At 44.2% G+C, this 288,358-nt stretch overlaps 4 protein-coding genes across 5 annotated transcripts in view; 2 read left to right on the forward strand and 2 right to left on the reverse strand.

Moving 5' to 3' along the window:
- Nucleotides 1–14,421: 14,421 nt before the first annotated feature.
- Nucleotides 14,422–44,408, reverse strand: UFD1 (ubiquitin recognition factor in ER associated degradation 1). The gene is made up of 12 exons (XM_068243155.1): nucleotides 44,197–44,408; nucleotides 43,310–43,442; nucleotides 37,750–37,782; nucleotides 34,431–34,552; nucleotides 31,444–31,574; nucleotides 31,065–31,137; nucleotides 28,248–28,316; nucleotides 25,849–25,914; nucleotides 24,834–24,881; nucleotides 21,274–21,362; nucleotides 19,997–20,078; nucleotides 14,422–14,975 (listed from the first exon to the last, which is right to left on the reverse strand). Exons 1-12 carry the CDS (start codon nucleotides 44,197–44,199, stop codon nucleotides 14,901–14,903), a joined length of 924 nt encoding a protein of 307 aa, XP_068099256.1. The 5' UTR covers nucleotides 44,200–44,408; the 3' UTR covers nucleotides 14,422–14,900.
- A 42-nt stretch (nucleotides 44,409–44,450) lies between these two features.
- CDC45 (cell division cycle 45) lies at nucleotides 44,451–134,507 on the forward strand. The gene is made up of 19 exons (XM_068243145.1): nucleotides 44,451–44,616; nucleotides 59,414–59,473; nucleotides 62,293–62,385; nucleotides 65,586–65,723; nucleotides 65,801–65,950; nucleotides 66,273–66,331; nucleotides 66,474–66,522; nucleotides 75,655–75,716; nucleotides 76,959–77,009; nucleotides 88,568–88,687; nucleotides 94,444–94,575; nucleotides 95,257–95,355; nucleotides 97,518–97,679; nucleotides 102,433–102,571; nucleotides 103,663–103,746; nucleotides 113,624–113,742; nucleotides 128,838–128,914; nucleotides 129,337–129,402; nucleotides 134,299–134,507. The coding sequence occupies exons 1-18, from the start codon at nucleotides 44,566–44,568 to the stop codon at nucleotides 129,399–129,401; spliced, it is 1,710 nt and encodes a 569-aa protein (XP_068099246.1). The 5' UTR covers nucleotides 44,451–44,565; the 3' UTR covers nucleotide 129,402; nucleotides 134,299–134,507.
- Nucleotides 134,508–208,964: 74,457 nt separating this feature from the next.
- Nucleotides 208,965–212,007, reverse strand: CLDN5 (claudin 5). The gene has a single exon (XM_068243133.1). The coding sequence runs from the start codon at nucleotides 211,836–211,838 to the stop codon at nucleotides 211,191–211,193; it is 648 nt and encodes a 215-aa protein (XP_068099234.1). The 5' UTR covers nucleotides 211,839–212,007; the 3' UTR covers nucleotides 208,965–211,190.
- A 56,157-nt stretch (nucleotides 212,008–268,164) lies between these two features.
- The window catches only part of LOC137522986 (septin-2A), a 186,784-nt gene continuing 166,590 nt past the window's right edge, over nucleotides 268,165–288,358 (forward strand). The window contains exon 1 of one of the 2 annotated variants that reach the window (XM_068243170.1): nucleotides 268,165–268,273. The gene's annotated coding sequence lies outside the window, so the exon portion shown is untranslated. The remainder of the gene's footprint in view (nucleotides 268,274–288,358) is intronic. The other variant, XM_068243163.1, reaches the window with a different exon arrangement.

Below are 288,358 nucleotides of genomic sequence, written 5' to 3' on the forward strand. Positions count from 1 at the left end.
CAGGGTCCTATTCAAGATCGGCCTACTGACATTTAAATCCCTGAATAATCTAGGCCCTGGATACATGAAATATATGTTACAGCTGCGTAGCAATCCCCGCATTCTCAGATCCACAGGTTCTAATAATCTAGTCATACCCAGAGTCCACTTGGAAACTTTTGGTCCCAGAGCCTTCTGTCATGCTGCCCCTACGTTTTGGAACTCCTTACCTCAACAGATCAGGACAGCCCCATCCCTGGACGTGTTTAAATCCAGACTGAAAACCCACCTGTTCAGTCTGGCATTTGCAGAAATATAACTTTTGTTGTGTGAATACTTCATCCTACTAATTACTGAATCTGAGAGAGCCTAAGCGCTTTGAGTCCTATGGGAGAAAAGCGCTATAGAAATGTTATTGTATTGTATTAATTGGTAAACACAGTTAACAATGTTAACGATATGTCTGCTTCTATGAAAGCAGAAACACTGCAGATTTATATTAGGATTTGTATCAGCTATAACAGTTTTGTTTTTCTTTATGTTTTTCTTTAAGGGCCTGTTTCCACTGCCGGATGGGATGCGATGCGGCTACGCATCACTTCCGCTCCCATTCGCTTCCCTTCCGCATTGGGAGATGCAGCCGCCCGCTGGAGGAGACGGGACGTGGATGCGGCTGTGCGAGAACCAGCACACAATACAAACTGTTCCACTGTCGCGCATTGATTTTAGTTTTTGTGCAGTATGATGCGGTGCAGTAACCGCATCACACCGCGTGTAGCAGAAACAGGCCCTAAGGTTATTATGCGTTGCGTATCCTTTAGAGCAGAGAGGAAGTTCTGAGTTCAAGTCCACTTTAGTAAACTCGAGATCTAAATGCCAAACTATGTCCATAAATGGGAGGAGGGGTTGGGAGGCACTTTGAACGGATCAGGACTTGATCTTAATCTGGAGACCAATACAGAGAATGATTATTTATATAGGGCCAATATCTTCCATAGCGCTGTACATAGAATAAAACCTACAATAATGTGGATCATTGATACAGTGCATAAGCATTTCAACACACTGTACAATCAGGACATCCAGTGACTCAACTACAAATACATACATTAATGTGTAGTTTGAAAACATTGCCAATACATGTTAATTTGATAAAATACACAGAAACAGGAAACAAAAAAAACAGGTCCCTGCCTTTGCAGTTTACAATCCAGGAGTGTCAAACTCAAATACAAAGGGCTCTATTCACAATTATTTTTCGCATGTGGAAATGCACTTGCGGTAAATTCCTGACTGAAATAAGACCATCTTGACATTCACAAAATTGCATGCGTAAAATTGTATGCATGATTTACCCGCATGTGTAAAAAGTGCGGTAAAGTACACAAATGTCGGTAATTTCCGCAAAAAAAAAGAAATTCACAAATAAAAAGGGGCGCATTATTTCTGACTTAACTGATTTTTTTTTTATATCACCTACTAGTACTTGGTGATATATTTCGCTTCCCATTGACTTAAATGTAGTCTGGAGCCTTGACTTAAAGAGAACCCGAGGTGTGTTTAAAGGGAAGGTCCAAGCAAAAAAAAATGAGTTTCACTTACCTGGGGCTTCTACCAGCCCCATGTAGCCATCCTGTGCCCTCGTAGTCACTCACTGCTGCTCCAGTCCCCCGCTGGCAGCTTTCTGACCTCGGAGGTCAGGGCCGCATTGCATACATTTTTACGCATTCCAGCTAGTGCAGGAACAAAAATGTATGCGTTGCACCACTAACACGTAAAAATGTATATGTTAATGTTCCTGCACTAGCGGGAATGCGTAAAAATGTACGCAATGCGGCCCTGACCTCCGAGGTCAGAAAGCTGCCAGCGGGGGACTGGAGCAGCAGTGAGTGACTATGAGGGCACAGGATGGCTACATGGGGCTGGTAGAAGCCCCAGGTAAGTTAAACTCTTTTTTTTTTTTGCTTGGACCTTCCCTTTAAAGAATGTTATCTGCATACAGAGGCTGGATCTGCCTATACAGCCCAGCCTCTGTTGCTATCCCAAACCCCACTAAGGTCCCCCTGCACTCTGCAATCCCTCATAAATCACAGCCGTGCTGTGAGGCTGTGTTTACATCTGTAGTGTCAGTCTCAGCTGCTCCCCGCCTCCTGCATAGCTTCGGTCCCTGCCCCCGTCCCTTCCCTCCAATTAGCAGGGAGGGAAGGGATGCAGGCAGGGACTGGAGTTCTGCAGGAGGCGGGGAGAGCAGCAGACTGACACTATAAGAGATAAACACAGCCAGCTCTGACAAGCTGTTTGTCAGCAGCGTGGCTGTGATTTATGAGGGATTGCAGAGTGCAGGGGGACCTTAGGGGGGTTTGGGATAGCAACAGAGGCTGGGCTGTATAGGCAGATCCAGCCTCTGTATGCAGATAAAATTCTTCAAACCCACCTCGGGTTCTCTTTAAATGTAGTTTGGAGCGCTGTGTTTGCTGGACTTTAACCCATTCGCGTTCCGTCGTTTTCACTTGAGAAATGTTCACCTCCCATTCATTAGCCTATAACTTTATCACTACTTATTACAATGAACTGATCTATATCTTGTTTTTTCCGCCACCAATTAGGCTTTCTTTGGGGGGGGTACATTTTGCTAAGAGCCACTTTACTGTAAATGCATTTTAACAGGAAGAATAAGAAAAAAACTGAAAAAATCATTATTTCTCAGTTTTCCGCCATTATAGTTTTAAAATAATACATGCCTCCATAATTAAAAGTCACGTATTGTATTTGCCCATATGTCCTGGTTATTACACCGTTAAAATTATGTCCCAATCACAATGTATGGCGACAATATTTTATTCGGAAATAAAAGGTGCATTTTTTCCGTTTTGCATCTATCACTATTTACAAGTTTAAAAAAAAAAAAAAAAATAGAAATATATCATCTTTACATTGATATTTAAGAAGCTTAGACCCTTAGGTAAATATTTACATTTTTTTTTTTTTTATTGTAATGTTTTTTTTTTTTTTCAATATTAAACATTTTATTTGGGTAGTTTTGGGAGGGTGGGAGGTAAACAATAGGTTTAACCACTTCCACACCATGAAATTTTATGCTGATCTGTGCAGCGTGGGCTCTCCAGCCCACAGCACAGATCAGCTAGCAGCCAGGGCGATCAGACTTCCCCCCTTTTTTCCCCACTAGGGGGATGTCCTGCTGGGGGGGTCTGATCGCCGCCGGCTGCTTGCGCTTGCGGGGGGGGGGCTCTTCAAAGCCCCCCTCCGCAGCGCTTCCTGGCCTCCTTCCCCTTCCCTCTCCCTCCCCCTGTGAGCGGCGCAGGACGGAAATCCGTCCTGCGCCTGATGGGATAGGCTTTAGCCTATCAGATGCCGGTGATCCCCGGCCAATCAGAGGCCAGGGATCGCCGATCTCCTCTACGGCGCTGCTGCGCAGCAGCGCCGTATACATGTAAACACCGGGGAAGATCTTCCCCGTGTGTTTACATTTACCCTGCGAGCCGCCGATCGGCTCGCAGGGTGTTCACGGAGACACCCTCTGTGAACTGACATGGAACGGCCGCTCATACGAGCGGCCGTTTCCATGGTATACACTTCTGGATTCAGGGGCGTGTATATACGCTCCGAGAATCCGGAAGTGGTTAAAATGTAAATGTGTGTTGATTTTAATTTTTTTTTACTTTTGGTTGTAGTATTACTTTTTGGCCACAAGATGGCGGCCATGAGTTTGTTTACATGACGTCACTCTAAGCGTAACACACACTTAGAGTGACGCATCGGGGAGGGAACAGCCAGAAAAAGCAAAGCTTACGAGAGAAGCTGTTGCTTTTTCAGCGGGGGGAGAGGAATCAGTGATCGGGCACCGTAGCCCAATTCACTGATTGCCTGGCTAACGAACCGCGGGCCGGGAACGTGCGGTAGCGCGCATGGTTCCTGGACGTAGTTTCTACGTCCAGGAACCAAAATAGGTTAATTTTTTTGGGGGGGGGGGTGAAGTTTTTTTTAATGCCACTTTTTTAACGCATGCTTTCCGCATGGTTACTATGTAATTACGCATGTTTCCCCAATTTTTTACGCATTGTTCCCGCATGCGGAAAATGTTTATTGTGAATGTGGAAAAAAATGCGGAAATTATCACTTGAGGTAATATAGCGTTCAAAAATTTCTTACCGCATGTGTGATTGTGAATAGAGCCCAAAGTGGGCCGAAATTGAAGACTGGGACCAAGTTGCGGGCTAACCTCAATGGGCTCTATTCACAATCATTTTCCGCATGCGGAAATGCACTTGCGATAAATTAACGACTAAAATAAGACCATCTTGGCATTTGCAAAATTTTACGTATGGTTATTTACTGCATGTGTAAAATTGTATGCATTGTTTTGCCGCAGGCTTAAAAAGTGTGGTAAAAGTCCGCAAAAGTCAGTAATTCCAGCAAAAATATCAAAATTCACAAAGAAAAATGGGTGCATTATTTCTTACTTGCGTAACTACCGATTTTATATCACGTACAAGTACTTGGTGATATAGTTAGCTTCCCATTGACTTAAATGGAGTCTGGAGCCTTGAGCGCTGTGTTTGCTGGACTTTAATTTAAAAAAAAAATTTGACAATTTTTTTATGCCACTTGATTTCCGCATGTTTACTACATAATTATGCATGTTTCCCCAATTTTTTTACGCACTGTTTCCGTATGCAGAAAAATGTTAGTGAATGTAGAAAAAAATGCTGAAATTATCACTGCCGGTAATATAGCGATAAAAAATCTCTTAGGCTTTGTTTACATCTGAAATCAAAATTGCTCACAATAGCGATTTTCACGCATTTTATTTTTTGACTACCGGCGTTCCACTGTGTCCTGTGACGGCTGTCCCCCTGGGAGACACCAAAGCGATCCGCTGTCATAGGCTGAAGCCTATGACAGCTGAAAAAAAAACTCGAGGAGCGATCAAAGCCCACCAAGAGAGCTCTGTTGGGCAGATAGGGGGGAAAATCACTTGTGTGCTGAGTTGTACGGCCCTGCAGTGGCCTAGTTTGTAAAAAATGGCCTGGTCTTTAGGGGGGTTTAAAGAGAACCAGAGATGAAGCAACCTCATGTATTTTACCTTATAAATCAGTGGGAACATGACAGTAAACACCTAATCTGCTCTTTGTTACATTGTTCTCTGTTTAATTTGCCTGTTATCACCTCTAAGATAAGAATCCCGACTAAGCAGTCGGTCTGGCTTTGCTACAGAATAATTATAGCTGAGACTGTGTTCTTTGCTGTCTTCAAGTCCAAGCCTGCCCCCTGCTGGCTTTGCTCAGGAATCATTATAGCTGAGTCATTATAGCAAAGCCAGAATCAATGCTCAGTCCGGGATTCTTATCTCAGCTAGATAACAGACACTTTTAGCAGTGAGGATGGAACAGAGAGCATGGTAAATGTTTTCTCTAATGTTCCCACTGATTTCTATGGTAAAATACACAAGGGTGCTTCGTCTCTGGTTCACTTTAAGCCCATGGTCTTTAAGTGGTTAAACTTGAATTATTGCAAATACCTTATGTTTTAAGAAGGCAAAAGTTTATTTAGCATCCATTTCAAGGGAACCTGAAGCGAAATGTATATGGAGGATGCCATATTTATTTCCTTTTAAACAATACCAGTTGCCTGGCAGACCTGTTGATCTATTTGGCTGCAGAAGTGGCTGAATCTGCCCAGAAACAAGCATCGAGCTAATCTTGTCAGAAACACCTGATCTGCATATGCTTGTTCAGGGTCTATGGCTAAAGATATTAGAGGCAGAGGATCAGCAGGACAGCCAGGCAACTAGTATTTCTTAAAAGGAAATACATATGGAAGCCCCCCTATACCTCTGGCTTCAGGTGTCCTTTCAGTCTGCCTGACAGCTAAAAATTTCCAGAGCTGTCCTTTGAAAGTGATTCTTCTTTGCAGCTCTGGCAACAGGACTATGCTGTGCTACCATGATGCTGTAAGAGGAAACAGTGGAGATGATCAATGGGGTGCAGTTTTTGGTAGTTATTATGCAACTTGACGATGGACCAATCCAAAGTGAGAGCGGCTGCTACAACAAGGTGCCTCAAGTCAGTAGAATTTGCATCTCATTAATTATCTCTCTAGTGATTAGAGATGGTCAACAAGTAGAGATGGCCCAAACCTCCAATTTTCGGTTCGCGAACTTCCGCGGAAGGTTCGGTTCGCGCGAACATTCACGAACCGCAATAGACTTCAATGGGGAGGCGAACTTTGAAAACTAGAAACCTTTATGCTGGCCACAAAAGTGATGGAAAAGATGTTTCAAGGGGTCTAACACCTGGAAGGGGGCATGGTGGAGTGGGATACACGGCAAAAGTCCCGGGGAAAAATCTGGATTTGACGCAAAGCAGCGTTTTAAGGACAGAAATCCCATTGAATGCTAAATTGCAGGCCTAACGTGCTGTAAAACATCTTGCATGTGTATATGTTACGGCCAGAACCCGAAGTTTGGCCACTTCTAGTTCTGGCCGGCCACTTCGGGTTCTAGCCGGCCAATTTGCGAAGTGGCCGCTGCGCTGCGGCCAATGTTAGAAATGGATTGTTTACTCTGATATTAATGTATCTTCTGGCCGCAGCGCAGCGGCCAAACGTATTAATTTGTTGCAATTAAGCCGGCGGCAATGTAACCATTCAAGCCGCCGGCTTTTTATCTGCCTGTCTCTCCTTCTCCCCCCCACCCCCCGCCTCTCTCGCTCTCCTATGGGCAGCCGGCGGGGACACGAGTGTCCCCCCGGAGTCGTTCGTCGCGGCAGGGAAGCCTGCCGTTCTTGCAGAGCGGGTGCTGGCAGAAGCAATGTCTGCAGCCTCCCCGCTCTGCTGCCCCTGCTGCGACGAACGACTCTGGGGGACTCGCGTGTCCCCCGCCGGCTGGCCATAAGAGGAGAGAGAGAGAGGCAGATAAAAAGCCGCCGGCTTAATTGCAACAAATTAACTAAGTGGTTCTACGTTTGGCCGCTGCGCTGCGGCCAGAAGATACATTAATATCAGAGTAAACAATCCATTTCTAACATTGGCCGCAGCGCAGCGGCCACTTCGCAAATTGGCCGGCCAGAACCCGAAGTGGCCGGCCAGAACTAGAAGTGGCCAAACTTCGGGTTCTGGCCGTAACATATACATCAATCAGGGAGTGTAATTAGAGTACTGCTTCACACTGACACACCAAACTCGCTGTGTAACGCACCGCAAACAGCTGTTTGCGTAGTGACGGCTGTGCTGGTGCGCACCATGGCGAGAGTGCAGGCCGTGGCTGTTTTCAAGCCAATATGGTCACCGGGCTGTGGTAGCTCAATGATAGAACAACAGTGACTGTCCAGCTGATCAAATTTGGTCTTTCCACAATGAAGCAACGACCTTATTATCTTTGGTGTGCCACCCCCCGAGACACTCATATAGCCGGCGGTCATTGCTTCATTGTGATACGCAAGCCCCTTCACCGTGACAAGGTAATGATCACGAAGGTGAATGGGCTCTTGTACATGCCTTTTGTTTTGTTGTTGCAGCTGCACTGCAGCCAGAAAAATTAGGCAGGCATGTACACTCACCAGAAAAATTAGTATGGCGGCCGCTGCTAGCAGCGGCCTTAAAAATTCAGGAATCCACCTGGAGTCCTAGACTCTGTTGGTGGTGGCGGAGAAGGCAAGCGGCATGCAGGCAGAGATGCTGTGTGACTTAGTCTTCGGTCGTGCACTAGCCCTGCGGGTTCCATGCCTCATTCATTTTGATAAAGGTGAGGTACTGAACACTTTTGTGATTTAGGCGACTTCTCTTCTCAGTGACAATGCCTCCAGCTGCGCTGAAGGTCCTTTCTGACAGGACGCTTGAGGCAGGGCAAGACAGAAGTTGGATGGCAAATTGGGACAGCTCTGGCCACAGGTCAAGCCTGTGCACCCATTAGTCGAAGGGTTCATCGCTTCTCATAGTGTCTACATCCACACTTAAGGCCAGGTAGTCGGCTACCTGCCGGGCCAGGCGTTGGTGGAGGGTGGATCCAGTAGGGCTAAGGCGAGGCGTTTGACTAAAGAATGTCCGCATGTCTGACATCACCATGAGATCGCTGGAGTGTCCTGTCCTTGCCTGCGTGGACATGGGAGGATTACTGGCAGTGGTACTTTCATTGTGTTGTGCTGTGACATCACCCTTATACGCATTGTAATGCATACTTGCCAGCTTGTTCTGCATCCTTTCTGCCTTCAGGTGACTTGGTAACATGTCCGCCACTTTGTGCCTATACCGAGGGTCTAGTAGCGTGGCCACCCAGTACAGCTCTTTCCCCTTGAGTTTTTTTTATACAGGGGTCCCTCAACATGCTGGACTGCATGAAAGACGCCATCTACACAAAGTTGGATCCAGACGTACTCTCCATCTCCTCTTGCTCTTCCTCAGTGACGTCAGGTAAGTCCTCCTCCTCTCCCCCAGCCACGGGAACGTTGAGCAGCACAAGCCCCCTGCGACGCCTGCTGCGGTTGTTCTTCTGCCACTGCCTCCTCCACAGAAACACCTTCCTCATCATCCGAGTCTGACTCCTCTTCCCCACACGACTCTTCCTCCTCCTCCCCCCTCTGTGCTGCTGCAGGTGGTTTTGATGTAAATTGCTCCCACAACTGTTCCTGCCATAACTGTTCCTCTTCACGCTCCTCCACAGCTTGATCCACCACTCTACGCACGGCACACTCCAGAAAGTAAGCGTACGGGATCAAGTTGCTGATGGTGCCTTCACTGCGACTCACCAGGTTGGTCACCTCCTCAAACGGCCGCATAAGCCTGCATGCATTTCGCATCAGTGTCCAGTTGTTGGGCCACAACATTCCCATCTCCCCAGATTGTGTCCTTCTACTGTAATTGTACAGGTACTGGGTGACGGCTTTCTCCTGTTCTAGCAGGCGAGAGAACATGACCAGGGTCGAATTCCAGCGAGTCGGGCTATCACATATCAAGCGTCTCACTGGCAAGTTGTTTCTCCCCTGAATGTCCGCAAAGCGTGTCATGGCCGTGCAAGACCGCCTGAAATGCCCACACAACTTCCTGGCCTGCTTCAGGAAGTCCTCTAAGCCTGGGTACTTTAACACAAATCTTTAAATGACTAGATTCAGCACATGTGCCATGCCGGGTACATGTGTCAGCTTTCCCAAATTCAAACCGGAAAGGAGATTGCTGCCGTTGTCACACACCACGTTGCCGATCTCTGGCTGGTGTGGGGTCAGCCACTGATCCACTTGTTTGTTAAGAGCAGCCAGGAGAGCTGGTCCAGCGTGACTCTCAATAACAACATGTTGTTAAATGACAATAACACTTACAATCCAGTAGTTTTGTTCCACCCCTAATTACAATACTAGATACATTCCACAACTACAAATACGGGGTTTTAAATGAACAAATAGTCTTTCATTCTTCCTTTTCAAATTTCTTCAAGATTGCGGATAGGCATGCGAGAAAAACAATTTCAGGATTCCATATCACAAAAGGACAGCCTGACACGTGTTTCACGGTTAAAAACCGCTTCCTCGGAGGCATACAGTATACACACACACACAACAACTGACGGCTCACAAACCAAATAGAACCGCAATCTGTTAAGAGTAGAAGACTCGCATTCACCAACGGTATCCCAGACGCTAAATCGCATCCATGAATTGCAAGTTTTTGAGTCTTCTACTTTTAACAGATTGCGGTTCTATTTGGTTCTCCTGCTTCTTTCAGGAACTCGTCTCCTCCTACTCCTCTTTGACTCCCCCTCTGAACTGTCCCCCTGTTCATCTCCTCTATTGGGAACATACGTGGGATCCGAATCATCATAATCATCCTGCCCAGCTTCGCTTGCCTCCGACACCTCCAAAACTGCACCAACAGCAGGTACTTCATCATCATCCTCCTCACACGTTACGTCCATAGTGGCGCCTGACATATGAGGTGGTGTAACTTGCTCTGCCTCTACCTTTTCCTGTTTTGTCCATATCAGGGGGGGGGGGATGAAGTGAAAGGTATGCACTGGCTTGACTAATACAATGTGCAGTCACACAGGTGCAGTTAACAGGTATGCACGGAGTGGTATATCACACTGCGTGCACTCACGTAGGTAGGTGGGTGCACTCAACACAACAGGTAGGTATATGCAGTGATGAGGTGGGTGCACTCAACACAACAGGTAGGTATATGCAGTGATGAGGTGGGTGCACTCAACACAACAGGTAGGTATATGCAGTGATGAGGTGGGTGCACTCAACACAACAGGTAGGTATATGCAGTGATGAGGTGGGTGCACTCAACACAACAGGTAGGTATATGCAGTGATGAGGTGGGTGCACTCAACACAACAGGTAGGTATATGCAGTGATGAGGTGGGTGCACTCAACACAACAGGTAGGTATATGCAGTGATGAGGTGGGTGCACTCAACACAACAGGTAGGTATATGCAGTGATGAGGTGGGTGCACTCAACACAACAGGTAGGTTTATGCAGTGATGAGGTGGGTGCACTGAACACAACAGGTAGGTATATGCAGAGATGAGGTGGGTGCACTGAACACAACAGGTAGGTATATGCAGTGATGAGGTGGGTTCACTGAACACAACAGGTAGGTATATGCAGTGATGAGGTGGGTTCACTGAACACAACAGGTAGGTATATGCAGTGATGAGGTGGGTTCACTGAACACAACAGGTAGGTATATGCAGTGATGAGGTGGGTTCACTGAACACAACAGGTAGGTATATGCAGTGATGAGGTGGGTGCACTCAACAGGTAGGTATATGCAGTGATGAGGTGGGTGCACTCAACACAACAGGTAGGTATATGCAGTACTGGGTATTACAACGTGCACCTGTCACACACAGGTAGTCAGTGAATGTGCTGGGTCTGGCAGTGGCACACACACAGTATGCATTATCAAGGCTGTCTAAGCAACACAAGTGTCAGTGGGACACACAGAAAAAAAATAGATCACAAGAAAGATTAGCTCTCAAAAGAGCTGTTGTGGGGTGCTATTTTAGCAATACGAATCAGCTAGGAACAAGCTAACAAGCCTATAACAGCCTAACTAATCTTTCCCTATGAGAGTCTGCCAACAGCTGTCCCTTCTCTCACTATTGCAGGCACACAAGTAAGTGTAATGGCCGGCGGAGCCTGTCTTATATAAGGGGGGAGTGGCTCCAGGAGAGAGTGTAGCCTGATTGGCTACAATGTGCCTGCTGACTGTGATGTAGAGGGTCAAAGTTGACCCTAATGGTGCACTATGGTGGCAAACCGAACTTCCGGAAAAGTTCGCCTTACATGGCGAACGCGAACCACCGGAAGTTCGCCTGGAACCGTTTGGGCCATCTCTAGATGTAATACTGTTGTGCATGCAGATTGTATGCATCTCGTAATAGACCCAACTAGAAATTAAATTACATATAATTGGCCCAATTCCAAGTTGCATATAATTTGCATTACATTTGCATGCAAGCCAGAATTATGAGCATGTAATTGACCATCTTTAGGCCTCTTTTCCACGAACTGTTGATAGGCAGTGAAATGCCTCTCAAACTCTCACAACTGCTCACTGCTGCCTGGTAGCTGCTTGCCAAACACACAGCTCAACAGTTCGTGGAAAAGAGGCCTTATTCTTGAGATAGGGAAAAGACAGAGAACAGGAGATGAAAATGTAAGGGGAGGGTAAAATGGAAGCCGTATTGATAGGATTGGAGAGAATAATAAAAAAGCAGAACTCTGTGCATCCCATTTAAAATGCCCACCTCTGCTATAGTAAATCAAATGGAGATTGTAAGCTCGCAAGGGCAGGGTCATCCTCCTAATGTTTACTGTTTTTGTTGCAATATTTATGCTGCTTGAGACTCTGCTGTACATTTTTTTGGTTTTACCTATGTTCCCCTTGTCGTCTTATTGTGCTTTTTAAAGCTCTGCAAAATATGTTGGTGCTGTATAAATAAAAAAATAAAATAGTAATAATAATAATAGAGATTCCCCCACTGAAACACCTCTGTGAGGTAAGGGCTCTTTAACACTAGATAGGAGACTAGTGCAGGAAAGTGATTTCGTATTCTGGTTACCGATGCACAGCAGGGTTTGTTTTAGCACTAACATAGGTGGGTTCAACACAATGAACTTGATGGGAAATCACGTGCATAGTGATAAAGGTTTACGGGCGAGTTACATTGCAATGCGCAGGAACACTTTCTGTGTTATGAAAATTAACATAAAAATCAATGAACTTCCATGTTACCATTTGTGTCGCACATAACATGCGATTGCAGTCTATGCAGCACCCATTTTACCAACTAGCTGCTGGCACCCATATTACTCGCTGTGCTACAGCCCTGGGTGGCCTTTGTCCTCTTCTAAAAGTTGCCACCAACCATCCCTCTTTGGCTGGGTTTCTAACCAGAGCCAAGCATCCATCTCCAAGATGAACGCTGGCTCTTGTGCAGCATGATTACGCATCTGAATCCTGGCACGGCTATAGGGATCTGGATGCATTAATGGCGCAAGCAAATACGGAAGCAGTCTATTGTTTTCAATAGGCTGCAATTCTGGATTTGTGTGCGTGAAATTGGAGAGAATCGCTCCTAGTGGAAATGAGCCCTTACTTATTTTCCCCCCCTCTTCTTTTATCCCCATCCATCCACCTTTTAAGTGGTCTTTCCTGGTGTTTGCTTTTTTTTTTTACAATATTTATTTATAGATTATTTAGTCAGTGTTTCCCCTTTGTAAAATCTTTCCTTTTCCCTGATTAACATTCTGATGGTGACACAGAGGAAGATTTTGCTTGCTTGGCAGTTGGAAAAGGCCGTTATTTCCCACAATGCAACGGGGTTCACAGAAAACAAACTGTCAGGACCATGTTCATGACATCGCTTTGTAGCAGTAGTTTCACCACAATTTCAGCCACACAGACCCGCCCGATGATCTATTCAAGAAAAGGTAAAGATTTCTCATGGGAAACGGGGTATCAGCTACTGACTGAGATGAAGTTCAATCCTTGATAAAAGGGAACATCTGAGAATGTAAAAAAAAAAGGTCAGATTTACTTAAATGGGGCTTCCTCCAGCCCTGGATGCCTATATGTCCCATGATGCAGCTCTGCTCCAAGCCAGTCTTCTGGGGTCCCCGCTGTAGCAGCTGCCGACCTAGTCAGGTTGGTGACCTCTGCCCACGCTAGCATGTAGCTGCACCGCTCGCGATCCTCTTACCGGGATCGTCCTGCACAGGCGCAGAAGTACTGCGTCTACGCACAATGCTCCCAGGTACGGGAGTGCGACCACGCACTAACTCATGCGCAGAGGCCCTGACCTGTCCAGGTTGGCGTCTGCTATGGAGGGGGCCCGGGAGACCATCTTGGAGTGGAGCTGTGGCTAGGGACACATAGGATTCCAGAGGCTGGAGGAAGCCCCAGGTAAGTATATCTGATTTATTTTATATTCTCAGATGTTTCCTTTAAGGTTCCTCTTTTACCATTTCCATACCAGTAGTCTCTGCCCTCTTAAGGACCAGAGACTGCTGGTACCGTAAAATGCTGCCTCCTGAAGAATCGCTGCACATACATGCTGTCCCATCGCCGCAGGCTCTTCACTCTGCCATCTCTATGACGGCAGAGAGCTGTCAGCTGGTCAGGAGCCGCTTTCATTAACTCCTGACGCTATATATCAATGTGGCCAATGTGATTGGCTCACAGTGATTACACGGTCAGGAGCCAATGAATGCGGCTCCTGACTTGCTCACAGAGCTCTGCCGTCTTAAAGAAGGCAGAGCGAGCTAATTGCGGCAGGTGCAGAGTGGCGATATTGGCGGTAGTGCCGAAGTAGTAGAATCTACGTCCAGTCAGAGCCACAGCACCACCTGCTGGACGTAGATTCGTACTGCTTCGGTCCGAAAGCAGTTAAGTTAGGTTCACTTTGAACACTCACTTTTGTTTTTGTTCATCTTGTTTGTAGTCGGTGACTGACATGAAACGACTGTCTCCAAGGTTTAGGGCCCATTTGCACTAGCGGTGGGATGAGATGATCGCAACGCATCCCACTACGGGTACTTCAAGTCATGGTCCGGACGCAGCCGCTGATTAGCGATAACGGGATCCGGATGCGTGCTGCGACAATCCACAGCACTCTGCAGATTCTCGGATTGCACCGGACCACACAAACAGCACACAATGGAAACTGTTCAATTGCCGTGCATAAGTTTCAGATCCGGTGCAGTGCAGTAAATGCAATGGAAATGGGCCCTTATATTGAACCTCAAGCCATTCAATATAGTGAATACTTTATTTCTGATTGCCTATGCGGACATAAAATTGGAAATGATGCCAAGATATGCACTGTATATATCTAGCCTGACCATTATCAATCAACCAAGGCAAATAAAAAATACTGCTGAAAAACCAAATAAAAAGATATTAACAACAGGAAAACCTACAATAGTATTACGAAAGCAATTTAATACCCAGAGACATGACCTTAAAGAGTGTGGTTTATAAACCTTCTGGGTTGGCAGCTGGCTGAAAGCTGCATTGTGCACTCTTACCAAAGGCCAGCTGCAGGAATGACAGCGTTGGGATCCACAGCACAATATGGTAATAGGTGTAGAGATAAAGAACAAGGAAATGATATATATCTCAGTCAGATACCTGTAAACTATAAATAAGTTCAGTTATCTTGTATTGATTAAGGCCAATGACAGTTTGCTGATAGTAGGACTTTTCCTGGACAGCAACTACTGGAAATAACGTCCAATTATATGGATAGCTGATCGGTTGTCACAGGCGTTTCATCATCGCAAGGTCTTTAAATAATAAGATAAAATACTCCAATTTCCATAGATTGAGTCAAGATGTTTTTAATCCCTGGGCGACAGCCTAGATCCACTGAATTACTTTATTTTCCAAGGTTACAGTCTTTTAGGGTTTCCTGCCTTTCTTCCGCAGGGACTGTCCTTCTCCAGAAAATGCAATAAAGCGATTAACAGTATCGTCCTACAGGAAAATAAGATGGATTAAAACAAAGGGCATTGTAAGGCATTCCTAACACATATACTAATAATCCCCCTTTCAGAATTTTATAGATACTCACCTAAGGCGAGGGAAAGCTCTGGGTCCTATAGAGCCACAGCTGCCTGGTCTCATGCAGTACATTCTGGAATGTTTACTATTGGAGGGGGCATGGCTATAACTCATCTCACCTCATGCTGGTCTGATGTTCTAACTCACTTGTCTGTAGTAAGGGCATTTTTTGAGGGGGTAAGGGCATTTTTTGAGGGGGTAAAGCATTGATAAGGGCATAGGGCTTTTTTTTTTAGGGGGGGGGGGGGGGGGTGGAGGGGAGGTAGCAAAATTATCAAACATATTTGTTAACATTGGGAGAAGGGGAGACCCAGGGAACACGGTGGGCTGTGTATTCGTGATTACTCTTGGTTAAAGTTTGTCTTTACAGGAGTCATTTCTTCAGACATTGGGAACGTTTGGATTTATTCAGCCAGTAACTGTGCTCCCTGTAACAGGATGTGCCCTGCTTGTCCGCTCATTTTCATAGAACAGTACATGCCATTCTGACTTTTGCTGAACAAACATGTCTGTACAGGAATCACTGCCATACTGTTAACCATAACAACAGCAAATACAGGATCTTCTCAAAAAATTAGCATATTGTGATAAAGTTCATTATTTTCTGTAATGCACTGATAAACATTAGACTTTCATATATTTTAGATTCATTACACACAACTGAAGTAGTTCAAGCCTTTTATCTGTTTTAAAATTGATGATTTTGGCATACAGCTCATGAAAACCCCAAATTCCTATCTCAAAAAATTAGCATATTTCATCCGACCAATAAAAGAAAAGTGTTTTTAAAACAAAAAAAGTCAACCTTCAAATAATTATGTTCAGTTATGCACTCAGTACTTGGTCGGGAATCCTTTTGCAGAAATGACTGCTTCAATGCGGCGTGGCATGGAGGCAATCAGCCTGTGGCACTGCTCAGATGTTATGGAGGCCCAGGATGCTTCGATAGCAGCCATAAGCTCATCCAGAGTGTTGGTTCTTGCGTCTCTCAACTTTCTCTTCACAATATCCCACAGATTCTCTATGGGGTTCAGGTCAGGAGAGTTGGCAGGCCAATTGAGCACAGTAATGCCATGGTCAGTAAACCATTTACCAGTGGTTTTGGCACTGTGAGCAGGTACCAGGTCATACTGAAAATAAAATCTTCATCTCCATAAAACTTTTCAGCAGATGGAAGCATGAACCCACTTTTGAACCAGAAACAGCGGCAGAAGCGTCTGACCTGGGCTACAGAGAAGCAGCACTGGACTGTTGCTCAGTGGTCCAAAGTACTTTTTTCGGATGAAAGCAACTTTTACATGTCATTTGGAAATCAAGGTGCCAGAGTCTGGAGGAAGACCGGAGAGAGGGAAATGCCAAAATGCCTGAAGTCCAGTGTCAAGTACCCACAGTCAGTGATGGTCTGGGGTGCCATGTCAGCTGCTGGTGTTGGTCCACTGTGTTTTATCAAGGGCAGGGTCAATGCAGCTAGCTATCAGGAGATTTTGGAGCACTTCATGCTTCCATCTGCTGAAAAGCTTTATGGAGATGAAGATTTCATTTTTCAGCACGACCTGGCACCTGCTCACAGTGCCAAAACCACTGGTAAATGGTTTACTGACCATGGTATTACTGTGCTCAATTGGTCTGCCAACTCTCCTGACTTGAACCCCATAGAGAATCTGTGGGATATTGTGAAGAGAAAGTTGAGAGACGCAAGAACCAACACTCTGGATGAGCTTAAGGCCGCTATCGAAGCATCCTGGGCCTCCATAACACCTGAGCAGTGCCACAGGCTGATTGCCTCCATGCCACGCCGCATTGAAGCAGTCATTTCTGCAAAAGGATTCCCGACCAAGTACTGAGTGCATAACTGAACATAATTATTTGAAGGTTGACTTTTTTTGTTTTAAAAACACTTTTCTTTTATTGGTCGGATGAAATATGCTAATTTTTTGAGATAGGAATTTTGGGTTTTCATGAGCTGTATGCCAAAATCATCAATATAAAAACAAAAGGCTTGAACTACTTCAGTTGTGTGTAATGAATCTAAAATATATGAAAGTCTAATGTTTATCAGTACATTACTGAAAATAATGAACTTTATCACAATATGCTAATTTTTTTTAGAAGATCCTGTATATCAGGGGTGCCAAATCGGTCGATCGCGATCTACCGGTAGATCGCGACCGCCTGATCGGTAGATCGCAGCCAATAGGCCGCGTCCCATTGAATTTAGCAGCCAGCAGCTGTATAACGCAGTTTCTGCTGCTGGCCGCTGGAGGAGAGAGCCTGGCCAATCAGGGGAGGGGAGGAGAGAGCCTGGCCAATCAGGGGAGGAGAGGCGCGCAGCCAATCAGGGGAGGAGAGGCGCGCAGCCAATCAGGGGAGGAGAGGCACGCAGCCAATCGGGAGGAGAGGCGGAAAACTTCCGAGTTCCGACTCCACTCACGCTGCCCACCGGAGCCAGGAGTGAATACCTGGACACCACCGCGGGAAGACACCGGCCCTATACCCAGGTAACCTATACTGAAGGATCCTATACCCGGCTAACCTATACTGAAGGGACCTATACCCGGCTAACCTATACTGAAGGGACCTATACCCGGCTAACCTATACTGAAGGGACCTATACCCGGCTAACCTATACTGAAGGGACCTATACCCGGCTAACCTATACTGAAGGGACCTATACCCGGCTAACCTATACAGAAGGGACCTATACCCGGCTAACCTATACAGAAGGGACCTATACCCGGCTAACCTATACAGAAGGGACCTATCCCGGCTAACCTATACTGAAGGGACCTATACCCAGCTAACCTATACAGAAGGGACCTATACCCGGCTAACCTATACAGAAGGGACCTATACCCGGCTAACCTATACTGAAGGGACCTATACCCGGCTAACCTATACTGAAGGGACCTATACCCGGCTAACCTATACTGAAGGGACCTATACCCGGCTAACCTATACTGAAGGGACCTATACCCGGCTAACCTATACTGAAGGGACCTATACCCGGCTAACCTATACTGAAGGGACCTATACCCGGCTAACCTATACTGAAGGGACCTATACCCGGTTAACCTATACAGAAGGGACCTATACCCGGCTAACCTATACTGAAGGGACCTATACCCAGCTAACCTATACTGAAGGGACCTATACCCGGCTAACCTATACAGAAGGGACCTATCCCGACTAACCTATACTGAAGGGACCTATACCCGGCTAACCTATACAGAAGGGACCTATACCCGGCTAACCTATACAGAAGGGACCTATACCCGGCTAACCTATACTGAAGGGACCTATACCCGGCTAACCTATACTGAAGGGACCTATACCCGGCTAACCTATACTGAAGGGACCTATACCCGGCTAACCTATACTGAAGGGACCTATACCCGGTTAACCTATACAGAAGGGACCTATACCCGGCTAACCTATACTGAAGGGACCTATGCCCGGCTAACCTATACTGAAGGGACCTATACCCAGCTAACCTATACTGAAGGGACCTATACCCGGCTAACCTATACAGAAGAGACCTATACCCGGCTAACCTATACTGAAGGGACCTATACCTAACTACATTTCCGGGGGGGAGGTGCATTTGAAACATCGGTAGACCTCCTGGCCTCGGCGAATTTTAACCTCCTTGACGGTATGGACGAGTATATCCGTCCATTACCGCCGGAGGTCGCCGCTCAGGCCCTGCTGGGCCGATTTTTATGAAATAAAAAGCAGCACACGCAGCCGGCACTTTGCCAGCCGCGTGTGCTGCCTGATCGCCGCCGCTCTGCGGCGATCCGCCGCGAGCAGCGGCGAAAGAGGGTCCCCCCAGCCGCCCGAGACCTGCGCAGCCGGAACAAATAGTTCCGGCCAGCGCTAAGGGCTGGATCGGAGGTGGCTGACGTCAGGACGTCGGCTGACGTCCATGACGTCACTCCGCTCGTCGCTATGGCGACGATATAAGCAAAACAAGGAAGGCTGCTCATTGCAGCCTTCCTTGTTTATTCTGGGCGCCGGAGGCGATCGAAAGAACGCCTCCGGAGCGCCATCTAGTGGCCTTTCATGCAGCCAACTTTCAGTTGGCTGCATGAAATAGTTTTTTTTTTATTAAAAAAAAAACCCTCCCGCAGCCTCCCTGGCAATTTTAATAGAACGCCAGGGAGGTTAAAGTAGCTCGCCAGCCGAAAAAGTGTGGGCACCCCTGCTGTATATGCTCTATAGATATGAGGGTCATCCAGAAAGTAACAGCCAACTGCTTTCATCAGCCACGCAAGGTATTCTTTAAGTGTAATTTACCTTGCATCTGTCACGTTAGGGCCTGAGCACACTTGTGTTCGAACAAAATGGACAAAAAGGCATCATAAAATGGCATGCACTGGAGTAAGTTTTTAAAATGCTTTCGATGCCCTTGCCTCTGTGCATGAATGACTCCATGTTGCTGCCTCAGTGCAGACAGGACTTGTGCAGGCCCACTGCGACTGCACTTAAACACTGAGGGGAGAGTGGCAAGCAGTGGTGGAATCCAAAACCTTGGTAAGTATTTACGGTAACTTTTTTTTTCTTTCCACAGGTTTACTTTCATTGATTAAATGAAAATGACTGTTACTGTACTTTCTGGATGACCCTTGTTTACAAACTAATATACTACTTAACTGTTTTCACCAAATGTAATTTCCACAAAAAAACATTAAAAATCAGCAGTAGCTACAATTATTCCCTCTATCCTCTCCGAAATTGACCTTTAGAAAGTGCTGCTATATTAGTATTCAATGGTTTCTGCAGAAGTGGAAAGGACATTTGGTGAATAAACATTGTAATATATTACAATGTTCTTTTCTGCAAAAAGAAGGCATTTTTTTCTTCTGTTCAATACACGTATAAAATGCTATAATCACTCATCATAAATATAAAATCAACGAAAACCACAAACTCACTTCTTCTACTTTCTTTGCTTGTGGCCGTGAATTTCTAATGAAAGTAATTGTGCCGATCTTGAATTCATAGTTTGGAATTCCTCTGCAAAAGAATGGATGACAGTCATAAGTGTATAAAGCCTAAATACTGGAATTTCATACCACAAATGTAAACCGTTTGGAATATAAATTAAGCTGCCTTTTTTGGCAATCACAATTTGCTTTATTAGGAAAACATAGATTTGCTTTTTAAAGTTATTTACTGTATCTGTTTACAACTAATTCTGGTGGAAGAGTATTGCACGGTTTATTTTTCATCTGTTTTGTTGTACTGTATCAGAATTACATGCAGTTAGATGATTCTGTAATATTAAACAGCCTTAACATGAACCTGAGACAAGTACATTTATTTAAAATAAACACAAGATGTACTGGCAAATGAATATTACATACGGTACTTCCCTTGCTGTCAGTTACTTGCAGAAACGTTCCATTTTCTTCTATCATCGCTTCCTTCCAGTTCCGACTAGATCTAGTCGTACTTGTCTCTCTGGAAACTGAAAGCCTTGTGGCCCTTTTCCACTACAGTATATAAGCTGCTGTCAGTTATAACTGAAAAAACAGCTGATGTGCAAGGTAATGTCTATGCTTCCCTATGACTCAAGTGGGAGTTACAGGTTAACGTAGTGCTGACCTGGAAACTGTTGCATGGTCCTCATCATTTTTAAAATGGAGGACAGAGAATTCCATTGGTCACAGCGGGAAAACGGAATGCGGGAGAGGAGAAAGAGATTGATGAGTAGACGGTGGTAAGTATGAGGCCTGTAAGTTTATTTTCACTTTTATTTTTCAGTTCAGGTTTGCTTTAATGTTTTGAATACTGTAAAAAAGAATAAAGTGTACCCAAGGCAGATGGAGGGGAAAAAATAGGACACAGGAGCATGTTACTTGGTCAATGACATGCCTCTGTGTCCCCTCCACACCGCTCTATCCCACACCAGCTCCGCGCTCCGACCCCCCAAATATGCTGACAACTAGCTTGTTAGCAGCGTAAGAGAGGAAGGGGTGTCATGTGCAGGAGGGGCATTCCAACATAACAGACTTTCCCCGAATCTCTGTGCCCCTTCTCTGAATTTATCCCACCCCTTCCCCGCCCGTCTGTGATATGATCAGAGTGATTAAATTTGCCAGATATTGATGGAAAAAATTGCTAAGTGTCTGGTCACCTTTACACTCCACAGCCTCTACTTGAGGTGCTACAACTGCAGTGCCATATAAAGCCCATGTCAGATACTTGCCTCCGTATTTCTCCTGGCTTCAGTGGTGATGGACTGGGGTCAACTCCTTTCTTCTTCCCATCTAATCTGTTCCCAGAGCCAGAGAAGGCCTATATATAGATAAAATACCAAATAATAATATCAAATAAAAGGGTAAACAAAAAAAAAAACAAAAAACGAGGTTTACTTACGACACAGCTATTTGAGAGTATAGAGACAACCTGAAGTGATCTGAACCAAACAGCCACATTTGCTGCCGAGGCAGCGTCAGGAGGTACCGATGAATAAACAAATTCATTACACTTGTGACTATCGTCAACAATAAAACACTCAGTGTACTTCTACGAACAGCATGCTGTCTGTACATGAAATGCATATCAAACCAAATAGAAGGTAACATTTTGTGCAATAACTATTCCACTGCCTTGGTCCAGCTCTCATTTTGGCACAGCAATGAACATATTTCCTTTGTTCTTATTCACATTCTTATCAAAACAAACCTGTGCCAAAAATGAGCTTATTCAACTCCATGCATGTACAGATATAATTGATGCAGCTGCTGCATTTAATTACTCAATAAACAAGCTGCATACATTTGCATAACATCAACATTAGCTAAGAGTTAGTAGAACCTCATTGATAAGCCCTATAAAGACTCATCCACTATGGCCTATGGGTAATGTTCCTATTCATGTTCATTTATGCTGCATACAAATGAAAGTCATTCATGTTTGGAGAATACTTTTAGGTATTCAGCTCACTCAGCTGCAGGCATCAGAATACTAATGTGAAACTAGAAATGATAACAACAGAGGACTTCAGAGTTTCAGCATCATATACAGAACGATAAACATGAAGACTGGTCTCCAGCCAGCCTGCTATTCCTACAACTGCTAAGCTGTCCTGAATGTAAGAGAGGGGGGATTGTTCACACCTGGGGCCTTTTGCATTTTTTTGCGCACCAGCGATTTTGAAAATCGCCTTAAAAGCGTTTGTGCAATGATTCCTTATGGGACAGTTTATATTGGCGCGTTTCGTCCGCTTTCCGCTCAGTAAAGCGCTGCATGCACCATTTTCGGGGGCGATTTTGCTACAAAGGAAGGTACAGGAATAGTGCAAAAAGCTAACAAATCGCTTTATCCAGCGACTGCGTTTGCGATTTATGAATAAATACATTGCATTTATTAATTTCTGGATGAAAGAGTTCACTTCCTGACTGACGCCAGGAACCGAAAAAACAGAATCGCTCTGCAAAAGCGCTTACAAAAGCGCTTTGTAAAGAGTCGTAGCGCGCAGTTAAGTGCAGGGAGGGGAAAAGAAAGCACAAAAAAAAAAAAAAAAAGTATCTATCGATTTTAGATGTGGACAAAGCCAAAGGGATATTTTTAGGTGGTCCCAGAAGTGAATAGTTGACTTTGCAGCATCCAGATTTATTTCTACAGGACAGTAGTTTAATTTAAAAAATACGGAACCCAACTGGAGCAAAAACAATTGCCACTGCATAAAGGGTAAGTAACCAGGAACACATCATTAGAGATGGTGACTTACCCGTGTAATCAGCATTTACGCCTGTAAACAAGGATTCACCACTCTCAGATATGCCATTTAGTGATGCTCTCTCGTCAAGAAACGTGACTGTGATATCAAGAAGCAGTACAATCATGATTTACACTGTCCATCAATGCATGTGTGGATGAAGCCTAAAGGTCCGTACACACGCCGGACTGGAGGCAACGACGGGTCCGTCGTCACCTCCCGCTGGGTGGGCGTTTCAACGACAGTCCGGCGTGTGTACGCACTGTCGGTGGACTGATACGGCTGTTTCTGAGCGATCCGCCGGGTGGATCGCTCAGAAGCAGCCGTATCAGTCCGCCGACAGCGCGTACACACGCTGGACTGTCGTTGGAACGCCCACCCAGCGGGAGGTGACGACGGTCCCGTCGTTGCCTCCAGTCCGGCGTGTGTACGGACCTTTAGACCTATCCCTACCTGCCACTAATATGGGTGCATTTTGCATATTCAAATTCAGAACCTTGATCTGAATTCTGCCAATCAGAACCTGAATCTTCATGACTGCGACAAAGGCACCAACTCCCTCTTGTAGCCACCTCTGCTCTGTCCCCCATGTCGTGTTCCAGCTCCCACATTATTTCTTGTGAAGTAGGAAACATATGAGAGCTGGAACTCCACATGGATTATGCCGCATGCGTCAACCCTAACCCAGCCCCCCCCTATGAGTTGTAATGTGGTGGACATTTCATGCGAATACCTATTGTTGCATTTCTGTGCATGAGCACTTAGGGCCTGAGCCCACTGATGCAGTTGTATCCGCTTCTATCCGCTTTTCAGCATCTATAACATTGAAGTGTAGCTGAATAGCAGACACAACTGCGTCAGTGGGCTCAGGCCTTTAGGGTCTTTTTATACTTATGCGCTGCTGTAGCTGTGTGATTTGTAACAATAGCACACACAGCACACATGTGGTTCCCAGTGCACTTCTGGGAGTTGCAGGGTAAAACACTGCAGCTTGTGCGTTACTTCTGCGCCGCCTGAACCACTTCCGTCGCACTGCAAGCAGTGTCATGCCTTATAAACTAATAATCACTGCGACGAGCTGTGGTGGGGTGAGTACCACGACATGATGACGCAGAAAGTGTAAAAGGGGCCTGACTGTAAAGTAACACACTTCTCCCAACACCAGTGAATATCGTAACTCAGTGCACAGGAAGAAGTGCAGTGTATGTATAGAACAGGCATGGGCAAACTCGGCCCTCCAGCTGTTACGGAACTTCAAGTCCCACAATGCATTTGCCTTTATGAGTCATGCCTGTGGCTGTCAGACTCCTGCAATGCATTGTGGGACTTGTAGTTCCTTAACAACTGGAGGGCCAAGTTTGCCCATGACTGGTGTAGAAGCAACTGCGAAGTCAAAGCTGTTTTTTCCCAACTCAGCATAGTGGTGGCCTGTGAAATGCAATGATCTCAATAGGAATGGATTACCAAGGCCAGATCTACTTCATGTCAAACACAGAAACCCTCCAGCTGGTTCAGAGCTGCTTTCACAATGAACATACACAACTGATCTACAGTAATCCTGGTATGACAGTGGCTGTCATTTAAAGGGACCCTGATCGCAACATAAAAATGAAATTTGGACTTACCTGGGGCTTTCTCCAGCTCCCAGTAGCCTGCGAGGTCCCCTGGCGTCTTCCTGGTCCCTTCCTTGGTCCTGGTCCCGGCAATCCAGCGACCTTAGCTGAAGTCACCCGTGTGCCCCCGCCGTGCATCATCACGCTATCTGGCGTAACAGTCCTGAGCATGCGCGGTTCTCTAAGACTAAATCCCGCTTGCGCAGGATTCTTACAGGCGGTGGGGGGTAGGGGCTGGAGAAAGACCCAAGTAAGTCCAAATGTCATTTTTATGTTGCACTCAGGGTCCCTTTAACTTCATTTACAGTAACTGAGCAGAAGGTTTTCATTTTTTGCACAAACTGGAGAAAAACGGTTATAAAATATACTTTCTTACATCATAACTTGATTGACAACCAAATAATCAACTGCATGGCAAAAGTGCAGACTTACCCTGAAACCTATATCTGCCACATAGTCGCTGTGATCAGCTTCAATATCCTACAAACAGAAATGGAATATTTTATCAGATACAGCTTCCCAGAGCTAAAATGAATATGGATTTACATATTTTACTTTTTGTGTGTGTGTAAAAATATGGTTAGCAGAGCTGGAAAATGACATGCAGCTTGGAATTGAACCAAACAAAATCGACAGGAAGTGCATTTGATTGGCCAAGTGCCAAGCTACATGCAGTTTGCAAGCAAACCAGAATTATTTGCCTCTCATTTACTATCTCTAATGATTACAACGGACAGTGCTGTGATAAAGTGTTGGCCCCATTCTGATTTCTGCAGCTATTGTACACATTTCTAAATGAATGGTCTCTGTCTAAACAAAATGTAATATTTAATATAGGCAACCCAATTAAACAAATCTTTTTTTTAAAGTTATCGCCTCATTTATCTAAAGAAAAACTTAGTCCAACATCCGTGTTCTCCAAGTGATAAAGTGCTCCCTTAATTACACAAAGCCGGCATTGACACCTCCATGTGATATAATCCAAAATGGAGGAAGATGTTACAAGCTGGGAGGCTCCTAGTGAGCGTTGCACTAAACTGTGCTCACATGTCAGCAATACAGTATTCTAAGAAGAAAGTAGCTGGGCACATAGATTAGCAGTTGTGGTTAAATTTTATTCCATGGGAATGACACAATTCAATATCTCAGCGGGGGATAGTGGAGGTCAACACCCATTTCTTGGTGTGACCACTTCTTCAGAAGCAAAAGAATTACCAGGTCATGAAGTGGTCACACTGTGAAATGGCTGTTAAGCTTTGACCTCCACTAATCCCCACAGAGTTATTGTATTGTGCCATTTCCATAGAATGAAAATTTGACCGCAAGTGCTAACCTATATGCCCAGCTACTTTCTTCTTGGAATAATGACACCTCCATATGAACAGGCATAAATGGGAACAACAAAGTAACTTCTATTAAGTCCAGTATGCTCCTCCTGTATACTTACACTGGGCTCTTCCTGCTGTGTGTGTCTTTCTGGCTCTTTGTAACCTAGAGGGGCATCAAAATCCACCTGAAACACAACGTAGAACATGATTTATAATGGCAACAAAAAAAAAGTAAAGCAAATATGTTGCATCACCTGTGTTAAAGTAGAAAGCATTGTTTATTGAGCATGTATGTATGCATGTTCAGCAAAACAGAAGTCAGACATCAGTGATGGTAGCCCCATTCCCCCCCCCCCCCCTGTATAAATGCATTATATTCCTAGTGACCAGACACAAAGGTTTGGGTATGAGGGACAAGGCAGGAGGCAAGGGCAAATGTCCACAGGATGCAGACAACAGAAAAATAACTTTTTCTTCTAGAATAAAGGTGCATACACACATCCAGTTTTGATTGGCCAATCACTGACCAATGTTACCACCTCCATGTAGTAGAAGGGGCAACAGATCCGGAATACCATGTACAGATTGTGTAGGTAAGCTCTCATACTACATGGATGTGGTAAAATCAGCCTATCAAAATTGCATGCGAGTACAAGGCTTAAAAGGAACCAAATGTGTGAGACCTATTGAAGCTGCCATATTTATTCTCTTTTAAACAATACCAGTTGCCTGGCAGTTCTGTTGGTCTTTCTGGTCAGTAGGGTCTAAATCACATGCCTGAAACGGGCATGCAGCTAATTTTGTCATTTTTCATAGACAGGTGATCTGCATGCTTGTTCAGGGTTTACAGCTTAAAGTATTAGAGGCAGGGGATCAGCAGGACAGCCAGGCAATATGCATTATTTAAAAGGAAATGTGTCAGCCTCCATATACCTCTCACCAAGGGTTTCCTTTAAGCGGAACTGAAAGAAAAAACAAAGTGTTTCACTTACTTGGGGTTTCTGCCAGCCCCTTGCAGCCTTTCTGTCCTGCGCTGGTACTCAACGATCCTCTGTTCCCCCGCTGCCAGCTAGTTTCGTTACCGCTGATGCGGCAACTGCACCTGTGCGCCCTGCGTATCTTTCTTCGTGCTCCCGCCTGCAATAGTTTCCTGCGCTATTAGCACAGATTATGCACGGGAAGCAAAGAAAGATGCGCGTGGCTAGGGGCGCGCAGGCGCAGTTGCCGTCGACTTGTGAGTCGATGGTGCTACAGTAACGAAACTAGCTGTTGGCGGGAGAATGGAGGATCGTGGAGGACCAGCGCTGGACAGCAAGGCAGAAGCCCCAGGTAAGTAAACACTCATTTTTTTTTTCATTTCAGTTCCGCCACTTAAGGACCGGGCTATTTTGGAAGATTCTGTGCTGCGTGGGCTCTCCAGCCCACAGCACAGATCGGGAACCACGCAGGGCGACCAGACTTCCCCCCTTTTTTCCCCACTAGGGGGATGACCTGCTGGGGGGGGTCTGATCGACGCCGCTCTGTGTGGCCGAGCGGGGGGGCTCCTGAAAGCCCCCCTCCGCAGCGATTTTCTGCCTCGCTCCCTTTCCCTCCCCTCCTTGCTGTGGGCGGCACAGGACGGCGATCCGTCCTGCGCCGCCTCTGATAGGCTTCAGCTTATCAGACTACGGTGATCCCCGGCCAATCAGAGGCCGGGGATCGCCGATCTCCTTTACGGCACTGCTGCGCAGCAGCGCCGTATGATGTAGTGTGTTTACAATTAGCCTGCGAGTCGCAATCGGAGGACACCCTCCGTGAACTGACATGGAAAGGCTGTCCGTTTCCATGTAAAACCACTAACGACCTGCCGACGCCTATTGGCGTTATGGCGGTCGTTAAGTGGTTTTAAGGAAGGGTCAACATTTCTGTCAGGGTTTTAATGCTCTGCATTTCTGCTGTGGAAATTTCACTTACACCACGCTCTCTAAATCTAAATAAAAAGGAACTTGACAGCAAAACATTCACCATTAAATGTAACCGCATTCAGTTTTCTTTCTTTATTACTGAAAGTGAGCTCTGCTACACATTTTGTTTGCATTTACAGAATGTGTGTCCACAGTTGTCTCAGATTTCATGTACAACAAACACAGGCTATTGTGGTGATCTATACACACCTTTAATTATGGTATGAGGCTGAAATCTGAGAAGATTTGACTTTCTACCACATAGTACATCCACAAACAACAGATTCACTACAGTCCATATTCTTGTGCTTTATTTATTGCCGAGTTAATATGGAAGTTTGAAATGTCAATCTGGTAGTTAATGGAATGTCTATCAAACAACCAGTGTGTATTTACAGCTTCCTGCTTTGTTTATGCAGCAACGCTATAGAAACCAGTGTTATGAAGGCATGAGTGTATGGCAATGGCATTCTGTTAGTACTGAGAGTAGGCAGCCAATTACTGTGAGGTTGCATCTTTTAGATCCACATAACAATGGGATGTGAAATCAGTGACTTACTAAATGTTATACTTACATTCATATCACACTCTATGATAGAAACCTGTTTGTCTGGCTTTGTCTCCATGACCCGAAGCTCATAAATCTGAAACCAGAATGGTTTAACATTAGCAACGCCCATTTCATGCTTAGGAAGTTTTGCATTTTGTTTAAATATGTGAAATAACGTTTTGCGTTTTGTTTAAATATGTGAAATAACAAAAGGAACATTTAAAGTGACACTGAAGCAAAAAAAACAACAACTTATGATATAATGAATTGCATGTGTAGTACTGATAATTAATAGAACATTAGTAGCAAAGAAAATAGTATCATTTTTATTTTCAGATATATAGCTTTTATTTATTTTTTTTTTTTTTTTATAACATTGCATAATACTGTCATATTTGCAATTGCAAGCCACACTCTGTATTTGAAACTATAAATCAAGAAGAGCTAATGACCATTTGAACTTCCCTGCAGTAAAATCTTATCTAAATCTGTCTCTGACTGTTTCTTTGATGTATAAGTGCTCCAGAAAACAGCACTGTAGCCAAAGTTTGGTCAGAGAGCTCAGAGAAGCTCTTTTGCATATATACAAAGTTAAGTTACTTAACTCTTCCTGAGCTGTACTGTACTGAAAACAATATATGACTCATGCACACAGGAAAAAGAAGTGTTAAAAACCATTTAAAAGAGGAGGTAGTGGTGGACTTACTTCCCCAGTAGACCAATGAGACACAATTTTGTTATTTCATACAAAAAAAAATAAATAAAAAAAAATAAAGCATTTAATAGGTGCTCCAAATTTCCCTGCACAGTTAATCCTATCTTCATTTTCTTCACATGTACAACGTGCATGCCACTAATGGGCGAGCAGTGGGTGCTACACATAATCAGGGTGTGGTGCAGCCTAATGGAAATGTACACAATGGGGAAAGATATACGATATTATATTACTGCAAATAGTAATACACATATTAACACTTCAAAGAAAATGGCAACTTTAATCTAGACTCTAGAGCAGTGGTTCCCAACCTTTTCCGGCCCGGGGAACACTTTCTGACCAAATTTTTCTCTGGGGAACGGCGGGGGTGGGGTGGGGGGCGGGTGTTTGCGAGACCTAGTGGACAGTGCCGTGCGCAGCAGGCTATGGGGGGGGGGGGGGGGGTGCGGCTGCATAGCTAGCATAGTTGCCCCAGTGTAGGAGGGAGTTTAGTTGCCTCAGTATAGCTAGTATAGTGCCCCAGTATAGCCAAAATAGTGCCCCATTATAGCCAGAATAGTGCCCTAGTATAGCTAGTATAGTGCCCCAGTACAGCCAGAATAGTGCCCCAGTATATCTAGTATAGTGCCACAGTATAGTCAGTATAGTGCCCCCAGTATAGCCAGAATAGTGCCCCAGTATAGCCAGAATAGTGCCCCAGTATAGCCAGAATAGTGCCCCAGTATAGCCAGAATAGTGCCCCAGTATAGCCAGAATAGTGCCCCAGTATAGCCAGAATAGTGCCCCAGTATAGCCAGTATAGTGCCCCAGTATAGCCAGTATAGTGCCCCCAGTATAGCCAGTATAGTGCCCCCAGTATAGCCAGTATAGTGCCCCAGTATAGCGCCCCAGTATGGGTAGGTGGTGCCCCCCGCCCGTCCCCGCTGCTGTTATTACCTTAACAGCTGCCCCTCTCCCCTCTCCAGTGCATGTGTTTATTCAAGGCAAGCAGCGTATCTCCCGGCTGCTCTGTGATGCGACAGGAAGCAGGGCAGCGGCTTCCTGTAGCGGCGATATGTATCGCCGTTACTATGGTAACCGAGCCCTGATTCCTGCGCATCACAGAGCAGCCGGGAGATACGCTGCTTGCCTTAAATAAACACATGCACTGGAGAGGGGAGAGCGGCCGCTGCTAAGGTAATAGCAGCGGCGGCCGCGGGGACCTGCGGGAGAGGGGGGGGGAAGAGGACGGCACACCAGGCAACATGCCGCGGCACACTGGTTGAAAAACGCTGCTCTAGAGCCTGATAATACACAAGGCAAACCTAGGCAGGAGCCTAGAACCTGAAGAGAGACCAGGGGCCTAGTTGACACTAGTCCGCACCAAATCTTACAAAAAAAAAAAAAGTCAGGTGGCCATCAGGGTGGGCCCAAAATTGGTACTTGCCTTGGGCCTCATTTCACCATGATCCTTTTCTGCTTTACTAACTGATGGCTATGGATATAGCGATTATGCAGGTTTAATGACTCAGCCTTTCAGTCCTAGATTCCTTTCTGCTATTTTTTATAAATGAAAACACCTGTCCACTGAACGTTTTTATTGCAATAACTGCTTCCTTTGCCACCCAGTAATATTACAGCATAAGAATAGTATTGTTAAGAAAAATAAAACAAAAAACCCTAAACATGTTTATCAAGCTGAAAACAGTGGCTGCTCTCCTAACCAAATTGTCCTCCCACAGAGATCCCTGGGGTGGGGGGGGTGTTAATGTGGGCAGCAGCATAGTTGAATACTGTAGTTAGAACGGTACGGCTCTTCGAGTCTACAAATGAAAGCTGCATTGTCCTCGAGCGATGATATGGAGGAGCAGAATCATGTGCATCACAATTTTTTTTGAAAAACACAAGATTATACTTCTGACGCAAGAATGTTGGAAATGGGATAGCGAATTAAAAATACATTTCAGTGGACAGTAGCTTTCACCAGTTCCTGCAAAACAGACGTTTTAAAACTGTTTTGCAGAGAAGAGGATCAGGATTGCAGCGAAGGTTACTGTGCTTATTGCTCAGTGTGCTGGGGAGGGAGTATCCATTTTCCATGAATCTATTAATGCACGCACTTTGCAGCTGTCACAGGATTTGTGTTACCTTTTCGTTGTAGTTTATTGCGATTACATCTCCAGTTGTCAAACATGCAAAGTTCCTCAGAGCATTCTCTAATCTTAACATGAAGTCAAGGTAGATCATCTCATTTAATTTGAAATGATTAATTCACCCCTTTCAAAACTCATGCATTAATTGATATTAGAAAGAATTGTTACTGTTTTGTATATGTATATATATATATATATATATATGTATATATATATATATATATATATATATATATATATATATATATATATATATATATATATATATATATATATATATATATATATATATATATATATATATATATATATATATAATCAATCTTTTATTTGTAAGTCAGTTTGAGGTTTCCATAAACATGATGGAAGGATACACAGCTTTTGGGTTTGTGATGTCCAAGAAGTCAGGACTTTGAGGTTGGAATTTGGAGTACGTTGCCACCTGGAGATTGACACTTTCCACTTGCACCAGACCTCCTTCTTCTAACAGCAAATTCTGCATCATCTAGGGGGAAAAAAAAAAAAATCACACCAACAGATTAGACTTCATCTTGGTTTTCATACAGTGACTGAAACACTGCACAAGATCATATGCTAAAATATGTATCTTCTCAAATTACCATAGCACTTTGTAGCCAGTAGACATGAAAACTGAGGTTCATGTTATGGGAGGTCAGCACTCGACAGCAAAGCAGCTACAGTCTCGGCCAGCACCACTAAGGATAGGGAATTCAGACTTGAACAGCTCAGATTTTGTGTGTAGCCTGGGTGTACGGATTGATAGGGAATTAATTGCCCAATCTGGGCCCTGGATACCTGAAGGACTTGTTGTAAGCAACTGTATAACACCCCCCCCCCCCCACACACACACACACACACACACACACACACAATTTTAGATCAAAATTACCTAATAACTTGGTCATGCCCAGAGTCTATGTCAAAAATCTTAGCTAGAGCCTTCTGGCACACTGCCCCATACACTTTTAGAACTTCTTCCCACACCGAGTCAGGACAGCTCCATCCCTGGATGCATTGAAAGAGTACCTGAAGTGAGAAATATATGGAGGCTGCCCTATTTATTTCCTTTTAAACCTATCTCAGTTGCCTGGCAGTCCTGCTGATCTATTTGGCTGCAGTAGTGTCTGAATCACACGGGAAACAAACATGCAGCTAATCATGTCAGATCTGACAATAATGTCCGAAACCCCTGATCTGCTGCATGCTTGTTCAGGGTCTATGGCTAAAAGTATTAGAGACAGAGGTTCAGCAGGATAGCCAGGCAACTGGTATTGTTTAAAGGAAAATAAATATGGCAGCCTCCATATACTTCTCGCTTCAGGTTCCCTTTAAAGGACAACTGAAGTGAGAAAAATATGGAGGCTACCATGCTTATTTTCTTTTAAAGAATACCAGTTGCCTGGCAGCTGTACTTATTTGGCTGCAATAGTGTCTGAATACCACCAGAAACATGCATGCAGTTAATATTGTCAGAAACACCTGATCTGCTGCATACTTATTCAGGGTCTGCGGCTAAAAGTATTAGAGGCAGAGGATCAGCAGGATAGCCCCAGGGAACTTGTAATGCTTAAAATGAAATAATTATGGCAGCCTACATATTCTTCTCACTTCAGTTGTCCTTTAAGCAATATCAGTTGCTTGGCTATCCAGCTGATCCTCTGACTCTAATACTTTTAGGCACAGACCTATAAGGAACGTATCTGTATCCGGTGAAAGTTGTGCCGAGAGCCGGGCTGAGACCTCTACTACCGTGTCTCGGCGCTTGTTCCCCACTGATGACGTGCAGGCTGGAACACAGGCCGCACTTCCTGATGGGTGGAGGATGCGTTCTAAGTACGCACTCCGCAAAGGTTAACGGTGGTCAGCTGACAGCGCAGTGTCAGCTGATTATACAGTCGACACTTAGGCAGGATACTGCTGTTTAATTGGATGTGCGGAGTGTGGCCGGCCACTAATTTGATGAAAGTTATATTTAAAAAGACACTGAAGCAAACTAATTTTCCCCATTTTACCTTATAATTCGCTTCAGTGCTCTCAAGCCAAGTAATCTGCCGCGTCCCCGCCGCAAAACGAGCGCTGCAGAGCCCCCAAATCCCCGGGGTGCAATCTGGCAGGCATTTCCTGGAAGGGGCAGAGCTTTCAGCTTCAGCTCTGCCCCTCCTGACATCAATCGCGGCGGATCGCCGCCTCTCCCCGCCCCTCTCACTCTTCCTTCCTAGAGAGGGGCAGGGAGAGGCGGCGATCCGTGCAACGATTGACGTCAGGAGGGGCAGAGCTACAGCTGGAAGCTCTGCCCCTCAGCGCAGCAAAATCCACGACCAAGTTGGTCGTGGATATTTGCGGATGGTTGTGGGGGCTCTGCAGCACTAGTTTAGCGGCGGGGACGCGGCGGATTACTTGGCTTGAGAGCACTGAAGCGACTTATACAGTAAAATGGGGAAAATAAGTTCGCTTCAGTGTCTCTTTAAACGTTCTGAGTGCTCCCATTCATTTCCTGTGGCTAGTTGCTGGGTGCGCACTCGTATCTGTATTATTGTTATCTGGAATTGACCCTTGGCTTGTTTGACCATTCTTATCTGCTGCCTGAACCGACCTTTGCTTGTTACCTGGATACTCTTACCTGCTGCCTGGACCGATCTTTGCTTGTTACCTGGATATTCTTGCCTGCTGCCTGGACCGACCTTTGCTTGCTACCTGGATACTCTTGTCTGCTGCCTGGGCCGACCTTTGCTTGTTACCTGGATACTCTTGCTTGCTGCCTGGACCGACCTTGCCTGTCACCTTTGTGGGCCTCATTGTCATCACCAAGGTATTATTACAGTTTGCCACTTGTGAACTTTTGAACTCTGTTGATACTTGCCTCAGTGGGGCTCTGAGGGGTTATCGTCCTTTCTACTTCAGTCTGAATGCCTTGCACGGTAAGACCTGGGGGTAACCGTAGTCAGGAGACAAATAAAGAGTCCTGTTCACGCGGGAGCTTGTCTATAAGTGAAGACCGTGTGGCGGGCTCAGAGTCACGGCACTAGATTGGGGCATAGGGACTGATTGTGGACATAACCTGTCAAGCCTTACAAGACCTGGAACAAGCAGCAGATCAGAGGTTTCTGACATTTTTGTCAAATCTGACAAGATTAGCTGCCACTAATCAACTCTCTCTCTATCCCAAATTAATTTTAAAGTTTTCCATTATTATGTGTTCTGTATTATCTACCTGGCTCCTTGGATCTGTTCAGCCTTGGCTGAAACTACATACGAACCATGAAATATATTCAGTCAGAAGTGGAGGCTAAAAGTGACTATGGTAAACATACTATTTGTCAAGATATTCCAAACATCTTACCCAATGAGGGAGGTAGCAAATACCTTCATCTGCTACAAACTCCAGAACACCACAATGTGTCATTCTGTCTGAATTCTTGTTAGTTAGCTTGAAAAGCATTGGGTATGTGATATTTAATCTGCCTGTGGAAATACAGAAACAGAGACCACATGAGGAAAGTTTTTCAGTTAATACGTTTTCTAAAAACTTGCTTAAAGAGAGCCCGAGGTGGGCTTAAAAACAAAAAAAAAGTAGGATACCTGATCCGCAGGGCTGAGCGGATCAGGTAGCCGCAAAAACCGCCGCTCCCATGGGCTGCAATAGCCTACTTTCACTTGAGTGACCCCTGGGTCACCTAGCTGCACTTAGAGACTGTGTTGTCTCTCACCGCGTGCAGGGAGGTGGGGAGCGGCAGGAGGCGCAGCCAGGGGGAGAGAGCTGCCCAATGGTTGCTCAGGAAACCCTGCAGGAACGCCCCTGGCAGGCGTCTTAAACAGGGAATTCCTCTCCCCTCTGTTTACCTCTGAGTTAGTGACAAATCTCTATAAAGGCTATAGTGCGGCGGTGGGGGGGGAGGGGGGCAGAGAAAGGTGGTGTGGGGACACAGAGACACAGAGCCATGTCATTAGGCAGAGAACATGCCTCTGTGTCCCATTTGTCCCCCGAAGATCCACCTCCGTTCTCTTTAAGCTACATCACTGACTGGTAGATTTATCAGATATAAAAGCAGAACCAGGAGAGGCTATCAGAGAAGAAAGGGTGCCCAGTGTTTCTATTAGCAAGAATGGGGTGTCCTATAAAGCTATTAGAGAAGTTGGGGTGTCCAGTGATGTTATTAGAGAAGTCTCATACTACATTGAGCTGGTAAAATTGGTCAGTGATTGGCAAATCAAAATTGAAGGTGTGTACCAGGTTCAAATTCACAACAATTACATCACCCTGATACTGCGCTCATATGCTGAGTCAGGTGTTAAGTGGGTCACCTCTAAAATTTTATAAAAGATAATGAATCAAACATTCATCAAACATTCATATTACAGGTGCTAAATTCTAAATAAAACACATTGGCAGGTAGTAACCACATGTATAGTGTCCCTGCTCATATAATGGTTATCACGTGGGAGCGCTCTTCCTAGATGCGTGCAGCCATCAAAATAGAGTTCTTCAGTGAAATGATTAAGCGCTCTTCTCTGCCTGTTCCTTCTTAAATACAGCGAATATGTCATATAATAAAAAAGCCCCCCCTTCGGGGAAAGACTCACCAGACTTCTAGGCCTCCAAGGCCAATGCTCGCATTCGGGGTATTGGCCACCTCGCAGCCTCTCTGGCAGTCCTCGCTCGGCTATTCCCAGTCTGTGTAATCAAAAAGACGAATTCCACATCGCGTAAAAGCGTACCAGTTTATTTAAAAAATGGTTAAAAACAGATCAGTGGTGTATAACCACTCATTGGGTCAAAAAAACTTCATCAAGAAAATGAAACACAGCCAGCCCCCAGGGACGCTAGATGACAGAGGCGTGCGCCTTGTCACAAGCTTAGTGCATCTCATCTCTGCATACCCCTGTACCTGGAATCAGGTAGCTTGTCAAACAAGGGGCTGGCTGTGTTTCATTTTCTTGATGAAGTTTTTTTGACCCAATGAGTGGTTATACACCACTGATCTGTTTTTAACCATTTTTTAAATAAACTGGTACGCTTTTACGCGATGTGGAATTCGTCTTTTTGATTACACAGACTGGGAATAGCCAAGAGAGGACTGCCAGAGAGGCTGCGGGGTGGCCAATACCCCGAATGCGAGCATTGGCCTTGGAGGCCTAGAAGTCTGGTGAGTCTTTCCCCGAAGGGGGGGGGCTTTTTCATTATATGACATATTCGCTGTGTTTAAGAAGGAACAGGCAGAGAAGAGCGCTTAACCATTTCACTGAAGAACTCTTTTTACCAGGTTCAAATGCCTTCTGGTATCTGTCCAATATCCATCAATGTATGAGGGTGTAAAATTGGATAGGATTAAGCATCAATGTTTTTCTTATAAGACTTGTATTACTATCAAATGGTATTTTTTTATGGACATTGGTTCTAATCATTCCACTGTCTCAAAATACCCCAACCCCCTGGAGTGCTCAATGGGCAACCTATAACATTCAAGTAGAACTGGAAGATGTGGCAAGCAAAGGTGCTAGCCGGAGATTAATTAGCCCAGCAGCTGTATTAATTACCTGCGAGGTAACTGATTGGCACCTAGTAAGTTAGGCCCCTTCCAGACAGGGAGCTGAACTTTGCATTAGGTGAGCAGTTCAGCCGCCCGTCAGTGCAATTCGTGTGCAATTTAAATGTAGCCGAATTGCAGTGGCTGTTACACCACACATGTCAAGCGTTGACACGCAATGGCATTACTGGGTGGCTGAGAAACGCGACATGTGGAGTCTGAGTAAGGCTGCGGCAGCGCTCAGATCTCTCTCTGTGGGGGGCGTCTGTATTGCACCAGTACTGAGCGCTAAAGGCTCATACACACGTTTGATTTCCTGGGACGGGATCGTCAGACCCTCCCGCTGGGCGGGCGTTCCAGCGACAGTACAGCGTGTGTACAGTCTGTCAGGCAGACTGTACACACGCTGTACTGTCGCTGGAACGCCCGCCCAGCGGGAGGGTCTGATGGACCAGTCGTTCCAGGAAATCAAGCATGTGTACGAGCCTTAAGGGTCCATTCTCACTTGGGTGATTAGTGGGCGATTCCCACTAATCGCTGAAGAGCTAGTGCTTTTTAACGTGCTAGCGCAATGCAAACCTAATGGCAGTGATCTCACTTCCGCAATTGCCGCTGATCGCAGGTAATTTGTAATTAGCAAAACGAGATGCTTGCAGCATTTTACTGCGATTCTGGAGCGATCGCAATACAATCCTTAAAAAAGCGTTAATTGCAATCACTCGCGCATCGTGAGAGTGTACAGTCATTTTACCGCGCTAATCGCGGTAAAATCACCAGTGCAAAATGTTTGCGATTGCTAGTGTGAATGGGCCCTAAAAAGCACCTGGCTGGTGCAAGAGAGCAACTGACAGGCAGAGACTTCACCGTTTGTCAGCTGCCCGTGTGAAAGGGGCCTTAAGGCCCATACACACGTCGGACTTTTGCAAACGACGGGTCGTTTGAACGTCCCGTCGTTCAGTCGTCCGCACGCCAAATCGGGCGCGTGTACAGACAAAAGTCTGACGTGTGTATGGGCCTTTAGTCTGACTACAACAGCTTCTGCTTCTGTTTCTGTATGAGTAGAGATTTGTAGGTTACCAAAGAAGAATACATTTTATTATTTCAATGCTTCTCTTAGTAAAAGAAGACACTTACTGAGCTGGTCCAGTGCAGATGGAGGCATGATAACTGAAAAAGAGAACAGTTACATTGTAAATGACATTTGTACTACCAGCTGTCATTAGTCAACTTACAATACATAATATGCATTATACAGATATGCTAAAACATTTTTGTAGTATACCTAGCCCAAGACAAAGCTGCCCAAGGTAATCACAGAGGTATGTGGACACAGAGGTAGGTTTATGCTGGATCAACATACCTCTGAGCGTTGTCCATAAGATTCTCTGGGCGAGGATGCCCAAACATCTGGCTCAGATGAGGATTTTCTAGCATGTGCAAGGTGGCCATACACTTAAGGACTGAAACCCGGTCTGACAAAACAATTGGATTCCTCTCTGATAGGAATCTGATCAGAAAGGAATTGATTACTACTACACACAGACCATTAATTTTCAATAGATTTCAGAAAGAGTCTATTGAAAATCAATCGAACCAATATTGGCGCGTTGATAGAACACCGCTTCTGCCTTGCCAACGATTGATGAAAATATTCCATCCTGTTCAATGGAATCGATCGATTTTATGTGAAAACGAATTGAAAATCAATTGGATGTACTGGGGCAACATATAGTTACATAGTTACATAGTTACATAGTTACTTTGGTTGAAAAAAGACATACGTCCATCGAGTTCAACCAGTACAAAGTACAACACCAGCCTGCTCCCTCACATATCCCTGTTGATCCAGAGGAAGGCGAAAAAACCCTTACAAGGTAAAAATTCCTTCCCGACTCCAGATGGCAATCAGATAAAATCCCTGGATCAACATCATTGGCATTACCTAGTAATTGTAGCCATGGATGTCATTCAACGCAAGGAAAGCATCTAAGCCCCCTTTAAATGCAGGTATAGAGTTTGCCATAACGACTTCCTGTGGCAATGCATTCCACATCTTAATCACTCTTACTGTAAAGAACCCTTTCCTAAATAAATGGCTAAAACGTTTTTCCTCCATGCGCAGATCATGTCCTCTAGTCCTTTGAGAAGGCCTAGGGACAAAAAGCTCATCCGCCAAGCTATTATATTGCCCTCTGATGTATTTATACATGTTAATTAGATCTCCTCTAAGGCGTCTTTTCTCTAGACTAAATAAACCCAGTTTATCTAACCTTTCTTGGTAAGTGAGACCTTCCATCCCACGTATCAATTTTGTTGCTCGTCTCTGCACCTGCTCTAGAACTGCAATATCTTTTTTGTAATGTGGTGCCCAGAACTGAATTCCATATTCCAGATGTGGCCTTACTAGAGAGTTAAACAGGGGCAATATTATGCTAGCATCTCGAGTTTTTATTTCCCTTTTAATGCATCCCAAAATTTTGTTAGCTTTAGCTGCAGCGGCTTGGCATTGAGTACGATTATTTAACTTGTTGTCGATGAGTACTCCTAAGTCCTTCTCCAAGTTTGATGTCCCCAACTGTATCCCATTTATTTTGTATGGTGTTAGACCATTGGTACGACCAAAATGCATGACTTTACATTTGTCAACATTGAATTTCATCTGCCATGTATGTGCCCATATAGCCATCCTATCCAGATCCTGTTGCAATATAACACTATCTTCCTTAGAGTTGATGATTCTGCACAATTTTGTATCATCTGCAAAAATAGCAACATTGCTCACTACTGTATCCACTAGGTCATTAATAAATAAATTGAAGAGCACTGGACCCAGTACAGACCCCTGTGGGACCCCACTGCTAACAGTCTCCCATTTTGAGTATGATCCATTGACCACAACTCTTTGTTTTCTGTCCATTAGCCAGTTCCCTATCCAAGCACACAGACTCTTCCCCAGTCCTTGCATCCTCATCTTTTGCACCAGACTTTTGTGGGGAACAGTGTCGAAGGCCTTAGCAAAGTCTAAGTATATCACATCTACAGCATTCCCAATATCCATATTAGCATTCACTACCTCATAAAAGCTGAGCATGTTAGTCAAACAGGACCTGTCTTTAGTAAACCCATGTTGATGCTGAGAAATAAGATTATTTTCTACTATGAAGTCATGTATAGTATCTCTTAGTAACCCCTCAAATAGTTTGCATACAACTGATGTTAAGCTTACAGGTCTATAATTTCCTGGATCTGATTTTTTGCCCTTCTTAAATAATGGGAAAACGTGGGCTGTACGCCAATCCACTGGGACTCTGCCAGTTGCAAGAGAGTCACAAAAGATAAGATAAAGGGGTTTATCTATAACTGAACTTAATTCCCTTAGGACCCGAGGATGCATGCCATCCGGGCCAGGTGCCTTGTCTATTTTTAATTTATTTATATATCTGGCAGATTTGATCAGAGTGAGCGAATCTGCAGGAAATCAAATGGGAAAATCGATAAGTGTACAGCAACCTCTACTGAAGGGAAACTCCTGGTGCTTAAATAGACACTGAAGTGAAAAAAATTATGATCTAATGATTTGTATGTGTAGTACAGCTAGAAATAAAACATTATGAGCAGAGACATAATTCAAATTGTTTCCAGTACAGGGAGAGTTAAGAAACTCCAGTTATCTCTATGCAAAAAAAACATTAAGCTCCACGACTAAAAGTTGCAGAGAGGTCTGTCTTCTGAAGTTTATTATCTGAACTGTCAATCAAGGATTTACTTTTTCTCTGCCAGAGGACAGGTCAATAGTTCACAAGACTGCTCTGTAAAAACATTTAGAATGTCGAGTAGCGTGGAAACTGCAAATATTAGAGAATGATGCAATGTTATAAAAAACCCTATATAACTGAAAAACAAAAATATGAGAATATTTTCTTTGCTACTAATCTTCTAGTAATTATCAGTACTCGTAGGTAAGTGTGATGCACACCTTCAGTTGCCCAAAAAGGGGATGTGCCAAGGCTTAGTCCAGCAGTACTCCAGACATTCAAACTTGAGAAGAAGAAAGGCCGGCACCATCCAACGTAATTTTCATGCTCTTTTATTTTTCCAATTCATTACAGCAAATACATAGCGACGTTTCGAGGATAACCTCTTTATCAAGATCTTGCTGCAAGTGAAATACATTGAAGCTAACAATAGACATCTTTATATACTCTCCATGGAGTGCACCTGACCAATGAACCACAGATTTCATTACCACCAATCATAATGGTCCTTGTATATAGCGGACCTGATGGGGAACTATCTTAACTTACTCTCATTGGTGCGTTTTAACATGGGTCCCTCCCACCCCCACACACACCCACCTTGGATAACATGGAGAGGCATGGATATGTGCCTCTCCTAGTGGTCACACATGCTGGTCGCTGCTTATCACCTATGTCGGCATGAACTAATTGATCTCTCAATGTGGGTGCCTTTTTATAAGATATAAGAGAGGGGTTTCTAAAATGTTCTATTTCTGGCAGACTATCTGCCAGTAGATACCAGGTTTACTTCCTGGTCTCGTCCCATTGGGTACGCCAGCGTCTCAGTTCCAACTTATGACGAGAGTCTGCGGGCGCGTCCCGCAGCACTCGTCATACAGTGACGGCCTGACGCGTCATGCTGCGCATGCGTGCAGACATGTACGCGTCATCACGCCAGTTCTCCGTCAGGTCCGCCACTGCGGCCAGACGGGAGGGCGGAGGTGATGGCTGACACTTGAGAGATGCAGACGTTATCCAAGGTGGGTGTGTGTGGGGGTGGGAGGGACCCATGTTTAAACGCACCAATGAGAGTAAGTTAAGATAGTTCCCCATCAGGTCCGCTATATACAAGGACCATTATGATTGGTGGTAATGAAATCTGTGGTTCATTGGTCAGGTGCACTCCATGGAGAGTATATAAAGATGTCCATTGTTAGCTTCAATGTATTTCACTTGCAGCAAGAGCTTGATAAAGAGGTTATCCTCGAAACGTCGCTATGTATTTGCTGTAATGAATTGGAAAAATAAAAGAGCATGAAAATTACGTTGGATGGTGCCGGCCTTTCTTCTTCTCAAGTAATTATCGGTACTACACAACCAATTCATTATATCATATATTTTTTTTCGCTTCAGTGTCTCTTTAAATTCCACACATAATAAATTAGTGACAATCAAAACAACTTTTAGTATTTCAAATGACAGTTTAGAAACAATTGCTGCACAGATGTGCTTCCCAGCTATTTATTTAAAGAGAACCCGAGGTGGGGTTCTGACAATGCTATCCGCATGACAATGCGGGCTGTGTTTACATCTGTACTGTTCTGTACTGTCAGTCTGCATGCTCCCCCGCCTCCTGCATCGCTCCGGTCCCCGCCCGTGTCCCTTCCTTCCAATCAGCGGGAAGGGACGCAGGCGGGGACCGGAGCGATGCAGGAGGCGGGGCAGGAGGCGGGGGAGCACGCAGACTGACAGTACAGAGGTAAACACAGCCCGCTGTGACACATTGCGTGTCGGCGGCGTGGCTGTGATTTATGGGGATAGCAGAGCGCAGGGGGAACTTAGGGGGGATCTGGATAGCAACAGAGGCTGGGCAATATAAGCAGACCCAGCCTCTGTATGTGGATTGCATTGTCAGAACCCCACCTCTGGTTCTCTTCAACAGCTTGTTCAGTTACCGGTATATAGAGAGGGAGGCAGTGATCCAACCTGACAAATCATTAACGTGAACCTGAACTCTTGCACAGGACAAAAGGAAAACATAGAGAACTGCACCATGTATGTATTTAGAGAGTTTAGCCAGTCTATTACCCCTCATTTGAGTCTAATCACTACTTGTAATTTAATCCCTCCCCTGTGTCACATGACTGTGCCTATGGCAGATAAGCCCATATGAAAGCACAGGCTGTAAACAATATGTCTGCTTCCATAAATCAGGAAATAGAAACAGTGCAGATTTATTTTAGGATTTGTATCAGCTGTAACAATAAATGTTATTGGTTTAAAGGTTATTATGTTGTTGTGTATCTTTTAGAGCAGAGAGGACATTCTGAGTTCAGGTCCGCTTTAAGGACCTCAACAACATCAGGCGGAGCAGTGCTTTTCAGCGCTGCTAGATTTGGGCGCAGCCGGCGCCTCCATAGACTTCAATAGGAATCACTCCTATTGAAGCACTCAGTGAGTAACGTCGGCTCCGTCAGAAGACGTAGCCGAGGTTGCTTAAAAACATAATAATTCGGCCTCCAGCAATCGCTGGAAGCCGAATTATTTCATTCCCCCACTATCCATGGCGGCCTGGAGGGGGAATAGTAATTAAATCGGCCCTGACTTGTGCAGAAGCAGGATCAGCTATATACCGCTGTATCCTGCGCCCAAGTCTACCAGCGCCGATTTCAAATGTACTCACATCAGGGGACATGTTTAATTTAGTGTGCGTATATGGCTTAAAACAGCAATCAGTTGAGCAAAATCTAACTCAACAGATTGCTGGAGTGGCAGATATCAGAAGGTGCCTCCACAGTCACTACACTATCGCTTAAAACTATCAGAAATAATCATTTCAAGCAACAAATGTGTACAGTATGCATGAATCTTTGCTGTAAGTAGTTCCCCTAGCTGTGTACTAGATCTATAAAATTTACATTTTTTTTTATGTTCATAATATTTGTAATGTAACTTACTCTTTCCACCTTTCTCCACATCAGAGCGATCATTTGGTCCTGCCAACATGGACACGGAGTAGCAGCGATACTGAGTAGAGAAGCGATTCTGGAAAACCCTCGGTATAGGGTGGTCAAACATATTGAAAGAAAACTAAAAGGGAGTAAATATAGAATAACATACATGAGTCAATCAAACAAAACACAAGCTACAGGGGCGTAGCAATAGGGGTTGCAGACCGCATTGGGGCCCTTGGGCCAGAGGGGCCCCGAAAGGCCCTCCCTCAACTACAGTATTAGCTTTCTATTGGTCCTGTGCTCATAATAATCACTTCTATAGATACTTTGAATAGAGGTAATCCTTAGCACATTGTTCCCCATTCCCTTCTTGCACCTCTGACACTGTAGTTGCCATTGGCAGCTTTTGGTGCACCGTATCAATTGTTATGTATAGAGTGCTTAGGGGGCCCCATTGTAAAACTTGCATCGAGGCCCACAGCTCCTTAGCTACGCCACTGACAAGCTACATAGCAATTTTAGATTAAACAACACCTAGGAAATATGGTTGGTGACAGATTACTGCTTCTGATACTGAACAATTAACAATTCCTGAACAATTAACATCTCATCAAACATTTTAGTGAAATGATGCTGGTGGAATACAAATCCAAAGTAATAATAAATATTAGTAATAATAAATAAAGTAATAATGTAGTAAAAAATACTACAGTAACAGTGAAGTGATAAATATGCCTCCTCATTCATGTTATACTACTGATGATAACATCTACATAACTCTTCTGAACGATGCTAGTAAACATCTGATAGGGCCACAATAATAAGTAATTATAATATAATTCGGAGCTCTGCTCCTATGGTCCAACATAATCTTTTCATGGGAACCTTACCATCTTGCTGTCGGTTTAGGGACTTCACAGTAATATTATCGCACTGAGTCACTCTCCTCGGCCGGAAGTCTCAGTACTGTGTACAGCGAACACAGAACTCGGCGCAGTAGCAGAATGGGAGATAGTAGAATCTACAAACTACAATTACCGGCATCGCTTGCGCTAGCTACGGAAGTGAAGTTGACAGTTTCTAGTAACTCTCATTGGTTGATTGTTCTCTTACATGTAAGCAATTACTATTGCTTGTGGGAGTTGTTATCTGCTGGCGCTTGCTCTTGCGTCACGGCAAGGTTGGCTCAGTGATTGGTCAGCGCGGGGGAGCGCGATTTAGCGCCAGTTTCGAGGACAAGATACCCGCCAGACGCAGAAATGTTTGTCAGCGACCTCCGTAAGGAATTCTATGACGTTATAGTTCACCAGGTGAGACATGGGGACAGACGGCTTTGTAGCAGGGGGTGTGCGTGTTGAGTTGTAGTATTACTTGGTGACCCAGCACCCCAAAGAAAGTTTCCATTATTTTCTAGCTTTACTGCACACACTGTAGGGAAAGCTGATAGAGAGAGCAGCTGCATTTGTATTATTGCTAGCACACGTTGGTATTGGAAGGAACTGCAGTGAAAATAATGTAATGAATAAAAAAATTTTATTACAATATTAATTAATAAATATTTAGTCAGTGTTTGCCCATTGTAATAATATAATAATAATCCAAACATTTGCATGGCGCTTTTCTCCTGGCGGTCTCAAAGCACACAAAGAGCTGCAGCCACTGGGACACGCTCAAGGGGCCACCCTGCAGTGTTAGGGAGTCTTGCCTTGAGTTCCTTACTGAATAGATAATGACCTTAGGCATGATTTAACCTCCTTAGCGGTAACCCCGTGTGTGACACGGGGTAAGCCGCCGGAGGGTGCCGCTCAGGCCCTGCTGGGCCGATTTACTTAATTTTTTTTTTGCTGGACGCAGCTAGCACCCCGATCGCCGCCGCCGCGCGCCCGATCGCCGCTATCCGGTGCGGCGCGCGCCCCCCCCCCCCAGACCCCGAGCGCTGCCTGGCCAATCAGTGCCAGGCAGCGCCGAGGGGTGGATCGGGTCTCCCAATGACGTCCCGACGTCGCTGACGTCATTCCGCCCCGTCGCCATGGCGACGGGGGAAGCCCTCCAGGAAATCCCGTTCTTTGAACGGGATTTCCTGATCGCCGGAGGCGATCGGCGGGCTGGGGGGATGCCGCTGAGCAGCGGCTATCGTGTAGCGAGCCCTCGGCTCGCTACATGATTTTAAAAAAAAATAATTAAAAAAAAACTGCTGCGCTGCCCCCTGGCGGTATTTTTCATACCGCCAAGGGGGTTAAACTCTGGCCTCCCATGTCAAAGGCAGAACCCATAACCAGTACACTATCCTGTCACCTCACCCTGATTTACATTCTGAAATTTATCACAGTTGGTGACATCTTTAGGCAGGCATTCGCCACTTGCGTCTGCGGAAAAACAAGTGTTGTTTTTGTGGACAAATTCGCAGTCTTGGCCGACAACTAGCTATGACCAGCTGACTGTCGGCAATAGGGAATCACGTGTTGTTCGGCGAGGGGAAGCAGCAGTGCTGGTATTTTATTTATTTTTTTTCCCATGCTGCAGAAAACCACTCATTACCTCCACTTCTCTGTGATTGTCCATAGGGAAGCATTATTCTCATTTTTGCATTGTGAAAAACCTGTGATTATTGGCAAGTGTGACTCCTGTCAGTTGATCTCTGCTAAATATTGGTTTACTGAGAGTTCTATGCACAGAGGGAGATACTGTTTGCTTGGCAGTTGGAAACAGTCAATATTTACCACAATGCAACTAGGTTCACAGACCGGAAACTTTCATGGCCCTAACATCACACTACGGGAGGGGTTACGCCACAATATCAGCCACACGAATGTCTTCGATCTATTATACAAAAGGTAAAGAGTTGGGGGAAAGGGGCTATATAGGCTTCTGATTGGGATTAAGTTAAATTCTGAGTTAAAGTAAAAGTGAACCTGAAGCACCCTAAAAGAAAAAACAAAACTTACTCACCTAAGTAGAAGCAAGGCTCTGGATCCCATAGAACTTTCCCGGTCGTCTCTCTGTTTACACGTGCCACCATCTGTCTTCCTCCCCGGTGAAGTTATTTGACAAGCTGGTCAAATATGTCTTTGGTCCTCCTTGGGTAACCTTTGGAAGTACTCATGTCCCTGAATGCTTTTGAAGACTGATCTATACTGTGCATGCACAAGTCCATGCTCGCATATGTGCTTTACAGAAGCACTCAGGGACGTGAGTGCTTACAAAGCTTTCTAAGGTGTCCCTAAGGTGTGAATTTTAAATGGTGAAATGCTCTATGGTATCCAGAGCATTCCCTCTTTTTAGGTGAGTATCTGAGGCAGGGGTCATACTTGGTGGAAGTGCAGACAATTTTACGCAATGTGAGATTGCACTACAAAACATGAATGGCCTAAATTCATTACGCATTCCCTCATTTTATAATGCAGTAAACCACAGTTTTTTACCAAACAAGTGGTCAAACGTCAGTTCACTAAGCCTGTTACTGCATTGAAAAGTAAACTTATCGACTAGTAAGGTAAATTACTGACTTGTGTGGTAAGTACCTCAATTACTGTCAATTCACAAAGATTAGAGCATGCTTTCCAGTATTTAAAACATTCCAGTAGCTGGCTGTGACAGCTTATGGGAGGAGCCACCCCATCCTGTTACTCACTGCCAGTCTGTCCGTCAGGACAGTCGGGCCGGTCCATCCTGCCAGTTCTATCCACAACCTTCTAGTATGCCCTGCCAGTCAGGCTTACCAGCCCTTCCTATCAATTATTCCTGCTAAATTTACTGGCCCCTCCTTCACAATTTGTGGAGTTCACCCTCCTGTTTTTATCACTGGAGGGGCAACCCCAGGGGTCATGACCTGGTGGCCGCTAGGCTGTAAAGAAGCCCATAACCTGCTGGGAGCACCCACACCATAGACAAATGCAGGGGGGGGGGGGGTTACAGCAGCCCAAAATCCCCCCTCAGACCAGGGCCGGTGCAAGTTGAGACACCAGAATATCTGCAGGCATCCTGCAGCTCACAGCACTGCCCCTTTTCTTTCCCTGCTACAGTTGAGTTTGGATGTAGCAGCAGCATGTGTACAGAGAGCATGGGGCTGCACTGTGTGTACAGAGCATGGAGCAGCTCTAAGGAACTTAACCCTCCTGGCGGTATTAAAAAATACGCCAGGAGGCAGCGCGGCAGTTTTTTTAAAAAAAAAATTTTTCTATATCATGTAGCGAGCCCAGGGCTCGCTACATGATAGCCGCTGCTCAGCGGCATCCCCCCGCCCTCTTCGATCGCCTTCGGCGATCTCCGATCAGGAAATCCCGTTCAAAGAACGGGATTTCCTGGAGGGCTTCCCCCGTCGCCATGGCGACGGGCGGGATGACGTCACTGACGTCGGGTCGTCATTGGGAGTCCCGGGCCACCCCTCGGCGCTGCCTGGCACTGATTGGCCAGGCAGCGCACGGGGTCTGGGGGGGGGGGCGCGCGCCGCACCGCATAGCGGCGATCGGGCGAAGTGCTAGCTGCGTCCAGCAAAAAAAAAAATTAAACAAATCGGCCCAGCAGGGCCTGAGCGGCACCCTCCGGCGGCTTACCCCGAACTACGTTCGGGGTTACCGCCAAGAAGGTTAAGAGTCAGATATGAGCACAGCCCTGTGTCCTGCTGGGTGAATGCTTCACTTTCCCCTTCATTACCAATGTCAGCTGTCCTCATTATTATCTGTATCCAAACTGCTCCTGATCCATCCTGTTGTCGGTTGAAAAGGAATTATTATACTGTATTGTGCGTGGCTGAGGGAGACCTTTCAGGAATCCCGAACTTGAAAATCCTGGGTTTGCCCCTGCACACTGAATGCCGAGACCAACAAGGCCCTGATCCCCTCTGTCGGTTCAGTCTGATGGTATGGTTCTTATCCAGTTCTGAAACATGCCTGAAGAAGATACTTCCTTTCGAAAGCTTGCAAAGAAATCTTGTACAGTTGGTCATTAAAGGTATCGCCTAAACAACTTTTGTTATATCTGCGTTAGGGCTGCACGATTTTTGGTAAAAATTGAAATTGCGATTTTTCTGTCAATTGTGATTTCGATTTTTTTTCACAATGTACCCCTGAGCTTGAACATTATTGTGTGGACTGTGGTGTACGGCAGGGGTCCTCAACCTTTTCCAGCCCAGGGACCACTTTCTAACCAAATTTTTCTCTGGGGGGTGGGGGTGGTTGGCGTCCTAGTGTACAGTGTCGTGCGCAGCGGGATTTAGGGTGGGGCGGCATAGCTAGCATAGCTGCCCCAGTATAGGGAGTTTAGTTGCCCCAGTGTGGCTAGTATAGTTACCCCAGTATAGCAGTGCCCAGTATAGCTAGTAAAGTGCCCAGTATAGCGCCCAGTATGGGTAGGTAGTGCCCCATTATAGCTAGTAAAGTGGCCAGTATGGCTAGAATAGTGCCCAGTATGAATAGGTAGTGCCCCCAGTAAGTATAGCTAGTAAAGTGCCCAGAACAGGTAGGTAGGTATGCCGTATGGGACTCGGAGGGGGGGGGGGGGGGACAGAAGCAGTGCACATTTATGATGCTAATGAGGGGGGGGGGGTGAGGCGCGCACACACAGCTTCACCAATTGCTGGATAGCGATGGTATGACTGCAGCGGTAGGTGGAGCTGTACTAGAGCGTACAGCTCCGCCTACCGCCTCTGTCGTTCCATTGCTATCCAGCGATTGGAGAAGCTGTGTACCCCCGCGCGTGCGCTGCCCGGCTCATTAACATCTGAAATATGCACTGCTTCTGTGGCTCGGCGCAGTAGTAGGCGGACCATGGCCATGCGGCCAAGCGCGGGCACTAAAAACCGAAAACCGCCGGATACAGACGATCCCCAGATCGTTTTCACAGGAACCGCGGTTTCAGTTTAAAACCGAGAAATCGTGCAGCCCTAATCTGCGTATTCTCTCCATGACTAATAACGGACCACATGCACCTGGCTTTGCCATTGTGTAAAAGGAAATAAATATGGCATCCTCCATATCCCTCTCCTTTAACTGGAAGAAGTGCTGCTCACTATGTTCATAGCAGCAAAAAAAACAAGAAGTACCGTATGTTGATAACATAAATAAAAACAAGCAGAAGATTCATCCGCAGCCTATGCTTTTCAACTCCAACATAGAGTGAAAAACTTAACATGGCTTAATTTAGTACTGTATACACAGCAGCAGAGGGCACGCATGTTCTGTGTTAGTGCATCAACTCCAGCCAGATTTTTTTTTTCTTTGGATAGTTTAGACCAGGCATGGGCAAACTTGGCCCTCCAGCTGTTGAGGAACTACAAGTCCCACAATGCATTGCAGGAGTCTGACAGCCACAGTCATGACTCATAAAGGCAAATGCATTGTGAGATTTGTAGTTCCTTAACAGCTGGAGGGCCAAGTTTGCCCATGCCTGGTTTAGACAAATGTTAGAGCCTCTGACAGCTTCTACTTCTGTGTCTTCCCCTGTGCTGGGAACATCTTCTCTTGCTTTTTGTTCTCAGTGACCATGGAAACTGTTTTATTCTTGACAAGAAAGAGGGGCTTTATGCTAGGTGTAACAATGTTATTTGGTAATTCTTACACATGTAATGTTTTGTTTGGGTTAAAAATTTGGTCTGCTTTTAATTATCACAGTGAAATATTTATCACTGAAGAACAAGCCCCCCCTTTTTTTTTTTTCCCCTTTTTTTTTTTTGGGGATATTTGATATATGTTCCGGATGTCATAGTAATAAGTGTCTTAAAACCCAGCTACAGACAGTTGTGAAAGCCAAGTGGTCTCAAAATCAGCCCAGTGGAGCACCTTGCAACAAAGACAGGTCCTGTTTGACTAACATGCTCAGCTTTTATAAGGTAGTGAACGCTAATGTGGATATTGGGAATGCTGTAGATGTGATATACTTGGACTTTGCAAAGGCCTTCGACACTGTTCCCCACAGAAGTCTGGTGCAAAAGTTGAGGATGCAAGGACTGGGGAAGAGTCTGTGTGCATGGATAGGGGGAACTGGCTAATGGACAGAAAACAAAGAGTTGTGATCAATGGATCAAACTCAAAATGGGAGACTGTTAGCAGTGGGGTCCCACGGGGGTCTGTACTGGGTCCAGTGCTCTTCAATTTATTTATTAATGACCTAGTAGAGGCAGTAGTGAGCAATGTTGCTATTTTTGCAGATGATACAAAATTGTGCAGAATCATCAACTCTCAGGAAGATAGGGACAAATTGCAACAGGATCTGGATAGGATGGCTATATGGGCACATAAATGGCAGATGAAATTCATTGTTGAAAACTGTAAAGTCATGCATTTTGGTCGTACCAATGGTCTAGCACCATACAAAATAAATGGGATACAGTTGGGACATCAAACTTGGAGAAGGACTTAGGAGTACTCATTGACAACAAGTTAAATAATCGCTCTCAATGCCAAGCCGCTGCAGCTAAAGCTAACACAATTCTGGAATGCATTAAAGGAAAATAAAAACTCAAGATGCTAGCATAATACTGCCCCTGTTTAACTCTCTAGTAAGGCCACATCTGGAATATGGAATTCAGTTCTGGGCACCACATTACAGGAAAGATATTGCAGTTTTAGAGCAGGTGCAGAAACGAGCAACAAAATTGATAAGTGGGATGAAAGGTCTCACTTACCAAGAAGGGTTAGATAAACTGGGTTTATTTAGTCTAGAGAAAAGACGCCTTAGAGGGGATCTAATTAACATGTATAAATACATCAGAGGGCAATATAATAGCTTGGCGGATGCGCTTTTTGTACCTAGGCCTTCTCAAAGGACTAGAGGACATGATCTGCGCATGGAGGAAAAACGCTTCAGCCATTTATTTAGGAAAGGGTTCTTTACAGTAAGAGTGATTAAGATGTGGAATGCATTGCCACAGGAAGTAGTTATGGCAAACTCTATACCTGCATTTAAAGGGGGCTTAGATGCTTTCCTTGCGTTGAAAGACATCCATGGCTACAATTACTAGGTAATGCCTAATGATGTTGATCCAGGGATTTTATCTGATTGCCATCTGGAGTGTGGCAGGATGGACCGGCCCGACTGACAGGACAGAATTTTCCCTTTTGGGGCTAATTGGGCCATGCCTTGTAAGGGTTTTTCGCCTTCCTCTGGATCAACAGGGATATGTGAGGGGGCAGGCTGGTGTTGTATTTTGTTCTGTGGTTGAACTCGATGGACGCATGTCTTCCTCCCTTCGTCCTCCAGGACGGCCCCTCCTGAGATTGTGTAAGTCCCCCCTCCCAAATCGGAAACACCTTAAGAGAATTAAAATAATTAATTGATGCAGTATAAATCCCACCTCCTCACAATCTCCCACAGTTTTTTGTTTGTTTCCCAGACCTCACCACGGAAGCACCAGGGAAGGTTGTTCCTTTCAGTAGGGGAGCCTGTTGGCACCTGCTGCACAATTTTTATTGTTTTTTCTTTGTTTTTATATTTTTTTGTAAAGTATAATTTAGGCTTGTTACTGGTGTGCGGCCTAGAATAGGAAGCTAAGCAGGAGGTTACCTGTTTTTTTTCCTATTTTGAATGAAGGGGACTGGAGAGGTTCCCTCTCTTCATTATACTTTCTGCGGGCATGGCGGCGGTAAGCAGAGATGCCGGATTTTCTGCATGCCCGAATATGACGCAAGTTTGCATGATAGGTCGCATGTATGCATCATTGGATACGCGTGAGCGCGTGGTGCGTACTGCGTCATGCATAAAACGTCATGCGTACTGATCGTGTTAGACGGCTGAAAGTGCGAGTTTTGTAAACCGCCATGGCCACGCTATACATGCAGACGCTACAGCTCTGAGGGGGTCATGGTGCAGTCAAGTGGGCCCACCACAGAAGCTCAGGAGAGTGCTGCAACTGGTGAGACTGAGCAGTCAGGTCACATCCACCGGTAAGCAAACACATTGCAGTGTTTATTGCAGACTCCTGTCATATTGTTAATGGGTACATGTTAGTAAGACTCTTGGTGTTTGAGTTGTTTTGTACTACAGAAACTCAAAAGCACTTCAAAGTCTAGCTGATGTACTAAATGTGGTTGCAAGTTGCCTGAAGGAACCTCTAAGACTTTGTTTGGTCTGTTATATCAAGTCTAAGTCTTATGCTTCTAGACCTGAAAGTACCACAGTAGCTTTATTTGACCTGATGAAACCCATGAAACAGGAAATGGCTACAACTTTCTCAGCTTTCAGGGCAGCTTTACCCTCTTGCCCTATGCAGGCTACACCTTTTTGTGCTGGCAATTCCCTCAAATTCAAGCGTTCATACCACAGGGGAGCAGCCATATACATAATCAATTGCTTGATTGTTGGAATCATTTAAATCTGGGTCTCAGGGCTGGTGCGCACCGAGCGGCTTTTTGGGCGTTTTCAGATCCGCTTGCGGCTGCGGATCTGCTTGGTCAATGTATCTCAATGGGGTGGTGCACACCAGAGCGGCAGGCGTTTTGCAGAAACGAAAAATGCCTGGGTGAGGCATTTTTTGGATTTCGGATGCGTTTCTGCCTCAATGTTAAGTATAGGAAAAACGCAAACCGCTCTGAAAAACGCCTGTTCAGAGCGGTTTTGCAGGCGTTTTTGTTACAGAAGCTGTTCAGTAACAGCTTTACTGTAACAATATATGAAATCTACTATACTGAAAACCGCAGCAGCAGCAATCCGCAAAACGCTAGCAAAACGCCTCATAAAAATAAAAAAAAGCGTTTAAAAATCTGCTAGCATTTTGTGGATCTGCTAGCGGGTTTTGGTGTGCACCAGCCCTAAAAGTAGATTTTTCCACAATCAGGGATTGTGCATTTTGATTGAAGCATGGCTGATTACAATGAATGGCTGTGGTGCGGATTATGCAAATACATGCATACATATTTTGGTTGGCCATAATATTCTGAAAGCAGTTATACTTTCATGTAATGATTTGTGCACAAATGTTATAACAAGTTTGGGTTTTCTGTTAATGATTTGTGTGCATACATTTTCAGACAATTATATGCATGCAGTGTTCTCCCCAGGCTCTTTTAGCTGGGTGCTCCACCCGGCTAGTTTTGATGACCACCCAGCTGTCATCGGCTCACCTCCTCCTATGCTGTAAGCAGAGTTGCTCACAGAAGCACTGGCCCTGCATTCTCTCATCTCGCCCCACCCGGCTACTTTTTCATGCCACCCGGCTACTTTTTCATGCCACCCGGCTACTTTTTCATACCACCCGGCTGGAAAAAAATTCTGGGGAGAACACTGGCATGCTTAGTTTATCTGCCAGCAGGTGTGCTTTACAGATCCTGAATGCAATGCTACTTATCAGATAAGAATTATGTGCAGGGTTTAGCACATGGATATTCTGAATGCAATGGTGCATTTCAGATAGGAGTTATGTTCAGGGATTGGCACATGTTCTGAATGCAATGCAGAATTACATGCAAAAAATATGCACAGAAACCTTCAGTTTGCAAAGCTAATTTTCAGATAACAATGGTGTGTAATAATTATACACAGACATTCTGTTTGCAATAGCAAGTGCTCTTTTCAGATAATGATGCTGGTAGCAGGTGTGCTTTCAGAAGATAATTTTGTGCAGGGAATATGCACAGGAGTCAAGCTATTAGCAGATGTGTTTTTACTTATGTGCAGGGATTCTGCACATAGACATTTGAATTGCAACACTGTTTTTTTGCATATAAATAGATGCAAGGTTGATGCATAAGTTATTCTGATGGCAAATTTGTTTAAAAAAAAAAAAAAAATTAAAGGGACAGTGGCTAGTGTGGTGGTTAAGGGCTCTACCTCTGACACTGGGGACTAGGATTAGTACCTTAGCTCTCCCTGTTCAGAAAGCCTACACCTGTTCGGTAAGGAGTCCTTGGGCGAGGCTCTTTGGAACTGCTACTGCCTACTGAGCGTACCTTAATGGCTGCAGCTCAGACGCCTTCCGTCCGTCGGGACAGAAGCGCAACATAAATGCTGAGACAGCAATTCAGGATTCAATCCCAAGTCTTTTTCATTTGCAGTCCTGAGTACTTCCTTGATGGGTTACAAGTGTTCCCAGGATCTTTATGAAAGAACATGATTTTAATAGCAGCAATCTGAGTATACAGAAGATATTTTCTAGCTTTACCTAGCTGTGAAAATGAAGGAAGACCTAAGATAATATGCAGGTTGTTTTACAACTGTAGAGTATTTAGGATGGATCTGCAGAAAGGATTGGATCAAAAACACTCTTGATAGTTTTTCAGAGCAAAGGTGGTCACAGACAAGCTATGTCTTTCATTTTGCCTGTATTCCAGTTGTTGCTTATGCACAAGCTGTCTACAAAATATTTCAAACAGCAATTCTATGTCAGTGGTTGGATAGAGAAATCGATCTGGATGTCAGATCCAGTGACTCTCCCTAAAAATGGACTTCTCAACCAAATCTGCAATCGAATGGATTATAAAATCCATTCGTTATTACGACAGATGCAAGACTATGGAGTTGTACAGGGCATCGGAATCTCAATTAAATGCATGACAGGTATGCTTCACTGGAGAAAATATTCTCTTTAATCTACTGGCAGTCTGGAGTACTCTCCAGAAATGAGAGAATCGGTTGGAAAACAGATTCGTGAATCTTCACACTGGGAATTACACTTGTGACTCAATTTAAACTAACAAGTGGGACTTATAGTCCACCCATAATCTTAAACTTCCTATGCTCAGACATTCTGCTGGGCAGTGAACAAGGTGCTTCCTTGAGATCAGCTTATCTCAAAGGAAGGGATATTATTCTAGCATGTAGGTTGAGTTGCAAACAACCATCTCAGAACTGGCGTCCGAACAAATATGTTTGACAATTTGCAGCTACCTGGTTTCTGCTTGGAACAATGTTGTTCGTTTTTTCTCCAGAGAGTGTGAACACTTTTGTTGCGGCACAGGGGGGAGCATACGTTTGTTTTTTCCCCCTTGAAGGGTACTTCGAAAAGGGATGTAGGATCAGACCACAGGTATTCTTTTTGCGTCAGACTGACCAAAACAGGTTTGGCATCTGCTGTAGCCCTACCTTTGGTAAAGGTGCCATTGTTCTTGCAGATCTTGGATGATCTTTGTGAAGCATGGTCATGCCATTTTATAGTGGCCTCTCGATATCTGAAGGCATGGTCTGTGTAAGAATTTATATGCTGGTTGCCATTGGCAACAGCACCACACACCTTTTGCTCCGGCACCAGAAACTCATCAGCATACAGGGGATAGAGCGGAGACAGCCTTCTTCACCTTTCAAAGGGCTTTATTAAGCATTCTTGTGTTGGCATGGGCATGTGACCCACCTCCATTAATTAAGCCATTGCTTTATAACCTAGTTACAAAGAATGCAATGTTTTGTAAATATCGGCTTTGTTTACGGTGTCCGTCGTCTAACTGTCGGGGGCAGTTAGACCTGATAACCCATTATGTGGCCTTCCAAGAGGGACATGTTCCTGGTACATGACTGTATCATTTCTCTCCGAGAAACTCTGCTTAAAGAGACCCTGTATCTCAAGTCTTTACTAGACTTCAGTACCTGAGACTAGAATTCAAGTATACTTACATTCCAACAGTCTGCTCATCCTAAAGTGAGGCTGCCATTCGTCTGAATTAGTAAGGCTATCACTATACAGACTTAGTCCTTAGATGTTTGTTGGTGGTGACAGCGGTGGCCAGGTGTATTGGAGAAATACAGGCCCTATACATTTAACCACCATCCATGTCTGTCCTGAAGAATAGAATTGATTTCAGGTTACCGCTCTTATTTCTACGAAACTTAGGTCTGATTTCCACAAGGATCAGAGAATCTTTATCTTTTCCTTATGTGCTAATTTCTCAATTAAAAAAGAGGTAAATTAAGCTCACTGGATATGAGGGTGAAGCTACCGCATGGGCCTCTTATGTCACATTCATAAAGCTCTATCGTTTTGGATCTACCAAGAAATCAATCCTTGGAGTGGTCCTATCCTGAGAAGAGGTTCTATTCTAACTCTCATTGGTCACCTATGGTGGAGGCAAGCAGAAGCCAAAAAGTATGGTTACCGGTAATTAGTTTTCCACGTAGCCTCCACAACAAATGGATATACCCACCTAAATCCATTGCTAAATCTCCTACTGATTCAAGGTAATATTCAATGCACCCAGGATAGGTAGAATGAGGTGGTACTTATATTGCATCTTAGACTTCATGTCCCATTGGGAAGAACCAAGGACTGGAGAAATTCAGCTAACCTTCTGATAGCTTTCGGAGGTTCTAGAACAGGAGTTCAGGTTTCTAGAGCTACGGTGTCTAGATGGATTAAGGAGGTTATTACTCTTGCTTACTCAGAAGCTCAGGTAATAGCACCTGCTCATATTACAGCACACTCGACCAGATCTTTATCGACGTCATGGGCAGAAAGGTCAGGAGTCTCTTTGGAACAGATTGTCGGGCTGCGACATGGTCCAGGCATTCGACATTCGTTAAGCATTAAGGAGTTAAACTCCTCTCCATTCAAGACCAATCTTTTGGTCGTAAAGTTCTGCAAGCAGTCATCCCACCCTAGGGTAAATTTCTCACTAAATCTCAGGAGAGGCCGTCCTGGAGGACGAAGGGAGGAAGTGCCGGCTGCTTACCTGGTAGCAGTGTTCCGGCGAGTCCTCCAGGACGGCCGCCTAGTTCCCAACCCTGACTTTTAACTTTTATTTATAAGGGGAGTGTGGTTCGTTATTCTTCTCTTTGCATAAACTGTGGGAGATTGTGAGGAGGTGGGATTTATACTGCATCAATTAATTATTTTAATTCTCTTAAGGTGTTTCCGATTTGGGAGGGGGGACTTACACAATCTCAGGAGGGGCCGTCCTGGAGGACTCGCCGGAACACTGCTACCAGGTAAGCAGCCGGCACTTTTTTCAACCCAAATAACTATGTAAGAACAAGTGCCTTCTGTGGACAGGTTTTAATGTCGTATGTAGTTTTTAGTCGTGTCCATCCCTAGGTTGAGTAGATTCTCTGTGTATTACACAGTGGGCCCTCAATGCATCCGTAGCTTGGCTTCTTAGAGATGCCAGCAATTCTCCATAACGGCAAAACTTAGAGCGACCTCCATCAGTGCTCGGCTAATAAACCTTCTTCAGATTCAGTACAAGAATTGAGACTGAAAACGGCTTTTTAGTTGAGAGCTTTTTCTTTTAAGTTGGCCAATAAGAGGTATCATCCTGATTCAAAACTTCTTTCTTGTTCTTTGGTCATGTGTTTAATTCTGTGGCTAATAGTACTTTTGCATCAGCGAGTTCATATACTACGCATGTTGTGTAGCACAAGAATAATGTGAGTAAACTCTCTGCTGGCACAGCTGTAAGGGGGTGTTTACATTTTTGCATGGTAACAGACTGCCCACTGTATGCAATGTGTTTCTGTATAATATGTGAACACTGCATAGACGCTCTTCAGGTTATTTATTTATGTAAATAAATAGAAAGCTCTGGATCCCTTAGAGCCTTCCCGGTTTTCTCTTCAACCCGTTGTTTCACCGCTGCCCCCTTCGGTACTCCTGTGCTTGGAGCGAGTGTAACTTCTGAAGCCTTCATGAGGAGTGCTGAAGAGGTATTAGACCTGCAGGTTAGTTAACTTCAGAGGCTGACAATGGTGGAACAATGGGGGGAAGTAAAGACTGGGAAGGTTATCCATGGGATCCAGAGCCTTCCCTCTGCAAATATCCAACTCCTTCTCTTCCCCAAGCCCCCCCATTTCAAGTTCACTTTATAGCGGTTGCCTGTGGTCTGCTGCTGAAAGCCTTCGTAGGAAAAATGGGTAGCAAAGATGGCTGGGTAGATGCACTTTCACAATACTAGTGCAAGTAGTCCAGAGTTATTCACTCAGGTCACCAGGCCTAGAAATTAGTGTGAAGGGTTCTCAGTAAAGACATCCTCATTTTTCCACCTTGAATTAAGTTTTGTTGCAGTTTGCCACTTGGAACTCGATCAATCCATCGGCAACTGCGATTGGTTAGTCCAATTTCCAGCTGCATAAAAATAGCATCTCTCTGATCATCTCCACTTCCCAGGTCTAGTGAGACACATAATCAGTAATTAGAAGGTTAATGGATTATGGTAGTGCATAAGAGAATATAGGTGTACAGCACTATATGATGAGCACACAATGTGTAGCAGTGCATTCTGACAACACACTGCTGTATGTATGTCTGCAACGCTGCACCGTCCCATGCGGTATAATTGGAAGGTGTCAGCCTTGCTGGTGCTGTTTCTGTAAAATACACGGCCACCTGCGTTGTATAAGGCCATTAGAGCTACATGCATTTGTTCATGCATTTTCTGATGTGTGCCAACCATTTTTCATGTGCAGTGCATGCATCAGTTGCTGCATACTGTGCAATGCTTAGCAATCAGCATGCTGTAAAATGCAAAATGCTCAGGGCTGTGGCCATAGTAGTAAGAGATATGTCTGTGTAATACTGATTTTATTTCTGGGAATGTGGAGATGCTCTCAATGTTGGGCTGAGGGCCAGAAAGGGCAGGGAATTTGGTTGTCGGTAGCACGGAGTCTTAGGCCACTTTCACACTACCGCAGTGCAGTGCATTGCATTGGCATAAGAGGACACTGGGAGCCCAATATAGTGTAGTATGTACTGGCAAAGTTAGGATATGATAAATTAGACATACACTCACAAACAAGGGTTATCCCATAGGCAACCAATGTAAATGCAGGTGGAGAGATTAGGCCTGACCCTACTCAGGACTAAGAAGTTGCTCTCTGTAGATCGGAAGATAGGGGTAGCACCCCTCCACCAAGGGTGGATACGATTATTGTACAGCAGAACAGAAGCGTCAAAAGGATAAAATTGGCGGTTAAAAATTGAGGTAGTGGTAGACTTACCACCTCCAAATAGACATAATGTTCAGTTAATGTAAATTAATTTAAATACTCCAAAAGTGCGGTGCAAGGTTACCTAATACTCCTGGTTGGCTGTGGAGTGCAGCCCAAAGCACTTTGAGTCAGTGAGGAGAAAAGTAAAATATAAATGTTCTGTCTCTTGCCTGATTTTATAAAACTTTTCAAGTTTTTATATTCTAATTATTAATAGCTGGAAAGTTGATCCCATTGAATTGAAGTTTTTTTTACCCTTATTTGCAGCGTGTGCTCCTACTTGTTGCACCAGATGTGGATTCCCTGTGTGCCTGTAAAATACTTCAGGTAAGACTGGTTTTACTTATGTCATTTTCACTGGATGTAAGTAGGTGTGCTTGCTCTCTACACCACCAATGTCTCTGTCCTCACTTTTCTGCGACTGCCTTCTCTCCGAAGTCTCTAAGTACAGGGTGCATCTCTGTTTTCCTTCTGTCCTTAGCAAGAGTTTAGGTCCATTTTAACACTGTGTGCAACATTTTGAAATATTTGGCATACTTGTATAAATCTTCTTCTCTTTCTACCTTTGTTACTACCACTATGTTCCTTGCATGCACCATGATGCTGTCATGAAAAGTAATTTTGTTAAATTTGTTACACACTGACAAAGTGCTTGAATCTTGTAGCTAAAGTACAAACATGACTGCATCAAATACAGCAATCGTATGTTCAAAGTTACAATAATGAAAAAGACATGACTAGTGAAACATACTACTGTCCATAAATCAGAATTGTCTCTTATAGACTATTCAAACTTCCTGTCTGCAAATCATCAGCAGGAGAAAAAAGTGGGAAAATGGAGAAGATCCTCTATAATAAGAGAAACGTGTCCGTGCTGCGGACACCTGTCTCTGTGTAGCGTTGTCCATGCTGCAAGGCAGTTTGCATGTGCGCAGCACGGACCCGGGGACGGGGCCAGGGAGTGGAGCGGGCGACGTGTCAGCAGGCGGCCGGATGTGCGGCGGGTGAGCGCGCGCGGTGGGTGGTTTGCCTTCAGGAACACAGACCTAGAGCCCGTTTTTTTTAAACGGGCTTAGGTCTACTAGTAGAAATATAACAAGGTTGTTCACTCTCTGCCAGATGCCTAAAACAAACCACAACGGAAACCAGAGCTGTGGAGTCGGTACAAAAATCCACCAACTCCGACTCCTCTAATTTGCATATTACAATCTTGTTGATTGAAAGTATGTAACATAAAATGCATCTCTTAACTGCCAACGCTTAGGCTTAGGAAGACAACTGTAGTGCGAGGTATATGGAGGCTGCCATATTTATTCCCTTTTAAACAATACCAGTTACCTGGATATCTGGCGGATCTTCTGCCTCTAGACTAAATCTAGTCCTTGGTAAGAGTACTTGTAGAAGGTACAGACGGGAACAAAGAGCATTTATCAGGCCCTAGGCAATGTAACTTTGGGTACATGTAAGAGTGATGTGCAGGTACTCTGCAGGGGAATAAGGCGTTTCTTCCTCTATTTCACATTTTTCAGGAACAATCCTAAACCAGGTTTATGGGTGATAAACAACACCTCTGTGTTCAATGTGCACAACATTCTCAGTGGATTACCTGCAGCTCTGTGTGGAGTGCATATGTAGAGTATAGTACTACTGTGTAATTTAAAGTAAACCTAAGATTGATGAAATTTAAGTTTTATACATACCTGGGGCTTCCTCCAGCCACCTTCAGGCTAATCAGTCTTTCACTGTCTTCCTACGGCACCTGGATCTTCTGCTATGGGTCCAGGTACTTGAGCCAGTCGGGCGTAGTGCACATGCACACCCTCCGCCGCCGGGATCGTACTACACAAGTGGCACGTGGTCTGACTCACTGGCTGAATTATCAGGACTCCTAGCAGAAGATTCACATGGCGGAGGAGGACAGCAAAGGACGGATTGGCCTGAAGGGGGCTGGAGGAAGAGCCAGGTATGTATTGAACTTTTTTCATTTGTCTCAGGTACCCTTTAATTCGTAGTCTTCAAACCAAATTTAAACATATCAAATTATTTGATTTCATGAGCAAAGGGAGTGCATAAATTTGCATAAACCAGCAGCAGTGCAGAATTATGACACAGCTGCACAACAGGCTTTATTCTTACAGCATACATGTTGTTTAGTATATATAAAAGATTCCTGTGTACACTCTATCTATCTATCTAGTCACAATCAGATATGTATATATGCCTTTAAAAATACGGGGACTGCTTTATTGAAGCAGCACAAGTAACTAATTTTTGATTGGTTTATTTCATTTTTGTGGGCTAAGCACAGCGATTACTGTATATAAATATTATTTATGATGACTATTATCTGAGAAATAGAATGTTTTATCATATTTTATATTTTACTTACAGTTTAAATTCATTAGGAGTTGGTGCATTTTTTTCCCCGCCTCTGACTCTAGGCACCCAACAAAAATTGCTTCGACTCCGACTCCACACAGCCCAGTCAAATAATCACCTGACATACTTGAACCTCACAGGATTTCGCACGCAATGTTTGTATGTTTGTTTGATTGTTCTGGGCAACAGTGTGCCACCCCCCCCCCCCCCCCCCCCCAAAAAAAAAAAAATCATGTATGATGTTTCTGGTCAACAGTTGCAAATATTACCAAGTTTAAGAAGCTTTAGAAATCACCTTTTTTGCAGTAGCAGGATGTACAATAAAATTTGAGGTTAAGGGGTTCATGCTATCTTCATTTATAGTGATATCTGTAAAAATCTGTGGAATAAAACTTATTTGCAGGTTAAACAGCAATGGATGGCAAACACTTTGTAATTTTCAGGCCTCTTGCACACTGCAAGTGATTCCGATTCAGATTCCGCTTTTTAATCAGTTTTTACCTCCGATTCAGATTCCGATTTGCAGTGTGCAAGGAGCAAACTGCAAATCGGAATCGGAAGTAAAAAACGATTAAAAAGCGGAATCTGAATCTGAATCGCTTGCAGTGTGCAAGAGGCCTCAAGTTGTTTGAGAAACAGCTGTGAGTTGCTTTCTTGTGCAGGGGTACCAGAAAACTGCATCTGCAAAAAAAAATCTGCATGTTTAAACATTTTGACAAGTGTGATGAATTGTTTGTATTAATCAGTATAATGTGTTTCTGTGCTAGGCCTTATTTCAGTGTGACCACGTCCAGTACACACTTGTTCCTGTATCCGGCTGGCAAGAGCTTGAAATCATCTTCCTTGAACACAAAGATCAGGTAAAGAAAACCATAGGAAGGATTTTTTGCTCCTTTGCTTCCAACATGCCAAATCATCATTTTACAATGGAGAATGCTTTTAATATGGAATTTAAAAGTAAACCTGTAAGGATTAAAACCTCCCTTGGGTTGTACTCTGCTCTGGATTCTAAAGAGGCTTCCCTTGTCATCCCTCACAGACCCCTTCCACCGCTAGGACCCATGGAAAACAATACACAATGACACCGGCAGTCGCCGCTGTGCCCAGACACGGTGGCGGCTTTCCACGTGGCCTCTGGCAGAAACAGTCGAGCCTGATCAGGTCCGCTCTGCTACGCCTGGTGCGTGGCCTCTGCACTTGCAGAGTAGAGCAGACCTGATCGGGTGCAGCTATTTCTGCCCGAGTCCGAGTGGAAAGCAGATACTGCGGAGGCGCACGCCGACAATAGCTGGGTTTCTGGGGGTCCCAGCTCTGGATCCGGTCTGCTGAGGAGGACAAATTGAAGCCTTTTTTAGGATCGAGGCTTCCACCCAACCAAGGTAGGTATCCTTTAAGTGCAGTTTGCATTTTGCATTAGTGTGAAGTAGCCCCATTGATAAATATCGGTTCTCAGTTTTTTTGTTTTTTTTTTCTCAGTGAACGATTGAGCATCTTCCATTGATGGAAGGGAGGCTGTGAAATTAACCACTTCACCACTGAGGGGTTTTACCCCCTGACCACCAGAGCAATTTTCACCTTTCAGCGCTCCTTCCATTCATTCGTCTATAACTTTATTATTACTTATCCCAATGAAATGAACTATATCTTGGTTTTTTTTGCCACCAATTAGGCTTTCTTTAGGTGGGACATTATGCCAAGAATTATTTTATTCTAAATGTGTTTTAATGGGGAAATAGGAAAACATGTGGGAAAAAATTATTATTTTTCAGTTTTCGGCCATTATAGTTTTTAAATAAAGCATGCTACTGTAATTAAAACCCATGAAATGTATTAACCCATTTGTCCCGGTTATAAAACCATTTAAATTATGTCCCTATCACAATGTTTGGCGATAATATTTTATTTGGAAATAAAGGTGCATTTTTTTCAGTTTTGCATCCATCCCTAATTACAAGCCCGCAGTTTATAAAGTAACAGTGTTATACCCTCTTGACATAAATATTTAAAAAGTTCAGTCCCTAAGGTAACTATTTATGTTTTTTTTTTTTATTGTATTTTTTTTTTTTTTAATTACAAAATAAAAATAAAAATTGGGGAGTGTGGGAGGTAATGAGTTAATTTATTGTGTAAATGTAATGTTTGTATATGTAAAATGCTTTTAGGGTGTAGTTTACTATATGGCCACAAGATGGCCACAGAGTGTTTGTTTACATGCGACCTGTAAGCGTCCGGAAGGACGCTTACAGGAAGCAGTAGGAGGCTGGGAGACGCACAATGATCTCGCTGTTTCTGAAAGAAGCAGCAGATCATTGCGGGGGCTAGATCAACGAACGGGAATGGCTTTTCCCGTTCATTGATCTCCGGGCGAGCGGGCGGCGGGTGCGCGCGCACGAGCGGCGGTAGCGCGAAAGGTACGGATTTCTCCGTCCCTGGTTTTTTAGGAGGGAAAAAAGGGGCGGAGAAATTCGTACCGCTGGGGGTAAAGTGGTTAATGTTGTGATCGGTGGTGTTGAGGGCATCGGGGGGGGGGGGGGGGGGGGGGGCTTAAGACACCGACGAAACGTATCCTTAACGACGCCCAAGCAGGATCAATTGGCAGCGGAAACCGATGTTTTCGGCGGATAGTTATCGCATTTGTGTACATACCTTTTGATAAATTCAGGCTTTTTCACTCAGGTATGTTAGTGTTTGTTTTCCTGGCTGAGCTGCCATTACTACAAGGGACTGAGTTCCATAACGCTTAGAGGGAATACCTGGGATAGTTTACGCAGGTTTCTGATAGCAAAATTGTTAGGGATTGCATTTATCAGGTGCTAAATTTCATTGTGTATAGGGATCTTAAATTAAGTCTTAATTTTCCTGGTATATGGCATGGTATATTTTCTATAATGCAGGTGCATCATGTTTCCGACTGCTGGGTGAATGCTGTGCAAGGATCCCGACCAAACATGTGCCACTGTTGCCATGCAGTACGTAGTGGCAACTGGCAATCCCTGCAAAGGGATAAACGTTTCCACCATGTGAATGGGCTCTTGCAAATAGAGAAATGGCCTGATATCTAGGAAGCTAATTTGTAGCAGATCAACAATGCAGCCCTTCTATTTCTTTCCTTTATCATGATGAAAAAAACACACTTTCTTTTTATTCTATTGTGGTGCATATCAAGACATAATAAAAAATGTGGTCCTGAGCAGGTCTTAAAATTATGGAAATACACTATCACATTAATACCTCATGACCTATTACATGGTGTAATTACCCCTGACAAACACAAATGCAGGATCAGTGTGTGCAATTGCAGCTCTGTTTTTTCTTTGGGGGGGGGGCCTTATGATTTGGTGAACTAACCCATTGATCAATATCGGTTCCCAGTTTGTGTGTTTTTGTTTTGTTTTTTTGGGAAGAGTTATCGGTTCTCTGTTTTACTGCATTCTGCATTTTCCTTTGCAGAAAATGCACAAAAAACATGTCAAGTTTGAGTACTGACTAAACTTTTTTTTTATATGTACCGGAGCTGAAGCTCTGGTAAAAAAAACAGATACTTGCCCAAAGAAGAGGGGAATCTCTGGACCCGAATGAGGCTTCCCTTGCTTTCCCCCGTTGTCAAGCACAGCCCCCCCCCCCCCCAAGGACTTGTCGGCAATCACATTGGGGCGCGCTCCTCTTCTGTCACATGCGAGTACAATGTTGCCTGGGCAGTAAGGCGGAGCTGCTCCTGCACTAGCAGCTGCATGCTACTGCGCAGGTGCCACCATGGTCATGCAGTTGCAACATAGCCGCACTTGTGATCGAAAAGGAGCGCAGCCCCGATGCTGAAAGGGGGACCAGAGGACAGCAAGGTAAACTTGATCAGGATTCAGAGGCATCCCTCTCCTTTGGTAAGTATCTGTTTCTGAACCTGAGCTTTGGCTCATTCTCTCTTTAGGTATTCATTCTTCATGAACAGTGCAGTTTAGCAAACCACTTCTATAATGATGTTATAGCTATTTTTTCTATATTGTCCTGTGGCATGAGAAAGAAAGCACTGCGGAATTTAACAGTACTTTTGTTTATTTTGTAGTTTCGTTACTTTGTACTGCTAAATTGTGGTGCAAATGTTGATCTTCTGGAGACTCTGCAGCCACAGGAGGAGACCATCTTTTATATATGTGACACACACAGGCCTATAGATGTAGTGAATGTGTACAATGACACCCAGGTATGTCTGCAGTACTGGGGCTCACTATAAACTGATATCTCTTCATAATCACATTACTAATAGGTGTATGTCTTTAGATAAAGTTGCTAATCAAGCAAGATGACGACTTGGAAATACCATCTTATGATGACATTTTTCGTGACGATGAAGAGGATGAGGAAGGAGAGGATTCTGGGAATGAGAGCGATGGCACAGAACCTTCAGGAAAGAGGAGACGGTTTGATGAGGTATACTGTGTGAAGCGGGTGTAGTAATCACAAGGGACAGTTTGTCAGCAATGAACTGTGTGAGCAACACAGTTTAGATATCAGAGCAACACTAAAAAGCAGGAGCCCTAATTGTTTGCTGTACATAGACTTCTGTCTATATTTTATTATTGTTTATATTGTAATGTTCTATCTTGTATTCTGCTGTACAGCACCACGGAACCTGCTGGCACCATATAAATCAATAACGTTTTCTTATAAGAGCCTTGCAGTTTTTCTTTTAAATATTTGTATAAAGCACAACTCATTTATTTTCTTTTTTTTTTTTTCTTTTTTTATGAAGGGTGCTGTAGAAAGACGAATTGAGAGGCGACGCCAGAGGAGAGAGTGGGAGGCCCGCAGGTAATGTCTAAGATAAACTCACAGCAAATTCTACCAATATAGAACATAAAAATAGTTTCACTCAAAGTCTCTGGTAAAATTTAAAGCTCAACATATAAGCATTTGTATTGTATGTCAGACTATATTTGTTTTCTCATTACAGAAGGGAGATCCTCTTTGACTATGAGCAGTATGAATACCATGGAACGTCGGTAAAGTAATTCTTGATAAAGCTGCATGATTTTTTTGTAACTCTTATTATTATTCGAAAGAGAATGTTATAAACTGTGTATAGCAAGTTATCAAAAACACAGACACTATTGCTCTAGAGGTGCACAATAAAAACGACTGTTTACATCGTAGATGTGAATGTGCTGCTTATCGTAGTGTAGAAATAGGATAATTCTTCGCTTCTAAATAAGGTACAGGATTTTTAATGATTTACAGGACAGTGGATTCCTGCATAGGTGGTGTTAAATGACTGCACTAGATAACATTTCTCTGCAATCATCTGATGTGTTCATAGACAGTCTGGCTATCTGAATCTGCATCCAGCTAGCATATCCAGCCGCTATGCAGACACCGAGAGGGAACTGACTTGATATAATCATGACCCAATAATGTAGCTATTGGAATAATTATCTACTATTATTTATACTGCAAACCTGAAGTTTCTTGATGTAGGGGTTTTCAAACCTAATCAATTTCCTATTGAAACTGTGCCACACAACAGATGCAAGATCACAATCTTCATACATAGTATTTTTATTAAGGAAGCTAGTAGTAAAAAGCTGGAATTTCCCAGAACGTCATTGGACAGCACCCCTGGTGAGACTTGTCTCCCTCCCAATCGTGGACAGGAACTGCAAAAGAAAAGATTTGCATAACAAATTGGCAGCCATACATAAGCCACTATCTTACCACCAGTAACTCAGTTCAGTTTCCTGTCCCGGACGGGAATGCAGAGGAGAGGTCTCCAGGATGCTATCCATGACAGATGATCGGGGGCAACGTCTTTCAGGGCTCCAGGCATGCTGTACAGTGGACAGTCGGAGCCCTGCAGCGTGGAGGAGGCTTCTCCGTATGAGGCAGCAGAGATATAGCGCAGGCGCGTTTTCAGACCAAGGTACTTCCGGGTCAACCCGGAAGTTGTCACGCGCGGCGTCCAGCGTGACTCTGGGCGGCAGGGGCCGCGGAGGTGATTGCGAATCAGCATCAGCTGATTCGCTGAGGTAATTAGCAAATAGCGCGGCAGGGGCTGCGGAAATACGAGGTAATTATGCATATCTATTAAGCGGCAGGTGCCGCGACAGGGGATTATGCAAATAAATTATGCTAATGGGCTAGTCAGCTGAGCCCTGTTGTTCATGTGATTCTGGATTTAATCCTTTTCCCTGTCTCACTCTGGTGGTTTATGTGAGCATGGAGGACGCTTCTGGGTCAGCTCCTGTGCAGTCTGCCAGGCCAGCCCAAGATACCTCTCTGGCAAGTACAATGGGAATATAGATATGCAGTGTGTATATATATATATATATGTGTGTACTAGAGAGGGTGCTAATGGTTGGCTTATTATTATGTTTTATAGCCTGAAAAACATGAAAAGCCTGAAAAACATGATAAAACTGACAAGGGTCAGCATGCATCAAGTGGATCTAGCAAATCTGCGAAGAAATGTGCCATTTGCTCCACTCGCCTGTCATCCTCATCCTCTAAAAAGTTGTGCCAGGATTGCACAAATAAGCTGGTTAAGGATGAATCCCCTGTCATATTTAAAGATCTGATGGGTTGGATGCGGGCGGAAATGTCTTCAGCAATCAAAGAAATTAAGGATTCTGCTATTTCTTCTCAAGCTGTAGCCCCCAACCCTGCTGATGTTCCTGGCCCTAGCAGTGACGCTGCTGTTATACCTATCAATACTGGGTCTTCTCCTACTCCGCCGGCACGTATTCCTGTGCAGGCTAGGAGAAGTAGGGAGAGTGATATAGAGGCCTCAGAACTCTCTGAGGGGGAAATATCTGCATTTGAAGAGATATCTGAGGGTGAAGAGATAGAAAAAGCTGAGAAATCACAGAAATTTGCTTTTTCCCCAGATTTAATGAAAGATCTCCTAACCTCCATGCATGAAACAATGGGTATTAGATCAGAGCAAAAACCCCTGACACCCCTGGACCAGATGTATGAAAGTTTGGCGGACCCCCAATCTAGATTCATTCCGGTCCATTCTACTCTTAAATCTATGATTAAGAAAGAATGGGAAAATCCTGAGAAAAGGGCCTTTTGGCCCAAATCTTTATCTAAGCGCTACCCTTTTGCCCCGGATGATCAGGCTTATTGGGGTCCTCCGCCAAAGCTGGATCCTTCCTTTTCCAGGGTGTCAAGAAAATCAGACCTGTTGTTTGAAGACTTCGGTAACCTAAAAGATCCAATAGACAAAAAAATGGATAATGTTTTGCGTAGGGCTTGGGAGTCGGCTTCATTAACTTTCAAACCGGCTGTGGCATCAACAGCAGTTAGTCGTTCTCTGAAAACTTGGCTAGCAGACCTACAATTTAAGATTGCTAATGGAGTTTCTAGGGAAGAAATTCTGAATGACTTCCCAAAAATTACGAATGCCTCAAATTACATGGTTGATGCGGCAGATGATACAGTAAAGTTGGCAGCCCGAACTACGGCGCTAGTCAACTCGGCTAGAAGGGGAGTATGGGTTAAGACCTGGAATGGGGATACTTCCTCAAAATCTAAGCTTTGTGGTATCCCCTGTGAAGGTAATCTGCTGTTCGGTTCAAAGCTGGACGATACACTAGATCGTACGGCGGATAAGAAGAATTTCCCAAGGAAGCGCCCTTTTCAAAATAAGCGGCCATTTCGGGCCCCCGCCAAAAATGAAGCGGATAACAAATCTTCCAGGGGTAGAAGATGGGCCCCTTATAGACAACAAAGACCCCCCAATACCTCTACTAATACCAAAAAGACAAACAAGCAATGACGCCATCATTCCAGTGGGGGGGAGAGTCACCAACTATTTCGAAAAATGGCAACAACTGTTCAGCAATCAGTGGTTACTGAATATAATATTAGAAGGTTACAAAATAGAGTTCGAGCAGCCTCCCCCTCAAAATTTTGTCCTAACCCCTTGTCCAAAAGACCCATCTTTAAGAATAGCCCTTCAATCAGAAATAAGGTCACTTCTTCAGAAAAGGGTAATTCGTCAGGTTCCAGCATGCCAAAAAGAACAAGGATTCTACTCTCCAGTCTTCCTGGTAAAGAAGCCTCAGGGAACCTATCGATTTATTCTAAATCTAAAGAAACTAAATCTGAGGGTCAAATACAGAAAGTTCAGGATGGACAATATCCGGTCTGTAGTTCATCTCTTACAGAAAGACGACTTCTTGGCATCTCTAGACCTAAAGGATGCATATCTTCATCTGCCAATCCATTTGTCCTGCCAACAATACCTAAGGTTCGCCGTGTGGATGGAAGGAGAGAAATTGAGAAGCATATCGCTAAGAAAGGCCATGGCACTTCTAGGTCTTCTAACTTCTTCTTTTCCGGCAATCCAGTGGGGGCAGTTCCATGCAAGATTCTTACAGATGTGGATACTAAAATCTTGGAACAGGTCTATGACGTCACTGGACAAGAAAATCGTCATTCCACAGAGTACAAAGGCTTCTCTTCTTTGGTGGAAACAGCTGGATCATCTATCTCCAGGTCGTCTGTGGAGTTTTCCTCATCAGAATACAATTACAACCGACGCCAGTTTATGGGGTTGGGGAGCCCACTTCAATTCTCAACCGGCCCAGGGAGCCTGGAATATGACGATCAGTTCACAGTCATCAAACAACAGAGAACTGCAAGCAGTGTGGCAAGCGTTACTACATTTCGGGCCCCAAATCAAGAAGTCTCATGTGAGGATAAGGACAGACAATCAAAGTGTGGTGGCTTTCCTAAACAAACAAGGGGGTACGAGGAGTCAATCCTTATGGGAAAAGACGACGAGGATCCTATTTTGGTCAGAAAGGAATCTCTCATCCTTAACAGCGACACACTTAAAAGGAACCTCAAACCAACTGGCAGACTACCTCAGCAGGAAGAGGTTGGATGCGAACGAATGGTCATTAGATCAGGAAATATTCCAGCAGGTGACGTTACAATGGGGCTGCCCAAAAATAGACTTGTTTGCAAGGAAAGTGAATACGAAATGCCAACAATTTTGTGCCCTGTTTCCAGAAGATCTACCATGGAAAGTAGATGCCTTCTCGATCAATTGGGGGGAAGTAATGATGTATGCATTTCCTCCAGTTCCGTTGCTAGCACGAGTGATAAAGAAGATTATACAGGACAGGGCTCGAGTAATCTTAATAGCTCCACTGTGGCCAAAAAAACCATGGTTCACGTCACTGAGGGCACTAGCAGTAACAGATCCGATAATATTTCCTACTCTGCCACACTTGCTATCTCAGGGTCCAGTATGGCATCCGAACTTACACATGCTTCACCTTTCAGCTTGGAACCTGAATGGGGCATCCTGAAGTCCAAAGGGTTTTCAGATGAACTATCAGAAACTTTGATACAGAGTAGGAAAAAAGTGACTCGAGAAATATACCAAAAAGCCTGGAGAATATTTAACGATTGGTGTAGGGAAAGATCCTTTAACAATTCATCTCTTAAATCCGTATTGGAATTTCTTCAGTGTGGATATAAGAAAGGTCTTAGTATCAGCACCCTGAAAGTACAGGTATCTGCTCTTAGTGTGTTTTTAGAAAAACGATTAGCAGAGGAAAATCTAATTGTACGTTTTTTTCAGGCTTTAAAGAGACTTAAGCCAGCAATTAAAACAAAAGTACCTGCTTGGGATTTAAACATTGTTTTACAGGGTTTGTGTGAGGCTCCGTTTGAGCCATTAGCGCAAATTTCGGAAAAATTTCTTACCTTAAAAACCATTTTCCTGCTGGCAATTACTTCAGCCAGGAGAATTGGTGAATTACAATCACTATCCATTAGAGAGCCTTATTGCACCATTTCAGAGGATAGAATAACATTACGTCCTGATGCAGCTTTTCTACCCAAGGTAGTTTCCTCTTTTCACAGAAATCAGGAGATCTTCCTACCCTCCTTTTGCGAGAATCCTAGTAATGAAAAGGAAAGGAGACTCCATTCCCTTGACGTAAGGAGATGTCTTATACACTACATGGAAAGAACAAGTTCCTGGAGGAAAACTGACGCAATGTTCACCCTTTTTGCTGGAAAACAAAGAGGCAACAAAGCTTCCAAAGCAACGCTGGCACGATGGATAAAACAGGCTATCACATCAGCGTATCAGGTTCAAGGAAAGCATTTAATCTCTCCAATCAGAGCTCATTCTACAAGAGCAATATCAACCTCCTGGGCAGAGAGGGCAGGGGCATCTATAGAACAGATATGCAGAGCTGCTACCTGGTCAAGTCAGAACACTTTTGTGAAACATTATCGCCTAAACATCTCGGCTGCAGCAGACTTATCATTTGGAAGGAAGGTGCTGCAGGCAGTGGTCCCTCCCTAGATCCTATATCTTGTACATCGTCTCACCAGGGGTGCTGTCCAATGACGTTCTGGGAAAGACAACTTTACTTACGGTAACGTCTTTTCCAGTAGTCAGAAGGACAGCACCCCTGCAACCCGCCCTTCTTTTGGGTGGAATAATAATTATGTAAGTAAGCATCTATGCGGTCCGTGTCATCTATTGTATTAACTGAGTTACTGGTGGTAAGATAGTGGCTTATGTATGGCTGCCAATTTGTTATGCAAATCTTTTCTTTTGCAGTTCCTGTCCACGATTGGGAGGGAGACAAGTCTCACCAGGGGTGCTGTCCTTCTGACTACTGGAAAAGACGTTACCGTAAGTAAAGTTGTCTTTTTTCCTTATTGGTCTTTGACAGCAGTATTGTAACTCAACACGTATCAGTAAATAGGGACATCCTCCCTATCTGAAGCATTTTTTTTTATCCATTTGTTAAAATCCAAACTTTATTTCCTAATGCATAAGGACAAATGACAGCCAGGTTTGTGTGTCTAAGAGCCAAATAGTTAATAGCTATGATTAAAGAGCCCTTTGGGTATGAAATGCTTAAAGTAAACCTGAGTTTACTGAATCAAAAAAATGATTTATTTTTTTTTTTTTTTTTACTTGGGGCTTCTTCCAGCCCCCATGTAGTCTGTCAGCTCCCTTGATGTCCACCAGTGCGATCCACTGTGCAGCTGGGAAATCTGTGATACAGCTGGGTTTCCAGCCATTGTGCATGCGCTGTACTAGGCCACACTCCTCCTCAATCTAATCGTGCGCCTATGGCTGGGAGCGTTTTGTGTACACACAGTTACAAGTCTTATGAACTGCATATATACAGAATTCTCCCAGCTACAGGAGTGCAAAAGTAGGGCTGTGAATGAGCTGAGTCACAGATTTTACCGAGGCCGACAGTGGCATAACCGAGGGGAACGTGGGAGCTGACAGACTACAGGGGGCTGGAAAAAGCCCCAGGTAAGAAAATTCCTTTTCTCTTCATCACAGGTGCACTTTAACTGCCTATAGTCTGTGTTCGCTGCTGTGGAACAGCTTGCTTTGTAATTTTGGGGTAATTGGGATTTTCTACTTCAGTATGTTATAAGGGGTGAGAGCGCTCACTTGTCCTGCGCTGCCTTTATGTTACTGAGCTCCGGGAGCAGCAGGTGTGCTAGAGAAATATCTCCAGTCAGAAAGGAAATGTGATTCTTTGATTTAGGCTACATTCACAGTAAGACCTAGCGATGTAATGCAACGTTAAATTCACAACGCATCATTACAGTGCAACACAAAAAAAGAGGTAGCGCACATTAACGCTGCGTTACCCTCGCATACGGTAGGTACAGTAAAGCATACAGGCAACGAAGAGTATGCTGTCCTGTACCTGGTAACCTGTGCATTTAGAGGTAATGCAGTGCGTTACCATAACTACACGTTACAATGCAACACTAATGTTGCACTATGAACGTCCCATAGGCTTATCATTGCAATGTGGTTAGCTGCGTTATAAGAGTTTATAACACAGCTCTGCAATGTCCCCCTGTGAATAAGCCCTCAAAAATGTGACACGGCTGTGTTCAAAGTTTTTAGTTCTACACAGTGTTCTCCATTTTCCCCTATTAGTGATCCTAACACACACAGCTTGCTGGTGTGTTTGCATGGTACATATGTAGGAACGAGCAGCTCCCTTGCAGGATTAGTTAGATGCACTATCTGTCCCAGGGAGGACGGTAAGGATATGTGCTCCTATTCCCTAGATAGGTTTTGATGCGCTGAATGCGTGTGCAGGTTTGTGCTATGCATGTTACAGGGCCAGAGTTAGGACACATATGACACTGGGCTACTCTACACGGTGTATGTGACTACCCAAGAGACTTTATTCTTGTAACGAAGATCCCAGCTTTTAACTTGGCTGTAGCGATGGCATTGATTGCTGCATGATTTTTGTGAATGAATTTGCATGAGGATTAGCATGAGTGTGCGGAAGTTCATTTTGACTTTGTAGTTCTACACGGGGATATGTCTGGCTGTAGAAAATAACTAAGGGCTGGTGCACACCACAAGATCTTTTTAAACGCTAGTGATTTTAAAAGCTCTTGCTAATGCAAAGCTATGGGGGATTTTTACAAAACTACATTGCTCCAGTGAGCACACACATAGGATAACATTAGCAGGAGCTTTTAAAATCACAAAGGACTCAGCGCTTACAGTGAACCCGAGGTGAAAATAAACTGATGAGATAAACCATTCTAATTCTGTTTAAGTATCCCAGGTAGGTTGAGTCTTTTACTGTCTCTAATCAGTAGCAGTCTATTAAGTGTCCCACAGTGAAAATACTGTACATGAACTATTGACCTTGTCATATCTCTCCCCTGTCCTCAGAAGTTGTATTCTGCCAAGAAAACTTTTATGGCAGTAATTTGCTTATCAGTAAGGGTTACTATAGTCCCAACAAGCTACCAACAAGACAGAAGCTATCACTTCCATGCCTAGAAATTAACTTTTTCAGGCAGCAAAATCAAGTGAAATAGCCTGGTTTTTTATGTTTTTGTACTGTGCATACACGTTTCATTACGTCACATATCACCTTGGGGCCCACACTACTACTACCCACAGGGTTCTGCTCCTCTGGCTTCTGCACCACCACCTTCACACGCATCTGCCAACGTTTTTGTTGTTCTTGCCATTGGTTCACTTGCCGAGTGATGTAGTCCATGGATGCGAGTACTGAGATGTAGCCTGTTGTGTGTTTTTGAACATTGTGAACATTTTTTTTTTTTCATACATTTGCTTTAGTGGAGAAATGCAAAAGCATGTTCTGTATTATCTTAAAAAAACACTTGCAAGTTTTCCCTGCATACAAATGTAACCCTGCCTGCGCTAAATTTAGCTACTGGTTTTTTGAGTTTTGTGCCTTGCCACATTTTCCCTATACAGTATAAGAATTGGCCGTATTTGATGTACATAACAGCATTCCATGTATCCATTAGAGGATAGCCATAGTAGAGCTAGGCATCCTTCTGAAGTGTGACTGTGTAAAATTCCTTGTTCCAGGAAAAGCACAGGAAAACGCAGAATTCTAAGGGGCCCAACTATGTTTTGATTTAAAGCTAGGTACTTCCTGTCCTCTAATTGGAGATCACCCTACCCATGCCTGATGCATACAGTACCTTTCACTTCATACAGTACATTACTCTACTGTGCTAACTGCTGCTCTGGTATCTTAATGTGTGTTTTTATTTGATTTATTTTTTGGGGGGTAGGGGGGTATAGAGGCTAACATTTTTCTTTTTAAACAATGCAATTTGCCTGGCTGTCTTTATAACCCTCTGCCTCTAATACTTTTTCATTTTTATATCCTCAAAGAATAACAAAATCATGACGAGTGCTGAGCTAGCAGGAAAAAGTATGCAATCATGCTATGCTCCAGTGTTGCACACGGTTAGTCAGTCAACAGAAGAAGATGAAACCAATCAACTGCAATAGTCTACAAATCAGTCTGTATAAAAAAAAAATGCGCTGCCTCTAATACGTTTAGCCATAGACCCTGAACAATCATGCAGCAAATCAGGTGTTTCTGACATTTTCAGATCTGACAGATTAGCTGCATGCTTGTTTCTGGTATACTTCAGACACTACTGCAGCCAAATAGATCAGCAGGACTGCCAGGCAACTGGTGTTTAAAAGGAAATGCATATTGCAGCCACCAGATGCTTCTTGCTTCAGGTTCCCTTTTTAGGTCATGAACATCCACCACTAAATATCCCCATCATGTGATTCTAGATATATTTTTTTCCTTTTTTTGTAGTCTGCTATGATGATGTTTGAGTTGGCCTGGATTATGTCTAAAGATTCAAATGACATGTTGTGGTAAGTTATTAGCTGAAATAAGTATTAGCAGGAGGTTGTTCAATCTGATAAAATACTTTGTACATAAAATGATGCACTGACCAAGGCTGTGGAGTCAGAGCAATATTTGAGTACCTGGAGTCAGTTACATAAACTGAGGCATGGCAGCAGTAACGATTCTGAGGCGATGACAGCAGTAACAGTATTTCAGCAATCGCACATCAGAGCTTTCTTGGAAGAGTTGAAGGGGAACTGAAGTAAGAGGTATACAGAGGCTGCCATATTTATTTCCTTTTAATCAATACCAGTTGCCTGGCAGCCCTGCTGGTCTATTTCTCTGCAGTACTATCTGACTAACACCAGAAACAAGCATGCAGCTAGTCTTGTCAGATCTGACTTTAAAGTCTGAAACACCTGATCTGTTGCATGCTTGTTCAGGGGCTATGGCTAATAGTATTAGAGGCAGAGGATCAGCAGGGCTGCCAGGCAACTGGTATTGCTTAAAAGGAAATAAACATGGCAGCCTCCATATACCTCTCTCTTCAGTTCCCCGTTAAAGAACCATGAAGCCTGTTAAACTTTAGAGTGAATACGTAGACTTGCATGTATGTTTCATGGTTCTTGATTATTCCCTTTTTTGAACCAAACTAGAACTTTCCAGCAACCCCTTATAAGTACCCAGAATGTTATGACCACAAGGTTTACATATTCTAGCCACATACCCGTGCCAGGAGATAAACCAACAGATCACACAAGCATTTCATAGTAGATAATAGATAGCAGATAGGAAAAAAAAAACAAAGGTTTGTAAAAGTAATACCCTTTAATGGCTAACTGATAACGTTAAATTATGCAAGCTTTCTGGGCTCTAGTCCCCTATAGTAGATAGCAGCAAGGAGGGCGCCAAGTGAGAACTTGCATTTCAATTAGTTAATTAATGATGGTTATGCAAAGGATGCAACCAACATTCTCTCGCATGTGCCATTTAAAAAGAGGGGTTTTATTGGCAGAGACTCCTCAGACGTGGGAACTCTCTGCTTCTAGCTGCTAATGGAAACCCCATTCTGTGTTGTGTAAAGAAGTGACGGATTAAAAAGGCACATTGTGTCTGCCTCCTTGTTTGCTCTATATCTCATCCTTTTACTCCTTGACCACAGAAATACTTGAACTGGCAACATTTTGGTTTTACATTATTTTATAGGAATTGTACAGTAAATCAGTGGAGTCATTGATCTGATTTCTCTTTTCCCCTTCTCTTTGCAGGTGGGCTATTGTTGGCTTGACTGACCAGTGGGTTCAAGATAGAATTACTCAGTAGGTGTCGTTTTTATATTTTGCTGATGTCTTCCATTTAGTGTATTACATGATTTTCCAAGATTTGTTAGCCATACACAATGCAATTTGTGGTAGATCAGGTTAATGATCGTTATTTTCCAGAGTTGGATTACCTGGTCTATCTTCCATCTGTAGATATTACACTAGATTTCTCCAGAAATATTGTTTGTTACTGATTGCACTGCTGCAGGTGCTAGCTTTGTACTGACTGATACAGTAGAAAGCTACGTGAACAAATTCCATATCCATGGAAACCAAACCGGCAAAAAGGGCACAGGACCCTTTTTGGTAAACGCAGGTGTCACAGGCGCCTATAATAAAAGGCGCATTTTGCAATACGACAGGCAAACCTGGGTTCATGGCGGCGGCCGCTAGTAGGCGCCTCAGTGCCCTGAAGCTTACCTTCTTTGCCACAAACCGATATGTAGTTATGAAGGTACATTTCTGCTCTTGATTAGTGGCAATGGGAGCAATTTCAGCAGCCAGGAATGCGGGAACTGAAAAAATGGGCACAGAAATGTACCTTTATGGCCACATATCGCAGTTTTGCAGGAGAGGGAAGTTAGCTTTGGGGGGGGGGGGGCTTTCGGGGCTACTCTTAGGGTAAGGCACCACCAGGAGGGAGTTTTAGGGTTAGACACCACGGGAAGGGGGGGGGGGGGTATTAAGGTTAGGCACCACTAGAGAAGGGTTCTGTGTGAGAGTAGGGCTGGTTTTAGCCATAGTAAATATCAGTAAATATTACCAATATATTTTACTATAAAAATGCAGTAGTAGAATATTGCTGAGTTTAGTGATATTTTACTAGCGGCAATCACCTGCGCCCTTTTTTTGCCCCCAGGCGCCTTTCTTACATGTATGTGTATCTTAAAGAGGAACCGTAACGTCCTAATCTACTCAGCACCAGTGTGTAGACCATGCCCACTTTATAGATGAAAAACAAGTATCTCCTAGTAAAATAATATAAATTTACTTAGTTTTTGTAGCTTTAAGCAGGAAGCCACGCCCACCACACTCATTTCATCCGCGGATGTATATTAATTACCCTACTCGCATTGTCTTCTGGGTAGTGACGTTTAGAAACGTCACCTCCCTCCTCCTATTTGAAAAAAAAACAAAACAGTCTCCTTCAACAAGAGACAGGCAGGAGAGCGAGCCGGCCACGCCCCCAAATCTCCGTCCAGTGAGCAGCGTGTATTAGAGATGGGAAGTTCGGATCTTTTCAATGATCCGGATGATTCGAATCGGATCATTGAAGAGATCCGGATCTTTGATCCGAATCTCGGATCATTTTACTAGAAGCATTTGGGGGTGAAATGAATAGCAGGGCAGGTCTTTCCCTGCTGTGGACAGGAGAAGGGGAGGGGGTGGACACAAATAGAAGGGGAGAAGATGGACAGAGGGCAGGGAGTGGACAGAGAAGGGAGGAGGGACGAGCAGAGAGCAGAAATGTTTGCTTGCACACAATACCCACATACTGCAATCATATGCTTTACATACATTTCACCTACATGCTCATCTGTATACCTTGAATGGAAACGGTCGCACAGTGAAAGAAAGCATTCCCAGAAGTGAAGTGCAGTTGTTTAGTGCCGAGTGCAGGAGGATCATATTGCCCTGCAATCACACTGCCTGCAAAGTTACTGAGCTGTGCTGAGCCAAAAGCTTCCCAATGTGCTCACTGTGCACAACTACGGAACACACAGCCTATAATGAGCAGCACATTGCAGCCAGTATGTGTGCTCTACACATATCTGGCAATGGCACCCATGTCCCCTGTCTCTCATCTACCTGTCTCCCTGCAAGGCTGCCTCTCCCCAACAGAGCAATCGATCTCAGCTCTGCTTCCAGGACCCCACTGCCCGCTGAAAGGGGGCGTGTCGCTCCTGTCCCCGCCCCCTTTTGCAATCCGAATCGTTCATTTTGATTCGGATGATTCGACTCACAACATAGATTCGGATCAAAGATCCGAATCGTTCATGATCCGGACAACACTAGCGTGTATTCAGCTCTGCTTCTCATACAAGCTGGCTGCTCTGTAGTGACACACACTTTGATCTGGCAACCCGCACTGCAGCTGCTCAATTCTATCCTCCTGACCCTTGTCTCCAGGCTGTCAGCAAACTAGATCCTGACCACAAACTCTGACCCCTGACTAGCAGTCTTCAGATTGGTGCAGCAGCCAGGCGGAACACTTGTTTGAAAGCTGCATACATTACATAGTGCATACAGCCAGGCTTCTTCCTGGTGGCAGAGCTGTTCTGCTGAGCCCTGCACCAGTATTGTGAGCCTGTCAGAGGCTGTGCATCTTGTTCAGCTCTCTCCTGCACACTCGTAGTAGATTGCAGAAGTTACTAAAGAGTAGGTATGGCTCAGCCTCACAACTCTCCTGACATCCTGTCAAGATCACATTCCTGAGCTGAGCTATTCAGCATTAGGCAGAGAGACCTCTGTTACTGGACTCTGCTAGGAATACAGGAGGCTGACTTTTCAGGAATGTAAATTGAGAGAGGTTTGTCATGTAGTGTTGATGAGGGAACCCCAGCATCCCTATAGATGTACATGCTTCTACCTGGGTGCAAAGGCTGCTTGCTCTGCTTTTTTTTTTTTTTTTAACAAATCAACAACTGACACTGGTTTAGATGTTTGTTTTTGTTCGTTAAAGTGTACCAGATATGGGAATAATGGGTGTATTTATACTTACCTGGAGCTTCCTCCAGCCCCATAAGCAGTGTGGGCTCCCTTGCCATACTCTCCAGCCACTCTGCTCAATTGTTACCCAGGTAATCTGGCAAGTCATGCACTCTTGTGCGTGCGCAGCCCAGTCATGCGCTTCTGCCACACTCCTGTGCCCAGCTGCAGGAGCATGAGACGGTGCACACGCAGCCGGCCAGATTACCTGGGCGATGCTGGATAGGATGGCGAAAGAGCCCACACACTTCATGGTGCTGGAGAAAGTCCCAGGTAAAAATAAATACACCCATTATTGTCATATCTGGTTTCCTGAGTACCTTAAACAAACCGTAAATTTGTAAGGTTTGTGAATTGTGTGGGCTTTTGTGGGGCAGCATGCATTTACTACGTACCTATGGGAGTTGCTTAGTAGCCCCCTTCCTCATCCATATGGAAGCTTCCATCTTCTGTGTTCCTGTGCCAGAGGTTGAAATTCCCACAGTGATATTCTGTGCCCACAGCAGCCGCAATGGAAGGTGTAGTTCATTGATTTGGTTACAGCTCCTGGCTCATATCGCACCTTCCTAGCATCCATTATGGCTACCATAGGAAATCGCTGCAGTTCTCTGGCAAGGGGAGAGAGAAAATAGAGGCCTCCATATAGACGTGTGTGTGTGTGTGTGTGTGGGGGGGGGGGGGGGGGGGGGGGGGGGGGAGGATATTGTGTTTGCTGCACTTTCAAAAGCCCGCACAATTAACAAACCTCCCTTAGGAAGAGGTTAGTTTAAAAATGTTTTTAAAAATTAGTGCATACTTCCATGGGGGGCACTAGACACCAGGGAACTGTATAAGGGGGGTGAGCACGCCGCTGGTTAAATTGAGCTGTGGTTAAAGGAAACCTAAAGTCCATAAAAAAATCCAGTTTAACTTAACTGGGGCTTCTACCTGCCCCCTGCAGCCGCCCCGTGCCTGACATATTGATCCGCTGGTACCCCACAGTGACCCAGTTTTGGTTTTTGGCTACTCAGTCCACTGCGCCTGTGTGCAAGTAGTGAACTACTCGAATTAGTGATTAAAATGAGGCTTAATTGCCTCAGGTGTGCGGCTGGGAGAGAGAGGGTTAGTAACCCACAAGTCTGTGGTCTTCAAAACATCTTGCACGTGTCCTATTGGACGCGTTGCAAGACTCACTATGCACACTTCCTCCTTCAAGGCGGAATGGTTATTACCCCCTAACAGCTTCCTGGTCAGCACACTGTTAAACTGTAATATCACACCACTTGAGCCATATGGAAACATGGACATTACCTTGCACATCCAGTTGTAACTGACAGCTGCTGATATATAACTTACAGCAACTATTATTTCAGTTCTGACAAAATATTGTCAGAACTGGAAGGGATCACTGTAAGAAGAAAATGGTGAGCTCCTGAGAGGAACTGACGGTGAGGTTAGTATGTAATATTCATTTGCAGCTACGTCATGTGTTTATTTTAAATAATTTTACTCGCTTCAGGTTCCCTTTAAGATATGTATCCCCTCTCTCTCCCCCCAAAGAATACTATGACACAGGATTAGAGTGTGAGCTCCTCTGAGGACAGTCAGTGACATGACTATGTACTCTGTAATGTGCTGCAGAAGATGTCAGTGCTATATAAATACATAATAATATGGTAGGTCATTACACTATGACTATGGTAGGATTAGATTATGAGCTCCTCTGAGGACAGCCAGTGACATGACTATGTACTCTCCCAGCCAACCCCCTTCCAGCCCCTCCACACTCCTCTTGCATCCGCAGACCACACCATAATAATCTCATTCCCATCCATACAACCCCCAGGCACTCTCTCCCTCTGTTTTGTGGTCTATGGAATGCCAGATCTGTCCGCAACAAGCTCACATCCATCCATGAGCTCTTCCTCTCTAAATCCCTCACCTTCCTCGCCCTCACAGAGACATGGCTCACCCCCTCTGACTGTACCGCAGCCGCTGCTCTCTCCTATGGGGGACTGCATCTCAGTCACACCCCCAGACCTGACAACAGGTCTGGAGGAGGAGTGGGTCTGCTTCTCTCCGCACCCTGCACCTTCCGGGTCCTATCACCGCCCCCTTCCCTGCACTTCTCATCCTTCGAGGCCCATGTAATCCGCCTGTACCAACCTCTCCCAGCCATCATTGTGGTCCTATATCACCCCCCATCTGCTCCAACTTCACTCTTCCTGGACAACCTGGCCTCCTGGCTCCCCCACATCCTGTCATCTGACCTCCCCACCATCATACTCGGGGATTTCAACTTACCTATCGATGAGCCTATCTCCACTGCTGCCAAGCAGCTACTCTCCCTCACCAAATCCCTTGGTCTCTCTCAGCACACAAATTCCACCACCCACCGCGCTGGTCATACTCTTGACCTCATATTCTCAAAGTCCACCTCCCTCAGCAACCTGGACATCGCACCTTTCCCTATCTCTGACCATCACCTCCTCACCTTCACTATCTCCCCACCAACAACTTCTCTCCCCACCCCTCAGCCTGGTCGATGGCAGAGAGACCTACGTAATCTCAACCCAAATGTCCTAGCAAGTCCCCTTCTCTCCCTCTCCTCCCACCTACCCACCCTAACATGCCCCAATGAAGCGGCTGCACAATATAACCTTGCCCTCTCATCTGCTTTAGATCAAGCTGCCCCCTCAATCTTCCGCCCTATCAAGCCCCCCAACCCTGGCACAACACCCACACACGTAACCTCAGGAAAGAAACTCGAGCAGCCGAACGGAAATGGAGGAAATCACATCTCAATGCTGACTTCCTAGATTACAAGGCCAAACTGTTACTCTTCCACACTGCCCTCTCCGAGGCTAAACAAAGGTACTTTGCAGCACTGATTGTAACCCAAGCTTCCAACCCTCGACAGCTTTTTGCTACCTTCAATTCCCTCCTCAACCCCACTCCTCCCCCTCCCAGCTCCTCCCTCTCAGCCAATGACCTTGCCAACCACTTCACCACTAAAATTGCAACAATACGCAATGAAATTTCCCTCCTCCATCCCTCCCTTACCAATGCGTCTCAGGTTGTCCCCTTGCCTTCCCTCCCAGCGGCTCCCTTGTCTCATCCACCCCTCGCCTCTTTTGCTCCTGCCACCATTGATGAAGTCAGCCTGCTGCTAGTGGCTTCCCCCCCACATCCTCTCCCTGTGATCCGGTACCCGCGAATACTCTTCGTCCCCACTTCTCTGACCTGGCCCCAGTCCTCACCTCCTTGTTCAATCTCTCCCTTTCCACAGGCATCTTCCCCAAAGCATTCAAACAGGCCACTGTGCTTCCCCTGCTGAAAAAACCCTCACTCGACCCATCCCTACCCTCAAACTACCGCCCAATCTCCCTCCTTCCCTATGCTTCTAAACTCCTCGAACGCCTAGTCCACCAGCGCATTACCCAATACATCAACACCAATGCCCTACTTGACCCCCTACAGTCTGGATTCCGACCTGCGCACTCAACTGAAACAGCCCTCGCCAAGGTGGTCAACGACCTTACCCTTGCCAAGGCCAAAGGCAGTTATTCCATCCTGCTCCTCCTTGACCTCTCTGCAGCATTTGACACTGTTGACCACTCCCTCCTCCTCCAATCACTACAGTCCATGGGCATCCATAGGCTTGCCTTGGCCTGGATCTCCTCCTACCTATCCAATCGCTCCTTCACCACTTCCTTCAATGGCTCCTCCTCAACTCCTGCCCCCCTTTCAGTTGGGGTCCCCCAGGGCTCTGTTCTAGGCCCCCTTCTTTTCTCCATATACACTTCCTCAATTGGCAAGCTTATCTCCTCCCTGGGCTTCAATTACCACCTTTATGCAGATGACACTCAGATTTACCTCCATACCCCCGATCTCTCAGCCACCACCATAAACAAGGTCTCCTCGTGTCTCTCAGCAATTTCCTCCTGGATGTCAGCTAGGTTCCTAAAGCTTAACCTAGACAAAACTGAGCTCCTGATCCTTCCACCCCATGCTGCTGCACCCATCCCAGGTTTCCACCTCACAATCGACAACACAACCATTCTCCCTACCTCCCAGGCCCGCTGCCTGGGTGTCACCTTGGACTCTGACCTCTCCTTCATCCCACACATCCAAAACATCACAAGAGCCTGCAATTTCCACCTCCGTAATATCTCCAAGATCCGCCCATTCTTAACCCCGGACACGACCAAACTGCTCATCCATGCCCTCATCATCTCCCGCCTTGATTACTGTAACTCACTCCTTTCTGGCCTCCCCCTGAAACGCACTGCCCCCCTTCAATCAGTGATGAACGCGGCTGCAAGACTCATCCATTCTTCGCACCGCTCTGCATCCACATCTCCCCTTTGTGAATCCCTGCACTGGCTCCCTATCCGTCTCAGGATAAGTTTCAAGATTCTATGCCTGGCGTATAAATCTGTGCACAAAACATGCCCTACCTACATCTCGCAGCTTGTTCACAAGTATACACCAGGTCGCCCCCTCCGTTCCTCCAACGACCTTCGCCTCACCACCCCGCGCATTTCACACTCCCATGCCCGCCTCCAGGATTTCTCAAGAGCTGCCCCCACCCTCTGGAATGCCCTTCCACCACCCATCAGACTTGCTCCCTCTTTCAACACATTCAAGCAAGCCCTCAAAACCCACCTCTTTATGATGGCCTACCCACCTCCTACCACACAGTAACTCTCTAAGGAATATTTAACAGCCCCCCCTAGTGTTTCCACCCCTCCCTTTAGATTGTAAGCCTCTGGCAGGGTCCTCCACTCCCTAGTGTAATCTACAGGATCATGTGCTCCTGTCCTATGACAGCCTGTACTTGTATTACTGGGCCTACCTAACCAGCCCATATTGCATGATCATGTATTTTGTACAATTTGTATGTATAACTTTGTTCTATGTGTATAACCCTATGTATGTCATCCTTGTATCATTGTATATATTTATTGTCCAGCGCTGCGTAATATGTTGGCGCTTTATAAATACAATAAATAATAATAATAATAATACTCTGTAATGTGCTGCAGGAGATGTAATACACAATGATTCAGGGGCGTTTTCTGTGGATTAAAGTGTTTGTGTGATCGCAATCGCTCAAAAATCGTAATAATGTAGTAAAAAAATTGCATTTGCTGCAAAAAAAAAAAATCAGCCGCAAACCGCTAGTGCCAATTTCTAGCATTTTGTGTGTGAATGGGCCCAATCAGTCCTACTCTGATGGCTGGCTCTCCAGACTGCTCCAGCATCACTACAGTACAAAGGAGGGGGGTGAAAAGGCTGGAGGCAGGGTGCTGTACTCAAGACCCTGCTGAATACTGAATAGGGACTATCTACAAATCTTTGTATTTCTTAAAGCTAATGGGAATCCGTTTTTTAAAAAAAAAAAGTGTCAGATACTCACTCTCCTCTCCTGGTGCCCGCTGCTGTCCTGGCTCCTCCGTAGCGGTATTCGACCGTTTCGGTCAAATACCGCCGTCTCCCGGCTGAAGGGAGGCTTCGGAAATGATTCGGGAGCCCGAGTGCTTCCGAAGTCGGGCCGCTCTACACTGCGCGCGCGCGCTCTCTATGATGCACTCGCATGTGCGCCACCTGTCTTCGGGAGGACTCGACTCCCGAAGACTTCTGAAGTCCCCGCGGTTGCAGATGCGAATGGGGGAGACAGCGCAGCACGGAGGGCACCGGGAAAGTAGAGGGAAGGCTCATTAGGACCGAGCCTTCCTGTCCTTAGGTGAGTATCTGCCTTTTTTTTTTTTTTTTTTTTAATATGAGGTCACATTAGCTTTAACAGTGGACGAGCAGATGCAGTCATTAGCACAATTGTGTAGGGGGCATAAAGCTTGTTTTATTGTGACTATACATCAGGCGGCCGATTGACCATCTGACTTTGATTATTATAATCAAATCGGATGAAAATTGCGCTGCCAAGTGCATGGCGATCAACAATGCAACCAATTTTAGGGTGAAATTGGTCACATTAGTCAATCGGAAATGCTGCAAATTGTCGGGATATCGTGGTTGGTCGGGTGCATGGCGGTAAAGGCAAGCAAAAACGGGCTCTAGGTCTTGTTCCGGCTGCCGCCAGTGCGCATGTGCGCCGCCCGCTCCCTGCCCACCTCACTCGCCCAGCTCGCTCACTCCCCGCCCACCTCGCTCGCTCGCCCGTCCAGCTCCCTGGTCCCAGCTGTCCATTACTGGGACATAGGGACAAAACTGTTGGACGCAGCGACAGAATGGTTTTATTAGGTAGGATAAATGTGTGTGTGTATTTACACACTACCTGTCCTCAGGGCACCCGGAGTTGGAGTCGGAGTAGTGGTTTTAGAAACGAAGGAGTCGGAGTCGGAAGATTTTTGTACCGACTCCACAGCCCTGCCTGTCCTGTGTCGCAGTGACCGTCCTCTTCTGCATTCACTGCTACACTCCCCATACTTGCTGCTGGCGCATATCACGCTGACACGCGTGTGCGACGTCACGCTGGCCGGCATTTATAGGAGGAGCGGTGGAAGACAGATACAGGACAGGTAATGTATAAATACACATACATGTACATACGTTTATACTTAGAGGTACAGCAGCAAGGCGGCGGGCCCGGCCGATTTCCAAGAGATTTCATGCTGAAATTGATCGGGAATCGGCCTGTGGTGTATGGGAAGCTGAAAGATCTCTCTAATCAGATTCGATTAGAGAGAGATCTGTCTCTTGGTTGAATCTGCCCATCATCGCCTGATGTATGGCTACCTTTAGGTTTCAGTCTCTCAAGACATGGAAAAGAAACTTTTTTTTTTTTTTTTTTTTTTTTTTTTTTTTCTCGTGGACTGCCAGACAGCTCTGTACTTCAGGGCCCTTTTCCAGTGCAAAACGCAACTGCAAATGCATTTGCGGTTTTCCCAATTTTGATGTGCTTTTTTTGTGCGTTTTAATGCATTTGCGTTTTCTGTTTTTCTGATTGGCAAGTGTTGTCTTGAAAATAGATACTAGTGGTTAAATCGATGCAAAACGTATTTCTATGGGTTTTTCATGCGTTCCTATACTTTACATTGAAATGCAAAACGCATCATAATCGCACAGACATACATTCGCGTTTTTAAAAAAAAATCGGAACGCAGCAGTGGAAAAGGCCACTCAAGATTCTTATTTTAAGCAGGCTGCACTTCAGAATCAGCAAGCGCATGCGTTTTGCATTTCTGGCAAATATGCAGCTAGTGGAAAAGGGCCCTTATGCTGTAATGCCAGTGGTTTGAAACGCCTCTGCTGTTCAGCTACATTACAATACAATGCTCAGCATCTCCAGCTCATTCCCTGTCTGCTTCTCTTTACACATGTGCATATTACACTTCCTGGGCTTCTGCAAATTATGTCAGTTAAGAAAAAAAAAAAGGTTGGGGAAGGAGGGTGTAACAACCTTCACTGTGGGCGTGTTTTCAACTGCTAGGATGAAGAAAAAAAAAACTTGCTAATCCTGCCAGTAGTAAACAGGGATCCTCCCATGCTGCCTATGGCACTTTTACAGCACCTTGCTGACAGGGTTATGAGATTTATTAGTCACTCCTGCTTATCTATATACTTAAATCACTGTCATATACTGTTTTTTAAGGAATTTTTATTCCTTCTTACAGTTCCTCTTTAAGTCGTTTAAACCAAGAAAATACATTGAAATAAATGGGCCCGTTTCCACTAGTGCGGTGCGAATCCCTGGGATTCCACCGCTGACAAAAACGCATGCGGATGCGATTCCGCGTGCGTTTTTTGCCGCGATTTCGCGTGCGAATTCGCATAGGCAGGGTCTATGCGAATTTAACCATGTCACTGCCTGGTCCAATTTGTATTACTTTGCGTGCGAATTCGCACGCGAAATCGCGGCAAAAAACGCACGCGCGGTTTCCCTATCAAATACATGGGCTGCGATTCGCCTGCATTCCTCATGCAGGCGAATTCTGCAGGCCCTACCGTGCAGAAAAATTCTGCACATAAAAACGTGCGTTTAAAAAGACAAGTGGAAACAGTCCCATCCACTTTCATTGACTATGCGAATTCGCATGCAGGCCACGCATGCGAATTCGCCCTAGTGGAAACGAGCCCTAAACGTGAATTGTTGTGGCAGCATGTAAAGCAGCTCTATCCATGTACTTGTATATTTGCTTCTGTAGAGTTGGGTTAATTTGGTCCTACATGTTGAAAGAACATAAAGACTTGCTTAGCCTAAAATAGTCAGTATCTAATAAGTGAATTCTCACCAAGCTTGAAATAACAAACTTTTTGTGTGTTCAAAATGGTTTAATTCTTTTTTACCTCAAAAGATTTAATACAGAGAACGAATAACAAATGTCTGATGACAGTCAGGCAATATAGTTCTTTGAATGTATCAGATTACATCAGTCATTGATACATCAATGTTTATTATCCTAAACCAAGGTAAAGGAATTACACAGAGGTAAACAATCAGAGTAATGGAGTAATTATACAGTTTAAGTATTTTAAACTATCATACATTATATACAGAATATGTATCTTAATCTATTTTTATTGTACTACTCTAGTTTTCTGATATATCATTTGTTATATGTATATTTATTAGGGAAAAACCAAAACCATGAAAAAGAGAAGAAAATATACTACAGTCCAAGCCCTGGATTATACCTATTGCCTATCAATGTGATGTTTCATATCATATGTTTGATTATTCCCCCTACTTCTCTCTGCCAAACATGTTTGTATGACTATATTTAGCATAATATCTGTTCAGAAGAAGAGGGGGGGGGGGGGGGGGAGAGTCATTTTGGTTGTATCATTGGCCTGTACAGAAATCTGGTTTCATTTAAAATCTTGCGCTGATTTTTGCCTGATAGGATGAAATATGTGACTGATGTGGGAACGCTGCAGCGTCATGTTTCAAGGCACAATCACCGCAATGAAGATGAAGAGAACACTCTCTCCATTGACTGTATGAGGATATCCTTTGAGTATGAGTATCCTTCAGGGTCCATATATAAGCCATTTGTAGTTTACCTGTCTAAGAAATGTTACTCATCAGGAAAAAGAATATATTGTTTTTTTTTTTTTTTATTATTCATGTGACATAAAGGGAATTTCCAGTATGAAAAGCAAAATACATGTTTACACAGAAAGTCCTACAAGATGGTGAGGTGCTGAAAATGTTTTACAATGATGGATTTACACAAATGCTTGCCTGTGCAGAGATTGCGGAGTAGAAGTCTTGTGCTTGTCAGATTGTGCTTCTCCCTGCTTAAAGGGAACCTTAACTGAGAGGGAATTTAATGTTTTCTTTTAAACAATACCAGTTGCTTGTCAGCCCTGCTGATCTCTTTGCCTGCTATAGTGGCTGAATCACACACCTGAAACTAGCATGCACTAATCCAGTCTGACTTCAGTCAGAGCACCTGATCTGCATGCTTGTTGAGGGGCTGTGGCTAAAAGTGTTAGACACAGGATCAGCAGGCGATTCAGGCAACTGGTATTAATTTAAAAGGAAAAATCCATATCCTTCTCAGTTTAGGTTCCCTTTAAAACTAAGTCGTTTTTGGTGAATTAGTAGAACAGAACAGAGGCGCCAGAAAGAGTAAAATGTTAACTCAAAGTGCGTATACTGCACAAGCATTTTTCATGGAGTACACAATAAAACTTTTGTCTAAACCCAGACAATTTAGCCTTCCATGGGGAGGTAAGTCCACCACGATTTCCCTTTTTTAAAAGTGTTTTTAATGCATTTTATTCTATCTGGCTCCTCTGTTCCATTCTACTAATAACAATCTTGTCCACACTTAGTGAAGGGATGTTCCTCCCTTCGTCCTCCAGGACGGCCCCTCCTGAGATTGTGTAAGTCCCCCCTCCCAAATCGGAAACACCTTAAGAGAATTAAAATAATTAATTGATGCAGTATAAATCCCACCTCCTCACAATCTCCCACAGTTTTTTGTTTGTTTCCCAGACCTCACCACGGAAGCACCAGGGAAGGTTGTTCCTTTCAGTAGGGGAAGCCTGTTGGCACCTGCTGCACCATTTTTATTGTTTTTTTCTGTTTTTTTTTTATTTTTTTGTAAAGTATAATTTAGGCTTGTTACTGGTGTGCGGCCTAGAATAGGAAGCTAAGCAGGAGGTTACCTGTTTTTTTCCTATTTTGAATGAAGGGGACTGGAGAGGTTCCCTCTCTTCATTATACTTTCTGCGGGCATGGCGGCGGTAAGCAGAGATGCCGGATTTTCCGCATGCCCGAATATGACGCAAGTTTGCATGATAGGTCGCATGTATGCATCATTGGTATGTCAAACAGCAATTCTATGTCAGTGGTTGGATAGAGAAATCGATCTGGATGTCAGATCCAGTGACTCTCCCTAAAAATGGACTTCTCAACCAAATCTGCAATCGAATGGATTATAAAATCCATTCGTTATTACGACAGATGCAAGACTCTGGAGTTGTACAGGGCATCTGAATCTCAATTAAATGCATGACAGGTGTGCTTCACTGGAGAAAATATTCTCTTTAATCTACTGGCAGTCTGGAGTGCTCTCCAGAGATGAGAGAATCGGTTGGAAAACAGATTCGTGAATCTTCGCACTGGGAATTACACTTGTGACTCAGTTTAAACTAACAAGTGGGACTTATAGTCCACCCATAATCTTAAACTTCCTATGCTCAGACATTCTGCTGGGCAGTGAACAAGGTGCTTCCTTGAGATCAGCTTATCTCAAAGGAAGGGATATTATTCTAGCATGTAGGTTGAGTTGCAAACAACCATCTCAGAACTGGTGTCCGAACAAATATGTTTGACAATTTGCAGCTACCTGGTTTCTGTTTGGAACAATGTTGTTCGTCTTTTCTCCAGAGAGTGTGAACACTTTTGTTGCGGCACAGGGGGGAGCATACGTTTGTTTTTTCCCCCTTGAAGGGTACTTCGAAAAGGGATGTAGGATCAGACCACAGGTATTCTTTTGCGTCAGACTGACCAAAACAGGTTTGGCATCTGCTGTAGCCCTACCTTTGGTAAAGGTGCCATTGTTCTTGCAGATCTTGGATGATCTTTGTGAAGCAGGGTCAGGCCATTTTATAGTGGCCTCTTGATATCTGAAGGCATGGTCTGTGTAAGAATGTATATGCTGGTTGCCATTGGCAACAGCACCACACACCTTTTGCTCCGGCACCAGAAACTCATCAGCATACAGGGGATAGAGCGGAGACAGCCTTCTTCACCTTTCAAAGGGCTTTATTAAGCATCTTGTGTTGGCATGGGCATGTGACCCACCTCATTAATTAATAAGCCATTGCTTTATAACCTAGTTACAAAGAATGCAATGTTTTGTAAATATCGGCTTTGTTTATGGTGTCCGTCTAACTGTCGGGGGCAGTTAGACCTGATAACCCATTATGTGGCCTTCCAAGAGGGACATGTTCCTGGTACATGACTGTATCATTTATCTCTGAGAAACTCTGCTTAAAGAGACCCTGTATCTCAAGTCTTTTCTAGACTTCAGTACCTGAGACTAGAATTCAAGTATACTTTCATTCCAACAGTCTGCTCATCCTAAAGTGAGGCTGCCATTCGTCTGAATTAGTAAGGCTATCACTATACAGACTTAGTCCTTAGATGTTTGTTGGTGGTGACAGCGGTGGCCAGGTGTATTGGAGAAATACAGGCCCTATACATTTAACCACCATCCATGTCTGTCCTGAAGAATAGAATTGATTTCAGGTTACCGCTCTTATTTCTACGAAACTTAGGTCTGATTTCCACAAGGATCAGAGAATCTTTCTTTTCCTTATGTGCTAATTTCTCAATTAAAAAAGAGGTAAATTAAGCTCACTGGATATGAGGGTGAAGCTACCGCATGGGCCTCCTATGTCACATTCATAAAGCTCTATCGTTTTGGATCTACCAAGAAATCAATCCTTGGAGTGGTCCTATCCTGAGAAGAGGTTCTATTCTAACTCTCATTGGTCACCTATGGTGGAGGCAAGCAGAAGCCAAAAAGTATGGTTACCGGTAATTAGTTTTCCACGTAGCCTCCACAACAAATGGATATACCCACCTAAATCCATTGCTAAATCTCCTACTGATTCAAGGTAATATTCAATGCACTCAGGATAGGTAGAATGAGGTGGTACTTATATTGCATCTTAGACTTCATGTCCCATTGGGAAGAACCAAGGACTGGAGAAATTCAGCTAACCTTCTGATAGCTTTCGGAGGTTCTAGAACAGGAGTTCAGGTTTCTAGAGCTACGGTGTCTAGATGGATTAAGGAGGTTATTACTCTTGCTTACTCAGAAGCTCAGGTAATAGCACCTGCTCATATTACAGCACACTCGACCAGATCTTTATCGACGTCATGGGCAGAAAGGTCAGGAGTCTCTTTGGAACAGATTGTCGGGCTGCGACATGGTCCAGGCATTCGACATTCGTTAAGCATTACGGAGTTAAACTCCTCTCCATTCAAGACCAATCTTTTGGTCGTAAAGTTCTGCAAGCAGTCATCCCACCCTAGGGTAAATTTCTCGCTAAATCTCAGGAGGGGCCGTCCTGGAGGACGAAGGGAGGAAGTGCCGGCTGCTTACCTGGTAGCAGTGTTCCGGCGAGTCCTCCAGGACGGCCGCCTAGTTCCCAACCCTGACTTTCAACTTTTATTTATAAGGGGAGTGTGGTTCGTTATTCTTCTCTTTGCATAAACTGTGGGAGATTGTGAGGAGGTGGGATTTATACAGCATCAATTAATTATTTTAATTCTCTTAAGGTGTTTCCGATTTGGGAGGGGGGACTTACACAATCTCAGGAGGGGCCGTCCTGGAGGACTCGCCGGAACACTGCTACCAGGTAAGCAGCCGGCACTTTCCCCCATATTCCATCTACAGAGAGCGACGACTTAACCAGAGAGCGGTCGGGTTCAACCTCCCTACCCTCCTGTACAGTGGTTGCCTTAAAGGTAGCACAAACTTGTGAGTATTCAGTCATATTATTATTTAGTATTTATGTAGCGCTGACATCTTCCGCAGTGCTGTACAGAGTATATTGTCTTGCCACTTAACAGTCTCTGAGGGGCTCACCATCTTATCCCTACTATATGTCTGTAACGATTGGTGTAACACAGAGAGGGTCTGATTATTGGTGATCTGCAGTATCACCAAAAATGCAGATATATACCTGATTATTGATGATCTGCAGTATCACCGATAATCAGATATATAACTAACCTCTGGACACCTGAGTGATATGAGTGTTTGGTGCAACAGTAATACTTTGAGGACAATATCTGGAGGACAGGTACAAAGGCAGTAAGGAATACTGCACTAGAGAATGAGTACCTTTCAGCAGCCTGAGAATCTCCCGCAGGGAGGAGTCAGGCTGGGAGAGGAAAGGACCAGAGCGTGAGGGACCCCAATAGGAGGATGTCACTGACAGATCTGTGAACTATCTCTTAACTGGGGAGATAGTTCTCAAGGTCGGGCAAGCCAGGTCGGCAACACACGGACATACAAAGTACAAAGACAGGAGGCTGATTCGGTAATCCTAAGGCACGCAGGGTTTGGCAATAGAGTATCAGATATAGCGAAGTACCGAATCAGTGAACAGAAGAGTGGTCAGGAAAGCAGTAAGTCATAACAGATAATAAACAATGCCTAGTCTTGGGTGTGAGGTCTGTGATCATCAACACCCTGGAACTAGTCTGAAGTATAACAGAATGGTAACACAGATTCTGACAATAAGGTCTGAGTGCTTCCACGTAGTGATTGCAACGGCAGACAACCAGTGAATGACCAGCACCCGGTATATATAGCACAGCGCTCTCCAGCGCCTCCCCTAAGTGCTGGACCGATGGGAGCTGGTTGAATCGTCAGCTGACCGGCGTGGTCAGCTGACTCCCTTCTGGCTGTCATAAAAGTTCTGCCTCTCAGCGCGCGCGTCCTTCTGAACCTGTGTGGACTATCAGTCCCAGCCACACCAGACATGTGTTGTGTACCACCCGCCGCGCTGGACGCGGAACCAGCCGCACCGCTATCAGGGCATGCGGCGGTTTCTCCGCGTTTAGCCATACTGGCAGATGTAGGCCTACGCGTGCAAACTGCCGCGTTGGATGCGGAATCAGCCGCCTTGTTCTGAGCACACGCGGCGGCTTTTCCGCGGTTTCTCACAATGTCTATGTGTGTATGTATCATGTAGTGTGTGTGTGTCGTAGTCTAGGACCAAGTTTGGGGGGAAGCCAATTTAACTTATCTGTATGGTTTCTGGCTATGAGAGGAAACCGGAGTTCCTGGAGGATACCCATGCAGACAAGAGGAGACCGTGCAAACTCTGTGCAGATAGGCTGGGATTCGAACCGGGTACTGCAAGGCGAGAGTGCTGCCCACTACACCACTGTGCTGCCTGGTTATATCGAGAATATCTTATTTAATAAGTGACCATAAACTACTACACCAGGGTGTCCAAACTTTTTAGGCCAAGGGCCTAGAGTGCTAAGGGGCCAAACTAGCGAAATGAAACACAATTTTTGCTGATTGCTGTTAGGTACATGGGATATGGCTTGCCTGGCTGCATTTGGCCCCCCGGGCTGCACTTTAGTCATGCCTGTACTACACCATTGTGGGCCCCCAATTTGTTTGCTAATTTACTAGTTTTTGGTGAACTCCTATTTGGAACTTTGACAAATGTCAACTTCATTGTATATTTTTTTTCTTATTCTAATCAACAATTTTCTTTAACTGCGGGATTGAAGTGTTCGTCTTTCATTATATCAACACTGGTCTTTGTATGAAAGCATCTGCAACTCTTGTTACACATCCTCCAGTCTAAAACTCTGGTCTGTGCAAGGACAGAAGAGGCTTCAGGAGTTCCTGGCTGACATGGGGTAATACGCATTTGTGGTTTTAGAAGATCAATTAAATTTTTTTAGTTGTGTTTTTGTTACTTGTTTCCAGCTGTATGATACTATTGGTTGACTTCTCTCCCACACTACTTTGTCGGCCCTCTACCTCCTACGCTAGCAACATATGTGTACAGTGTTGTCCCTGCAATGTCTCTCATAAATCAGGTACCGACCCCCGCCAGGCCCTGTCTGTGCACTTTGATGCCCTTGACTATCCCATACTCCAGCATGTTGCTGAAATCAGCTGAACAATGTGACAGTGCTTACCAGGTCCTAACACTAGCTTTGTTTTGTAAACTTGCTCTCAATCTTATTAACACCAGAATATTTCTGATAGTTTAAAGAATGCCACTCACTGGCATATGATAGCAGGGTGGAGCCCTTACCGGAAGCCTTCTCTTCCTGGTGCATACCCTCACATGACCATGCTGCCTCACTTCCTCGTGAAGACATACACATACAGAAATCACATTAGACATGATCTAGCATATTATTGAGAAAGTGCTATGGCGTGGGCCAAAGCAAAGTTTGTGTGGCTTTTTACGTAATATTTTTCGAAAGCGGATTCTACATTGCCACGTCATCTTGTACTAAAAATTTAAAGTAATTCAAATGTGAGTGTATATGGTTTCATTTTTTTTTCCTTGTACTGCTTTTCTTTAGATTGCCTTTAAAGCAAGTGAAACAGAAATTCAACTCTATGGACATATCTTTAAAGGAAAATCTTCGAGAAATGATTGAGGAATCTGCCAACAAATTTGGGTAGATATCAATTCATTCATTTATATTACACTACTAGACCTAAGCCGGTACAATAATGGGCTCTAGGCCTCCCTCACAACCCCCCTCCCGCCCCTGTCACCACCGCATGTCAGCGCGCATGCATGGCCACGTTCCCCTGCTCCTGTCCCAACCTTCGCCCACGTTTATTGTTTCAATAAAAAGATAAGAAACCAATGCCATTGTACAGCTAAAAAGATAAAACTAATTCAGCTGATTTTCCTAAAACTAATTTATTATTTTTATGCTTTGATCAAGTGCTTGTGAGAGAATTGGTCTTTCATTAGATTTGCTATCTCAGTTTCATCTGAAATGGGTTTAGTGAATCGCCCAGGTTTTGTTAAGGGTTGAGGTTAGTATTTCTAAGCTTATAAGGTAAGTTGTAGCTCCGCAAAACGCTAGAGGTTTTTGAAGCAGATTTCATGAACATGCCTAGCGGTTTTTGGAGCGTTTGTGTAGCACATTTCAAATATTGCTAAAGTAAAGCTGTAACTGAACAGCATCTGTAACAAAAACGCCTGGAAAACCGCTCTGATCTAGCATTTTTCAGAGCGGTTTTCCACTTTCCTATACTTTAACATTGAGGCAGAAACGCCTCAGAAGTCTAAAAAATGCTGCAGCCCCCGAGTTTGCATTTGTGAAAAAAACGAGCCGCTCTGGTGTGCACCATCCCATTCGCTTTCATTAGCCAAGCGGTTTTTCCCCTTGCAAGCATTGTAAAAAAATGCTTCCGAACCGCTCTGGTGTGCACCAGCTCTTAGTGTGTGTGTATGACCACCAGAAATTGTACTGTGAGGGTTGGGTCACACTGTGAGTGATTGCGCTCAGTTTGCTGATCGGCAAATGAGGTCACTGCAGTGTTTCAATTTTGAGAAACTCAAAAACTTGCTGCCTGTACCATTTTTAGAGCAATTTTTCTTAAAGGAATGTGCAGAAACACATTCCTTCGCAAAATCACTAAGCGCTTAGCGATTGCGTTTTGTAGTGTGAACTAGAGTTAAGCATGTAACTTTAGCACAGTTTTGTTACTTTTCATAAATTGTTTGGGTGTTCATAAGTTTTTCTTCCAAATGCTCCTGTAGATCTGCCAAGCATAATTGGCACAGACAGTTGGGTGGCATTCGTGTCCCGCATGTACACCTCAGTGGGTAGCAGCGACCCACTAGACCAGGGGTCCCCAAACCGGGTCGAGGGCCGGGTCAACATACTTCAGACTGCTGAGGGACCGGAGTATACATAAAATTATTTCTTTGCAGGCCAGATAGTGAAGCATACCCAGGTGACAACCTGAAGTCCAATTGGACAGCAGTGTCACCTGAAGTGGAATTGGATTGGAAACAAGCAAAATTACTGCTTTCTGGCTTCCATGTGGAGGGGCCGGTAAAAAATCCTCAGGGGCCTGCATTCGGCCCGGGGGCCTTAGTTTGATGACCACTGCACTAGAAGTTGTGCAAGGAGCTATTCTACTGCCCAGTGACTGCACCATGGCTGTGATACAGTTAACTTTTCTCCTTGGTTTTCTCACATGCGAGGTATCCTCATCTTAATTAAACCATACATTTTCAGCACCTAGCAAGTGAAAAAGTACAAAAAAGTAGTTGAAATACTAAATATAAATCTGGGAAAAACTCTTTTGAATACTTTCCCCTCTCGGGTGCACACAATTATTGCGGCGGGAGTGGAATGAGCAGGTGGTGTAAATCCTACACAGCATCAGTTAAAGTGGACCCAAATTAAAAATACAAGATTTCAGAAATTCTATTTTCTAAATTATAATAGCAGCCTTTTTTCAGCTGCATGATGTAAATGCAAATATAAAATATTTTACATTTATTGGAGGAACCCCTCCCTTCTTTGTATGTGTCAGAGTGGTGCAACTAAACATTTTACATTAAAAAAAAGTTTGCTTTGGGTCTGCAGCAGCCTCAAGTGCGGAGTAGGATTTACTACAGGCCGTCCCCAGAAGGTTAATGCAAAGCATAGATTTAATACACTGGTTACTTCACATGCATAAATAAATAACTAGTTTCCACTTAAACTAGAATGTATTTCCTTTTGTGTACTGTTTTTCTGCCACACAAAATGTATAAATGTTTAGTTTGAAGTTGTGTTTTCAGTTCTGGCCTTTTGCTGTGTCCCTATAGAATGAAAGACATCCGAGTTCAGACATTCAGCGTGCAGTTTGGATTTAAGAATAAGTTCCTGGCCAGTGATGTGGTATTTTCTGTAATTTCACTACTCGAAAACACAGAGAAAGATGAAAATGGGACCGATAACTTTATTAAGGCATTGGACAGCTTGTCTAGGTAACGGGGATTACTTTGCCTGTTTTGTTCTAAGTTGTTGTTGCTCTGCAGTAAAATAGTGGCTAGAAGTTAAAGTTGATCTTGGTTAGTGATGAATAAATATTTTAACCCAGGAAGCTAAATATGTAATATGTTGGCGCTTTATAAATATATTAAATAAATAGAAGTCACCGATTAATTAGCTGGTTAAAGTCTTCCCAAATTACCCGGGCTGTGGAGTCGGAGCAATTTTTGGGTTCTCTGAGTTGGGAAAAGCAGACTCCTGTAACTAAAAGAGAAAATGTGATGTATTTCTCAGATATTAGTCATCATAAATAATGTATATACTGTAATAGCAGTGCTTAGTCCACAAAAATGAAATAAACTGATGAAAAAATAGTTAAATGTATACTGAAGTAAAGCAGTCACATATTTTTAAAACCAGATATACATATCATATCTGATGTTTACACAGGTATTTCTTTTTTATATATATATATATATATATATATATATATATATATATATATATATATATATATATATATATATATATATATATATATATATATATATATAAAATAAATAACATCTCTGCTGTAAGAATAAAGCCTGATGAGTAGTTGTCACTAGTAGGGATAGTCAATGAGATGCAAATAATTCTGTGTTGATGCGGGTCTATACAAATATATTATTTGCAGATTTGATATGCTGTTAAATTGGGGGTTGTTGACTACAAGTGAAGTTACACAGTAGTATTGTACTCTACATATGCACTCACTGCAGAGCTATTGTGAAACCACTAAGAATGTTGTGCATATTGAATGAATGTGTTGTCTGTCACACATAAACAAGGTTCAGATTGTGCATGAAGAATGTGTAATAGAGGAAGAATAGCCTCATTCTCCTGCAGAGTACCTGCACATCACTCTCATATGTACCCACAGTCACATTGCCTAGGGCCTGATCAGGTAACTGCCACACCAGAGATGGCAGATAAGCTCATTTGAAAGCACAAGATGCTAACAACGGGCTTGATTCACAAAGCAAGCACGATCGTGCGCGACATAACCGCTCGCTAACCTTCGCACGGGTCACATTGTGTGTTGTGCTATGCATTAGCACTGCTTTGTGAATCAAGCCCAATATGTCTGCTTCCATGAATCAGACAGTAGAAACTGCAGATTTATTTTAGGATTTGCATTAGGGCTGAACGGTTTTGCGGTTTTAAACCGAAACCGCGATTCATGTGCAGACGATCTACAGATCGTCAGTAGCTGCGGTTTTGTCAGCGTCCGCTGTGCTTGGCTGCATGGTTCTGTCATAAAGAGCCACTGATTGGCAGAAGCTAGGACTAGCAGTGCATATTTTTGACTGTTAATGAGCCGGGCAGCAGAGGGAGAGCGAGTCCAGTCCAGCACACAGCGCCACTAATAGCTAGATAGAGATGGTATGACGTAGGTGGAGCTGTACAGAGGGTATAGCTCCGCCTACCGCCGCCGTCATACCATCTCTATCTAGTGATTGGTGGCGCAGTGTGCTGCTCTGGACTGGACTCGCCCTCCCCCTGCTGCCCGGCTCATTAACAGTCAAAAATGTGCACTGCTAGTCACAGCTTCTGCCAATCAGTGACTCGAGTGGATCCGCCCCCCGCTGCCCGACTCAAGCACTCCGCAATACGCCGCACATTAAATGTTAGTCGCAGCTTATAATACAGTGCATTGCCTGTATTAAATTACTCTGCACAGCTCAACTGGTCTCACACACTCAGACCCCGCCACCGCTAGGCCCCACCCCCTCCAGTATTTTATACTTGCATTTACCTCATACAATCCAGTCCAGGTCATGTCGTTCAGCCACCTGCCAGCAACATCACAGACCCCAACCCTACCCTCATACACTGGCCATGCATATTTTCAATTAATATACATCATCACCCTGAAAGTATTACAATCACATTATGTATTAAAATAAATTGTGGGGCCGGGCAGCGCAAGCTATTATAACAAACGTTCACCAGCTGGCTGTGCCACTAGGATTAGAGTACTTCTTTAAGCTCTTTGAGACTCTGCACTGATCTGTCACTCAAGCTTCAGCCAGTCATCAAGCCTGAAACTAAGCAGTGTAGTTTTCATCTTTGTTTGCAGTAGATTAGCTATTTGTTTTGATAAATTCAATTTCGCAATGCAGTAACATTTACAAACATGACAGAAAATGACATCATACTACACTCAGTTTGATAATATGATTTCATTTTCTGCCAGTGCATGTTTGTAAATGTTACTGTACATTGTGAATTTAGTGCTAAAGCATGTTTTGAAAAAAAATCATGAAAAAATTTAAATTGCAAATTCTGAGAGAATCGCAATTTCAGTTTTTCCCTAAAATCGTGCAGCCCTAATTTGCATCAGCTGTAACAAAAAATTAGTTTAAAAAAATTGGTTAAAGATTATGCTATTATCTTTTAGAACATAGAGGACATTCTGAGTTCATGTCTGCTTTGACTTTAACCTCCTTGGCGGTTAATTTTTTCTGCAAAAATTGCAGAATTCCAATGTTTTTTTATTTTTTTTTAATGTTTCATGTAAAGCTACCAGAGTGGTAGCTACATGAAACACCACTAGAGGGCGCATGTGGCCCTCTAGCCCGATCGTCGCCGGCATCTAGCAAACAGGGGAACGCGTATATAACGCGTTCCCCTGTTTGGCTTCTCCTGTCGCCATGGCGACGATCGGGATGACGTCATGGACGTCAGCCGACGTCCTGACGTCAGGCACACCCGATCCAGCCCATAGCGCTGCCCGGAACTCAGAGCCCTGCGCTGCCCGGATCAATGGCGGGGGCCCTCTTCAGCCGCTGCGTGCGGCCGATCGCTGCAGAGCGGCGGCGATCAAGCTGTGCGCGCGGCTGCGCGCACAGCAATTTACAGAATGAAAATCGCCCCACGAGGGGCTGAGATCTCCCCCTGCACGGCATAGCCCGAGCTCAGCTCGGGCTTACCGCCAGGGAGGTTAAGGATACCCGAACTGACATTTGACATGAGAGAGACGTGTATGTACAGTGCCTAGCACACAAATAACTATGCTGTCTTCCTTTTTTTTTTTTTTTTTTCTCTGCCTGAAAGAGTTAAATATCAGGTATGTAAGTGGCTGACTCAGTCCTGTCTCAGACAGGAAGTGACTACAGTGTGACCCTGTACATACCTGATATTTAACTCTTACATACCTGATATTTAACTCTTTCAGGCAGAGAAAGAAAAAAAGGAACATAGCATAGTTATTTGTGTGCTAGGCACTGTACATACACGTCTATCTCATCATGTCGCATGTCACTTCGGGTATCCTTTAAGTGCTTAAAAGTTAGAATGTCCCAACACATTGTCAGTTTAATAATATGGATACCATATGGAACCCCATATCAGCTGGGTTCCAGTTCACAGATCTGCCCCATTGCTTAAAAAGGCCTTGGCCTTTTTTCTGTCAGATAGTGAAAAGACAGGCCGTTTTCCGCAAGGTGGCAAGGCTACATGCTGGAACCCGCCTGATATGGGGCTCCAATCAATCTTATTATACTGGCAATATGCTGGGGCATTCATGTTGGCAATGGCAAGCTGGGGATGGCTGACAGGGTAGGGTCAGTGGAATCCTAAACTAAAGTTTCAAGTTGATTTTGGTACCGAATCCACAGCCCTGCAAATTACGGTAACCTAAGTATACACCCTCCACATTATAAACTCAAAAGTACTCATCTCTGAGATCTCCATCTTTGGGCTCAAATGACCCTACCCTACTGCCAGGCAGCCAGAGAGCCTGAAACACTCTGAGCCACTTCAGCTGTTCACGCTCCTTATCCCAGGAACCCCTCTGTTGTTTACACATCTCCATTGCAGGAATGTGGCAGCTGCCTACAGGTATGATGCATCTGACTGGTTGTCTCAGAGCTGTGTTATCACTGGAACTTAAAGAGAATCTGTATTGTTAAAATCGCACAAAAGTAAACATACCAGTGTGTTAGGGGACATCTCCTATTCTCCTCTGTCACAATTTCGCCGCTCCCCGCCGCATTAAAAGTGGTTAAAAACAGTTTTAAAAAGTTTGTTTATAAACAAACAAAATGGCCACCAAAACAGGAAGTAGGTTGATGTACAGTATGTCCACACATAGAAAATACATCCATACACAAGCAGACTGTATACAGCCTTCCTTTTGAATCTCAAGAGATCATTTGTGTGTTTCTTTCCCCCCTGAGGGGGGAGTGCATAGCAGAACCACAACACTGAAGAACTTGGCAGCCTTCCAGACACAGGCTGACAAGTCTGACAAGGGAAAGATACATTGATTTATTACAGAGACTGTGATAGTACAAAGTGCTGCAGTAAGCCAGAACACATTAGAATAGCTTTTGGAACTTGTAGGATGATAAAAAACAGGATGCAATTTTTGTTACGGAGTCTCTTTAAGGCAACCAGGTTGTTAAAATTTGGTGGATAGAGAGTTGTGCTCACATCATTTCAATTGGGAATATAGGGGGTTTAATTTAAGGGCCATTTCAAGCAGTATTATAAAACTGTCACGGTGCTAGTCTCTTAAGCACTGACCATTCAAATGAATGCACAGTACTCGGTACCAGGTTTTGCAGTTGTTTGTGCAAACACTGCGCTCAATCCTGTCGCCTCCTGAACAGGCCCTTAACTCCCTCCCTAGGTCAGTGGAGAAATGAATGCTACACGAATTTGTTGCTTGCCATGATTATTAGTGTATGTTTTTATCTGCAGGAGCAATCTGGACAGACTGCACAGTGGTTTGGAACTCTCCAAGAAGCTCTTGCGTGCCATTCAGCAGACTGTGGCGAGCTGTATCTGCACCAACCTCATTTTGTCGCAGGGTCCGTTCCTCTATTGTTACCTCATGGAAGTATGTATAAAAGATTTCTGTAACAGCCTTTTCTTTGTATATTTCATGTTCATTTTCTAATACAAATACTTATTTCTGACCATGGAGGAAGCACACCATTTTCAGCTGATGTGATGCATTGTCCTAGAGGGAGAGAGGACAAAATAGAAAAGAAAAAAAAAATTACCTCAGTAGAGTGAAGCCACCGGCTAATAAAAAGGATTCCCCATCCTCACCATGCTTGTCATTTTAGCACTGAGACCCTCTAAACTCTGGACGTCACGGTGGCGAAGTGGTTAGCACTCTCGCCATGCAGCGCTGCTTCGAGTCCTAGACTGGGCACTATTTGCACAGTTTGTATGTACTCACCATGTCTGCATTGGTTTCCTCCGGGCACTCAGATTGCTACATACATCCCAAAAACATACAGATAAGTTAATTGGCTCTTCCCTAAAACAAAGAAAAAAGCAGAGGGTCTCGGGGACCAGCGGTGGACTCAAAAAGGATGGAAGAACCTCTGTAGGTTCCAGTGGCTTTACTCTACTGAGGTAAGTATCTAACTTTTTGTGTTTGTAAAAGCCACAGGTTAGCTTTAATAATGGCATATTCTCGCAAGAAGCAAGTGTAGTCTTTCTCATTTAGCCAAAATGCTCTTCTATCAGTTTGTCTAACATGTGACTAATGTGTAGATTTCAAGCAGCAGCTTACATTGTCTGTCATTCACTATTTTCTATTGCTTCCAGTGATAGAACCAGGTCTAGTACACACCTGCATCTCTAATTGTCCAAGAAAACCAATCCCAATAGTTTTGGATGACTGATGTCTGTACAAACACACTGCTTGGCTCTCTGCCTGACTACGCTTATTTCTTACTGTACATATTCTATTGAGTTGTTGACTAGGACTGTATTTTAAAACTTGAGAGGAAGCCTGGCAATTGGGAGGATGCATTGATCTCAGTTACACGGACACAGGTTCATTTCTTCCTAACCCAGATGCATTATTATTTTTTGTTCTCCATACTTAAGACAACTATTGAATGATAAGATTTTCATATTTAGCGATGCAGCAGCCGAGATTTTTACTAACCCCAATTTTTTATTTTTTTACAGGGAACTCCGGATGTGAAGATGTTTTCCAAGCCAGTTTCCTTGTGCCTGCTTTGTAAATACTTGCTGAAATCTTTTGTCAGCTCTGTGAGTATAGAATAGTAAATGTCATACATTCATGCGGATCACATTTTAGTATTCTCTTTTTTATATTGTTTCAGTGAATTGATTATTTTTAGTGGGGAATTATCATTTTCCCCATTCTATAAAAAGAATACATTGAAGTGTTTACCCTCCTGTGTGCAAACTAGGGGCATTTCTGAGGAAAAGGCTCTGGTTAGAGCAGAGTACGGTAATGCACTTGCATACATCTCTTGTAGGCAACCTATTTCTATTCCAGAGGCAGGACTGAGTCTTCTTAGAGCATCATACACCCGCTAGGCTGTTCTCAGCCTAGAATCTAGCAGGTGTACAGGTGTCCCCTAGGGTCTGTGAATGATGCATGGTATGCCAGATCTTTATGTGACAATCGCCGGACAAGTCCATTGCTCCCCTCCTCACCTTGTGCCATGTGTAGTCTCTCCTCCCCTTCCCATAGCAACCGCTATGTCAATAATAATGGTCAAATACAGTAATGGAAAGTATATTAACATTGGGAGAACTGTGTGGAACCCAGTCTTTAAAGCAAACTTGAAGTGAAAAATAAATTGTAAAATGAATTGTATGTGTACTACAGATAACTAATACAACACTTGTAGCAAAAAGTTTTTTGTTTTTTTTTTCGTTTTTTTTTAATTTATTTTTTGCAATGCATCATTCTGTCATATTTGCAGTTTAAAAACCACACTGTATTTTAAAGGGGAACTATGGCTAATTTCTTTGTTTTTAGTCACTATATTATTATTATTTGTATGTGTATCATACTTACGAACATGTATTTTGGCAGATTACATTTTTTTTTTTTTTTTTTTTTTTTTTTTTTTTTTTACACAGCCAATTCCTTTTACAGCTTTAACCACTTGCCGACCGCCCACAGCCCATGGGCGGCGGCAAAGTGGACGCCTAAAGGACCGCAATACGCCTTCAGGCGGCGCGTCCTTTAGGCATGCCGGGGGAGCGATCGCGTCATTAATGACGCGCGCTTCCCCCGGCAACTGGCTCCGCCCACCCGCCGTAACATCCCGCCGGCCATACGGAAGCGCCGGCGGGATGTTAACCCCGCGATCGCCGCTACAAAGTGTATAATACACTTTGTAATGTATACAAAGTGTATTATACAGGCTGCCTCCTGCCCTGGTGGTCCCAGTGTCCGAGGGACCACCAGGGCAGGCTGCAGCCACCCTAGTCTGCACCCAAACACACTGATCTGCCCCCCCCCGCCCACTGATCGCCCACAGCACCCCTCAGACCCCCCCTGCCCACCCCCCAGACCCCTGTTTGCACCCAATCACCCCCCTAATAACCCATCAATCACTCCCTGTCACTATCTGTCAACGCTATTTTTTTTTTATCCCCCCCCCCTGCCCCCTGCCCCCTCCTGATCACCCCCCCACCCCTCAGATTCTCCCCAGACCCCCCCCCCCCCCCCTGTGTACTGTATGCATCTATCTTCCCTGATAACCTGTCAATCACCCATCAATCACCCATCAATCACCCCCTGTCACTGCCACCCAACAATCAGCCCCTAACCTGCCCCTTGCGGGCAATCTGATCACCCACCCACACCAATAGATCGCCCGCAGATCCGACATCAGATCACCTCCCAAATCCATTGTTTACATCTATTCTCTCCTCTAAACACCCACTAATTACCCATCAATCACCCATCAATCACCCCCTATCACCACCTGTCACTTTTACCTATCAGATCAGACCCTAATCTGCCCCTTGCGGGCACCCAATCACCCGCCAACACGCTCAGATTGCCCTCTGACCCCCCCTTATCAATTCGCCAGTGCATTAATTACATCTGTTCTTCCCTGTAATAACCCACTGATCACCTGTCAATCACCTGCCAATCACCTATCACCCATCAATCACCCCCTGTCACCCCCTGTCACTGCCACCCATCAATCAGCCCCTAACCTGCCCCTTGCGGGCAATCTGATCACCCACCCACACCATTAGATCGCCCGCAAACCCGCCGTCAGATTACCTCCCAAATGTATTGTTTACATCTATTCTCTCCTCTAAACACTCACTAATTACCCATCAATCACCCCCTATCACCACCTGTCACTGTTACCCATCAGATCAGACCCTAATCTGCCCCTTGCGGGCACCCAATCACCCGCCTACACGCTCAGATTGCCCTCAGACCCCCCCTTATCAATTCGCCAGGGCATTATTTACATCTGTCCTTCCCTGTAATAACCCACTGATCACCTGTCAATCACCCATCAATCACCCCCTGTCACTGCCACCCATCAATCAGCCCCTAACCTGCCCCTTGCGGGCAATCTGATCACCCACCCACACCAATAGATCGCCCGCAGATCCGACGTCCGATCACCTCCCAAGTGCAGTGTTCACATCTGTTCTCTACCCTAAACACCCACTAATTACCCATCAATCACCCCCTGTCACTGCTACCTATCAGATTAGACCCCTATCTGCCCCTAGGGCACTCAATCACCCGCCCACACCCTCAGAATGCCCTCAGACCCCAGCCCTGATCACCTCGCCAGTGCATTGCTTGCATCTATTCCCCCCTCTAATCACACCTTGAGACACCCATCAATCACCTCCTGTCACCCCCTAGCACACCTACCCATCAGATCAGGCCCTAATTTGCCCCGTGTGGGCTCCTGATCACTCGGCCAAACCCTCAGATCCCCCTCAGACCCCCTTCCGATCACCTCCCCAGTGCATTGATTGCATCTATTTTCCCCTCTAACCACCCCCTGAGACACCCATCAATCACCTCCTGTCACCCCCCTAGCACTCCTATCCATCAGATCAGGCCCAATACAACCTGTCATCTAAAAGGCCACCCTGCTTATGACCGGTTCCACAAAATTCGCCCCCTCATAGACCACCTGTCATCAAAATTTGCAGATGCTTATACCCCTGAACAGTCATTTTGAGACATTTGGTTTCCAGACTACTCACGGTTTTGGGCCCGTAAAATGCCAGGGCGGTATAGGAACCCCACAAGTGACCCCATTTTAGAAAAAAACACCCCAAGGTATTCTGTTAGGTGTATGACGAGTTCATAGAAGATTTTATTTTTTGTCAAAAGTTAGCGGAAATTGATTTTTATTGGGTTTTTTTCACAAAGTGTCATTTTTCACTAACTTGTGACAAAAAATAAAATCTTCTATGAACTCGCCATACACCTAACGGAATACCTTGGGGTGTCTTCTTTCTAAAATGGGGTCACTTGTGGGGTTCCCATACTGCCCTGGCATTTTAGGGGCCCTAAACCGCGAGGAGTAGTCTAGAAAACAAATGCCTCAAAATGACCCGTGAATAGGACGTTGGGCCCCTTAGCGCACCTAGGCTGCAAAAAAGTGTCACACATGTGGTACCGCCGTACTCAGGAAAAGTAGTATAATGTGTTTTGGGGTGTATTTTTACACATACCCATGCTGGGTGGGAGAAATTTCTATGTAAATGGTCAATTGTGTGTAAAACAAATCAAACAATTGTCATTTACAGAGATATTTCTCCCACTTAGCATGGGTATGTGTAAAAATACACCCCAAAACACATTATACTACGTCTCCTGAGTACGGCGGTACCACATGTGTGGCACTTTTTTACACCCTAAGTACGCTAAGGGGCCCAAAGTCCAATGAGTACCTTTAGGATTTCACAGGTCATTTTGCGACATTTGGTTTCAAGACTACTCCTCACGGTTTAGGGCCCCTAAAATGCCAGGGCAGTATAGTAACCCCACAAATGACCCCATTCTAGAAAGAAGACACCCAAAGGTATTCCGTTAGGAGTATGGTGAGTTCATAGAAGATTTTATTTTTTGTCAAAAGTTAGCGGAAAATTGATTTTTATTGTTTTTTTCACAAAGTGTCATTTTCCACTAACTTGTGACAAAAAATAAAATCTTCTATGAACTCACCATACTTCTATGTGTAAAAATACACCCCAAAACACATTGTACTACTTCTCCCGAGTACGGCGATACCACATGTGTGGCACTTTTTTGCACCCTAACTGCGCTAAAGGGCCCAAAGTCCAATGAGTACCTTTAGGATTTCACAGGTCATTTTGCGGAATTTGATTTCCAGACTACTCCTCACGGTTTAGGGCCCCTAAAATGCCAGGGCAGTATAGGAACCCCACAAATGACCCCATTTTAGAAAGAAGACACCTCAAGGTATTCCGTTAGGAGTATGGTGAGTTCATAGAAGATTTTATTTTTTGTCACAATTTAGTGGAAAATGACACTTTGTGAAAAAAAACAATAAAAATCAATTTTCCGCTAACTTTTGACAAAAAATAAAATCTTCTATGAACTCACCATACTCCTAACGGAATACCTTGGGGTGTCTTCTTTCTAAAATGGGGTCATTTGTGGGGTTCCTATACTGCCCTGGCATTTTAGGGGCCCTAAACCGTGAGGAGTAGTCTGGAAATCAAATTCCGCAAAATGACTTGTGAAATCCTAAAGGTACTCATTGGACTTTGGGCCCTTTAGCGCAGTTAGGGTGCAAAAAAGTGCCACACATGTGGTATCGCCGTACTCGGGAGAAGTAGTACAATGTGTTTTGGGGTGTATTTTTACACATACCCATGCTGGGTGGGAGAAATAACTCTGTAAATGGACAATTGTGTGTAAAAAAAAAATGAAAAAATTGTCATTTACAGAGATATTTCTCCCACCCAGCATGGGTATGTGTAAAAATACACCCCAAAACACATTCTACTACTTCTCTTGAGTACGGCAATACCACATGTGTGGCACTTTTTTGCAGCCTAACTGCGCTAAGGGGCCCAAAGTCCAATGAGCACCTTTAGGCTTTACAGGGGTGCTTACAAATTAGCACCCCCCAAAATGCGAGGACAGTAAACACACCCCACAAATGACCCCATTTTGGAAAGTAGACACTTCAAGGTATTCAGAGAGGGGCATGGTGAGTCCGTGGCAGATTTCATTTTTTTTTGTCGCAAGTTAGAAGAAATGGATTCTTTTTTTTTTTTTCTGTCACAAAGTGTCATTTTCCGCTTACTTGTGACAAAAAATAATATCTTCTATGAACTCACTATGCCTCTCAGTGAATACTTTGGGATGTCTTCTTTCCAAAATGGGGTCATTTGGGGGGTATTTATACTATCCTGGAATTCTAGCCCCTCATGAAACATGACAGGGGGTCAGAAAAGTCATAGATGCTTGAAAATGGCAAAATTCACTTTTTGCACCATAGTTTGTAAACGCTATAACTTTTACCCAAACCAATAAATATACACTGAATGTTTTTTTTTTTAATCAAAAACATGTTTGTCCACATTTTTCGCGCTGCATGTATACAGAAATTTTACTTTATTTGAAAATTGTCAGCACAGAAAGTTAAAAAAATCATTTTTTTGCCAAAATTCATGTCTTTTTTGATGAATATAATAAAAAGTAAAAATCGCAGGAGCAATCAAATAGCACCAAAAGAAAGCTTTATTAGTGACAAGAAAAGGAGCCAAAATTCATTTAGGTGGTAGGTTGTATGAGCGAGCAATAAACCGTGAAAGCTGCAGTGGTCTGAATGGAAAAAAAGTGGCCGGTCCTTAAGGGGTAGAAAGACTGTGGTCCTCAAGTGGTTAAGGTGCCCATACACTGAGCTAATTTTCGGCCGATCGATTAATCGTAAATCGATTGACCAATCGATCGATTTTGTGGCCGATTTCAATCGATCTGACATGATGGAAAATCTAGGTCGTTCTGTTGAGATGGGTTATCATTTTTTGCATTGGACCTAATGGAAATCTGATGGCAAAAAAAAAAGCCTTTAGATCGATTTTCAATAGATTTCATACTGAAATCTATTGGAAATCTGTTCCTAGTAAAAAATGTTCCTAAACGCATTAGATAGATCAGAGATCTATCTGATGATCTATCTGCTGCTAATCTAAGGAGTGTATGGCCTGCTTTAGTGTAACGTCGGCAGATTTACCTTACTGACGCGACTCAGGCTAATCCATGTTGTAGTAGGAGGCATCTTTTTATGTTGTTGGAGCTGCCGTTATTGCCCACCCCTTTAGTCAGCTCATTTAGGATCCTTCCATTTTCCAACTGTACTATTGTGCCGTTACAGAGGTCACCCGAATCTACCGTAAAGTGCTGGATGCGGCTGCCGTGGAGAGTGGGACGCAGCCGCCGTGCTGAGCAGGACGCAGCCGCACAGATTACGCTGCGCACTTTGATTCAGCCGCTGCCTTACGCTCTCTTTAAATGTATAGTAGATCTCTCTCTCTATCTCTCTCTATCTATATATATATCTATATATCTATATCTATATCTATATATATATATATATATATATATATATATATATATATATATATATATATATATATATATATATATATATATATATATATATATATATATATATATTCTCTATCTTGTTACAGTATACTACCAATTTTTATTACATAGTGAACTCCAGTCAGGTATTCTCAGTTTCTCAGCATGGGCAGCTCCCTTTCCCACTCAGACAAGCTGAAATTGAGAGCAGAGAGCTGTCTGTGACTAATAAACAAAGCGCACACACATAGAGCCTGCAGGGGGTGTGAAGGAGGCGTGCATAACTTCTCCCTATCACAACAGAGGCAGTGCATTCCTCTCCGGCTCCACAAAGCTTGTCAAAGAAAAGATTGGATATATTACAGAGACAGTGCAACTAGAAAAGGCTGCAGTAGCCAAATCACAATAGAACAGGTAAAGGGACTTGTAGGATAGAAGAAATAAGGCTGAGATTTTTGTTAGTCTCTTTAAGAAGAGGCTAGTGCTTGCTTTCACCACTCCTATCCCACCCTCATCTAGGTGAACTGATAGCAGGCTGGATGACAGATTTATAGATCATTATCATCATCGATGGAGGCAGGGGATGGGGCATGTGTGCAGTGTCATTGAGTCCTAATACAGTGTGGACTCTCACCAGTTGCTGTCTTTAAATGCTGTCCATAGGTTACTTTAAGTGAACCTCCAGACTAAAAATTTACTCAGCAGCACTGAAAAGGCTTTGTGTTTCTTTAACAGTTTCACAGCATCAGAACTTTGCTTTTCTTATAGAAGTCTCATTTTTAGCTAAGCTCCGCCCCATCAAAGAAAACTGCCCAGGTTTTATTTCGCTGTAGCTGTGCAAAGTATGATGGGATTTCCTATGTTGTCCACATTGCCTAGCAACTGGGAGGGGTGATCACCTCCTTTCAACCAAAAAGATGGCTGCCCGCATGAAATCAAACATTTGCCTGTTCTTTGAAAACAGGGTGGGTAAGAGATTATATTACCTATCTATTTTAATTAACATAACTAATGTAACTTAATGACCGTATGTTTGTTTTGGCTGAAGTTCCTCTTTAAGCTCTGTTATGTAGTTAAAAGAAAATTAATGATGCACAAAAATTCTGTGTGTATTGAGTGGGAAACTATTCCACCTGAGGTATGCAGGGTGGTTTGTGGTGTATAGCTCTATGCTGGAAGAAAGTCTGTATTGTTCTATGGTGTTCTGGAAACTGATCTGTAGTTTAGGTCATCCCATTTAATTAATCCCACAGTTGTAAGAATCCACAAAGACTGGCATAAAATTTGACTTCTGCTCAACGCAAATGGAAATTTTTAATTTGCTCAATGAGAGATTTTTACTTGTTTTTCATAGTTAACCGGTCTGAAGTGGAAGTTCAGACTGCAACTTTTTTATTCTGCAATATGACTTTTAACCACTAGAGGGGGCATTGTAAAAGGAGTTTAGTCACTGCTGCCAGACAACATGGTCTCTCTTTTTTCTCTAATCGTCTTTCATGTGTACCATATTTCATGCATGTGAAAATTAATTTAACAGCATATACAAAACTGCTTTTGGTTAATCTCTGTTTTGCGTGACTTCTCGGGTTTACAAAAATCTGCCGTGAATTGGCAATGTTGAAACGTGTGTTAGAATAAAGTCTAGACAGATTGAACAAGGAACTTATCCCAGAGTGGTGTCATTTATTTCCTCATTTCTGTGGCTTTTTCACCAGTTTCCTCTTGTTGAAAATGCCAGATGATGCAACTTGTGGTGTAGACATTTTGATGACTCTTGTTCTTTATCTTTGTTAAAAATAAAATTTTGACCTGTTTGTAAATGGACAGAAATGGTGGCCATTAACCATGTAGCTGTAGGGATGATCAATGAGATGCAAATATTTCTGAGTGCATGCAGATTTATGTATATTTGTATGCAAATATATGCAGCTTGAAAGTGGACCAATCAGAGCCAATCTATGACTATCCTAATAAATCATTCCACACTGTATGTCAGTCGTTTTGTAAAAAAAAAAAAAACCACATACTGATATGATGGAATTAAATCTAGTGCAGTTTCTGAGGACTAAATTGATGAATATAATCTTTATTGGTGTGTACTAAAAATCTTTTCCCTCAGTGTTTTCCTTATTAAGTGAAGCTTTCTGTCTAGCAGCTGCCAGTATTGTCATGACAGCAGTGGGCTTTCCTGGCCCGTTGATTAATTAACTTTAACCAGTGCTGCATATCCCCCTCCTTTCTAAAATAGTCTTCCTTAGAGATTTATCTTGTTGTTTTCCCCAGACATGCACTCCTCTTCCCTGCTGTCCTCACAGTAATGGCCGGTTTCCGGGCAAGCATGTTTTCCTGTATTCTCAGGGGATATCCTCTTGTCATCTGCTCACACTGTGACTGGTGACAGCCTCTGTCTGCAGAGCCATCCAGGCTGACCTTAACATTTAATGATTTGTGCATAGCAATTCAAAGTTGTGGCTGATGAAGTGATGACAAATAAAACTGTTTTTTTATTGAATGTTCATCATTTCCCTTGTTCCAATTGCCGTTTTGAAGAAAAACAATTCATAAAAAATAGTTTAAGAAAATATGCATTTAGTTCCGTCAGTGATTTGATCATACTCTTGCAAGGGCAAGGACCTCCTTCTATTGTAATTTATTTTTCTGTAGTTTATTATATGATCGGTGATGTCTCAAACTAACATAATGTATGTATTTGTTCAATAAGGACATCCAGCAGTATAGTACAGTTTTGAACTTCTCACATATCTGTTCTCCACTATTTGTTTTGTACTATGTATAGCATTATGGGAGCTGTTGGCATTGTGTATAAATAATTTGGTACTGAACTTTCTATAGAACAAGCAGGTGGCATAGTCTGTGGCCACCTTAAGGGAAGGCTGAACTTTCATTTTATCATTCCCCTTCTACATCTTTTAAATTAGACGGTTACAGCATAAAATGTGAATTCTACGAAATTACATTGGTCCTTGTGAGATGGGTGTGTACATCCAATGCACACTGCTGGCCATAAATCTCCATGTAGCACTTAGTGTGACAAGCGAAAAGCAACTACCGTATATACTAAAGTATATAAGCAGAGTTTTTGAGGCTAAAAAAGTGGGGGTCTCGGCCTATACTCGAGGCACAATATGAGGGGGTAAAAAAGCAACATGCTTACAACTGCGGAGCCCGGGTCACATATCCCGATGGGGACAACTATGAGGGACACAGTGGGAAATTGACGCAACACTGCCCGAGAGGTGCACAGCCGTAGCACACACAACTTTTATCTCTATACTTCAGAATGTAATCACTGTCTTTTTTTATTTATTTATTATTATTTATTTTTTTTATTTCAGGCTTGCTTTAAACTTAGATTTTTAGCTTTGAAACAAAACACGACTGTCAGATTCCAGGAAAGTCCTATTTAGTATTAGGACTGTAGACCCCATTGTTTCTCATCTGTTTACTTTCACTTCATGGTTAAATAATATATACTAATTAGCATTCACTTCATTAAACATTTTGTTATTTTTTATTTTTACATTTCAGACAAAAAATAAGCGGTGTAAGCTGCTTCCGCTAGTCCTGGCAGCTCCCCTGGATGTTGAGAAGGGAACGGTGTTCATGGTAGGAATTCCTCCAGAAGTGGAAAGCTCAGACAAGAAGAAGTAAGCCTTCCTGTTGTGTGTACACGTTGCGGTGCATGTGAGAGGGAAGTTGGATAATTGGATGTGATTGGTGGGGAGAGGCCGTATGCTGTCCTTCATTTGCAAGCAGTGATGTGGAAAATGCATCATTCCATACTCCTCCTCCTTGATCTGTCATCAGCATTTGATACTGTCGACCACTCCTTACTCCAGATACTTCCATCTGTAGGCATAAAGGGCCTGGCTCTCTCCTGGATATGTTTCTATCTCTATGGAAAGTCTTTCACAGTCTCTTAATCAGAATCAGTTTATTCGCCGAGTACGACAGGTATCGCACCCGGAATTTTTTGTGGTACACACGGCATGGAAAGTTTGCTACATGTGAAAGGGGCATTTAGACAATAGACAGACGGAGAGTGCAAGAAATAATAATAATGACATCTATATTGTTTAAGCAACAGCGAGATTACATAACAGGTATAACTAGATAGAGGGTGCAACCTGATTTGGGCCGCAGTGCGAGACTATCGTGTTTCGCGAGGGTGGTAGCAGGAGTTCAGCAGGCGGACGGCTTGGGGAAAAAGTATTTAAATGTCTGGTGGTCTTGGTGGGGATGGATCTGTAGCGGCGACCCAAAGGCAGGCGGTCAAAGTAGCGACTGCCGGGGTGGGAGGGGTCGTTCCGTATTTTATTTGCTCTCGACCACAGTCTAGAGGTGTGTAGGAGGTCCAGAGGTGGAAGGGATGACCCAATGATTCTCTCTGCAGTATTGATTACCCTCTGGAGCTTGAGTCTGTCACTCGCAGTGGCGCCTGCAAACCAGACAACTATGGACTCAATGGTGGCAGTGTAAAAAGTTGTCATCAGTTCCCACGGCATCCCAAATTTCCTCAGCTGCCTCAGGAAGAATAGCCTCTGCTGGGCCTTCTTCTGAACCTTGGTGGTGTTCTCAGTCCACTTCAAGTCATTGGTGATGGTGGTGCCTAGGAAGCGGACACTCGACACCCTGGAGACGTCAGTGCCTTCAATGGAGACTGGGTCGAGTGTGTGGGGGCGCCTTCTGAAGTCCACTATCAGCTCAACTGTCTTTGCTGCGTTAAGTACAAGCTGGTTGTCCTTGCACCACCTGGAGATACATTCAATCTCATTCCGGTATGCATGTTCCCTGTCGCTGCCAATAAGTCCCAGGATGGTGGTGTCATCTGCAAATTTAATGACCTTGACCGAGTTATCAGCTGATGTGCACCTGTTTGTGTAAAGGGAAAACAGGATTGGGGACAGTACGCACCCTTGCGGGGCACCTGTGTTTGTGGTTCTTTCCTGTAAGGAGCAGCTGCCAAGCTTCACCAGTTGGGTCCTGTTTGTGAGGAAGTCCTTGATCCAGGAGCACAGAGTGAGGTCAAGACCAAGTTGCAACAGATTGTCGTATAGGATGCTTGGGCAGATTGTATTGAAGGCCGAGCTGAAGTTAAGGAAGAGGATCCTGGCGTAGGTGTCCGGGCCATTGAGGTGTTCTGTGGTGTATGCCAAAGCAATGTTAATGGCGTCCTCGATGGACCTGTTTGCCCTGTATGCAAACTGAAGTGGGTCCAGGAGGGAGTCAGTGGCTCGCTTAAGGTGAGAGAGGACCAGTCTTTCCATGATCTTTATGATGGTGGGAGTAAGGGCTACGGGCCTGTAGTTGTTAAGATCCCAGATGCCTGGCTTCTTGGGGACCGGAATGATCGTGGATTTCTTAAGGCAGGCAGGTACTTTACCCTCCTTCAGTGATTTGTTGAAGAGGGAGGTGAGGACAGGAGTGAGCTGGGTTGCACAGGTTTTCAGGCAATTTGATGACACGCCGTCCGGGCCCGAGGCCTTCCTGGGGTTGTGCCTCCGGAGGTGTTTCAGGACGTCAGCTTCAAGGACTAGTAACGGGGCTGAGACCGGTGACCCCCCTGGTGGGGTTGCTTGTGTCCCGAGTGAGGTGGGTTTCTTCTCGAATCTGCAATAGAACTCGCTGAGTTGCTCGGCAAGTTCTGTGCTAGGTGTTGCGTGCTGAGGGGGAGGTTTTAGGTTAGTGGCTGCCCTTAAGCCTTTCCAGACGTCGCGTGGATTGTTAGACTGGAGGCTGAGACGCAGCTTGTCTGAGTAGTTCCTCTTCGCTCCCTTTAGTTCCCGGTTAAGGGTGTTCCTGGCCTCTCTGAACTCTTCAGGGGTGCCGGATTTGTGGGCTTCTGCCTTGAGTTTCCGGAGCCGGTGTAGCTTGCCGTTGAACCACGGCTTGCTGTTGGGGAAGACTTTGAAGGTCTTCGTTGGGATACATGACTCCTCGCAGAAGCTGATGTAAGACGTAACACTTCCAGCCCATTCCTCCAGACAAGCTGACTCCAGGGCTGACCAGTTGGTACATTCGAAACAGGCCTTAAGTTGCTGCTTTGCTTCCTCTGTCCATTTCTTGACAGTCCTTAGGGCTGGTTTAGTGGTCGCAAGCTGCCTTCTGTAGGTGGGGAGCAGGTGGATGAGGCAGTGGTCAGAGTTACCAAGGGCAGCCCATGGAGTAGCTTTGTATGCATCCTTGAGCACAGTGTAGCAGTGATCAAGGGTGTTCCTCTGCCTGGTGGGGCACGTTATGTGCTGTCTGTAGCGGGGCAGCTCCTGACGGAGGTTGGCTTTGTTGAAATCTCCCAGGATGATGAAAAGGGAGTCCGGGAGGGATGTCTCCCACCGCGTGATGGAGTCACATAGCTTGCGGAGGGCAGTTGAGGTATTGGCATCAGGTGGGATGTATACTGCGACCAGGACGAAGGAGGAGAACTCTCTGGGGGAGTACACAGGCCTGCAGTTTACGATGAGGAGCTCGACGTCCGGGGTGCAACATTTGAACAGGGTGGTGGTGTTTGTGCACCAAGCGGTGCTGGTGTAGAGGCGGATGCCCCCCCCAAGGTGCCCATACATCCAACGATGATGGGCAGTTTCAACCAAGAGACAAATCTCTCTCTAATTGAATCTGATTAGAGAGAGATTTGTTGGCTGCCCATACACCGCAGGTCGATTCCTGATCAATTTCAGCTTGAAATATCTCTTGAATTGGCCACATTTGCCGCCTCACCACTATTTTCCTGTGTGTAAATAAATGTATGTGCATTTCTACATTGCCTGTCCTGTGTCTGTCTTCAGTGCCTGTCTGTCTTCAAATCCGCTGCTATTCCCTATGCACGCAGGCCAGCATGACGCGTGTGTGATGTCACATGTGCGCTGGCGTGCTATGCGCCAGCGCCGTGTATGGGTGGATTCAGAAGAGGACGGGCACTACGACACAGGACAGGTAATGTATAAATGCACATACATATACATTTACACACATATATACATACATTTATTGCACAATGGAGGATACAGCAACTGGCACTACGGCGGCACTCAAGATAAATCGCTTCTTGCAATCCCAAAATGCATCGATTCCACCAGGTAGTAACACATACAAAGCACAGCATGCTCAGGATCCAGAAACATAGATATCACACACTGCCTCTGAAGACGCTACTGAAGCGAAACGGACGTTAGGCGGGCCGTTCTCACCACCATGCCCCACAACCTTTGCTAACCACAACGGGTATGTGCACTTTACATGTTTGTACTGCATGAATACTGTTTGCATATTGAAAGAGCCGCTGGCAATAAAGCTCTTTTTAAAGCTAGAAGCAGTGCCGGATCTTCATATATCTATTTGGTGAATGATACATACATTCATACTTGTATAAACAGTGCTGGGAGTTTGCCGGTTGTCCCGATATCGCTTACCGCACACCTGACCAACCATAATGGCCCAACATCTTGCAGCATGTCCGATCAATTAATGCGTCCAATTTTAGCCTAAAATTGGTTGCATTGTCGATCGGGCATGCACTTGGCGGCACCGATTTTCGTTTGATTATAATAATCTGAATTGGATGGTTGATCAGCTGCCAAGTCGACTTGCCTGATGTATGGCCACCGTAACTCAGATCATCTCTTCAAATCCTTTCTGTGGGGGTACCTCAAGGCTCTGTCCTTGCCTCACCTCCTCTTTTCCATCTACATTCAGTCTTGGCAACTTAATCAACTCATTTGGTTTTCAATACCACTTATAATCAGATCATACGCAACTGTACCTCTACGCCCCAGACCTTAACTCCCTTCTCGCACGTGTTCCCAACTGCTTGTCTGCTATATCCTCTTTCATGACCTTTCGTTTCTTAAAACATGGCGCACCGAGGGTTAAACCTTAAGTTTTATTCAGTTCAATATAAAATATAAATAGCAGCGCAATACACATATGACATGACAGTGCTGTACATTCATGTGTTCATGTATGACACACAATATACATTGTATGTGAGCAAGGGGCACGTAGGTGTTGTGTAAGCAAACTATTGCTTACACATCCATTTGCAAACCCTTAAACCCTAACCTACAAAGTTCTTCAAAATTTCTTTTCCCTGAACATCTCCTCACTTGTTTCCAGATACCAACCCAACCGCTATCTCTCACGCCCTTCTTTCGTCCTCCTCTAGAACAACATCCTCTCATTCATGTGTCCAAGATTTCACATGTGCTTCACCCCTCCTCTGGAATCCCCCTGCCACAACACATCTCTCAAATACTTGGAAATCTTGAAACGCTCCTTCATGGTAATAGTGATCATTACTAGATAGCCTAAAACACACTGCCTGTAGGTATTATTGTATACCACCCCACCTCTTGTCTGTCTCTACACCCCCCTTTCCCCCCTTGCCTCCCCCACTTCCTTTAGACTATAAGACCCGTTTGGGTCTTGGAATTTGTTATATATTAATTATGTTACTTTGTCGCTGTAATTACCATTTCTGTATTTTGTATATTGGTGTAAACCATTGTCAGTATTATGTAGCCCATGTTTTTTTTCCCTACTTTTGTACAGCATCACGGAATATGTTGGCACTTTATAAATCAATAGAAATCCATACCTTTTATTCATATCTCCTACATAAGATTACTTGCATAATAAGAATGCTGTAAAAATGTCTCTTCTTTCTGAAATATTTGCAGTGTTAGGCATTTTTATGATCAGAGCTCCATGTATAAAAATTAAGTGTCTCGCTTATCCCCATGGGGAGAAAAAAATGAAGTATTTTTGGCAAATTTGACCCTGGCGGAAATATATATCAAATCTGTCTACATGTCAGCATCACGCTATCATTCGTTTGTGTGCATATAAACCACATTCCTCCCTGTATTTATAACTAGATAGAAATGTGTCCTTCATTTCAGTAACACTGATGTATTATACACTTGAAAAATATATAAAATGATGTTAATTTAGTTCATGGATGAGGAGAAAGCCAGCCTCAACAGGTTTCACTACCTGGAATTATATGTAGGTGCAAATAATTAAAACCTCATAATATAGGTTCTCGAAAGAACCTAATTTAAACCGGAGTTATTCATTTTGACTTGGTCTGTTATGTATATGGCATCAGCATGCCTAGGTCAAAAGAACAGTCTGGGGCCTTCAGAAAGGAGGTTATATAGTTGTCGATAACCACAATTGGACATTAGTCTTTCCTCAGTCCTGGAGATCAATTACCAGTGGAGAGGATTTTACCAAAAAAAAATTGGCATCTTGCCCCAGTTTGGCTGTCTCAGCAAGTTCAATTCAAATTTAGAATGCCAAGACTTTGTTCCTATCTGTAACAAGCACAATTTCGCTCAAGCATTTTTCATTGTATGCCGTGTGCTGTAACGTGGAAGTTGACAAGTGTTCACATGAGCCATTTGCAAAAATGTTTTCAGATGCGTTGCATGGTGACGCAGACTGTACTGTGAACTGTCATGAGAATGCAGACAGCCGACCATGTGCAATGTATCAGATCTGGCAGCACCACACATAATGTGAATGAGTCCTTAGTAATTAAAGAAGTCTCTTAGAATTCCAGAATTTATATCATATGAATTACGAGTGCTGTTTATGTCAAAATGCATTGGAAGTCTACTATTAGAAAGAAGCTCACTGCACAAATAAATCCACATGGGACGTGTAGTAGGAGGGAACCTATGCTGTCCAGGAGGAACAAGATTAAAGTATACTCTCATCTAGATAAATACCAGGGCTTCTGGAACAGTGTGCTCTGGACAGATGAGGTAAATATTATTTGACCTTGGTACCAGCAAACATGTTGGTCAAAAACCATAGACAGAATTTCACCACAAGCATCTCAGTCTATTAAAGTGGACCCAAATTAAAAATACAAGATTTCAGAAATAAAATCTATTTTCTAAATTATAATAATAAATAGCAGCCTTTTTTCAGCTGCATGATGACAAATGTAAAATATTTTACATTTATTGGAGGAACCCCTCCCTTCTTTTCAAATTGCCGGGATTTTTCCGGCAAACTGGTGGAGTAGATGGTGTCTGGCAATGGAGGAATTGCTAATGGCTGCCCCCAGTATAACCCTAGTTATGCAAAGAGAAGGGTGAAAAGCATGCACTGAAATGATCATAGGTTTGAAGGAGTGTTTATTTATCTTTGTATGTGTCAGAGTGGTGCAACTAAATATTTTTAATTAAAAAAATATTTGGTTTGGGTCCACTTTAAGTATGCTGGAGGCAATGCTATGGCTTGGGACAACACTCCATCAGTAAATGACTGACAACAGATGAGCAGTCCTGGAATGGCAAGTTGGAAATCCCGTTGTGCTGTGGTGTGATTTGAAATTGAGGTGGTTTATGCCAGAGGGAGCCATGCTTCATATGAGAGCCAAGTTTGAACTTCCTTTTTCCACAGAAGATTTTTTTTTTTACAAAGTTATTTCACTATGTAACTACACATTGGGCTTTCTTGGCTGTATAGCACAAGCGTCTGTAAAATGATTTGTTTTTCAGCTACCTTTTTCATATAGATATGCCTCTAGCTACGCTGTCAGTACCCATGAGAAGAAAAACAAAAGTTCGCTTTCTTAAAACAGAAAGAATTTGCGATAATTCAGTTGGAGTGAGCTTGAGGTGTCTCCCAGAGCATCACTGCTGAATATTTACAAATTAACCATTGTTGCCCTTAGAAGCTAAACACACCTCCAGAACCGCTGGAAAGCAATGATGTGTCAGCTTGTTAATTTGTACAGAGCCATAATAATCCAACATGCATACAGACTGTTTCGGATTGTTTGATCCTCATCAGTGCATGGAATAATTTGGCTCTATGCAGTAGGGCTTGTAACACCGAGAGGTACAGACTAACCAGCAAGCTCATGGTGACCCAGAACTCATTGGAGTGTGTAAGGGACTACAATGGTCCTAAAAGCCCCCTTACTAAGTGTGACGGACATTACGGAAAGTTGTGCGCAAAATCGCCATCGACTTTCGTATGGCCCCACACAGTTACTGTCAGCCCTGGGTAGAATAAAAAATGCCTTTCTTTGCTCTTCTTCTGAGAGCATGGCAGGAGTACAGCCTTCCCCCCACATCCTGTGTCAGGAGAGAAAGTCACATGTGGCTAGCTTCCCTGCCGAGAGGCCATTTGGTTACACAGCTCATCTTTCCCCAAAAGGAAAACCTCCTCAAACTGGTTGAGATTCAAATTTCCCTCCAAAAACTCATAGCTTCACACAATGGGAACATTTACTTTATTAATAATTCAAAATAGGTTTGGCACAGCAAGACCAAAATTACATTTTCTGATACCTAGGAAACAGTTCTATCGTTCACCTAAAGTGCACGTTTCTAGCTATCAGGGATCCATATAGAAACCACTTTATCCGGCCTGCGTAGAGCAAATTCGACAGACTAGGCGTGTATAGACTCCTTTAATACAGAGTCGCATGCTGCTTATGAATATGGTCGCGCATTTGCGATGCACCCATCTGGGGCGGAATTACACAAATTATTAATAATTGGTACATTCCTTGCTCCAAGTCTGGGGGTGGCAACCTGACTTTCAGGAGTTAACCCTGCCTCAAACACACCTACTTTCCAGGTAGTGACCGCCCCAAAACTCTGGTCAGTAAAAAGCGTTTGCAAGGAACTCCTCCCAGTTCTTCAATTCCCATCTACCAGGAAGGTCTAGACATGTGCTCAAGGAGAACCGGGCGCATGTTGTGTACAAAGACTTTAACCTGAATGCCTACTTTAAACTGGACCATTTTCTTCATTTTTCAAATGGACTGCTCAGCTAACGAAGTAAGAATTTTCTGATTTTATTCCTTTTATTTTTAAGCTCTGTGTTTTATATGTTAATGGGTGTATATAACTGTATGTAATGCATTTGTGTTATTAAACGTTTAAAAATCGTTTAGCAGTTATGACCTGTTGCTGAACATACACAATCGTACCTATTCTCCTGAACTCGCTACCCTGTGTTTAATAGAAGTATACATTTATAACCCGTATGCGAGAACCCGGCCCAGACATAACGATCTGACCCAGATTCTTGCATACTGCTAAGGGTTAATATAGCGTTCTCGAAGTCCTAGTAAAATTACAGTAGCGGGCTGTGTAACTCGCTTGGTGGCAGATCTTTGAATTGTATATGTGTGTGGAGTGATTCGGTTGGTATCAGAACGCTCCCTTCGCGAGTCAGTTCATCAAATTGCGAACGCGGGTTACCCTTTGTGATGAACAAATGACCGTGTGAGAGGATTTCTGACGCTGATCGATTTACCCCATCCGCAGACCGGCCTAGCGGTCTGTGACATTTGTTTGGCAGCTTTTTGGGATTTGTGTATGTTCAGAACATCAACGGCAACGTTATTTGATTAACCTGCCAGAACAGATCAAAAATCTGTGGTCGATAACCGGTGCATTACTATTTATATAGACTAAACGTGTAGCACAGAGTTCCCCCCCAATCTCTTTTCCTATCCTATCTTTTATTTGGCAAAAATGGCTGCAGCAAGATACAAGAAAATGTCAGTGGCAGACCTAGCAAACTTGTGTGAGGAAAAAGGCATTATGACGTATAGAAAAAAGAAATCGCAATTGATCGAGGACTTGTTGCGACTGAATACCCAGCCGGAGCAGATGCTGGGAGAGCACACTCCTGGTTCAGACGGGGCTGTAACTGGGGCAGAGGAAAGTGAGCGGTTGGAGCAAAGCAACCCACTTCCAGACCCCAGAGGAAAACGGTACCGCATCTGAACCGGTCGCTGTAACTGCTGAGGAGCATGGTGGCCGGCAGGAGCCCGCCCATGCCAACCTGTTCTGTGTTCCTGATGCTGGAATGCAACCTGGATTACAAAGGCTGTTGGAGACAAATCCTGAGCTGTACATGCAGATTGTCAGAGAAAATGCTGACCGTGCAGAACGCCGGGAGCAGGCGGAACGGGAAGCCTCCGAGCGCCGGTGGTTTGCTGAGAGGGAAGCGGAAAGAGAGGAGAGAGCAGCCGCACGCAGACATGACCTTGAAATGGCCAACCTGCGAGCGCAAGGCCAAAATCCCTCGCAAAGTGCTCCGGAACCCCGGCCCACAGCAGGCCCGTTTGGGACTCCAAAATTTAAGTTCCCTGAAATGGAGAAGGGAACCGACCCGGACACTTATTTACACTCATTTGAAAAGACTTGCCGTCAGCATCATCTGCCCCAGGAGCAGTGGGCGAGATATCTGACACCCAACTTGCGGGACAAAGCGCTTGAGGCATTTGTGGACTTACCCGCTGAGAAAGACAATGACTATGAGGCGATAAAAGCTGCAATTATCGCCAAATACCAGTTGACCCCAGAGGTCTATCGCAAAAAGTTTCGCTCCCTGCAGAAAGGCCACACCGACTCTTACACCGACCTGGAGAGTCGCCTGCTGACTGTGTTCAGGCAGTGGTCACGGGGCCTCAAAAAAGACTCTCACCAAGGTCTGGAGGACCTCATCGTGCAGGAGCAGTTGCTGAACTGCTGCACTCCAGACGTCCGGCAGTTTGTCTTGGAGCGGAAGCCGGACTCCGCCAAAACTGCAGCAGAACTTGCAGACACTTTTGTGGCCACCCGTGTGCCGGACAGCCGCAAACCTCCAGCCCAGAGCTGGAGAGGGGGGAGACCTATGCAACCTAGCTCTCCTCCCTCTGCTAACCGTGGGAATCGGGTCCCACAGCCACAGAGCCCGGATGCTGCACCTGCTACTCATCCGCCTGATGCCACATATGTTCCGAAGTGTTACTACTGTGGACAGCGAGGACACCTCAAGTCTGCCTGCCCCGAGGTGAGGACGCCGTCTCCAGAGCCTAGCGCAGAAGTGGCTAGCGCATCCTCTACTGCACACGCCTACCTCGTCATGGGAGCAGCAAATCCTCGACTTTCCGTAAATCATCAAGTCGTGGAAGTTAACGACCAGATCGCTGTTGGTTTCCGCGACACAGGCGCAGAGCTTACCTTGGTTCGCTCTCATCTTGTAGCCAGGGAGAATTTCCTGCCTAATGAGCGTGTCACACTTGTGGGAGTTGGTGGCACACACGCACGCATCGCCAAAGCTCGTGTTGTTCTCGATTGGGGAAGGGGCCGCCAGTCAAAAGTTGTGGGGGTGACAGATGACATCCCAGTGCCTGTGCTGTTGGGCACCGATCTTGGCACCCTACGATCCTTTTATGAACCTGTGATCAACACCCCGGATTGCCAGTCTGGACCCACTCAGGTACTGTACAAGCTTGGGGTGGGACAGAGGGAGGCAGCAAGGGTAATGGTACCTAGCCCTCCTAGGGAAGGAGGCAAGGAAGCGGTACCTGTTTCTAATGGACAGCTGTCTAATCACGGTTTGTCTGGTTCTAAACCTGTCACTGTTGTTCCAGATACCTGTGTACATGATGTGAAAAATGAACGTAACTGTGATGTTAATGTTGTACCAGATGTTGCTAATAGCTTTCATGCTGAATCTCACAGTGCTAAAAATGATGTATGTTTAAATGTGACAGTCTCTAATCTAAGAGGTAACAGTCTTGTTTTGCCTGGGTCATATCCGTCCAGGGCAGTGGAAGCAGGCCAGGTGTCAGAGCAGGCAGCTGGGGGCCTAGACCTCCCTTCCTGCTATGACAGCCAGAGTGCCCCACCATTGTCTGCTGTTAACAAACAGCTGGTGGAGACAGGCCGTTCCTTCCCTGTCTCACCCTTGCATGTCTTCCCCTTGCAGAAGCAACCCAGTGCAAAACTGCCCAGAGGTCCACCCTCTATCCTTCCTGGAGAAGGGGCAAGCCTCGCCACCCAGGTGAAGGCTGATTCGTTTTTTAAAATGTGCTCTAATGTCCACCTAGGTTGTGCTGACCAAAATGTTGTGCCAAGGTGTAGTCAGTTAGAGCAGGGGTATGCCACGCTGCTTCCAGATTCGCAGACTGACACCCGAGAGTCAGAAAGTGACCCGGATGTCAGCCAGCGACTCTCTCCCTTACAGGAAGCGCTATGCAAACCCAGCCAGGCCTTTAGAGGTAAGCCTGTTGGTGTGCATCGCACCGTCCGCAAAGCGGACACTGGGACACACCGGACCATGAGGCCTTATGCTTCTGGTGAGTTGTCTAAAGGGCAGTCAGATAAGAAGTCGAGAACCCGTTCAGTAGCTAAGCGGCGCGTAGAGCGGGTCATGCAGACCCACTCTGTGCGTCCGACTGGTAGGGGGGAGATGTGACGGACATTACGGAAAGTTGTGCGCAAAATCGCCATCGACTTTCGTATGGCCCCACACAGTTACTGTCAGCCCTGGGTAGAATAAAAAATGCCTTTCTTTGCTCTTCTTCTGAGAGCATGGCAGGAGTACAGCCTTCCCCCCCACATCCTGTGTCAGGAGAGAAAGTCACACGTGGCTAGCTTCCCTGCCGAGAGGCCATTTGGTTACACAGCTCATCTTTCCCCAAAAGGAAAACCTCCTCAAACTGGTTGAGATTCAAATTTCCCTCCAAAAACTCATAGCTTCACACAATGGGAACATTTACTTTATTAATAATTCAAAATAGGTTTGGCACAGCAAGACCAAAATTACATTTTCTGATACCTAGGAAACAGTTCTATCGTTCACCTAAAGTGCACGTTTCTAGCTATCAGGGATCCATATAGAAACCACTTTATCCGGCCTGCGTAGAGCAAATTCGACAGACTAGGCGTGTATAGACTCCTTTAATACAGAGTCGCATGCTGCTTATGAATATGGTCGCGCATTTGCGATGCACCCATCTGGGGCGGAATTACACAAATTATTAATAATTGGTACATTCCTTGCTCCAAGTCTGGGGGTGGCAACCTGACTTTCAGGAGTTAACCCTGCCTCAAACACACCTACTTTCCAGGTAGTGACCGCCCCAAAACTCTGGTCAGTAAAAAGCGTTTGCAAGGAACTCCTCCCAGTTCTTCAATTCCCATCTACCAGGAAGGTCTAGACATGTGCTCAAGGAGAACCGGGCGCATGTTGTGTACAAAGACTTTAACCTGAATGCCTACTTTAAACTGGACCATTTTCTTCATTTTTCAAATGGACTGCTCAGCTAACGAAGTAAGAATTTTCTGATTTTATTCCTTTTATTTTTAAGCTCTGTGTTTTATATGTTAATGGGTGTATATAACTGTATGTAATGCATTTGTGTTATTAAACGTTTAAAAATCGTTTAGCGGTTATGACCTGTTGCTGAACATACACAATCGTACCTATTCTCCTGAACTCGCTACCCTGTGTTTAATAGAAGTATACATTTATAACCCGTATGCGAGAACCCGGCCCAGACATAACGATCTGACCCAGATTCTTGCATACTGCTAAGGGTTAATATAGCGTTCTCGAAGTCCTAGTAAAATTACAGTAGCGGGCTGTGTAACTCGCTTGGTGGCAGATCTTTGAATTGTATATGTGTGTGGAGTGATTCGGTTGGTATCAGAACGCTCCCTTCGCGAGTCAGTTCATCAAATTGCGAACGCGGGTTACCCTTCGTGATGAACAAATGACCGTGTGAGAGGATTTCTGACGCTGATCGATTTACCCCATCCGCAGACCGGCCTAGCGGTCTGTGACACTAAGATGTTAAGAAAAATTTTTAGGACCATTGTAGTCCCTTACACACTCCAGTGAGTTCTGGGTCATCATGAGCTTGCTGGTTAGTCTGTACCTCTCGGTGTTACAAGCCCTACTGCATAGAGCCAAATTAATCCATGCCATGCACTGATGAGGATCAAACAATCCGAAACAGTCTGTATGCATGTTGGATTATTATGGCTCTGTCTGTACAAATTAACAAGCTGACACATCAGTGCATTCCAGCTGCTCTGGAGGGGTGTTTAGCTTCTAAGGGTACAATGGTTAATTTGCATACATTCAGCAGTGATGCCCTGAGAGACATCTCAAGCTCACTCAACTGAATTATCGCAAATTCTTTCTGTTTTAAGAAAGCAAACTTTTGTTTTTCTTAACATCTTAGTAAGGGAGCTTTTAGGACCATTGTAGTCCCTTATGGCCCATACTCACAGGCTACAATTGTCGCCGCAACACGCGGCGACAGGTCGCCCGTGAGTATGCGGCGTTGCACGGGCGCGCACCCCGAACTATCGCTCGTCGCTGATGTCGCCAGGCGACAGCAACTTACATAAAGCATACGGAGCTTCCGGCGGGGGAAGGAGGAACGTCGGCGACAGATTCCGTCTCACCGCTGGTCCCTCTTCCGCGTGTGTACGCGAAGGGACCTGGCGAGGAGCTGTCGCCGGCCTGTCGCGCACACGCTCACGTGTGCTGGCGACAGGCCAAAAAAGTTGCCCGTGAGTATGGGCCATTACACACTCCAATGAGTTCTGGGTTACCATGAGCTTGCTGGTTAGTCAGTACCCATGAGAGAGACAGATTACTTTCAGCTGAGTCATGTAATCTTTACAGTAAATTCTAACTTTGTTTGTTTTATTTGAAAGCATATTTCTTTTCTTTTTTTTTCCTTCTGTAATTTTAAAACGTGAATACGTTTTAAACCGTAAAAAGATACTGATGTAGTGCTTCCACCTACAAGCATAATCCCCCTCCCTCCACCAGCAGCAACAATTTAAAGGTACACTATCAAAGTTTGTTTTTTTCCCGAAGCCCTTTAGGCGTTAGAAGGGATTTGTAATGGCAGATAATAGTAGTAAATGAAAAAAAAAATCCAACAGCTTATCAGATTTTGTATATTGCTGGGACAGTGCAGGGGTGACAGGTGACGGAGGAGTTTCTGTATTAAGCGTTATAGGCAACAACAGGAATGTCTCTCTTCCTCTGCACAAGCCTTGCCAGAGGCAAATAAACAATCCATGCTGGGCCAACAGCAGAGAGACTTCTTATGTGAGAGCAGATTATTTCACATGCTGTAGTAAGAAATTCACTGACTGAATCAGTGTTGAATCTGTGAATCTATTAGTACAGCGTGTGAAATAATCTGCCCTCGAACAAGAAGTCTCTGTGTTGTTGGCCCAGCATTGATTGTATATTTACGTCTGGCAAGGCTTGTGCAGAGGAAGAGAGGATGTTTTTTTTTTTTCCTAGTCTACTAGTATTATCTGCCATAAAAAAATCTCTTCTAACTCCTAAAGGGCTTCTGGAAAAAAAAACAACTTAAACTTTGATAGTGTTCCTTTAAGTCACTCGGATAAAACGCCAGATTCCCAGACCACTTCGCTTATACAAGAACCAAACTAAAATATTCCACCTACAGCATTCGCCTGGGAGGAAGCAGAGTATAAAAATACCCCTTACAACTAGAGCTGGTCAATGAGATGCTAATAATAGAGGCTAGTGATGTGCCTGTTGCTTTGGAGGGGCAGCCCACAACAAGGTGGCTTCCAGTGGGCAAGATCAGCAACAGGACAATGTGCTTAGGGGTTGCTTGGACATCACTGATACCTGCTGTATCTTTACATGATATTGGTGGGGCTCACATAAGCATGACAGATTGTAACCTGAGGTGGTCCTGATTGGCTGCACCGAGCATGTTTGTATGCATTGCATTAGCACCAAAATGAGTGGAGCATTGCTGCAAATCAGGTCGTAGCACATTGTGAGTGACCTCCCAGGAAGTGAAAATATGAAAACTAATCCAGGCATTACAAGATACCTGAACTTTGACAGCCTAAAAGCTAATTTGGTCGTGCATTATTTGGCATGTGATCTGTAATAATTTAGTGTTCCATTGTTTTTTTTGTTTCAGTTTCTTTGGTCGAGCGTTTGAGAAGGCAGCTGAAAGCACCAATTCCCGGACGCTGCACAATCAGTTTGATATGTCCAGTAAGTGACTACCAATCTTTTATAGGAAGCTGGAAAGCCTGCATTATTTTTCCCTGTTATTTTTTGTTGAGATAAGAGATTCCACCTTTCATTGTGTGCCCGCAACCAGCTGCACAGTAGCTGTAAGAGTGGGATTTAATGAGGTCAACTGTGCATGTTCCCTGTGACCTGTGTGCCTCTCATCATGCTTGGAGTGCCTGGAATTTACCAGCCAGGCTGAGGGATTTTTCCTTCCAGAGAAGGGGGAAATGTTGCTTCCTGAGCCAGTCTGAAGAACACTAATCTCTTAATAATGACTTATTTTCTGCATACAACATGACAGATGTCAGGCCTGGTAGAGCTCTGTATGCACTCTACAAAAGATTCTGTGGCCTTTTATTTATTTTTGTAGTCACCACTGTACTGTTGTCTTTTATTTCTAGTCATTGAACTGAGGACAGAGGACCGTACCAAGTTTTTAGATGCTCTCATCTCTCTCCTTTCCTAAGGTATGTTGTGAATTCCACGCAAAACATGCCTGTTTGATTTATACTATGAATGTGTGTGTGTTCCTTGATTGTTGGAACCTCCCTGATGACATAAGATTTTAAAACTGAGAAAAATTATGGTATTCCTTCAGCTTAAGGGCTCAGTACAAACAAAATGGGATTCGTTTGGTTCTCTCACTAACTTGTACCTTTTTTTATTTTTATTTTTTTCCCCCCCCTCTACTTTTGTTTATTAGTTCTAGTAGTGAACTAGTCGAACTCCCTATGTTACAATTACCCCCAACCCTGCTTCTTGTGTTGCCTTTGGTATAGCAAACTATGTGTTTGTTCTGCCTGTAGAGTTGTCCTGGCTGCAACTGCACTGAGTTGGACTGGGACATGTTGGGGTTGAGTCAAATGCAACACCCAAACTTTCCTTTGTTGCTAAGCCTAAGATTGGCTTCTCTACCTTGGCCCAGCATGGCTTTTTCCCCATGTTGTAGTTTCCCAATTTTGTTCCTCAAAGTAACATGAGCAAAACTGGGAGTTATGGAGGGAAACCTTGCAGAACTCTGCTACCCATATTGAATTTGTCAAGACACCTACCTCATGGTGACTTTCTGTAGTGTACAGTAAATGAAGAAAATCCCGATGGGGAAAATGAGCCTTGTGCAGTTATGCTGCAATTAGGTTTTTATGGATCTTATGTGCAGAGAGCTCACCAGTCTAAGAACTAGACTCTGGTCTGTTTAATAGGTCCCTATTTGGAACATTAGTGGACATCCATAAGTTTTACATTAAAAGGAGCACTATGGTGAAAACTGTAAGATGTAAGTATGTATGCATATGTATTTTACATTTGGTCCAGAGTGAATCCACTGTACCTTTTTTTTTTTTTTTTTTTTTTTTTTAAACTTCCTATGCAGCTGTTGCTTGCTTTAGGTATTACAATCTAAAGGCTCTAACCTTCTTGTCGACAAGTTTTGGACTAGAACATTTACAGCCAGTTGCCCTCCCTCCTTGCATGCAATTATTCTGGCAATTGGACTGTACCAATGTCCAGGGAGCAGTCCTCGAGAATCCCCTAGGATGAAATGGATCAGTCCAAAACCTGCTATTAAAAGGTTCAGAGCTGCTTAAAGAGACCGCTACATAGGAGTAGAACGTTAACTCTGGGACAAATGTATATTTTGTATGTGTGTACAAATGGATCTTAATTTTTTACTAGAATAAAGGTTTTTGGCTGACGTTGCTTGATACCTTCTCAGAAGTGAATTTAAAGGACCCCTGTTGTGAAAAATTGTGACTTTTAAAATCCAGTTGTATAAAATGTACATTTGTTCCAGAGTAGCATGCACTATTAACTTTTTTCCAGTGTTACTATCTCTTACAATCGGTTGTAAAAGTGACAAAACTGTCAGGTTTTGGACTAGTCCTTTTCCTCATGGGGAGTCTCTAGGTTTCCTTTATTTTAAAAGGCACTTATTGAACGGCATTTGCTAAGTCTGACTGCCAAAATAGTGTGCAAGTGATTAGGGAGGCTGGCCAGCATCTTTGTACACATTCTTACCAAGGAATGCTTTTGTAAAGAATAAAGCCGGTTTTGCACTGGATTTTTGGGAAACCTCATTTCGGCGTGGGGTGAGCCCAGTGACTGCTCTCTGCTGCCGCTAAACTCTTCGGCGGTGTTCAAGCATACCCAAGGTGAAAATAAACTAATGACAAACTATTGCATCTATCTTCCTCCTAAAAAATTACTTTTTAAGATATTCCACAGTTTTATTTTATATTTAAATCTACGTTTTTACGGTCTTGTTTTTGCTCAATGACACATTCATTGAAGTATGCCAGAGCTAAAATCTATGAACTATTGATCTTTTTATCTCTTTCCTGCTCTCAGAAGCCATTTTCTGCTAGGAAAGTGTTTTATAGTTGTAATTTCTTATTAGTGAGGGTCGCGCTGTAGTCTGACCCAGTCCGGACTCAGACAGGAACTGCCATTTACATACCTGATGTTTAATGGTGGGAATACTTCATTAGTTTTTTTCAGCTGATAGATGGTTCAATAATTTCCGACATGTCTGATTGATTTCTCATAGAAGTGAATGGAAATTGATAAGAAAAGATAAGAAAATCAATTGGAAAATCGATCAAAAATTGAACAGTAAATCGATTGAAAAATCTCATTGTGTATTCCCAGCATAACTCTTTCAGGCAGAGAAAGATTAAAAAAAAAACACAGCATAGTTATTTGTGTGCTTGGCACTGTACATACACATGTCTATCTCATCATGTCACATGTCACTTCGGGTATCCTTTAAATACTATTCCTCCTTCGAGTTGTAGCAACTTGGGGGGGGGGGGGGGAGAAGTAATTTGGGGTCTAGCAACCGACGGAGCCCTAGATTACCAATACGTGGGGCACGCAGCCTAGCATTGCTGCTATGATGGCGCCTAAATGAACTGCTTTGGGAATTTTTGGGGTGCAGGGCGTACACCGCATTTCACAGCAGGAATGATGCTTCACATGACCCTGCACCACAGTGTGGCGATGGGGTCATATGCATAGACCCACCCCCACTTAGTGACATATTCCCTGCTGGACAGGAAGCAAGTCACTTGGATTCCCGCTGGTGCGTGCCACACAACGAACCACACTGCCGTTGTGCATACTCCCAATGACTTGCATTGCTGCATAATCCATGCTGTAGGCATGAATACTGCAGTAACACGCTGCAGCCTTTGCGTCAGATCGGATGCTTCCTGCGCATCGCACCACATTAATTCTGAAAGGTTCCTTTGCATACATTGCACTATGCAGTAAGAAAGGGTAACTCAATGCAGGTTTACAATGGCAGTGTGCAAGGGGCCTAAAGGAAATACTGGGAATTCTCCATGAGGAGATGAACTAGTCCAAAACCTTTGATATTTTTGCTGCCTGCTGTAATCAATTGCAACATAGGCGAAAAGTAATTTACTCTGAGAGAAATGTACCTCTTACAAGAATATGTACACGTGTATTTTACATTTTACAGATTTTCGCGATATGTGGTCCTTTAACTTCATGCCATGGGTTAAAATGTATGTGTACTTTTAGCGGTATACCAGGACTTTTACAAATCTTCTGTCTGCACTAAAGGCGGGCAAAAAGGATGTTTATCTATTTGCCATTCCTGGACGTGAAACTCACGTCCAGGAAGCCATGTGCGCTCCTGCGCGTCCACGCGGCCGATCGCGCGCGTGCACGCGCGCTCCCGGCCGGCGGTTTGTTAGCCAGTGAATCGGGCAACGGTGCCCGATCACTGATTCCTCTCCCCCGCAGAAAAAGCGACAGCTTCTCTCGGAAGCTACGCTTTTTCTGCTTCCTATGTCGCTCTAAGCGTACGTGGTACGCTTAGAGTGACGTCACTGTAAACAACTCATGGCTGCCATCTTGTGGCCAAAAAGTAAACTACATCTAAATGTTAAATAAAAATAAAAATACACATATATTTACAAAAAAAATACAATTTCAATCCCACCCTCCCAAAAATACCCACATAAAATGTTTAATTAAAAAAAAACAAAAACATTACAATAAAAAAAAAAAAAAAAACACAAATATTTACCTAAGGGTCTAAACTTTTTAAATATCTATGTAAAGATGAAATATTTCTTTTTTTTTATTATTATAAGCTTGTAAATAGTGATGAATGCAAAACGGAAAAAATGCACTTTTATTTCCAAATAAAATATTGTCGCCATACATTGTGATAGGGACATAATTTAAATGGTGTAATAACCAGGAGAAATGGGCATATACAATACGTGGGTTTTAATTATGGAGGCATGTATTATTTTAAAACTATAATTGCCGAAAAGTGAGAAATAATGATTTGTTTCCGTTTTCTTCTTATTCTTCCTTTTAAAATGCATTTACAGTAAAGTGGCTCTTAGTAAAATGTACCCCCCAAAGAAAGCCTAATTGGTGGCGGAAAAAACAAGATATAGATCAGTTCATTGTGATAAGTAGTAATAAAGTTATAGGCTAATGAATGGGAGGTGAACATTGTTCGGATGCATGAAGCGAAAAACGACTGAATGCGAACTGGTTAAATAAGTCTATTTTGTAGGAAATGGTTAGAGGTGTACAGATCCACCCATGTGATTAAAACTACATGTTAAATAGTAAAGCCAGGTGAGAGAAATCCATAAAAGTGTTAAAAGCACTTAGAAAATGGAGAGACTTTCCTAAAAGGTGTCATCTCCACTTCTAGCAAGGCACAATATGCCTCCCTTGCAGCATCACTATGCAGGAAAGTCAGCTAATCCTTCACTTTCACTGAAGGCTCTGCTGTGGTCTCCCTTGTGTGCAAGCTAGACCTAATCTATTTCTAGAAATACTAGTGATGATGATGATGATGTCTGCATGCCTGTCTTACCTGCAATCCAGTTATTTTGTTTTGTTCAATGTAAATGAAGCAGTCCCATTCCACACTGTATCTGGCTCCCCCCCCCCCCCATTCACATATATAGATGAAGTCCCAAATCCCCCTGTAGTTTTCACTGCCACTCAGGTGTTTTGTAATAACATGAAGCCAGGGTTAGCATGATCACGTGAGGAAAAGAAAAAAACTTTGCTAAGTTCCACTTCAAATGTATTGTTTCCTGATATTTATGACCTTTAGGTGATACATTATAGAGGTATGTTTTTCACAGGTTTATGACTAATAAGTAATAGCCACTTGATTTTAAAGGAAGTTTGTAATGTAACGTCTGTGATGAGTAAGGGAAGCAAATGGTTTGTTGTCTGCTCGTTTTCCAGATGAGTTCTGTTGATTTATATTCTAGCTTTAGTTACCTGAGACAAGACAGACAGCATAAGCTGCAGTTATCAGCATATAAATGCCGCTTACTCATCCTTCTCTCTCATTCCAGGAATATGTACCATTCCTAAGGAGCCCCCATTTCTGCATCCCAATTCCTCCATGTAAATGTGCTTTTTTGTTTTTTTTAATCTACCTTTTTTATGTGCTTTGATTTTTTTTTCTGTACAAATTTAAATTATACAGTTCACAATGTAATGTTTTATCTATTTGTACTATGAATTAATCAATTTAAAATGTAAATAAAACAATTTAACATTATGACTAGTGATTTTCATTTTAAAGGGTAATTACACATTTCCCTTTGTTCTCATTCCCACCACCATATATCTCTATTCTCCGTACATGCCTGAAGAGTATCAAAGTTCCAGTGTGGAAAATAGTAGGCCCTATGGCTGAATTTTCCCTTCTGGCCACTGAAGGCTCTAGTTTAAATGTACATAGACTGACTTGTTAATCGCCATAATAGAAAGCCAATAGATTATTGTTGTTTTTTAAATGAGGTGCCAAAGAGTAATAACATACCTAAAAAAAAAAAGTGAATAAACTTGCCTCCAGGGAGGTGAAGTGGAACAATCACCTGCTAAACACATTGTCATTGTATCTAATAAACAGTTTAACTCATTGTGCTTGCTTTTTTGTTCCTCAGAGCAAACTCCACAATTTGTTCCTCTTTTGAACTGTGCTCTGGTGCTTCCTTTTGTTTAGTTTTCACAGTATTGGACCCACTTTAGTAGGAGGTTGGGTTAGGCATAGTTTTACTCTTTCCATTCCTTTTTTTAGGGAGAGTGACTTCCGAGGGACAAGTCACAGAACCAAGTGAGGCTAGGCCTGTGTTCCTCAGCTGCTTTGTGGATTGTTGCCTCACAGGTAACACCTGTTTGTCAGGGCACCTCTATTTAGTGTTATTATTTAGTATTCATACAGCATTGATTCCGCAGTACAGTATTAGTCTTGTCACTAATGGTGACTGAGGCTTATAATCTAATCCCTACCATATGTCCTATGTCAATCATTGTATGTTCATATTCTTCTCACTGACTACACTAGATTTTCGGAAATATTTAATGCACCAAAATAAAAAGCTACTGTAGTTCCCAAACACACAACAGCCCACTCTGGTTACTAGTTCACCACTGGATCACCTGCGTTCTCTACGCAAGGAGTAATGTGCAAGATGGGGCCTATTAAAGGAATTTAGCCTCTTCATTCTTGCAGTACATAAGGCATCCCCGTTCTCATGATGTTTCTTTAAAGAGAACGTAGTATATAAAATGTGCAACTAGAATTTCCTATTTCCCGTAAAAAAAAAATGGTAGAGGTATGCTTCTGGTATACGAACATATAGAACGACATTTGTTTTCTGACACTGGTGGTAATCTTTATTCAATTTCTGGAAGAGGGCATGACTTGTATTTAGTGGCTCAGGAAGGCCAGACAAACAGTGTGGTGTCTGATGTTATTCTTGCCAAATGAGCATTCAGATTTATAATGCTATTCTGCTAGTGTCTTTCAGCTGTTTCCAAGGCTATTGTAGTTTTTAAGCTTGCTAAAAATCATTTTTCAAAAGTGACTCATTTAGGTTGTGTGTTAACATCGTAATGTTCTGGTTATAGGCTTTATTATCTGCAACTTCATCGCTTGATTGTTTGAATAATTCCTCTTCTGAAAGATTATGAACTCATAAACTTGTTGGCTACACCTAAATTATAGGAGTATAGTCACTACTCCAAGACTAACACTCCATACTATTACAGCAAGCGTGACATTGTATTTCCAAAAAAGATTCTAAAGTCTGATATACTGCTGCAAAGCCTGGTACAAACATTATAAGGTACGGTATACACTTTCCTTCTAACTTCCACCAGCACCTACTTTCTCCAAGGGCACTACAACACACGTGGTCCCCTCCACCAAGACACTGTGGAGATTACCAACTAAAGGTAAACATCAAAATGATGAGAACAAAACCTCCCATTAGGACTCCCACTGTGCACCTTTTAGATGTTTTCCTTGGTGGGCTCAATTTTAAGGAATAATGTCCACTCGGATAAAATAAAACCTAATTTCTCTGTCTATTCTGTTAATCACAAACTACGGCATTATTAAATTATTTGTACACCCCAAATATGATTGGTAAGAGGAGGCCCCATAAAGAGGTGTATTCAAAGATTGTCTGCTGGTCTAAGGCTTTGGTTTGGCATACTTTCCTTTCACAGGATTCACTTGGATATTAATTGGAACAGGGGCTTGCAACAAAGTCTGTCAAGAAAAGCTCAAACATGCCCTTAAAGCAGTATCGTCACCATAAAAATCAAATTTCAACAGCAACTGGTCTGAGTGTATTAAGTGATAAAGATGCTTAAGCCTGCATTCAAAACTTTTTCTGCTGTTATGATTTGGAGTTATCACATACTTAAGTAAACACTGGCCCTTTAGTAGTCGTGCCAAAGAATTGCATGCTGGGGGTTCTTTTTATCTATAATCTATTCCTCCTCTTCCCTTTATTTTCCTGCCATCTTCTTATCTGAAACCTAATCCCCTACTCACTTGTGTTTACAAGCAAGGCTGAGGCGACTCAGCGATTGGAGGAGACAAGAAAAAAAAAAAGGGCAGAAATGACATCACGAGTTAGCCTTAAAGTGAACCTCCGGACTAAAAATCTACTTAGCAGCACTGAAAAGGCCTGGTGTTTCTTTAAAGAGAACCCGAGGTGTGTTTAAAGAATGTTATCTGCATACAGAGGCTGGATCTTCCTATACAGCCCAGCCTCTGTTGCGATCCCAAACCCCACTAAGGTCCCCCTGCACTCTGCAATCCCTCATAAATCACAGTCGTGCTCTGAGGCTGTGTTTACATCTGTAGTGTCAGTCTCAGCTGCTCCCCCGCCTCCTGCATAGCTCCGATCCCTGCCCCCATCCCTTCCCTCCAATCAGCAGGGAGGGAAGAGATGCAGGCGGGGACCGGAGTTCTGCAGGAGGCGGGGAGAGCAGCAGACTGACACTATAGAGATAAACACAGCCAGCTCTGACAAGCTGTTTGTCAGCAGCGTGGCTGTGATTTATGAGGGATTGCAGAGTGCAGGGGGACCTTAGGGGGGTTTGGGATAGCAATAGAGGTTGGGCTGTATAGGCAGGTCCAGCCTCTGTATGCAGATAATATTCTTCAAACCCACCTCGGGTTCTCTTTAACAGTTTCACAGCATCAGAACTTTGTTTCTTTTATACAAGCCTCATTTTTAGCTGCACAGAAGAAAACTGCCCGGGATTTTTTCCCCTGATGCTGTGCACAGCATGATGGGTTTTCTGATGTTGTTGTTCTCGTTCTGCTGTTTTGGTGCAATTTTTCATTTTTTTATTTTTTTTTTACTTTTTGAATTTGACATTTGAAGCCTAGCATGTGCAGCTGGGAGGGGTAATTAGGACACAGGACAGTTGGAACTGTCTCCTGCTCCTTGTCACCTCCTTTCAACGAAAAAGATGGCTGCCCCGAATGACAAAGATGGCAGCCCCCATGAATCACAAACATTTGCCTGTTCTTTTAAAACAGGGTAGGTAAGAGATTATATTACCTATCTATTCTAATTAACATAACTAATGTAACTTGATTACAGTGTTTTTTTTTAGGCTGAAGTTCCCCTTTAACTGTGGGCAAAAGACATGGCCCCCACCACTAACAGAATTCTCGTCATCTAATATATATAAAATCGGATGTGTGTGTATGTATGTGTGTATGTGACGCGATCACGTGAAAACGGCTTGACCGATTTGAACAAAACTTGGTACACAGATCCCTTACTACCTGGGATGATATGTTCTGGGGGTCTCGTGGCCCCCCTGCACACTCGGGCGGAGCTACAAACAGCAAATCAGATTCCACCCATTCAAGTCAATAGAAAAAATGTAAAAGGCTGCCATTCTCACAGTAATCAAGCCAGAGTCCCCACACTTGGCACAGTTGGTCACTTGGTGACTGAGGTTACAAATCCAGGAAAAGTGGGCGGAGCATAAAATAGCCAAACAAATTTCAGCCATTCATTTTAAATGGGAAAATGTAAACTGCAGCCATTCTTAGACTGTTAATCCCTGCGATGAGTGACTGTATGTCAAGCTTAGAAAAAGTGGGCGGTGCCAACAACTTCATTTTTTACATTGCAGGGTTCCTAAACTTTACACAATTGGCCACTGGGTGATTGGGATGAATATTCAGAAAGGTGGGTGGAGCCTACAACAGCCAATCAAAATGTACCTATTGATTTTCAAGGGGAATATTCACATTGCTACCATTCTTACACTGTTAGTGGCAGAGGCCTCAAACCTGATACAGTCAGTCATTGGGTGACTGGGGTCCAAATTCACTAAAGGGGTGGAGCCACAAACAGCCAATCAGATTTGTTAGATTGATTTCAGCCATTCTGTTATTGGCAGGGTTCTCAAATGTGACACAGTTGGCCACTGGGTGACTGGGACTAATATTCAGAAAAGTGGGTGGAGCCTACAGCAGCCAATCAAAATTCACCTTTTGATTTTCAAGGGGCATATTTACATTGCTGCCATTCATGCACTCTTAATGGCAGAGGCCTAAAATCTGCTACAGTCAGTCACTGGGAGACTGGGGTTTAAATTCTGAAGGGAGCGGGCCAAAAACAGCCACTCTGATTTGTTTAATTTGAATGGTAAAATGCAACTTATTGATGCCAAAGACCCCAAAGCTCATAAACTTGGTCATTAAAGAGACTCTGAAGCGAGAATAAATCTCGCTTCAGAGCTCATAGTTAGCAGGGGCATGTGTGCCCCTGCTAAACCGCCGCAATAGCGCCGCTAAACGGGGGTCCCTTTACCCCCAAACCCCCCACTGCGACACTTGGTCGCAGACTTGGTCGCTCCTGGAGGCAGGGCTAACGGCTGCAGCCCTGCCTCCAGTCGCGTCTGTCAGCGGCGCATCGCCGCCTCTCCCCCGCCCCTCTCAGTGAAGGATGACTGACAGACGCGCGTGGGGCAGGGTTGCGGCGGTTAGCCCTGCCCCAACCAGGAAGCGCTCCCCCGCATTACGGAGGGGATTTGGGGGATCAGGGACCCCCGTTAAGCCGCGGGATAGCGGCGGTTTAGCAGGGGCACACGTGCCCCTGCTATCTATGAGGTCTGAAGCGAGATTTATTCTTTTTCTTACACTGTTAAAGGCAGGGTTCTCAAACTTCACACAGTTGGTCACTGGGTGACTAGGATTAATATTCGGAAAAGTAGGTGGAGCCTGCGTGAGCCAATCAAAATTCACCTATTGATTTTCAAGGGGAATATTGAAACTGCAGCCATTGTCACACTTAATAGCATAGGCCTCAAACCTGCTACAGTCGGTCGTTAATTGTTTGGGGTTCAAATTCAGCAAAGGGGCAGAGCCAAAAACAGCCAGATTTCTTTGCTGGATAAATTGCTTCCATTAGCACAATTTTGATGCCAGGAACCCAAAAGCTCACAAACTTGGTCATTGAGTAGTGACTGTGTGTCAAGGTTACAAAAAGTGGGTGGAGTTAAAAACAGATTTTTCTGGGAAATTGTAAACTGCAGCCCTTCTTCACTGTTAATGGCAGGGTTCTCAAACTTAGCATAGCTGGTTACTGGGTGACTGGGATTAATATTCAGAAAAGTGGGTGGAGCCTAAAAATGCCAATCAAAAATCACATGTCACTTTTCAAGGAGAATATTAAAATTGCTGCCATTCTTGCACTGTTAATGGCACAAGCCTCAAACCTGGTACAGTTGGTCATTGGGTCACTGAGGTTTAAATTCAGAAAAGGGGACAGAGCCACAAACAGTGAATCAGATTTGTTTTATTTCATGGGAAAATACAAATTATTGATGCCAAGGACTCCAAAACTCACAAACTTGGGCATTGAGTAGTGACTTTGTGTCCAGGTTACAAAAAGTGGGCGGAGCCAAAAACAAATTTTATTGGGAAAGTGTAAACTGCAGCCCTTTTTACACTGTTTATTTCAGGGTTCCCAAACTTTGCCCAGATGGTCACTGAGTGACTGAGATTAATATTCAGGGAAGTGGGTGGAGCCTATAATAGCCAATCAAAATTCACCTGTTGATTTTCAAGTGGAATATTTAAATTGCTGCCATTTTTACACTGTTAATAGCAGATGCCTCAAACCTGCTACAGTTTGTCATTGGGTGACTGGGGCTCAAATGCTGGAGAGGGGTGGAGCCACAAACATCCTATCTGGGGAATATAAAAATTATTGATGCCAAGGACCCCAAAGCTCACAAACTTGGTCATTGAGTGTTTGTGCGTTGGGGTTAGAAAGTGGGCAGAGCCAACACCAGTCAAATACATACCCGGGCAACGCCGGGTCATCAGTGGGTAGAGACAAATACAAATTTCATTGGGAAAATGTAAACTGCAGCCATTCTTGCACTGCTAATGGCAGGGTTTTTAAACTTTGCACAGTTGGTCACTGGGTGACTGGGATTAATAATCAGAAAAGTGGGTGGAGCCTACAAAAGTGAATCTAACTTCACCTGTTGCTTTTGAAGGGGAATATTTAATTGCTACCATTCTTGAACTGTTAATGGCACAGGCCTCAAACCTGGTACAGTTGGTTATTGGGTGGCTGGGGTTCAAATTCAGAAAAGGGTGTGGAGCCACAAACAGCCAATCAGATTTTTTTTCATTTCAATGCAAATTAATACCAAAGACCGCAAAGCTCACAAACTTGGTCAGTGAGTAAATGTGTGTTAGGGTTAGAAAAAGTATGCGGAGCCAACACCAGCCAAATACATACCCGGGCAACGCCGGGCAATCAGCTAGTTTACTATATAACATTCAATGAAATCAAAACGTGGACAGTATAATACATGTGTTATGTAAGTAGATCAAGTATTTATCTACTTATATATGTGTTTTTTTCCCTGGCATAGTATGGCTGATCCTACTGCTTTAAAGGGAACCCGAGGTGAGAGGGAGATGGAGGCTGCCATATTTCCCTTTAAACAATGCCAGTCGCCTGGCTATCCTGCTGATTCTCTGCCTCTAATACTTTTAGCCATAAACCCTGAACAAGCATGCAGCAGATCAGGTGTTTCTGACACATCTGACTCTGACTGGATTAGCCATGTGGTTGTTCCAGGGTTTTGACTTAGACACTACTTATGCCAGAAGATCAACAGGGGTGCCAGGCAACTGGCATTGTTTACAAGGAAATACATATGGCAGCCTCCATATTCCTCTCACCTCCGGTTCCATTTAAAGGACAATTGAAGTGAGAGGGATATTTTGCTGATCCTCTGTCTCTAATACGTTTAGCCATAGACCCTGAACAAGCATTTGCAGATAATGTGTTTCTGACATTATAGTCAGTTCTGACAAGATTAGCTGCTTGCTTGTTTCTGGTGTTATTCAGACACTACTGCAGACAAATCAGCAGGGCTGCCAGGCAATTGGTATTGTTTAAAAGGAAAAACATATTGCACCCTCCACATTCTTACTTCAGTTGTCTATTATTGATTTATAAAGTGCCAATATATTCCGTGGTGCTGTAAGAAACAAACACGGGGTACATATTACAGACAATGGTGTACACCAATATAATAAATTGGTAACAATACAGAACTGGTAATTACAGTGACAAAGGTAACATGATGAATAGAATGTATAATGAATTCTAAGACACAAAAGGGTGAAAGAGCCCTGCCCTTGCAAGCTTAAAATCTAAAGAAATAGGGGGAAAAAGTGGTGGGGTAGTATACAATAAACATACCTAGAGGCAGTATGTTTTTTTATGATATCTTGTAGGAGTGCAACTTGACCTTAAGACAAAGGAGGAATGGCCTAAGGTAGAGCGTATACTTTTCGGAAAAAAGTGAATTTTGAGAGAGCTTTTAAAGATATCAAAGGTTGGAGAGTGATGGATGTGTTGTGGAAGGGCATTCCAGAGAGGGATGAAGCATGTGTGAAATCTTGTATTTGTGAATGCGAGGAGGTAATTTTAGAGGACAAAAGAACGTCGTGTGCAGATCTGAGATTGGGCTCTACTTCTTTGTCTGGCTCTCTGTGGGTGCTGGTAAATAACTATATGTTGGGCTGGGCTATGGTTTGGCACCCCATTCTTCTTTTACAAGAATGTATCTACTTAAATGTCTGTTGGAATTACCATCCCTAATGCATTATTCGTTACAAAAAGAGCTGGGAAGTGACATCAGTGTACAAGCTCTGGAAGGAGCATATGGCGGATATAGAGTAGTAACCAGAGGGAGGGGCATGAAAACGTGACCTTATTTCACTAGCAAGGAGTTCAAAAACTGTTTAAAGATAAGTGACTGCAACACAGGTAATGCAACTTTTTGATCACTGTGCTGTAACCAGTGATTTCATTTTTGTCCTGGACTGTTCCAGTGTAGAATGGATTGTGTACTTGACTCACACATAAGGGCTCGTCTACAGCATGATGCGCAGTTGGCCATGCGATCGGAACGTAACACGTATGATCGCACGCCATCTGCGCCGCTGACTTCATTCACGACAGTGAATGGGTCAGCTTTGCGCTTGAACGCATGCAGCAGTACGCAAGCGCATCATTGCGCATTGTACTGCTGAGCAGTGCCTATGATGTGAGCGGCAGATGGGATGTCTATGCCCTTCTGCCATTCTTGCATGTCGCACATCATACGTGCTTCCAAATGCGCATGGAGGCACGGCATAATGTGAACAAGCCCTCGCTGTGAAACTGAGTTGAGATGGATTGTGCCATTCTTCCTTTTTCTTTGTAATTGCTTGTAATGACTCTTCTAGATATACGCAAATTGTATTCAACCTCAGTAGCAGCTATAAGGCAGAAACACTGATATTTAGCTTGAGCCAGTGGTTGTAAATTTAAGGAACTAGTTGGTACATCTTCCATAACTTGTCATATCATCTAAAAATAAGTGTATAGAGTAGAACGAAGATCAAAAAATTCCTAAGTACGCATGACACAGTTCCAGCTGTGGTGAACTGTACTGATATTTACAAATCCCCTGCAGTTGAATTATATTTTTATCCTCAATGGGAAGTTATTCATGTTGCATACTATATACAGTCAGGTCCATAAATATTGGGACATTAACACAATTCAAACATTTTTAGCTCTATACACAACCACAATGGATTTGAAATGAAACAAACACAATGTGCTTTAACTGCAGACTGTCGGCTTTAATTTGAAGGTATTTACATCCAAATCAGGTGCACGGTGTAGGAATTAGAACAGTTTGCATATGTGCCTCCCACTTGTTAAGGGACCAAAAATTATGGGACAGAATAATAATCGTAATCAAACTTTCACTTTTTAATACCTGGTTGCAAATCTTTTACAGTCAATCACAGCCTGAAGTCTGGAATGCAAAGACATCACCAGACGTTGGGTTTCATACCTGGTGATGCTCTGCCAGGCCTCTACTGCAACTGTCTTCAGGTCCTGCTTGTTCTTGGGGCATTTCCCTTCGGTTTTGTCTTCAGCAAGTGAAATGTATGCTCAATCGGATTCAGGTCAGGTGATTGACTTGGCCATTCCATAACATTCCACTTCTTTTCCTTCAAAAACGCTTTGGTTGTTTTTGCAGTATGCTTTGGGTCATTCGCCGTCTGTTCTGTGACGCACCAATGAGTTCTGAAGCATTTGGATGAATATGAGCAGATAATATTGCCTAAAACACTTCTGAATTAAAAATAAATAAAGGAACACCTTAACACAATGTACTGTATGTTTTGGACTATAATACTCATCTTTTCTCCCTAAAAAGAGGGGGGGGGGGAGGTCAAGTTTCTGATTTGTGAACGCCTGCCACTATGAACCTCCAACCTGCTGCAATGTTGGGGACTCCCTGTACTGTGCCCATGCAGAGGAGGACATGGGGACAAAAGGGGCATAGAGGAGGACAGAGGCAGACACAGGAGGTCACAAAGGGGGCATGAGGTACAAAGGGGGCACAATCCACAAGATGATCCTTCACGATGGATGCATCAGGTTTAGTTTTTTTTTCTCCTGGTTTTTGTCCTCTAGGTGTGTCTTATGGTCTGAAAAATGTTAACTCCAAGTCAATCAAACTGTCCACTTAGGTAGCAACTCTGATTGACAATCAATTTGACATGCAGCTGTTCAAATGAAATAAACAAGTGGAAATTAGAGGCAATTAGCATCCCCAATAAAGTAGTGGTTCTGCAGGTGGTGAACACAGACAACTTCTCAGTTCCTATGGCTGATGTTCTGGTCACTTTTGAATGCTGGTGGTGCTTTCACTCTAGTGGTAGCATTATATGGAGTTTACAACCCACACAAGTGGCCCAGGTAGTGCAACTAATCCAGGATGGCACATCAATGTGAGCTGTGGCAAGAAGGTGTGCTGTGTCTGTCAGCATAGTGTCCAGAGCATAGAGGTGCTACCAGGAGACGTGGAGGAGGCCATAGGCGGGCAACAAACCAGCAGCAGGAACACTACCTCCACATTTATGCAAGGAGGAGCACTGCAAAATGATCAGTGGGCCACAAATGTGCATGTGTCTGTTCAAACAGTCAGAAACAGAGTCCATGGGGGTGGTATGAGTGCTGGACGTCCACAGGTGGGGGTTGGGCTTACAGCCCAACACTGTGCAGGACATTTGGCATTTGCCAGAGAACATCAAGACTGGCACATTCGCCACTGCCATCCTGTGCTCTTCACAGATGAAAGCAGGTTCACACTGAGCACATGTGGCAGAGTCGGGACACACCATGGAGAACGTTCTACTGCCTGCAACATCTAAAGCATGACCGGTTTGCAGTGGGTCAGTAACAATGTGGTGTGGCATTTCCTTGGGGAGGGGGAGGGGGGGGGCGCACAGCCCTCCATGTACTCACCAGAGGTAGCATGACTGCATTAGGTACCAAGATGACATCCTCAGACTTCTTGTGAGTACATATTCTGGTGCGGTTGACCCTGGGTTCCTCCTAATGCAAGACGATGCTAGACCTTGTGGCTGGAGTGTGTCAGCAGTTCCTGCAAGATGAAGACATTGATGCTATAGACTGGCCTGCCGGTTCCCCAGACCTGAATCCAATTGAGCACATCTGGGACATCATGTCTTGCTTCATCCACCAATCACACGTTGCACCACAGATTGTCCTGGAATTGGTGGATTCTTTAGTCCAGGTCTGGGAGGAGATCACTCAGGAGACCATCCGCCACCTCATCAGGAGCATGTCCAGGCGTTGTAAGGTCATACAGGCATGTGGAGCTCACACACACACACACACCTGAGCCTCATTTTGTCTTGGGTTTTTTTTTTTCACTTTAATTTTGAGTGTGACGCCAAATCCAGACTTCCATAGGTTGATAAATTTTGATTTCCATTGATAATTTTTGTGTGAATTTTGTTGTCGGCACATTCAACTATGTAAAGAATGACGTATTTAATAAGAATATTTCATTCATTCAGATCTTGGATGTCTTATTTTTGTGTTAGCTTTATTTTTTTGAGCAGTGTACTTCATATGATGGCAGTGCGTCATCAGTTGAGCAACTGAAAATCGCACATATAGCAGCTCTCATAAAAACGAGTGCAGTCCAAACAATGCGAGTGAGTTCATACGGTTAAAAATAACATGTAGCCTCCGCTTGTCTTTTTCACAATAGTTTCATTTCCCAACATACAAAACATTTTTTTACCACTTTTTAGACTGCACTTTTGAAATCTAAAGCTGAAGATCTTGGGTCAGCCAGTACATCCCCAACATAGGAAACTGCTATTAAATCAACAAGGTTTAACCTTGTCTCTCCACTGTTCAGAGTGACTCTTGTGAAAAGGAACATGCTCTTTGAAACTAGCATATAAAAATAGCAAGTTAAAAGGGACAATGTTACTCACTACGGGTCCATATTTATTCCAATGAGAGCTATACTTGCCTAATTAGAAAATGTTTATTTTATTTTAAGAATTACCGTCTTGAAAGTACACAAGCATTGGTTTGGGTATTGGAGCACTGGAATTTCGAAAATGTTAATAATAAAATGGAAGAAAGTATGTAATCTAGTTTTAATTGCTTTGGAAAATCCCTGTTGCCCTCATTGGAACTGCCATTACATAACTCTGTCTACAAATTAGTCAGTATTATTGGCTAAGGTTACAGGTCAACGTTTGGGTAGTTTAGGTTATCTGTACATGTTGACAGAAAGAGTAAGTTAACCTCACTTTAATAGTCCTTTGAAATTAGGCAGAGATGGCTGAACTGTTCCAGGAAATACAGATGACTGTTTACTGCAAATGTAAATGCTGTAGTGGGCTGGATATGGAGGCTCACATATTTGTTACCACATGAAGTATGTGTCTTTGTGTGTGTAGGAATGAATGGTACATATGATTTTTCACATGTCTGCCAGCATCAGATGAGGGTTTTTATGTTTGTGCGTGTAATTAATCTTGCACCATGAATCTTGCACAACAGTATACATTTGATTTTCTCACTTTTTTTAAGTACCTGTGGATATTTAAAATAGATTTTTTTTTCTTGCCCAGTCAATGCTGGCGTATGTTTGGGTTGACAATGGATGGAAGCAGTATGTAATTGACATGGCAGCACGGTGGCGTAGTGGTTAGCATACTCGCCTTGCAGCTCTGGGTCCCCGGTTCAAATCCCAGCCAGGGCACTATCTGCATGGAGTTTGTATGTTCTCCCCATGTCTGCGTGGGTTTCCTCCCACGTCCCAAAAACATACAGATAACTTCATTGGCTTCCACCTAAATTGGCCCTAGACTATAATACACACACTACACGATACATACATAGACATATGACTATGGTAGGGACTAGATTATGAGCTGCTCTGAGGGACAGTTAGTGACAAGATAATATACTCTGTACATCGCTGCTGAAGATGTTTGCGCTATATAAACGCTAAATAATAATTTCTAGAGAAATCTTTCCTGATCCACCACGAATCAACTGTAGATCGCTTGCTATTTCTTAACCTTTTCCTGACATTGGTAATTGAAATCTACGCTTTGTTTGGGACCTGTTATCCCTGCCAGGGCGTAGATTTCAATTACCGCACCGCACACTTCCACCAGTTCCTGACCACCACAGTGATCACGGGGTCAGGAGCCAATGAAATCAGCTCCTGACTGGCTCCCAGAGCTCTGCTGTCATATCGACTGGCCCAGCAAGTGCGCTTTAGTGACGGGAGAGGAGCGCGAACTACAAGAGTGATGGGTCGGTGTGGCGTGACGTCAGTAAGCCCTGTTTTTGTACCAGAAAGTATCTGGTCTTTTAAGGGGCCAAAGACTGCTGATACTTAAGTGGTTAACATGCGGTTTGATATCGATCTCGTTGCAATGTTGAGTGAATGGAACACATTTGAGTGATAATTTGGAATAAGATCTATGTAAAATAAGTACCAATGTGTGGGGCTTTTTTTTTCTCTCTTTCTTGCTTTTCCTTAATCTGCACGTTTTAGTTTTGTTTGTTTTTATTAAAAAAAAAAAAAAATGCATGGCTAGGCTAAGGTTTGAGGGGCAATGGGATGGACTCACAAAACTTTTGTGATGAATTATCTTGCTTTATCTGTTTTTCACATTATGTACATAAAAACTTTTAAGGGAAAAATAATTTTTAGGTCGCATTCACAGTGGGATGTTATTGTCCTACGTTATAAAGTCATTATAACGCTGGATAACACACTGTAATGTTAAAGGGAAGGTTCAGGGAGGGTGCCTAAAAAAATAAAAATCAATATCCACTTACCTGGGGCTTCCTCCAGCCCGTGGCAGGCAGGAGGTGCCCTCGCCGCCGCTCCGCAGGCTCCCGGTGGTCTCCAGTGGCCGACCCGACCTGGCCAGGCCGGCTGCCAGGTCGGGCTCTTCTGCGCTCCAAGGCCCGGGACTTCTGCGTCCCACGCCGGCGCGCTGACGTCATCGGACGTCCGCCTCGCTGTACTGCGCAGGCGCAGAACTACTGCGTCTGCACAGTACAGCCCGGCGGACGTCCGATGACGTCAGCGCGCCGGCGTGGGACGCAGAAGTCCCGGGCCTTGGAGCGCAGAAGAGCCCGACCTGGCAGCCGGCCTGGCCAGGTCGGGTCGGCCACCGGAGACCACCGGGAGCCTGCGGAGCGGCGGCGAGGCCACCTCCTGCCTGCCACGGGCTGGAGGAAGCCCCAGGTAAGTGGAAATTGATTTTTATTTTTTACGCACCCTCCCTGAACCTTCCCTTTAAGCCTATGCAACATTCACAGTGCGACGTTAATATCGCGTTGTAAATGTTGCGTTATGGTGACTCACTGCTTGCAGTGTGTTTTCTCTAAACGCAGACGTTAACTACTTGCCGACTGCTCCACGCCAATTGGCGTGAGCAGTGCGGCAGCCCCAGGACCACTCCACGCCCATTGGCGTGAACTGTCTTCTATGGGGCTAGCAGGAGATCGCGCGCACGCTGCGCGCACTTCTCCTGCTCGGGGGGCGGAGCTCCGCCCCGCCTTCAGTCTCCGCCCCGCCTTCAGTCTCCGTGCGACGATCGACGCTCGGAGACTGTTAGACGCCGAAACCGGCATCTATTAGGGCAGTACAGTGCTGCGATCTAAGGGAGCGCTGTACTGGGGACAGCCATATGACACGGCTGTCCCATCCAGGGTGTCGGTGGTGATCTGCTGTCATAGGCTGAAGCTTATAACAGCCGCTCACAGTGATTGGCAAGCGGGGGGAGGTTGGGCGGGTTTATTCAAAAAGAGAAAAAAATACACATTTTTATTTAAAAAATATTTATATTAAAAATTAACACTGGAGGGGATGATCAGGAAGCTCTGTTGGTGGGGGGGGGGGGGGGGGGGGGGGTGGATCGCTTGTGTGCTGTGCTCTGCGGCCTTGCAGCTTGGCCTTAAAGCTCCAGTGGCACTATTAACAAAAAATGGCATGGTCACTAGGGGGGTTTAATACCGCGGTCCTCAAGAGGTTAAACAGATACAGAGGCATACTTTTCATTGTCTGTATGCTCCACTGTATCTACTGTATGCAACAGTAATGCAGTGTTAATGTGCGTTACCACCTTTTTCTGGCGCTGCGCTGTAATGCTGTGTTGCGACTTTAACGTTGCATTATAATGCAACGTCCCACTGTGAATATGCCCAAAAGCGGACAAAAGCAATAACAAACTGAGTCACAATGCCCAAAAAGAAAGACCGACCTTTCATGATCAGACAGAGACACACACAATCACTCACTCACTCACTCTCTCCCTCCCTCTCCTTAATCAGCTACAACTTATTTTGAGTTATTTATTTTTATTTTATTTTTTTGCTTGGAAAAAAATGTATATATAAGGAGCCTATTGCCCAAAAGGCCAGTAAATTAGCTGTGTGCAGGCCACTCATGGCAAATTTACAAGCCTTTTGTGCTTCAGGCCCAAGGTGAGGAACAAGTAAGGATTTACATAAGTTTTTTTGTGTGAATAAACTTTAGTGTTCTGTAAGTGACAACACTTACAAAATGTCAATAACATGACTTTGTAAAAGATAAGAAAAAAGTACACATAGAAACAATAATTTTAGATTTTGATATGGTATAGCACTATGAATATACCCTGGGTGTGCAGTAGATTTTCTATTTTATGCTAGCTGAACACAGTCTGGTATTGCATGGTGTGTGATTTCAGTGACTAATGTGGCTGTGCAAAGCATGGGTTACAGATCAAAAACAAACTAATTAAATTGCATGAATGGCTCACAGCCCCTGCATTTGGCAGTGTGCAACCTGTGGGACTCGTGCCATTTCAGCACAGCTAAAACAATGAGCATTAGCCCTGTTTTGCCTCAACTTTTCATTTTCACATCATATACACCCCCACCCCCTCCAGCCATGCAATGCACCCAGAAAAGCCCCCACCCCCCAGCCATGCAAAACTACCCCAGCCATGCACAGTGCCCAGCAAAGCCCCCGGCCATGCAAAGGCCCAGCATATCCCCCCCCCCCCAGCCATGCAAAACGCCCAGCACATCCCCCCCCCCCCCCAGCCATGCAAACCGCTCAGCAAATCCCCCCCCCCCAGCCATGCAAAGCGCCCAGCAAATCCCCCCAGCCATGCAAAGCCCCCCCCCCCTCCAGCCACCCATAGCACCCAGTAAATCCCTACCCCCAGCCATGCAAAATGCCCAGCAAAGCCCCCCCCCCCTCAGCAAAGCACCCCCCAGCCATGCATCCCCCCTCATCTGTGACTAATCGCCACTGTAATTTGAGCTCTCCCCTGTGTCACCTGACTGCCACAGCAGAGCAGCTAATTTCAAAGCACAGGATGTTAATATGTCTCCTCCCAAGAAAGCAGCATGTAGACACACTGCAGATTTATTGCAGATTTGTATCAGCTGTAACTAAGAAATGCTTTTCTTTAAAAAGATTATTATGCTGTATCTTTCAGAGCAGAGAGGAAGTTCCGAGTGCCATTCATGGTGCTGGACAGGACCCGCGATGTTCTGGGATTTGTGCGTTTTGGACTTTGGCCGACTGACTTTGGCCATTTCTAGAACTTGCCGGCCAATGTCAGAAATTCCCAGCATTCTGGACTTTGGCCGACGTCAAATCGGGCAGTTCTAGAAACAGCCGGCTTTTGGAAACATGCTTGTAATCCAGAGCACCCTTACAGTAGATCAAAGCGAATTTCATAAGGATTAATCGAAACTCTGAAGATTCGTTCCACAATCCAAAAGTATTTATATATATAAAAAAAAAAAATTTAATATGAAGTACTAGAGTTCTGCTGCTATCTGTGTGTGTGCATGTGTGTTTAAAGCGGATCCGAGATGAAAAACTATAGCAAGTAACTTGTCTATATATCTAATCTGAAGTTAAGATGGTTTACACAGTAAATCTAGGTGCAAACAGCTTCAACAATATGATTATTTCTTCCTGTGATCAAATGAGCAGCCATATTCTGCTTGTCATCATTACACAGGCAAGCTGCTCTGTATCTCCACCCCTCAGCCTGTGACAACTTTACTCCCCTCCTCTCCCTTCTCCACTCCATTGCCTCTGAAATCTCAGCAGCTCCCAGCTGGTAACGCCTCCTCCTCCCTAGACTGAGCTCCCATGAGCACTTGCTACATGGGACATAGAATGCTGAGGAGCTGGGGGCATGGATACATTCATTTACATTCAATTGGGTAATAAATGAAATTATAAAAAGCATTTGGTAGAAGAAATGCCCAATAATTTATATGTAAGGGGCAAAAAAAATGAAGGCAGCATCTTGGATCCACTTTATTTAGGAACTTATCCAATGGCGATTGCTTTTGAGGATTTCATGGAAATGTGATATTGTATAGTCCCTACACTCTGATTACGTACAATTAAGTACAATCCCTCAACGGGAGAGGAACCATCAGCTCGGTTGTGATTACGTCACGCCTTGTATATGTTCTGTGTTTGCATATCAAGATGTTGCTTGTTTATCAAGTCAAAAATCCATACTAATTTTTGCTTGTCTTGCAAAGTGCTCTTAAACCAAGTTACTTGCAATCCAAGGTTTCATTGTAATCAAAAAGTAAATTACAACTGTTAAATTATAAATCAACATATTGTAATAAGTATTTTAGATACAAGCAACACTACTAGATAACTATCTGTGGGTATAAGTTTTTCATGTTTCCTATCTGGCTGAATATCAGCAGGATGTTTAATTTACAACCTCTATAATTACGTTTTTGCACTTGAGTTTTTAAAGTGAACCGGAGATTAAAATAAACTGATGAGATAAACCATTGTATCTATCTTCCTACTCCTACAAATGACTTTTTTAGATGTCCCATGGTTTAATTTTATATTTAAACGCTTACAGAGTCGATTGAATGTTTTATTGTCTCTGCTTAGTGGCAGCCCATTTAGTGTCCCAGAGTTAAATTACATGAACTATTGACCTTTTTCTATCTCCCCCCTGCCCTCAGAAGTTGTATTGTGCCAGCTGGCTATGGCTGTGACACTCACCACTAATGTCTTTATTATTGTATCAATTAGAGAGCTATTTGTATGTGGTTCCCTTTAAGTGCTTGTAACATACTCTATTGTAGAAGTTCAATCATGCTGCATTTTTTCCCTGTGTCATTTTAACATGGAGAATTAAAGGGAACCTACACTGAGCAGAATATAGATTTTGCCTTTTAAAATAATACCAGTTGCCTGACTCTCTCCTGCTGATCCTGTGTCTCTAATACTTTTAGCCGCAGCCCCTGAACAAGCATGCAGATCAGGTGCTCTGACTGAAGTCAGACTGGATTAGCTGCATGCTTGTTTCAGTTGTGTGATTCAGCCACTACTGCAGCCAAAGATCGGCAGGACTGCCAGGCTACTGGTATTGTTTAAAAGGAAACTTCCATATCCCTCTCAGTTAAGGTTCCTTGTAATAGAGATTAGTTTTAGATACAATTGCACAATGCCCATATGTAATTAACTTTTTTCTCCTAGCTTTTCTCATAGGAGATTTTTCTTCAACTTCTTTTTAAAATAAGTTTTCAGCACTTTGCAATGGAAAAAGTATCAAAAAGTAGGCGAAAAGGTACCCTAAAAAATAGTTTTTAGTATTTTATTTCTTGTCGGTGGATTAAAAGGTATTTCATAACCAGGTGTACAAATCTCACCTAGGAGAAAACTCAGGAGAAAAGTGAATTGCATATGGGCCAATATGTGAATGCTCCTGGGTCATATCCTACTGTAGCAAAATGTAATAAAGGAAAGTTATCACTTTGGGTCCTGCTCATTAATAAACAAGTACTGATAAAGTGTTTGTTGACAATTTCTGCAGCACTTTACAGGGCATGTCAAATTCATTATTATTTTTTATTTATATAGCGCCAACATCTTCCATAACGCCGTACATAGTATAAATGTATGTCAATAACCGTTCCTCAGAGGAGCTCACAACTTATTGTCTAAAGTAGCATACACAGTCTTACCATCCATTAGCTATAGGAACTCTGGAGGCTATTGTTAAGCTTATTGTATCACATCTCAGGTTATGGCATTCAGACTGTGTCCTCGTTATGTGCCAAGCTCCAGCTCAGGCGGATTGTTCTGGTACCTGTGAGTTTGTATCGCTAATCCATGTGGCGCTGGAACATGCGTCCACTGCTTATCTGGCTGGAATTTCTGTTCATTCGGACATTTCACAGCAGGCCTGGTAGAAAGTGTCAGGCACCTGCCAGTGAGCCAGAAGCAATGCACTCTGACAGCTACAGACAGCACTGTTTATATTACTACTGCAAGATTTAGGCAGTGGGGCCTAAAGAAAACTTAAGCAAAGTGTGTTTGAAAAGGAATTTCCAGTACTGTGATCTCTGCCCAGTGTTTCATAGAACCTCTGTTCCCAGTTAGAAGAAGCAGATTTTATAATATTTTGAAATATTTATACAGCTTTTCTAATTCCCTAATTATTGTAGAGAGCTGATGCCAAGCATATGAATGTATTTTACTAGGCAGGGTAGGTAATAAATAAACACATAAAAAGAAAGGTAGCTGCTTATTTACAATGCCCTGAATTGGGTTTTTAAGTTAACCTTTAGACAAATTTCTAAAAACAAATGTCTTATCTTCTTACCTGCCGAAGGATTTGTACTTCTGTCAGGTAGTTGAGAAGGTATCGGGGAAATCCGGCGCTTGTGGCTTTTGGACAAATCAGGCGCCACATAAACTTTAATTGAAAATATCAGTACGCCAGGGCTCAAAGGGAAATTTGGGCAACTCCTGATAATTATGTTTTGTTGTTTTTTTTTTTTTTGCATAATTTGATAATTATGGGTTTTTCTCTGTTTTGAAGCTGTTGACAAAGGGGAAATTATCTTTTTTGCTGTGTTTTTTTTCTGTGTTTTGCTGTTTTGTTTGTGTTTGTTTTTTGTGCGGGGGGGGGGGGGGGGTGGTTAGGGAGATGCAAATCAAATAATTTTGAGTTGATGCTGCATTATGCAAATTTTGTATGCAAATTTATGCAGCTTTAAAATGAACCAAACAAATCCTGCTGAGGTAAAATTCAATTGGTCCATTTTCAAGCTGCATAAATTTGCACACACAATTTGCATAATCCTGCATCAACTCGAAATTATTTGCATCTCTATGACCATTCTTTTCAGCAAGACAGGCTGATACAAGCCCCTCCCCCAGCCTGCTGATTGGACAGTCTGTCACAGCAGCAAACTGATGAACCATTTTATATTCTGCCATCCTGTAATCAAGCGTATACTTGGTAGGGAAGGAGAGACGGGCTATCTCTGAACATATCATCTTTAAGTAATAAGGTGCACTTTGAATTTATTCAGTGCAAAAACCTTATAAGCGATTTTCATGCAAGTGGGTCCAGTTTGCATGGGCCCACAATGTAAGTTGTTTTGTTTTTACTGATACAACTGTGTGAATAAAATTTTAACCCCCTGTGATCAAAATCCTACTAAGCCTGGCATATTGTTTTGTCCTATGGCGGTGGACACTGTGTACCCTTGTTAAGCACTGGGTGTCTGCAGGCTTCAGGAGAAGGATTGGGGTGATAGAACAGCGCTGAGGTTTACACATACAGTTTATTCAGTTCCACTTTGGATTTGGAATCTACCTCTGGCAGCTTGAATTACTTGAAGCTTGAAGCGCTTGATAATTTCTCTTTGCACACATTTTATTTGCCCATTTGTCCCAGTTATTAAAATGTTTAACCTATTTTGGTTCCTGGACGTAGGAACTACGTCCAGGAACCATGCGCGCTACCGCGGCCGATCGCGCGCATGCACGCGCGCTCCCGGCCCGCGGGTTCGTTAGCCAGGCAATCAGCGAATCGGGCTATGGTGCCCGATCACTGATTCCTCTCCCCCGCTGAAAAAGCGGCAGCTTCTCTCGGAAGCTGCACCTTTTCTGGCTGTTCCCTCCCCGATGCGTCACTCTAAGCGTGTGTTACGCTTAGAGTGACGTCATGTAAACAAACTCATGGCCACTATCTTGTGGCCAAAAAGTAAAACTACAACAAAAAGTGAAAAAATGTTTAAATCAACACACAATTACATTAAAAAAATATGGTTTACATCCCACTCTCCCAAAAATACCCAAATAAAATGTTTAATATAAAAAAAACATGTAAATATTTACCTAAGGGTCTAAACTTTTTAAATATCAATGTAAAGATGAAATATTTCTATATTTTTTTTTTATTTTAAACTTGTAAATAGTGATAGATGCAAAACTGAAAAAATGCACCTTTATTTCCAAATAAAATATTGTCGCCATACATTGTGATAGGGACATAATTTTAACAGTGAAATAACCGGGACATATGGGCAAATACAATACGTGAGTTTTAATTATGGAGGTATGTATTATTTTAAAACTATAATGGCTGAAAACTGAGAAATAATGAATTTTTTTCAGTTTTTTCTTATTCTTCCTGTTAAAATGCATTTACAGTAAAGTGGCTCTTCGCAAAATGTACCCCCCAAAGAAAGCCTAATTGGTGGCGGGAAAAACAAGATATAGATCAGTTCATTGTGATAAGTAGTGATAAAGTTATAGGCTAATGAATGGGAGGTGAACATTGCTCAAGTGAAAACGACGGAACGCGAATGGGTTAAAATATGTCCATAGTGCAATGTATGGTACTGATATTTTATTTGGAAATAAAGGTGCATTTTTTTCAGTTTTGCGTCCATCACAACAAGCATATAATTTGAAAAATAACATGAATACATCCACTTGACATACATATTTAAAAAGTTCATTCCCTAAGGTAACGGTTTTGGTTTTTTATAATTGTCATTTTTTTTTAATGCATATGCTTTATTTGGGTAAATATAGGAGTGTGTGGGAGGTAAGGGGTTATTTTTAATGGTATATGTGTGGTATGTGTAGGTCTTTTTATTTAAAAAAATATATATTTAGGTGTAATTTTACTATTTAGCCACAAGATGTCCTCACACATAATCCTCCTGCGTGTACTATTAGTACGCTAACAGGAAGTTATGCGTGGCTGTGTAACTTTCAGTATTACAATGACCGCAGGCATCTCATTGATACCGGCAATCAATGACACGGGTCTTAGATCAATCTCCCCTCTAATTGGCGGTGACGAGTACCCGCGCGGGAGCGAGTGGTGGCCACCCGCCACAATAGATGACTCTACATCCCTGAGTAGGAACTGAAGTCCTGCGGGACGTAGATAATCTGTCTCAAACCACATAAGTGGCTAAAGAACATTTAAGGAACATCCTTACACACTGTATGTCTTCAATTTGACATTATGTAATGTGACTTTTTGGGGTAAAGGTCCTTTTAGGTATTTGTCCCTTTCACAGCATAAATGGATTGTGTTCTTTATTTGATTAAATAGAACACAACAGAAGTTCTGGTTCACCATGAGCTTGCTGGGTAATCTGTAAATCAAAATAAAAGGAAGACACCCATGTAAAAAGCTGCAAATATGTGTAAGACATTCAGGTAAGAGAGTTAGCCATATCTGCTGAGTTGCCATCAGGAAGTACAGGAAGTATTTCAGTACCAGGCCCAAGGCTAGAAGTCTAGAATGGCCATAAGGGCCTGGGCCTTGGGCGTCTGCAGCCCAAGAGGGAGGCTGGACATGGAAATGGAAAGCTGCAAATGGGGAGCAAGACATGGCAGAAGGGTGCTGCTGCCCAGAAAAGCTGTACATGGATAGTACACATTAAATGGGAGGGGCACTGCTGCATATGGAAGAGGAACAACAAGAAAGTTGACCTAGGGGCGTTAAAAGTATAAATCCAGCCTTGGCGCTATGCTATGCTTTTTTTTTTTTTTTTTTTTAAACCGGCGCCCGCGCATCACATGGACATTCGTAAGGTTGAGTGTTCTTTAATGACCTGAGGAAGCGGGTTTGGTCCTGTGAAATGTGTTGTCAACAGTATAACTGCTTTTTTAATAAAGGCTCCCTGATATACCATTCTCGTGAGTCTTCTGTAGAGGTAAGAAACCTCTCTTTTTTATAAATATATAGATATCGGTTACAAAAATCCATACTTTTTGAGCGCCTTCTCACAACCCTGTTCCTGTTGGCGCTATGCAGCCCTCTTTCTCCTCTGCATAAACAACTGACGTTTTTAACATGCCTGGTCATCCTTCTGATAAACTGCCCAAAATTGATCAAATGTTAACGAATGACACATGCTGAGAGCAATGGATCTCCAGTAAATTCAGTCAAAGCAATCAGTTTGACCCAGAAAATGTAATATGTGTATGACCAGCTCTACAGCTGCTTGCACTAACAGTGTAGTGTATTTGGTAATGGTTGTGACTACTACAGAATAAATCACTTTTTTATTTTTGGGAGATTCCTTGCTTCATTCTATAGTGTTTATATGTGAGCATTCTTCCCAGCAGATAGTAAGATGCATGAACTGCTGGGTGAATAGAAGGTTTGGGCTCTTAAAGACTGGCATCAATCTCTGGTCAGCATGACAGGTACTGAGTCACAGGCTGTAGTCACTGAGGAAATATTCTCAGTGTAGTGTTTCTCTTATCCTATTCCCACCACTCCTTATCTGTGCTGGGCCGATTGTACTCCTGCTCCTAATGTCCCCTTTCTGGAGAGAGAGCACATGAATCAGACTAGGAGGGGGCTGGCACAGGGAAGCATTGTTTGATGTGGATTAGAACATTTTTGTAGCTCTGTTGTTGGAAAGAGTGAAATGTTTCCTTTTTCTGTCATAAATGACCTGATTTTCTCAAGAGATGTAGTTCATGTGACTATTGTTTCTAATAATCAAACTGGAAGGGTTAACATGTAAATCAGCATGGGCATTGGTAGCTCCTGTTATTGAAAGGGTTGTTTTTTTCTTTCACCACAAAACTGAAGGTTCATTTGTTTTTCCTACAGAAATGTGGTTTCACCTAAGCATGGTTTAATACACTTACGTGTTGTTGAACAGATTATTATTATTTTGTTGTTCCTTTCAATTATTTATTTATATATTTTTTGCATATAATGTGTTTTTCATAAGATGAGAAACCGCAGAAACGTGTGGAATCTAGAAGCCTCTTTCTGAGAGTGCTGAATTGACGTTCCAAAGACTTTCTCTGTTTTTCGTGAGAGTTGTTTGTATGGGACTCATGGTCCTGAGCAGGATGTATATTGTTGATATTCCATATATTGCATAATTGTAAAAAGTACTTTTATTATTGCGTTCATAAAAACAAATTAAATATGCTAAATAAAACACACATCTATATGTTAATTTTAACTCTTATGTCCTTTTTAATAGGGGTGGAAGCTGACATATTTTAGATAACTGTTTTCTTCATGCCTATTTTGTGAGCCTATTGTTAACTGTCCAATAACAAGACAGGTACTCTTAAGCCTTTTATTAAGTTGTTGTTGTTTTTTTCTTAAATGTATGTAAGGGCTGGTTCACACTGGAGATGACTGCGCTGCGCAGGCTGTCCGCCAGCAATAATCAAAGAGCTAGTGCAGTGTCACTCTATGCAGGTGTTCTCACAGAAGCATTTAGATTTTTAGAAAATCCAAACATTGCTGCATGTACCATTTTTCAGAGCTTTTCTGCTTAAAGGAATGTGCGCTTTTGCTCTGAAAATCCCATTACAAAATTGCTTAGCGACTCGCGTTTTGCAGTGTGAACTAAGCCTAACTGATTAAATTAAAAAGCTGCTTTTTTCTCTTTTGTGGTGTTCCTGAAACATTAAGTAGTGTTACCGTTACACAACTCTTGAAGACTGTAAAGACTAAAGCAGTCTTGTATACTTGCATTGTTTTAGTATTTATCATATGAAAAGTCAATGGATTCTACTAGTGTTTAATGTTACACTAGTTTGGAATTGTGGCTGGAAGAAGAAACAAGGGGGAACGAGGATACCACCTGCCCCTTTCCTTTTTGATGCACAATTAAACTATTTAACAGTCTAAAGTATTTTTATTGCTTTTAAAGTGGACCTGTCCTAACCTATGGTATGTGATGGAGAGCTATGATGAAGGTCCCCTGCACTGAAAGTGCTGCCATACCCCCTCCTGATGTTATACTCCACCCTCTTCAAGTCTGTATTGTTCTTTAGAACAATTCTATCTATATAGCTGTAAGGTATCTGACCCTGAGATGATCTCTGAAAAGGGCTACAGTAACAAAAGCAGTGGCTTCCTGAGGACATTGCCATATATAAGTTACTGCTACAACTTGTCATTCACAGGGAGCATTAACCTTGTGACATACTTATCCTGTAGTAGTACAATTCGTTGAAGGGAAAAAAATCTGTTCTAGGACATACTTACCACTAGTCCAAGTGATGTCCTCACTGAGATAAGTGAAGTGCTAGGAGTATCTCACAATAGTGAGTACACCTCTCACATTTTTGTAACTATTTTATTATAACTTTTCATGGGACAACCCCAATGACACTGTGATACAATGTAAAGTAGCCAGAGTACAGCTTATACAACAGTGTTAATGTGCTGTGCTGTCCCGTCAACTCAACACACGGCCATTACTGTCTAAATCGCTGGCAACAAAACTGTGTACACTGCTTAATGAAGAATTCAACTCAAAATTCTGTCCAAAGTGTTGTGTTCCCACCGTTATTTTCCAGCACTGCCTTAACTCTCTTGGGCACAGAGATCACAAGGGCTTGGCAGGTTGCCACTGGAATCCTCTTCCATGACGAACCTGGAGGATGTTGGAGAACTTGCGCTCTATCATTTTCCGCTTAAAGATGCCCCGCAGATGCTCAGTAGGGTTTAGATCTAGAGACTTGCTTGGCCAGTCCTGCACTTTCACCCTTATTCTTTAGCAAGGCAGTGATCATATTGGAGGCGTGTTTGGGGTCGTTATGTTGAAATACTGCCTTGTGGCCCAGTTTACAAAGGTAGGGGGTCACACTCTGCTTCATTTATTTCACAGTACATGTTGGCATTCATGGTTCCCTCAGTAAACTGTAGCTCCCTAGTGCCGACAGCACTCATGCAGCCCAAAACCATGACTTTACCACCACCATGCTTGACTGTAAAACTGAAAACCTTGTCTTTGTACTCTTCACTTGGTTTCCGCCACACATGCTTGACACCATCTGAACCAAATATGTTTCTATTGGTCTCACCAGACCACAGGACATGGTTCCAGTATTCCATGTCCTTAGTCTGGTTGTCTTTAGCAAATTGTTTGTGGGCTTTTTTGTGCAACATGTTTAGAAGAGACTTCCTTCTGAGATGACAGCCATCAGCACTGCATAATATGTTGGCTCTTTATAAATACAATAAATAAACAAATGCAGACCAATTTGATGCCGTGTGTGCCGTATGGTCTGAGTACTAACAGGCTGACCCTCCCACCGCTTCAGTCAGTGCAGAAATGCTGGCAGCATTCATATGTCCATTTGCAAAAGATAGCCTTTGAGCATGAAGCTGAGCACGAGCACTCAACTCCTTTGGTCGACCATGGCGAGGCCTGTTCTGAGTGGAACCTGTCATGTTAAACCACTGTATAGTCTTGTCCACCATGTTGCAGCTCAGTTTGAGGGTGTTGGTAATCTTCTTATAGCCTAGGTTATCTTTACATAGAGTAACAATTCTTTTTTTAAGATTCTCAGAGAGTTCTTTGCTGGCATATTCCCTTACCTCATATAAACCGAGGAAGCCATAAGACTTAGTGGTGAAATACCTCCCAGAATACTTAGTGACTTATTTCTACAAGAAATGCCAGGATCTTGATAAATGACAACACCCACAGACATACTGATTTTGCTACAGCCATATGTTGTTAACACGCTCTTTTTACTAAAAGTCTATGATGTGAAATGGCATGTGAAACGTTTATTTTTGTAATTTCGTATAATGTGCACCACAGGGGAGATAAACTTCAATAGAATCTTTAAAACAAAATCTGGAGAGGGTTACACTGTACAAATAAATAAGCACAGGATGGGTGGTTAAAAATAAAGGAGAGGAGAGAAATTCCCTGAAGTTGCTGCACCAACATATTGTATGCAGTACGATATGAAAATATTTGGTGTCCTTTGATGTAGAAATAATACCAGGATATTCTGAGTCTGGGAGCTCTGCAGGAGCTGCTGTACTTTGAGTCTGTCTCTTGTTCAGAGATAACATCCAGTGTTTATAGAACTGGTTGTGTTCTTGTGCACAGAAGCAGGAGGCTCTGCTGATGTTCTGGTTAAAGGTTATCACGCTTATGGGTACAGATCCGACATACAGACAGAACAATGTAGGATGATTCACATGCATTAACAGGTCCAACAAATTGCTGAGCTCACCGATATAGAAACAAACTTCACTCTGCCAAGAATACTGATATACTGCAGGGATCAATGGCAGGAATCTCCAACATCGAAACTGTATCCAGTTGTAGTGTGTGAGCCATGTAGTACACAATGTAAGAACAAATGCAGAAGGAATAAAGTCTCACTGCCACTTGAATATCCAGTGGAAACCATAAAGTGGATACTATCACTGCAAAGACACATAAGGTGCACATCATATGCAATCAAAGTGTACTTATCCCATCTGGAAGTGGTTCTGAGCGCAGGGGAGATGACAGTGAGTGCCAATGGGTGCACAGCCTTGCGCCATTCACAGGACGATTGCGGTCGTGTTACATCACTATCGCATGGCATTTAGAAGGAGCGGCCGTAACTAAAGAGTGCGTGCTACGCTGCCAGGACCGCACACAGCGTGCGCTCATTATAATTTGAGCTGACGAGCATGTTACAGCTTACTGACAGTTTAGTGAATATGCCTTTTTACCTACACAATCTGTTCATAGTATTACAAATCTGTTAACTTTCATACTACAGTAAAGTCCCTGTTATCCGGAACTCAACTAACCAGAAGTCTCAACCAGCCAGCAGAAAACGCAGGCAGTACTCACAGTAGTGAAGGCCAACTGTATGTTCTGCTGTATTTAAATACTGGGTTCCACGGCTCCCCCAAGGTTAATATGCTTTCAGCTACGGTATTTTAATACTTAATACACAGTTCTATACACAGACCTATTTTTAACATTGGGTTTCAAGCAACCAGAAAGCACACTTCTCCAGCATCAGCCAATCCCCATCGGTGCCGGATAACTGACACTCTACTGTACATGGAGGAGGTCAGATTGACCAAAAACTGGATGTGTAGGTGGTGGTTATGAGAGGTTATTCTCACTTTTAAAGTTGCTGCGCTGCCTAGTACTGATCAATTCCCTAACAGTGCAAAAAACAAATCATTCAAATTGACATGAATATCACCATAAATGTCACACAAAGTCCACTGAGTGCGCTGTGGTTCCTCCTGTAAAATAGTCAAAGTCCTTCTGGTGCTATGCACTCCACTGCGCGCTCCTCCAGAAACCTAGAACAACATCTCCACATAGTGTGATACTGTATAACCATTCAATAATCATCAATACTCCATGGTGCAGGTGATAACAGTGTCCACACGTGATCCCCACTACCCTAGAGGTCAAAAGGCTCACCAGATGTAGACCACCGTGATTCAGGTGGCAATCTCGCATTCACTAATATGTATCACTCAGAACATCAGTGATCATATCCAGTTCCAATGTAAAAATCCTTTAATAAAAGTATAAAACAATATCATCCAAACTGAGTACACACTGCGCCTCTCGCGCACTTGGGTAACTTACAGACTCCCTTTAGGGATGGAATAGCGTGACCTACGTCAGGCGGAGCCAGTACGCCTGACGTAGGTCACGTGGGTCGGAGTGCGGAAGTCTGGAGTCTCGGGAGCCTGAACAGCGGGACGCCGCAGAGAGGCCATTGACGCATCTGAGGCTGGAGAGACTTGCCGCTATGACACGCTAATCCATCCCTAAAGAGAGTCTGTAAGTTACCCAAGTGCGCGAGAGGCGCAGTGTGTACTCAGTTTGGATTGACATGCTGCGCGATGATATTGTTTTATACTTTTATTAAAGGATTTTTACATTGGAACTGGATATGATCACTGATGTTCTGAGTGATACATATTTGTGAATGCGAGATTGCCACCTGAATCACGGTGGTCTACATCTGGTGAGCCTTTTGACCTCTAGGGTAGTGGGGATCACGTGTGGACACTGTTATCACTCGCACCTGCACTGTGGAGTATTGATGAATATTGAATGGTTATACAGTATCACACTATGTGGAGATGTTGTTCTAGGTTTCTGGAGGAGCGCGCAGTGGAGTGCATAACACCAGAAGGACTATGAGAGGTTATTAACCTCCCTGGCGTTCTATTAAGATCGCCAGGGAGGCTGCGGGAGGGTTTTTTTTAAATAAAAAAAAAAACTGTTTCATGCAGCCAATTGAAAGTTGGCTGCATGAAAGCCCACTAGAGGGCGCTCTGGAGGCGTTCTTCCGATCGCCTCCGGCGCCCAGAATAAACAAGGAAGGCCGCAATGAGCAGCCTTCCTTGTTTTGCTTACATCGTCGCCATAGCGACGAGCGGAGTGACGTCAGCCGACGTCCTGACGTCAGCCGCCTCCGATCCAGCCCTTAGCGCTGGCCGGAACTTTTGTTCCGGCTGCGCAGGGCTCAGGCGGCTGGGGGGACCCTCTTTCGCTGCTGCTCGCGGCGGATCGCCGCAGAGCGGCGGCGATCAGGCAGCACACGCGGCTGGCAAAGTGCCGGCTGCGTGTGCTGCTTTTTATTTCATTGAAATCGGCCCAGCAGGGCCTGAGCGGCGACCTCCGGCGGTGATGGACGGATATATTCGTCCATACCGCTGAGGAGGTTAAACATTATTTTTCTCTCCCATTCTATCCTCTCTATTTTATTGCACCTATGTCATGCTCCATTCCATGTCTTCCATTATAGTGTCTTATAATTGTGCCCCTCTCAGGCCTGGTGCACACCAAAAACCGCTAGCAGATCCGCAAAATGCTAGCAGATTTTGAAACGCTTTTTCTGTAGCGTTTCAGCTAGCGTTTTGTGGTTTTGTGAAGCGTTTTTGGTGTAGTAGATTTCATGTATTGTTACAGTAAAGCTGTTACTGAACAGCTACTGTAACAAAAACGCCTGGCAAACCGCTTTGAAGTGCCGTTTTTCAGAGCGGTTTGATTTTTTCCTATACTTAACATTGAGGCAGAAACGCATCCGCAATCCAAAATCTGCAGCAGCCCGGGAGTATGCGTTTCTGCAAAACGCCTCCCGCTCTGGTGTGCACCAGCCCATTGAAATACATTACCCTAGCGGATCCGCACCCGCAAGCGGAACGCAAACCGCAGCAGAACCGCTCTGGTGTGCACTAGGCCATAGTGCTTCCACCACACTTACAATAACTCCCTATATGGTGGCGCAGTGATAGTTCCCTCTCCATTATTATAATGTTTCTTTTTTCCAATGTACTTTGTATATATCCTCCTATGATGGCCTCTTTGTAGAGTACCACCCCAATATAATGCCTCCAATTCATGGTGCCCTCCCCCCACCGTTAATTTGCTGTTCTTTCAGGTAGAATGCATCCCAAATAGTGTAGGGTATGTAATGCGTACCAGTACACGTCACTTACTTATCTCTGTAGGGGGATGTGAAGAGGAGGGGGATTGGAAATCATGTTGCACACCCCTGATTAGTCCTCTATAGCAGAGCAGGGACAAGGTCCTCCAGCACCCAAGACTGAGATACCAAAGTGCGCCCCTCCATCCCTCCCACCCCAGCTGTCACACACTGATTGCTATTAGACTAAGAGGGCCACAGGGCCCACAACCTCCCCAACACCTTAATATCTAGTTATATGGCTTGCAGTCACTGCCATGTATCCCCTTTTCTTATTTCTTTCTGCTTCATACACAATTATGAATGACAGCTGAATGAATTGTGCGCCCCCTCCTACACTGCGCCCTGAGGCTGGAGCCTCTCCAGCCTATGCCTCGGCCCAGCTCTGCTCTATAGGTAGCCATACATCTAGCGGTGTATGGGCAGATTCGACCAAGAGACAAATCTCTCTCATCGAATCTGATTAGAGAGAGATCTGTCAGCTGCCCATACACCACAGGCCGATTCCCAATCAATTTCATGCTGGAATCGGCCCTCGCCGCTGTGTCCCCCGTGCCAGTGTAAATGTATACATTACCTCTCCTCAGCCCCCGCTTGTCCCCCACAGGCTTCCAGCATTTCTTTTCCACATACACGCGCGCCTCACGTGGTCTCCTAGTAAGGGCACACGCGTGTGACGTCATACGCACACCCTTACCAGGAAACCATGTTGGGAGTGCATATATGCGTAAGAGGATAATGCAGCGGGGGACAAGCGGAGGCCGTGTAGAGGTAATGTGTACATTTACACTGGCAAGGGGGACACTGACATTAGGGGGTCGTTGAGGTGGATGGTTTCATCGATTGTCAGGAAATCAGCCGCCATTCTCGCTGCGCACCAGACCAACCAACTTCAGCCCGACATCTTGCAGCATGCGCTATCAACAATGCAACCAATTACCGTCCCGAAATTGGTCGCTTTGTCGGTCGGGCATGCACTTGGCGGCACCAATTTTCATCCAATTCTATTTATAATAATCGAATTGGATGGTCGATCGGCCGCCAAGTCGCCTGATGTATGGCCACCTTTAGAGTTCCCAAGGGAAATTATTATGGGTGCATGCTAGCACATGCCTGGGCTAAATTCACATTGATGTGGCTCTAATGAAATCTTAGCTAACATGAATATGCTGTAATTAAAATAAGTTGTTAAAATTGCATACAGCTCACTTGTAGGTAAGTGGGGAATCAGAGATCCCTGCAGATATTTTGGAGATCCTGATACATTCCAGGACTATGTCCACTCAGTATTACGAGAACTCATTGAAAGCTACAGTATTATACAAAATGGCTGGGTCAGAACAGACATTTTCACCTCTACATTGAAAACCTGACTTTTTGGGTCCATTTCTAAAGGCCCATTCACACCGATTTGCGCTAGCGTTTTCCACGGGTGATTTTTCTGCGATTTAACACGGAAAAATCACTGGACAAATTTGCGCTTTTGGAGCGATCGCGATTAGCTGTTCTATATATGCTAATGGCGATAGCTACAGAATCGCCGGAAAAATGCTCCAGGTAACGCGTTTGTGATTATCGATAATCACAAAATGCCCACAATCGTCGCAAATCGCGGCAGTGAGAACACTGCCACAGGCTAGAATAGCACTAGCGTTTTTAAAAGACCGCTAGCGCTTTATGGATTAGCGGGAATTGCGTTTCCCGCTCAAGTGTGAATGGGCCCTAAATGACTATTAGGTGGCAGAGTGACTTTGTGGGAAGCACTGTAAACATTGATACATGGGGTTTTTTTTCTCAACAACTTAATTAAAAAAGTTACATAGTTACATAGTTATTTGGGTTGAAAAAAGACATATGTCTATTGAGTTCAACTAGAGAACAAAGTACAACCCCAGCCTGCTCCCTGACATATCCCTGTTGATGCAGAGCAAGGCAAAAAACCCTTACAAGGCATGGTCCAATTAGCCTCAAAAGAGAAAAAAATTCCTTCCCGACTTCCTATTTTTAAACACAACAAAAGTGAATCCATTGACATACCTATACATTGTTTCACGTATTTTACTAACATGGCAAAACTATAGTCGCTTTGTAAAACAGCTATTGCTATAGGAACTGGTCATATAGCCTGGTATGTCATGCGCTAAATATGTAACACAGAAGCAAACACTTACAATTGGTGATTACGGAATCATTGATAATTTAATCAACTTGTACTATGTTAAAATGTTTTAAAGGAAATCCCATTAATTCAATGAGTGTTTCAGTTTTGTTTTTTTACTTTGTAAAGCTTTAAATCATAATTTCATCAAGAATTACCCAATGTCTCATCTGTTACCTGGTCCAAACCTACAGGCTTCTGACACCAGTTATTAATGGCTGAGCTTACTACTGAGGCGTCTGATTTGTTGTTGCTATATTGCAAAGCATGATGGGAGTTGAGTATCTGTAGTGCAGTGGGTTGTTTCTTAAAGGGACCCGAGCACTTTTTATATGAAAATTTATAAAATTACCACTCCACCACCCCCCATAAGGAAGGTACTTAACAGAGTGGGACGTTGGTAGGCATGATTGATATTTCTTACTTACTCATCTGCTCTTCCCAGTCCCCAGTCCATATGAGATTCACCATCTTCCACAGGGAGAATTGCAACATGAATCTCCAGGCCGTGTCACATGCCCCTGACTGCTGCAATGCATGCTGGGAGATGTGGTCAGTCCATGCGAGTACAGTACATCTCCTGGCTGGGAGATGTACTCACATTGACAGGCTACATCTCACGGCATGCATTGTGGCAGTCAGAGGCATGCAACACTACTGGGAGCTTGAATCTTTGGCACCTGCGGCTCTCCCCTGGGGAAGATGGTGAATCCAATACCGTGTCCCTGAGTACTTCTGAAGAGAAATGGGGGCATACTGTGCACGTGCGAGTCCTGGTTCCCGTGTAAACAGTACAGATACGGCCATCTATGGAACCACTCAGGGACGCGAGTGCTTCTGGAGTCTTTAAAGGCTCAGAATTTCAACAGGGGTCGGCGGTAGACCGAATGCATAGAGAGAGGACTTGGAAGGCTCTCTGGGGTACAGAGCCTTTCCTCTATAACAGGTGAGTATCTAACGTTTATTCCACGGTCATTTCAGATTTGTTTTAAATTAAATATGGTAAAACAGGAGTTAATCTAAATTAACTACGGCCCGAGGACCGAATACGGCCTGTGTGGGCTGCAACGGCCCGATTCCTCTCTTTCTTCCCTGCAGAGTTGCGAGCGAGGTGAAAGGTGATGGCAGGGCCGGCGCTACCATTAAGGCAAAGGAGGCAGCTGCCCCAGGGCCCCAGAGCTTGTAGGGGCCCCCAGTGGCTACAAGAGGAAAAAATTTTTTTCAAATCGGCCTTATAGTTTTTGAGAAAATCGATTTTAAAGTTTCAAAGGGAAAAAAAACACATTTAAAAACCTGCCGACTTTAATGGTTAATAACAAATCCACCTTAAATGCTAGAAACCCTAAATTTGCAGGATATGTTAAGGAGATCATTAGGAATAAGAGGAAAAAACTATTTTTCAAAAAGACCTTATAGTTTTTGAGAAAATCGATTTTAAAGTTTAGAAGGAAAAAAGTATAGTTTTAAATGCGGTAAATGTCACTTTTAGTAGCAAACCTAACGGTAGTGTAATTTTACCAGCATCAAACGAAAGCACAATAAATTTCCTGACGGGGTTTCCAGGGGGTCTATACGCAGCCGCAGCGCTTTGGCCAGGGATCGCTATACAGCCGCAATATGGCTGTATGAAAATCCCTGGCATTTTTTCCTATTTTCCCAATTTTTTTTTATGTTTAGAGTGTGGGAATTTTTTTTTTTTTAAATTATGTGGGGTCCCCCCTCCTGAAACTTTTTAACCCCTTGTCCCACATGCAGGCTGGGATAGCCAGAATGTGGAGCTCTGACCGATTGGGACTTCACACCCTGACTATACCAGCTGCAAAAAAGGTCCCCTAATGCTGATTTTTGTTCCGGGGTATATGTTGGGGGGGCCCCCCAGGTTTATTTTGCCCTGGGGCCCCATTGTTGCTTAAACCGGCCCTGGGTGATGGTTAAAGGGGCACTATGGCGAAAAAAATTGTAAAATGTAAAATATGTGCAAACTTAGACAAATAAGATGTACGTTTTTTTTTCCAGAGTAAAATGAGCCATAAATTACTTTTCTCCTGTTTCTGTAGATAGTAGAAATCTGACAGAAGCGACAGGTTTTTGATTAGTCCATCTCTTCATAGGGGATTCTCAGCAAGGCTTTTATTCTTTATAAAGATATTCCCTAAAAAGGATTTAACCACTTGAGGACCTAGCCTTTACCCCCCCCCCCCCCCCCTTAAGGACCAGCGCTGTTTTTTCAGATCTGTGCTGGGTGGGCTCTACAGCCCCCAGCACAGATCAAATGACAGGCAGAGCGACCAGATCGGCCCCCTTTTTTCCACACTAGGGGGATGATGTGCTGGGGGGGTCTGATCGCTCCTGCATGCTGTGGGTGGCGGGGGGCACCTCAAAGCCCCCTCCACCGCAAGATTCCCCCTCTCCCTCTTCTCCCTCCCTGCCCGAGAGATCGGAGGCTGCACAGGAACGGATCTGTCCTGTGCAGCCTCTAACAGGCTCCCCGCTGTCATGTGACAGCGATCCCCGGCCGCTGATTGGCCAGGGATCGCTGATCTACTACAACGCTGCTACTGTAGCAGCGTTGTAAAAATGTAAACAAAGCGGATTATTTCCGCTTGTGTTTACATTTAGCCTGCGAGCTGCAATCGGCAGCCCGCAGGCTATTCACGGAGCCCCCCGCCGTGAAATGACAGGAAACAGCCGCTCACACGAGCGGCTGTTTCCTGATTAATTAGCCTGCAGCCGGCGACGCAAATCTGCGTCGCGGGTCCTGCAGCTACCACTTTGCCGACGCACGTTATGAGTGCGCGGTCGGCAAGTGGTTAAACAATGATGCTGGCCAGCTTCCCTGCTTGCTACACAGTTTTTTGACAGTTGGACAAAGCAACTGCCATTTACTAAGTGCTTTTGAAAATAAATAAATCCCTGAGAATCCCCTCATGAAGAGATGAACTAGTCCAAAACCTGTCGCTTCTGTCCGATTTCTACTGATGGAGACTTACATGTCACCGCTGTGGCCATAGAGACCCGACGCTGGAAGCAGGTATAAGCGGAGTTAACCATTCCCTTTCACCCTGCTCGCAGCTCTGCCAGGAGGGAGGAGGGAAATGAGATGGTACACCCCATGAAGGACCATGAGTAAGGCTAATTGTACTCTGCAAAGCGCTGCATAATAGGTCGGCTCTGGATAAATACTGAAAGTAATAATAAATCCTTTCTAATATTTTTAATAGCAAATCACAAAATTATAAGGGATTCACACAGAAAAGAATTAAACTTTGCCACAGTTTTGTCATTTGTTATTGTACTGGCTGCTGACAAGGCCATTTTAATCAATGGACTACGCAAGTGTTTTGGAATGTGGAACAAACTAGTACATTGGTGTGGCTTTCATTGTAAAAACAGTGGTAAGGTACCGTTACCCATGTCGTTTAACATAAGAAAATATTTTTCTAGTTGCAGGTTCCTTTTAAATAATCATTTTACATGTGTGCAGATGGCCTGTAGGTCTCGCTCTGACCACCTGTGAAAACTGAACTGATTTCACAGACAAGTCTGCCAAAGCAGAGAAGGGGAAACACATTTTGATGCCTGTGCTGGGGGGAGGGGGGGCGGGAGACTAAATGTCCACAAATCTGACAGAGTGGAAATATTTAATACATACATATCACAATCCAGAAACTCTTTAAAATCCATAGATTAAAAGGTAGTGAAGCGGGAGATTTTGCAGCTGTTAGAAGCGTGAGGTGCCAGTGATTGCTATCAAGTGTTTACCATATCTGCTGAAGAGTGATTTCACATGGAAATATCGCCAACACGTCAGGGAGTGTATTGGAGTCATGCACTAACTAACATGCTTTTGTTAAAATGAATGCATTACCTTTCACAAATGTGCACGCTTTGGCTATCTGCCACAATGTTAAGAGCAATTTTATGACTGTGTAAACCGGTACAGCCCCCAAGGGTATAAATTACACAATGCGATTTCACACATTCTTTTTGATATGGGTAAAAGCTAGCTGTTTTTGAAGTGCTGAATTGGCTCTGTCACTTGTGAAACAAGATCCGAGTTTAAGAACACGTGGAAACCATGGAGATAGGACTTTATGCTTTTTACATTCAGGCTGCTGTTGCTTAGTAGTAGTCTACAGGGAAATGTCAACAGTTCAGGCTATTTCTGATAAAATCTCTTAGTCCGTAGATGAAAGTTGCATATTTAGCAAGTCTAATGCCTAGGACACACCTTCAATTTTGATTGGCTAATGATTGGCCAACTTTAACACCTCATTGGGCTCTATTCACAAAGCATTACCACATTTGTTAATGCTCAAAACAACTGATTTTACCGATCACCTTCCCAAGTTACAATTCACTTAACCTGTTACTGCACATAAAATCACAGTTCCTGACTTGTGAGGTAAATTACCGACTTGTGTGGCCCAAAGTGTTCGGTAATTTTCTCCAGCCCACAGCAGCCGATAACTGTCTCTCCCCCTGCTGTCTCTGTGCGGTAACTTGACAGACAGCCTTTGGGGGGAGCCAGGCACCCAATAGGGAGAGCCACACAGCCTGCTTCTCACTTTGATTGGATGCGACAGGGATTCCAGTCGGTTTTTCAGTGTATCAAAACAGAACAAGCTGACAATTCTGCGGGCATCCCTTTAGATGTGCATATTTGTACTGTAGCACAGGGGTCTCCTACCACCAGGCAGTTTCTGGCCGGGCCGCGGGCCTCTCGCTCCCCCTCCCCCAGCAGCCGCCGCTGTGTTACCTTAGCTGGCGGCTGCTTCCTTATTCATACTGCGCTGTCTGCCCCTCGCCTCCAGGCCCGTGTTTTCATTCACAGCAGTGCGTCTCCCAGCGGCTGTGAACAAGCAGGAAGCAGGGCAGCAGTTCCCCTGGTAACGGCAATACACATTGCCACTACAGAAAGCTTCCTGCTTGTTCACAGGAGCCGGGAGATGCGCTGCTGCGAATGAAAACAAGGGCCTGGAGAAGAGGGGCGGACAGCGCAATATGAAAGAGAAAGCGGCCTCCAGCTAAGGTACACCAGCGCGGCCACTGGGGGATTTCTGGTAACTACCAATACGGAGGCAACTGTAATCCCAATACTGGAGCAACTATACTCTCTATACTGGGGTAACTATACTCCCTATACTGGGGCAGCTATACTCGCTATACTGGGGCAACTATACTCCCTACACTGGGGCAGCAATACTCCCTATACTGGGGCTACTATACTCCCTATACTGGGGTAACTATACTCCCTATACTGGGGCAGCTATACTCCCTACACTGGGGAAACTATACCTAGATACCCTATACCTGTACCTGGCTACCTTTGCAGCACCCGACCAAAGCCCCTCCCACCCTGAAACCCACCACGCCCATCAGCCACACCACCGATCAGGGCTTAGTGAATTGAGGCATGTTTGTTCCGTAAATTACCGAACTTCTGCCTCATGGGGGAAAACTTTTGTGAACTTGGAAAAATAAAGTGTAAAATACCGCATGAGGTATTTTACCGTCCAAAATGATTTTACGGAACTGCTTATTGTGAATAGAACCCATTGTGTAGGCAAACTCTCATACTATGTGGAGGTGGTACAATTGGTCAGTGGTTGGCCAAGCAAAAGTGAAGGTGTGTAGCAGCCTTAAAGGGGAACTGAAGAGAGAGGTATATGGAGGCTGTCATGTTTATTTCCTTTTAGACAATACCAGTTGCCTGGCAGCCCTGCTGATCCTCTGCCTCTAATACTATTAGCCATAGCCCCTAAACAAGCATGCAGCAGATCAGGTGTTTAAGTGGTTCAGACTTATAAGTCTGATCTGACAAGACTAGCTGCATGCTTGTTTCTGGTTTTAATCAGATACTACTGCAGAGAAATAGACCAGCAGGGCTGCCAGGCAACTGGTATTGATTAAAAGGAAATAAACATGACAGCCTTCATATACCTCTCTCTTCAGTTCCCCTTTAAGCAATAATCTGTTCTTGGTTTTCACTTCTGATTTCAACCACTGGCATAAAAAGAGAGAACTTCCTCTAGGACTAGGGCCTTTTTCCACTACCCTGCGGTTTGTGATCTGATTCTGATCACAAATCACAAGGTACATTAAACTAATGGAAACTGCAGCAGCAATTTCCATTAGTGCGATCCGATTGCAATGCGATTTTGGTCAAAGTGCAATCGTCGTCCTGCTGCGTTTTGTATGTGATTGAGCTGCAATACAATGAGTAAAGTAGCTCAATCGCAATCGCATGGTGGAAATTGAAACGCTATCGTGATCGCATTTCATAGTGGAAAAGAGCCCTAAAGCGTTGTACACACATTAGAAAAAAACTCACCCAAGACAATTGTTCTGCGAGGTCTCAGCTGAGACTTGTGTGTCTACAGGTGTCCCAAGACATTGTTTGCCATTATGCCGCACCGCAACCAGGCCCAGATTTACCTCTCAGGAGCCTATAGGCACAGATGTCCTGGCACCTTAGACTTCACCCTTCATGAACCTACAAACACCCATCAAACCGCACATATGCTGCCGGGCCCAGCTGTCACTTCTCCCTTACTTCCCTTCCCTGTCATAAGTAGATACAGGTGCCTCTTGAGCTGGCCACTAATGGTCCAATTTCTAGCGAAAAATCGTTCGAGCGATCAGAAATTTTGATCGGATTGGTTGTAAATAATCTTAATTGCTGGACACAATCGATTATGAACGAGTGAAAAAAATGTCGCTCAAATTAATTTTCGTCGAACGAAAATTTGGATTTTCTTGGTGATTGTGATAGATAGGAAGCAATGATTGGTTAGTTGATGGTGTAGTAAACAATTTTTCGTCCGATCAGAATTTCTGATCGCTCAAACGATTTTTCGCTAGAAATTGGACCGTTAGTGGCCAGCTTTAGCATTGGGTAGCCAGAGCTATCCTCAGTATGAAGTAGCTAGAGATGCCCCCGAGTGAAGAGAGATTTGGTCAGTAGAATGCAGGGACCCGCGTGAGGAACCTCTCATTTACACTGTCATCAGGACTCTGCATAGGTAAAGCAGGAGAGAGGCACTTGGAGAGGGGAGTGAGCCGCCTTTCCATCATCCGGCGCCTGTAGGCACATGCCTACAGTGCCTTATGGTAAATCCAGCCATGACCGCAACATACCACTGTGAATGTAGCCTTAGTGAATGGTTTGGTTGGAATTTTCCCTTCAGTTACAGAGCACTTACTGGGGCAGGTTTTTAAAGCAAACCTGAAATGAAAAAATATAATTAAACATTTTTAAATATTTATTCATACTTAATAGTCTGCTTATCAATCACTTTCTCCTCTCCCTTGTCCTGTTTACACTATGATCAATGGAATTCTCCGTCCTCCATTTTAAAAATGCTGATGACCCATTAACAGCTTCTGCGTCAGCACTCCATTCAGTAATATCGCTTGAGCCATAGGGAAACATGGACATTACCTTGCACATCAGTTGTCCTTCAGTGGTCAGTTGCATTGCAGAATAATTCTGTATGTCAACTCTCCGCCCTTATAGTTCTATGGGCCAGTTCACAGTACTGCGTTGCAGCTGCTCGCTGCTTGCGGAATTTGTCCAGTCTCCATTGCAGTTCACAATCATTATAATGTGTGCGTTATGCAACTGACCACTGTAAATCCAGCCTAAAGGTGGCCACACACTATACAATTCAATGATCCAATTTTTCACCAATACGATAATTTTGATCAGTTGTCCCAAAAAATCGAGAGGCTTTCTTTGTTTTCCATTGATAAATCCAATCAAATTTCCTGTTTTTTTTTTATTCTTGGAGATTGGACATGTTGGAAATTCAAGACCAACTTTATCAAGAATTGTATAGTGTGTGATCAATTGTCAATTACTTGATGCACAGTTCCAATCATTTTTTTCTGAGCTTTCAATTATTTTATTCATGATTGGGGAAAAATTGAACATAGGTGTGTGGTACATTGGTCAGATTTTTGAATTGTTGCAATCAATCAGAAAAATGTATTGCTATTCTTGAATTGAACAGATATTTGAAAAATTGTATGGTATGTGGTCACCTTAAGGCTTTCAGCTTCCTGAAAGACAAGTCTTACAAGATCTTGTCAGAACTGGAAGGAATCGCTGTTAGAAGAAAATGGTGATTTTCTGAGAGGAACTGACGGCAAGGTAAGTATGTAATATTCATTTGCAGCTGCATCATGTGTTTATTTTAAATAATTTCACTTTTAACTACAGCGAAAAAAAGTAAACAGTTAAAATCTGACAGAACTGACAGGTTTTTGACTAACCCATCTCCCCATGGGAGATTCTCAATGTTTTCTTTGTTTTCAAAATAATTTTCTAAATGTCAGTTGCTAAGTCTAACTGCAAAAATAGCATGCAGGTGAATAGGGAGGCTGGCTGGTATCTTACTATTTTGGCAGTTAGACTTAGCAACTGCCATTCAGGTATTACTTTTAAAAACAAAGAAAACCCTGAGAATCCCCCATGAGGAGCAGGACTAGTCCAAAATCTATCTGTTCTGTCAGAATTTGACTACTTACTTTTTTTGTTGCAGTGTTCCTCCAGGCTTGGTTCACATATAAATCTGTACATTTCCGGTCCAGTCCTTTCCTGTCAGTTTTACCTGACAGGATTGGAACTGCACATACTTTTTGTGTGAACACATCCACAGAAAACTGATACAAAACTGACAGGACTGGACTGAACTGGAAATGTACGTCTTTTATGCGTGAATCAAACCATAGACAACACATACAAACTGATACAAAACTGACAGAACAGCATACAGATGAGCCACGCCCCCGCTTCGGGCCTTACACTGCGGGGGGCCTCCCTCTGCTGCTGGCGGCGGGTGTGCAGGTGGGGGCGCCAGGCGGAGTGGCAGGAGGGTGTGCGCAGCGGCGGGGGAGCGGGCAAAGAGAAGGTTCCACTTACCTGCCCATTTCCTGTCCCAGCGTCTGTCGCTATGGTAACAGCGCCCCCTGTGATGACGTAACCGCATATCATCACAGGGGGAGCTCTTATCAATGCGACGCGTGCCAGGATGAAGGCAGGTAAGTGGAAACTTCTCTCTGCCCGCTCCCCCATCGATGTGTACACCCTCCTGCCTATACTGGGGGCATATACCTATCTAACCTATACTGGGGGCATATACCTATTTAACCTATACTGGGGGCATATACCTATCTAACCTGTACTGGGGGCATATACCTATCTGATCTATACTGAGGGGTACCTACCTATCTGACCTATACTGGGGGCACCTACCTATCTAATGTATACTGGAGGCATCTACCTCTCTAACATATACTGGGGGCACCTACCTATCTAACCTATAGTGCAAGCACCTACCTATCTAACCTATACTGGGGGCAACTATGCTAGCTACCTATATTGGAGGCACCTACCTATCTAACCTATACTGGAGGCACCTACCTATCTAACCTTTACTGGGGGCACCTACCTATCTAACCTATACTGGGGCAAATATATTGGCTACCTATATAGGAGGCACCTACCTATCTAACCTATACGGGGGCACCTACCTATCTATTCTATACTGGGGCAACTATATGGGCTACCTATACTGCGGGCATCTATACCTGTCTACACGTTGGGGGGCGCATTTTACGCCCGTGCCCTGGGTGCTATTTAGCCTAGAAATTGCTAGTATTTGGCTCCACCCACATCATGTTTTAGCCATGCCCCTTTCTCACCTTTGTAGGTATGGCTATCCATTATATGGATGGGGGGCCTCAACTTATGAAATGCTTGGGGCCACCAAAACCTTAGCTGCACCCCTGCAGGACCGGACTGGACCGAAAATTTACAGATTTATGTGTGAACACATAAACACTTAGAAACACATACAAAACTGATAACAACTGACAAAAACTGAGAGAACAGGACTGGATATCTTTTATGTGTGAATCCAGCCTTAATGAAATATCTGTAGGATTCCTTGCCCTCTGGAAATTGTAATCGCAAACCTAATTATGCAGTGATTCTGATCATGATTTGCAGCTGTTTGTAAATACAGTTTCATGTGCGTTGCGTTAGACTTTTTCATACAATTGTGGTTATGTGTGGTGCAATTGCAGTTTTCGGGAGACGAGGGACAAAGCTTCATACCGCAAAGGAAAATCCTGCAAAAATCGCATAGTAACGTGCTTGCTTTGTGATTTTTGTGCCCTCCCATAGAGTATAAAAGTACAATTTCACAAAAACTGCAGCAGGCAGTGCGACCTCCCTTCGGTAAAAATCTCAAGGCCGCAATCACCATGGTGGTTAATGTTAATCAACCTCCGTGAGATTTCCCGAGCACCCAGAAAAGCATATGCGATCTGATTTTTGGAAAGAAGGGCTCTAAGACAGTGTTGAGGAACCATGGCTGGCTGCATAATATAACAGTCATTTTCTTTTCAGCTGAAAAACTGGGTTCCTTTTGCAATTACCCTAATGGAGCTGGCATCATCAGGGTAATTACAAGGGACAGGACAATGAGGCTGGTTACGTTTGGCGCTCATGTCCTGGGCAAGTCAGGCCGGTTCCTTTTCATCATTGTCTTACAAGAGGATGTTGTCTATAACTTGCATGTATTCCTTCTCTAAACAGGAAAGGGACATATCCTTCAAGAGAACAATATTGCTCAGTCAAGACCCTCCTCTGTGTGACAATAGGAAATCACAACCATTCAATCAGGAAAGACAAAGCAGAAATGATGGTGGAGGAATGGAGGAAGCAAGAAAACATCATTAAAATGCTTCATCCAGTTCAGCTTCTCACAGACTGACATTTGTAACCTTTCTAACATTAATATAACAAATATATCATTTAAAGGAAATGTCTGAGGTAAAATGAAAAATAAAAAAAAAATCTACATACCCAGGGCTTCCTCCACAGGTGGCTCCCTGTCCCCCCTGATGCAGATGCCGACCACGCCAGGTCAGAATCTACTGCACCTGCGCAAGAGCCTCTCACGGTCACGCTGACATCATCTGGAGTGTACTGCGCAGGCCCAGTAGTTCTGCACCTGCGCAGAAAACTCCAGATGATGTCAGCATGACCCTAAGCGGCACTCATGCAGGCGCAACAGATGCCAACCTGGCGAGATCGGTATCTGCACTGGAGGGGACCAGGAGCCATCAGAGCTGTGGAGGAAGCCCCGGGTAAGTAGATGTTTATTTATTATTATTTTTTTACCATAACCTAGGATTGAACTTCATCCCAGTCAGTAGCTGACACCCCCTTTCCCATGAGAAATCTTTACCTTTTCTCAAACTGATCATCAGGGGGCTCTGTATGGCTGATATTGTGGTGAAACCCCTCCCACGGTGTGATGTCAGCACCTAGGTACTGACATCACACTGTGGGAGCCTTGTTGCATTGTGGGAAATAACTGCTGTTTCCAACTGCCAAAAAAGCAGCATCTCCTTCCACAGACTACCACACAAAAGAAAAAGGGTGCCCGTATAGGGTTTAATCAGTCAATAAATAACATAATAGTCATAAACCAATTATTGAGTAGTCAAAATGTATTCCATTTATTGTGAACATATCCAATAAAAACAATTAAAACCAATAATGATTAAAATATCCCTAAGGGCTCGTTCACACTAAGGGCCATTTCGGCCTTTTTTTCAAGCGCAGGCGATTCTTAAAATCGCCCACAAAATGCTTGAGCAATTAATCTCTATGAGAAGGTTCATATCAGTGCGGTTTGTGCGCTGTGCGTACAGTAAAGTGGTGCCTGTACCGTTTTTGGGGCGATTTTGCCTCAATGGAAGGTATAGGAAAAACGCAAACGCTCGCAAAATTGCTTTGTGCAGCGGTTGAGTTCGCGTTTTTAAGAATAAATACATTGTTTTTATTTTCTTCCGGGTCAAGGAGTTCACTGCCTGACTTGCGCTAACGCGAGCGGAACCTAAATGCTGATGATATTCAGCACCCCTCACAAAATGTTCTATGGTAATAAATAAATGGTATCAGAACAACTCTATTGGGTCTGCTGAGGGCCCATATAAAGCGTTGCTTACCAAAGACAAGACAAAAATGCAAAATAGTGCTAAGATTCAATCAATACAATACAATAACAATAAACAGTGATGCAATTTGTAACAGTAACTACAATAAAGTGTCCAGTGCTGAGCAAAACAAGGTTCAATATAAATGGTGGAAAATGAGCCAATAGTAGCAGTACAAGGATATGGAAAGTGCAAGTGCTGCTGGGAAGTGTGTAAAGAGGTTGGCTTACCCAGAAGATGACACTGAGAGAGGGGCAGGGAGACAGCGGGGCGGTGTCCCTGCTCCTTCTACTTCCATCACCTGCCAGCAGTAAAGATGTCGCCATGGGATAAATGTTAGAATGTAAATCAGGGAGAGGAAAGATTTTACAATGAGCAAACACTGACTAAATCATTTATACATAATTATTGTAAAAATTGTGCAATTTTTTAATTTCGCTATTTTCACTGCAGTTGTTCTTTACCCCTCGTGCACACCTTCAGTTTTGATTAGCAAATGATTAGCCAATTTTACCACCTACATTTAGTATGAGGGTCAAAAGATTTGAAATACCATGAGCAGATTGTGTAGGTAAATGCTCATACTATATGGTGGTGGTAACATTGGTCAGTGATTTGCAAATCAAAATTGAAGGTGTGTACCAGGCATCTCTAATTAACATAAAATGAATGGCGGTGTAACGCAGCTAGATCACTTCTGCTCTGAATACAAAGGTTGCCGTCTTCATTCCCTTGTAAACAATGCCAGGTTCCTGACTTCTGTGCTGATGCTATGCCGCTAATATTTCAAGGGAGCGTACACAATATAACCCTTACTTCCTGCAGCATGTACCGCTAGTTATACTATTACTATTAGCACGAAATGCGCTAGTCGAGAAGTAAACTTTTCTAACTTCTACAAAATCAACCAATCACAACAGCTACAGATTGCTGGGAAAATCACCAATATATATTGCAAATCATCAGTGCCTATGTATAGCCATGTTATGATGTCATTTGTATGGAATGCGAAGGCAATGGGCTTATGAATACCATAGCTCCCAATGTCTCTGCATGCCGAGCATCCCCTTATCATGCTTCCTGCAGGAACGCTATACAAGAATAACACTAGCCCACATTATACAGGCTATATATAGGAATGATGCACTGCACTCAAGTTTGCTCTTAAAGATAATGCCTTCTGCCTTGAGAAAATGACAGATTATATGCATTATGTAATACACAGCGTAAAGAGCAATGTGTAGTAAACAGTGTTTGTGTTTGTCTCTTATTTGGGCAGTACCAATGTATTAAGACGTGATTTACAGAATACCTTTTACAAAATGGCCTCAGAATAACAAACAGCCTACCCCTCCCTGAAGCCAGACTGGTACAGGGTGGATTCTGGTTGCCACGGGTGCTACATTTTAAATGCAAAGTATCACTGCTTGTTTCTTCAGTATAGTGATGAGCATTTATATCAGCTTAAAGAGGGACTTCAGTGAAAATCATGTAATAAAAATAAAGTGCTTAATTTTTACAATAATTATGTATAAATTATTTAGTCAGTGTTTGCTCATTGTAAAATCTTTCCTTTCCCTGATTTACATTCTGACATTTATCACATGGTGACATTTTTACTGCTGGCAGGGGATGTCAGTGGAAGGAGATGCTGCTTGGTTTTTGGCAGTTGGAGCCAGCTGTAAACAGCTGTCATTTCCCACACTGCAGTAAGGTTCACAGACAGGAAACTGTCAGGATCATGGTCCTGACATCACACTGTGGGAAGGGTTTCACCACAATATCAGCCACACCGATGATCCGTTTGTGAAAAAGAATAGATTTCTCATGGGAAAGGGGGTATTAGCTACTGATTGGGATGAGGTTCAATTCTTGGTTACAGTTTCTCTTTAACGCTTCTTTTTAGATCTATGTGAACCAGAATTAGCATTGGATGAACAGGAACTTTACACAGAGCTAATCAGATTTGGGTGATAATTATACACTGACACACAGCTGGTAGGTCATTATTGATCATTAGCTTTTGAATCTCATTAAAGGAAACTTCAACTGGATTGAAAGCTGCACTATTTTAGTTCTCCTGCTGGTTTCTCCATTAGATGGAAAACCCGTATGGCAGTTGTGGCAACTGTGCATGCGCATCCCCAACCGCACACCCGTCTTGATTGCACTCCCTCCACCGGGAGCATTCTGCGCATGTGCAAATCTCGAAAGTATGAATCACACATGTGCAGAACACTCCCGGCAGTGAGAGCACGATCAAGACGGGTGCGCAGTCGCCGCAAGTGCACTTCGGATCGTCTGTCTAATGGAACCTCCAGTGGCAGGACGGAGAGGACCCAGGACAAAGCCGAGGGACATCGCGGACTACAGGGCTGGACGATGCCCCAGGTAAGTAAAATAGTCCAGATTTCAGTCCAATTCAGCTTTCCTTTAACCTCATGCACAAATTCAGTCAAGCTAATGAAAATGAGAAAGAGCGACTTTCCGGGAGGGACACAGTGATTCATGCGCTTAATGAGTCACGGCTAAAATAAATGCAATTTAAAGGATGTGACTAATAAACAAAATATGCACACAATATCCTCTAATATTTACAGACTATTTGGTAGCCAAAGTTGTTCAAGTGTTAGGTAGTCAGAGCTCCCCTTTAGTATTAGTCAGCATCCCCCCCTCCAGTATTAGGTAGTCAGAGGTCCCCATATTAGTCAGCATCCCCCCTCCAGTATTAGGTAGTCAAAGGTCCCCCTTAGTATTAGTCAGCATCCCCACTCCAGTATTAGGTAGTCAGAGGTCCCCCTTAGTATTAGCTAGCACCCCCCCTCCAGTATTGGGTAGTCCAAGCTCCCCCTTAGTATTAGTCAGCATCCCCCCCCTCCAGTATTAGGTAGTCAGAGGTCCCCATATTAGTCAGCATCCCCCCTCCAGTATTAGGTAGTCAAAGGTCCCCCTTAGTATTAGTCAGCATCCCCACTCCAGTATTAGGTAGTCAGAGGTCCCCCTTAGTATTAGCTAGCACCCCCCCTCCAGTATTGGGTAGTCCAAGCTCCCCCTTAGTATTAGTCAGCATCCCCCCCTCCAGTATTAGGTAGTCAGAGGTCCCCATTAGTATTAGCTAGCATCCCCCCCTCCAGTATTAGGTAGTCAAAGGTCCCCCTTAGTATTAGTCAGCATCCCCCCTCCAGTATTAGGTAGTCAGAGGTCCCCATTAGTATTAGCTAGCATCCCCCCTCCAGTATTAGGTATTCAAAGGTCCCCCTTAGTATTAGTCAGCATCCCCCCCTCCAGTATTAGGTAGTCAGAGCTCCCCCTTAGTATTAGCTAGCATCCCCCCTTCCAGTATTAGGTAGTCAGAGGTCCCTCTTAGTATTAGCTAGCACCCCCCCCCCCTCCAGTATTAGGTAGTCCAAGCTCCCCCTTAGTATTAGTCAGCATCCCCCCCCCCTCCAGTATTAGGTAGTCAGAGGTCCCCCTTAGTATTAGTCAGCGTCCCCCCCTCCAGTATTAGGTAGTCAGAGGTCCCCCTTAGTATTAGTCAGCATCTCCCCCTCCAGTATTAGGTAGTCATAGGTGCCGCCCACACACAGCCTACCAGTCTTCCCAGCATAGACACACACACACACACACGCTGTATGAATGAACAGGCCTTTCTTGCAGGGACGGATCTAGACCAAGTTGCGCCCGGGGCAGTCAGGTTTTGGCGCCTAACTGCCATTCTTTTTGCCGCCTTTTTAAGAATTCAACAAACTGCGCCTGGGGTAAGAGACCCGCCTGTCCCCCCCCCCCCCCCCCCCTAGATCCGTCCCTCCTTTCTTGAATTAAAAATGAGATACTTCTGGGGGTGGGAGAGGGGAGAGGAAAGTAGAAGGGATAGGGATAGAACAGTGATCTGCGCAGGAGTCTGACAGCCACAGTCATGAATGATTCATAAAGGCAAATGCATTGTGGGACTTGTAGTTCCTTAACAGCTGGAGAGCCAAGTTTGCAGAGCACTGGGATAGAGGGATAGAAAAATTAAAAATTAATGTTGCATAGTTATATTTTGTTATGTTTGCATGCAAAATCAAATATATACTAACTGCCATGCAAACAGTCCTATGAGATGAAAGAAAAAGGCAATGTATTTATTGTTTTCCAAAATAATTACTTAAAAATCTGTTACATCATAAAACCTGTGAGGTTTGCTACAGCGAATTTTGAATACTTAGCTTGGGAGGCCCAAGCAGGTTCATGCCACTGCAAAAGGGCGCAGTGTGGCCACACTTCGGGGGTCTCACCACTAGATCAGCCTGGCCGAGGAGGGCGGGGAAGCCTCTCCAGGATTCAGGGGCTTCCCCCTCCTAGGGGCACTTTTTTCCCTACTGGTACACTTTAAACAGGCATATCCCCCAAACAACAGTTAAGCAGAATGTCTTTCTTTCCCCCACAACGTAATTAAGAAGCATGACCTGACCTTCCATACACCTTATCTCCACCTAGACAAAGGTCAACATGTACCCCCAAAAAATACAATTAGCATCAAGTACTCCAAAAAATATAATTAGCAGCAAGTACCCCCAAATAACATAATTAGTGTGTTCTCTATAAATAGCTTATTAAAGCAGAGCGTACACCCCAAATAATATAATCAGGCATAATATCCTCTAAAACAGCATCATCAGCCATTGAGCCTCTACAAACATAGAGCAGCATGTACCTCTAAATCACATAAACAAGCATTAGTGGCCAGTGGTCCATGTAACAAAAAAAGACACCATATTCACTTTCCTGCCCACTCATGTCCTCCAGCCTCCCACCCACCACCACTCTACTGTCAGACCGGGACATATCACCTGAGACCATCAGGCACAGTGTCTGTACTGCATCCCGCCTGTAAGAAGCAGGGCTATTTGGTGCCCTGGATGAATGAGTGCACCCTACAAAGTATCCCGGAATCCAAATACTTCTCTCTAGCTACACCACTGGCTGTAATGAAACAGTTTCCAAAATATGGAATTCTACAGACTTGTTCTATGCAATGTATCTGATACACAAGACTCCAGGATTCAGTTCCAATTCCACTTGGAATAAAAACTTGTGGCTTTTGTTAGAACCTGAACAAAGCAGCTAGCTTGGCAGATCCACCACTTCTGGTTTTGTAAAAAAAAGAAAATAATAAATTACTATCTTGCATTGTGAAGCCAAGCAACTTGGAAGCTTCCTGGAATCTCCATAGAGATGGTGACGCTAGCAGAGAGGAATTATTGTTTATTTCCTTATGGTGGGCAAGTACAAAGGACCATCCCTCACTGTCCCTTCACCTATAATATATCTTCAGCAGTGGAGAGAACCTGACACAAGGTCCCCCACTAGCCTCAGACACAGGGCCGGATTTGTACTTTATACCACCTATGGCCACTATCACAAGCCTCTCCCTGGCAAACAGCAAACCCCCTCACCCACATACACACACTTTTATTGATCCCAGTAATCAATGTATTTAAAGATGCTTATTAACAATACAATTTTACTGAACAATCAACCTTCCGATTGATTGATTGATTGATTAATTGATTGATTGATTGCTTGATTGGATGGGACAGTGTTGATGGTGCCAATCGACTAAAAATGACTAATTTGTCTATCATTTTATCAATCCCTTTTGTGTATCGATTACATCTGAGATGATCAGAATAGTTCTAATTTTTATTCCATTTATGGGCCAAATGATAGGTTGGAGCGAGATAAAGGGCAGGGTTGGACTTGAAATGCATCCAGCGGTGATGGTGAGTGGACAACTCAGGTCACAGACAATAAGTGTAAGGTTTGGTGGTGTATTCTCCACAGTCAGCATGCAACGCATGAGCTGACGTGGAGGAGGTACACACACTAGCACAAAGAAACAGGCTATCCCTAGTATAGTGGAGGGGAGGACTGACTCCAATAGGAGATTGTGGCGCACAGAGCCGGTGCAGATCCGACAGCCACAAACAATACTTTCGTTATAACGTCTCAGCGCAAAGTAGCGCTGAGCGCATAAACCAGAACTGAGGAGATCAGGACAGGTAGACAGAATGAACGCTTGCTAGCTAGTCGCTACTTAGTGACAGCAAGCGTCCACAACTAGACAGACTGGAATGAGGCAGCCAATGCGTAGCGGCGATGGCGTGCCTCACAAAGACAGGACAGGATAGTCAGGAAATAGCAGGATCAAGATAGATGAACGTAACACAGATAAATATACAATAAGTATGTTTTCCTAGCGTATTACAATTACAGCTATCAATGAAACTATTTGTAACGTCTGACTAACATATGTATATATCGGCAATGAACCGATATATGACATAAGCAGGAACGCTGACTAGGACTGGAGTAATACAGGGAACAGGACTCAGAAGGATTTGCTATCTCTTCGCAGAGATGAACGCAATCCACAAACGGTAACAGAACAGGATTCAGAAGGATTCGTTATCTCTTCGCAGAGATGAACGCAATCCACAAATGGTAAAAGAACAGGATTCAGAAGGATTCGTTATCTCTTCGCAGAGATGAACGCAATCCACAAACGGTAACAGGACAGGATTCAGAAGGATTCGTTATCTCCTCGCAGAGATGAACGCAATCCACGAACAGAACCAGGAGCAGGGTAACTACCTCAGCACGGGTGGTCACGGTACGCGCAACCTACCAAAACGTGCTGGAAAGCTGACTAACTGCACACAGGATATAAACAGTTCGTGTACGTATACATCAGCGACACTGATGTATCAACGTAACACAAATACAAGGAAAATAATAAACGTGCTGGTATGCATATATATTGGCAATGAACCAATATATGATGCAAAGACCAGCAAAGTATCTTTAGAACAAGAAACACGATCGGGGGCTGAAGCGACAGCAAGCCAGGCTTAAACTGAAGCTATGAAAACCCAAGGAAACCCTGCAGGAAGCAGATCTTTATACTGAGGTCATCCAATGCGAGCAGACATGCAGATTCCCACACAGGTGAATGATAATCAGTCACAAGCTGACAGCAGGGAAAGACAGACAAAGCTATGCAGCTTGCATGGAAAGACATCAGAACTGCCTGAGCTGCAGCACTACTACTTCCAGCAACACCTGCTGCAGCAGCGATCATTACAATAAGCTGCTCACATTTGCTGTCCCTTTATCCCCCAAGTCGTAGACACTTGCCCAACTACTACTAGAGTGTGCCAGCCCGCTGTCCGCCCCTTGCTTCCTGGTGCCCTAGGCCATGGCCTTTGTGGCCTTGCCTGAAATCCAGCCATGTTCAGACATGGCCCTTTCTGTTGTGTATTATTTTATTATTACTGTTATTATGCATTTCTATATTCTTTCCAAATAAGGAAATATGTTTATGTAAAAGCAGAAACTACATTCATATATAGTTCTGAGTTGTCAGTGAGTCATCCGCCTCGGAATAAGCTATGACTAGTGTAAAAAATCCGGTCACAAGGCTGTAGCCAGAGTGTATAAGGTTTTCCAAACTTAGTAGCTATTTCCTTCTACTCTAATTGTCACTAATGTACCCTCATCTGTCATAATCTCAGGGACAGTGGAGAGGGCCATCTCCTGTCTGTCCACCAATGCCAGGAGGTGACCATATCTTAGGCCTTGTGCATCAACAATATATAATGGACTCTATTCACAAAACTTCTGATAAAAAAATAACCTTTCAGCACATTTACAATCAAAAGTTATTTGTTCCTGATTAACTTCATTTCAATATTACTTTTCTTACCTTAATTATATTATATCTTTGCTCTTTGGGAGCTTAAAAGTATAAATAAGGTGTAAACAGGTGGAAAAACTTTGTGAATCATGCTTATTGTGTTTAATGGTAAAAATAGTACTGTATGAAGCAGCTTTTGCTATTCTGACAAAAAGTATATTTCTAAATCAGTAAGGGCCGGTTTCCACTACAAAAGGCTCATTGAAAACAAATGCATTTTTACTATCTTCAACACAAGAAAAGCAAATTCCGGGCACCAGATGAGTTGCAGAAGACACCACTTTATTTCATCCCACCACACAAATACACATCACGGTTAGTCTGACAGCCGTTTCGCAAATTACTTGCTTCCTCAGAGGTCTCTGAGGAAGCAAGTAATTTGCGAAACGGCTGTCAGACCAACCGTGATGTGTATTTGTGTGGTGGGATGAAATAAAGTGGTGTCTTCTGCAACTCATCTGGTGCCCGGAATTTGCTTTTCTTGTGTTGAAGTGGATCTTGTCTACCGGAGGCACAGTGAGTTAGTCACCAGCCCCCCACCATAGGCTGCCAGGTGCATCTAGTGCCGATTTTCTCCTCTCGCAAGTTGCATTTTTACTATGCATAACCATGTGCAGTTGTAGAACAGATCTTATCCAATTACACTGAATGGAAACGCAAAGGCACATGCTCTAAAATCCAGCAAGCAGGACTTTTTTTAACGCAGAGAATTGAAATGCATTAGTGGAAACAGAGCATTGCAATTCACATTGTAAAGTAAATTCGATTTGCATGTGTTCAGAAAACTGTATATGTGGTTATTAGACTTTAATAATATGTTATATTTACTCAGTAAGTTGTATTATGCTTTTATGTTTGACATAAAGTTTTAACTTTTATGTATTGTTTTCTTTTTTGCTTTCAATAAAGTTGTTTGATAGCAGAAAACTGAATCTAAATGCATGTAACTGAAACAGGCCCTTTATTAGTGGATGTGATTGCAGAACGTTGCTGACCTGCACTGTCCAGTCAGCACACTAGAGGGAGGGCGTTGCCTTTGCAGGGACAAGAAGAGAAGAGACAGTCGGGGATGTTGGCCGGCCTGTGTTGCTGGCACAGTGAACCAAAGGATGGGCAGAATTATAAATCTTTTGGCACAGAAGACATTTCAGCTGTACTGTGTATTTAGCTGTCTGCCTGGAGTCAGTTATTCTAAGCATGTCTTCTGCATCAGATACCACCATTTATCTACAATTCTTACAGTAAAAGCTGTCTGTGAAATCCCATTAGTGAATCCAATGCTTAGCTTCACTAAATACAAATTTGTGATACTGGAAACTCATGGCATAAAGTAGATCTATTTTTTTTTCCTAGCTGGTTAATTATTTCCTATCATCAAGCCTTACAATGATTTCTGGGAGCCTTTCTTGTCTTGCCTGTGGACTCCCTGATGGTTGTCTGCTGAGAATGAACTCAGGGCCTCATTGTTCTTTTTATTGAAGTGTGGGGAACGTTTCCTGTGTGTCAAGTGTGTGCATACCTCCCATGTGAGTGGGGTCTGAGAGGTCACAGTTTAGATCTATAACTTAGAAACGCTTGATTTATCAGAACAATGTTACTGGGGGTCCCTTGGTCCTCCTCCGCCCACCTCGCTCCTCTTCCCCGGCCCAGTGGGAGAGCGGCACATCCAGGAACCATCATGCTGTGCACTGGGGAAGTGCTCAGTCATATCTATTCTTTGGCTTACAATGAGTAATAGGTAGATGATTCAGGAAAGGCACTGCGGTAATGACCTTGGCCTGAGAAAGAGCAGCCCATATAAAGATAACACTTGTCTGGCAGCACATCATCATAGGCTGCAGGGACAACCTTTTTATTGTTATGTACCAACCACAGAGACTGAGCAGGTTGTGACCTTGACAAGAGTGCTGTAAAAAATGAGCTGTCTGAGGTGGTATTTGGAGATAATACAGTACACAGAAGCGAGTACACCTCTCATATCTTTGTAAAGGTTTTTTGTTTTTATTCTGGGACAAATGTACATCTTACATGTATGTAAGTTAAAGAGGAACTCTAGTGAAAATAATGTAATAAAAAAGTGCCTATTATTTACAATAATTATGTATAAATTATTTAGTCAGTGTTTGCTCATTGTAAAATCTTTCCTCTCCTTAATTTACATTTGACATTTTTACTGCTAGCAAGTGATGTAACCGTAAGGAGATGCTACTTGCTTTTTTGGCAGTTGTAAACAGCTGTTATTTCCCACAATGCAACAAGTCTCCCACAGTGTGATGTCAGTACCTCAGTGCTGTGAGGCGCTGACATCATTTGTGGGAGGGGTTTCAGCACAAACTCAGCCATACAGAGCACCCTGATGATCTGTTTGAGAAAAGGAAAAGACTTCTCATAGGAAAGGAGGTATCAGCTACTGATTGGGATGAAGTTCAATTCTTGGTCACGGTTTCTCTTTAAATTTAACAATTTAACACAATAGTGGCCCTTTAAGTGGCTGCTTCAACTGTCAGCATTCTCTCAATAGGAAGGAGTTAGAGCAGGCTTTCTCAACCAGGGTTCCCTGGAACCCCAGAGTTCCTTGAGTACTCTGCACGGGTTCCTTGGCATTTTCCCCCATCGTAGGGGAAGTATAATAGAGCTCACTATAATAGGAGGTACTGTAAAAAGATGCACTAAATTGGGGGTCAGAATAATAATGACTACATTAATAAAAAGCACTAGGATAAGGAGACAGTATAATGAGTGGCAGTGTAATGGGGGTAGTGAAATAAACAGCTGCACATACTTTTAAAGACCATGCCTCCTGCAAAATAAATGCAGGGGTTCCTTGAGATCAAAAAATGTTTGCAGGGGTTCCATAAGATCCAAAATGTATTAGCAGGGTTCCTCCAGGGTACAATGGTTGAGAAAGGCTGGATTAAAGAGATACTTAAAGGACACATCTGAGCATTAAAAAAAACCGAGATCTACTTACCTGGGGCTTCCTCCAGTTGCCTGCAGCCTATCTGTCCCTCGCCACAGCTCCGGTGTCCCCTCCGTTGCAGATGCCAACCTCGCCAGGACAGCATCTACTGTGCCTGCGCGAGCTCACGGCTGCACCGCTCATGATTGCGCTGCTCTTGATCACACTCCCGCAGTCAGTGGCTACTGCACATGCGTGGCCCGAACCGTGCACACCCTGATCGCACTCCTGCGCAATAGGAATTTTCGTGTATTGCACATGCGCAGAATGCTCCCGGCAGTGGGTGTGCAATCAGGGTGCAAGCGGCTCGTGGCCGCGCATGTGCAAAAGCTGCCGACTGGCGGTGAGCCGCCAACTTAGCGGGGTTCGCTGCTGCTGGCCAAAGGGACTTGGACCGGCGTCATGGGCACAGGAGGTCTCCAGGGGGCTGCAAGAAGCCCCAGGTAAGTTAAAATCATTTTTTTAAGTTGACTTAAGATTTCCTTTAAGTCCTCTATTCAACTACAACATGAATCCTAGCGACCCCTTGTAACATGATAGAATTCTGTACTCTTGCGGGGTGATGGGTTACAATGGAAATGTGGATTTGCATAATTTACTTTTCCATTGTATCTCATCCAAATGAAAATTATTCTTTTTCAAAAATGTTGGAGTTTTAGGCTAGAAATCACCAGGCAGTAAAAATGATGCAGCGTTTGCCTCGTGTGTGCAGTGAGGGAGATCAGGTACCAGATGTTACACTCCAACTATTTTTCCCCTTTGTGGATTATACATTGATTAATGTTGCACAAAGCAGATCCCTGGGATGAATCTGTATATGATCTCTAGAAGCCTAGTAGCTGCAGATGTGTCAGAGGCAGTTTCCCCACACCTGCCCTGGTACAGTCATTACTGCTCTGAAGCTGAACAGTGCCATACTCCTCCATTTCAATTCTTCATTTGTTCTTACAGAGGAATCCTGGAACATGAATGATTCGTTTGGATTCTTCTTCATTTTATGTGTCAAATTTGGTCATTTATCTATCAGTTACTCATAGATGCCTGGAAGATTTCCTCCTGGTTCAGCCTCCTGGGGTCTCTCAATATAACAGTAGAGACTTAGATAATGATTACATATTGAGAGTTTTAAAGGGTACCTGAACCAAGTAAAATTATTTAAAATAAACACATGATGTACCTGCAAGTTAATATTACATTCTTACCTCGCCGTCAGTTCCTCTCAGAAGATTTGAGACCAAAAAAAAAACATTTTTTTCTAACATGGATTCCTTCCAGTTCTGGCTAGATCTAGTCAGATTAGTCTCTCCGGAAGCGGAAAGCCTTAGGGCCCTTTTCCACTATATCAGTTGCTGTATGTTATAGCTGAAAAGACAACTGTTGATGTACATGGTAGTGGCCATGTTTCCCTATGGTTCAAGAGGGGGCAATATTACAAGTTAAAGTGCTGACCCGGAAACTGTTACGGAGCTATCGTCATTTTTAAAACGGAGGACAGAGTAAATTTGAGAAAGTCTGGAGGCCCTATTCCTTTAACTATTCACATTGGATTCCCCAACATCTCACTGAAGTGTAGAGCTCTTTGATGCATTTTGAGTGGTTGCCTTAGTATATATCTGAATTAACTAGTTAAAGAGGAGCTGTTAGGTATAAGGTCTCAGAGAAAATAAACACATATATCAGTAGCTAAAGATTGGCTGTACTTACATTACATATGCATTTCACTGTCCACGTTTGTACTTCACATAATTTTTATATAGTATTTGCAGAGAATGATGCTCCTGACAGCTCATGGCAGGTTCCATGTTTGTCTGTCTCCTATGAAGCCAAATGTGTCGTCATGTCCTGCCTGCTTCCTGATGATTCCACTCTCACAAACGCTGGTAATGAATAACACTACTGTGCAGTGAATATTAATTAGCCATGTGGCTAGGAACAATAGCGGACTCCTGCAGTGTACTCTGCCCGAGATTTATTAGTGCTGTGAGCTAGACTGTTACATGCTGTTGAAACTTAAGCCTCACTAGCAGCCAGGGGAGGGCCCCAGAATGCTTTGCAGTATCTGTTATTCGGCTTGCGTCCTCCTTAGGAGCCTGGGAATACGGAGCCTTGCTGTCAGCAAACATCTAAAGTAAGAGAGATTTTTAACTGCAGTATTGCCTTTTTGGCTTCCTTCTAAACTGTTTAACACAGGAGTATAGAGGTTTAAATTAGCTTTTGCAGCCTGACGGTTACTCTTTAAGTCTACCTAACCCTAGCAGGAGGCCCTTTCCCTACCCCTACCTCTTCTCTCTTTCCCTTTTCTTCTCTCTGTTTCTTACCTTTGTCTTTTTCTCTTCTCTTCTTTGATCAGTCTTGATCTCTGCGTTTTCTTGGTAGGTCTGGGCCTGTACCCGACCTACAGATTTGAATGTGTTATGATGTCTCTAAGAACCTTCAAATATGTTCTTTTGTTTTTATTTTGTTCTTGTTTTTATCTACGAGTGCTAGATATATTGGGTATGTAATGCCCTGATTTTAGAGTCCACCTGTTCTGGTTGGTGGCACTCGACCCTCTACGAATGTATAGTTTTGGTAGTTTTTTCTTTTTAAAGGGTACTCAGTTGTGGGGGAGTGTGGATACCCTATATTCTTGTACTCATATAACGTATGTTATTATCTGTGTTTAGTTGAAATGAATAACATTTAAATTGATTTTGGGCAGTTTTTTGATCAAAAAGGAGATTGGGCATGTAGGAAAATGTCCACTTAGGCCTGGTGCACACTAGAGGAGTTTTTATGAGCGTTTTGAGTTTTTAAATCTGCTGCTAATGTTATCCTATGTGTCTGTGCACACTGGAGCAATGAGGTTTTGTAAAAAAAAACCATAGCATTACATTGGGAAGAGCTTTTGAAAGGTTTCAAAAGCTCTTCCCAATGTAATGCTATGGGGTTTTTTACAAAACCTCATTGCTCCAGTGTGCACAGACACATAGGATAACATGAGCAGCAGATTTAAAAACTCAAAACGCTCAGAAAAACTCCTCTGGTGTGCACCAGGCCTTATAGGGTGAAGGGAGGAGTAGTGGTGTATCGTCAGCCACATTGGATTGTACTCCATCAAGCATGAATTTGGAATTAAGCGATTGCATGCTCTATCTGGCTGTTAGTAACCTGTGAACGGCTAACATAAATTCTATTTTTATAGTAAAATATACATAATACAGAGAGCAAGAAACCACAAAGCCATACTACAGAGACCGAGTAGTCAAACGATGCAAACGGCACCGCTTCCCCGCACAACACATGTGGTTTTACATTGAAATCAATGGGTACTGTAAAAAAAAAAAAAAGTTTAAATGCTTTGAAAAACACACCATTGTGCAGAAAAACACTTCTGAGGAATAGTATGCGATTCACACAGATGCACATATGATCCCTCCTCAAGATTTCTATGACTCCCAATCCTCCTGGATTGCAGTACAGTACTGGAGTAATGATTAAGGGCTCTGCCTCTGACACAGGAGACCAGGGTTTCAATGTCAGCTCTTCCTGTTCAGTAAGCCAGATCCTATTCAGTAAGGCATCCTTGGGCTAGACTCCCTAACACTGCTACTGCCTACTGAGCACACCTACTGGCTGCAGCTCAAGCGCTTTGAGTCTGCCAGGAGAAAAGTGTGATATGAATGTGTCTTAGGTCTATCATTTTTCTACAGATATATCACATACCTAAGGCCTCTTTCAGATGGGAAGCTGAACTGTGCACTTGTCGAGCAGTTCAGCATCCAGTCTCTAGCCCATGAGTACCATTCAGTTGTAATTAAAATGCAGCCAAATGGCAGCGTTTGTAACACCACGTGTGTCAGCGTTTGACATGCAGTGGTGCTATTTGCCAGCAGAGAACTGTGACATGTCACATCTGAGCATGGGCCAATCCATGTGGGGGCTGCCTGTCCACCGCTTGTACTGAGAGTTAACCAGAGCAGGATCATCCACCAAGCAACCTAGGCAGGTGCCTGGGGCCTAGTGGTTTTCAATGGGCCTACCTGCCACCTTCTCTGGCCTCTCTGTTTATTTCAGCTAACCAAAAAGACCAAAAGGGGGCGCCAAGTCATCTACCTTGCCTAGGGCCCACTTCCATCTTAATCCATCTCTGGAGCTAACAAGCATCCAGTGCAAGTGTGCAGCTGACAGGTGGTGAATTCACTGCTTTCAGCTGCCTGTATAAGAGAGCTCTAAATGTGACCAGAGTGGAAATGACTATAATTGATGTAAATCATACTGATCTTCTCTCCTTGGACATTTTCATGAGAATCATCTTTTGAAATCCATGGGTTCCGAGCACCAGTGTGCAGCATGTCCTTCCACTGCAGTCAGTGCCAGATTCAGGCTAACTACTATTATACAGCACCACTCTCTCAATCTGGATATATTATGCTGGGAATACACAATGAGTTTTTTTCAGCAGATTTACTGGCTGATCAATTTCCATTTACCTCTATGAAAAAAATTGATCAGAAAAACGATCAAAGTCGATCTGACTTCGATGTGTTGGAAATTATCTATCGAGCCATCTATCTACCAAAATCACTCATGGTGTATTTGCAGCATAATAGGATGGAGACAGAGGGCCTAAACCCAGAGGTAAGATGACTGCTGCCTCTGGATGATAGCTGTTGGATCAGGGTATACAGTAATTGGATAAGGGATAATCTTCATCCCTGCTGCCACTGTGTAGCAAAAGAACATTTTACAGATTAATACCAGTTAGTTTGTGAAGAATAATAAAGAACAGCTTCCAAAACGTTTTCTAAATGGATTTTTGTATGGAGGGAGTGAGAGCGGAGTGGCTGGCAATAGGAGTGTGCTCTGTGCCTGGTATTATCCCTGCAGATTAGCTGTACATGCTTAGCCTGTTCACACAGCATGTGCAGTGGCCTAATCCAGGATTGGCTACTCCTGCTGATCTGTTCACAAGAGGCAGCTGCCTGGTCCTCCTGGCTGTGTGTGTTTGTGTTTCACTAAGCTGAAAGATAAATAATATTAGTTGTCTGTGCAAGTAATGTCCAGTGTATATAAGCTGTGTTCTAAATATTTTCAGTAAATAGGAATCAGTTTGATGAAGGCTTTTATGCTAGGTACACACCATACAATTTTGTGTTAGATAGATGGTTCGATAGATCATTTCCGTCATGTCCGATATTATATTTGATCGTTTTTCTGGTCGATTTCTCATAGAAGTGAATGGCAATTGATAAGAAAACATAAGAGAATTGAGCAGAAGAACGAATCAAAAATGGATCGAATGGAAAATAGGCTGAAAAAATGCATTGTGTGTACCTAGCATAAGAATACAACAACAACTTTATTCACAACTCACAGACTACAGACACTGGACCTTTGCTAACACTGCACACCCTGTAGTTATAGCTGGTAATGCATCTTACCTAACAGTTATACACATAATAGACTGTTGTTGCTAAATACACATTAAAACAGGCATCGTAGAGAGAGGGTTCAAGTGAGTGTAGGGTCAGGTTAGGCGATAGTAAAATATTGATAATTGGAATTAGCTGGAGCCCAATAGTAGAAAACCACTGTGAGCACGGGTCCTCTCTGCACCCACAAGTGCTACTGTAGTTAGATTTCTAATATGCAAACAACATACCATAAGTAAACCTGATCCAGAAACACCTTTTCTAGTGTGAAGCTCATATAAAATGGACTAAGCTGAATTGGAACACTATCCTGTCTTCTTTTGCAATTCATGGAAGTACAGAATAAATGCAGGAGTGATATTACCTGGGGTTCACCCATAGAAACCAAACCATACAAACCAAGTATCCTTAATGCATAGCATGACCGTAGGAACACTTCATCAGAAGGACCCGCTGTCTGTGGTCCTACGGCCACGCTATGCATTAAGGATATGTCCACGAGCAGCAGAGCTTTCTCCCACTAGACGACTACTTGGTTTGTATACCTTTCTCTTTTAGTCCTTTATAGTCTCCTTGTGGTTTGGGGTCACCCCGAGCTGCTTGGTTATGGTTTGTACTAGTCCAAGCCCTATCCAGTAGAGCCCTGCTTAGGAGAACTCATGGAGAAGCATGTGATCAGTTTGATCAGTAAGGTTCTGATTTGATGGTCCTGATCATGTGTTAAACCAGGAAGTAATCATAGCAAATCAGGACCTTACAAATCTATCAGCTGATCAAACTGATCACATGCTTCTCCATGAGTTCTCCTAATCAGGGCCATCCCTACATGCACTGATGAGGACCAAAAGTCCGAAACAGGCTGTCTGCATGTGGGGTTGATGTGGCTACCTATAATAGGGAGGGGGGCTACTTAATACTGGGGGTACAGCTGACTACCTATACTAGGGAGTGTGGCTACTTAATACTGGGGGCCAAGCAGGCTACCTATACTAGGGAGTGCGGCTACTTAATACTTGGGGCACAGCTGACTACCTGTACTAGGGAGGGTAGCTACTTAATACTGGGGGTCTACTTAATACTGGGGGCCCAGCTGGCTACCTATAGGGGGAGGGGAATACTTAATACTAATGGCACACCTGGCTACCTATACTGGGGAGGGGAAGGATCATCGGCTACCTTAACAGGGGGCTGAACTATGACTAGGGGTGCATTTGGCTTCCAGTACTGCGGGGAGGATTCCTCCTGTGAAATGTAAGATTCCCATGAGCCAAAAAGTTGGCCCACCCCTGCACTATGGTATTCAAAGGTATTTTTTTTTCATCATAGTAATCCTTTAATGTCATTGCCATGTCCCTTATCATGTGACTGCAGCTTGTCTCTCCAGCCTTCCTCCTCCCTGCACTTTGGAAAGAGGATTACATCCTTTGTGGGTGACTTATTGAGTGTTTTCCAGTCTGCCTGTGTGCCTAGAGGTTCAGGACACAGGAAGGAAGTGGGCTTTACAGCATAAATACAGATATTTATCTTGATTTTTAATATTAACAGCTATTGTTACTTTAGAAGGTGGTGGTAGGGAAGACCATAATATATTTAGAATTTTTTTTGAATTTCTGAAACTGGGCATTAAAGGATAAACACACTCACGAAACGACTAGCACAAAACAGTTATAGCCTACACAATAAAAATAGATGTATTAAGAATAAATAATGACCCTGGGCATGTAAAGTATGGCTCCAATGTAAGCATTGATGTACTTCCAGCTAGAAAATGTGTCCTTGTTGAGCACACCAGACTTTTACTATTCATGCTTGCAATGACTTTCCTAAGTGCACTCACCCTTTAAGCCGGCCACACAACACATAATCATAAGTTGTATAGTGATTTGACAAGAGGGCTTTGATAGTTTTATGCATACCATTTAGCAAGTGCTAGGTGGCTAGATTATTATGCAGCACTTGGGGTGACAAAGCCAAAACAAATCTATATTACAAAGAGGCATTAGAAATGTGGGACTGTGTTCTGTAGCTGCGTTGGTCCCTCTGATGACAGCAATACTAGTGCTTGTTTCAAAGAATACTTTACTCAGAGCAACTAAGCCAAGAACAAAAATCTTGTCCTGGACAAATAAAGATTATGCCGACTCATGTGAGCAGGCGCTGGTAAGCCCCATGGCTGATATTCCTTATGTCTTTTTTTTTATCTGTCCCCCAAAAAAATAAAACTAAAGTTTACTAAAGAGTATAGACTGCTGTCACCTGAAATTATCTATCACGGTGGCTTGCACTGACCAATGTTGATGGTCTTGTCTAGTGGAACTCATGGAGAAGCATGTGATCAGTTTGATCAGGTGATAGATATGTAATTCTCTGATTTGCTAGTCATGATCATGTGCTAAAGCAGGATGTGATCACAGCAAATCAGAGCTTCGCAAATCTATCAGCCACTGACGTAGGGCCCGTGGTCGCAACGGTCGCCGTGGCGACCGGGCTCGCCTCCTGAAGAGGCGGGGGAGGGGCCCGGGGGCCTGGACTCCCCAGGTGTTGAAATCCCCGCAGTGCACTGCGGGGACTGGCTCCCAGAGGCAGAGCAGGGCTACGAGAAGATGGCTGCCGAAGCCCTGCACTGGAGACTATTTGTGTCTCCAGTACAGGGCTTCGGGCGCTATCTTCCCGTAGCCCTGCACTCTGCCTGTCAGCGTGGGAGAAACTGGCTGCAGGAGAGGATCGTCGCTGAGGAGCTGCACGGGGGAGGCTGGCTGCACGTCGGGGAGCTCACGTCAGAGGCTGGCCAGGTGAGTGAATTTTTTTTTTATTTGTACAGGTTTTTTTTCTGGTGACTGCTCCCCACATAGCATTTATTTTCTGGTGACTGCTCCCCACATAGCGTTTTTTTTTTCTGGTGACTGCTCCCCACATAGCATTTATTTTCTGGTGACTGCTCCCCACATAGCGTTTTTTTTCTGGTGACTGCTCCCCACATAGCTTTTATTTTCTGGTGAATGCTCCCCACATAGCGTTTATTTTCTGGTGACTGCTCCCACATTGCGTTTATTTTCTGGTGAATGCTCCCCACATAGCATTTATTTTATGGTGACTGCTCCCCACATAGCGTTTATTTTCTGGTGACTGCTCCCCACATAGCGTTTATTTTATGGTGACTGCTCCCCACATAGCGTTTATTTTATGGTGACTGCTCCCCACATAGCATTTATTTTCTGGTGAATGATCCCCACATACCGTTTATTTTCTGGTGAATGCTCCCCACATAGCGATTATTTTCTGGTGACTGCTCCCCACATAGCGTTTATTTTCTGGTGAATGCTCCCACATAGCGTTTATTTTCTGGTGAATGCTCCCACATTGCGTTTATTTTCTGGTGACTGCTCCCCACATAGCGTTTATTTTCAGGTGAATGCTCCCCACATAGCGTTTATTTTCTGGTGAATGCTCCCACATAACGATTATTTTCTGGTGAATGCTCCCACATAGCGATTATTTTCTGGTGAATGCTCCCCACATTGCATTTATTTTCTGGTGAATGCTCCAACATAGCGATTATTTTCTGGTGACTGCTCCCCACATAGCGTTTATTTTCTGGTGAATGCTCCCACATAACGATTATTTTCTGGTGAATGCTCCCACATAGCGTTTATTTTGTGGTGAATGCTCCCACATAGCGTTTATTTTGTGGTGAATGCTCCCACATAGCGTTTATTTTCTGGTGAATGCTCCCACATAGCGTTTATTTTGTGGTGAATGCTCCCCACATAGCGATTATTTTCTGGTGATTGCTCCCCACAAAGCGATTATTTTCTGGTGAATGCTCCCACATAACGATTATTTTCTGGTGAATGCCCCCACATTGCGTTTATTTTCTGGTGAATGCTCCCACATAGCGATTATTTTCTGGTGACTGCTCCACACATAGCGTTTATTTTCTGGTGAATGCTCCCACATAACGATTATTTTCTGGTGAATGCTCCCACATAGCGTTTATTTTGTGGTGAATGCTCCCACATAGCGTTTATTTTCTGGTGAATGCTCCCACATAGCGTTCATTTTGTGGTGAATGCCCCCACATTGTGTTTATTTTCTGGTGAATGCTCCCACATAGCGTTTATTTTCTGGTGAATGCTCCCCACATAGAGATTATTTTCTGGTGAATGCTCCCCACATAGCGATTATTTTCTGGTGAATGCTCCCACATAGCGTTTATTTTGTGGTGAATGCTCCCACATAGCGTTTATTTTCTGGTGAATGCCCCCACATAGCGTTTATTTTGTGGTGAATGCCCCCACATTGTGTTTATTTTCTGGTGAATGCTCCCACATAGCGTTTATTTTCTGGTGAATGCTCCCCACATAGAGATTATTTTCTGGTGAATGCTCCCCACATAGCGTTTATTTTCTGGTGAATGCTCCCCACATAGCGTTTATTTTCTGGTGACTGCTCCCACATTGCGTTTATTTTCTGGTGAATGCTCCCCACATAGCATTTATTTTATGGTGACTGCTCCCCACATAGCGTTTATTTTCTGGTGACTGCTCCCCACATAGCGTTTATTTTATGGTGACTGCTCCCCACATAGCGTTTATTTTATGGTGACTGCTCCCCACATAGCATTTATTTTCTGGTGAATGATCCCCACATACCGTTTATTTTCTGGTGAATGCTCCCCACATAGCGATTATTTTCTGGTGACTGCTCCCCACATAGCGTTTATTTTCTGGTGAATGCTCCCACATAGCGTTTATTTTCTGGTAAATGCTCCCACATTGCGTTTATTTTCTGGTGACTGCTCCCCACATAGCGTTTATTTTCAGGTGAATGCTCCCCACATAGCGTTTATTTTCTGGTGAATGCTCCCACATAACGATTATTTTCTGGTGAATGCTCCCACATAGCGATTATTTTCTGGTGAATGCTCCCCACATTGCATTTATTTCCTTCGAATGCTCCAACATAGCGATTATTTTCTGGTGACTGCTCCCCACATAGCGTTTATTTTCTGGTCAATGCTCCCACATAACGATTATTTTCTGGTGAATGCTCCCACATAGCGTTTATTTTGTGGTGAATGCTCCCACATAGCGTTTATTTTGTGGTGAATGCTCCCACATAGCGTTTATTTTCTGGTGAATGCTCCCACATAGCGTTTATTTTGTGGTGAATGCTCCCCACATAGCGATTATTTTCTGGTGATTGCTCCCCACAAAGCGATTATTTTCTGGTGAATGCTCCCACATAACGATTATTTTCTGGTGAATGCCCCCACATTGCGTTTATTTTCTGGTGAATGCTCCCACATAGCGATTATTTTCTGGTGACTGCTCCACACATAGCGTTTATTTTCTGGTGAATGCTCCCACATAACGATTATTTTCTGGTGAATGCTCCCACATAGCGTTTATTTTGTGGTGAATGCTCCCACATAGCGTTTATTTTCTGGTGAATGCTCCCACATAGCGTTTATTTTGTGGTGAATGCCCCCACATTGTGTTTATTTTCTGGTGAATGCTCCCACATAGCGCTTATTTTCTGGTGAATGCTCCCCACATAGAGATTATTTTCTGGTGAATGCTCCCCACATAGCGATTATTTTCTGGTGAATGCTCCCACATAGCGTTTATTTTGTGGTGAATGCTCCCACATAGCGTTTATTTTCTGGTGAATGCCCCCACATAGCGTTTATTTTCTGGTGAATGCTCCCACATAACGATTATTTTCTGGTGAATGCTCCCACATAGCGATTATTTTCTGGTGAATGCTCCCCACATAGCGATTATTTTCTGGTGAATGCTCCCCACATAGCGTTTATTTTCTGGTGAATGCTCCCACATAGCGATTATTTTCTGGTGAATGCTCCCACATAGCGATTATTTTCTGGTGAATGCTCCCCACATAGCATTTATTTTCTGGTGAATGCTCCCACATAGCGATTATTTTCTGGTGAATGCTGCACACATAATGATTATTTTCTGGTGAATGCTCCCCACATAGCGATTATTTTCTGGTGAATGCTGCACACATAATGATTATTTTGTGGTGACTGCTCCCCACATTGCTATTATTTTCTGGTGAATGCTCCCACATAACGGTTATTTTCTGATGAATGCTCCCCACATAGCGATTATTTTCTGGTGAATGCCCCAACATTGCGTTTATTTTCTGGTGAATGCTCCCCACATAGAGATTATTTTCTGGTGAATGCTCCCCACATAGCGATTATTTTCTGGTGAATGCTCCCACATAGAATTTATTTTGTGGTGAATGCTCCCACATAGCGTTTATTTTCTGGTGAATGCCCCCACATAGCGTTTATTTTCTGGCGAATGCTCCCACATAACGATTATTTTCTGGTGAATGCTCCCACATAGCGATTATTTTCTGGTGAATGCTCCCCACATAGCGTTTATTTTCTGGTGAATGCTCCCACATAGCGATTATTTTCTGGTGAATGCTGCGCACATAATGATTATTTTCTGGTGAATGCTCCCCACATAGCGATTATTTTATGGTGAATGCTGCACACATAATGATTATTTTGTGGTGACTGCTCCCCACATTGCTATTATTTTCTGGTGAATGCTCCCACATAACGATTATTTTCTGATGAATGCTGCGCACATAGCGATTATTTTCTGGTAAATGATGCGCACATAACAATTATTATCTGGTGAATGCTGCGCACATAATGATTATTATCTGGTGAATGCTGCGCACATAACGATTATTTTCCTTCAGACTGGCATCTTGCTACTAATTGCCCTATTTCCTCTGGGTGCTGCGTATGTTTGCAAATTGAACGTGGCACCCATGCTACTGGAAAGCTGAATTAATATAGCCATGCCATGCACAGCTATAGGGATTCGGATATGTGTGTGCTTCTGGTGTTGCAGGGGGGGGGGGGCTGTTGTTGCCGGAAGGGGGGGCCCACATCCAGATTCCGCATCGGGGCCCAGAGGTTTGTAGCTACGCCACTGCTATCAGCTGATCAAACTGATCACATGCTTCTCCATGAGTTCTCCTAGACATGACGATTACTACTGACCAATCCAGCATAGCTGATTGTTGAAGAGGCTACAGCTGTCACCTAAAGTGATCAAGAATAATTAAAGTGGCATTAGGGCTTAGTCAGCTACCCATTAGACAGAGATTATCTGTCACTCGGTTGCTAGATAATGTTACTGAATGTACAGTAGTCCCTATGTGTGGATGGTTCCGATTGCTGACACACAGTTAACCACTGTACGGTAACTGCACAGCTATAGATTGTTGGATACAGTGCCTGAACATTAGTTGTGCCGGCTCTGGTGTTAATATATTGAGTACAGATTTGTTCAAGCAGTATACCACCACCATGCTCAGAAGCCTCCAGCCTCTCACAAAAGCTAGGCTATACCACCCAGGTAACTGACAGGCAGTGAACCCACCACTGTAAGGCTGGCCATACACTGTCTGTGAAATTTGATTGAGACTATGAAAATGATTGCTATCTCAATGATATGCCTCGCTCTAGTCTACTTCATTGCACTACTTGATTTTAGATCAGATTCCAGCATGAATGTGATTTAATAATAATCACATCACTGCACCTGCTAGCTTTATAACACTCGGTGCAACACAAAGCTGTGCACCACTTCCACCTGCAATCCCCCCATACTGAGTCCCAATGCACTCGATTCATAATGTTATGGGAAAAAAACAACAGTGAAATGGTTGTTCCAAATGAAATACAGTTTATATGTTTGTTGCTTCCATGAAGGAGTTATGCTGGGAATACACGGTTCATTTTTAAAGTGATTAGATGGTTCGATAGATAATTTCCAACATGTCTGATCTCTCTTTCGATCCTTTCGTCGCTCGATTTCTGATAGAAGTGATGGAAAAAGATAAGAAAAACAAGCGGAAAATAAGAGAATCGACTGCAGAATTGAGCGGCAAAAACGAACCATGTATTCCCAGCATTACACTGAAGTGACATGGGGTATGTGTCACTTAGCACTGTGTTCTCCCCAGGATCAAACAGGTGGGCGGGCCGCCCAGGTAAAATCAATTACCGCTCGGCTGCTTTCCTGGCTGTCATCACCCCGAGCCGAGCTGTCAGGACGTGCCTGGCTCTCTTGAAAAAAAGCAAGCAGCGCTGTCCTGAAGCTTCCTGGCGAGCTGGTGCCTTCATTGGCTCAGCGGCAGTAAGAGGCGGGGTGATAGTGCAAGGCTCTGCCGTCATGTCAGTCTGCAGAGGCGCGTGATACAAGCTGTCTCTGCGTGCACGGACACGAACTGTGTTCCTTGCCTCAAGCAGTATGTGCTCACGGTTTTGCAGGGCGCTGTTGGCTGAACATTAATGTTATTTCATCTATGTATGATATTACTGGCGAGCTGGGTGTTGGGGGGTAGTTGGGGGCCATGTGGTATTGCAGACAGTCTGCAGGGGCCCTATATAATCATTATATATGGCCCCTGCACACTATCTGCACATTGCACACATCTGCAATACCCCCCCCCCCCCCCCCCCCCAGGAAATATCATGCATATGAAATAACATTCAGGCAACGGAAAGAAACAAAAATACACAGAATGATTTAAAGAGAAAAAAAATCTGCTAAAAAAATACAACTAGAAATGTACAATGCATGAAACATAAAGGACAAAGGGGTTGATTCATCAAAGGATATAGCACGAGCAACCTCATGTTGCTCGCGCTAATAAATCAATGCAACTTAATTTTGTTTCCTCGCATGCTACGCGCGACAGTTGCAGCATAACGTGCGTAACTAAGCTACGGCCGCAGCTTACAGAAGCCATGCGGTAGTGATGTATCGCTACTGCGATACATCACTAGCTCGACCTCTACCATGTTAATTAACATCACTACCGTGCAGCTTTTGTAGGCAGCGGCTGTTGCTTAGTTATGCACACTACGCTAATACTAGAGTGTGTAGCGTGCATGGAAACAAATTAAGTTGCGCTGATTTATCAGCGCAACCAACAGGAAGTTGCTTACGCTATTTCCTTTGATGAATCAACCCCAAGGAGTCACATTCAGTGTTCTCCCCAGGCTCTTTTAGCCGGGTGCCCCATCCACCTAATTTTGGTGACCATCCGGCGATCATCGGCTTGTTTCCTCATCCGCCTCTTATGCTGTAAGCAGAGTTGTGCAGAGAAGCGCCGAACATTCTCCCCCACCCGGCTACTTTTTAATGCCACCCGGCTGGAAAACATTTCTGGGGAGAACACTGTAGCATATAGGCGCAATGTAGAGAAGAAAAAAGGCTGGCACTAGATGAGGGCAGAAGACATTGGGTGCACCGGATCCAATACTCTGTGCTAAAAACGTGCTCTCAGAAGCATACACTTGCATATGAGGAAGAAAAGAGCAGAGGCACTGTAGTAGCAAAAATGAGGTACCTTTTTAATCCACGGTGTAGAACACAGCAAGGGTACACAGTGGGGGTGAGGGGATGCCTGACAGCTGTTTCGCTAAGAACGCTTCTTCAGAGGCAAAGGTAAGGAACAAACAAACCGAAGTATCATCTGGCTTTAAGTAGTTTCACTCACCGCCATCTCGGCAGGACGCAACGCCCTCAGATCGCCGCCGCGACGTCCCAGCATATTGGCTCCGCCCACCGGAAGTGACATGTATGCTTGCTCTAACCAATAGGTGAGCGGCAGTTCTCCCCGCATGTTGCGTGTCGTCACTAGCTGGATCTGGCGTCAATGCCTGCCTGTCGTTGGCCGCACATAGAGGGATGTTGCCATAGTGATCATAAACTTCATGCCAGTGTATACAAGGGGACACAATCGTCTGAAAAACAGCAAATAAATACTTAGAGGTTTAAACAAATTATATTACACTTAGAGATAGCTTGGTTACCAGTTAAAGATAGAGATACAAATGAGGCATATTAATATTTAGAGAGAAAGCAATGCAGCTCATTTCTCTCGTTCAGTCCTAAAGGACCACAAGCCCCTGTTTCAGAAATGAATCTGGCTTCTTGTTGAAGCAAGATCTGTTCATGGTTACCTCCCATATGGGGTATGGGAATTTGTAAGCCCAAAAATTGCAGAGAGTTTGAATTCCCATTGTGACACTCACGCATATGTGGGATAAATCTCCCCGCCCCCACACCCGTTTTAATCGAATTGACATGTTCTTGAAAGCGGGTGCATATCATGCGGGTGGTCTGTCCTACATAAAAACGGTTGCATGAGCAGATGATTGCATACACAGTGTTTTTAGATCGGCAATGCAAGAACTGTTTAAAATAAATGGTCTTAGCGCCAAGTTGTACGCTTTTCCCAATCTTAAATTAAACCAATTCTGCTCATTCCCCGATCTGAACTCACTATTAGTGATTTTATCCCCAATAGTTGGCGCCCTCCTGAAGGAGACAAGAGGTTTATGATTGGCCACGGTACACGGACCAACATTGTTTTGGAATTCACACCAGTGAAGGCATCCCCTCACCCCCACTGTGTACCCTTGCTGTGTTCTACACCGTGGATTAAAAAGGTACCTCATTTTTGCTACTACAGTGCCTCTGCTTTTTTCTTCCTCACTGTAGCATATAGGGTAGCTGCCAAATTTCTATGTGATAACATGGTGTTTATATACCATTAGCGTGAAACATTTTATGAAACTCAACTGTTACAACAAACAATTACTCCAATCAAATGTTGAGGTACGTAAGTTTTCTTGTTATCGGCATTTCTGGATGTAGTTTGGTGAAGACCGCGCCCTTCAGATCTCAACTGATTTTAGTAATAAGATGGAATGGATGTGAAATAATGTGTTTAAAAATGAACTGCAAAAAAATATGAATAAACTGAGGAATATATTTTATGCTTTATGGAGTTTTTTAAACCCCAGATCTGCGCAAAACCATTCTAAGTTTTAGGGCCCGTTTCCACTTGTGCGGTGCGAATTGCCGTGGTAAAAATTCGCATGCGGATGCGAATTTTGCATGTGGGTGTATGCGTATTTTCGTATTCGCATGAATGACGCTGTATGCAAATTTAACCATGGCAGTGCCGGTGTGCATTTCCATTGATTTCCATGCGAATTCGCATGAAAATTCGCATACCAAAGCCGCAGGCGATTTCCCTATTAAATACATTAGCGGCGATTCGCATGCATTCCACTCGCAGGCGAATTCTGCGGCTCTTTTATGCGTTATTTCACCGCTGAAAAAAATGCACCTCAACAACGCTACAGTGGAAACAGACCCATCCACTTGCATTACATGTGCGAATCCGCATGCGTTGGACGCATGCAGATTCGCGATAGTGGAAACGAGCCCTCAGATAGTTGGGGATTCATAAGAAACTTTCAGTCTGTTAGGCCTAGAAGTTGGAACCCACTAGCAGTACATTACTAAGCCATTTCTAAGCATTGGCCATTTCCATTTCTATTTGAAAAGCTCTTGCTAATATAATGCTATGGGTGTGATTCCACTTGAGCGATGTGATTTTATAAAAATCCCCCATAGCATTGCATTAGCAAGAGCTTTTCAAAATCACATGTGCTTAGAAAAGGCTTCTAGTGGGTTTGAGCCCTTACTGCTATATGTGGTTATTACTGAGATGTTCTTGTACTTCATGTCTCCAACTCTCCATGGCACCAAGGAATATTTGAGTCCAGGGAGTCACCAAGGAAAGAAGGGAATAATAGCACTAAAATTCTAAAAGGAGTTCCATTTCTTCCCTAGCCTACAAAAAAAAGGTTTTCTTTTTTTTGTGCTGTGTCCTCAACCCCGGGCCGCTCATGAGGCGGGGTGAGGCAGGTTCCTCAGGCGGCACTCGTGGGGTGGGGGGGCACCCGTCTGGCCGTGGGTGGGGGGTAGACAGCTGAGCTGGAGGGAGTAGCAGCCAGGAAGGAGGGCAGCAAGCACAGCGGCGGGGAGGGGGGGTCGGACCCCTCTTCCCACACCAGGGTCCCCCGTCCCCTCTCCCCCTCCTGCTATTAGCTCTGTTTAAAAGCATTAGGCAGCGGAGGGGAAGCAATGACGCACTCACCTCCTTACGTTAGTTCCAGCCTTGCGTTCCACCGCTCATATACCTATAGTGGTGGGCGGCTTTGCAGGAAGTGACGAACGGTGGAATGCACGCTGGAACGTAAGGGGGTGAGTAAGTCATTGCTTCCCCGCCGGTGCCTAATGCTTTTAAACAGAGCTAATAGTAGGAGGGGGAGAGGGGACGAGGGACCCAGGTGTGGGAAGAGGGGTCCGACCCCCCTCCCCGCCGCTGTGCTCGCTGCCCCCCTCACAGTTTGCTCCAGGCTGCAGAAAGTCTAGAACCGGCCCTGTATATAGTAGTAACATTTGATGCAATTTTTGATAGGGTTAGAATTCTTAGGACTGTGCTGACTGAGAACATTTGCTCTGTGCCCGGAGCTGCTGGAAGAAAAGAAAAGTACTCTGGAGAAGTCTCAAACTAAGTAAACAAGGTGCCTGGGACCTAGTGGGTGTCAAGGGGCCCATCTGCCACCTTTTCTGACCTCTCTCTACTTCAGCTTACCAAAAGGACCACAGGGGGAGCCAAATCTACCTCACCAAGGACCCCATTACATCTGAATCCATCTCTGCTTTTCTATCTGAGCTTTCTACTATGTTTATATACTTTTAGTACTCTCTCACTTGCTATGTGCTGAAAGGGCATTGTGCAGACAAGTGTTGGGCTACTGTAGTCTGAATAGTGCAAAGATTACGATTGCGGTTTGTTTTTGTGTGTTAAAATGCCTCTGTCACATCGCTCCTCAACACCCCACCGCGAACATAGCCTAAAGGTGGCCAAACACCATACAATTTGATTGATCGGAAGTTTCGATTAGAATCTTTGAGGTACCACACGCATATTTTCGAGATTGCCGAAATTTGGGGATGAAAGATTGTAAACTCCGAAAAACTGATTGGCTCGAAAAAATTGAGAGAAAAAAAAAATAAAGTTTGGTGTATGTACTGAATAGTAACATACAATTTTTTTCTGGTTGAATACAATTTCACAATCCATCACACACCATACAATTCTTGATAAAATTGGTCTGAATTTTCTAACATGTCTGATTTGATTGGATTTCTTGATCAAAAACAAAAGCTTTCGATATTTTGGGACAACCGATCGTATTTATTGAAGTGGTGTAAAATTGGATCTTTTAATTGTAAGGTTTGTGGCCAACTTGAAAGACCACTATAACTAAAAATTGTAAAATTTAAAACACATGAAAACAAATAAATAAAAAGTACATGTTTCCCAAAGTAAAATGTGCTATAAATTACTTTTCTCCTATGTTGCTGTCACTTACAGTAGGTAGTAGAAATTTGACAGAACTATAATATTTTGGACTAGCCCATCTCCTTATGGGGGAGTCTCAGGGTTTTCTTTATTTTCAAAAGCACATGTGAACATCAGTTGCTAAGACCAACTGCCAAAGTAGTGTGCAGACAGGTAGGAGGTGGCCTGCATCTTTGTATAGATCCTATCCAGGGAGTGCTTTGGTAAAGAATTAATGAAATACTGAGAATCCCCCATGGGCAGTTGGTCTAGTCCAAAACCTGTCATTTCTGATAGATTTCTACTAATAACTGTAAGTGACAGCAACATTACAGAAATGTATTTTATGTGCTTACATTTTTTTTAAATTTTACCATTTTTTGCAATAGTGGTCTCCCCCCCCCCCTACACACACACACACACACACAAACACACGTACACACACACACACACACACACACACACACACACACACACACACACACACACACACACACACACACACACACACACACACACACACACACACACACACACACACACACACACACACACACACACACACACACACACACACACACACACACTACTAGCCAGATTGCTGTTCAGGGGTAACAATCCACTCAAGTGTTTCGCGGAAAAAAACATGCCTTTATTTTCTTTTTTTAAAAAGTCATTTATTCATTTTAAAAATTGTAAAAGAGAATTTGGTAGACTTTTTTTTTTTTTTTGCAAAATGTATAAATTTAAATAAATGTTTTACTTAGTACAGAATGACATTACAGCATATATATATATATATATATAAAAAAAAAAAAAACATTACAATGTAACACTGCAAGTTGCAACAGGGTACCAAACATCTTCGCATTGAGTACTGTAGAGCAGAGCAACACATCCAGTTATCCTTCATGAGAAAAAGTGGAACAAAGCAACAAGGCTGCCATTTGAGAATAATACGTTTAGCTCAATCAGGAGTAAACGGTCAAGCACAAAATGTTGTGGTTCTGCATGTTTAGCATCCTGTGACTACAAGTTATAGAAAACATGTGACTCTGGGCTATATCAAATACTGACTAGTAGCCAACCACTTGGCACTAGGCAGCCAGGGCTGTGATCTGCAGCGGAGTAATGTGAGTGAGTACACTTTCTGCACAAGAGGACAATTTAACGATCATTTACTTTTTGCCCAGTGGCATAGCTAAGGAGCTATGGGCCCCAGTGCAAGTTTTACATGCCCCCCCCCCAGCACTCTATACATAACAATTGACATGAAGCACCAAAAGCTGCCAAGGGCAACCACCCTGTCAGAGAGATATATCTAGGGAACAACAACAGTTTGTTAATGATTACCACTATTCAAAGCACAAATCCAGGTGATCATTACTAACATATTACCAATAAAAAGCTAATACAGTGACTGAAGGAGGGCCCCTCTGGTCCAGAGGCCCCTGTGCTGTCGAAACCTCTAAACCCCCCTATTGCTACCCCACTGCTTTTGCCTATAGTTAACCATTAAAACTACCTTTTAAGGTGGCCACACATGATACAATAAAAATACTAAAATGTAAAAAGATTTGATTTTACAGCAATTGGATTAAAAGGCGTGGTTGTACAGAAAAATCAAACGCTTTTAATTTGAGTGAGAAATTTGTTCGAGTTTCTCTTGTGTAGCAATATAAGTGGATTGGTAGTCATTGATTTTTTCTGATCAGTTTTTATATAAATTGATGGTGTAGGATTGTCAGTGTGACCCGAGCAATTCTTTCTAAGTTTTCAAAGTTTTTTTTGTTTCATAATTGGTCAGTTTTTTTAACTGTTACAACTAATCACAAACATTAACTGTAATTCTTAAACTGAAAAGAAATATAACAAGAAATATAACAATTTGTATTGTGTGGCTACCTTAAACAGAACTAAAGAAATGTAAGACTGATCACTCTTCAAAAGGTCATTGTGGTCCCCAATCTGTATCCCCATTGTCCCTATAACTCTGCCCCCAGTCAATGTATCCATCAAAGCAGATCTACATCAGAATGGTATCTTTTGTTCATACATATACATATACAACCTTCCTTTGCACTGTAAATCTGGTTGAGTTATATTTGCTGTGACAAAATAAACCACTCACAAATATGGCAATAAGCTGTATACTGCACACCAGCACATAACCTTAAAATAACGCCATAGATTTAACCACTTTAAGGCTAACCAGTGTCTGCTGCGCTGTACAGTCTGAATGGTCCCATTATAACCTAATATCCTTAGCCAGCCCTTCTCAATCAAGTCATATGACAAGTAATGCTATCGGCTTTTCTGCAGCCTACTGAAAGGTATTAGGGAGGTGGATTGCAGTATGGCCATTGCCTTGCCCTTCATAGCACGATCTGCTGTAGCTGAGATGCTTATCTGACAAAAAGGCACCATTTGTGAGATGGGCGAATCATACTATACTGGTGCTGTGCAATATTTTGAAATAAGAAACGTAAAGCAGTAGCGACCATCTGATCAAAAAACAGTTTGTTCTCTAAATATACACATTGATTTTATATACACCCTGTGATTTGAAGAAAAGTCATTTCACAGACCGTAGAAAAGAATTGTCCCATCAGACTTTGTAGGTACGATAAATACTGAGAGTCCTGCTGTAGCCATCCATGGACTCAGGTGTAGGAAAGTCACTTGTGATTGGCTGTCCACGAACAGAAAGGTCCATGGAGGTCAGTCAGTTTGTGGTCCAATGGAGAACAGTTTGTGGTCCATGGAGGACAGTTTTTGGTCCTTGGAGGACAGTATGAGTTGGTTCCTGCATAGAAAGTCCTCAGGAAGACAGGGCACTGGTTTGGGCAGCCACAGTGCCAGGAGATGAGAGCAGAATGAGAAGTTCCTACAGATGTCCCCTGTCCTTATACATAGTTCTTCTTGTCGTAGTCCCCGTTGGATGTCGGTCTGCGAGAGGCAGAGTATCTGACGGGAGGGGTGAACTGCCCCTTCATGGGGCAGGAGAGGCACAGCAGCACCCCTCCTAGCAGCAGCAGCGCAGTGGCCGCCCAGCCTACATACAGTGCAGCGCCCATCTCCCTCTTCTTGGAGGCAGGCACATGGGGGTCGTAGAACTCTCTGATGACGATGTTGGCGATCCAGCAGAGGGGGATGAGGACCAGCAGTCCGGTCACCACGTAGATAATTCCTCCAGCAAACACGATCCGGCTCTTCATCTTGCTGCCCTGGAAGCAGGTGGTGCACTGAGCCCCCACTACAGTGACCAGGAGGGCGATGAGCCCCACGATGGATGCCATGACGGTGAGAGCCCTGCCAGCCTGCAGCTCCGGGCTCAGGGCTAGGATGGAGTCATACACCTTGCATTGCATCTGCCCGGTGCTCTGCACAACACACGACATCCACAGTCCCTCCCAGATGAACTGAGCCACCACGATGTTCTGCTCTATGAAAGCAGACACCTGCCACATGGGGAGGGCACATGCCAGGATCACCCCTACCCAGCCCACAATGCTGATCGACAAGCCAAATATCTCCAGGGCGAAGGAGCCCATGACTGCGGTGTGCTCGCTGTGCAACAAGTGATGGGGGGATGCTGCGGAGTTATGTGGCTGCTCCAGCTCTGTAGTTTGGAGTGTGAGAATAGCTGTCCCTTTATCAGCCCGGCTTTTATCGCACAGCCTCTGACTGGTCCTCACATCACAGATCTCTGAGCTCCAAACCACTCGCCTCTCCTAATAAGTAGCTCCCCAAACCCTGGTCCTCCTCCCCCGGGACACTCCGGCAGCCAATCAGCGGCTGCAGCATCCCTCAGCCACCAATGAAACGCCCGGGGCGGACTAGCAGAAGTGTGACCAGTGACTAATAGTGGAAAGTAAGTCGGGACGGGGCTGGAGGGGAGCCAGGATTAGGGTTAGGGGAGCACCTGCCGAAGGAAGAAGGAGTGGCAGAGGAACAAATAGGAAAACGTAAAAAACCTAAGAAGAACGGAAACGAACAAAACACAGGAAAACTTGCAGTGTAATCAGAGTTAATTTTTCACTAGAGGAACATAAAATTACCATTAACTTTCCACAGGGAAATGTATTTAGTAAAATCATTTTACATTGTGTCTTTTATTTTCAGCCAGTCATTTTGAAAACTGTAACAATTAATTGCGAACTCCAATGAAAACAGATTGGAATCTCTTGGTTCACAGATACAAATGTGTCCAGTCCTGTCAGTTTTTGACAGTTTTGTATGTGTTTCTATGAATGTGTTCACACATAAATAGGTTTTGTATCAGTTATCTATGGGTGTACATTTCCGGTCTAGTCAGATAGCACCCAATTCACACTGGCAATTACTGGCAAACATATCCGTTAAAACGGATCTGATTACCTGTCAATTAGATCCATTTTCACTCTGTTTGCTGTTCAGCTGCTTCCTTTCCGTTTCCTCACATCCCCCCAGACCCACATCAGCAAAGTGGATTTTGTTGGCTAGAACGGTGTGAAGAACGTTCCGTTTTCTGATTGCCCCCAATGCAGTGCTTCAGCTTCCGTTTCCGTTCCTGTGGGCTCAGCGGTCCATAAAAATTGCAGCAGAACCAAATTTGCGGTCTCTTCATCAGATCTTGCAGAACGGATCTGTTCTAACAGACCAATGTTAACGTATCTATAGGTTAACATTGGATCCGTTCGCATCTGTTAGGATCCGTTGCGTTAGGATCCGAGAACGGACCATTTTTTAACGCTAATGTGAACCGGGCCAACACTGTTGCCTAAGGCTCAGTCCACACTAGATGTGGTTGCAGAACGCAATCCACAGTCCAGGCTCCAGTTTTCTAAACCGGAATATAAACCGATCAAAAACGGATCTGTGCTGCCCTTTTGCAGCACGTTTCCAGTCCGTTTACAATTTAAAAACCATGTCTGTGTCCCTTAAAAATAGCCGTGGGTGGAGGGGGTGCTATGCTGCATAGGATAGCAGCCAGGAAGGGGGGCAGCGGGCACAGCGGCAGGGAAGGGAGGTCGGTCCCCCTCCCTCACCTGGGTCCCCCGTCCGCTCTCCCCCTCCAGCTATGTCCGCTATAGCAAAAGTAATGATGGCAAAAGTAATAATAAGCGAGCGAGTGAGGAAGCAATTACCTTCCTTCGCTCTAGTGGGTGGCATTGCAGGTAGTCACGTGGCAAACAGAGGAAGGAAGTTAATTGCTCCCCCACTCTGTTGCTCACTATTACTTTTGCCATCATTACTTTTGCTATAGCGGACATAGCTGGAGGGGGAGCGGGGATGGGGGGACCTAGGTGGGGGGGAGGCTGAACCCCCCTCCCCAGTGCCCGCTGCCCCCCTTTCTGGCAGCTACCCCCTCAGGTATACCCGGGAACACCTATGGGGGTGGTGTAGAGGGGAGGAGCAGGCAGTAGGCAATCCAGATCTCCCTCCGTTTCTGTGTGCAAAGTTCTCTGTGTAGAGGGAAATCCGTTTTTGCATTGCCTTTCATTACCCCTCCGTGTATCCGGGGTCCGTGAAGTCCCGACAAATCTGAACTCTCCTTTCCGTTTTTCAAAACGGATCCCCCGGATCGCCCACGAATCCGTTTTTGAAGTGTGTGAAGACGGCTGCTATTTTTAACATTGGTATCCGTGGCTCCGGTTTTGGTCTGGGACAAAAAACTGAGCCACAAATGTGAACCGACCCTAACTGACAGGACTAGACCAGACCAGAAATGTAAAAATGTATGTGTGAAGGAAGCCTGAAGTTTTTACTGTTGTCTGTGTCCCAAAAGAACAGACTTACTTTCCCATTCTTTCTTTCTGACTACTGCCACCAAGTCACAATGTGAGGTGGATTCCACAACTGTGCTATCTATTCTCTCCCCCCTTCTGTCTGCTCGTGTCTCTTGGATTCTCTCAGCTGTTTTATGAAAGTAGTACAAAGCATGTGCAAAGTTCAAAGCAGCACTGCTCCAATTCTTCCCTCTATAAATTCCATCCTCGGTGGATAGACAATGACTTGCACAGTGGGTACCCTCTTCCACTCCATAAATCAACTTTAGCATCACAGAGCTTGATTGGCGCACCTCATAAAATCAAAAATGGTCTTAAAAAGAATGTCTACATATAAACAACTTCCATACCCATATATGGACATAATTTTTAAACATGCAAATGAAACATTCACCCAAAGCTAGAAAACGTTAATGTTTTGTCTGCTCACCACATAGCGTTCTGTTGCCTTGGTTGCAAGGAACACACACACACACACACACACACACACACACACACACACACACACACACACACACACACACACACACACACACACACACACACACACACACACACACACACACACACACACACACACACACACACACACACACACACACACACACACACACACGTGTCAATGTAGCATTGGCTCTGTGTGTAAGATTGTTTTCATGAAAGTTTACATACACTTTTGTTTCACACCAAAAAGCGCAAGCAATTAGTGATTTTGGAGCGATTTTTCATAAACGATTTTGAAGACATTTTCACAGCACTTTTGCTTTTCTATACTTGCTACATCGCTCCAAAAATGCTACATGCAGCATTTTTGCAATTTCAATAAAAACAATTCTGTCTGTTGTGAAATATAATTGTGAAATTAAATAGGATTTAATTGTCCAAATGCTTTTTAATACACTGGAAAGTGCTGGAGATCAGAAAAAGCTCTTTAACCTCCCTAGCGGTTTTATGACTTCTGGATTTTAGGGTCTAAAAGCGGTGCATTGTTTTCACAAGCTTTTATACCCGAAAAGCAGGAAAACATTCATACCGCGCTGCAATTCTCCCTCTGTACCCTTATAGTGAGATCGCCGTCTGACGCCATGTGACACACGGCAATCTCACCTGAGGGATCGAGAGCCTCCGAGGGCTGAAAGAAGAATAGCTGCCAGTGTCTGGATCCCGGGGAGGTGAGTTACAAACGCCCACTGTGCGCAGGCTCTGCACATACCTCCTGGTGGCTACACTGAGTCAGGCTCAAGGTTACTGCTCTGAGCTGTGGATTTCCCAGCCCAAGCCTGACTTGGGGTTACCGCTAAGGAGATTAAAAGTGCTCTTGGTGTGAACAGCACTCATGCTTGCTTATATTGCAATGGTATGTTCACATCTGCACGTTAGTGGTGAGGCAGATTCCATCAGAGTAAAGGATGCCCAACACAGTGTGTATAGTGTCAAAGCACCCCAAGCCTTTTGTTCCTGAAGAGAGAGAGGCTCTCCATACTGACCCCTTATTTGTCATGAACAGTGATGTATGGGAAGCTGCAGGCTGGAACTTGGCATTCAGTTCTGAAGGGATGGTTTCCCGAATGAAGCAGCATGGAAACTGTTCCATGTCCACAGTTCCTATTAGTTCTCAGCCCCACAGGTGTCACAGGGGAAGCCTGTGGTAAACAATGAGCAATATTTCTCACTGACACGACCAGTGCTGCCACCGGGTTTTTGCTAACCTTTGTCATCCCACTGACAAGCATCTTGTGTAGCAGACTCTGTATCTACACAGAACTACAGGACAATTGTGCTAATTAATGAAAAAGTGGAAATGTCATATTCAGTTCAGTTTGTCTATTGGAGGAATGGGGGGATGGGAGTTGGTCTGAGCTCCTCACCTCCACCCACATACCCTTTACTGCCACAATCTACCTTCACGCTTCACTGATTTTGGTACAAAACAAGAATACAGTATAATCTTGTTATAGTAAACGCCAAGGGAACTAGGAAAAGTGGTTTACTATATTAGAAGTTTACTATATCAGAAATTGTACTAAAAATAGCCCAGCATGCCCTGGTACATTCTCTGCTGTAAAGGAGCAACTCTGTCCTCCCAGGGAAGGTACAGTACAATACAATACAATACAAGCCAGTGCTTGTACTGTACCTGCACATTTAGTGGACTACAAGGTTAAGTATACCATAGGGATGCATAACCAGGTTGGACAAATCACTAGTACAGTATCCAGGGCGCCTTAAAAATTGCAGCTGTCACTGAATAGAGGCTGCTACTCACTTCCTGTGAGTGGCTCCAATACCTCCACGGGTGGGACTTGCATGTGTTCTGCAAAACTTTCTGCTCACACTTGAGCCAATCTTGAAGCCTTTATTCAAAATGCAGCCAATCATAATAAGCCACTCGCAACTCTCCTCTCCACTCTCTTTAGTTTTGCAGTGAGTAGGCCCGCTCTGATCTGCACTACAAGTGAAAGTAGCCTCTACTGTGCTCCACACGCTACCAGGAGCGTCATCACTGATAAGGGAAGAGATACCCGGGAGTGCGTACACTCCTGTGGGAGGACTAACAATACGTTTATCAGTGATTGCAAAGTGGAAGTGGTAATGCTGCATCCTCTTGTTTATGTTCACATTATTCCTCATTTCTCCCAGGCTGTTTATTGGTACTTTCTTCTTGTCTTACAAATGTTATCAGGCATTAACTCACCTGCATCCAACCTGAATAGAGCAGCCAACCATGGGTTTCACACTGACATATGACGCATGCACCGCCCACTGTTTACTATATCCAGAGTCAGCATCATGGAGGGGCCAAAAAACAGGATTACTATAACAGACATTTTATTATATCAGAGTTTACTATACCAGGAGTTGCTCCCATAGACTTATAATGGAGATTGGCCGGGACCTTGAGAGGTAGTTTACTATACCCAAATGTTTACTATATCAGAGTTTATGATGATGAGATTATACTGTATTTTTTATTCATCCAGAGCCCTGTCATCATTTCCTGCTCACAGTTCAGTACACACATGCAACAATTGTGATCTATCGGGGATTGGTAAACAATCCCAAGCGTAACAAATCAGGAACCGATGCTGTACAGACGCATTGCTAGCCTTGTGGGTAGTGGTGCGTTGTGTAGCTATGAATGTGGTCAGAGGGACAATGATCAGCATATGAGGAACTGACATGAAGAGCGAAAATAACATTGTAATCAACATATTTTGGGGTCATTAAGGATCCTAAATGTTGGAAGCGATGATGTCTGTACATTGTACACACATTAGAAAGGCCAAAAAGTTGGCCAAAGGGTACGTTATTGGCAGTTTCAGATGACTTTTATCTAATGTGCACCTATAGTTTGTCTGTTTTAAAAGGTGTTTGAAAAGGGAAAATGCACTGTTTTTTCCATTTCCAAGCCATATACAGTTTGCATCCAAGCCGTAATTATTAGCAGCTCATTGAACCTCTCTAGTTGCTAGTGTACATGGATTTTTGTCTACAATCAGAGTTCAGTTTAACAGCGCGCACCATTAGTGTCACCTGTAAGGATCAAGTTCAGCCCTAAGGGTGACACTGTAGGGAACAAACCCTGTATCCAGACATGTCACTTGGCTATACCCGACTAATAAAACAAAAATGGCGTAGAGCAGAATGGAGAGGCTTACATCAGGGAGAATAGTGAGTGGGTGGCATGGAAATAAAGTGCTTTACCATCATTGTCCATCCTCCATGATGGATCTTTAACCACTTGCCGACCGCCCACAGCTGATGGGCAGCGGCAAAGTGGACGCCAAAAGGACCGCAATACGCCCATCGGCGTTGCGTCCTTTCAGCATGCTCGGGGAGCGATCGCGTCACTGGTGACGCGCGCTTCCCCCGGCAACTGGCTCCTCCCACCCGCAACGACAACCTGCCGACCGTTCGGAAGCGCCGGCGGGTTGTTAACCCCACGATCGCCGCATACAAAGGGTATAATACACTTTGTAATGTATACAAAGTGTATTATACAGGCTGCCTCCTGCCCTGGTGGTCCCAGTGTCCGAGGGACCACCGGGGCAGGCTGCAGCCACCCTAGTCTGCACCAAACACACTGATCCTGCCCCCCTCTTCCCTCTGATCGCCCACAGCACCCCTCAGACCCCCACCTGCCCACCCCTCAGACCCCTGTTTACACCCAATCACTCCCCTAATCACTCATAAATCACTCTGTGTCACTATCTGTCAATGCTATTTTTTTAGTTTAGGTCCTAATTTTAGTTTAGGCTCCTGATCACCCCCCCACCCCTCAGATTCTCCCCAGACCCCCCCCCCCCGTGTACTGTATGCATCTATCCCCCCTGTAATAACCCACTGATCACCTGTCAATCACCCATCAATCACCCCCTGTCACTGCCACCCATCAATCAGCCCCTAACCTGCCCCTTGCGGGCAATCTGATCACCCACCCACACCATCAGATCGCCCGCAGATCCGACGTCAGATCACCTCCCAAGTGCATTGTTTACATCTGTTCTCTCCTCTAAACACCCACTAATTACCCATCAATCACCCCCTACCACTGTTACCCATCAGATTAGACCCTAATCTGCCCCTTGCGGGCACCCAATCAACCGCCCACACGCTCAGATTGCCCTCAGACCTGTGAGGAAACGCGGAAAAGCGGCCGCAAGGGCTCAGAGTAAGGCTGCTGTTTCCGCGTCTAACATGGCGGCACAACGTGAAGAAACCGCCGCATGCCGCATAGGCAGAGCGGTGGAGTCCGCGTTGGAGGCGGCGGATTGTACGCATGACATAGCAGCTGGCATTGCGGCTGGACGCAGGGAAACCGCCGCTCGCGTAGAGAGCGGGGCGGCGGTTTCCGCGCTTGAGTCAGAGGTCACAGTACAAGACTTGTCTGGTGTGGCTGGGACTGCTAGTCCACACAGGTTCAGAAGGACGCGCGCGCGCGCTGAGAGGCAGAGCTTATATGACAGCCAGAAAAGGGTCAGCTGACCAGGCTGGTCAGCTGACATTTTCACCACCTGCCATTGGTCCAGCACTTAGGGGAGGCCCTGGAGAGCGCTTTGCTATATATACTGGGTGCTGGTCATTCTCTGGTTGTCTGCCGTTGCGATCACTACGTGGTAGCACTCAGACCTTGTCTGTATCTGTGTTCTAGCATAGTTTCCAAAGGTGTTGACGATCAAGGAACTCACACCTTAGCGTTAGGAATATTGAACTGTATTATTTGTTATGACCCTTTGCCTGTCCGACCACTCCTCTGAACTCTGATTCTGTACCTTGCTATATCTGTTACCCTGTTGCCAATCTCTGCTCGTTCCTGGACTCTGTATTGGCCTTCTCAATCTGTACCTTATCTGTCTGTGTGTTAACTACCTGGCTTGCCCGACCTCAAGAACTGGCCTTACTGTTAGAGGCAGTTCCCAGACCTGTTAGTGTCACCCCTTCTCTGGGTGTCACTCTTGCTCTGTCCTTCCTCCCCTCAGCCTAGCTCCTCCCCCCTGGAGAGTCTAGGCTAGAGGAAGGAACCTACTTCTGGAGAAGTACTCAAAGTATACTGTTGCATCTAAACACTCACTTGTTATCTTGGTGTCCAGAGGTTAGTAGATATATCTGATTATCGGTGATACTGCAGATCACCCATAATCGGGTATATTCTGTATTCTCGGTGATACTGCAGTTCACCGGTAATCAGACCCTCTCTGTGTTACACCGATCGTTACAAGACCCCCCTTATCAATTCGCCAGTGCATTATTTACATCTGTTCTTCCCTGTAATAACCCACTGATCACCTGTCAATCACGTGTCAATAACCCATCAATCACCCCCTGTCACTGCCACCCATCAATCAGCCCCTAACCTGCCCCTTGCGGGCAATCTGATCACCCACCCACACCATCAGATCGCCCGCAGATCCGACGTCAGATCACCTCCCAAGTGCATTGTTTACATCTGTTCTCTCCTCTAAACACCCACTAATTACCCATCAATCACCCCCTACCACTGTTACCCATCAGATTAGACCCTAATCTGCCCCTTGCGGGCACCCAATCAACCGCCCACACGCTCAGATTGCCCTCAGACCTGTGAGGAAACGCGGAAAAGCGGCCGCAAGGGCTCAGAGTAAGGCTGCTGTTTCCGCGTCTAACATGGCGGCACAACGTGAAGAAACCGCCGCATGCCGCATAGGCAGAGCGGTGGAGTCCGCGTTGGAGGCGGCGGATTGTACGCATGACATAGCAGCTGGCATTGCGGCTGGACGCAGGGAAACCGCCGCTCGCGTAGAGAGCGGGGCGGCGGTTTCCGCGCTTGAGTCAGAGGTCACAGTACAAGACTTGTCTGGTGTGGCTGGGACTGCTAGTCCACACAGGTTCAGAAGGACGCGCGCTCGCGCTGAGAGGCAGAGCTTATATGACAGCCAGAAAAGGGTCAGCTGACCAGGCTGGTCAGCTGACATTTTCACCACCTGCCATTGGTCCAGCACTTAGGGGAGGCCCTGGAGAGCGCTTTGCTATATATACTGGGTGCTGGTCATTCTCTGGTTGTCTGCCGTTGCGATCACTACGTGGTAGCACTCAGACCTTGTCTGTATCTGTGTTCTAGCATAGTTTCCAAAGGTGTTGACGATCAAGGAACTCACACCTTAGCGTTAGGAATATTGAACTGTATTATTTGTTATGACCCTTTGCCTGTCCGACCACTCCTCTGAACTCTGATTCTGTACCTTGCTATATCTGTTACCCTGTTGCCAATCTCTGCTCGTTCCTGGACTCTGTATTGGCCTTCTCAATCTGTACCTTATCTGTCTGTGTGTTAACTACCTGGCTTGCCCGACCTCAAGAACTGGCCTTACTGTTAGAGGCAGTTCCCAGACCTGTTAGTGTCACCCCTTCTCTGGGTGTCACTCTCGCTCTGTCCTTCCTCCCCTCAGCCTAGCTCCTCCCCCCTGGAGAGTCTAGGCTAGAGGAAGGAACCTACTTCTGGAGAAGTACTCAAAGTATACTGTTGCATCTAAACACTCACTTGTTATCTTGGTGTCCAGAGGTTAGTAGATATATCTGATTATCGGTGATACTGCAGATCACCCATAATCGGGTATATTCTGTATTCTCGGTGATACTGCAGTTCACCGGTAATCAGACCCTCTCTGTGTTACACCGATCGTTACAAGACCCCCCTTATCAATTCGCCAGTGCATTATTTACATCTGTTCTTCCCTGTAATAACCCACTGATCACCTGTCAATCACGTGTCAATAACCCATCAATCACCCCCTGTCACTGCCACCCATCAATCAGCCCCTAACCTGCCCCTTGCGGGCAATCTGATCACCCACCCACACCATCAGATCGCCCGCAGACTCGACGTCAGATCACCTCCCAAGTGCATTGTTTACATCTGTTCTCTCCTCTAAACACCCACTAATTACCCATCAATCACCCATCAATCACCCCCTATCACTGTTACCCATCAGATTAGACCCTATTCTGCCCCTTGCGGGCACCCAATCAACCGCCCACATGCTCAGATTGCCCTCAGACCCCCCCTTATCAATTCGCCAGTGCATTATTTACATCTGTTCTTCCCTGTAATAACCTGCTGATCACCTGTCAATCACCTGTCAATCACCCACTGTCACTGCCACCCATCAATCAGCCCCTAACTTGCCCCTTGCGGGCAATCTGATCACCCATCCACACCATCGGATCGCCCGCAGACCCGACGTCAGATCACCTCCCAAGTGCATTGTTTACATCTGTTCTCTCCTCTAAACACCCACTAATTACCCATCAATCACCCGCTATCACCACCTGTCACTGTTACCCATCAGATCAGACCCTAATCTGCCCCTTGCAGCCAACCAATCACCCGCCCACACCCTCAGAACGCCCTCAGACCCCAGCCCTGATCACCTCGCCAGTGCATTGCTTGCATCTATTACCCCCTCTAATCACACCTTGAGACACCCATCAATCACCTCCTGTTACCACCTGTCACCCTCTAGCACACCTACCCATCAGATCAGGCCCTAATTTGCCCTGTGTGGGCTCCTGATCACTCGGCTAAACCCTCAGATCCCCCTCAGACCCCCTTCCGATCACCTTCCCAGTGCATTGATTGCATATATTTTCCCCTTTAATCACCCCTTGAGACACCCATCAATCACCTCCTGTCACCCCCCTAGCACTCCTATCCATCAGATCAGGCCCAATACAACCTGTCATCTAAGAGGCCACCCTGCTTATAACCGGTTCCACAAAATTCGCACCCTCATAGACCACCTGTCATCAAAATTTGCAGATGCTTATACCCCTGAACAGTCATTTTGAGGCATTTGGTTTCCACACTACTCACGGTTTTGGGCCCCTAAAATGCCAGGGTAGTATAGGAACCCCACAAGTGACCCCATTTTAGAAAAAAAGAAACCCCAAGGTATTCCGTTAGGTGTATGACGAGTTCATAGAAGATTTTATTTTTTGTCAAAAGTTTGCGGAAATTTAGTTTTTTTCACAAAGTGTCAGTTTCCACTAACTTGTGACAAAAAATAAAACCTTCTATGAACTCACCATACACCTAACGGAATACCTTGGGGTGTTTTCTTTCGAAAATGGTTTTTTTTACACACAATTGTCCATTTACAGAGATAAGGAGGCCGCTATAGCAGCATAGGGGGCGATATACAGGCTGGGAACGCGAAGAATCACTCGCGTTCCCATGCCTGTCGGCCGGTGACGGCCAAACCGGACGTGTTCACCGGCGGGTCCTGGACCCTCGGAGCGGGGCTGCAAGGGCACCGATCGGCTGCAGGGTGCTGAGGGAAGCCCCAGGGGAGTTAATATAATTTTTTTAACTTGACTTTAGGTTCACTTTAAGGGGTAGAACGACTGTGGTCCTCAAGTGGTTAAACAAGCCTGGGAGGCACTTATATACATGCTAGATTCTCAGGCAAGGCAGCCCCAAAACAGCCCCCTTGCAGAGTTCTGTCTAGCCTTTGTACAAGTAAAAGAAAGACAAGTAAAATACAGCTTTTAATATACTGTACAGGCATTGCACCTATAGCATTACAAATAGAGAATACAACCTAGCTTCTGCGGCACCCAATATTTTTAGTTTTTGTGGGAGGGGGCAGGGTAGGTTTGGCATGGGGGATGTTAAGGTTAGGCATTGCTGGGGGGGGGGGGAGGTCTTTAAGGGTTAGGCATCAGTGGGAGAGTCTTTTAAGGGTAGGCTTTGGGGGGGGGGGGGGGGGTTAAGGACGAACATCACTGGGGGGGGGGCATTAGGGTTAGGCATTGGAGATGGGGTGGTTATGGTTAGGCATTAGCAGGTTGTGGTGGTTAGGGTTAGGTATTGGGGGGATGGTTAGGGTAGGCATGTCTGTGCCCTGCTGCCCTCTTGCAGGTTACATAGGATTATTATGATGGGTAACTGCAGCAGCCATGCCCATAGAACCTGCTGTTAGTGCTTTCAGCTGGACTGCTTCAGGACAGGACATCTGCTTACTATAGTAATCTATTATATGTCCTCCAGTGTTGGGAGTTTCCCCTGCACAGTTCTGAACAGGTTCTCCTGACACTACTATATTTCACTTCTCTACTTTCTGTAAAATCATGGAAACTGAGCAGAAAAAAAACACTGTGAGCTTATTCCTATTTCCTGATCATTTCTGCAGAAATAAAATCACTCAGGAGTTATGTTAGGAATGAGTTCTGGATAAAGGATTTCATAGCAAGGCTATGCCTGGAAGACATAATTCTGCTTAACTGAGAATGTTGAAATTGTATTAATGTGAAAACAGTCCATGTTATTTTTATGTTCTGGAATATGCAGCAGGGAATTCTTCAGAAACTGACAACGTTTGGAATTTGATCATTATCTTTCCTCCAAACGATATGTAAAAGAGGAACTTTACTGAATATAACTTAATAAAGTGTTTTACTTTGTGTTTCAATATTCATGAATAAATGATTTAGTCAGTGTTTGCCCGTATTTACAATGTTACATTTGTCTCGAGTGGCGACATTTTTACTGCTAGCAGGTTGTCGAGATTTCCATAAGGCGGAATATCGTTTTTCCGATAAACTGAACCGCATATGATCAGATACAAATAAACCTAATTAATTTCCTTCCCTTAAGGTACAGGAGACAAAGACTTTTTAATGTATGGTGATTGTAGGTTAATATATACATTGATCATTGAGAAAGGCAGAGCATATTTTAATATGGCGATGTAATATTGCCATGCAAGGCTGACTTGTATGTGTCTCTAAAGGAAGGTCAGATGTTGAACAACAGGCAGTCAGCTGATGTGCTATTTGCAATGGGTAATCCCATTCACCTTACTGGGAACAATGATATCAGACCATTCTTTGTTTTAGGTCAAAACACTTGACAAGATAGCAAACAAGAGGAGTCTGAGTGACAATAGTGTGTTTAAAAATGGACTAATATCTGTATACAATGGCTCAAACCTGGCTACATTGAATGTGAAACCAAAACCCATGCAAGGTTTCTATGCAATATTTGTGTTTCCAAAGTCCAGACACAAACACAAGGCTTAGGAAATACCTTTATTTTTCTTATAGCTGGGCAAACCAGTAACAATATGAAAATGTTATTGAAAATGTATACGTGTTAATATAAAGATTCCCTGAATGAATATATCCAGAATGGTATAGAAATGTTATATGGTTACCAGTGTTGTATATTAAACAATAATGTTAGAGATATAAAACCATGCTAACAAGCACAATGTGTTATAAGGAGAGATCCATGGTGGTTTTAAGCATGCCAATGATTTTTGGATCAAATCCAATCTATCTTAAATATGGTAGAAAAGGTCACTGTATAATAAATAATAACCAGTGATTCCAGCAAAGTCAGCTATCCATAGAGGAATTATAACATTGATTTATTCACTGTTGGGTTATAATAAAACATGATTTTGGTTTTTAGTTTGCCAAATATCCCAGTAAGTCTGTGATTAGTTAGCCAACAGCACCTACAAAGGGTGAAAGCCAGTATTACGCTTGGGTTAAAGATTAGTCACAGAAAGCCCCCATTGGTCACTCCCACTGCCCAGTGATAGGCTAGAAGATTTAATCTCCTGGGCAGGACCATAGGTAGTGAGGGGAATAAGATGAGAGGGGTCATTCAATGAGGATCAGACCATCAAGAGATCTGAGCAGACCAGGACATAGAGGATTCATGCCATCTGAACACAGCCACGCCTAAGAGGAACACGCCCAGAGGCCATCTTGGTGACTATACTTGAACCCAGTTCTGATTTTCTTGTTAGTTAGACGGCTTATTACAGCGCAGAATATCTGAACATATGATGTATTGATTGAATTTCATTGGTTGATATTTTAAAAAGGGGTGAGCTTTTCCAAAGTTGCAAGTTGGAAACCACTCGCCTCAGTTCTACCATATGTTCATTGATAACTGGCTGTTTAACTCAGTCTTGGATAAAAAAAAAACTAGACCTTTCAAGCTACCTCCTCTAGATATTTTGATACTTTGCCGCAGCATGTGCAAGCCACACCTAACCAAGTTTAGGACGACTCAATAGATATTTTATTCCAAAATTATATGTATTTTACCCGCCTGCTCTGTGTAGTAACACAGGCCAGCGGAGGTTAAAGTGTAGACAGTGGGAAAATTCCTGTCATTTATAGTTGATTGCATAGAAATTGTGGGGCAACGCCCAGTCGTCAGATCCACTGAGTCATCCTAAATTTGTTATATTGAATGATATAGCTGACATCAGCCAGTTTATTTTGGGATAGCGCATTTTTGATTTTGGACTGCGCAATTTTGATTTTTGATAGCCACCATTTTGTTTTTGATAGCCACCATTTTGTTTTTGATAGCCACCATTTTGTTTTTGATAGCAGCCATTTTGATTTTGATAACAGCCATTTTGTTGTCGTTCAATTCATCCATTTTGTCTCCAGAGACCCTGTGGTAAATTGAGTAACAGGGCCGACGGCCATATTTGATGAGTCATATCTCTGCACTGTATTTGAGTTGACTGCTAATTGGTTTAAGCCTTTTGTATTGGTGAATAAGTATAATAACATTTTGATGTTTTACTGAAATTATTATCCAGCTCATTGCTTATTATAAGAATGACCTTATGAGTTTTGTTTTATATCAAAAGTGCAATATTATATTGTTTTGATATTGTAATATTTATTCGATATTAAATTGATATTTTTATAAATTGGTCCACATTTATTTGCATGTTTAAACCAGTACTGTAAAACCTCGGAAAACCAGCTCACACAGTTAGGCGTATGTTTGTATCTTAAGCTCCTCCTATTTTTTCCCAGGAGCATTACATTTACATTTTTGATTTTATATTTATTTTTAAACAAGTTATACAAACATTGACAAAACGCCCGACATAAGAATTGGAGGCCCCAGCGAGATCCGTTTACTTTCCATTACTGGTTTAAACAGTGTAAAAACGTTTTATTGAGCTGGTTTTATTGCATTGGCTATTGAATCATGAGTGCTACAGGTAGTGATTCAGAACTGCATTTGGAACAGACGTTCCGAAAAATTGTGGAATTTATATTTATACAACTAAAATATAATGAGGAAGTAGATGAATGGATAAGCAGAATGAGGAAAAGTATAAAACAGGAAGCTGATCATATATTTCAATCTAAGGGTCTGGTGGATCATTATCTTTCATGTATGACCACAATAACCTCGGATTCCGAACTGAAGAAGAGGTTGTTAGGCGCCCTACCCTCTGTTCTATATGGGTTATTAGAGGTAGATATTCTTGCACAATCTAGGAAAAAAGAGATTGTACAGTTGAGATCCCAATTGCAAGGAACAGAGGGAAACGTCCAATCATTGAACTCCCAGTTACGGGATGTGGAATCAGATCTTCAAATTATAAGGGCTGATAGAGACCAATTAATGATTGATATTTCAGACAGGGAGGTAGCGATCAAAAGTCTGGAAAGAGACGCCGAACGGAATCGTGAAGCGCATCGCAGACTTAAACAGGATTTTGAAGAACTACAACAGCAGTACTTCAAAATCCAACAGGCAGGTAGACTCGATAGATCATCCAGCCCTTGCCCGCCAATACTCACTCCATATGACCTAAAATGGCAAGGCATGTTGGATCGTATGGAGACGGTATGTAAGACTATGAATACCATAATCGATGACAGTACAAGGGTCCCTAAAGATCAACATTTGGATTCCTCTCCAGAGAGAGATATGCAAATGAGGGCCCCTAGGTATGATGATTCCCATAAAGGTCACGACTCCCTTGCTGATATTGATTCAGATGAATTGGAGGCTGATGAGAGAAAGCGAGAATCCAGCCCTATCCCAAGAAGGGGGAAAGGTACGTATAGGTGGGAGTCAAATAGGGGAAATAATCAGTACCCCCAAGAAAAACAGAGCTCGGCCAGCATCATAAAATTCTTAAACACCGCTGTGCCAAAGTTCACTAAAAAGGGTTCAGCGCAAATAGCATCCCACATGGAGTTGTATGAATCCACTATGGACTCTTTAAATCTGTCTGAAGCAGACAAAATCAGATTTCTCCCATGGGTTTTTGATGACAGATACCGCCACTATTTCACCTCATTTAAGGAGCGAGGTATCATTAGATGGCAAGCAGTTTCACACGAAGTGAAGCTGGAGTTTGGGCCGTATCGCACTATCTCAGAAGCAAAACGAGATGTGTATCGACTTACTTGTCGACCCGATCAGAGCCCCCGAGAATTCCTTTCTGTGCTAAAAAACTCTTACAGTTTGGCATATCGGAATCCTAACTGGGAGTCTCTTGATTTTAAACAGGCATATTACGATGCATTGCCTACCCAAATAAAGTTAAGCATGGCCAATGAGTTAGACTTCGGAAACTCCCTAGAGAAAATGGTTACCTCAGCGACACTGCTGTTCAACATCAGTGGGAGTTCCAACGTAAGTGGGAGGAACAACAGAAAGTACCCAGAGCACAGAGTAGAAGAAACCAAAGTGAAAGCGGACCTAAACCTTGAATCCCAGCAGAAGAAAATACCTCCCGCAAAAGTACCTATCCAGCAGGGCCAAAGACAGCAACAAAACCCTAATCAAAACAGACCACAAAATCCTAAAGGGTCAGATAGGGATAGCTCAGGTTCTGAGAACCAGGTCTACCGTCCTCGGTTCAATCGCAGGTATCAAGGATACCAGGGTTACCAAGGAAACCAGGGTAGTCAAAGGTATAGAGGTTACCAGGGATATAGAGAACCCCAGGGGTACAGACGTCCCCAAAGATATAGACAATGGGATAACCGACCCAGGCAGCAGTGGGAAAGGAGACAGCACCCACCTAATTCACCTAGGGGTAGATCACCACCTAACTCACCTAGGAGTGGATCACCCGCAGGGAACAGATATGATCCCAGGAACCAGAACCCTCGCCGACCTAATAGGTTTGATCAGCTTGTTGATCAAGTGAACAAACTCAGTGACATGATGGGTAAGTTGGCTCAGGGATCTGCAGGAAGACCGCATGAGGATTTTTTAGCTGGGAAGGCAGGGCCCAGCTCTGCCAACTAAAGGAAACCGAGATAAATCACTGCACGGAGATGGATATGGCAGTACTCAATACGGTTAATGAAAATGATGTGCAATGTACCGACCTACCCCAGGTCGAGGAAGGGAAGTCTAATGTTCTTGATATTCCACCACAAATGGGTGATATTATGTCATTTGAGCCAGAGCGTGAAGTACCCTCTGTTCAGATTGTCCCATTGGTAGAATCCATGGGAACCCAAATGCCTTGCAGGCAGAATCAGGAGGAACAAGTTCCTAATACCCTGACGCTACAGAGAGATCATTCTCTGAAGCAACAAATGGAAAAACATTCCAATTTTCTTTGCAATCTTGAACAGGTAGATGGCCGGTATTTTATCGATACCCATCTACAAGATGGATGTATCGGACCGATCCCAGGTTTACTGGATACCGGTTCCCAGGTTACTATTCTGTCTTTTAACTATTACCAGCAGATCTTGGATTCATCACAAAGGAAGCCAAGATTAAAAGCCTTTGACGGTGCGCTAATAAGCGTTGGTGGTAATAGTTTACAAGTAAAAGGCACATCCTGGCTGACATATAAGATCGGTAAAAAGATCATTAAACATCCGACTTTGATTGTTGATCTTCCATATGATAGATTGATCATTGGAATCGATCTGCTCAAACGACTAAATTCCATAATTGACTTCATAAATGAAGCAATATGGGCTCAAGTCAATACTCCAATTGATTTTGAGCGCTCCAGCAATGCACAATTGCAACGCAGCTGCCATATGATTGAGGAAAGGCCTAACTCTGTTGAAATCCATTTCCGGAACAGTCAGATACCAGAAGTCACGATCCTGAAAAACGGTAAACCCGAGGAAAATGCTAACACTGCTTTTCACATCATAAATATCCGAAAGGATAAGATTGAAAAGATAGTCCTTGAAGAGGATGTGTTAACTATTTCCTTTAAAGGGGGAAACCAGGAAATGGCAGGCATAACCAAGCATACACAGGCATTGGTTGAAATCGAGAAAATCAATGATACTGTGCTGGTTCCCGTGCAGGTAGATGATATTGCTCGGGTAAAATATGCCAAGTTGGACCTCAAATCTGAGGCCAGCTACATAGGCCTAGGACTGCTGAAGCAGGTTACAGACCCTCAGGTCATCAAATTTATTTCCACACAGGAATGGATACACGATCTGGATAACGATAACCAGAGTCATAATGTGATTGCAAAATGCATTTTATCTGTGTCTCTAGGAAACAAATCTGCAAAACATGTCTTCAATGTGTTAAAGGAGCCACAGTACCAAATGTACTTAGGAAACGACATTATTCACCGATTTGCCATACAGGTTGATCTGGTCAATAATGTTCTGTGGTCCAAATTATCCGGAAACCCAGAGGAATTCCAGGATAGAGAACAAGCCCTGAGATGGGGACAGCGAATACCATATGCAGTGGATATCACTGTCGCTGAAAAAGTAAAAATCCCTGAAGGTTGCAAATCATTTCTTTTACCCATTCGAGTAAAGAAGGGGCAAAAGATGAGAAATGCAGATGCCTTGATTTGTTTATCCAATCGGATGCAACAATTAGGGTTGAAGGTAAAACCAATTCCCCTAATAAATATTCATCAGGAACCATTATACATGGTCATGCAAAACATGAGCCCTCATAGTATCACGTTACAGGAGGATACAATGATTGGCTTAGCCATTGACTCAGAATATTACACTTTTGGATTCCAAAATGAAGTCATTGGAATAATACCTGATGAATATTTGACAGAAGAACAAATAGTGGACCAACAATATTTCTCAACACCTGAAGGATTGTTCAGCATACACTCTGTTTATCCTTTCAGTCCTGAGGAAGGTACATGTCATGTCGAGGAAACATCGTTGATTTTTAACCATGAAATCAATGAAAGTGAGTATCAATCACTCCAGCAGGGTAAGGATCAAGCATGTTACACCCCAAATGACTTAACTAATAGGCTTGAAGAAGCTTATGAGGTAGGTCAACCTGAGATTTTCCCAGAATTTCAGGAACGGGTAGAAGAACAACTCTCTATAGCTGATGGATGTTCTAATGAATCAGAACGACAGCAGCTAAGGCAACTATTCTGGGATTTCCAGGAGATGTTTGCCAAGGACTCTTATGACTGTGGGGAGACTAACCTGCATGTTACGAGAATCCTGACTGATCCAGATGCACCCCCTGTGTTTATCAAACAATATCGACTTCCGCTAGCAGCCTACGAGTCATTATCGGAAATTGTTAAGAACCTGGAAAAGAAAGGTATTATCCGCCCAGTACACAGTTCCTTCAATCATCCAGTACTTGGAGTTCTCAAACCGAATGGTCAGTTCCGTCTATGCTCAGACTTGAGACAGTTAAACAAACGTGTCTACATGTCGGGTTGGCCTGTACCATACATTGACCAATGCTTGGCGCAAATCCAAGGGTCTAAAATATTCACAGCCCTTGACTGCGCACAAGGATATTGGACAATTAAAGTGGATGAAAGGGATCAATACAAACTAGCCTTCACATTCGGTAATAGACAATTTGCGTGGACCCGTACGCCTTTCGGATACATCAACGCAGGCCACGAATTTGCTGTGTTCATGCACAAAGCAATGCCTGATGCAGCAGAACGAGGTACACTAACTTATGTCGATGATATCCTTATCAAAAGTACAGTCTTTGAGGAACATATTTCAGAGTTGAGATATGTATTAAATCAACTAAGAGAAGCAGGTGTTAAACTTTCCCTACAGAAAGCTCAATGGTGCCGATCCAAGGTAAATTTCCTGGGACACGAAATTACTGCAGAAGGAATTAATCCACAGAAAAAGAAAGTGGAAGCAATCAAAAATACGAAGTCCCCCACAAATCTCAAGGAACTGAGATCATTCCTGGGGATGATGAATTATTCTCGCAAGTTCATAGATAACTATGCTGAGATTACAAAGCCGCTATTGCAGCTGCTAAAGAAAGGAGTACAATGGGAATGGAATGAGTGCCATGAACAAGCTGTATCTGAGCTTAAAACAAAACTCATACAGGCCCCATGCCTTGCTTATCCAGAAGGTGGTAAACCCTTCTATGTTGAAACAGGTTTTACCGACAAGAGTGTAAGTGCAGTTCTTTTCCAAAAACAAGAAAGACTGAATAAAATAATTGCTTATGCCAGTAAATCACTATCACCAGTTGAAATAAAATTTAATAATTGTGAGAAGGCATTATTAGCAACTGTGTGGGCTTTGCAATATTTCAGAAGTTTTATTCAAGGGGAAAAGATCATTGTAGAAACTGCACACCAATCACTACAATATTTGCAAAGTAACCAAATAAAAGAAGGTAACCTGTCAAACAGTAGGATAACGGCATGGACAATGTCCCTAATGGGATGGCCATTGGAAATCAAATATAAACAGGATACTAAAAACCCAGTTGCTCAGGGATTAGCTGAACTCCATGATTGTACTCATGTGGAACATAAAGATGAGACACCAGAAAACGATTTTCTGGAAGAGCAATCTCTATCTCCATATAAATCCTATGAAGAGGAGTACTGCAAATCACTACCATGTGCATATGTTGATGGCTGTTCTTTTCACACAGAAGGAGATGAAAAGATGCTGGTTGCAGGTATCGGTATCGTATGGAATAACATATTTCCAGAGATATCTGCGGGATACAAAATTGGTCCCAAAAGTAGCCAGGTCGCAGAACTCGCTGCCGTGTACAAAGCTATACAAATGGCTATCGAACATGATCTTAAGGAGTTTGTTTTGATAACAGATTCTGAATATGTTCGAAACAGTTTTGTAGAATATTTTCCCAGTTGGAAAAGAACTAGTATGACAAGGAGTAACAAAAAGCCAGTCAAACATGGTAAATTGTTTTGTAAAATTGATGAACTGGTTAATACGCACGACCTTACCATTTATTGGAAAAAGGTAAGGGGTCATTCGAAACACCCTGGCGCTGATAAAGATGGGAACGATCTAGCAGATTCCCTCGCTAAGAAAGCAGCCATTGATGGTGAAATCTTCGATATCAATGACCTCATGGGAACTATCGAAGTAAATGTCACCACTAGGGGGCAGGCCCAAAAGGAGTCTCAACCCAGTGTAGCAATGTGGAGTCAAGATTCTCCTAATGAGGATCTCATTGCGAGCCAAAAGGGGGATCCCGTTATTGGTTTGTTTTATAAACATATTGGAAGTCCACATGATTATCCCATCACCGTGGAAGACTGCAGTGACAACGAAGAATTACGTATTCTGATGAAAGGTGTGTCACAATTTTCATTACAGGATGGATTGCTGATACGAACCTCGAAAAATGGTATTACGCAGTGGGTAGTACCCGCAGCATATCGGGGTCTAATGTTGCAACATGCCCACGATGCCCCGACAGCTGGTCATCGAGGAGAGAAAATAACGTATGAGTTATTAAGAGACTACGCCTACTGGCCACACATGTTACAGGATGTCAGGACATATTGCCAAGGATGTTTGATATGCCCTCAATTCCAGCCACAAGGTCCCACTCACAGGGCACCGCTGATGAAAAGAGGCATAGCCATGCCATGGTCAGACATCCAGATCGATTTCATTGGACCGGTAACAACGTCTTCAAAGGGAAACCGGTATATGTTAACCGTAACATGCCTGTTCACTAAATGGGTAGAATGTCTACCAAGTAAAACATGCAGTTCCAGTGTGTGCGCATCACTGCTCATTAACCACATATTTTCCCGATTTGGTCTTCCACAGCGCATCGAATCCGATCGCGGAAGTCACTTCACCAGTGAAGTAATGACCAAAATGTGGGAAATCCTAGGGGTAAAACGGAAGCTACACATAGCTTACCGACCAGCCTCTAGTGGTGGAGTGGAGCGTTACAATCAATCCATTGTAAATATCCTGAAAAAATTTGTTAGCGAATCAGGTAAAGACTGGGACGTTAAGCTGCCACTAGTTCTTATGGCTATTAGAGCTACTCCAAGCGCAGCAACCAAACTTTCTCCATTTGAGATGCTCACAGGTAGAAAGATGGTGTTACCCCAGCATTTGCTTTACAAAACCTCAGATCACAACTTGATGAATGCAACTACCGCACATCAATACGTGGAGAACTTACGCAAACACCTCCAGCATGCCTTTGCATTTGCTCAAAGAAACATCGAAAAAGCCGCAGTCAGTACGAAAACGTACTATGACCTCAAAACTACGCAAAAGGAGTATCAGGTTGATGACAAAGTTTATCTATATAATTTCGCCAGAGACCAGGTAAAGGAAAAGAAATTCCTCCCTTCATGGAAAGGTCCATATCCAATCACTGATAAACTGTCTCCTGTAGTTTATAAGGTTAAAATCCCTAAGGGGGATGATTTTGTTGAAAAATGGGTACATATTAATCAACTGCGTATTTGTCACCCTAGCTCACAGTTGCGGAGAATTGAGCAATCTGGAAATGTGTGCTAACAAATTATTTTTCTCCTGACAGGTATACCTAATGATGCATTTAATCTTCACTAGACACAAAGATGTCATACCGGCGCAAAGATGCCCCACCTGACGATTGCCATCCTTTACGCAGTCCTAATCTTGGGGAAGAATGCCGAGCCAAGTGTGATGCCAGATCCAGCATCCCTGAGGTTACCGGATACAGCGGAGTTCATCATGACCAGATAGACGTTCCTATCCTAGAGGGTCCAGATGAGCCTAAACCCGCGATGTGTCGTTGAATGACGAGCTGATGTATCCGAGGTCCATTTGATGGAGATGCAAGTCTGATACCTGTTGCACACCAGATACTCACAGGAGTGAGTTGTTCAAATCTTGAAGCAGATCCGGAAAATCCTTTTGTTTGAACCAAAGGCCAAAGCAGTTCATCGCTGTTACAGTTGCTGTTTGCTACCTTTGCAGCAAGAGGAAACCTGTTTGTTTACAGCAAGAGTATCGTTTGCCAAGTTTATTTTTCTTGAAGCATGAAACATGAACTTCAATATGATGAAGACAATGTTTCAAAGTCCATTTCCCTCTGAACTTGGATTACAAGATTAAAAGTTTTGTTCACAACGTGTTCCCACAGGAATGAAGAAAACGAAGAAACGAAAAACGTTTAATAATTCTTGTTGTTATTTCCAGAAAGTTCACACTTTGTGAAACATTATGGAAAAAAGGGGGATGTGTCGAGATTTCCATAAGGCGGAATATCGTTTTTCCGATAAACTGAACCGCATATGATCAGATACAAATAAACCTAATTAATTTCCTTCCCTTAAGGTACAGGAGACAAAGACTTTTTAATGTATGGTGATTGTAGGTTAATATATACATTGATCATTGAGAAAGGCAGAGCATATTTTAATATGGCGATGTAATATTGCCATGCAAGGCTGACTTGTATGTGTCTCTAAAGGAAGGTCAGATGTTGAACAACAGGCAGTCAGCTGATGTGCTATTTGCAATGGGTAATCCCATTCACCTTACTGGGAACAATGATATCAGACCATTCTTTGTTTTAGGTCAAAACACTTGACAAGATAGCAAACAAGAGGAGTCTGAGTGACAATAGTGTGTTTAAAAATGGACTAATATCTGTATACAATGGCTCAAACCTGGCTACATTGAATGTGAAACCAAAACCCATGCAAGGTTTCTATGCAATATTTGTGTTTCCAAAGTCCAGACACAAACACAAGGCTTAGGAAATACCTTTATTTTTCTTATAGCTGGGCAAACCAGTAACAATATGAAAATGTTATTGAAAATGTATACGTGTTAATATAAAGATTCCCTGAATGAATATATCCAGAATGGTATAGAAATGTTATATGGTTACCAGTGTTGTATATTAAACAATAATGTTAGAGATATAAAACCATGCTAACAAGCACAATGTGTTATAAGGAGAGATCCATGGTGGTTTTAAGCATGCCAATGATTTTTGGATCAAATCCAATCTATCTTAAATATGGTAGAAAAGGTCACTGTATAATAAATAATAACCAGTGATTCCAGCAAAGTCAGCTATCCATAGAGGAATTATAACATTGATTTATTCACTGTTGGGTTATAATAAAACATGATTTTGGTTTTTAGTTTGCCAAATATCCCAGTAAGTCTGTGATTAGTTAGCCAACAGCACCTACAAAGGGTGAAAGCCAGTATTACGCTTGGGTTAAAGATTAGTCACAGAAAGCCCCCATTGGTCACTCCCACTGCCCAGTGATAGGCTAGAAGATTTAATCTCCTGGGCAGGACCATAGGTAGTGAGGGGAATAAGATGAGAGGGGTCATTCAATGAGGATCAGACCATCAAGAGATCTGAGCAGACCAGGACATAGAGGATTCATGCCATCTGAACACAGCCACGCCTAAGAGGAACACGCCCAGAGGCCATCTTGGTGACTATACTTGAACCCAGTTCTGATTTTCTTGTTAGTTAGACGGCTTATTACAGCGCAGAATATCTGAACATATGATGTATTGATTGAATTTCATTGGTTGATATTTTAAAAAGGGGTGAGCTTTTCCAAAGTTGCAAGTTGGAAACCACTCGCCTCAGTTCTACCATATGTTCATTGATAACTGGCTGTTTAACTCAGTCTTGGATAAAAAAAAACTAGACCTTTCAAGCTACCTCCTCTAGATATTTTGATACTTTGCCGCAGCATGTGCAAGCCACACCTAACCAAGTTTAGGACGACTCAATAGATATTTTATTCCAAAATTATATGTATTTTACCCGCCTGCTCTGTGTAGTAACACAGGCCAGCGGAGGTTAAAGTGTAGACAGTGGGAAAATTCCTGTCATTTATAGTTGATTGCATAGAAATTGTGGGGCAACGCCCAGTCGTCAGATCCACTGAGTCATCCTAAATTTGTTATATTGAATGATATAGCTGACATCAGCCAGTTTATTTTGGGATAGCGCATTTTTGATTTTGGACTGCGCAATTTTGATTTTTGATAGCCACCATTTTGTTTTTGATAGCCACCATTTTGTTTTTGATAGCCACCATTTTGTTTTTGATAGCAGCCATTTTGATTTTGATAACAGCCATTTTGTTGTCGTTCAATTCATCCATTTTGTCTCCAGAGACCCTGTGGTAAATTGAGTAACAGGGCCGACGGCCATATTTGATGAGTCATATCTCTGCACTGTATTTGAGTTGACTGCTAATTGGTTTAAGCCTTTTGTATTGGTGAATAAGTATAATAACATTTTGATGTTTTACTGAAATTATTATCCAGCTCATTGCTTATTATAAGAATGACCTTATGAGTTTTGTTTTATATCAAAAGTGCAATATTATATTGTTTTGATATTGTAATATTTATTCGATATTAAATTGATATTTTTATAAATTGGTCCACATTTATTTGCATGTTTAAACCAGTACTGTAAAACCTCGGAAAACCAGCTCACACAGTTAGGCGTATGTTTGTATCTTAAGCTCCTCCTATTTTTTCCCAGGAGCATTACATTTACATTTTTGATTTTATATTTATTTTTAAACAAGTTATACAAACATTGACAAAACGCCCGACAAGGTGCATTACTGTGGAATGTTTGTTGTGTGTTCCAAAGTGATTAGAAACAACGCCTGGTCTCCCCGAGTGCACTGGGAGGAGAAAGCATTTGGATGTCATAGCCAAGGCTAAACTATAACTGAGCATCACATTCTGGTACAGTATATGGAGTGGGGAGTACGAGTGAGCAGCAATTGCCTGAGAGAAGTTCCTCTAAGTAGGGCTGAGCTCTCGGATTCCGAATTTCGAGTTTGCCATCGGAATTTGGCAGTTCCGAGTAAGCACTCGAAACTCGAAAATTCTGCAATTCCGAGTACCGAATTCGTGTTTACATTGAAGTCAATTGTGCTAAATTCCGTGGTGAATTGTGAAGCCCCCTTACATGCTATCATCACCAAATTTGGCATGTATATTAAGCAGATGAGTAGAAACATGGTAAAAAAAAAATTTGTGAAAAGACCTTATAGTTTTTGAAATAAACGATTTTAAAGTTTCATAGGAAAAATTATTTTTAAACTGTGTTAAATGACACTGCTGCAGTACAGGTTACTGCATTCCGAGTTCTGTATACATATTGTATACATTTCATGAAAACAGACAGCGTGGGGTCCCCCCTCCCAAGCCTTCTTAACCCCTTGTCCCCCATGCAGGCTGGGATAGCCAGAATGCGGAGTCCCGGCCACGTGGGGCTTCGCACCCTGAGCTATACCAGCCCGCATGGTCCATGGTATGGGGGGGCTCTGGAGGAGAGGGGCGGCAAACCTCCCCCTCTCCCCCAGAGCCCTTGTCCAATCCATGGACAAGGGGCTCTTCCCCACCTCCGGTGCCCCAGGAGGAGGTGGGGGCCGCCGACGTCCTGGGGGGTTCATGGTGCCATCCGGGGTTCCCCTTTAACAAGCGGACCCCGGAAGCCGCCCCCTCCCCAGGAGAAATGAGTATAGGGGTAGACGGTACCCCTTACCCTTTTCAGCAGAGTTAAAAAAAGAAATAAAAACATGACAACGAAAAAAGTCCTTTATTGTTCTAAATTAACCAGGGATACTTACCTTGGGATAATCTCACGCCAGTAACCTCAGGAGTGGTCCCACGCCAGTATCCTCTTAGGACATCTCACCACCCTCCCACACTGACGAACTCCCACCACTGAATGGTCACAGTCAGCCTCTGCATCTGTATAGCAGAGGCTGAGAACACGAAAATTTTGCCTTTAAAACAAGAAATTTCGGCAAACAGTGATGCAATCAAAATGGCCACTGGGAAATCCCCGATCGCTGGAGGCCACACTAGAGTGGCGAAACCAGTGATTTTTCACTAAGATGGTGGGTCCAGGTGACCAGAGCAGGAGGTGCCCTAATCCCCTGGACACACCCATTCATGTGAAATAACGCGTATTCTGACACTCTGAGGTGGCCTCCGGGGAACGGGGATTCCCCAGCAGCCATTTTGTTTATGACACTGTTTGCCGAAAATTCTTGTTTTAGCAAACAATTTTCGTGTTTCTAGTTTATGCAATACAGATTGCAGAGGCTGTCTACAGCCATTCATCCCCAGGAGTTCTGCAGGATTGGCAGGTGCGCGGGACCTCCTAAGAGCATAGAGGGGGGCACAGCGCAGGAAGGTGGGAAAGTGGGCACAGAGCGGCGGGGAGGGGGGGAAGCCTCCCCTCCCTCACCTAGGGCCCCCCCTTGTGCACTCCCCCCCACCTCCAGAATTCCAGCCAGCCAGCGGAACGGCTTACCGAGAGCGATAGCTCTGTGTGCCGCTGGTCTGGTATTCTGCACTGACACTGTCCAATCATGCTTGCGCAGTACTTCCTGTGAGAGCGTAATTGGACAATGCAATGCAGGAGACCAGACTAGCAGCGGCACACAGAGCTCTTCTCTCGGTAAGTGATTCCCGCTCGCTGCCGCTGCTGGCTGCAATTTTGGAGGGGGAGCACGGAAGGGGGACCCTAGGTGAGGGAGGGGAGGCTTTCCCCCCCCCTCCCCGCCGCTCTGTGCCCACTTTCCCACCTTCCTGCGCTGTGCGGTGCCCCCCTCTATCCTCTTAGGAGATCCCGCGCACCTGCCGATCCTGCAGAACTCCTGGGGATGAATGGCTTTAGACAGCCTCTGCAATCTGTATTGCATAAGCTAGAAACATGAAAATTGTTTGCTAAAACAAGAATTTTCGGCAAACAGTGTCATAAACAAAATGGCTGCTGGGGAATCCCCGTTCCCCGGAGGCCACCTCAGAGTGTCAGAATACGCGTTATTTCACATGAATGGGTGGGTCCAGGGGATTAGGTCACCTCCTGCTCTGGTCACCTGGACCCACCATCTATGTGAAAAATCACTGGTTTCGCCACTCTAGTGTGGCCTCCAGCGATCGGGGATTTCCCAGTGGCCATTTTGATTGCATCACGGTTTGCCGAAATTTCTTGTTTTAAAGACAAAATTTTCGTGTTCTCAGCCTCTGCTATACAGATGCAGAGGCTGACTGTGACCATTCAGTGGTGGGAGTTCGTCAGTGTGGGAGGGAGGTGGGATGTCATAAGAGGATACTGGCGTGGGACCACTCCTGAGGTTACTGGCGTGAGATTATCCCAAGGTAAGTATCCCTGGTTAATTTAGAACAATAAAGGACTTTTTTCGTTGTCATGTTTTTATTTCTTTTTTTAACTCTGCTGAAATGGGTAAGGGGTACCGTGTACCCCTATACTCATTTCTCCTGGGTAGGGGGCGGCTTCCGGGGTCCGCTTGTTAAAGGGGAACCCCGGATGGCACCATGAACCCCCCAGGACGTCGGCGGCCCCCACCTCCTCCTGGGGCACCGGAGGTGGGGAAGAGCCCCTTGTCCATGGATTGGACAAGGGCTCTGGGGGAGAGGGGGAGGTTTGCCGCCCCTCTCCTCCAGAGCCCCCCCATACCATGGACCATGCGGGCTGGTATAGCTCAGGGTGCGAAGCCCCACGTGGCCGGGACTCCACATTCTGGCTATCCCAGCCTGCATGGGGGACAAGGGGTTAAGGAGGCTTGGGAGGGGGGACCCCACGCTGTCTGTTTTCATGAAATGTATACAATATGTATACAGAACTCGGAATGCAGTAACCTGTTCTGCAGCAGTGTCATTTTACACAGTTTAAAAAACATTTTTCTTATAAAACTTTGAAATCGATTTGCTCAAAAACTATAAGCTCTTTTCACAAAAATTTTTTTTACCATGTTCCCACTCATCTGCTTAACATACATGCCAAATTTGGTGATGATAGCATGTAAGGGGGCTTTACAATTAACCGCAGAAGTTAACACTATTTAATTCAATAGAAATGCACTCGGAACACGAAAATTCGGAACACAAAACTCGGTTTTCGCATGCGGTACACGAAATTTCGACGAAATCGGAATTCAGCTGTTCCGATCAGCCCTGCCTCTAAGGCTGGTTTTACACTTGTTTTTTTGCATTGCTCCTGCCTTTCTTTTTTCTTTTTGTTTCTCAAGGTCACTTGACTCCCCACCCCATATCCCTTAAAGGGGAACTGAAAAGAGAGGTATATGGAGGCTGTCAGGTTTATTTCCTTTTAATCAATACCAGTTGCCTGGCAGCCCTGCTGGTCTATTTCTCTGCAGTAGTATCTGAATAAAACCAGAAACAAGCATGCAGCTAGTCTTGTCAGATCTGACTTTAAAGTCTGAAACACCTGATCTGCTGTATGCATGTTCAGGGTCTATGGCTAATAGTATTAGAGGCAGAGGATCAGCAGGGCTGCCAGGCAACTGGTATTGCTTAAAAGGAAATAAACATGACAGCCTTCATACACCTCTCTCTTCAGTTCCCCTTTAAAGGCACACTGCAGATGTTCCCCTTGGACATCTATAGTGTTGGCTAAATATGATGGAACATGATGTAAATCTGGGTTTAGGAGATGGTTCAGACATCTGGAAAGTTCCTTGGTGACCGATCCGCATCCTAACACAGTTAAATATCTGTGGATAGGTGGACTTGGCAGACCTGAGTAGCTTGGGTAAAGAATATCACACTAGCTGGAATGGATGAATAGGTAAAAGGCCCCATCCATCCCCTATCTGAAGACTGTCTGCAGGAGCTTTGACCATCTCCTTGTAGAATCCATGGAGAGATAAATAGGCTGAGATGTCTTTCAAATGACACAGGGCTTCCTCTCAAACAGACAATGCTGATATCCTGACAATATTACACCCCTTTCCTGCCGTTTTGATGGTGAGATATGATTTCAACCATCTATAGACCTTTACCTTACTGTTGGAAAAATGTGAGCGAACATCTTTGCAGATAAAGGTCTCAATTTTAGAAATTACTTTCTGATGGAATAGATCAATTAAAGGACCACTATGGCAAAAAAATAAGAGAATTAAAACCTAAAGGACCACAATCGCAAAAAAGTAGGCAGTTAAAATCTGACGGAATCGGGCAGTTTTGGGCCAATCCATCTCCTCATTGGGGATTCTCAGGGTTTTCTTTGTTTTCAACAGCATTTCCTGAACAGCAGTTGCAAAGTCTGAGAAAATAGTGTGCAAGTGAGTGGGGAGGCTGGCTGGTATCTTACTATTTTGGCATTTAAAGAGAATCCGAGGTGTGTTTAAAGAATGTTATCTGCATACAGAGGCTGGATCTGCAGCCCAGCCTCTGTTGCTATCCCAAACCCCACTAAGGTCCCCCTGCACTCTGCAATCCCTCATAAATCACAGCCGTGCTGTGAGGCTGTGTTTACATTTGTAGTGTCAGTCTCAGCTGCTCCCCCGCCTCCTGCATAGCTCCGGTCCCTGCCCCCGTCCCTTCCCTCTAATCAGCAGGGAGGGAAGGGATGCAGGCGGGGACTGGAGTTCTGCAGGAGGCGGGGAGAGCAGCAGACTGACACTATAGAGATAAACACAGCCAGCTCTGACAAGCTGTTTGTCAGCAGCATGGCTGTGATTTATGAGGGATTGCAGAGTGCAGGGGGACCTTAGTGGGGTTTGGGATAGCAACAGAGGCTGGGCTGTATAGGCAGATCCAGCCTCTGTATGCAGATAATATTCTTCAAACCCACCTCGGGTTCTCTTTAAACTGCGGTTCAGGAAATGCTGTTGAAAACAAAGAAAACCCTGAGAATCCCTCATGAGGAGATGGACTGACCCAAAACCTGTCAGTTCTGTAAGATTTTAACTGCCTACTTTTTTCACAATAGTGGTCCTTGTCCATGTGTACATGCACTTATAAGATATACCTTTCTCTTAGAATAAATTGCACTATAAATTACCTTTCTCCTATGTTGCTGTTGCTTAGTAAGCAGTAAAAAACCTGACAGATTTGAATGGTTTTGGACTAATCCATCTCTTTCATTCTTTATAAAAGCACTCCCTGGAAAAGATCTATACAGACATGCAGTCCAGTCTCCCTGTGTGCTTACACACTACTTTGGCAGGTGGACTGAGCAACTGCCGTTCAGTAAGGCCAGGAAGGCACCCAACAGAAGTTGCACGAGTGATTTCTAAATCTCTCTAGTGGACGCATGGCCTTGAAAATCCAGAGAATCACCCATGAAAAATGGACCAGTCCTTTTTAAATAAGATCTGTCAGATTTTTACATTTACATTCTAGATTTCTAGATTTCTACTGAGAGTGACAGTGACATAAGAAAAAAAAGAAATGTATAATGCAGTTTACTCTAAAACAAATGTACATTTAATACATATGCATAAGCATGCATTTTACATCTTTCATAATAGTGGCCCTTTAAGGAACTGTAACCAAGGATTGAGCTTTACCACAATCAGTAGTCGATACCCCCTTTTCCCAGGAAAAATCTTTACCTCTTCTCGAATAGATCACCAGGGGGGTCTGTATGGCTGATATGGCATTGAAACTCCTCCCACAGTGTGATGTCAACACCTAGGTACTGACATCACACTGTGAGAGCCTTGTTGCAGTGTGGGAAATTACCTGTTTCCAACTGCCTAGCATCCAGTATTTCCCGCTCTGTCCATATATATATATATATATATATATATATATATATATCTATTAAAAAACAACCTTTTTAGTCTATCGCATTCAGGGCCGGGCCGAGGCATAGGCTGGAGAGGCTCCAGCCTCAGGGCGCAGTGTAGGAGGGGGCGCACAATTCATTAAGCTGTCATTCCTAATTGTGTATGAAAAAGAAAGAAATAAGAAAAGGGGATACATAGCAGTGACTGCAAGCCAGATAACTAGATATTAAGGTGTTGGGGAGGTTGTGGGCCCTGTGGGCCTCTTAGTCTAATAGCAATCAGTGTGTGACAGCTGAGGTGGGAGGGATGGAGGGGCGCACTTTGGTGTCTCAGCCTTGGGTGCTGGAGGACCTTGTCCCTGCTCTGATCGCATTGTTAGTCTGCCAGTAGTAAAGATGGTAAGTAGTAAGTAGTACAGATGACTTGCAGGCTGAATGTGGGTCAAACAATTTGAACAAATTACATGGCGAATATCAATTAGTTCTTTATCTCTCTTGTATTTATTAACTTCTCACTTTGCAATGTATTAATTTATTTTTTTCCTCTTTTTGCTACAGTTCCTCTTTAAAGTGTACCAGAGATGAACCTACATAAAAGATTTATATATACCTGGGGCTTCCTCCAGCCCCTTCCGCATCGATTACTCCCACAATATCTTCCTCCACTTTCTCCTGTTCCCAATAGAAGCCCCATAAGTTTTGCTATTCGGGGGTCAGTCGGTGCATGCGCAATGCGGCTGCGCGCACCCCCTTGCTCCCGCAACTGGGAGCAATCTGCGCCGGCGGGGCCGCGCATGCACAGTGCGCCACAGTTCGACAAACTTACAGGGCTTTTCCCAGGACTGGGAGAAGGCAGAGGAAGTTGTTGTTGGAGCGATCGATGCGGAGTAGGCTGAAGGAAGCCCCAGTTATGTATAAATCTTTTATGTAGGTTTGTCTCTGATTTACTTCAAGGAGCCTGTGACAGTTTGAAAGCTCCTTGTAGAGCTGCAAAGGAATGAAAGCATCACTGTGCCCAAGGATTGATAATAGGTTATTGAAACCGAATTATGCCAAACACCAGCCTACAGCACCCAAGCTGGTGGACAGGCAGTCGAAAGGACTGGTTAGACCGCCAGCTTTTCAAAAGCAATTCAAGTCTTTATTCTTCAATACATGTGTAGAAACACCACAATGTTGACAATTGTTTCGGGGCCACAGCGGGTCCCTTCATCAGAACAGTACAGAAATTTTATTATTATTATTATTTAGTATTTATATAGCGCCGACATATTACGCAGCGCTGTACATATATATCTTGTCACTAACTGTCCCTCAAAGGAGCTCACAATCTAATCCCTACCATTGCCATATGTCTATATATTATGTAGTGTAAGTACTGTAGTCTAGGGCCAATTTTTTAGGGGGAGCCAATTAACTTATCTGTATGATTTTGGAATGTGGGAGGAAACCGGAGTGCCCGGAGGAAACCCACACAGACAAAGAGAGAACATACAAACTCTTTGCAGATAGTGCCCTGACTGGGATTCAAACCAGGGACCCAGCGCTGCAAGGCGAGAGAGCTAACCACTACGCCACCGTGCTGCCCTCAGACATAAAACACAACAAGTTGTGCACAAGGGTCGTGTGCGCGGCGGGTGCGTGGGCGGCGTGCACGCGCAAGGCGGATTACTGACAGACCTAGCCCATTACGGGCTAAGGTCACTAGTTGAAGAATAAAGTCTTGAATTGCTTTTGAAAAGCTGGAGTGCTAACCAGTCCTTTCGACTGCCTAAACTGCTTTTGATGTTGCTTCACATCAAGCACCCGCCTCCGGTAAGGTGTGCCACTCCTGACCTGCTTTCTTCTAAGCTGGTGGACAGGGACACGGGGTTGCAGTCCACGTAGCACTTCACATGACTCGGATGCTTCCTCTTTCCAAGCAAGAAGTAGGAAGCATTGGAGGTCACATGAAGCGCAGTGTGAGTGATCTCCTTGTGACCCTATCCACTAGCTTGGGTGCTGAAGTGTGGTGTTCAGCATAATCTGGGTTTCTGAATGCAGGATCCTGAATTTCAAAACCAGCACTACTTACTGCTACTGCCTATAGAGCGCGCCCTAGTGGCTGCTGCTCTGGCGCTTTGAGTCCGCCAGGAGAAAAGCACGATATAAATGTTATTTGTCTTGTCTTGTGCATGCGGGCCTGCCAAAACTGCAATCTTTTGGCACATGGATGTCAGAGGAGGGCACCGTCTGCATAGCTGTTATGATACAATAACCTGTATTAGAAGGTAGCAAAATGATTGATCAGACAGGTTAGAAAACATGTTCTGATCACTACTGATCTCTCCTTGATTAGATGGAGCCAGTAGGATTCTTTCCTATTTCTCCGTAGGCATAATGTTGTGTGCTTGGCTCATGTGAGTATTGGTAACAGGGCTGGTTCTCCCATGAAGCAAGGTGAAACACTTGCATCAGGCGCAAAGATTACAGGGGCAGCATGTTTGTACTGTGTGTTTACACTTAAAGCATACAGTCAGAGTAGGAGCAGAATCGAGAGGAGAGAGGGCGAGGTGAAGAGGTCATCATTGGGGAAAAGCAGCTTGTAGTGCTGTGTGAGGAGTCTGACAGTGAGTGAGGAGGAGGAGGGAGACAGGAGAGCAGCAGTGTTTCATTTGACTTGCACAGCAGAAGGGAGGAGGTGGTAGAAGGGAGGAGGATGGCCGACAGTTTGTTTGTCACAGACTTGCAGCCAGCCAGCGTGTTATTTGTGTTGAGCTGCAGCATGTCATGTCTCAAGTTGTTGCATATGCTCCCTTGCTGACTGAGAACATTAAATGAAGCAAAGTAAATTGTCGGGTGCTGTGCGATCATTTCATATTGCGAAGGGGGGGGGGGGGGGGTGTCGGGTCAGCCCTTATAAGTTTGCCTAGAGTCTAGAACGAGCCCTGATTGGGAACTCTGCAGCACTATGTGGGGTGGTGTCATTTGACTGCTCTCAGATGTCTGAGGCCTGGTTCACATCTGCGTTTTTTTGCGGAGCTGGCCATACGGACCTGCCATCAAGATCAGGTAAAAACTGTCAGTTTTCGTACTGTCGAACAGTCTGGAAAATTGGATCCTGCAGCATTTTTTTGTCCGTTCAGCGGAACGACTTACGGAACCGTACGACCGGTGACAAACGCAGATGTGAACCGGGCCTAAGGGAATTTTAAGTAGAAACCTGTTGAGTTGTTTAGTGAAAAATGGAGTTCACTCTTCCTCTAGTAACCCCCTCTAGTGAATGATATGTTACTGTACATGCTATCTTATGCCATTTCTTTGGCTAAATTATGAGCTGAGTGGAAAGCAGAGAAGACATACATCACCTCATGTTTCCTTGCACACCAGTCCTTTCATAGTTTGCAGTGATTTTACCCAGCTGCTTAGCTGCAGAGGATTATCTCTGCTATAAGTGCTGCCATTCCACAGAAAATAGAAAGGAAGACAGATGTTAGGCCATCCACATATAGACAATGATAGTAAGAAGGCTTGGCTGCACCAAGATTGTTTTGTAGAACACTTGTGGCATAAGCAAGCTGACTTCCTGGGCAGAAACCTCTGGCAATAGTTTAACCTCGGATAGGGGCGTTGTTAGCCCCAAATATCAGTGGCACATGCCCCTTATCTATTGTGGGGTGCCCCCAGGAAAGTTTAAAGGCACCACAGCACCCAGCATGGCACCACACAGCAGAGCAGGGACAAGGTCCTCCAGCACCCAAGGCTGAGACACCAAAGTGCGCCCCTCCATCCCTCCCACCCCAGCTGTCACACACTGATTGCTATTAGACTAAGAGGGCCACAGGGCCCACAACCTCCCCAACACCTTAATATCTAGTTATCTGGCTTGCAGTCACTTCCATGTATCTCCTTTTCTTATTTCTTTCTGCTTAATACACAATTAGGAATGACAGCTGAATGAATTGTGCGCCCCCTCCTACACTGCGCCCTGAGGCTGGAGCCTCTCCAGCCTATGCCTCAGCCTGGCCCTGCCACACAGTACCCGACATGTCCCTAAGAGTCACCACAGCATCCAGCCATACACTTATAGATTTGCAGCAGATTCGACCATTAGATAGATTTCTGACAGGTCGAATCTGACAGGAAACTATCTGATGTGTGCCACACATTAGGAACAGATTTGGAAATCGATCTAAATGCATTATTGGACCATTAGATCCAATGCAACTCTATGGGCCATGCTGGCAACAGATTGACCTAGATTTCCCATCCAGTCAGATAGATCAAATCGATCAAAATCGTCTGCAAATCGATCGGCTAATTCGATAGAATCAATCTCTGATCGATCGACTCTATAGAATCGATCGATGGCTGAAATCGACCAGTGTATGGGCCCCTTTAGAATCATAGCAACTCCCCTGGTCCTCAGATCAAAAATTGCAACAGTACAAGTAAATCAATGCTCTGTGATCATTTGTTTTTCCCGAGACTGGTCACCCGGTGAGTGTCTGCACTTTCTAAGCATAAACAACATCTATTATTATTATTTAGTATTTATATAGTGGCAACATCTTCTGCAGCGTAGTACAGAGTATATTGTCTTGTCATTAACTGTCCCTGAGAGGGTCTCATAATCTAACCCCTACCTTAGTACGGTAATATGTCTATGTATGTATCGTGTAGTGAATGTATCGTTGTCTAGGGCCAATTTAGGGAGATGCCAATTAACTTATCTGTATGTGGGGAGGGAACCGGAGTGCCCATAGGAAACCCACTGGAAGACATGGGGAGAGCATACAAACTGTGCAGATAGTGCCCTGGCTAGGGAAAACTTTCAAACCGGACATCCAGTGGCCTAGCTATAGTGAATGCAGAAATTATGGCAATACTGGTAGCCCTGGACCAGAGTGCTCACCTTGAGCACTCCTATAGCTGCTGCTGGCCTAATTCTTCATTGACTATAGTGATAATTATTTATCACCTCTATATGTGAAGTGAACAGTGGTGTTCATCATCAAACTTTTGTAAGGCAAGTTAATATATGCTTAACCACAAGAAAATGTATGCGTGCTCAACACCAAGCTTAACCCTTACAAGTCTGGCTGTGCAAATCTGGCTAAAATGGCTTATCATGAGGCACGCTCATGCAAAAATGCATTTGCTTTCGCATGCCAAACTTTGCAGGGTCAAAAACTAATACCGCGAAGCGGTTGCCCTGCGGGAATTAGTTCATGCTACATAGCACTATCCAGGAGCGCCACGGGGAGGCTTCCCAATGCCCCCATACAACCGGGGGGCTGTGGGGCCCCAGGCTCTCTCACTGCCTAGGGACCACAGCGACACCCCGGAGGGGGAGGCTGGGTAGCGCGGACGACCCCCCCAAAGCGTGGCCTGCGCCAGGGAGGGCCATCCGCACCCATCTCCCAAAATTTAAAAACAGGCACTTACCTTAACGTCCATTGCGTTCTGCTACTGCACATTAACTCGGGGCACTGCATAGGAAAGGAGTGACGCATGGGTCACCCCGAGCTGTGGGGCTCAGGGCTGGCTCACACACAAGTTAATATATGAGCTAAACAAATAAGGAGAGATAATTCATGAGTTAAGTCAGATAAGGAGAGATAAATCACTTTGCGAAACAGCCCCACTGTCAGAAATATTTATACTTTTTCTTTTCATTTCAATGATTTTTGCTTTATGAGTTTTATTTTTTCAAGAGTCATAATAACATTGTTGAAATACTGTATTTTTATGAGGGTGTGAAAAATGTTATGTACTTCCAGTCTGAGAATGCTGGCTTTATCAGGCAAATTCTTGCACGACTAGATAACAGTGTGGGAAAGTAGAGAAATGAAAGTCTGTTACTAGTAACTCTGGTGATGGGATAAATTCATACGTATGCAATTAAGGGAGGAGCAAGTCTTTCTTAAGGTGCCCATACATCAGGCGACTTTGGCGGGCGAACGACCAACCAATTTGATTATTATTAATTGATTTAAAAAACGGTGCCGCCAAATGCAGGTCCGACCGACGATGCAACCAATTTTAGGCCGAAGTTGGTCGCGATAGTCGATTGCGTCTGGTGCAAGATGTCGGGCCGAAGTTGGTTGATCGGGTGTGCGGCGGGACAGCGGCTGATTTCGGAATGAGCGACGAAACCCCAGTCGCACTGCCCTCCAAATGTATGATTGTGCCCCCCGTGTGTGCATTTATACATTACCTGTCCTGTGTCAGCCTCCACTCTGTGTCCGTAACCTCCGGGCGGCTCTCCGTGCATGCCACTGGCACATAGCGTCTGACATCAGAATCTATCAGATTCAATTAGAGATACATTTGTCCCTTTTGCCCATAATCTTCTGATGTATGGGCACCTTTACAGTATAACGATTTATTATTATTATTATTATTATTTAGTATTTATATAGCGCCGACATATTACGCAGCGCTGTACAGTGTATATATATATATCTTGTCACTAACTGTCCCTCAAAGGAGCTCACAATCTAATCCCTACCATTGCCATATGTCTATATTATGTAGTGTAAGTACTGTAGTCTAGGGCCAATTTTTAGAGGTAGCCAATTAACTTATCTGTATGTTTTTGGAATGTGGGAGGAAACCGGAGTGCCCGGAGGAAACCCACACAGACATGGAGAGAACATACAAACTCTTTGCAGATAGTGCCCTGGCTGGGATTCGAAACACGGAACCCAGCGCTGCAAGGCAAGAGAGCTAACCACTACGCCAACGATAGCATGTTAAATTCAGTGGGGGACTGCTGAATTTAGAAAATCAAATTAGACTGAAAGAGAGACAGAGGGAGAGAGAGAGAGCATGGAATGGGGTGGGGGCTGGTAATGTTAAATATTATATTTTTGTTAATGTAATTTTTGACAACCAATACTCTTGAGTTTGCTGACATTTTTTATTTGAATGCTGATTATAACCCTGTTCTTTGCAATTTTTATATATTCTTTATATATAATTACAGGAATATTTTTTACCTAAAACCATTCTGGTCTAGGGGTTTTGATTATTTCAACAAGGAGTAACAGTTTCAAATATACCGTATTTTTTGGACCATAAGATGCGCCAGATCATAAGTTGTACCTAGGTTTAGAGGACAAAAAACAGGGGAAAAAATGATACTAAACCTAGTGCTAGTGTTGGGCGAACACCTAGATGTTCGGGTTCGAGAACGTTCGCCGAACATCGCCGCGATGTTCGGGTGTTCGCGCCGAACTCCGAACATAATGGAAGTCAATGGGGACCCGAACTTTCGTGCTTTGTAAAGCTTCCTTACATGCTACATACCCCAAATTAGCAGGGTATGTGCACCTTGGGAGTGGGTACAAGAGGGAAAAAAATATTTGAAAAAGAGCTTATAGTTTTTGAGAAAATTGATTGTAAAGTTTCAAAGGAAAAACTGTCTTTTAAATGCGGAAAATGTCATATTTCTTTGCACAGGTAACATGCTTTTTACCGCCATGCAGTCATAAATGTAATAAAGAGAAGAGGTTCCATAAACAGGGACCGGTAACGCTAACCCAGCAGCAGCAGCAGCAGCACACGTGATGGAACAGGAGGAGGCGCAGGAGGAGAAGGCCACGCTTTTTGAGACACAGCAACCCAGGCCTTGCATGAGGACAAGAAGCGTGCGGATAGCATGCTTTTTACCGCCATGCAGTCATAAATGTAATAAAGAGAAGAGGTTCCATAAACAGGGACCGGTAACGCTAACCCAGCAGCAGCAGCAGCAGCACACGTGATGGAACAGGAGGAGGCGCAGGAGGAGAAGGCCACGCTTTGAGACACAACAACCCAGGCCTTGCATGAGGACAAGAAGCGTGCGGATAGCATGCTTTGTACCGCCATGCAGTCATAAATGTAATAAAGAGAAGAGGTTCCAAAAACAGGGACCGGTAACGCTAACCCAGCAGCAGCAGCAGCACACGTGATGGAACAGGAGGAGGCGCAGGAGGAGAAGGCCACGCTTTTTGAGACAAAACAACCCAGGCCTTGCATGAGGACAAGAAGCGTGCGGATAGCATGCTTTGTACCGCCATGCAGTCATAAATGTAATACAGATGAGAGGTTCAATAAACAGGGACCGGTAACGCTAACCCAGCAGCAGCAGCAGCAGCACACGTGATGGAACAGGAGGAGGCGCAGGAGGAGAAGGCCACGCTTTGAGACACAACAACCCAGGCCTTGCATGAGGACAAAAAGCGTGCGGATATAGCAATGCTTTTTGCCGCCATGCAGTCATAAGTGTAATACAGATGAGAGGTTCCATAAACCGGCAACGCTAACCCAGCAGCAGCAGCACACGTGATGGAACAGGAGCAGGCGCAGGAGGAGAAGGCCATGCTTTTTGAGACACAACAACCCAGGCCTTGCATGAGGACAAAAAACGTGCGGATATAGCAGCAATACTTTTTGCCGCCATGCAGTCATAAATGTAATACAGATGAGAGGTTCAATAAACAGGGACCGGAAACGCTAAACCATCCCAGACGTTCATTGGTCATGTTACTTGGTTGGGGTCCTGGAGTGTTGCGTAGTCGTTTCCAATCCAGGATTGATTCATTTTAATTTGAGTCAGACGGTCTGCATTTTCTGTGGAGAGGCGGATACGCCGATCTGTGACGATGCCTCCGGCAGCACTGAAACAGCGTTCCGACATAACGCTGGCTGCCGGGCAAGCCAGCACCTCTATTGCGTACATTGCCAGTTCGTGCCAGGTGTCTAGCTTCGATACCCAATAGTTGAAGGGTGCAGATGGATTGTTAGACACAGCTACGCCATCTGACATGTAGTCCTTGACCATCTTCTCCAGGCGATCGGTGTTGGAGGTGGATCTGCACGCTTGCTGTTCTGTGGGCTGCTGCTGCATGGGTGTCAGAAAATTTTCCCACTCCAAGGACACTGCCGATACCATTCCCTTTTGGGCACTAGCTGCGGCTTGTGTTGTTTGCTGCCCTCCTGGTCGTCCTGGGTTTGCGGAAGTCAGTCTGTCGGCGTACAACTGGCTAGAGGAGGGGGAGGATGTCAATCTCCTCTCTAAAGTCTCCACAAGGGCCTGCTGGTATTCTTCCATTTTGACCTGTCTGACTCTTTCTTCAAGCAGTTTTGGAACATTGTGTTTGTACCGTGGATCCAGAAGGGTATAAACCCAGTAATTGGTGTTGTCCAGAATGCGCACAATGCGTGGGTCGCGTTCAATGCAGTCTAGCATGAATTGAGCCATGTGTGCCAGAGTCCTACCAGAATCCTCATCATCCTCTTGTGAGCGTTGTGATAGTTGTTGTGATGCATCATAGTCGTCACCTTCTTCCTGGTCTGCTTCTGCTGACCATTCGCGCTGAATTGTGGAAGTCCAACGTGCACCGCTCTGGCCCTCGTCAGTGGTGGCAGGAAATTCCTGCTCCAACTCCAGCTGTTCCTCCTCCTCTTCTTCGTTATAGCTGCTGGGGCCAGCTTTTCCTGAGGCGGATGGCCTGATGTTGGTACCATCACGCTGATCGTTTTCTCCTTCAGATTCCCCCAGTTGCATCATGACAGCTGTTTCCTTGATTTTCAACATTGACCTCTTCAGTAAACACAGCAGTGGTATGGTAATGCTGACTGAAGAGTTGTCACTGCTCACAAGCAACGTGGATTGCTCAAAATTTTGGAGGACTTGGCAGAGGTCCAACATGTTGGCCCAAATCGGATCCACAGAAGCTTGGCAGCTGGCCGGATGCGCCTCGGTACTGCGCCGTCATGTACTGGACCACTGCACTCTTCTGCTCGCAAAAGCGGGCTAGCATGTGCAGCGTAGAATTCCAGCGCGTAGGGACATCACACAGCAAGCGATGGTGGGGGAGATTGAAGCGCTCCTGCATCTTGGCGAGTGCCCCCGAAGCAGTACTGGAATTTCTGCAATGTTTGGCCACTCGTCGCACCTTCAACAGAAGATCGGCCACGCCTGGGTATGTCCACAGGAACCGCTGAACTACTAGGTTCATCACGTGCGCCAGGCAAGGGATGTGTGTCAGCTTAGCCAACCTTAAAGCGCGAATGAGATTACTCCCATTATCACACACAACCATGCCCGGTTTCAGGTCCAGCGGTGCCAGCCACAAATCCGTCTGTTCCTTTATTCCCCTCCAAATTTCCTCCCCTGTGTGCTGCTTATCCCCAAGGCAGATCAGCTTCAGCAACGCTTGCTGACGCATGCCAACAGCTGTGCTGCACTGCTTCCACGATCCTACTGCTGCTGGGTTAGCGTTTCCGGATGAGGTACAGCTTTGAGATGCGTTGGAGGAGAAGGAGTCAGAGAGGTAGGTGCTGCTGTTGTTATCCAGTGGGAGGGACGGCGGTGCAGCTGTTTGCGGCGTGGGCAACACCCGCGCCGTAGCAGGTGAGGAATCGCTGCCAGGCTCCACAAGGTTCACCCAGTGCGCGGTAAGGGAGATGTATCGACCCTGGCCGAACGCACTCGTCCAGGTGTCAGTGGTGAGGTGAACCTTGCAGGCAACGGCATTCTTCAAGCTTCGGGTTATTTTGCTGACCACGTGCTCATGCAACTCAGGCACTGCAGAGCGCGCAAAGTGGTAGCGGCTGGGAACCACGTAACGTGGGATGGCCACTGACATCATGCCCTTGAAGCTGTTTGTCTCCACCACTCGATATGGCAGCATTTCGCAGGCCAGAAGCTTGGCTATGCTGGCTGTTACTGCCACGGCCCGGGGGTCATTTGCTGGCAATTTCCTCTTGCGCTCAAACATCTCCGAGACAGACAACTGAACCGTAGGGCTGCACACTGAAGGGCTGTTGGTTGTTGTGTTTGATGAAGACTGGGAGACCTCAAGAGCACTACTCCGGAAAGTGACAGTGTCAGCGTCGTCCGATGTTTGTGAATGTTGTGAACCACGCAATGGCTGGGCTACTGCTGCTGCTGAGGCGGGTCTGGTGGTGAGTCTGGTGAACCCAAGGGAGGCAGTGTTGCTGGTACCCTGTCCTGTCGAGTTTGCCCACAGAGTGGGATGTTTGGATAGCATGTGGCGGCTCATGCTGGTGGTGGAGAGGTTGTTAATACTTTTCCCCCTGCTCAGGCGGGTCTTGCACACCTTCCAAATCGCCATGGTAACATCCTCAGTGCAGTCTTCAAAGAAAGCCCAGACTTTGGAGCACCTGCCTTGCTGGCGATTTCTGTTTGCGCCTCTTTTGCCTCTCACTTGATCTTCCACGCTTGTGGTGCCTGAAATTGCGCGCCGCCTACCTTGTGGCACAAGGCGAACTCGTGCAGCAGTGGGTTCTTCAACAGACTCATCTGTGCTGCTGCTACGACGGCGATGTTCTCGTTCACAAACAAAATCTGGGTCTCTGTCCACATTGTCCATACCCTCCTCTTCCATCTCCTCAAACTCGTCATATGTCATTGTGGGGGGCCGCCGCCGTGGAGTAGAGCTCCCCAGAACAACCTCTGCGCAGCTCACTCCAACGTCGTCTTCCAGATCTTCTCGGCCGACCTCCTGCAATTGCAACCCCTCCTGCCCAACTTGCTCTGGGATTTGGGTTTCAAAGTCCTTGGACTCGCCTTGTTGTATTTCAGTGCCCGGTGCATTTCCCACAGTTAATGGTTGTGAATCCGGGCACAACATTTCTGGCTATTCCTCCATTGACCTTTCAAAGGTGGAAGTTTGTTGGCCTGGGAATAGCTCCTGTGAATACCCCATTGTGTCCTGAGGTAATTCATCGGACTGGTTATCTGGCAGTTGTGTGCGTGGTGTCGCTGCTGGTTGTGTCAGCTTTGTGCCCACTAGCTCCTTGTAACTGGCTGAGGACTCGGACCTCGTGCGTGATGTGCTGGTGCTGCTTAACCCACTGCTGGACGCTTGAGAGGTCATCCAAGTAATTATCTGGTCCTGTTCTTTTGGATCTGTGAGGGTTGTTGTCCTGGACAACATGGGCGGTATTGAGTGGGTTTTCTTGGGTGCTCCCCTGTGGCCTGTACGTGAACCGTCAGGGGAAACACCTCTTCCCTTGCCCCTCCCTCTTTCACCGGATTTCTTCCTCATTTCACTTATCCTTAAAGTACACGCTGACTGGCAGCAGTACAGTGGCAGTACAGAAATGCTATACAGTGGTGGGTGAGCGGTGTACCACTATTGCCAGCAGCGACACAGAGCACAATGCTATACAGTGGCGGGTGAGCGGTGTACTACTGTTCCCAGCAGACACCGAGTGGCAGTAAACACAATGCTATATAGTGTGGCTGAGCCGTGTACACACAGTGGCAGTAAACAATGCTATATAGTCTGGCTGAGCCGTGTACACAGAGTGGCAGTACACACAATGCTATATAGTCTGGCTGAGCGGTGTACACACAGTGGCAGTACACACAATGCTATATAGTCTGGCTGAGCGGTGTACACAGAGTGGCAGTACACACAATGCTATATAGTCTGGCTGAGCGGTGTACACAGAGTGGCAGTACACACAATGCTATATAGTCTGGCTGAGCGGTGTACACAGAGTGGCAGTAAACAATGCTATATAGTCTGGCTGAGCGGTGTACACAATGCTATATAGTCTGGCTGAGCGGTGTATACAGAGTGGCAGTAAACAATGCTATATAGTCTGGCTGAGCGGTGTACACAGAGTGGCAGTACACACAATGCTATATAGTCTGGCTAAACGGTGTACACAGAGTGGCAGTACACACAATGCTAAATAGTCTGGCTGAGCCGTGTACACACAGTGGCAGTAAATAATGCTATATAGTCTGGCTGAGCGGTGTACACAGAGTGGCAGTAAACAATGCTATATAGTCTGGCTGAGCGGTGTACACAGAGTGGCAGTACACACAATGCTATATAGTCTGGCTGAGCCGTGTACACAGAGTGGCAGTACACACAATGCTATATAGTCTGGCTGAGCGGTGTACACAGAGTGGCAGTAAACAATGCTATATAGTCTGGCTGAGCGGTGTACACAATGCTATATAGTCTGGCTGAGCGGTGTATACAGAGTGGCAATAAACAATGCTATATAGTCTGGCTGAGCGGTGTACACAGAGTGGCAGTACACACAATGCTATATAGTCTGGCTGAGCGGTGTACACAGAGTGGCAGTACACACAATGCTATATAGTCTGGCTGAGCGGTGTACACAGAGTGGCAGTACACACAATGCTATATAGTCTGGCTGAGCGGTGTACACAGAGTGGCAGTACACACAATGCTATATAGTCTGGCTGAGCGGTGTACACAGAGTGGCAGTAAACAATGCTATATAGTCTGGCTGAGCGGTGTACACAATGCTATATAGTCTGGCTGAGCGGTGTATACAGAGTGGCAGTAAACAATGCAATATAGTCTGGCTGAGCGGTGTACACAGAGTGGCAGTACACACAATGCTATATAGTCTGGCTGAGCCGTGTACACACAGTGGCAGTAAACAATGCTATATAGTCTGGCTGAGCGGTGTACACAGAGTGGCAGTAAACAATGCTATATAGTCTGGCTGAGCGGTGTACACAGAGTGGCAGTACACACAATGCTATATAGTCTGGCTGAGCCGTGTACACAGAGTGGCAGTACACACAATGCTATATAGTCTGGCTGAGCGGTGTACACAGAGTGGCAGTAAACAATGCTATATAGTCTGGCTGAGCGGTGTACACAGAGTGGCAGTACACACAATGCTATATAGTCTGGCTGAGCGGTGTACACAGAGTGGCAGTAAACAATGCTATATAGTCTGGCTGAGCGGTGTACACAGAGTGGCAGTAAACAATGCTATATAGTCTGGCTGAGCGGTGTACACAATGCTATATAGTCTGGCTGAGCGGTGTATACAGAGTGGCAGTAAACAATGCTATATAGTCTGGCTGAGCGGTGTACACAGAGTGGCAGTACACACAATGCTATATAGTCTGGCTGAGCGGTGTACACAGAGTGGCAGTACACACAATGCTATATAGTCTGGCTGAGCGGTGTACACAATGCTATATAGTCTGGCTGAGCGGTGTATACAGAGTGGCAGTAAACAATGCTATATAGTCTGGCTGAGCGGTGTACACAGAGTGGCAGTACACACAATGCTATATAGTCTGGCTGAGCGGTGTACACAGAGTGGCAGTAAACAATGCTATATAGTCTGGCTGAGCGGTGTACACAGAGTGGCAGTACACACAATGCTATATAGTCTGGCTGAGCGGTGTACACACAGTGGCAGTTAACAATGCTATATAGTCTGGCTGAGCGGTGTACACAGAGTGGCAGTAAACAATGCTATATAGTCTGGCTGAGCGGTGTACACAGAGTGGCAGTACACACAATGCTATATAGTCTGGCTGAGCCGTGTACACAGAGTGGCAGTACACACAATGCTATATAGTCTGGCTGAGCGGTGTACACAGAGTGGCAGTAAACAATGCTATATAGTCTGGCTGAGCGGTGTACACAGAGTGGCAGTACACACAATGCTATATAGTCTGGCTGAGCGGTGTACACAGAGTGGCAGTAAACAATGCTATATAGTCTGGCCGAGCGGTGTACACAGAGTGGCAGTAAACAATGCTATATAGTCTGGCTGAGCGGTGTACACAATGCTATATAGTCTGGCTGAGCGGTGTATACAGAGTGGCAGTAAACAATGCTATATAGTCTGGCTGAGCGGTGTACACAGAGTGGCAGTACACACAATGCTATATAGTCTGGCTGAGCGGTGTACACAGAGTGGCAGTACACACAATGCTATATAGTCTGGCTGAGCGGTGTACACAGAGTGGCAGTACACACAATGCTATATAGTCTGGCTGAGCGGTGTACACAGAGTGGCAGTAAACAATGCTATATAGTCTGGCTGAGCGGTGTACACAATGCTATATAGTCTGGCTGAGCGGTGTACACAGAGTGGCAGTACACACAATGCTATATAGTCTGGCTGAGCGGTGTACACAGAGTGGCAGTACACACAATGCTATATAGTCTGGCTGAGCGGTGTACACACAGTGGCAGTACACACAATGCTATATAGTCTGGCTGAGCGGTGTACACAGAGTGGCAGTACACACAATGCTATATAGTCTGGCTGAGCCGTGTACACACAGTGGCAGTAAACAATGCTATATATAGCGTGGCTGAGCGAGGTACACAGTGGCAGTAAACAATGCTATATATAGTGTGGCTGAGCGAGCGGTGTACTACTGTTCCCAGCAGCGACACACAATGACTGGGGGGACCCTGGCTAGCGTGGCTGGAGCGCGAACTACCCTGCCTGCCTACCCAAAGCTAAACCCACAGACAAATGGCGGAGATATGACGTGGTTCGGGTATTTATTTACCCGAACCACGTGACCGTTCGGCCAATCAGAGCGCGTTCGGGCCGAACCACGTGACCTGTTCGGCCAATCAGAGCGCGTTCGGGGTCCGAACCACGTGACCCGTTCGGCCAATCACAGCGCTAGCCGAACGTTCGGGGAACGTTCGGCCATGCGCTCTTAGTTCGGCCATGTGGCCGAACGGTTTGGCCGAGCACCATCAGGTGTTCGTCCGAACTCGAACATCACCCGAACAGGGTGATGTTCTGCAGAACCCGAACAGTGGCGAACACTGTTCGCCCAACACTACCTGGTGCGTCCAAGGTGCAGGGGCGTCTTGTGGATCTTCTCCCATCAACTATTATGTCCGCCTTGTACCTCGTGTCCCCCTTGTACGCCTATGTGTCCCCTTTTACCTTTAGTATCCCCTTCTGTACCGTGTCCTCTTCTTTAACTCTGACCCCGTGTCCTTCTCTGACCGTGTCCTTTTTGATGACCCCATGTCCTCCACTGTCATCCTGTGTCCCCCTCTGTCTTCTAGCCTTTGAAGTGTGTGAGCCCCCAGTGTCCCTCTCTGTCCTCCAACGCATAGCCACAAGTAAGATACATATCATACATAAGCAGTCCTCCTGTGCCCCCCCTCTTTCCACGGAGCGGCCATCCTCTTCTGTCTCTCAGCCATGTGACCGTACTATCTCTTTGCATTTTGTCCTCCTCTTCCCCCCAGCGTGTGTTTTGCATGATGTCCCACTGCCATGTCCCGCCGCCATGTCCCACCACACTCGTTCAGTTACTGTGTTCTTACTGGAGCCGATGGTCCTGAGGGCGGGACTACAGCTCTGTTAATGGGGCTAATCTCTGCTCTCTTAGAGTAGATAGAATAATTATTTTTGTGGCACCGATGAGCACAAACACAGCATTACCTAACCATACCAATTTTATGTCCATAGGCTGTTGTACAGGGGCTGGGTGATGTCATTGTCTGGGGGGGGGGGGGGGGTGCTATTATCTTCAAAAAGAAATCAGCACAAATCTTTCTCCATATCCCTCTCAGTACAGGTGTCTTTCAAGGAGCAGAACAAAAATAATCATAAACAATCATTTCAGCTGGCAAAAGTGTGGTGTGTGATGATTTTATAGACAGAAGAATGTAGTTTCTGTGGGAATTATGGCTAAACAGTGGAGAAACATGGTTTAAGGGGTTGGCAGAGTTGTTTAGGAAAAGATGTGCATGATGATTGCAGGGGGGGGAGATGTGGATGAAGTGATGTGGAACCCACTTAGGGTAGGGGTGTTATAGTATTTGAGGATGTGGTAAATACTGTAGTAGAAGAGAGTTGTGGTTCCTGGGAAGCGGTGATTTAGATGTAGGGTGTGGGAGATTAGGGGGTTATGAGGGGTTGTGATGTGTTTTGATGTCCATGCTTTGGGAAATAGAAGTCCTTATCCCAAGGCTTATCATGGTCCCTATGAACTGATCATCTTCTGCACCTGCTTTTCTCTTCTATTCCTACTTCATTATGGGGATGAGAATCCATTGTTAACCTGCATCATTATAAACTACTTCACATACAGGGGTTGTTTTCATCTTAAAGTGGTCTGAAAGTCAGCATTTCTACTTTGCTCTAAAAGATTCCTTACAGCTTTAAAGAGACTCTGTAACAATTTTTTCAGCCTTAGTTCTTCTATCCTATGAGTTCCTATGCCTGTTCTAATGTGCTGGGGCTTACTGCAGCTCTTCCTAATTACACTGTCTCTGTAATAAATCAATGTATCTTTCCTCTGTCCTGTTTGTCAGGCTAAGGCTTTGATTGTGTGGAATGTGCAGGGCTGCTTGTGATTGGTAGAAGCGATACACACCCTCTGCAGGCCCCCTGCATACTCACACACTATGCTTAGCTGAGCCTATTAGAAGCTGGTTAGTTTGTTTGTAAACATTGCCTAAAACTGTTAATTACAAGCCAGGATTGCAGCAGAGAGTGGCAGAAACAGCACAGAGGGGCACAGGAGAAAATAAGGAATAGAATGGTATGCTTTTTAGTGTAAGAATATTAGAGTACAGATTCTCTTTAAAGCTACTATCCCAGACATTTTTTTTAGCAGAACATCACTGAAACAGTTAAACACAGCACCTTTTCCTGCCACGTAAAGGCTATTCAGCTTGAAATCCGCATCCAGGCTGGAGATAACAGTATCTTTGTTTACTTTCCAATGCTGTTAAAGGGGAACTGAAGTAAGAGGTATATGGAGAATGCCATAATTATTTCCTTTTAATCAATACCAGTTGCCTGGCAGCCCTGCTGGTCTATTTCTCTGCAGAAGTGTCTGAATAACACCAGAAACAAGCATGCAGCTAATCTTGTCAGATCTGACTTTAAAGTCTGAAACACCTGATCTGCTGCATGCTTGTTCAGGGGCTATGGCTAATAGTATTAGAGGCAAAGGATCAGCAGGGCTGCCAGGCAACTGGTATTGCTTAAAAAGGAAATAAACATGGCAGCCTCCATATACCTCTCTTCAGTTCCCCTTTAAATTTGTGTGTAAAAAACTCAAAACACTCTCTGAGTAGCTCTCTCTGCTGGAGGCATACACACAGTTCAGAACATCTCACTAGAAGATTTTAATATATAATAAAAAGCAGCTGGAATAAAATGCAATGGCAGCTTTCAGGGCAAGATAAACTACACTTTGGAAACTTGTAATTTGTAGACAGACAATATTACTTTTGTATAAATAGTAATATGATAACTGTATGAGTAATAAAAAGTAGGAAAACACACTTTTACTGAATGTTATGTCAGAGTTTCAGACCATTTTACCTTTACCTTTAAAGCCGTTTTGACCTTTCAGTTGGGCTAATGATACCTTAGTGATATTTTATTATTATTTTTTGGGACACACACACACACACACACACCTGAAACTAAACTCAGTACACAACTATGCAAACACGGATACCACTCCCACCTTCGGTCCACCTCCTGCCGGCACTGGTTGGGTAAAGATATGCCCGATCAATATTCAGTCTATATATTCAATAAAAATATGACTATACATGCTCTAGTTTCTAATCGATTGTTGTAAGATTCAATATTTTCATCCAATCAAACAACTAATCTATTAAAATGTCTAACAATGTATGCCAACTTGACAGGTCTCAGAGGACATAAGTATACTTAAGAACATTAAGTGGTTAATGGCCTTGGTTGTGGAATCAACAGAACATTCTGATAAGCATATCTCCTTAGCATGTACATAAATGAGCATCCTAGCAAGTATTGGCTGAGTAAAACTACAGAAAATTCTGGGTTTTGGTTAGAGGCAGTTTTATAGCATAAATGATCTTCTTTAGCTTGAAAGGAAAAAGTATATTTCTGTACAAGAGTTGAAAATGCTAGTGAGTAATGTGAAAGTGCAAAAAGGGTGGGCTTGTCCTGCAATAGACCCTTTACTTTGTCTTCTCACACATTGCAGAACCAATGACAAGCCACAGATAAGCTTCTGATCTGGGAGAATTTCACACATTTTATCTCGCCTTAGAATTTCTTGCATGGGTCTCTAAGGCACCATTAGCACTCACCACTGACTCTTATTTGAGGCCTGTGGGTTCCTGTCTGAAAATGGAGATGCATTTTCTCCTGCTTTGAGACATAAAGCACAAATAATGTTATCTGCCTCCACCTAAGCACAAAGCATTGTGTATACGGCATAGAATGGCCAGCATGAGAGAGGGCCCATGGAAGCACTCTTCCTACTGGCAGGAATTGTAGCTCTGGCTGGCAAAAGTACTTGTTACTTGGCAGCACAAATTAAACAAATAACTCACCAGCCATTATGTTTTCTAACAGAGTGTTCTAAACACAGGAATTGCTGGGCTTAACCAGGAAGGCTTAAGTTAGAATCTAGATCAGAGGCTGAACACTTCTTTCGTGAGCGTTTTTAGATTTTTATGTTCCCGTCTCCAGAGAAAATATACCCACAAGCAGTATTCCCAGGTGATGCCACATTATATACCATTGTTCTCTGTGTAGATATTCTGAAATACAGAATGTTTCAGAATAGGGACAAAAACAACATATATCAGCAATGAGGGGGGATTTTCGAATTGAAGTGGGAGAGAAGTGTGGTACGCAGTACCAGCTTACTCCGACCTTGGACTGCCTGTGGCTGTGATAAAGAATGATGTAGACAATTTGCTATGCTTGTAAAGTTCCATGCAAAGTAAAAGTGAAAACATAGTTCAGTGCCAGGGTTCAAAAACCTCTATTAAAAAAAAGACAAGAGGTCTCCTTATAACACAGAGTAGTGTTGCCAGGCACAAGGAGGAACAAGCTGCTGATCGGAAAAAAATATTTTACTGGCACACAGAAATACAACTAAGCCAAAAGCACAGAAAAGAACAACAAAAAGGAAAAGCACTTGAAACAATGGCAAGTACAATTTCCATGGCTCAATGAGCATGTTGATAAAATATTTTCAGTTTTACGTAAATCAGAATCATTTTGAGAAAGTGTTTGAAGAACAGCTACTTAAATCCACAAATTGGCTCTGGCCCTAGGAGTTGTAATCAGCCCTGGAGCTTAGTCAACCCTGATATGAACCATGCCTGAAAACAGCCAATAACCAAGACTTCACTCAACAACATTTAACTTTCTTTTTCTAGATACACACACACACACACACACACACACACACACACACACACACACACACACACACACACACACACACACACACACACACACACACACACACACACACACACACACACACACTTATCTGGCATCAAGTAATCTCTATCAGTGCTAGATAATGGGGGTTTTACTGTACGTGTAAATATATACAGTATATATTTTTTTTAATGTACCTTATTTTCACCATTAAGACGTGTTCAATCCTAAATCCAGTGTTCTCCCCAGGCTCTTTTAGCCGGGCGCTCCACCTGGCTAGTTTTGGTGACCACCCGGCTGTCATCGGCTCACCTCCTCCTATGCTGTAAGCAGAGTTGCTCACAGAAGCACTGGCCCTGCATTCTCATCTCGCCCCACATGGCTACAATTTCATGCCACCCTGCTGGAAAAAAATTCTGGGGAGAACACTGCTAAATCAATTACTGGAAAAAGTAGTGTGCATATATGTATATATACATACATACATACATACATATATACACACACACACACACACACACACACACACACACACACACACACACACACACACACATAATGAACTAGAGACTAGGGACAAAATCTGCAAATTTATACAGATCAGACTAAAATCAAGATTAGGTCAAAGGAACAGGAGTGTTTAGAGGTTCACCATCAGCAGCACAAGTGATTTCGGAAGCGCAATTGCAGACTACTGAAAGCAATAAGCTGCATTGATTTTTACAAGACAATTGTGGCAATTTTTACGAGATTTTTATTAAAGTGAATGTGAGTGATTTGTAAAAAGCTAATCAATCGCAAGTGCTCAGAAAAGCACTTACAGTGTGGCTGAACCCTTAGGGCACGCGGCATGGGTGACCAGATTAGGGAACCTTGCCCAAAGACTTCTTATTTTTATGTGCTGTTTGAGCCAGATGATGAACCCTGGTTAAATGCTCAAACCCTACACCAAAGGCAACAGCCTTAACCAGTACACAATCTAGTTGCTTGTCAGATGCGTTATCGTGTCCGCAGTCCTCTACATGTGGCCGTATCACACCTATGCAGTAAACAAGAGCCACTCATGCATGAAGAGGGGCACAGATGTGAACTTCCAGGGAGTCCCCGGCAGGCGTATGAGAGGATACGGCGCAGGAGACTTGGGTGCAGGATACAGCCGGTATACGGCTGATCCTGCTGCTGCACAAGTTCCCGGCAGTGTTAAATACTATTCCCCCTCCAGGCCGCCATGGATGGTGAGGAATTAAATAATCTGGCTTCCAGCAATTGCTGTAAGCCAAATTATTGTGTTTTAAAAGTAACTTCAGCTCCGTCTTCTGACGGCGCCAAAGTTACTCCCTGTACGCCGCTATAGCCGTAATTTCTATTACGGACTATGGTGGCACTGGCTGCACCCAAGTCTTCTGCGCTGGATTCACTGGTGTCAATTCACTAAAGACATTTTGTTAAAACAAAAAGCTTCGGTATTTTACCGCAGTCGTTAATTAACGTTTTTGTGCTGTATTCATTAAAAAAGTATCGAGTGCGGTGTAAATTCGTTATTTTTTTATATGTCTTCGATATGGGGTCGGTAAACTGCCGAAAAGACGGTGATAACTGTGTTAAATGTGCGGGAAGCATTCCTTAAATTATCGGCAGAAGTGAAGGCTTGCATTGACTTCTGGGTAACGGAGGGCGTGGCTGTAGTTTGTCGTCATTACAGGGAGGACGGATGGTGGAGAAAGATGTGGGGAGAAGGAACTTCTGAGACACGCAGTGGCAGAGATGAAGAGCAGAGACGTGGAGACAAGGATGATATGAAGGGACGGTCAGATCATGTTTTACCTCAGGTACAACAACATGGATACCGACAGCTCTACAGTAGATACCGTCAGCTCTACAGTGGAGATTGGCCTCAATTCACTAAGCTTTATCAAACACTTTATCAAACGTTTGATAATTTACCTCATGGGTAAAATCTAATTTTGAATTCACTAAAGTGTTCTAGATTTATTGAACGTTTTATCGATAAAACATTCGATAAATATATAACACCTTAGTGAATTCAAAATTAGATTTTACCCATGAGGTAAATTATCAAACGTTTGATAAAGTGTTTGATAAAGCTTAGTGAATTGAGGCCTAAACTGTTCTTATTTGACGTGTGGTCACACCCCCTTTTTTTTTTAGTGAATACTGTTTTTTTGCAAATTACCGAAGTTACCGAAAATGTATCGAATATTTACCGAATAGTTATCGACTCTTTATCGAATGCAGTAATACATGCGGTAAATATTAATGAATTGCAAACAGGACTTAAAATTACCGAACATTTATCGAACATTCGGTAAAACAGTCGGTAACCCTTAGTGAATTGACGCCACTGTGTTCGCCCGGGCAGTGGCGTGGTCTGGAGGATTTTATGCCACCTTGGGTTCTCTTTCAAGTTGCTTCTTCAGGCACAATGCAGAACTGGATTAGAACTGGATCCTCTTCCAGGAGCACACTGCACATACATCATAAACAATAGTAGATGGACAGCCCTCCAGCAATCTCGCTTGTGATGTGCCTGGCTAAATGGAAATGAGCACTCCAGTTCCAATGTATAGCACAGTCGTAGTAGCCGGCACCATCAATTTAATAGCTCTTTTATTGCTTAAAAAGACACATGATAAGAAAACAGCAGCGACGTTTCGGAGCAACCTCCTTTCTCAAGCTCTATCAGTGTCTAAATCATATACACATTTCACTTCCTTTTATATACAGCAAGATGGAGTGATAGCCTATCACGCATCAGGGCCACTATGTGGCAACCTATCCCCGTCCGCCTTACCTTGCGGACCTGATGGGGAACTTGTTTTCCTTTCCCATCCTGACATACGTACAAGTAGACTTGTCATCCTACGCAAGCGGGGCAGGACGGCGCAACCCAACTCTGAGACCATCAAAACGCAGACCAATCACGATGAGGCACTGTTGGAGAGGGCTAGACTACACACAGAGAAAGGTGACAGAGCTGACAGAACAAGTCGTAGGAGGGGACAGAATAAAAGGATTCCATTCGTAAGCCAATTTAATGTGGCTAGCGATGATGTAGCTAAAGCCACGTGGAGAAATTGGCATCTGTTGAGGGATAATTTTCCTCAAATAGATGAGTTCCAGACCTTTCCACTTATGTCATATAGGAGGGCACCAACTCTTAAAGATAAATTAGTTCATGCAGATTTAGGTTCCACAAAAAGTATCCACAGATCCAGTAGGCCCAATGGTACATATCCCTGTTTGGGATGTGTACACTGTACTTTGTATATGATTTAGACACTGATAGAGCTTGAGAAAGGAGGTTGCTCCGAAACGTCGCTGCTGTTTTCTTATCATGTGTCTTTTTAAGCAATAAAAGAGCTAATTAAATTGATGGTGCCGGCTACTACGACTGTGCTGCACATACATCATACACGTGCAGTGCGCCTCCGACCACAGTCGCGCTGTTAGACGCACACAGCCTGCGCAGAAAGTCCCGACCCGGTTGACCGGAAGGGGGCTTTTAGGTGATCTCGGAGGGAGGGTTTGCAGATAGGAGAATGGGAGAGTGGTGGGCATAAGGACAGATAGTAGTATATGGCTGCTCTCTCGTTTCTCCAAAGTTTTTGGGCTCTGGTATCCTTTAACCTCTTGCCGACCGCGTCACGCCGATGGGCGTGGCCGCGGCGGCAGCCCCAGGACAGCCTAACGCCAATTGGCGTAAAGTCCTGGGGCTCTGTTTTGCAGGAGATCGCGCGCAGGCTGCGCGCGCATCTCCTGCTTGGGGGGCGGAGCTCCGCCCCTCCTTCAGTCTCTGAGCGGCTATTGCCGCTCGGGAGACTGTTAGACGGCGTGATCGCCGTCTATTTACATGTGCAGCGCTGCGATCAGCAGCAGCGCTGCACTGGGGACAGCCGTGTGACACGGCTGTCCCCCTGGGGGACTAGAGAGCGATCGGCTCTCATAGGGTGAAGCCTATGAGAGCTGATCGCCATGATTGGCTGGCTCGGGGGAGGGAGGGGGGGAGAGAGGGGAGGACTTTAAAGGAACAGGGTTTTTTTTGTAAACAAACGAACAAAAATATTTATTAAAAAAAAATAAACATGGGGGGAGCGATCAGACCCCACCAACAGAGAGCTCTGTTGGTGGGGAGAAAAGGGGGGGGATCACTTGTGTGCTATGTTTTACGGCCCTGCAGCTTGGCCTTAAAGCTGCAGTGGCCTTTTTTACTGAAAATGTGCTGGTCACTTGGGGGGTTTAGCCCTGCAGTCCTCAAGAGGTTAAAGAGGAACTGTAGTGAAAATAACATAATTAATAAAATTGCTTATTTTTTTTTTTTACAATATTCGTTTACAGATTATTTAGTCAGTGTTTGCCCCATTGTAAAATCTTTCCTCTTACTGATTTACATTCTGAAATGTATCACAGGTGATGACATATTTAGTTCTGCCAGGTGACCTGTACGGAATGTTCGTTACTGTCAGTAACTTACCGAGAGTTCTAAGCAGAGAGAGATACTGCTTGCTTGGCAGTTGGGAAAAAACATTATTTCCCACAATGCAACCAGGTTCACAGACAGAAAACTGTCAGGACCATGGTCATGACATCATATCACATTGTGAGAGGCGTTATCAGCGACAGCCATACAGATTAGGTAAAGATTTCCAGAGGGAAAAGGGGGTATCAGCTACTGATTGGAATAAGATTGAACCTTAGTTAAAGTTCCTCTTTTTAGGTTTTGAAAGTTTACAATAAACTATAGTTACCTGAGCTATTCAAACTGCTATTACAAAACTGGCAGGAATCAAAAAGCCTGGTACTAAATTTAGAAAGAAATAAACAGAAAGTGTCCAATGTTGATGTCCCGTTTGCCAATGCACAGCTGGCAGCTCCATGCTCTCTCAGCCTTCTCCTTGCACTAGTACAGCAAATGTTCCCACACAGCAATCCCATTCACAGGCAGATGTGGAAGACGCTCTAGCACGCCACCCTCTCCATGATACTGAGCTCGCTGGAGTACCATCGAGTTGGCTGGAGCCGCGGTGGACTGTGGGATGCTGGAGGTTTGCGGTTGGGAGGGGACCGGATTCCACAGTAGAGCATTGCTGTGATAGAAGTGCTCGGCGGGAGCGGCGGAAGCTACGGAGCGGCTCATCATCAGGTGAGGCTCCAGGCTATCCCATGAAGGGCTCTGGTATAATGGTTGGCTGCAGAACTTCCCATGGTGGGAGAAGTTTTGGAGAACATCTGCTAGAATCAGGATATAGGCGCTTGTGTATGTTGGGATTTGAATGCAGCGAACTTTATTTTCTCTAATTAACTCATTGCACTCATTCATTTTACTTTGAAAGTCACGTGCATCTTTCTAATAGGTATGTCTTGTGTGGTGTGTATCCTTGTGCATTGCACAAGCAAGAGAGCATGTTGTCATTAAAACGATGAAATAGATGTATGCCATGTAAATATATATATACATACATACATACATACTAGCATGTATCATCCTAATACCTGCATTCATGCCTGTAAGCAAACTGCATGTGATAAAATGAATAATCATAATGATAATATGTACATACATAAACATGAATTTCCACAGTGGTTGAAGGAAGAGGTTAGACTTTGGGCAGAATCAGCTTTACATTTTGGGCATTGAAGTATTTATTTTATTTATTTATTCAAGTAGTTATATAGCGCTGACATATTACGCAGCGCTGTACAGAGTTTATTGTCTTGTCACTAACTGTCCCTCAGAGGGGCTCACAATCTATGCCCTACCATAGTCATATGTCTATATCATGTAGTGTATGTATCAAAGTATTGAAAAGTATCTGTTTTTAAAACCACTCAAAAGTTATAAAAGGTTTCTAGTCTACTTTAGGGCACCCAGCAGTAAGCCTCATAGGGAAATTCCGCTAGTGTGATTGAGTGGACAGCACCCTCTAGAACTGCTAGGTTTCAGATAGGTTGTAGTGAGGGCGTTGTTTACTACAACCTATTTGGCCAATCACAATGATTTATGCTGTAAGAGGGTGCTGTGATTGGGGAACTGTTCCCTATGAGGCTTTCTGCTGGGTCCCCTAAACTAGACTAGCTGCAAGTGTGCTTTACTGTTAAAGAGAACCCGAGGTGGGTTTGAAGAATATTATCTGCATACAGAGGCTGGATCTGCCTATACAGCCCAGCCTCTGTTGCTATCCCAAACTCCCCTAAGGTCCCCCTGCACTCTGCAATCCCTCATAAATCACAGCCACGCTGCTGACAAACAGCTTGTCAGAGCTGGCTGTGTTTATCTCTATAGTGTCAGTCTGCTGCTCTCCCCGCCTCCTGCAGAACTCCAGTCCCCGCCTGCATCCCTTCCCTCCCTGCTGATTGGAGGGAAGGGACGGGGGCAGGGACTGGAGCTATGCAGGAGGCGGGGGAGCAGATGAGACTGACACTACAGATGTAAACACAGCCTCACAGCACGGCTGTGATTTATGAGGGATTGCAGAGTGCAGGGGGACCTTAGTGGGGTTTGGGATAGCAACAGAGGCTGGGCTGTATAGGCAGATCCAGCCTCTGTATGCAGATAACATTCTTTAAACACACCTCGGGTTATCTTTAACGCGCAGGTTTTGCGGTAATGCAATGCATTAGGATGCCACACACCATTATATCGTGCTGTACTGTGAACGTCGCATGTGGTGCATTGCTGAGTGGCAAGATGTGTTAGAATAATGCTGCTACCCTGCAACACACCACTGTGAAACATACATATGAAAATGACGGCGGTAGAATTGGACGCAGGATACAGCTGTTATATGGCTGATCCTGCTTCTGCACAAGTCCGGGCCGTTTTAATTACTATTCCCCCTCCAGGCTGCGATGGATAGTGGGGTAGTATATAATTCGGCTTCCAGCGATTGCTGGAGGCCGAATTATTGTGTTTTTTAAGCAGCTTCGGCTCCATCTTCTGACGGTGCTGACGTTACTCACTGAGCGCCGCTACAGACTGATTCCCATTATAGTCTATGGTGGCGCTGGCTGCGCCCAAATCTAGCAGCGCTGAAAAGCACTGCTCCGACTGTGAATGTACCCTAAGATACTCACCTATGTAGAGTGAAGGCTCTGGATCTCATAGAACCTACCTGGTCTTCTATCTGGCAATCCTTCCACCATTGTCCCCCTTGTGAAGTTTTTCGATCAGCTCGGTCAAATAAGTCTCTTGCCCTTCTCGGGCAATCTTTGAAAGTACTTGCATGTAACAATTTGGGTGACAGTCTGTTGTCTGTATAGGGCTTTACTTAGGGCTGGTTCACACGGGCATTTGTGGGTCACAGTGCTCTACGTAAAGTGCTGCCCATTCAAGTGAATTGGCGGCGATTGTATCGTACTTTACTGTCGTTTGCGTAAATGCCACATCCTGATACTATTTTTTTTTCTATGGATTTATCCGACCCTGGAAGAATCATACTGCTTCCAGGGTCGCTTAACGCTTCTTCTCCGTGTCCCCCTGCGAGGGTGAAAGCTGCCGGAAGATGTCAAATTCTTTTCTGCACACTTGCAGACACTCCGGCAGATGCCTGTGTGAACTGGGCCTACGAGAAGTATTGGCCAAGAACTGTTAGTTCACAGCTAGAGGCAGTCAGTAAAATTCAAATCATTCTGTCTTGCATACAAATGCTGATGGCTACCGTAATTGAAGTTGGACCAATTCGAATCTCCAGAATGCAGGGCTGTGGAGTCGGAGTCGGGCAATTTTGGGTGCCTGGAGTCGGAGTCGGGAAAAAATGCACCGGCTCCGACTCCTAATGAATTTGTAACTGTAATTAAAATAGAAAATATGATAAAATGTTCTATTTCTCAGATAATAGTCATTAAAAATAATGTATATATACAGTATATATACAGTAATAGCTGTGCTTAGTCCACAAAAATGAAATAAACCAATCAAAATTAGTTACTTGTGCTGCTTCAATAAAGCAGTCCCCGTATTTTTAAGGTCAGATGTACATATCTGATTGTGACTGTATATATGATGTGTACACAGGAATCTCTTTTATATATACTAAATAACATCTATGCTGTAAGAATAAAGCCTGATGTGTAGCTGTGTCACTAAGGCCCCGTTCACACTGCACGCGTTTCCAGCCGCGTTCTGGAAACGCGTGCAGGTGGCCGACATGCACGACATCAGACATTGCATAGAGTGCAATGTCTGATGTTCACACTGCATGCAGTCCGGGAACGCATGCTGCACGCATTTTTTGTAAAAACGCGTGGCTGTCCCATTCACTTTTCAGTGATGGGATCAGCCACGCAACGCACACAAACGCGGATGGCGTGCGTTCGCATGCGTTGCGTTCCGCATGCATGGCCATCCGCGTTTGTAATGTGAACGGGGCCTAATAGAGATGGTCAACGAGATGGAAAGAATTCTGCATTGATGCTGATTTATGCAAATGCACTCCCTTTGCTGATGAAATAAAATAATTTGATATGTTGTTAAAATTTGGGTTTGGTGACTACAAATTAAAGGGTAACTGAGATGGATGAAAAGTAAAGTTTTTTACATACCTGGGGCTTCCTCCAGCCCCCTTCAGGATAATCAGTCCCTCGCTGTCCTCCACCACCTGGATCTTCTGCTATGAGTCCTGGTAATTCAGCCAGTCAGCGCTGTCCGGCCGCATGCCGCTCCCACAGCCAGGAACATTCTGCACCTGCGCAATAGTGCTGCACAGGTGCAGTATGCTCCTGGCGGCGGAGTGTGTGCATGCGCACTACGCCCGACTGGCTCAAGTACCTGGACTCGTAGCAGAAGATCCATATGGTGGAGGAGGACAACGAGGGACTGATTATCCTGAAGGCGGCTGGAGGAAGCCCCAGGTATGTATAAAACTTTAATTTCATCTGTCTCAGGTTTACTTTGTTACACAGTAGTACTATACTCTACATATGCACTCCCCACAGAGCTGCAGGGAATCCACTGAGAATGCTGTGCACATTGAACACAGAGGTGTTGTCTGTTTACAATCTCCTCATTCCCTTGCAGAGTACCTGCACATCATTCTTACATGTACCCACACTTACATTGCCTAGGGCCTGATAGATGTTCTTTGTTCCGGTTTGTACCTTTTACAAGTACTCTTACCAAGGACTAGTTTTAGTCTAAAGGGAATAAATATAGTAGTCTACATATCCTTCTCACTTCAGTTGTCTTGTAAAATTCCTAAGCGTTGGCAGTTAAGAGACGAATTTCATGTTACATACTTTTAATCAACAAAATTGTAATATGCAAATTAGAGGAGTCGGAGTCGAGGAGTCGGTGGAATCCTAAACTGAGGAGTCGGAGTCGGTGGATTTTTGGACCGACTCCACAGCCCTGCCAGAATGTGCATTGTTTTTGTCCCAATGTCAAGCTGCATTGACTATGATTTTAGTTTACATGTAAACCAGATAGCATCTCACTGACCATCTCTATTTTCTGCACACACTGCCAGTTTAGAACCAGAGCTGAAAATTTAGCTAAAAATACTTACTGAAGGAGAGGGAAGCGGAGGACGGCATTGGCAGCCTCTATAGGATCCAGATGCTTTTTAGGTAAGTATGGTATGACTTTTGGGTCTTTTGGGCTGGAGGAAGCACAGTGTAAGTATCAAATCTTTTTATTTACCCATCTCAGGTTTACTTAAAAATCACACTTGAGCTTGCACAAGGCTTCTCCCAGCCCCCGTAGTGTTTCAGGTCCCCTCTGTTATCCTGGTGTCCGTTCTGAAATATCTTGGAGCTCCAGTTGCGCTTATTGAGCATGTCTGTCTGTGTCCATGATCGTGCTCCTGTTACTGGGAGTGTTCTGCACTAATGCAGTTCTCAAAAGAATGAACTGTGCATGTGCAGAAAGCTCCCAGGGAGTGCGATCATGGGTCATGCGCAAATGGCTCTGCACTTGCGCACTAGTCACAACTGGAGCTCCAGTCGCAGATATTTTAGAACTGACAGCTGGAGAATGGAGGGGCCAGAGAACACCAAGGCACCTGACACACTGCAGCGGTGGGGGGTTGGGGAGGCTGGATGAAGCTTCAGGTAAGTAAAAATCCATTTTTATTTATGCTCTAGTTCAGGTGCCCTTTAAAAGACTCACAAGGTGAGTTCAAAACAAAATATTACTATAAAAAAATATTAAACTTTAATATTATTTACCCGGGGCTTCTTCCAGTCCCTACAAGTCACATGTGTCCGGCGCTGCAGCTCTGGTCATCTCCAGTCTCCCGCTGGCAGCCTCTGAAGCCGCAGCCGCTTTTCAACCCTGTCCTCAAGTACCACCAACAGTGCATGTTTTGTGGAAATTGACAGAGGCAGTTAATCAGCTGTGCTGAGATACTAATTACCTCACCTGTGAATGTTTGTGATTTTCTGCAAAACGTGCACTGTTGGTGGTACTTGAGGACAGGGTTGAAAAGCCCTGAAAAAATACCAATGTCCATAAATACATCCAACTTTATTGATAGTTGTCATTTGTATTAGTGCTTGCATGGCTCACAGTTTATAGCTCACAGATCACATCTTCAAAAGCCATGGAAAATATTACATCGCTTAGACAGTATTTATATATTCCTTTTGGTAGATTGATGGAATCGCATCTACAAGCAGTCGGGTGCCCCCCAATTTTTTTTTCGGAGTAAGAAAGGTTGGCAAATAAACAGGTATTGTGGAGATTCTGAAATGTCCCACATTCCAGCTTGAGTACTGGCCCAGCATCCATCTAACCCAGGGGAGAAGGCCGTTTGTTATCAGTTTTACTATCCTCTATTTCTGGCTAATCAGGATAATGGGCTCTACTCACAAAACTTCTCACACATGACTTATCACCTAATTGATAAAAATAACCTTTCAGCACATTTACAAGCAAAATAATCACTCAAACTAAGTTGTTCCTCATGAACTTAATTTCAATATTGCTTTTCCTACCTAAAAGTGGACCTGAACTCTTGCACAGGACACAAGGAAAACTTAACAGAAACGCATCCTGTATGTATTTAACCTCCCTGGCATTCAATTGTTGCGGCCACGAGTCCGCGAGAGGGAAATTTTTGTTTTAAATTTGTTTTAAATAGTGTAGCTAGCACTAGGCTAGCTACACATGGGCCCCAAGTCCCCCGGCACCGCTCTGGTCCCCCTGATCACCGCCGGCTATATTTACTTAGCCTCGATCCCGCGAGAACCGTAACTTCCCCGAACAGCTTCTGTTGTTGCTGTGGCGACGATCGGACATGACGTCTGACCTGGGCTTTGGAGTCGGGGCAATTTTGGGCACCCGGAGTCGGAGTCGTGGTGTCATAAACTGAGGAGTCGGAGTCTGATGATTTTTGTACAAAATCCACAGCCCTGCTAAGTATTAGACTAAGGAGTCGGAGCAATTTTGGGTACCCGGAGTCTGAGTTGAAGTCGGAGTCATGGTTTCATAAACTTTGGAAGATTTTTGTACCGACTCCACAGTCCTGTGTCTGATGTCATCGACGTCATGCGCAGTCCCGATCCTCCCCATATCGACGCAAGGAGGCTATTGGAGAGGCTGCGCCATCGCGGGTTCTGGGGGGAGGTATGTATAAGGGCGGCGATCGGGGGTGCCTGGCTCTTCTACTGACCACATATGCTATTGCTCCGTTGTTATTGCCTGATGAAGCGGGATCAAACCTGCAAACACGTTGCATATTTGGAGTTTATAAATAAAATATATTGACTGTCTTTACTACAGTCGTTGTGTGTTTACTTGGAGAAGGTAAGTCCACCACTACCTCCTCTATTTACCAAGAATTTGGTTTTTAAGCTCATTTAGCTTCCTTTTATCCTTTTGGCGCCTCTGTTCTCCTGCATAATAGATATGACGTGGTTCGCTCTCAATTGCTCTTGCAACATATTCATAAATCTGCAAGGCTGTCCGGTTCTGAGAGCTCTGCAGTCATCCACCCTTGTCTGAAGCTGGGTACACAAATGAGAGAAGTCTTTGGAAAACGAATGATCATCTTCAGGTGATTTTTGTAAAAAAAAGTTTACAAAAAACCTCCAAAGATGGCGACAACAGATTTTAGGCTCTCATTCTTTCAGATCCATCCTGGCGGATTGAATCTGCAGAAGATTAAACAAGGTGTGTATGAGCTCTTCAGACAAGTGCGAGGAGTAAAAAAAAAAACTTACCTGGGGCTTCCTCCAGCCTCTGACAGCCTATGTGTCCCTCGCCGCAGCGCCGGTGTCCCGGCATGCCCTCCGTTGCAGATGCCATCCTCGCCAGTTTGGCATCTTCTGCACCTGTGCGAGCGTGCGGCCAAGTCGCTTGTGACCATACTCATGGGGCCTGGAGCGTTTTGCACAGATGCAGAAGTAGATACAAATCCTGCAGTAAATCTGCACTGTATCAGCTGTAACAAAGAAATGCTTTTTTTTTGTTTAAAGGTTATCATGCTGTTGCATTTGCATATCTTTTAGAGCAGAGAGGGAGTTCTAAGTTCAGGTCCGCTTCAAATAAACCCTCTGAATAATTTGCATCGCATTGACCATCCCTAACGAATGATAAGCTATCTTTGATTTGCTCAGAACACATTTATGCCTGTCCTAAAGCCCAATCTACACGATACGATTCTTTATACGATTCGATTACGATTCTATTTACGATCCGATTATATCCGACATGTCTGATCAGGATTTGATTCGATTCAATTCGATTTGCCATTGTTTTGCAATGGCAAATCGAATTGAATCGAATCGAATCCTGATCGGACATGTCGGATTTAATCGGATCGTAAATAGAATCGTAATCGAATCGTATAAAAAAATCGTATCGTGTAGATTGGGCTTTACAGAACGTATACAAAATCTCCAGAGTCTACATCACTATCCCCAGATTTTGTCTGTTTCTCATACAGTACATATAATTAACACATTTCCTTGTGTTTTCTTTAAATGTTGTGTTCACTCATCCTGACTGATCTCCATGCAGGCATACAGGAAATGTGTTCAGAGATCCAGCTTCTCAGTAGAACTGTGAGATATAAGCATTTCATCAAAAGGACTGCGTAACCTCCAGCAATCCATTTCCTCATGGATCCCGGCTTAATCATCACCACATCTTAGGCATCCTTTGAAGCCAGCCTTTAGGGAAAAAGAAAAGCATAACGCTGTAGTTTAATATAAATAACTCGTAGTCTGCTGTTGACTTCTGTGGAGCTGGCTTGGTCTGCTTTGTATATAGGGCACTTTGGTCATATGGCAACAGAGTGCTCCAGCACTTTACACAATGGAAACATTTTTGCCCAAACCACCTATAGCAACACCTGAGTGTGTCAAACTGATTTTATCACAAAAGAGAATGCAAAAACGCATGGTATTGCCAGCACTAGAATATTTTAAAGAAAATCTGTAATGAAAAAAAAAACTCCCCTGGGGGCACTCGCCTCAGCTGGGGAAGCCTCCGGATCCTATTGAGGTTTCCCCCGTCCTCCTTGGTCCCATGGCGGCGGGGAAAATCCTCCCCGAAGCGTTGGCGATGTAAATATTTACCTCCTTGGCTCCAGCGCAGGCGCAGTATCCGCTCTTCCCACGGAGATAGGCGAAAATAGCCGCTATTTACGCCTAACTCTGGCAGAAGAGCCGTAACAGCACCCCCGCTGGAGCCAGAAAAGGTAAATATTGCACAGGCCGACAAATTGTCACCTGTGCGTTCCGTGGGCTACAGCGAGACCACCGTGGGACACAGGAGGACAGGGCAAGCCTCAATAATGTCCAGAGGCTTCCCCCTACTGAGGTGAGTACCCCCCAGGGGAATTTTTTTTCAGTACAGGTTTTCTTTAAAGTGACACTGAAGCGAAAAAAAAAAAGTATGATACAATGAATTGTATGTGTAACACGGATAAGTAATAGAACATTAGTAGCAAAGAAAAGTCTCGTATTTTTATTTTCAGTTATATAGCTTTTTTTTTTTAAATAACATTGCATCATTCTCTAATATTTGCAGTTTACAAACTACAGTCTGTTGAACTATCAAACTGAGCTGTGCTAATGACCATTGAACTTCCCTGCTGTAAAACCTTATCTGAAGCTGTCTTTCACTGTTTCTTTGATGTATTAGTGCTTCTGAAAATAGGACTGTCTCTGACCAAGTTAGTGGAGAGCTCAAAGAAGCTCATTAGCATAGATAACACCTGAAGTTCCTCAACTCTTCCTTTAATGGAAACAATATGAGACTTATATCTTTACTACTAATGTTCTATTCCTTAACTGTACTACACATTCAATATCTTATGTTTATTTTCATTTACCCACTGCTTTGTGTTCATTGTGCAGCCTGGAACCTTCTCCTGCATTGCAAGCACTACAATCTAATCAGAAATGTTTCTGCTTTAATAACTCTAATCTGTCAGCCTGGTTCTATTTGGTACATTGCCGACGAGAAGGAAGCTTGTCATCACCCCTCCCACATTCCTGCTCCTCACTGATTGGCTGTGGGCAGTTCAGTGTGAAGCTAGTGCTGAAATCTGATCTTGCTGTGCTCACATGTTTACAAAGCAAGCTAGCTAGAGCAGATTCTAGGAGAAAAAAGAGTAAGAAAGGAAATGATATCAGAATTGGCTTCAGTCAGAGGCAATCAAAAGGGAAAATGCCTACAACAGATTTCTCTGTATTTACTATATAAAATTCACTGAAATCAAAACGTGGACAGTACAATACATCTGTTATGTAAGTAGAACACATAGTCATCTACTTATACTGTATATGTTTTTTTTTCCTGGCATAGTATGGCTGAGCCTGCTGCTGTTTTCCACTTTAGTATTGCATATTTACATATCAGAGCTCACTCCAACCTGAATAATTGTAAATTCCCTCTGTTTTAAGAAGCAAACTTCTGTATTAAGCTGGCCATACACTAGGCTGATTCCCCGCCGATCGACAGCAGATTCGATCACTGGGATCGAATCTGCTGTCAAATAGTTAACGCTAAATTTCGATCTATTTCGTCCCGAAATAGATCGGTCCCGTCGATCGCTCCGTGCGGGAAATTACCGTCGATCACCCGCTGGTAGGGAGCGCGGCGAGTGCCCGACGACCGACGCAATACAGCTGCAATACATTACCTGCTCCGCCAGAGTGACTCCCCCCGGTCTCCGCTGTCGTCTTCTCCGTGCTGGGCTCCGGGTCCGGCAGGCTTCACTTCTTCCTGTCCCGGCAGGAAGTTCAAACAGTAGAGGGCGCTCTACTGTTTAAACTTCCCCCAGACAGGAAGAAGTGAAGCCTGCCGGAGACCAGAGCGGAGAAGAAGACAGCGGAGACCAGGGGGAGTCGCGCCGGCGGAGCAGGTAATGTATGCGGGGGAGGGGGACGGAGCGGCGGCAGCACCACCACCACAGATTGTGAACGGTTTCAGGCTGAAATCGATTCACAATCCGTTTGCAGTAAAGGCAGCCATACGATCCCTCTCTGATCAGATTCAGATCTATCTGTTGGACGAATCTGATGGCAAATCAACAAGTGTATGGCTACCTTAAAGGCCCATACACACGTCGGACTTCTGCGAATGACGGGTCGTTTGAACGTCCCGTCGTTCAGTCGTCCGCACGCGAAATCGGGTGTGTGTACAGACTGTCGTTCGGGTGATAAGACTGAGTTTGAGCGATCCGCCAGTCTTATCACCCGAATGACAGTCTGTACACACGCCCGATTTCGCGTGCGGACGACTGAACGACGGGACGTTTAAAAGACCCGTCGTTCGCAAAAGTCCGATGTGTGTATGGGCCTTTACTCTCTAATACTGATAACATTTGAAAGTAATCTTGCTTAGAACTGGTGCCATTGTTTGCAGTTTGGTATACAGACCTTCCCTGAATTCTCATCCCTCTGTTTGTTTCATTGGTTCAGGACTTTTGCAGATTTCTTCTCAAATCAGGAGTCCTAGCATGTTATCTGTAGGTTTACTGCAATTCATTGCACAGGGAAGGATATACATGTGAAATAATGGCAGGGCTGCTATATTGTTCTGTGTACACTGCCTGCTTTCACTTTTCTGCTGTCTACGATTTAAGCCTCCTACACACGTACAAGGCATGTTGCCTGGCAAGGTTCGGGACCCGATACTTAGGGCAACATTGAGGGGTGAGGCTGTACAGATTCATTGCTAGCCTGTAGGGGTTCTGTTGCCTTGTGGAGGGCCGACGGAGTGTTTATAGCCGTACTAGCCTTTCTATTCTGCTCATTTTCATCAACATGGCTGTGAAAATCTTTTCTAGCACTTTGCAGGCCTATCCTGTCTGTCTTGGTACTGGAGTGTAGCCACATTTCACCTTTCCACCTGACTATACAGCAGCTCTGCATTGGGGTAAAGGCAGTTTATTGCATACACCCCTATGCTTCCAGTTGTCCCTGCACTAAGTAGAAAGTGTGTCTATGTGAGGATGTGGGAAGTAGTTGTTGACCAGTTGTATGATCTCAGCTTGGTACCAGGAAGTACCAGGACAGGGTGTATGGATATGTGTACAGCTGCAGGCAAGCAGAGCTGCACAATATGTTTTTCGGTTTGATAAGTTCAGTTCTCGAGGTAATTATTTTATTTTGCGCTAATCGGCATACCGTATTCTTCGGACTATAAGACACTCCTGACCATAAGACGCACCTAGGTTAAGAGGACAAAAACCAGGGGAAAATATATATATATATATATATATATATATATATATATATATATATATATATATATATATATATATATATATATATATATATATATATATATATATATATATATACACACTAAACCTGGTACGTACATCCATGGTGAAGGGGCATCTTGTGGATTATGCCCCCTTGTATCCAGGGCTGTGGAGTCGGTCCAAAAATCCACCGACTCAGACTCCTCAGTTTAGGATTCCTCCGACTCCTCTAATTTGCATATTACAATTTTGTTGATTAAAAGTATGTAACATGAAATTCGTCTCTTAACTGCCAACGCTTAGGAATTTTACAAGACAACTGAAGTGAGAAGGATATGTAGACTACTATATTTATTCCCTTTAGACTAAAACTAGTCCTTGGTAAGAGTACTTGTAAAAGGTACAAACCGGAACAAAGAACATCTATCAGGCCCTAGGCAATATTAGTGTGGGTACATGTAAGAATGATGTGCAGGTACTCTGCAGGGGAATGAGGAGATTGTAAACAGACAACACCTCTGTGTTCAATGTGGACAGCATTCTCAGTGGATTCCTGCAGCTCTGTGGGGAGTGCATATGTAGAGTATAGTACTACTGTGTAACAAAGTAAACCTGAGACAGATGAAATTAAAGTTTTATACATACCTGGGGCTTCCTCCAGCCGCCTTCAGGATAATCAGTCCCTGTATGTCCTCCTTCACCACCTGGATCTTCTGCTATGAGTCCAGGTACTTGAGCCAGTCAGGCGTAGTGCGCATGCACACACTCCGCCGCCAGGAGCATACTACACCTGTGCAGCACTATTGCGCAGGTGCAGAATGTTCCTGGCTGTGGGAGCGGCATGCGGCTGGACAGCGCTGACTGGCTGAATTACCAGGACTCATAGCAGAAGATCCGGGTGGTGGAGGACAGCGAGGGACTGATTAGCCTGAAGGGGGCTGGAGGAAGCCCCAGGTATGTATAAAACTTTACTTTTCATCCGTTTCAGTTACCCTTTAATTTGTAGTCACCAAACCAAATTTTAATAACATATCACATTATTTGATTTCATCAGCAAAGGGAGTGCATACATTTGCATAAATTAGCATCAATGCAGAATTATTTCCATCTCGTTGACCATCTCTATTAGTGACACAGCTACACATCAGGCTTTATTCTTACAGCATAGATGTTATTTAGTATATATAAGAGATTCCTGTGTACACATCATATATACAGTCACAATCAGATATGTATATCTGACCTTAAAAATATGGGGACTGCTTTATTGAAGCAGCACAAGTAACTAATTTTGACTGGTTTATTTCATTTTTGTGGACTAAGCACAGCTATTACTGTATATATACTGTATATATACATTATTTTTAATGACTATTATCTGAGAAATAGAACATTTTATCATATTTTCTATTTTAATTACAGTTACAAATTCATTAGGAGTCGGAGTCGGTGCATTTTTTCCCGACTCCGACTCCAGGCACCCAAAATTGCCCGACTCCACGACTCCGACTCCACGACTCCGACTCCGACTCCACAGCCCTGCTTGTATCTCTTGTGTTCCCCATGTGTCCTCCTCTATGCCCCTTTGTGTCCCCCTTGTATCCTCCTCTACATGGGCACAGTACAAGGAGTCCCCGACATTGCGGCGGGTTGGAGGTTCGTATTGGCAGGCATTCACAAGTCAGGAACTCCCTGCATTTGGGCTATAAAAGAAAAAGTGAGTCTTACAGTCCAAAAAATACAGTAATTGTTTCGATAGTTTGTCTTGTTTAGTTTTGTTTTTAGTTAGTCTTGTTCAGTCTTTTTGTGTTGCGCACACACACACTTGTTATATCATAGCCTGGTTATCTCCTTACATCTGTGCTAATGCTCTGCTTCTAATACTTTAAAGCAGGGCTGTGGAGTTGGAACAATTTTGGGTACCTGGAGTCTGAGTTGGAGTCAGACGGTGCTTTCATAAACTGAGGAGTCGGATGATTTTTGTAATCCACAGCCCTGGTAAGTATTAGACTAATGAGTCTGAGCTATTTTGGGTACCTGGAGTCGGTGGTTTCATGAACTAAGGAGTCAATGAATGGATTGGAATCGATTAATTTTTGTACCGACTACACAGCCCTGCTTTAAAGTACACCTGTAGGATTACAAAAAAAAAGTTACATACTACCATCAGTAGGGGGAAGCCTCTAGATGCTTGAAAGGCTTCCCCGATATCATTGACCCCTCCGCTGTCAGATGGGATCCTCCTCCTCCCAGCCACGCTTCCCTCCATGTAAGAGCGCGCCCGCACTGTGCAGATGGACGAAGGACCCAGATAAGCACGAGCGGCTTGTATACCTGCAAGCACATTTGCGCTCAGATGTGACCGGGAAAAGAAGAGGGGGGGGGAATTTTCCATGATAAGCACTAGCGCCATAAATAGCCCCCACCCTTGCAGAAAAGTGCCATGACGCTTTTCTGCAAGGAGCGGCACTGTGTCCTGGAAGTCGGCAGCTTCGGGGAGTGATTCAGATGAAAAACTTACTATAACTTTATGTAATATGAGGATCTATAGTGTGGCATAGACCTGCGACCAACTAGCAGCCCTTTTCTAAGACATCTGAAAAGCTCTTGCTAATGTAATGTGTATTATCCCACTTAAAGCATGTGTTTTTTTTTTAAATCCCCCATAGCATTACATTAGCAAGAGCTTTTCAAATCACAAGCACTTTAAAAAGCACTGCTAGTGGGTTCCAGGCCTTGGGCTGAATTTGCTGCTGCTGGCTGGACTTGCAACATATACTGGATTCGCTTGTCTGTTCACACCTTCATGGTGTGCTTATACTGACCGCATTTTGTTTGGTGGGATGTGCAGCTTCATTCTGTTAAGCCTCATACACACGTTGGATAAAAGTCGTTTGAACCGTCTTTGAAACATCTTATGAGCGACTGACAATTTCGATCAAATCACATTGTTCCAGAACGTGTGCATATGTTGTGTAAAAGGACACTACCACCTTCATACACAGTATTTAAATGACGCAATAATTTGGAATATCGCTGTGGGAACAATATCTCTTAAACTACTTGATTCTTTTTGTGTGGGAATGTCATTTAGGGGACATTAGTATGTACATGCTACGTAGCAGCACTTGTAAAGAGACCCATGCACCTAACGATTTTCCCGCCGATATACAGCAAATTCGTTTGCGGTGATCGAATCTGCTGTGAAATCGTTGTGCAAGCGCTGACCGCACGATCGATTTCTGCCCGAAATCGATTGTTCCCGTCGATCTGTCCGTGCAGAAGATTTCGCTCGATCGCCGGCGGGTCGGGAGTGCATCGGTAGCGGCGTTCAAATGTCCGACGACCGACGCTAGCAGCAATACATTACCTGCTCCGCCGGCGCGTGTCCCCGCTGTCACCGCTGCTCCTTCTCCGCTGGGTTCCGGCAGGCTTCACTTCTTCCTGTCCCAACAGGAAGTTTAAACAATAGAGCGTCCTCTACTGTTTAAACTTCCCTGGATGTGAAGTGAAGCTGGAGCCCTGGAGCTGAGCGCGGTGAAGAAGACAGCGGAGACCGGGGGACTCGCGCCGGCCGGATCAGGTAATGTATGCAGGGGGCAGCGGCAGCTTCACAGATGGTGAATCGATTCACAATCTGTTTGCAGTAAAGGTAGCCATACGATCCCTCTCTGATCAGATTCGATCAGAGAGGGATCTATCTGTTGGTCGATCTCATGGCAAATCGACCAGTGTATGGCCACCTTTACTAGGGTTATTTTGTTTAGAAAGCGTCTGCTGCTAACCTTTTTTCCCCACTATTACGTTTCTTCCAGGAAACTCCTCCTTTTTTATTATTATTATTATTATTAATGTGTAATAATTTGGGCCAAGTCCTTCCCACTCAAATAATTTGGTGTTCACTTGAAATTGATGTGGAGGTTTTACCCAGATCGTCATTGTTCTCTGGGGAAAAGTTTGCAATGATAGCTGAGATTTCTGATTAGCTTCTTATATATCTGTATATCAGAACATTCCGTAATAAAATATATTTTGCCATTGATCAGTAGCTACTTGTAGCTTTTTGTGAAAACAAAATCCAGTACAGTTATCCTTGTGGAATCTGAGGTTGTTCCATAGGAGGCTGATCTTGCCCCGCCTAACAGATTGACTCATGTAAATTGGGCCTGTCTGTGTAGTTATTGTACCCCTTGTTGGTGTTTGGTTTATGGGGGGGAAGTGGAATGAGTTCCCAGGAACTGTGCCACTGTAAAAAGGCAGGAAGAGGAGTCTCTCTCTGTCTGACATTCCACAAATGCTTGTTAATCTGTAAAAGCAACATCACTGCTGAGAGGGCTGATTGAATGGGGAGGAACAGCAATAAGGGTTCAGGCCTTTTAAGAGAAAACAACGCAACAAATTCCCTGTTGGGCTACTTAAGAAGTTGTTTTTCCCCTTGCAGTTTAGCACAGAAGATGCCGTCCTATACGTTATAAATACAGTGTATGGTTTGGGGATATGTATTCACTACAGAGCTGGTGAACATTTGGGAATGTATATATGGTAATCCTGAAAGCCTTGCCTGGATTTATGTAGGAAAGTTAACAGCTCTCAGCTGGGTCATATCAGTCCTTAGTTACGGATTGCTCAGCAAGCTTGTGGTGAACCAGAACTTCTTGGAGTTTGTAAGGAGCTAAAAAGGACCAAAAGACCCTTACATTATTATTAATAATAATAATTATTATTATTATTATTATTATTATTATAATTATTATTATTTATTTATTGTATTTATAAAGCGCCAACATATTACGCAGCGCTGGACATTAATTTAGGTTACAGACAATATTCAGGGGTGACAAACCGCAATATGACAATACAGGAATACAAGAAAACCAGATCACACAGCACAGTATGAGTACCAGGTAGTGCTTAGTCAGTCACTGGAGGGGAGCATGGAGATTAGGCAAGTTAGGTTCACTCAGATGCATAGCATGGGTTCACAGTAATGGAGGTGCATGATCAGGTAGGACACAAAAGGAGGAGGACCCTGCCCAAAAGCTTACAATGTAGAGGGAGAGGTAAGGACACGAAACGTAAGGACCAGAGTTCCCAGTGTTCTCCCCAGGCTCTTTTAGCCGGGTGCTCCACCCGGCTAGATTTGGTGACCACCCGGCTGTCATCAGCTCACCTCCTGACCTCCTTCTATGCTGTAAGCAGAGTTGCCCTGCATTTTCATCTCGCCCCACCCGGCTACTTTTTCATGCCACCCGGCTGGAAAAACATTCTGGGGAGATCACTGGTTCCGTTGTGGGTTTAGAGTAATTGTGAGGGGTGGTAGGCCAGAGTGAAAAGGTGAGTTTTGAGGGCCTTCTTGAAGGTGTTGAAGGAGGGGGCTGTCCTAATGGGTGGAGGTAGGGAGTTCCATAGTGTTGGAGCGGCTCTTGAGAAGTCCTGGAGCCGTGCATGGGACTGGGTGATGCGGGGGACGGTCAGGCGAAGTTCATTGGAGGAGCGGAGTGAGCGGCTTGGTGTGCATCTCTGAGTAAGATCAGGAATATAGGTTGGGCAGGTTTTGTGGACGGATTTGTAGGTCAGACACAATGGCCTCAATTCACTAAACTTATCTCCTGTCTTTAATAACTCTTCTAGAGTTGTTACCATGGTGGTAAGGCATGTAGTATTCAGGAAACCTTTTACCTCAGGCAAGCCTAAAGTTAACTCTTCTGTCTTTAAATTAACTCTCCAATCCTTAAAATAACTCCAGAGTTAAAGACAAGCTGTTATTAGCTGCATGTGAAAATAACTACAGAGGAGGTAAATTAACTACAGGAGAGGTAACTTAAGGAATGAAGAGGTAAGATAACTCTCTCACGTGTGGAGGTAAGTTTTCTCTTGCCTTATTATCTCTAGCATGATCTTAGTGAATTGAGGCCATAATCTTGAATCTGATTCTGGACTGGATAGGAAGCCAGTGGAGGGATTCACGGAGGGGAGTCGCCCTGGTGGAGCGATGGGAGTAGTGGCTAATTCTGGCTGCCGCATTCATGATGGACTGCAGTGGGGCTATTCGGGTCATAGGGAGACCAGACAGCAGGGCATTGCAGTAGTCAAGGCGGGAAATTATGAGGGCATGGATGAGGAGTTTGGTGGTGGCAGAGGTCGGGAAAGGGCGAATCTTACAGATGTTACGAAGGTGGAAGTTGCAGGACTTTGTGAGGTTTTGGATGTGGGGAGTGAAGGAGAGTGCGGAGTCCAGGGTGACACCCAGACAGCGGGCTTGAGAGGTAGGGCGAATGGTAGTGTGGTTAACAGTGACCTGCACATCTGGGAGGTCCAGGGATGACCGGGGTGGGAAAATAATAAATTCCGTTTTGTCTAGATTTAGTTTCAGGAACCTAGCGGACATCCAGGAGGAGATGGATACCAGATGTATAACAAAAACTAAAATGGAGTGGGTAGGGGAGTAAGAGCTAATACCGCTCCTTTTGTTCCGCTCAGTCAGCCACCGTTCTCCGGTGATCCTTCCCAGTCTTCTCCATCCATCACTGCAAGTCAGACGACTCTCCAGACGTGTCTTCCGGACATAATAGAAGGCTGCTACATCATTGTGCATGGCCTCAGGGAAGCAGAAAGGACATACTGTGCGTGCGCGGCACAGTATGTCTGGAAGACAAGTCAGGAGAGTCGTCTTACGTGCAATGACAGACGGAGAATACCGGGAAGGATCGCAGGAGGACGGCGGCTCACTGAGCGGAACAGAAGGAGCGGTAAGTATTAGCTCTTACTCCCCTACCCACTCCATTTTAGGTTTTGTTAGACATCTGGTATCCTTTAAAGGAAAGCTTAACTGAGAGGGATATGGATGTTTCCTTTTAAACACCAGTTGCCTGGCAGTCCTGCTGATCTCTTTGGCTACAGTGGTGTCTGAATCACACACCTGAAACAAGCATGCAGCTAATCCAGTCTGACTTCAGTCAAAGCACCTTATCTGCATGCTTGTTTAGGGGCTGTGGCTAAAAGTATTAGAGACACAGGATCAGCAGGAGAGTCAGGCATCTGGTATTATTTTAAAAGGAAAAATCCATATCCTTAGTTTAGGTTCCCTTTAATGAAGGTTGCCAAAATGTTAGTATGTTAAAGGATACCTGACATGAGGCAAAGTTACCTAAGCTAAGCACAGAAGTATGTTCATGTTGGATCCACATACCTCTGTGTATTGTCCATTCCTCTCCTCATTTTTCCCCTACCCTGGCCCCTGTAATCACTACTTGAAAAATTTTAATATTTTCGGCTCAAGTCACATTTTCAGACAGAGGACGGCTTGCTGCGATGCTCCCTCCTATCACCGTCTCATTACATCTTAGGCCTCTTTCAGAACAGCAGCTGACTCTCCTGCACTGGCTGGGTGCTTGCTAGTGCTTGGTATCGGTGCTGGACAGGTGCTCCCTCCATAGTCACATCTGAGAGTGGCCTCAGCCGAGTTAGCATGTCGCAGTCCTCCTCTGCCAAGTCAGAGCTTGACACAAGTGGTGCTACTACCTGTGCAATTCGGCTGCATTCAAATTGCACCCCAATTGCCACTGGTTGGAGGCAGACCTGAAGCTGAACTGCTTGGCAAGCGCGGAGTTCATCCTCCCGTCTGAAAGAGGCCTTAAAGAGAACCTGTACTGAGTAAAATTATTTAAAATAAACACATGAGGTAACTTCAATTGAACATTACATAGTTATCTTGCCATCAGTTCCTCTCAGAAGCTCACCATTTTCTTCTGACAATGATCCCTTCCAGTTCTGACAACATTTTGTCAGAACTGAAATATATCAGTTGCTGTCAGTTACAGCTGAGAGGAGAGCTGATGTGTCCATGTTTCCCTATGGCTCAAATGGGCGATGTTACAGTTTAACTGTGTGCTGACCAGGAAGCTGTTATGGGGTAACGGCCATTTTCAATATGGAGGACGGAGAATTCCCTTGATCACAGTGGACAAACAGGACGCAGGAGAGGAGAAAGTGATTGAGGAGTAGACTACATGGGAGGTACGTATGACCTGTGTATGTTGATTTTCACTTTTAATTTTCAGTTCAGGTTTTCTTTAAGTGGAGTAAAATGGGCGGGGAAGAGGAGGGAACAGCCTTATGCATGTTGCAAGAATGCTTTTTTTTTTTAGTAAAAGCAAGTTGTCCTGCTTATTCTAGATGGTCAATGCGATCAAATACACTTCCTGTTCATTCTGATTGACCCGATTCCAAGCTGCATACAATTTTCTTAGCTTGCATACAAGCGGAAGTTATTAGCATCTCATTGACCATGACTGCTTGTTACACACTGCAACTGTAAACATGCACGTTACCGATACTCCACAGCATTACCTCGCACTATTCCAGTGGATTCCAACGCACCGCTAACACGCCTATGTGAACGTACCATTACTGTATAATTGCACGGCTTTGGCAATGCAATTCTGATTGAAGCAATCCACCACAATGCCCCATTATGTATGTTGACAAAATCCAGGCCAGGTTTTTGCAGATCCGCTTAGGTTGCCAGTGATGTACAGGCAGTGGGACACCTTAGTAAACACGGCTCACAA

This window comes from Hyperolius riggenbachi, chromosome 1 (assembly GCF_040937935.1).
Source record: "Hyperolius riggenbachi isolate aHypRig1 chromosome 1, aHypRig1.pri, whole genome shotgun sequence".
Classification (NCBI taxonomy): Eukaryota; Metazoa; Chordata; class Amphibia; order Anura; family Hyperoliidae; genus Hyperolius; species Hyperolius riggenbachi.

What these genes read in the sequence shown, in the direction of transcription:
- UFD1 (XM_068243155.1), bottom strand. An exon ending in TGGCAGATATAGGTTTCAGG is followed by an intron (nt 21,363 to 24,833) that starts GTAAGTCTGCAC and finishes ATCTATATATAG; the next exon opens with GCCTTCTCTGGCTCTGGGAA. An exon ending in AAGCCAGGAGAAATACGGAG is followed by an intron (nt 20,079 to 21,273) that starts GCAAGTATCTGA and finishes ATTCTTTTGCAG; the next exon opens with AGGAATTCCAAACTATGAAT.
- CDC45 (XM_068243145.1), top strand. Translation starts at nt 44,566, where the DNA reads ATGTTTGTCAGCGACCTCCGTAAGGAATTCTATGACGTTATAGTTCAC. An exon ending in ATGACGTTATAGTTCACCAG is followed by an intron (nt 44,617 to 59,413) that starts GTGAGACATGGG and finishes CCTTATTTGCAG; the next exon opens with CGTGTGCTCCTACTTGTTGC. An exon ending in ATGAATACCATGGAACGTCG is followed by an intron (nt 66,523 to 75,654) that starts GTAAAGTAATTC and finishes CTTTTTTTGTAG; the next exon opens with TCTGCTATGATGATGTTTGA.
- CLDN5 (XM_068243133.1), bottom strand. Translation starts at nt 211,838, where the DNA reads ATGGGCTCCTTCGCCCTGGAGATATTTGGCTTGTCGATCAGCATTGTG.